Source organism: Rousettus aegyptiacus, unplaced genomic scaffold (assembly GCF_014176215.1).
Source record: "Rousettus aegyptiacus isolate mRouAeg1 unplaced genomic scaffold, mRouAeg1.p scaffold_m13_p_7, whole genome shotgun sequence".
NCBI lineage: Eukaryota > Metazoa > Chordata > Mammalia > Chiroptera > Pteropodidae > Rousettus > Rousettus aegyptiacus.
In genome coordinates, this window is record NW_023416310.1 from 36,242,950 (window position 1) to 36,531,307 (window position 288,358).

Sequence of the window (288,358 nt, forward strand, 5' to 3'; positions counted from 1 at the left end):
CTGTGGTTATATAGGTTTAAATTTTTATTTAAATAAAGTAATAAGCTAAATAATTATGCCTTTTTATGCAAATTAAGGATAACCTTTCTTTTTCAACCATTTCCTTTCCAAGTTACCTAGCACCTCCATCCCATCATATTCCAAACTTAAAGGCATGGAGTCCAGGATGTCTGGTGACTCAGCTGAATGAGAACTTATTTGTGTCTAGTGAGAATTCAGGGCATCATATAAACACAAAATGCCTCTCCATCCAACCCCACGAACATAGCAAGGTTTCTCAAGCATTCAAATTACATCTTGGGAAGGGTACCAGAACTGGATAGGAAGGAGAAGACTCCTATAGAGTGAGAGCAATAGCAATGATTGTTAGCATAACCTATAAAATATAAATACACAGTAGTCTTTTAAACAACAAGAGACTGGGTTTCTCCTGCTTAACAAATTATGATTTTGTTTGGGTCACATGTAGTGATTCACAGAAGTAGTGGAAAAGGTCGGAAAGCGGTGGGTGGATTTGTTAGTCATCTGTGAAAATGACGGCTTCAGAGTTAAAGAAAATAGTCTATTATAGTTAGTCAACTATATGAATAAAAATAATTTTCATGTGCATCTGGATAAATATTATGAATATTTACCCCAGTACAGATAGAAATATTGACTGATCTTTCTTACAATTGTTTTAGAAAAATAATAGGAAAATAATACTAGCTTCATCTACAAGATTTATAGGAGTGTTAGTTTCCAACATGGGAGACTAACCAAAGAGAGAGTGATAGAAATAGTTACATTAATAAATTGGGGGCGGGGAGGGAGGGGAGGAAGTCTGTCCCTGAACAGAAATTTGCTTGTATTTTCATGAATACAGTCAGTACTTTAAAATAGAAGTCTTAAGAAGAAGAACTCAATGTGGCTAAATGACATAGTTTTAGTAAAATGTGACCAACACTGCAGTATTCATCTGGCTGGTGTAGGGGGGAAATATCATGGCCAGGGCCTTCGAATGAAGAACTGCCTAGTAAGCAAGACAGCAACTATCTGTTATTAAATAGAGCTCAAACCATCCCATAATCTAAGTCTTGAATCTAGATGGAAAATGTCTGAATACTGCACCTGGACCCATCAGCTATTTTTAGGACTTAGAGAAGCGGAAATTGTTTTTATCTTGGGACTCATATTGATCCTGATGTAGTGCTTTATACTCCAGGGCTCCTAGAAAGAGGTAACACTCGAGAGAGACAAGAAGTAACATCATTTTCTGGTCTTGTCCATAGTTCCTATTTACTATAGCTCTACTTCAAGAATTAGGGACATAAAGAAGGAAGTAGTTTCTTACAAAGAGTAATCCAATAGAATAGTTTCTGGGTTCTTGAAACTCTTGACAGTTACATTAAAACACTTATCAATTTGATCTCTCTTTAAAAAATCCCCATAGAACTTCTGGAAGATGAGAGATGTAATTGCAGTTTAGTCATCCAAAAATTCCCCAAAAGCCTGCTGAGAATTCTGTAAAATAAATTCCTTTAAAAACCTAAAGTGCTCTATGGAAACTGATTAGCTATTTCGATTTCTATTACAAACCAAATAGAAGAAATGAAAATCAGACCTCCAGACATGAACTGATCAACATAATTTGCACCTCCAATCTTCTGCCACCTTCCATATCTTTTACCTATCTAGCCGATTTTCACCTTTCTTCTCTGTCATAGACCAGTTTCATCATAGAATTTAAACTCTCAGTCTCTAAGTTTCTTCTCCAATGTCTCCTAAATGGTACCATTTTGGTTTTTTACATACATTTTTAAAATTTAAATATATAGGTATAGTTGGTATACAATCTTATATTAGTCATATTAATTTCAGGTATACCAAATGGTGGTTTGAAATTTTTATACTTTATGATGTGATCACCTCACTAATTCTAGTAATCATCTGTCACCAGAGTGATGTAATTTTTAAATTTCTTGTTGGTGGAAGTCAGCATTTCTCTTTCTAGATGAATTATTTGGACCATCACCAATTTCCTGTTTTGTCTTTGGGACTTGATTTAAAGCTGTTGTTTATAAATACTTTCACCTTGTCTTTCTAATTCTTCTAAACTTTTTTTTCTTTTTCTAATTAAATGTATTGAGGTGATATTGGTTAACAATATCATATAGATTTCAAATGTACAATTCAACAATATGTCATATGTATATTGCATTGCGTGTTTACCACACAAAGTCAAATTTCCTTCTGTCACCATATATTTGATCCCCCTTCACCCTTACCTACCTTCCCCCTCCCCCCTTTCCCTAAACTACTGTCTGTGTCTGTGAGTTTTTGTTTGTCTGGTTCATTTGTTGCTTTCAGTTTTATATCCCACATATGAGTAAAATCATATGATTCTCAGCTTTTTCTGTCTGACTTATTTTGCTTACCGTGATAATCTCAAGATCCAGTCATGTTGTCACAAATGGCAGAATTTCATTAATTCAAGTAGAAAGAAGATATGACTTTTACAAAATGAACTTTTACTAATATTTAAGAGGAAAACTAAGTGATTCTTTATTGGTCAAATGTAGACTTAACCAAAAGCTAGTAGTATGGCTGGCATAGTTTGCAAGGTCTTGCCCGAGCTCCTAAAGAAGTCTAGGATCTAATACCTGGAAACTGAATATGTTAACTTTTATAGCAAAAGGTACTTGTGAATTTGATTATGTTAAGGATCTTGAAATGGAAAGATCATTCTGGATTATCTGGCTGAGCTCAATGTAATAACAAAGGTCCTTATAAGAGGGATCAGGAGGGTCAGAGGATGAGAAATACTGGAAGATGCTACACTGCTGGCTTTGAAGAGGGAGCATGGGGCCACAAGTCAAAGAATGCAGGCAGCCTATAGAAACTAGAAAAGTCAGGAGAATGGATTTCCCCCTACAGCCTCTAGAAGGAACACTGCCCTTCCGACATCTTGATTTTAAGATTTCTAATCTCCAGTCCTGTGGGAGAATAAACTTGTATTGTTTAAGTCATAATTCTGTGGTAATTTAAAACAGTACTAGAAAATTAATATGCTATTTTTAGTTTCATAGGTAAAGATGTCTTCTTTAATTTTGTTGTACATATGAATCAAAGAATTTTTAGAATTATTCTCTGTTTATTGTAATAACTTTATTTTTAAAAGAAAGTAGTTTTGATTTTTCAAAGAAGAGATGTAGTGTAGTGGTGATTTCCTTCCTTAAGTATGGTAATTTTTCCCAGTTTGATCATACACAGAAACCTACCAGTGCTTTCCTAGTCTTGTTTTATAGCCAAATAGAAATGGATATGTTTTCTGTTAAGCTGATATTATTTCCTGCTAGTATCTCTCCTGTCTAGATCAAGTGATAAATGGAAAACATTAAAGTATATGATGTAACTCTGATGTCTTCCCAAATCTCAAGGTTTCTGGAATAGTTCTTTCCTCTCTTATAGAAATGAAGTAACTCGAGCTCCCATCCAGTATGAGTGCAGGCAGTATAGCTATTTACTAAATAATTTCTGAGAACTAGGTAAGTACTTACAAATTTTTGCCATCTTTCACTAAGAATCGTTTAGAGAATGATTACTAGCAGCTAGAGTATTCTTAAACTGTAGATAATACCATGTCATCTCTTATTTAAATTCTTCAGAGAGTCCTCATTTCACTTAGGAAAAATAAAAATTTTTAGACTCACAAACTTCAGCATTATCTGTCCTTTGTCTTATCTCTCCAGGATTATCTGCTGCTATCATCTCTCACCATTGTCCTTTTAGGGTCTTAAACACATCAAGCTACTTTTTACCTTAGGACTTTGCATAAATTCTATGCTCCATGAAAAGTTCTTTGTCTCCTTCTGACTCCTAAAAGTTCTTCATCCTTCAGGTCTCATCTTAAGTGTCACTGTCTCAATGGTTTCCCATGACCTTGCCTGCCAGTTGAAATTAGCTCCACCTGTTACAACTTCTAACAGAATCCTATAAATTTTCTCAGTGATTATTTAATGCCTGTCCCCTTCAAAAGGCCGTAAATTTTAAGACAGCAATGACTGTGTCTTATAGTTTATCTCCAGAGCCAACCTCAAGTAATATTTAAGTAAGTAAATTTGAATGCTCCTCACTTCTCCATGGTGATTTCTGGCCATTTCATTTCACCTCTGTTCTATTCCATTAATTTGTCTTTCATCCCCGAGTCAGTGCTCAAGAAAGATTGACATCAGGTTGCAGGTTTGGTCTTTTTTTCACTTCATTTATTTATTCAAAATAATTACAGAGCAACTATACACTAGATACTAGCCAAAATGTTTAGTAGTTCTCTCGTGGTATAGGAACAAGCTGCAGTGTTGCTGGCTCATTGCTCCACGAAGCCTTGCAGTGCCGATGGTATGGTCTAAAACTTTTGGTCCACATAGGTGAGGTTATGCTCCTGATGATGCAATGCTTGGATTTCACTTTCTTTCTTTAAGTTTTTCTTTCTTTTTTTTTTATTTAAAATATTGGGGTAACATTCATTAATAAAATCAAATAGGTTTCAAGTGTATAATTTAATAATATGTCATATATATAAACATATACATATACATATACATATACATATATATATATATATATATATATTACTTTGTGTGCTTACCACTCAAAGTTAAATTTCCTTTCGTCACCAAGTATTTGACCCTCTTTATTTACCCCTATCTACCTCCCACCTCCCCCACTTTCCTCTGGTAACCACTAATCTACTGTTTGTGTCCATGAGTCTCTGTCATGTTTGTTTAAAGATTTTGTTTTTAACCCTCCAAATTTCAGGGGGTGGCAGTATTAATTGGTCAGTGTTTTCTTTAATGCACCCATCTTTTAAAAAAGGATGCTTGATACTGGTATGCCATGCCTTCCATTGATACAATTCTATCTGTATTACTTTGAACAGAAATGGCTCGAAATTTCTTGCATGTGGCCAGTTATTCATCTTTACTTTCTGGTGTTAATGTAGAATTATTTTCCTCTTTCCCCTTTAAAAAATATTATATTGCGCATTGTAATCAGAATTTGAAATCAGGGAGATAAGTCTGCCCTTGTCGTTTTCTTGCCCGGAAGCTGCCAATAGATTTCCTCAATAAACTGTGGTCTCCTTACTATCTGTTTTATCTGTTGTCTGTTTCTGAGTCTATTTTTGTTATAGGTAGGAACTGCATTTCAGGAAATTATTATGTATATTAAAAACTCAAGAATATCCATAGAGCATGAAATATCTTGTAATAGATTGTACAGATAGCCTCAGAGGAAGATTTCATGACTCTAGTAACATTTGCATTTCATAGTTGATTGAATACTCTTGTGGAATGAACAAGCACTGTCATGACTTCACACTGTTGATTCACTCCAGTTTATCGGTATTTGAATATTCATCATCCCTATCAAATCAATTCAGCATTACTAACTTCACTTCTAAGTAATGAAGTTTTTGTAGCCTTCCTCTTCATAAGTTGGAAGAAGAGAGAATGCTCCACAGGTATGGAAGAGTGCTGGAATTTCTCCATTTTACATGTGAATTTAAGTGAGATCAGATGAAACCCAACCACAGATGTGCGAAAATGTGAAACACTAAGGTGCGGATAATATTCAGATATAAAGTGAGATTACTGTGTAAAAAACACTATCTTCAAAATCCAATTGTTCTTTTGAACTGTATCATTGGAGAATAATCTTGGAATGAGAACTTCCCAAACTAGTTATGGCTGTTATCCATTAGAATGACTTTATAAGAGTGTCTTAGTATCCTCTTAAGCACCCTTGAATAAGAGAAATTTTTCTCTTATATGACTGAAACAACAAATAAAATATGATCTTTCCAGAACTGAGAAAAACTAGATATATCATTAATTTTGTCCAATTGCTTCCTGAAGTAGTTCCAATTATATGATTATTTTTCTCGCCTAGTATAGTTCTCAAATAGAATGTAGAATATAAGCAATATTGTATTTTCTTGTCCACCAAGAAAAAGGGGTTTATTTGCTATAATAATATTATTTGAATCTTTTATATTTTAAATATATATATATATGTATACCTTTAAACTATTAAGTATCTACACTCTACTGCATAGCTAATTATCTTTCTTTAGGACTTTTTAAAAAATGTGATGAGGTAGTATATATAGCATTAATTTTATTTTATAGCGATAATATGTATGGATTTTTCTTTGTCATAGTAACTAAAACATTTCAGAGGTCTAAAGTAAAACATTAATCTATTCTCACCTTTCCTATTCCACATCCTGAGATAACTCAACGTAATCAGTATCAGGTTGGTATCTATATTCCACATTCTTTTTTATGTCCATGCAAATAAAATCAATAATATGTATATATATATATATATATATATATATATATATATATTATTGAGAGAGAGAAATATTTGTGGAAACATCTAAGACAATATCAAAACTGGACTAAATATATTTTAAAATTACTACGGTCAAGACATATGGTATTGGCTGAGGAATTGACCTTTACATATACACTATTCTATATTGTGTGGCTGTCACACCAGAGCATTTAGTGTTAGCCTCCTGCTCATTTCCAGTAATTCTCCATTGTTTATAGTCATGCTGTCCAATAAAACTTTCTATGAAGATGACAATATTCTATAGCTCATTCTTTCCAATAAGGTAGCCGCTAGCTACATATAATTAGTGGGCATTTGAAACATGGCTCATGAAATTGTGGTACTGAATTTTTTATTGTGATTGGTTTTAATTAATTGAAATGTAAATGGTCACAAATGGTTTGTGGCCACTGTGCTGGACAGCACAGTTCTATAATGTTAAGCCCAAACTCCTTATCAAGCATTTAAAATCCTTCATAATTTTCTCAGACAACCTGAGCTCGGGCCCTATAGGACCTAAGAATAAAAACTGGAAGAGGGTGGTGTTGCAAACACTTGAATGGAAAACCTAAAAGCATGGCTTACATGACACAGGGGACAACTGGTCTTACCTCTCCTTTGATTACACCATCAACTCTATTCTTATAGAAAACACAGCTTCTGCTTAAAAATCATTCAGCCAATTTCCCTTCCTTCTTTTCTAGCTTGAGCTTTTGATTATTGCAGGAATGTTAGTTGGGGAGAAAAAAGATAAATGTCGGAATATAGAGTGTGAACAGTCTTATAATTAATTAACCTTTTATAATGCTTATATTAAGGGAATGGATATGGTAGGACTAATACCAATTTTGGCTAGCTAATATTAGGTATACCAATTCAGTTGTTTAAGAGATAATTTGATACACAGTTACTTCCAATTGTTTGGCAGTAGGGCTCTACTAATTAATATCTCTAGAAGAGATTTTTGTGGAGCCTGTTGACATACTGACAGATGACATTTTAAATTATGTTTATGTACCCTTCTCTTTCGTTTATATGGACAATCAAGAATTATGTTTTTTGACAAATGAGTTCATACTTTGTAATGGTTTTATATGTATAGAATGCAAAGGATATAGATACTTGGTCTGATCTTGTATCTGATAGGTTTGTGATTCTATTTATCTGAATACTATTATATTCAGAATTTCTATGTCTATACCACTTTAGCTCTTCAGAGATTGTGCATTTATGAGTGTAAATGGACTCCTGATTTTCATAAAACAAAACCCAGCTCTTTGGCAGGCAAAACGTTTCCAGTGAAGTGATCTCCTTTCTCACATTAAATAACAAAGACTGGATTTTTCTAAATGTTTTGTCTATGCAACATCTTTAACACTTTAATTGATTTAAAATGTTTTTGGCCTTGTAAAGTATGCTCACTAAATGGTTAGGTTTCTCTTTTTTTCTTTGAACCAGAGTGAACATTTTATAGCACCTGGTTCTTTGAAAAGGAAAACCCATGCCATACCTACAAGTTGGCACACTGCCAAGAAAGTTCTTTTTTGTATGTGTGTGTGTGTGTTTGTGGTAAATCATTCATACATAGTCTGTAAGATTTATCAAAACAGTGTTGTTTAAAAACCTTGTTTTCCCTATTTTTTTCTGATGACTCATACTTTACTGCTTTCATGTCTAGATCTCTTTCTTATTTCTCATCATGTTCATTCAGAAGACGTTCTTCCAAAACTTGTATTTCTATATTCTGTCAGTTTTCATCTTGAAACATACACACAGCAATATGCTCTGAATCATAAAATTCTGCATTAAATCTCAACACTTAAAAAGCCCTGCATGTTCTCATTACAGGTTTACCTGCACTTCTGTTCCCATTTTTTATTTAGTACAAATTTATTAACATTTTAAATTCATTGGCACTTGAAACTTTATTTCATCTGTTAGGAAGATTTTGGCTGCAAGATATAAAAATCAGTGCTAAGTGGCTTAAATAATAACATTTAACACCTTATGGATGAATATGAAAAGTACAGTGCCTTCAAGGTTAGTTGGATGAGTAGTTCAATAATGGTCTCAAGGACTCAGGTTCTTCTCATCTTTCTCTTCTGCCAGTCTTTTAAGTCAGCTTTGTTGAGTCATAATTTACACATAATAAAATTCATAAATTTTAAGGGTACAATTAAATGAGTTTGGCAGATGCGTAATCATATAATCTGCACTGCAATCAAGAAATTAAACATATCCATCATTCCAAAAAGTTCCATCAGCCCCTTTGTAGTATATCCCATACATCCAACCTTGTCCCTGGAAATTTCAATGGAATTATACAGTATGTATTCTTTTGTGTCTTCTTTCCTTCACATACCATCAATGCTTTGAAGATCCATTCTGGTTGTTGCTGGCATTAGTAGTTTATTCCTTTTCATTGCTGAGTGGTATTCCATTGTACAGAAGATACATTGTATACCACTATTATCCATCCACTAATTTATTGGAATTTTAGTTGTTGCCAGTTTTTGGCTATTACATTTGAAGCCACAATAAACATTCATATACGAGTCTTTGTGTACATATAGTTTTACATTTCTCTTAGGTAAATATTTAGGAACTTTAATGCTGGGTCTATATTATTTATATAATTAATATTATACAAAACTGGCAAACTGTTTTTCAAAGTGGCTGTACCATTTCGCATCTCCATCAGCATTGTAAGAGAAGTATCCAGGAATGACTTACCTAGTTACTCTAGGCACTTACCAAAAGTTGGTATCTTAACAGTGTATTTTGAAAAGAAAAAGATTTTAATTTAACGAGGTTAATTCATCAATTTCTTCTTTTAGGTTTTCAGCTTATTTATTTATTTATTTTGGTGCATTCTACACAAACTCAAATATCACAAAGATTTACTAAATCCAAGATCATAAAGCCTTTCTTCTAGGTTTTCATCTGAAAGTTTTATAGTTTTAGCTCTTACATTTAGATTTAGGTCTATAATCAATTTCAAATTAATTTTATATGGAGTAAGAGTTAAGGGCTGAAGTTCTTATATATATATATGTATAAGTATATATGTATATACGTACTTACATATGTATATACGTATGTGTGTGTATATATATATTCTAACCTCATTTGTTTAATTTTCTGCCATTTCTGGTGTATTAGATTTGTATTTGTCCTACTACCCTCATGGTCATAAGATGACTGCAGAAATTCTAGGCATCATATCATTAGTGATATCCAGAAAAGATCATCACCTCTTTATAGAAGTATCCAGGAAACTTATCTTCACCTCTTATTACCTGTACTTCATACATGTTTACTTTCTAAACCAATTAGGAAAGGGGAATGGGACCATTATCATTCATTTATTCATTTAACAAGAAAATGGTATGTTTTCTATATTCATTCTAGGGGCTGGGAACACAGGAGTGAACAAAATAGTCAAAAATATTGTCTACTCTTGTGGAGCATACAACTTACAGGGAAGATTATTTCTCTGTTTTCAAAGTAAATAAATAACTTATATAATATGTTGTACAGTAGTAAGTGCTAGGAGTTAAAAAATGAAAAAGGGTCTATGAAGAAGTATCATGAGTAGGTTGACATTTTAGACATGTAATTAGGAAAAGTCTGAGAGTACTTTTGAATGAGACCTGAAGAAGTGACAGAGTACCAGATTGAATATCAGATTGAAAAGTGGGTCAGGCTGAAGGAGAGCTACACAGGTCCTGAGAACAGTAAGGAGGCCATAGTGGTTGGAGGGAGTAATAGGAAATGATGAGGGTGGGGCATGGGGAAAGGTGTAGAACCTGTTGAAGCCATTCTCAACTGATGGAAATTTTGGTAAAAATTATAAATTTTGGTAATGTCTGGGGACATTTTTGTTGTAATAACTTGCAGGGGAGGGGAGTGGTGAGACCCGGGGTGCTGCTAAATAACCTACAAGTTGTAGGAGAGTCTGCCTTTTGACTATCTTCCCTCTCAACAAATAATTATCTGACTTAAATGTCAATAGTGCCAAGGTTGAAAAATGCTTTTAGGTCATAGTAAAGACTGGCTAATACTGAGTGAATTAGAATGACGTGGAGTGTTTTGAGCAGAGAAATGATCTAATTTAAGCTTTTAAAAAGATCATGTGGCTGTTTGTTGTGAATAGACTAAAGGGGTAGAAGGGTAAGAAAAAGGATAGAATTTAGGAGGGGACTGCAATTATCCAGGAAAGAAGTGATGGTTTGGACCAGGATGATATAAAAAGGGGTGATCAGAAGTGATAGATTATGGATATATTTTGAAGGTTGAGCTACCAGGGACTTAGCAACTAAATGTTTGTGTCCTCCTAAAATTTGTATATTGAATCCTAATCTCCAGTGTGATGGTATTTGGAAGTGGGAACTTTGGGAGGTGATTGGGTTATGAACTTCCTAGACTTCAGAACTGTGAGAAATTCCTATTGTATATGATCCACCTAGTCTATAGTATTGTACTTTAGCAGCCTAAAAGACCATGACACTAAAATGCTGGAATATAGGTGTGAAGGAGAGGAGCTATGTATGACTCCTCAAGAGTAATGTTAAGGCTGATGCTGGAGCTGCATCTTCCCAAAGAAAGTAACCTGGAAGAGTGGGCAGAAACCTAAACATGTTTGGAATGGGGAAAAGAATGTCCATATGGATGTTTGGATAGGCAACCAATAGCATCTTATGGAAGAAAGAATGGATACTGTTGGATTTGTGAATGACTACCTCAAAGGGCACAATTATTCTACATACGGACTATTGAGTTCCTTTAAAAAAAATGTTTAAGAATGTCTTCTCATGCCATGTTTCATTTGGCGACAGTCTGATAGATATAGGAAGTCCTAAAACCTTATTCCATCAGTCATTAAAGGATTTTGAGTTTCCTTTCAGTATTTGCATCCCAAGTAATTACTCACTGCCTACAAAGTAAGCTGGTGTATTGTTTAATAAACTGGTTTCTATTTGTTTTGTCTACCCTATGAGTCCTTATTATGGGCTAGAAAACTACTTAACATATTTCTCTCAGTTATCTAACAATCTTACACCTAACAGCCTAATAAAGATCCTCTTTGGCCAAACTTTACTCAGGCTTCCCTGAACTTTTTCAACTAGTCCTGACTTTTGAACTTCCATCTTCTCTTTACATTGTCCAGTTTTAGCAAGCATCCTGCTAAATCAAAATCCCCTATCCTCCATAACTGATCACTCCTATATCTAATGGAGTTCCTCATCCTACATCATCCCCAGCTGATGTCTTATAACCTGGACCGCCTTCAGCAAGAATCCTGTTTAACCAGAATCTTACCCTTATCTTTGCTGTTGCCTCTTAGCTATTTTCCATACATTGACTTTCATCTTGCTACTCGGCCATACATTCCCACTTTATCTGGAACTGAAAGTAGTTTTCTCTTTTTGCAAAACTTTTAAATAAAGCTATTACCATTTTAATAAGTGTCAGAATAATTTTTTCTTTAACAAACCTTTAGCCTAAATAAGGTTATTTTCATTTCGCAGACAACAAAATTGAAGTTTTTTTTATAGTAATTACCTTTAATTAAGATGCCAATATGCCTCTGAGAACTTAAACGGTTGTTGGTACTCCTACTTATGCCAGGGTTCCTGCTCCCGAAGGCCTAGCTAGTATGATAGCTGTCTGTCTGATAAGTGCTCAGTAAGGACTTGCCCTCTGAGTTAGAAGCTCCAGGTTCTGAGACCAAGGATACAAGAGACCTAAAAGTCTTCCTACACAAATATCGTTTCACACCAAACTGATTTGATGGCTCATCCTCCAGACTCTGGAGGGCGAGGGTGGATGGCAATAATACAGCTCTCATTCTCGATTTAGACCCGCCGCTGCCTCTTTCTTTGGGCGTCACCACAGTGCGGTCCAGCAGCTGTAACGAAGGGACCGGCCTCGACCTGCGCGAGTCTGCGCGGGCCCCAGGGCCGACGCCTCCGCCCCGAGCAAGGCGGTGCCGGACGCCCGCAGCGGCGGGCCCACGTGCAGCGAAGCGCGTCCGGCCGCTCCCGAGGGCCGGCGCCGGGGCGGGCCCGCCTCCCCGCGCGATTGGAGGCCCGCGGCCCCGCCCGGCCCCGACAGGCAGGCGTGGGGCATCGCGCGCGGCCTGGCGGCGGGGACGTCCAGGGCCTGGTCCGCCTCCGCTTGCTCCCGGGTCCCAGCGCCTTGGGCAAGAGCCGGCACCACCGCGCTGCGCCCCAGGCCCGGGGAGGAGCTGCCGTCGGAGGGACAAGCCGGACCGGAAGGGGTCCCTGCTTCCGCGGTTGGTTCCTTACTTTTTCCTAACTGGGAGCGAGAACCCGTTCCTCCCCTCCCCCCCCCCCCCCCCCCCGCCCAGTTCGCGTTTGCCCCAAAGCGCCGGACGGAGAAGTTAGGCGAGGAAGGGGGAGGATTTTCTTTCGCGGGCACCGAGAGCGTGGAAGGTGGGACGGGAGTCGCCGGACGCCGGCAGGGGCGGGGCGTCATCGCGCCCGGCCGCAAGCCGGGTCCTGGCGCGCGTTCTGGCCTCTGGGTACCGGTTTGTCCCCAGAAACTCTTGTTGAGCGCTTTTCATCGTCGCCCTAAACAGAAACCCAGAAGTAGATGGGACACCGTGTCGGGGACTGGCCTGGAGGGGAAGCTGTCGCTTGCGTCTGGGAAAGTGAACTTGGGGCTCCGCGCCCAGGATGTGCTGAAGTTCTGATGCCCCAAACTGTATTTATCCTCTTTATACTTATTTAGAACTTATGCGCAGCTGAAAAGTTGTTCTTTGGAGACTTTAGGTTTTAAAACAAATATTTTTGGACTCCAGTATATATAAAGTGTTGGTCGTGGAGGAATCCCCACAAAACCTTTTAATACTTTAGGCTTAGCTTACTACCAAACTTCCTGGCTTCCCTTGTGTTAGCGTTAGGAGGAGGACAGGTGAATATTGTTAAAGATTTCAGCTGTGTTGCTTTGTCTACCTGAGACACTGCTGCTAAATAAATGATAGGGCTTTGGATTAAAGTAAATGAAGGAGGGAAAACCTATTAAAAGGAACACTTTCTTATTTGTAAGACAAGATGATAAAATGAAAACTTTTAATTTTCATTCAAAAGCACTCTCCAGTTTTTAAAAATTATTTGGAAATATTTAGAGGATTGCAGTTACCTTCACATTTAAATTAGTTTCAGGCATATATACGTGATATACCAACCCCCCACCCCCCCACCCCAAGAAATTTCCTTTTTCAGCCCCAGATCTCTCATTGTGAAATTCACTAACCTGTGTACAATTACAATTAATTGATTAAAGTTGTGTGACTGTACTGTGGAGTCTGTGCTTCTGTCGTTGGCAGTACGGCTTTAATCTCTAAGGCAGGGCAATTTTTACTTTGGTGAGGTTGAGGAAGGTGCAGGGTACAAAGAAAAAGGAAGAAGCTGAAAGAGGTGTGTAACAGCCTGAAACTACCCAGTGGCCTAGCGCTCCGCTAAATTATAAATCCATGAAAATCCCTGGCTCATTTAAATACTATGTGTCACTTGCTGTGTTTGGTGATGATGTCTATTGCCATCTTCTGTATTTTCCCAATCTAAAACTGTATTCTTTCATAGTGACTGAAGACCTCATCTTCACTTAGCATTTTCAGTGAAAGGAACATATACAATATATTTTCTCTTTGTTATCAGAAATTAACTCATAAGGTATACTCCTCACTGTTAATAGGTATTTTAGACCCTCGAAGTAAATTTTGGAAATGTAGAATTAAGTGACATTTAACAGGTTTGTTTTATAATATCAGCACTGCTTAGAATTCAATATTGTAATGTATGTGTATCTCCATTTTGAATATAGTGTGTGAGCTTTCTGAAACCCAGTCAACTCCAGAATCCTAATTTTTAGGAACCTGGGAAAGTGCCCCATAGAAGACATTTTGAAAAATGTATTTCAACTGGAGTTTTTATGTTGCTGTTGTTTTATTTTTAATCACTTATCTCCCCCCTTCTGCCAGCAGAAGTGATGCCACCAAGAAGAAATGAGAAGTACAAACTTCCTCTTGCACTTCCAGAAGGCAAGGTTCTGGATGATACAGAGGGAAAACAGTGGGTGCTGGGCAAGAAGATTGGCTCAGGAGGATTTGGATTGATATATTTAGGTAAGGTATAACTATGAATTACCAAATATTCTTACATATATGACCATAACTGTGCTTAATAATATTTCAAAATTGAAACTTTAAGTAAAATAGAATAAATGTACTTTAAGATGAAGATAGTTAATGTTTAGTAGAATGTCTAGTTTCAAGACATAGACCCCACTCCTTGTTGTCCATGTTTTTCTGAATGACTCTTAGAAGTCTTTTCAGAGCACAGTAACATAGCTTGCCAGACAAAATGTTAATGTTCTTTTTCGAGAGTGTGTTTTTCTGGAAACATTGCTTTTTACAGCTCGGAAACCAAAACCACAACTGTATAAATATGAACACTTTCCATTTGCAAATCTTAATGATTACTATTTAAGTTCCAGTCATATCTTCTTTTTTAATATTTATGATTATTTTTAATTTGGTATGGCTTTTTATCCCAGTTAACATTTGACATTGGCATCAGTGAGAGTGATACACATTCACTTGGGAGAAATTTATCTGTATTAGTTATTAGTAGTAGTGTTTCTCAACCTTTTAAAGTCCCTCTTTGGATAAACATAAAAACCTCACTTCCAAACTATATCTCCACATATCCTTATTTTTTTTAATTTATTTATTTTAATTAGTTTCAAGAATACAGTACATTGATTAGAAATCTGTATAGTTCATAAAACAATCCCAGTTGCTCCCTCCCTCCCCTGACCTTCCACCTAACCAATGTATTAATGCTAACTGCATTCCCTTTGCTGTACTCCCCATTCCTGTGACCATCCATCAGCTACTAATTTGTACTTCTTTAACCCTTCACCCCATTCTCTCAGCCCCCCAAACCCCTCTCCCCTCTGTTCATCACCAAATTGTCCACTATATTTGTGAGTCTGTTTTTGATTAGTTTGTTCTTTTTATTCCTTAGATTCCGCATGTAAGTGAAATAATATAGTGTTTATCTTTCTCTGTCTGACTTAAATACCTTCTAAGTCCATCAAAGCAATATGTTTTTCCATCCCCTTCCTTTTCATACATAGGGGTTTTGTTTTCTTATCCTTTCAGCCACTCTGTCTTTTGGTTGGAGCACTTAATTCTTTTCCATTTAAGGTACTTATTGATTGATAGGAATGTAGTTGTTACCATTCTTTATTCCTGTTTTTGTTACACAGTTTTTCTTCTTAAAGAAGTCCCTCCAACATTTCCTATAATACTGGCTTGGTGATGATAAAGTCCTTTAGCTTATTTTTGTTTGGGAAGTTCTTTATCTGTCCTTCAATTCTAAATAGCTTTGCTGGATTCAGTATTCTTGGTTGTAGATCCTGGGTCTTCATCCTGTTGAATATATATATATATATTTTTTTTTTTTGCCAAGCCCTTCTGTCCTGCATAGTTTCTTTTGAGAAATAGGCTGCCAGTCTTATGAGTGTTCCCTTATAGGTAACTATCTGTTTTTCTCTTGCCGCTTTTAATATTCTTTCTTCGTATTTAACCTTTGGCATTTTAATTATGTGTCTTGTTGTGGGCCTGTTTGAATCCCTGGTTTTTGGGATTCTCTGAGCCTCCTGGGGTTTTATGCCCATTTCCTTCACCAGGCTACGGAAGTTTTCCATCATTATTTCTTTAAACATCTATTCAGCATCTTGATTTTCTTCAGTTATACCAATCAGACAGATATTTGGATCCTTAATAGTGTCCCATACAGTCCTTAGATTATTTTTTTAGTCTTAGCATCTTATCTCTTGCCTTTCTGATTCAGTGTCCTGATTGGCTTTCCAGTCCACTAGAATAGGGCATTTCATCCTTTTCTTTATTCACTTTGTTTATTCCATTTAATATACTTCTCATCTCAGATGTATTTTTCATTTCAGCTGGTTCCTTTTTATAATTTCCATTTCCATTTTTATGTTTTTTATCTTTTTGTTGAAGTTTTCTGCACTTCCTAAAAGTTAATTGAGCATCTTTATAACCAGTGTTTTAAACTGCATCCGTTAGATTACTTGACTCCATTATCTGGATCTCTGTTGTGTTCTCTCATATGGCTTCTGCTTCTTTGTCTTCCCATTTTGGCTGTCTTTCCATGTCTGTTTCTATGTACTAAGCAAAGCTCTTAAGTCTCCTGGTTTTATTAGTGTGGATTGGAGAAGTAGGTGTCCAGTGGCACAGTCCTGAGGGGGGTTCAGCTGCAGGCCAAATTTAGCCCAAGCCTCTACACCTCCGGGGCCACCTCTTGAGATTCAGCAAGCAACCACAGATGCTGTGCTTATAGTTGCCTCAAAAGGCCACACCGGAAACCGAGGCCAGCTGCCTTCAGTGTGAGTCTAGGCGCTGCTCGGCAAGGCGCATGTGACTCACTGAGGATATACCTGGATGTGACTTGAGTGGGGTCGCGAGTTGGGGGAGGTTGGGTTTCAGGGAATCCTCTGGGCAGAGCTACCTCTGTTATCCAGTTTGATGACGTCACAGCTATGGCAGCATTGTGTCTGCACAGTGGTAGCAGGGAGGTCTCAACAGGGAACAAAGGATACTGCTGGTACTTCTGTACAGAGCGAGTCTCGCTTTGGCCCTCACTCCAACAATGTCTCCCTGTAAATCCCTGGTGCCCACTGCGCACAGCCGAATCGGCACTGGTGCTGAGAGCAAGCAGGTCTGTCATTGTGAAAATCCGCTCATGGACACGGCCCCTTTAAGAGGCTTTTGCTGCTGCCGTTGCCTCCATCTCACTCAGCTCAAGACCAGGCAGCCCTGCATCCTCACTCCATTCTACCTTCTGCCTTTGCAGGGTGATTTCTTGGATTTCTCCCTAGTTGTATGGCTTGTTCATCAAGATCCAAGGCGATTTTTCCTTGCTGTTCCTCCTTGTTTCTCTCACAACTTTGATTTGATCACCAGAGGGATGAACAGAGCCTCTATAATCTACACCATTTTTTTCCTCTCCCCTGGTCATTTCTTAATTAGGCTCCACTACGTAATAGTTCAAGACGTCTATTGTATAGAATGAATTAACTCCTCTTCTGTGTACGAAGAGTGGTACCAGTTATGTGCCATCTTTGGGATGATTGAAAAAATAGACAATATTATTTTCTCTGTTCTTTGGTACAGATAAGGAGCCCTTAGTATTCTTTCACACTGCATTTAAAACTGTTTAAATTACTCTGAATTTAAAAGGATGATTTAAGGCTACCTTAAATCTGTATTTTAATGATCAGGGATACCCATTACAAGACTGGATTTAATGAATAAGATATGATAAATATCAGTGATTTAGAAAAAATTCCACTTAAGGATAAATTCTCCTAAATGTATTGACTCATTCCATCTGTTTCTGTAGGAGATTAAGAAGTTGGTAAAAGATCTCTACTGGGGGAATCTTGGGTTCCTCATTAAACATTTCAAACTGTAGGGGAGGAATCACTTTCCCTCTATCTTCAGTAGTTGAGTTTATGAAATAAACTTGACAATAGGTAGATTAATAGGAGATAAGGTATACAAATTTATTTTCAATGTTACGTGAATGGGGATATCACAGGAAAAAAAAAATGAATATCCCAACAAGTGATGAGATTTGAGAGCTTATAAACCATCTTAATAGAGAACAGGAGAAGAGATGGAGGCTACTTAAGGGAGAGTAAATGAGTGTTAGGAGATGAATGGTTCCTTAGAAGAATAGATGGGGTAAATGATAGTTTGTGATGAAGTCTGGGAGTGTGGTCAACTTCTAATCTCTTCCTCAGTGATAAGAGTCAGTCTCTCTTGCTTGATGAAATTTTCCTGGAGGGGATTTATAACAATTGAGGTTTTATTGGAGGGATCTATCTTTAGGGAAATAATGGGAGTTTAGAAAAAGCCGCTTTCTGCATTTGCTATTTTTCAAGTCCTTTCAGCTTAAAAAGTACAGTTTACCCTTGAACAACATGGATTTGAACTCCATGGGCCTTCTTAAATGTTTTTTTTTTTTAATGTATTTTCCTTATGATTTTCTTTACAATTACTTTATTGTAAGAATGCAGCATATAATACAAATAACATAAAAATATGTGTAATTGACTGTTTATGTTATCAGGCTTTCGGTCAACAGGCTATTAGCTAAGTTTTTGGGAGTCAAATTATATGCAGATTTTTGATTGCAGGGGGATCATCACCCTAACCCGTGTGTTATTCAAGGGTTTAATGTAATCTTTACGTCAAAGGCATATTTTAGGGTGGCACATTCTGCCACCCTTCACAAACGAACGTTGTATGGATCATGAAGGATAAAACTTTTCTGATAAAATTGAGATTGTGGTTTTGAACAAACGAATGAAATTCAGTCAGTAAGTTATTAATCACCTCAGTGTCTAAACTAGTTGGAAAGATAAGACCACCAAAAATTTGGGCAAAATAAAGGACAGTCTCGCCATTTAAAGATTTCGAACTTGTTTGGAAAATGCTGTGATTCTAAGTATTAGATTGAGTTGCATAGGCAGCACTGATCAATAGAAATTTAACTCAAGTCGTAAATGTAATTTAAAATTTTCTAAGAACCATGTTTAAAAATGTAAAAAGAAACAGGTGAATTTTATTTCAATAATATATATTTAATCCAGTCTATCTAAAACATTGTCATTTCAACATGTTAATATTAAAAAAAAATTTACTTTTTTAGTTAAAATCTTTAAAGTCCAGGGTGTATCTAGTCATATTTCAAGGGCTCAGTAGCTACATATAGCTTAGTGGCTACCATATTGGATCATGCAGGTAAAGACCACGAGAGTACTTGGAGCCCACAGAGAGTAGAATTCTCTATGGAATAAGTGTTAATTGAGACTTTGAATTAGTGAATTCTTTTGTCTAGCAAAGAGTTAAGGTCTCTACCATAATGTCTTGACTCCGTCAGAGATACAGAGTCGAATCAATTATTTCCAATGTGGCTGAGATACAGCCTTGTGTAAGACAGCTTATCAGATGTACTTTTGGTTTGCTAATGTTTGAATTATTTGAGTAATTTCAAAGAACTACTGAAATGCACTGATCATAGTGATCTTATTTCTTTTTCTAAAAATGTAAATATATTTGAGTAAATTTAAGTGCACGTTTAAAATTAAATGTCTGTACCCATACATATATATATATGTATATATATATTTGTACATGTGTGTACACATACCCACTACTTGTGTGGTTCCTGTTGAGAAAAAGGGATTTATTTGCTCTGATATGTGATTAATTTGTCTCTCTTCAAATACAGAAAAATCTTTGCCTTTTTCAGTCTTAGTATGTGTCACATATTTTTTACTTTTTCATCATTACCAAAATAATATTTGTTCACAGTAATTTTCAAGGTTCCACGTATATGTAATACCCCTTACCATCTGAATTTTATAACCTGGATTCTGGAAATATTAGCTAGTGAACACCACTGGGGAAAGACCTTAAAAAAAGGTTTAGCTATTTTGAGGAACAGACTCCCTGCTTTAGAATACGTAACAAAGCTTTGTGTTCCAAAGGTTGTCATTGTCTCATCAAAAGTGGCACTGTTGAATCATAGAATAATCAGCCTTAACTTCATTAAACTTAGTTTTTATTATTTTTAAAGCTATCTGAGCAATCCATGTGATATATGATTTTTTTTTTTTTTTTGCATTTTACCGTGGTTCTCATCACTTCTCTTTCTCTCTCTCCCTCTATATTTATGAAGGAAGTGGGTAAATTCAGATTTTCCTTACTACCTTGTGTCCAGCTACATTCTTTCTAGTATTGTTCTTTCCAGATGCACTATTTTGGAAGATACGTCATTAGCGTTTGTTGCCTGAGACTGAAGAGAAACCAGCTTCTGTGTCTAAGGCACTGTGCAAATGCAGATCTCTAAAATGTTATTATTTGAGATCAATAGCCAAGGCCTTTCAGTAATCAGCAATTTACAGTAAAGGGGAAAGGGCAGAGAAGTTTGGTATTGTTAACTTGGAGATATTATGTACCTGTAGCATTAATAGAAATAGTTTAAGAGGGAAAAAAAGTTTGAATGGAAATACAAAGTCAAGATTTTCTTTGTATATGAAAAGAGAGGAGGGGAAAAGGAAGAAAGGTTTAGGGGGTGAGAAAAATCTCTGGCATTTTAGTATAAAATAAGAGAAAACGTGTATAAAACTCCAGGGGAGGAGAGAGAATGGAGTTTGAATTTTGCTCTCATAGATAGCATAAATAGAAGCATGGGTTTTGGTGTTGGTCAGATCTGGGTTGCTACGCTGCTTAAAAACTGTGTGACTTTCACCCAGTCATGAGTCTTTGTTTCTGTTCTGTATAACTGAATGATAATTGTGAGAATTAAATAAATAATGTTTTTAAAGAACTTGGAACTTGGTAAGCTCTTAAATGTAATTTATTTATTTAGAATTTCCCGTAGTCAGTGATGATTGGACTCTATGTGTGGTGCCTCAGGGGATTAGGATGGTGACAGAGACATCTATTCTTTTCTATTTATCCTGCCAAAGATTGTGATAGATTTAGTTACTAATGTGGTAAAACTAAGAATATAGAGAATATTGGTGGAAGACTATGACATTTTTACTTTCTGACAAATATATATATATATTTTCTCCTAAAATTTACAATAGTAGCCATGATAATATAGTGAAAAGTTTTCATTGAAGCTTCATCTGCTTTAGATATGAAAGATACCAGGTTTCAGGAATTAGTCAAAAATTCAGAAAAACAGAATTTTAAGTAATAAACTCCAGCCAAATTCCTTTGCAGGCTTATTAGATGAGTAAAAATAGAAATTATTTATCTTTGGAAGTTTTAGTTTTTTGAAGTTGGGCTTCAAAGCCTATTCAGCATCTCTAATATCAAGCACAGAGTAGATCTTCAACAGTTATTTGCCTCAGAGATTGAGACTGAGGTTGGAATATTTAACCCATGCAAGCCAGTTGGCTTTATTTTCTTCCATAATTATAAATGTCACCTTTAATTTCATCCTGTAATCTTACAGATATACTTTTAGTCACAAGAAAATCTGGGACAAGTTAACAATTATGGTTATCATCTAAAAGAATCTAGGTATGCTTTATTGACAGTAAATCAATAGCATTATCTTTTATGAAGAATATTACATTATTAGACCTAAAATGAACTCTGGTGAAGCCTTAAGACTAAGACATGTATCCATGGCTAAATGTTTAGAAAGTGACTTTCGTACATATTTTTGGTCATGCTCTCAAATTAGCTCAGTTTTGCTCTTTAGAAACATAGAAGGAATTTTTCCCCCGAGTAGAAAGAGGGTAGGAATACTAGAATTTTTGGAGATTACCAAAGTATAACTCATTTATGTTATTTTTAATGAAACAGACTTTTATTTATTAAGAAATAGAAAAAATAATTTATGCATGTGTGGTTTTTACTTATTTTACTTTTTAGTCAGTTATAAGGGATTGATTTTTAGGGTATGCAGGATAATGTTCACAAGAACTTAATGATGCTATCAACAAAGTGGAGTTACTGAAACACAGGTTGTTTCATTATACATTGCTGTGTTAAATGTTATTCTGCAGTGTTTTATAGAGAAGCTTTGAGATAAGCAGTCTTATATAACACAATGCCACACTGTGGTGCCACTACAGTTGTTACTAGGAGATTTTGCAAATGATACCGTAGGGGTGAAATCAAGAAGGAAATAAATATGAAATAAGGATAACATACTAGAAACTATAGTAGATGCAATGAATTAGTTTCCAGATGAATGTGTAGAGAAATAAGAGGTGATATACACTCAAAGGAGGCAGGGATCAGTTGTATTTTGTGAATTTAATATACTTGTTTGACCTACACATAAGAAATAAGAGTACCTAGAACATGTATTTTAATTTTGTATGTGCTGTCCTTAGGCTATTAATTTTGAGTTTTTAAAGAGAGTGCAGTGTTTATTTAACTATTGGTTAAGAAATCTAAGTATTTGCAAAAGTTTGGGTTCTTTGTATAAAAAGGGAGAGTTCTTCTAAAGCTTAGCTTTTGCTTTTCTTTTTCATTTTTTTTAAGTGTTGGACCTTTTTAATATAGTTTATATTATGGTTTTTATTTTCAACATTGTTACTGTTAAACTCTTTTGCCTTAAGGAAAGAATCACAAACTCTTCTGTTCTTCAGTGATTTATATATAATGTCTTTTCCACTGCACTTGTTACTATCTTGTAACTGTTTACAATGGTCAAGGTTTTAAAATTTGAAACCTATTGCTATAGGGAAATTTCTTCTTCATGAAATGAGATCACCTCTATTGCCTCACAATAAAAGAATTTTCAGCTTTTGAGAGCTTCTGGCTTCCTTTTGAAATATGGATAGACTTTTGCTTCTGAAGTGTTTTAGAGTATTTTTTCTTTAGATAGAGAAGAAGAGGAATAAATGGTAGGAAGTATGGTCCTTCTTTTAAGATAGAAATATCTGTGCTTATAAAATAAATGAGAAGAACAACTCTAAACCTCTAAATGGGATAACTCATTAGAAATTAGCTGTTTGGATGATGACAGTTTGTCTACTATCCACACTTAATGAAACGAAAGTATTTATAGATTTTATACTGTGTAGGTACTTGGTTTTGCAATTAAGTGTTCCTTTAGAATGTTTGTTCCTTATAACTCCATTATATAGACTGAATACAGTATTATAAGTGAAAGAGTATTTTTGGAGAAAAGATAGAAAATTCAGCAGTTATTTCAAGATAATTGTTGAAGATTTCCATTTTTTTAAAGATTGGCCTTTAGTTAGTCAGGTAGACTTATTTCTTTAACATCTCCATCAATACTTGAGGAAAAAGATTCCGTAGAAAGACATCCATTGAAGGCCAGAAACATCTACAGATGCAATGTGATCCCAAGCAATGAAGCATGTGGCCCTTCATTGGCATTATATGATAACAGGAGGATCTTCTGGCAGAAGAGCTGACTTTTGCTGCGTTCTGCATGCTGCCCCTCCAAACCCATCTTTGATTGGCACCTATGCCCTATTGAAACTGGCATCACACCTTCTGAATGGGCACAGTGCCAGGCTAGCAGATGGGTATGGGCAAAAGCCTGCCAGAAACCCAGTATGTGCATCAAGTTTAAGTATCAGGGGCCCAAACTTCCATCCAGGGATATAAAAACTGCAGTCTGTTGAGAGCTTTTTGTGCTTAAGGTTAAAGGACATGCCATTTCTACTCCAGCTTAGAGGTTGATTAATTTTGAAAGTCAAACAGGAACTCCTGTGGCTGTGTGAGGCAAATTCTATCTTTGGTGAATGAGAATTACTACTTCATGTAGGGAAGAGAAAGTATTGTAATGAAGTTTCCAATGAGAGTTACTCTCCTGCAAGTGCCTCCAGCACTTAAGCAGCATGCATTCGGTGGAGATGAATATTTCTATTCTCCAGCAGAGCCAGGTGCAGTCAAAGCCAGATCTTCAACCTGCTGCAGTAAAGAACCCTAAATTTAGAAAGGGCAGCAAAGTTTGGAAAAACTCCTTGATGGCAGCTATCACCATAACCGGATGTTTCACAAAAGTATGTAAAGGAGATGAAGGAAAAACTCCAAATAAAAACCCTTCAGAATACTTCAGCCTGAAACAGAAAAATCTTTAACAAACGAAAAATGAAAGTTTAGTCCTTTCTCCTTAATGCAGAAATTCTTTTGAGTTTTATAGCAATAAAAACTTAGTTTACCAAAATGTTAGATCCAACTTAATGCATAAGTAACAAAGCTTCCTAGTCTAACATTTATTTCATTGCATGTCTATCATGTATATAAACTTCACTTCTTGAATAATGGATTTTGCATAAAATTGAGTTCTAAATATCATATTCCTTATGATCGTCTCACACCAACTACAGAACAAGGCAGAAAAAGGGCGGGGGGAGGTCATCATTCTTTTTGATCACTTTAATCATATCCCCTAAATGCTCTTAAATTTATAGGAATGCCTGTAAGACCAGCTGTGGCCAAGAGAGGCTTTTCCTAATCTCCTTATAGCCATTGCTTTTCCTTTTCCACTGTGTAAACTTTATCTATGGAACAGATTCCATGAGACCGTTGTGAATACTTCAGCGTATTCAAAACATATAACTGCCACAAATTAAACTACTAAAACTAAAGCTGGTGCATTGTAACTGCCAAGTAAAACTGGCACGTCCCTCTGTCAGACTGCGGGAGAGTATGCCATACAGTCCTCAGAAAACACAATTCATCCAGAAGCACTCTTGTCACTTGCTCTGATATTAAACCAGAGAAAGTGACATTAATTAAAGAAGTGACATGAGCCAACAAAGGCAATGAAATTCTAAGCTTTGGCTCATGTGCAGACCTTAATCCAAGTTGCTCTGCTTAGGTATTGTGACCATTTCTGAAGAATAGTGTGGCTGCTTTCCCCCTTCCTCCTCTCATCTTTCCATTTTGAAACATCATTTTCAAGCAAGTAAAATTTCATAACTAGGATTGGGCTAGCCAGTTGGTACACTGGTAGTCATTGCAGGGTTTCCCAAAATGGTAGTGCGATGGCATGGATGCATTTCTGCACTTGGTAACTGCGTGAAATTAACAACTAGAGGCAAAGGAGGGTTGATTTAACAAAAAGGCAAGCAACAGCCAAAGAGAGCAGAGTACCTAGATTTGGTAGACCGAGAATGAGGGGAGTCTGCTGCTAGATCAGTTGTGAAAACAAATGGTGGCTGGTAAGCCTTATGAAAATTCTAACATGCTAAAGAGGCTAGCAGGGGAATAGCCGCAAGTTTTCTCTCTCTTTGTTCCCATAGTGTATTCTCTCCGTGCTTATCTTATCGTTTCATATGATTATTATTTGTACATTGTCTGATTCACCCTCGACAACTCTAGATGATAAACTCCTTGCAGGCATTCTTTCAGAGTGCTTAAACAACATCTTGCATATGATAGTTTTCCAAAAATGGTTAAAATAACTCTAGAACTAGTTTGATAGGGAAAAATCGTTTTCCCAACAACTAGGTTATCTGAGAGGAAATTTTGTGCTCTATATACTATAACATGTGGTATGGGTGTAAGACACTGGTTTTAGATTTAAAGATATTATTTAGATAGTTGGGGGGAGAGAGGTATCTGTTCATTCTCTTTTCAAGCATGTTTTTCAAATACAAGAAGCCTGTACTTAATCCATAGATTATAGGATATATTGGGAAAAGTCTACTTTGCTCAAAAATAGTGTAGAGAGAATTAAAAAATGGATATTGTATTAAGAGTAGACAGTTTTGTGTCTAGAGTAAAACAGTTCTACTGAGTAGCACTTAAGTCGACCTAATAGCAGGTATAAACGTTTGGAGGAAATGGATAGTGTTTATTGTTATCGATTGACTAGTCAGCATGTAACATGCATAAGAAATCTACTTTTACAATATAAACAGAGCTTTAATGGAAAATAAATTATTGGAATTTCTTTTAAACCAAATGAATGAAAGGTTTAATTAAGAGTTTTGTACATAGTCAGAAGCTTTTGCTATTGTTTCTGGACATAGGTATTTTATATTGGAGATCAGGAATTTTCTATGCGTGTAATTAGTCATGAAGTTTAATGTACATTTTTCACATCAGGCAGACAGTGTCTTCAAACAGACATCAGTGCTGCAAAGGAGCAAGAAAAGAGGCCAAAGTTGACACACACACACAGGCAAAACAGTGTAGGAAAAATCAACACGTTTTGCAAAATCAATCATTGAAAATGTGTCAGTGTTCAGGAGACTGTCTTTAATTTGCAATCCAAGTAAAAAAGAGTATTTAAATATGAGAGGCAGTATTATCGAGCTCAGCATGCCTGCTACCACTTGTTTGACTAGCTCAGAATAGAACACTGAGAGGCAAGGGCTCAAAGTTAAATGAACATTTATACATTTTAAAATCAAATGAAAGATTCAGAGTATATTCATGAATTAAAAATTTTTTCAGAACCCTAAATTTAATCAGCTGGAATTACTTCTAAAGTGTCATTCTATTTAACTTTTGGGAATGATGAATTTGCCTTTTAATAGGGAGGCTGTATTTTATCATGAAGATAAAACAAACTGTCTTTTGTTAATTATTCCCCAGAGACACTGGCCATTTTTCTCTCCTAGGCTTAGTGTGGAGTAAAGGCAGCTTTCCTGCAAATTTATTTCAATCAAGAGCAATTGTAAGCTACAACATGTGTGAAAGAGGCTCATGGAGTGCATAGCTTCCATTGTAGGTGTTCAGAGTGCCACCTAATGAAATTCTTACAGGTAATGTTTCCAAAGCCTTACTGAAGTGGCCATGAACATAGAACATAGAAAAGTAAAAAAGAATGAGAGAACCTCTGGTAAAGAGTAGCAGATCAGTCATGTGTGTCTGTGGTATCTGATAATTGCTAGGGACAGTTCTTGGCATCTTTTTGAGGAAATCATCGTCAACTACTACTAAAATCTTGGTGTGTGCCAAGCTCTGTGTTAAATGCTTAACATGCATTATTTCATTTAATCCTTCTAACAACTTAATAAGGAAGACTTTGAGGCCTAGGGAGATTAAGTAATTTGCCTCCATGCCAACGTTTTAATAATTGTCTCCTTTTACATTTGAACTCATATCTCTTTGCTGTATTGATTGATGCCCTTTATCAAAGAACACTTTGAATTAATCTTAGCCAGAGAAAATAGTGGCCGACAACATGCTCATGACATGCTCATTTCTAAAATAACAGTGCACTATCTAATTGATAGTATTGGCAGCTAATTTAAGAAATCTGTTAGTGATGATGCTAATAGTGTCATTTTCATTCAGATTGACAACTCGAGGTGTAGAGCTTCAGTGATAATGTTTTTAATATTACATTTACAAAATCTGTGAAAGAACATCTGATATTTATAGTAAATCTAATGTTAAGAACTGGAAAAATTACATAAAAATGTACTACACCCTGATCAAACAATATTTTTATCAAAAGAAAAGTGAGAATAGGTAACTAATAGTATATACAAACTGATGAGAAAAATTCGATGGATTTTCCTGCTTTTTCAAAAATGGGCACATTTGTCTAGTTTATAGGGATTTTGTGTGTTTAAGTCTAATAAGCAAAAAGAAGCCTTTTAAAATCCCTATGATACAATTTAAATAAACATAGAAATAGATATTTTTACAAATATTGAGTTATTCTGATCATGTCTTTTTCCCATTGGATAATAATTTAAAGATACACTATTTAAAAAACTAGGTCTTTTAAACAATAAAACAAAAAAAATACTTGGGTAAGTGAAATCTTGATAAAACATTTCCTTATAGAATTCATTCAGATACCAAAATATTTATAATAGAATAGTTTTTGAAAATTATTCATTTAAGATATTATATAATAGTGATTTATTACATACCTATAGATTTTATGAAAAAATATAACATTTTATGTAGAGGCAAATCTTTAGATGTTTTTAATGGAGAAGATGTACTGATCAGATATTGTAATGCTAATTTTTATGCTAGAATTTTTTTTCTTTGGCGTATATACATAGCAGGAAAGGAATGAACAAAATATACTACATTAGAATACATGTTTTTGAGCACTTATGGTGATATGGGGTTACAATTTCAATTTCTAGAGAATGTGAAGAAAGCTATTCATTGTACTTGATCTTTTTTCTGTTAAAAGATTGTGTTATAAATCTAACATAGATATCTAGTGTCAAATTACAATTGAGAATGTAAACCTTGTATCTTACAAAGTATTGGGAGACTGGTAGAAGGAAAATTAGTAATATATAGATGTCAAATTATAATGTACACCTGAAAATTATAAAATGGTATTAACCAGTGTTACCCCAATAAACTTAATTAAAAACAAAGAAGGAAAATTAGTAAAACCTACTAAAAAATCCCCACACAGTTTATTTCAAGAAAAATGAGACAAACTGAAGTTGTATATCTAATGGGCAAATGTTTCTGTGTGACACAAATAGGAAGAAAAGCATAATTAAAATACCAAAGGTTAAAGACAGAGAATCTTAAAAGCGGCCCTACAGGGGAGCTCTCATAAGACTGTCAGCTGATTTCTCAACAGAAGTTTTGCAGGCCAGAAGGGATCGACATGAAATATTCAGTGATGAAAAGCAAGAACCTACAACCAAGATTACCCAGCAAGATTATCATTTAGAATCAAAAGAGAGAAAGAGCTTACCAGACAAGAACATGCTAAAGGAGTTCATCACCACCAAACCTGTATTTCAAGAAATTCAGGGACTTCTTTAAGAAGAAGGAAAAAACATCAAAGATGTGGACAAGAAAATCTTGCAAAGAAAAATATTCCCACTGACAAAGGCAAACACATAAAGCAGAGGATCAACTACTAAAGCTCATACAAAGGTTAAAAGGCAAAAGTAGGAAGATGGTATAATCACAATAGTAAATTAAGGGATACAAACACACACACATAGAAAAGAAGTAAAACATAATGATAAGAACGTAAATTTGCAGGGGTTGAGTACAAATGTCATTGATTTTAGAATATGTTCAAATGTAAGTGACCATCAACTAAAAATAGACTGCTATAAAAATATCTTGGGTATATATTAGCCACAAACCAAAAATCTACATGAGATAATACATGAAGAGAAAGGAATCCAAACACAACACTACAGAAGGTCATCAACACAAAAGAGACAGAGCAATAGCATAAATGAACAATGAAGAACTACATAATACAATAAAATGGCAATAACTACATACATATTAATAATTAAATGTAAATGGATTAAATGCTCCAATCAAAAGACGAATGGACAATGACAATATAATGGAGTATTACTCAGCCATAATAGAGAATGAAATATTACCCTTTGTGATAGCATGGATGGACCTGGAGAGCACTGTGTTAGGTGAAATGTGTCAGAGAAAAACAAATGACATCTGATTTCAGTTATATGTGAAATCTGAAAAACAAAACAGAAACAAACACAGATACAGAGAACAAATTGATGGCTGCCAGATAGGAGAGGGATTTGGGGAGCTGGTTGAAAAAGGTGAAGAGATTAAAAAGTATAAATTGGCAGTTACAAAATTATCACAAGGTGTAAAGTACATTTTGGGGAATATAGTGAATAATATTGTAATGACTATATGGTATCAGGTACAAGACTTATCAGGGGTTCGCTTAGTTATATAAATGTCTAACTGCTATACACCTGAAACTAATGTTGAATGTCAACTGTAATTGAAAAAAAATTTTAAATACCATAATCAGGTGCCCAAAGAGAAATACTTAAAACAATAAAATATAAAGACTAAATGATCAATATTTTTCTTGCACAGGTAACTGAAGAATAAAATAAACAGGCTTTTTTTTTTAATTGTTTTACATTCCATACTAAAAATCATTATGAGAGCAAAACAATGATGTTCTATAATAGCAAAAATTTAATACAGCCAAGAAAAAATGTACTGATAGAATTGAATATGCCCAAAATGCTACTGTTTATGCTTAAAAAAGAGAGAAAAGCAGACATTTAATAAGAAATTGTTACAGATATAACTGGAGATATAAACAGATATAAAAAATAAATTAATTACCAGTATATCTTTACACTGGCCTCTGTGGAACCCAGGTATACAGGTGAAAGAGGGCTTTGGTCTTCTACCCTTGTTTCAACCTGAGCATTTCTATGATCTGTTCTATATATCAGGCTTCAAGAAAAATTTTATTACTAAAAGAGTCTTCCACAGATACAATATGTCTCTCCATTTCTTTAGGCCTTTGATTTCTTTCTTCAGCATTTTGTAGTTTTTAATATTTGTCCTGAATATGTACTGTTAGCCACCTATAATTATTGTTTTTCTTTTTAAATTTTCAGTGCTATTCAAAATAGTATTTTATAATTTTGGTTTCCAATTGTGCATTATTAGTATATAGAAATACAATTTTTTTTGTGTGTTGACCTTATGTCTCATGATCTTGGTAAACTTATTCTAGGATTATTTTATTTTTTTTTGGCAGAGTCTTTGGGATTTTTATATAGACAATAATGTTATCTGCTAATAGGGACTACTTTATTCTTTTCAATCTATATGACTTGTATTTTTCTTTACTCATTGCACTGGCTAGGACTTGAGTACTTATTGAATAGGAATGGTGAGTCCACATCCTTGACTTGTTTCCAGTTTTAGGGAGAAAGCATTCAGTCTCTCATTATTTAATATGACGTTAGCTATAGGGTTTGTTTGTTTGTGGTAGATATTCTTCAAGATGAAGAAGCTCAGCCCTAGTTTATTGAGTTTTTATCATGAATGGGTATTGAATTTGATCAAATGCTTTTTCTGCATTTCATTGATATATCAATATGATCATGTCATTTTTCTTTAGACTCTTAATATGGTGGATGATATTTATATCTGTCATGAGGGCTATTGGTCTGTAGTTTTTTTTTAAAATTAAATTTATTGTGGCACTGGTTAATAAAATTACATAGGTTTCAAGTGTATAATTCAACAATACATCATCTGTATACTGCATTGTGTGTTCACCACTCAAATATCCTTCCATTACCACAGATTTGACACCCTTTACCCTTACCTGTCTTCTCCAACCTCCCTTTCCTTGTATATTGGTTTGTAGTTTTCTCTTTTTTTGTCCTGCTGCCTATTGGGTTTTGGTTTCAGGGTAAGCTGGCTTCCAATAAATTGCAAATTATTCTCCCCTTTTCTGCTTTCTGGAAACGAGTATATAGAATTGGTGTTAGTCTTTTTAAAAATGTTTTATAGAATTATACAGTGAAGCCATCTGGGCTTAGAGATAACCTTTTTCAGAAGAGGTTTTTTTTTTTTTTAACCCTTTATTTTACTTTTGTTAGTGGTTTTGGGACTAATTTGGTTATGTCTTTCATCTTTAGTAACTTTTAGTAGTTTATGATTTTTAAGGAATGGCTCCATTTCATCTAAGTTGACAATTTATATGTATAGACTTGTTCATGGTATTATTATACTTTAAATGTCAGCAAGTTCTATAGTTTTATTTTGATGTGGGTTTATCAGTTGATCATTTCAAAGAAAGAGCTCTTGGTTTATGGATTTACGTTATTGTTTTGTTCCCAATTTCATTCATTTTTTTTTTTCTTTATTATTTCCTTTTATTTGCTTTGGGTTTAGTTTGCTCTTCTTTCTCTGAGTGGAAACTTACTTAAGTGAACCTTTCTTTCATAGTATAAGTATTCAATGCTAGAATTTGTATCTAAGCTCTTTGGCTGTGTCCCATACATTTTGATATGTTGTAATTGTTATATATTACATCTATGTTCATTCAAAATTCCTCAAACCAAGTTATAATTTTTACCTCAACTCTCAAATGTATTTTATTTCTGATAGTTATTTTTTCATATGATTTCTTTTTTTTTTTTTTTTTTTTTTTCTGAATATCTTTAGCAACTCTGATGTAGCAGGTCTGCTGGCTATGCAGAGTCTTTTAGTTTTTCTTCACTTGAGAATGTCTTCATTTAGCGTTAATTCCTGAGGATATTTTTGCTGGATATTGGACTAACAATTTTTTTTTTTTTAGCACTTCAAACATGTTGAGACATGTCCCTCTGGACTTCATAGAGTCTGATGAGAAATTCGCAGTCATTTGAGTGAATGTTCCTCTGTAGTTAATGTATCGTTTTACTCTGGCTCCTTTCAAGATTATTCTTTGTTTTTAACTTTCAGCATTTTGATTCTCTATGTCTGGGCATTGATTTCTTTGGGTTTATCATATTGGGGATTCACTGAACCATAGGTTTATATGCATATAAAACTTGAGGATTTCAGCCATTATCATCAAATATTTTTTCATCGCCCACTCTTTCTGTACTTCTGGGACTCCAATACAATGAATACTAAATCTATAGTTATTGGCTACAGGTTCTTGAAGCTCTGTTCAGTTTTTCTATATTTTTACTGTTTTTCAAGTCAGATAAATTTTTGTTGATCTGTCATCAAGTTAATCAAATTGATTATTGTACTTTTTCAGTTCCAAAAATATTATTTGATCTTTCTTTGTATCTTTTATGTCTTTGCTGCATTAACCTATCTTTCCATTTGTTACAAAAGTGTTTGCCTTTACTTGCTGGGGAATTTTTATAATCACTGCTCTTAAAGTCTTTATCAGATTAAACATTTGTATAACTTTGTCATTGGTGTCTTGAATTAGTGTGGTGCATTTGTTACAATTTATTAACCATTATTGATCCATTATTATGAACTAAAGTCCATAGTTTACATTGGAGTTCACTCATTGTGTTGTACAGTTTAATGAGTTTTGACAAATACATAATGTCAAGTATCCACAGTAGTTTCACTGTCCTGCATTTCTTTGTGTTCCACCTATTCATCTTTCGGCCCTCTGCCCTTAAACCCCTGGCAACCACCAGTCGTCTTGATGTTTCTATAATTTTACCTTTTCCAGAATTGTATTTCATGTGGCCATTTTAAACTGGCTTCTTTCACTAAGCAATATACATTTAAGTTTGCTGTGTTTTTTCATGGCATAGTAGCCTATTTTTTTTTTTTAATTGCTGACTATTATTCCATTGTGTGGATATACCACAAATTGCTTCTCTGTTCGCCTGTCGAATGGTATTAGGGTTGTTTCCAGTCTTTGGCAATTATTAATAAAGCTGATATAAACATTCTTGTGTAGATTTCTGTGTGTATATAGTTTTGAACTCCTTTGGGTAAATACCTAGGAGTGTAATTCCTGGATTATATTGTAAAACTATGTTTAGCTTTGTAAGAAACTGTTAATTGTCTTCCAAGATGGCCATACCATTTTGCAGTTCCACTAACAATGAGAGTTTCTGTTGCTCCACATTCTTGTCAGTGTTTTAGATTTTAGCCGTTCTAATAAATGTGTAATCGCATCTTATTGTTTTAAATTGCAATTTCCTGATGACATATTAAACATTTTTTTCATATGCTTACTTGCCATCTGTATATCTTCTTTGTGAAAGTGTCCAGATTTTGGCCTGTTTTTAAGTGGGTTATTGATTTTTTTTATTGTCGAGTTTTAGGAGTTCTTTGTATATTTAGGATACAAGTCTTGTTTATTATAACATGTGTTTTGCAAATATTTTTACCCGGATTGTGGGTGGTTTTTCATTGTCTTAATGGTGTCTTTTGCAGAGCAAAATTTTTAATCTTAACGAACTTCAACTAACCAATTTTTTTCTTTCAGAGATCCTACTTTTGGTGGTGTATTTAAAAACCCATCACCCTAGGTCACCTATATTTTCATTTATGCTATCTCTTCTACATGTTTTATAATTTTGTGTTTTATATTTAGGTCTCTGAACTATTTTGAGTTAATATTTATGTAAGGTCATTGTCTACATTCATTTTTTTGCAAGCGGATGTTCAGTTCCAGTGCTATTGGCTAAAAAGAGTACCCTTACTCTATTGAATTGCTGTTGTTCCTTTGTAAAGATCAGTTGACTATATTTGTATGGTTCTATTTCTAAGCTCTTTATTCTGATCCATTGATCTGTGTGTCTGTTCTTATGAAACTACCACACTGTCTTAATTATTGTAGCTTTATAGAAACCGTTGAAGTTGGGTAGTATAAGTCCTCTGACTTCATTTTCCTTTAATATTGTGTTGACTCTTCTGGATCTTTTGCCTTTCCACATAAGCTTTAGAATCAGTTTGTTGATATCCACAAAATTACTTGTTACTATTTCGAATAGGATTACATTAAATCTATAGATGAAGTTTTGTAGAACTGACTCCTTAAGAATATGAGTCATCCTATGAAGAGTGAATATCTACATATTTAGATCTTTGGTTTTTCATCAGACTTTCATAGTCTTTCTCATATAGGTATTGTACATATTTTGTTAGATTTATACCTATGCATTTTTTGCAGCCTCTTTATTGAGGTACAGTTGACAAAAATTATAATATTTAAAGTGTACAACATAATGATTTGATATACATATACACTGTGAAAGGATTCCCATAACTGACTTAATTAACAAATCTTATTACCTCACATATTTACTTTTTTTTTTTTCCTTTTTGGTGAGAACACTTAAGTTCAACTCTTAATATTTTTAATTGTACAATACAGTATTACCTACTATAGTCACTGTGTTATAGATTAGATCCTCAGACATTATTTATCTTATAACTGAAAATTGTATCTTTTTACCAGCCTATCTCTATTTCCTTTCACTGCCAAGCCCCTGGCAACCACCATTCTATTTTTTGTTGCTACAAGTTCTGCATTTGACTTTTTTTTTTTTTTTTTTAAGATTCCACATATAAGTGATACCATTGCAATATTTATCTTGTTTTTCAGGTTTATTTCACTTTATGTGATGCCTCCCAGTTTCCTCCATGTTGTCACAAATGCAGGATTAACTTCAAGGTTGAATAATATTTCATTATATATACATGTGTTGATATATACACACACACAGATACATATACTACATTTTCTTTATTTGGTCATCCTTTGATGGCCACTTAGGTTGTTTCCATACATTGGCAATTATGAATAATGCTGCAATGAACATGAAAGTGCATTATCTTCAAGATAATGACTCTTTTTCCTTTAGATACATACATACCCAGAAGTGGGATTACTGGATCATATGATAGTCCTATTTTTAATTTCTTGAAGGACCTCCCTACTGTTTTCCATAGTGTCTGTACCAGTTTACATTCCTATTAGATGTGCACAGAGTTACCTTTTCTCCACGTCCTTGCCAGAATTCGTTACCTCATCTTTTTAATAATAGCCTTGCTAACAGGTATTAGTTGATATTTCATTGTAGTTTTAATTTCATTTCCCTGATTATTAGTAATAGCAAGCCCTTTTCATGTACCTGTTGGCTATTTGGATATCTTTGGGAAAAAGTCTGTTCAGCTTCTTTGACCATTTTTAAATTGGGTTGTGGTTTTTGTTTGTTTGTTTTTTTGCTGTTGAGTTTTATGTGTTCTTTGTATATTTTGATATTAACCCCTCATTGGATGTGTAGTTCGTAAATATTTTCTCCTGTTCTATAGGTTGTCTTTTCATTTTGTTGATTGTTTCCTTTGCTGTTCAGATTTAGTTTGATGTAGTCCACTTGTTAATTTTTGCTTTGTTGACTCTTGGTATCAAATCCTAACAGTCACTGCCAAGGTGAATATCGTATGGTGATACCATATATTTTCTTCTTGGTTTTATGGTTTTAGGTCTTACAGTCCAGTCTTTAAATTCATTTTGAGTTGATTTTTTATGTGCAATATAATACAGGGTTCACTTTAATGATTTTGATTGTGGCTATGCAGTGTTCCCAGATTCACTGATTGAAGAGTTTTTCCTTTCCCCATTGTATGTTCTTGGCTTCTTTGTCAAAAATTAATTGGCCAGGTATGCATGGATTTATTTCTTTGCTCTTTGTTCTGTACCCTATGTGTCTTTTTATGCCATTATGATACTGTTTTGATTACTGTAGCTTTATGCTATACTTTGAAATCAGTAAGTGTGATGCCTCCGGTCTTGTTCTTCTTCATCAAAATGATCTAGCAATTTCGGACCTTTTGTGGTTTCCTAGATATTGTAGGATTTTTTTTTTATTTCTGTAAAAAAAAAAGTGCTATTGGAGTTTTGGTATGAATTGCATTGAATTGGTAGATTGGGTAGTGTAGGTAGTTTAACAATGTTAATTCCTTTGATCCATTCTTCCAATTTATTGTCTCTCTTTCCATTTCGTTTATCAATGTTTGATGGTTTTCAGTGTACAGATATTTCACATTCTTGGTTAAATTTATTTCTAAGAAATTTGATGCTATTACAAATAGGATTATTAATTTCACTGATAGTTCATTGTTAATATATATAAACTCAGCGGATTTTTGTACATTGATTTTGTATCCTAATAATTGTATTTTTTTTAACACTTTTTGGGGGTAGAATCTTTAAGGTTTTCTCTATATAATATTGTGTCATCCACAAAAAAGAGATAATTTTACTTCTTCCTTTCCAATTTGGATTCCCTTATTTTTCTTGCATCATTGCTCTGGCTAAGATTTACACTACTGTGTTGAATAAAAGTATCTTGTTCTTGATCATAGATGAAAAGCTCTTCACTGTTGGGTATGATGTTGGGTTTGGGTTTCTCACTTTTAGCCTTTATTTATGTTGAGATATATTCCTTTTATACTCAATTATTTGAGAATTTTTAATCATGAAAGAATGTTGATCCTTTTCAAATGCTTTTTATGTACATATTGAGATGATTTTGCAGTTGTTCTTTGATTTCTTAATGTGGTATACCACATTAATTTACATATGTTGAACCATCCTTGCATCTCAAGAATAAATCCCACTTTGATCATGGTGTATGATCCTTTAAGGTACTAATATTTTGCTAAGATTTTTCTGAATATTGTCACATGTATGTTTATGATGCATATTGGTCTGTAATTTTCTTGGTGTCCTTCCATGGCTTGATTTTTTTCTATTATCTTTCTAGTCTATTTCACTTATTTTCACTCTGATCTTTATTTCCTTCTATTAACTTTGACCTTTGTTCTTTTTTCTTTCTTAGTTCCTTGATGTAGACAGTTAGCCTGTTTATTTTGAATTTCTTTTTTTTTAGTGTAGAACTGCTTTTGTTGCATCTCATAAAAACCAATATGTTGTATTTCCATTTTCATTTGTCTCAAATTATTTTTTTTATTTTTCTACATTCAGCCATTGGTTGTTTGAAGGGCATGTTTAATCTCCACATATTTCTTGAATTTTCAAGTTTTTTTTTTTTCTAATTGATACATAGTTCAATACCATTGTGGTGGAAAGGATACTTGATGTGATTTCAGTTTTTTAAATTCGTTGACTTGTTAACATCATCTCTCCTGAAAAATGCTTCATGTGCACTTGAGAAGAATGTATTCTACTGCTGTAAGATGGACTGGTCGTAAATGTCTATTAGTTTTATCTTGTCTAAAATGTGCTTTAATGTCTGTTTTTTTTTTTTTTTTTTAATTTTTATTTTTCTGTCTAATCTATCCACCATTGAAAGTAAGATATCAAAGTACTCTACTAGTATTGTATTGTTGTCTGTTTCCCCTTTCAGGCTATTAATATCAGTTTTATGTATTTAGGTACACCTATGTGGGTGTGTAAATATTTGTAATTTGTATCTTCTTGATGAACTGATCTCTTTATCATTATATATAAATGAAATAATGTCTTGCTATTGTCTCATTAGTTTTTGGTTTAAAGTTTGTTTTATCCAAGATAAATATAGCATCTGCTTTCCTTAATTTTCATTTGCATAGAACATCTTTTTCCATTCTTTCAACTTTTTGTCTCCGTTGTATCTTTAAAGCTGAAGTGAATCTCATGTGGGTATCATGTAGCTGGGTCTTTTTTTTTTTTTTTTTAATCTATTAAACCACTCTTTTATTTGGAAAATTAGTACATTTATACTTAAAGTAATTATTGATAAGTATGGTCTTACTAGTGCTATTTTTGTAATTGTTTTCTGGCTGTTTTAGTTCCTTTGTTTTTTTCCTCTTGCTCTCTTCATTTGTGACTTGACTTTTTCATAGTGGTATACTTTGATTACTTTATCTTTTGTGTTTGTACCATAAATTTTTGTTTTGTAGTTACCATGAGGCTTATAAAAACATAAAACAGTCTGTTTTAAGCTGATAACAACTTTGAACATATACAAAGAGCTCTACATTTTGGTTTTCAAAGTTCACGTGTTTCTGTCCCGTATATTCATTTAAAAAATTATAGTTTTTAAAATACTTTTGTTTTTAACCTTTGTGCTAGAGTTTTAAGTAATTTACCAACTGTTACAGTAGTAATGTATTTTGAACTTAACTGTATATTTACTTTTACCAGCTAGTTTACTACTTTCATATATTTTTATTTTAAAAACTAGCATTCTTTTTATTTCTGCTTAAAAATGCCTTTTAATATTTCTTGTAAGGCTGACCTAGTGGATATGAATTCTTTCAGCTTTTGTTTGAGAAACTCTTTATGTCCCTGTCATTTCTGAAGAACTGTCAGTAGAGATTTTTTAGGTAGTAGTTTTTTTCTTTCAGCACTTTGATTATATCCTCCTGCTCTTTTTCTGTCTTGCAAGGTTTCTGCTTAAAAAATCCACTGTTCCTTTTTCTCCGTGTCCTCTCCAACTTTTGTCATTACTTGTCGTATTGATTATAGCTGTTCTAACAGGTGTGAGATGGTGTCTCATAGTGGTTTTGATTTGTATTTCCCTAATAGCTAGCGATGTTGAGCACCTTTTCATGTATTTGTTGGCCATTTGTATGTCCTCTAGGAAGAAGTGTCTGTTCAGGTCCTCTGCCCATTTTTTGATTGGATCATTTGTTTTTTTTCATGTTGTTATCGAGTTGTATGAGTTCTTTGTATATTAGGCCCTTATCGAAGGCATGGCTTGCAAATATATTTTCCCATTTGGATGGTTGTCTGTTTACCTTGTTGACCATTTCTTTTGCTGAGCAGAAGCTTTTTAGTTTGATGTAGTCCTATTCATTTTAGCTTTTACTTCCCTTGCCTTTGAGGTCAAATTCGTAAAATCTGCTTTAAGTTCAAGGCCCTTGAGTTTAGTTCCTATGTTTTCTTCTATACGTTTTATTGTTTCAGGTCTTATGCTCAGGTCCTTAATTCATTTTAATCTTTTGCCTTTTTTATCTTATTCTTTTTGAGATTCTCTCCTTGTCTGTAATTTTTTTACGATTTAATAATAATATTTCAGCGTGGGTCTCTTCAGATTAATCTTGTTTGGTACTAGGCTTCCTGGATCTGGATATCTGTTTCTTTCCCCAAGTAGGGAAAGTTTTAGCCATTATTTCTCTGGATAAAATGCCCTTTTCTCACTTTTCTCTTTTTAGGACCTTTATAATATGTATATTGATCTACTCGATGGCATCCCATGTATCCCTTAAGCTGTAATCACTTTTTCATTCTTTTTTGTTTTTGCGCCTCTGATTGTGTGAATTCCAGTACCCTGTTTTTGAGTTTACAAATCATTTTTTCTACTTGATTTAATCTCCCGTTGAACCCCTTTATTATTTTTTGAGGGGTTCAATTATTGTGTTCTTCAGCTCTAAAATTTCTGTTTGATAATTTGTAATATTTTTTATCTCTTATTTAAAATCTAATTTTGTTCATGCATTGCTGTCCTGACTTTGTTGATCTTCTTTGTTACCATTATAATAAACTGCCACTTTAAAATCACTTTTCTCTTTTTCATGATCTGTTTCTAGAGATTTATTTTCTTCTTTTGTTTGGAAGATATTGTATTATTTCTTCATTTGACTCTCTTTGTTGGCTTCTGAATGTTAGATAAAATAGCCACCTCTCCCAGACCTGACGCTGGTCTTCTGTAGGCAGTGGTCTTCATCAGTCATCCCCTCCCAAACTCCTATTGTGTATGAAACTTTTATGATTGTCCAAGCTCCCTACTATGTTCTAAGTAAAACCCAGTAGTTGAGAGTGTGCCAAGACTTGTCAGTATTGCGAATCACAGTCAATAGCCCTTGGGATATGTGTAGTTTCTCATTTGTCTGATGTGTAGGAGTTGCTCAACTAGTTTCTGAATCTCTTTCAGAGGGAATTGCTCCATGTGTGGCTGTCCATTCAATGTATCCTTGGGCGAAGGGGAGCTTAGGAGCCTCCTATGTCATCATGTTGGCCGCTACTCAGTTTCATTAAAATAAAGATTTTAATGCTTATAAATTTCACCCTTTGTAGTGCTTCTGTTCATTAAATTATTCATCAAATGTATAATGAATGCCTACGAGGTTTTATTCTAGGTGTTTGTGACACATCTAAATAAAAAAATATTTTTGCCTGTGTGAAGCTTAATTTTGTCAGAAAAACAAGTAATAAATATGCACATTAACTGCATCCTAACTAATATCAATATGATATTTTTAATGTTCAGTCTTATATATTTTCTAATCTCTATTGTGATTTCTTCTTTCTAGGGACCAGGTATGTGTTCATAGATTGTAGCTTTAATAATCCTTACTCTTTGATATTTGATGAAACCTGCTTTCTGGGTATAGGTATGGGCAGTTTAATAGAATGTTTTATGTTAGTTGGAAAAGAATGTATGTTCTTCAGTTGTTTTACTATTGTTTTTATGTGGTCTTTAGTTAAAACTTATGTTTTTCCATTTATTTTTGCTTGCCTGCATTTTATGGAATTGTGTTAAAGTCTTCCACATTTTTATCACTGTCCTATTTTTTCTTATAATTATGCTGGCTTTTGATTTATATATTATGAAGATACATTATCATGTTTCAAGTTCATCATTTTTGTCTTTATGTTGAATCATTCCTTTTATGGTTAGGTTGGACTAGCTTTAATAACTCTTTATATAATTTTAAGATTTATATAATTTTGAAAATATATAGTTCAGCCTTCTTTTGACTAGTGTTGGCTAATTTATTTCCTACCTCTTTATTTGATTTCTCTGCACCACTAGGCTTTAGTTGTATCTCATAAATAGTATACATTTATTTATTTTTAAACTGTGTTACAGTTTCTTTCCTTATCTAGTGAACTTAATCTACTCAAATTTATTATGATTACTGTCATAATTTTTCAAATCTAAGATGCCACTGATTATAAAATACATTACTATTTTGTGTATGTGTATTGAGTCTATTAGATGCTTAAAAATTTATAATTATCTTTTCTTGAATCATTTATTTTGTATTTATGTAAGACCTGCTTTATATCTAATTCCTAATCCATTAAGCTATGACACAGTACCTTAAAAATAGTCTTACATCTGGAATTCATAGAACACTCAGTTGTTGCAGTTATATCTTAGCAAACATTTTTTCACTAATGTAAAATTTATGTACCACCTCTCTGTTTGGGCTGGTTAATTAATTTTTGTGCTTCACTAATCATTGTAAATGACAATTAAACTTAACATGTATACTGCCAGCAATGTATGTGAACAAATGAAGTGAAGACAGACATTTGGGACTGAGTTTGCACCTGCACAGGCAGTGACAAATGTCATCACTGCTATGTGGCCAATAGCAACTGTAAAATGTCTTCAGTTATAAGATGCATTTAAATTTCAGATGTTAAATTATGAAAAAAGTGTGGTTAAAAATTGATAAACTCAAGTATTTTCATTTATTTCTATTTCCTATTTTAGTTTACTGTTTGTCTTTTTAAAAAAACTATTCTTTTTCTGTCTACTATTAAATTATTTAGATTATTTAGTTTTGGTTTTTTTTTTTTTTGAAGTTATGAATTTTATTTCTATTATTTTAGCAGTTACCTGTAAACTTTCAACATACCTTCTTGGTTTAAGATTATGAAACTAATAATATCACTCCTTTTTTCCTGGATAGATACATGGGCATTACAACACTTTAACTCTAGTCACCATATTCCTATCTTATACATTATTTTTCTCATTGTTTTCGGTTCCCCTTATTCTAGATTGATTATTATTTTCTCTCAGCACGTGCAGATAATGTTATCCAATTGTTTACTTATTCCCTTGTTGCTATTCAGAAGTCTGTTGATACTTCATCTGTCTTTCGTATGTAATCTTTTTTGTTGAGTTGCTTGTTAGAACTTTGTCTTTAATTTTCTACAGTTTGAGTATATTATGCTGAAGTATGGATTTATTTATCTTGCTGGATATTTGCTATTCTTAAATCTGAGCAATCGTGACCTAAAAATATAGAAAGTTATTTATCAGACATTATTCAAAAGTGTCTGTCCTCCATTCTCTCTATTTTCTACTTGTGGAATTTTTGTTAGAAAATTGTTTTTCTGACACCTATTGGTGTTTCATAATCTCTTCTTTGTATTTTATGTCTCTTTATCTGTGTTTGCTGAATTCTGTATTATTTCCTCAGATCCAGTCCAGTTCACTAGTTCTATTTCTGGCTCAATTTAATCTACCATTTTGTCTACTTAATAGGTTTTAAATATTAATAGTTATGTATGTGTTACATATATTTATATATAGGAACGTGCATACAACATAAACATACAGTTTATCAAAAAAGTATAACCAAAACACAATCCCCATTTAAGTATGTCCTATGTCATAAAATAACCAACACTATAGAAGCTCTAACACCTTTTCCTCTCTTGTAGTAACAATGCTATCTAGACTATTTACAGTCTTTATTTTACTGTCTTTCATTATAGGTGTTGTACGTATATATGCATCCCTAAACAAATGTAATTTGTGGGTTTGGGTTTTAAAATTTATATAAATAGAACCAAGTATGCATTCTGTTTTATGCGGTTTCTTTCACTGCACAGTATGTATTTAAGATAATCTACATTGCTACAGTATTTGCATTTCATTCATTTACTTTGCTGCAATGTATTTCATACTATGACTTTAATACAATTTGTTAAACATTCTACCAAAGATAGGTATTTGGGTAGTTTCCAATATTTGGCTATCGCAAATTCACACTCCCAGATTTCCTCTTGGAGTCTGATGTGTTCCCTGTTCTTGGTAACTATCTCTTAGATCTCTGATGCTTTTCAAATTACGACTAATTTGTTCACCTATCTTCATATAGCATTTTGCATTATTTCTTATGTTATCGATACCTTTGTTTCTGTTATTGTAAGCGCATATTCAATCTATATGGGAGGTCTAAGCTTCTTGTAGTTTATGCTTTTTGTTTGGTTCTTCTTGTTTTGTAGTTGTGGATTATTAACTTATCTTTAGCTATGCTTTATCTCTGGTAATCCTGTGTGTCCAATGTGTTCCTTAAAGGAGATCTTTTTTTTTTCTTTTTTTTTTTTTTTTCTTTTTTTTTGTGCCTCTGCCTGGTTCTCTGAGTTACTGATTTTGAGTTCCTGCACCACACTGGTATAAATTTGAGTATAAATTCCTGAAGGCAGCTTGGGATAATTATCAGGAGACACTCTCTTTTTTCTAATACTCAGAGTCTAGGCCAAGACAAGTCTTTTTTTTTTTTCTTTTAACTTCTTTCTGTGTTTATTAGTGATGGATTCATTCATTTATTCATCTATGTTCATTTTCTCTTTCTCTCATTCTTTTCTCCTCCTCCTCCATCTTCCTATCTTTGTAATAACCCCTCACTGCTGAAGATATGGCACTTTGAAAATTCTGACTTAACTTCAGATTTCTACTTCTTGCAGGCCCAAGGACTTGTCCTTTTCCCAGGAGGATTTTAACACTCATATTCTTGGGTACCCAGACTCGGCAACCTTTTTTGGGTCTGCAGCATGGCCTGGAACGTCAGTGCTCATGTACATCATCTCCCTCTGGTCTTTAGAGTTCTCTTTGTCTTTGGCTTCCTTTTTTTTTTTGGATATCAAATCACCTCTACGTTTGTAAAATTTGATTTATTCTGCACGCTGTTTATTTGATAGAGGGAGGATTTTGGTTTATCTAGTGTGCTAGTCTATTGACACTCTTTACGTGACTCCATTATGTTTTAGTTTTTCCAGTTGCCTTCTGTGTAAGTCTTTGATTGCCAGTGTTAGAGATACAAATGAATTTAAGCAAAAAGGGGGTTTATAAACTCCTATAACTGATAAATACAGGGTTTTTCTGGCTTTGAGTATGGATAGATCTAGAGCCTAAGCAATGTCACTAGTGCTCTTTCTCTTATTCTGCCTTAACCCTACTTTCCTCAGTGTTGGATTTGATTTTCAGACTTCATTTTTATTTAGCAAGAGAGAAATGATCATTACTATTTTGAGCGTTTTGGTGTCCTTACCATTTATGGTGTATCTTGTATTGTTTAGCATTTTCACATCAAATCCTAGGAAAGACTTTTTGACCCAGGGGACACTTTGCCATTTCTGAATTGGTTACTGTGGCCAGTGGGCTTATATATTCCCATTAGTCAGGCTTGTTCATATGCTCAACTCTGGAATGTAAGGGAGGGTAGGTACACTGTGATAGGCAGCCCTACCAGGTCCACATGGATAGTGAAACATTTGGTTCCTCAGAGGAAGTTCCTAATAAATAGTAAAGAAATGCTAGTAATGTAGATATCATATATGTGCACAATGTGTTTCTTATCAGGTCATCAGACCTCTCTTCAGAAATTTAAGTGAAGATATGAGACTGTTGTACTTCCAACACTATGACTTTCAGTGACCATTCTTCTCACGCCCCAATAGATCAATCAGCTATAATCTACCAAACTATATCCCTTTCCCTCCATCATTGAGTCCTATCAGTTTCTGAAACCTCCGGAATCTGTTCATTTTTTTTTTTACCATCGATACTGTAGTCCACGCTACAGTCCCCTCTTCCTTGATCTATCAAAATTAAATTCTTATTTATCTGTCAATATCTACTGTGGTTCCCCTTCAGTCTGTTTGCCACATTATAGTAATCTGTTCAGAATGCAAATCTAATTATGTGTTTCCTATCTTCTAAATACATCTCAAGTTTTTAAAACCTTTTGTTAGAAATTATTGACTAGATTTTCATCTGGCCTTCCACCACCTCTCCAGCTAGTCTTGCTCAAGCATTCCCTTTTATATGAATTCTACATTCTTATAGTACCATCTACCTCTCTCTTCAACATTTATTATAATTACAGTTTTACACTTGTGTATAAGTATTTGATGAATCTCTGATTTCTCCACTAGACTGTAAAAGCAGATGCCATGTCTGTTTTCATCATTTAATTTCACCAGCTAGAATGACTTGGCTTACAGTAGAAAATAAATATTTGTTTCATTAATTAGCTGATTGATTACTGTAAAGAGACCTCCATGGTAACTAGGACAATTTATTTGTTTAACTTCCATCTACAAGAGCTTTCTAGTTGATTGATTTTGGATTTAGGCCCTCCAATATAATCTGACTTTGAACTTTATAGAGAACATTGTGTAGCTATCAAATGACAAGTGTGGGGTATTTCAAGTATATGTCAACACATGATTATGTTCATGTGAAATAATATGAAAGGAACCTTCAGGTTATTACGTGGTAGGGATATACTGATTGAAATCAGCAAGGAGTACAACTTTGCATTAGTTGGATATCTTTTTTCCCCAGTGGCAACATAATAAGTTATTTATCTAGTAGAAATCTCCTTTTTCCTTTTGTGCTTTTCTGCTTCTTACATTCTGTTTGGCTTAAAGTTTTATTTGCTGCTGTGGTTACTTGCTTTTAGACAATAAGCAGGAAGTTTCTACCAACTTATACCGCAGGCAGCAAAGATGGGTACTGTAGAGTCAGTACTCTACCAGCTGGACCAGGTTTACGAGATGACTATTCCTCCTCAGTCTTGGGTGTCATCCTAGTAAAAATAGTTTGCCTTAGGGCGGGAGGAAAGGCTTTTCTTATCTTTTCTTCTGTATCAGGACTGGATTCCTTTTTCTGTACATACTTTCTTGATTTTTTTTCCTTCCTCAGATTTGGATAATCCACTCCTACAATTCCTTTGGGGCAACTGCATAGGTGAAAAAAAATAACTTTATCTGAATAAATATGAAAAGAGATTTTGAATCAGTATAAATAAGTTTAGTTTCTTTGTTACTGTGAAGAGATCTGAGTTCACAATTTAAATATATCCACTAAAATTGAAGTAATAATTTCTTTAACTAGCTAATAGTTTTACTCATACCAAAAATTTGGAGTATGGGTAAGAAAATTGTGTATGTGTACAACTGTAAAGAACAAAGAACAGTTTATGTACCTTAGTAAAGGTTTGATATACATTTTACATCTATCATGTGAAGAAATAGAGAAAAGAACAGTTTATCGATGGAGTTAGGAAAAAGAAAAATATTAGGAGTAGTGATAAGAGGACACAACATTTTTATAAACATACTGAAAGTGTACCTGAAGAATTTAATTTTGTTCTTAATTTGTTAAATGCCGATTTCAGTTGTATTCAATATTACTTCTACCATTTAATAATTTACTTAATGTAGAGGACAGGATTGATTTGGTCTAAAAATTTAACAGTGTAATTTACAGAAGTTGGATTACTATATCTAAAATGCAAATGGTAAATAGTAAAACAAAGTAAGATAATTTGAAATTGAAATGAGCTTATATTATGAGATATGTATTCTTTAATGCAGGAATAATTGCTAGGCTCAGAAGATAATTTTTAAGACTGTTTATATTCTAACTTGATTTATTTTAGAATTTTGTCAAGTAAAAATTGTCTTGAACTTTCTACTTAAAAGGAATCAATTTTCATTTCTGAATTATTATAGATTTTAATTTAACAAAATTGAGTCAATGGATTTTACTATGTGTTATTTATTGGGTTTAATGCTATATATCTAGAAAATATTTTCTCCTGCATTTAGATCTATGTAATTAATAATTGTCCATTTTACATGTTTGACTATTTGAATATGGTTTATGCTAAAGAATGTGGGATGTGGTGTCAGACAGATTTGAGATTCACTCCCCAGTCTGCTCCTTCTTAGTAAATGATTCAACTTGTCAAACTTAGTAGGATCTTTTGTAAAATGGTGATAATATCTACTATAAGAGGTTCTTGGGAGCATATAATTAATATATTTGAAGTGCTTAGTGTCTGGGCTATAGTAGGTATTCAGTAATTGACAACAACTAATTTTCCCCCAATATGTTTTGTTGTGTAGCTTTCCCCGCAAATGAATCGGATAAGGATGCAAGACATGTAATAAAAGTGGTAAGTTTGCTCTTAAATTTGTATTTCATGTATATTTGACTTTTTTCTGCTTCATTCATTTTGTTTTGTAAAAATGTTTCTCATCATAGTTTTCATAATTTTACTTAACATTAAACCTAATGTTAGACTTTCACAGTATTAAAATGTAACAGCTGGAGAGCTTTGTCCTTCTCTATTAACATTTATAATCCTTGTATTTCATCTAGCCATCTTCTTCCTCTCCCTCTCTTCTTCTAGATGGTAAGGTCTTCAAAGGGAGGAATGAGGTTTTATTTTTGTTTGTATTCCCTGTGCCTACTACAATAAATGCAGTATAGTAGATATTCAGTAAAGGTATCTTGTAGAATGAACCACTTGGGTAGTTTGCAGTGTACTCACCCTGATGGTCATATTGACACACATTGAGTGTATGTATATGTGTACAATTCTCAGTGCTGTTCCTTCCATAAGAAGACTATTTTTGTGTGTAAGACTAGAAATTGCATTACAATGTGTTAAATTTTAAAACGAGATTATTTTAAATTATTTAAAATGAGTTTATTTAGTGCTTTTTATGAGAGTTTTAGTGGAAATTTTGTGCCTGTGTTTTATAATGAATGATTCAAGTACTATTATATATTGCATATACTCATATTTCACAATTGAAATACCAATTTCATCTTTGAGATTATTTTTCCTGACACAATTAATTGTTGTTTTATAGGAATATCAAGAAAATGGCCCATTATTTTCAGAACTTAAATTTTATCAAAGAGCTGCAAAAAAAGACTTTAGTAAGTAAAAATAGCAAAGCAAGCCACTTCCCGTATATATGCTTGCTAAAATGAGTGTTAAAATTTTTGTCTTTTTCTGGCCTTCTGGAAAATTCTTTTCAATTAGAAATGTTGTAACATGATACATTTAACTGTTATAACATAAAAAAGGCAACTGGTGTAAAATCTTGATATTACGTACATAATGGGTTATATATTTCAAGTCAAAATTGTTTCTGCTACTTACCTAAATTGTTATATACTTAGAATTCTCTAAGCATATAAGACAGTAGAAAAGAAATTTTGTTTTCTACAAAGAAACCATTAGGATAGGAAGGGCGTAAGGAAAAGTAATGAAAATGGGTGGTAGGTGTATATAAATAAAAGGAATGATTTTAAGGTGTATGGAAGTGACTGAACTTCACACAATTTAGAAAATAAGTTAAAAATGTTAGAAACTTGAATGTTGAAAAATTAATTGGAGCTAGATATCAGATGTCAGAACTGCCAGAGGATTTGAAAGTGAGATGAATATGAGTAGAGATGAAGAATAAAAGCATTTAATAAAGACTGTAAGATATAGATGAACTAAGAAAAACTTTAGGGAAGTTGATTTGAGTAATGACTTTATAGTCAAGGACCTTTACGTTATGTTTAAGGAAAAGAATGATGAGTCTAGTCTCAATAATTAACTTTCTTTTCCTTAATAAAACCATCTAAACATTAAGACTGTAGTCTTTACTAACTGCTTAAACTATGTCAGGGTGACAAATAGAATCCATTAAACCTGATTGTTTATCAGTAAAGCTGTCTGAAACATTAAACATACATGGTAGAAAAGTCAAAAATTAAATAAGCTAACTGTTTTAAGTGGATTTGATTTCCCTAAAACTAAATCAAAACAATTTCTGTATAACATAGTTTCAGAGTAAGATGATTTTTATGCCCAATTTCTATTTTTTCAACTACTATGGCCTTAGATTTTTAAGTAATAGGGAAGAAAAAGCCATCCCTTTATCAATCCTTTGGTTGTTAATATGTTATATTTAAAAACTGAACTTTTTTTTCATGAATAGAAACATTTGTGTATATGATACCAATGCATTTTATGACTATGACTACTTTTGTTTTGGTTGTAATTGATTTAATTTAAAACTTTGGTATATGCTTTTGTGTTAATTATACTGATAAATAAAATTTGAAGTCATTAGATGAGTATATTTAATTTTTAAAAACATTTTTATGAACATCTAATTTCTATTTAGGTTAACTAAAGTTTTAACATCAATGTAAAAGTAAGAAATACCTTTCTAAAACACATGAATCTTTCTATTGAATTTGTCTTTGCAGTCAAAAAATGGATAAAACTAAAACAACTTGATTATTTAGGAATTCCTCTGTTTTATGGATCTGGTCTTACTGAATTCGAGGGAAGAAGGTAAATGGAATTATTATAATCAGATATTGTCCTATCATTATTTCTTATATGGTCTGTTATGTGTTGCTATATAATATTACTTAAAACGTAGTGGCTCATAACAATAAATTAATATTATCTTAGTTTCCATGGGTCAGTTATGTATAACTGGCTTACCTGTATAATTCTAGCTCAGGACTTCTAATGAGAATGTAGTCATCTCAAGGTAAGGCTGGGAAGGATCTGCTTTCAAGATCACTTAAGTGATTGTTGGCAGGCCTGCTTCTGGATTCACTCATGATTGTTGGCAACCCCGATATCCTCAACATGCAGATCTCTCCATAGGCTGCCTGAATGTTATAAAGATATGGCAGCTGGTTTCCCCTAGAGCAAGTAAGTGAAAGAGGAAGAAAAAAAAACACAAGAGCATGCATCCACAAAGAAAGTCACAGTCTTATAATCTAATCTTAGAAGCAATTCCCCATTTCTACTGTATATTCTTTGACTAAGTCTACCCCACACTCAGGAAAATTAATTAACTTCCATCTCTTGAGGAGAGGGAAAACAAAGAATTTGTAGAAATATTTTTAAAATCACCAAATATGGCTAATCATCATAATTCATTAATAGTGATTTTTATTTTTTAAAAATTTGTCATTTGCTAGGTGCTCATTTTGTCTGTTTAAGAGTCTTTTAGGATAGATGATGTGTGTGTGTTTAGGTGAGCAAATAGGTGTAGGGGTTAGTGCTTTGCTCAAATGGTCTTCAAATATTACAAAGAAAAACAAAAAGAACAAACAATAGTCTTGTAACAAAGTATACGGCTACCAACAGGGCACTGCATGGCTAAGTGATGGTACATCCCTATCATGTAATATTATACAGGCCATTAAGTAAATCAGAGCCATACCAGTTGACTTGGAAGGATTTCAGTGAGATATTATTGAAAAAAAAAAAATGTGCTGCAGAAAAGTACATAAGATCACATTTTTGTAAAACAAAGACAAAATTTCCTAGGTGTCTGTGTTTCTGTGTGTATACTTAGATATGAATGGGGGCTGATGTGGATATGGAAGTGAAGGGAAGAAAAGGGGTGGAGGTACCAAACAAAAGAAAAGGAAAAAGTGCATTAAAAAAAAAAAAAAGCCATATTTATAAATGTGTAGAGACAGTAAATATGATTTTAAAAGGTCAAAAGCAAATATAAAATTGTATGGACAAATAATTTGTTCAAGGCCATGTGGCAAGAAGGGATAGAGTCAAAATGAACTAAATTTAGGACAATTTAATATAGAGAGACTATTTTCTCTTTATGATCTAAGATAGTGTGAGTGGTTCAACAAAGCATTCTCTTCTACTAGAAAACTAACTGCAAAGTAATTATCGAGTAATATTTTTCTATTAATGAACACCATAGTAGTTAATGTACATTCATTCTCTAATGGTTCAGATTGGATCATTTGTTATTGTTAGTTTGGGGTTATTTTTCCTTGTTTCAATCATAGATAGAAAGTTTCAAGTATTACTATCTGAGATCTCTTTTTGATATCTCCTTATAGTTACAGATTTATGGTAATGGAAAGACTAGGAATAGATTTACAGAAGATCTCTGACCAGAATGGTACTTTTAAGAAGTCAACCGTCCTGCAGCTAGGTGTTCGAATGGTAAGAAGGAATGATTTGATTCACATGCTCTATTTTCAGATTCTTTACCTGTTACAATATACAAATCACTGCCCTTTGTAGAATTATCAGAGAATGAAGGATTATTGCCCTGGAAATGTCAGTTATTGAGAGTAGAGGCTATTTTGGCGAAATTGATAACAGTGGGCTCTGTAAGTGACAGAGTGTGCTGTGTTTGGCACTCCAACCTCAATTAGGCATTGGTTCTACAGTCTGATTTTTTTCCGCACAGCTTTGTTTTACATATCAGAACAAGCTTGCATTGCTATAAGAGTAACATCTATTTTGTTAGTTATATTTATAACAATGCAAACTATAGCAAATTATATTATTTTCCATACTAAACACATGATGGTATGGGAGTGCTATAAAGTTTTTATTATGAGTTTGGGATGGTGGCAGTAATTAGTGTGGCAATGAATAATATATACTTTGCCAAACAAGAAGCAATGAAATCTTAATAGCACCCATGCACACATTTTGTTTATATTACATATTTGTCTTATCTTGTTTGTGTTTGGGTTGTCTAAGCTCCATTTTATTTTTTCCATTTCAAATAGAAAGAAACTTTTCATGCCAGGTTGGTATGTGGCAAATAGAACTCGCTAATTTTCCCATTTGTCCATTCATCCATCTGGCCATCCAGCAAATGTTTATTGAGCTCTAGGTGTAGGTGACAAGGCTCAAGGGCTTCAGAGATGACACTGTGTTGTTTTCTATTACTATATAGAGGGAGAATACCTGTGCTCATGGACGGGGTGTTTTGTTTTTGGAGTCCCCAATACTTGATCTCTAATTATTCCTTGGGTGAGGAATTACCGAGTGGGCTTCATGATTATTCACTTAAATCTCTGATTTTGTGTCCCCCCTTTGTACAGTGTGGTTTGGCCACTAGGCTGCCAGGAACAGACAAAAGGCATTATTGAATCCTGCTTTCCTTCCATCAGAGGCTTAATTAAAACATTTGATATTTGAGGGTCATTTTATTCACCTTTCTCCCAGAATGAGCAATCAGTACATGTGATATTTTATAGCAGATACTTAATTATGAAACATGTCATTTTGTTGTTAATACAAAAAAATTTACATGTTATTCTCTATTCAGAATGTTCGAGCTGATCATGAATTCTAGACATCAGTATAACCTTATGTATTTCTTTTTACAGTTGGATGTACTGGAATATATACATGAAAATGAATACGTTCACGGTGATATAAAAGCAGCTAATCTACTTTTGGGTTACAAAAATCCAGATCGGGTAAATATAATACTAAGCTTGCTTTCACTAAGGGTCCTCAAAGTACCAAACTAAGACATTCAAAAAATAAACTCCTAACACAGAAGAGTTTACAAATGAGGACTTAACATGATAAATGTTGTAATTTATCTTACCTTGTTTATCTAATTTAATACATTAAACTAATAAGTAATTAGCATGAGGAAATTGAGACTCAGGTTAAATGATTTCTTAATATACATATGGTTAAGAAGTGGCTGAACAGGACTTTGAACTTCTGAGCAAATGTAAACAACCATCACAATCCAATGGGAGAAGAAATGGATTTATGCAGAGAAAAAAATAAAAAGCTATCACATTAGCTCCTCTTCTATATAAAAAATTAAGTTTTAAACAGAGCAGCATTTCTATTAGAACTTTCTGCAGTGGTGGAAATATTCTGTATGATACTGTTCAGTAGGTAGTCATTAATTACATATGACTATTAAGCATTTAAAATGTGGATAGTGCATACTGAATGCTGGTGATGATATGGAGCAACAGGAACTCTTATTCATTGCTGCTGGGAGTTTATAATGGTATGACCTTTGGAGAAGACAGTTTGGTGATTTTTTTATAAAGCAGCTTACTTTTTACATAGCTGTTACACTCCTTGGTACTTACCTAAAGGATGAAAACTCATATCCATACAAAAACCTACACATAGATGTTTATAGCAGCTTTCTTTGTAATTGCCAAAACTTGAAGCAACCAAGATGCCCTTTAATAGGTGAATAGATAAATAAACCATGATATATCTAGACAGCAGTATTACTCATTGTTAAAAATAAATGAACAAGACATGGAGGAGCCTTAAATAATGCATATTACTAAAGGAAAATCTGTATAATTCCAACCATATAACATTTTAGAAAAGGCAAAACTATGGAGACATTAAAAAGATCAGTGACTGCCAAGGGCTAGAGGGGAGGGAGGGATAAATAGAGCACAGGGGATTTTTAGGTAAATGAAACTGTTCTCTGTGATATTACAAGTGTGGATACACGTCATTATACATTTGTCAAAACCCATAGAATGTATAATACCAAGAGTGAACTCTAATGTAAACTGTAGACTTTAGGTAATAATGATCTGTCAATGCAGATTCATCCATTGTAACAGATGTAATACTGTGGTATGGGATGTCAGTAGTAGGGGAGGCTATATTTGGGGGTGGGGTGAACAGTGGGTATATGAGAACTCACTGTACTTTTCATTCAGTTTTACATAAATTGCTCTAAATTTGCCAAAATTAAATTTAGAAACTCTTAAAAATCTAAAAAAGTGATTACGTAATCAAGTTAATATATTCATTGCCTTACATAATTAACCTTTTTTCTGTTTTGGTTTGTGGAGAGAGCACTGAAGACTTACTTTTTTAGCAGATTCGAAGTATACAGCATTATTAACAATAGTCACCACGCTGTACATTACATTTCCAGAACTTGAATATTCACCTTCTAACTAAACATCTCTACCCTTTGACCAATGTCTTCCCATTTCTTCCACACCATGATTCTGGCAACCACTATTCTGCTCTCTGAAACCTATAGAGGTTTCACTTTTTCACATGTCACCTATAAGTGAGATCATTCAGTAGCTTTCTTTATATGTCTGGCTTATTTCACTTAGCATAATATCCTCTGGGTTCATTTCTGTTGTCGCAAATGACATTTATTTTTTATGGCTGAATAATATTCCACTGCATATGTATGCACCATTTTCTTTATCCATCAGTGAACACTAAAGTTGTTTATTTACCTTGGCTATTGTGTGAAAAATGAAATAGTAACATGGGAGCGCATATCTCTCTTCAAGATGTTAGTTTCTTTGCCTTTTTGTTATATATTCAGAAATGAGTTTGCTGATCATATAAAAATTCTATTTTTTAATTTTTTGAGGAAACTCCATATTGTTTTCCATAATAACTGTGCCAATTTACATTCCCACCAACAGTGTAGAGTACCCCTTTCTTCATACCCTCACCAATACTTATTTCTTGTCTTTTTGATAATAGCCACCCTAACAGGTGTGAAGTGATGTCTTATTGTGGTTTTGATTTTCATTTCCTTCATGATTAATGATATTGAGCACCTTTTTGTATACCTGTTGGCCATTTGCATGTCTTCTTTAGGAAAATGTCTATTTAGGTCCTTTGCCCATTTTCAGTTGGGTTATTTATGTGTGTGTTTGGGGGTGGTGGTGGTGTTGTTAATGAGTTGCATGTGTTCTTATGTATTTTGGGTATTAACCCCTTCTATATGGTTCACAAATATTTTCTCCATTCTGTAGGTTGCCTTTTCATTTTATCAATGATTTTCTTTGCTGTGTAAATCTTTGTAGTTTGATGTAGTCTTACTGTTTATTTTGGTTTTGTTGCCTGTGCTTTTGGTATAGATTGCAAAAGATCATTGTCAAGACCTGTCTTGATTAGAAGAATTAATAGTGTTAAAATATCCATACTACACAAAGCAATCTACAGATTCAATGCAATCCCTATCAAAATTCAATGTCATTTTTCATAGAAATACAAAAAGCAAATCCTAAAATTTGTATGGAACCACCAAAGACCCTGAATAGTTAAAGCAAACTTGAGGAAAAACAACAAAGCTGGAGGCTTCATACTTCCTGATTTCAAACAGTGTTAACGTAATTAAAACAGTATGCTGTTGGTATGAAAACAGACACAGACCAATGGAACAGAATATAGCGGTCAGAAATAAACCCAGGCATGTATGATCAACTAATCTTTATGAGGGAGCCAAGAACATACAATGAGGGAAGGATAGTCTCTTCAATAAATGGTGGTTGGAAAGCTGGATACCCACATGCCAAAGAATGAAATTGGACTCTTACCTCACACTGTACACAAAAATTAACCCAAAATGGATTAAAAACTTAAATGTAAGACCTGAAATGATAAAATTAGAAGAAAACATAGAAGAAAAGCTTAATTCTAAAATTTCAAAAATCATGTGGCTAGTAGCCACTGTATTAGCAGAGATTTAAAAAGTTAAAAAATTCGAGTCTATAAAAAATTACAAAAATATAGATGGATAATTAACTGACTTTTACATGAGGAAAGAAATTTCTACACAAAAATACAAAAGCAAAAATCTTAGAAAATATTGAGAAATTTCATATTTTGAGATGTCTGTATTTAAAAAATTTAAAAATGAAAGGCAAGCGAGAAGTAGGAAGTATATTTGTGACAAATGTTTGAAGATATATAGCAAGCTCTAAAAAATTAATAAAAACACCAAATACATTCTTAAAAATAGTGATTAAAAGGAATGAACAGACGGAACAGAGAATACTACTGTCCAAGAAATGGATGGAAAAAGTTCACCATCACTAAAAACTAAGAGATATGCAGATCAAATCAGTGAGTTAACATTTTAAAAGAACTTATCAATTTTGAAAAGTGTAAAATAATCTGATTATACTGAGGGTGATGAGATGTAGAATGCCATTGGGAATGAAATTCAGTGGGAGTAGAAGAAATTAAGTTAATGGAAGAGCAATTTAGCAATATACATTAAAAGCCTTTAAAAGTCTGTATGCTTTTTTTAAGGTTAGGTTTATTAATGTATAATTTACAAATAGTATAATTCACTCTTAAATGTGTTTGACACAAGTGTATCATATATGTTTGATGTGTTTTGACACAAGTGTATCATATAACTACCACTATAATCAAAATATAGAGCATTTCTGTTGTCTTCCAAAGTTCTCTCTCTCATTTCCCTCTGCAGTCAGCCCCTTTCCCTCACCCCAACACTGGCAGTCATTTCTTGCCCCTGTATTTTTTGCATTTTTAGGAGTGTCATATAAATGGAATTACAAGATATGTACTCTTTTTTGTTTGGCTTCCTTCATTTAACATGTTTTTGAGATTTATCCATGCTGTTGTTTATTAGTAGTTCATTCCTCTTTAACAATAGGTGATAGTATTCTGTTGAAAACTGTAGTTTCTTTATTTCCTTAATAGACATTTGTGTTGTTTACTGGTTTTGGCAGTTACAAATAAAGTTGCTATAAGCATTCATGCACAGGTTTTGATATAGGTCTATGTTTTAACTTCTGGGTAAATAACTAGGAGTAGGATTTCTGGATCATATGGAAGTGTATGTTTGACTTTAAAAGAAACAGCCAAACTGTTTTCCAGAGTGATTATACCATTATGTGTTCCCACCAGCAATGTGTGATAAATCCACTTGCTCCACATCTTGCCACTACTTGGTTTCATTAGTTTTTAAAATTTTAGCCATTATAGTAAATATGTAGTCATACTTAGTTTTAATTTGCATTAGTCACCTCTAATAACTAATTATATTGAGCATCTTTCATGTGTTTATTTGACATTCATTTATCTTCTTTGGTGAATTAAATGCATTCATTTTTAAATTGGTTTCTCTATAGTAAGAGAATTTTATGTTTTGAGGATAGGAGCCCTTTGTCAGATATTTGTTTGCAGACATTTTCTGCATATGTGGCGTATCTTTTCATTCTCTTATCTATCTTTTAAAAAGCAGACATTTTCAATTATGACGAGGCCCTATGTAAAATATTTTTTCTTTTATGTTTGTCCTGCTTCTGTCCTAAGCCAGGATTACAAAATGTTTTCTCATAAGTTTTCTTTAAGAAGTTTTATAGTACTCTTAAATTTAGTTCCTGACCTATTTCAAGTTAATATTTGTATTTAGTGCAAGGTGAGGGTCCAGGTTCATTTTTTTTTTTTTTTTTTTTTTTTGTATACGTATGCACTGTTGTTACAACAGTGTACATTGAGGTGAGTGCCTTTGTCCCAGGTGAATTCCCTGGCACCTTTGTCAAAATGAATTGATTGTCTATATGTGTCTATTTCTGGATTCTCTTGATTCCAATATTATACAGTCAGTCAGTATCACACTTTTTTGATTATTGTAGCTTCATAGTCTTGAAATTAGGTAGTGTGAATCTTCAACTTTGTTCCCCCCCCCCCCCAAAATTACTTTAGCCATTCTGGCTGCTTTGCAATTCCACATATAATATTTTAAAATCAATTCATCAGTTTCTACCAAAAAACCTGTTATGATTTTAATTGAGATTGTGTTGAACTGTAGATTAATTTGAAGAAATTGATGATAATATTGAATCTTCTAACTAAATGCTAAGCTAATTTACTGGTAATAGAGTGATCTTTTAAATACTAATTTTTATTTCTTTTGTTATCATTTTTATTAACTTCACAGTATTTTCTGATTTCCACCGTGATTTGTTTTTTGACCCTTAGGTTATTTGGAAGTATGTTGTCTAATTTCTAGATATTTGGAGGTTTTCAAATTCTTCTCTACTGTTGGTTCCTAATTTAATTCTGTTGTGGTCAGAGAACACATGATTTCAGTACTTTAAAGTTGATTGAGAATTATTTATGCCTAAATATATTAGCTAACTTGCTGAATATTTCATTTAGCCTTGAAAAGAGTATGTATTCTTTATCTGCTTTTAGAGTAGAGTGTTTAATAAATATCTATGAGTTCCAGTTGGTTGAGTTCTTGAGATTTTCTATATCACTACTGAAAAGAGTATGGAAACCTCTAATTATGATTATAGATTTACCTTTTTTTTTTCCCCTGTTAGTTTTTTGTTTCATGTGTAATGGAATTCTATTATTGATACCTATGTTTAGGATTTTTATGTCTTTATGATTTGTCTCCTTTATCATTATAAAATGTGAGTTTTTATCTCTGGTGATATTTCTTAATCAGAAATTTACTTTGATATTAATATAGCCACACTACCTTTCTTTTGATTAGTGTTTGCACTGTATATCTTTTCCATCCTTTTGCTTTTAATCTGTTGCTGTCTGTATATTTAGGTTAAATTTCTTGGAGACAGTATGCTCATTCAGAAGCTCATTTTTAAGCCTTGTTAAGATAGGTCTACAATAGTCTGTACTCTGTGGACGGTTTGTACCTGCTTCTATGATGTGAAGTTCTGTGATTCCTACTGAATTCCCTGTAAGGACTTAGGACTCTGACCGGTTAGGACTCAAACATCTTCCAGCTCTGTGTGAACTCTGGGAATTGTTCTCCCTACTCCTCAGTTGTTCTTTGTCCCACCTTTTATCCTACAGATAAGACTGAAGGAAATCCCTAAGCAGATTTTTCTAGAGCTGTTTTTATCTGTCTGTCTAGATATCTATCTGTCTGTCTGTCCGTCCATCCATCCATCCATCCATCCATCGTCCATCCATCATTTATTTTTCCTATGTAGCTCCCTTCTTTTCTGAACTCCTCTCTGCAGTTTCAGGTTCTTTTGGAGCCTCTCTGAACTCAGCAGTTGTCTCCTCAGTGGAATTGCTGTACTGCAATTATTATTTCCCTTCCTGTTCTTCTTCTTTTTTTTTTTTTTAAATGCCTACAGCACCTGGTATTCCTAGGTGGTCTCCCATCCAAGTAGAGTCAAAGAGGTATTGGATAAGGACAACAGCCATCTATGTTAATGTGGAATGGGAAGAGTCCCGATAGGGATAGTAGTCAAAGTAATGTCCTGGATGGCTAATTGGGAGCACAGTTGATGTTCTGGAGCATTTTTATTTCATTGGTTTTACGCTTATGGGTTCTACAATATAATATTTTGAAAATGAATGTGTCTTTCTGATTTCATTACTTACAATGGCATTACCAAAAATGGTATCAAGTGGTGGTTTTGCCATTGAATACCACCTATTTAGCTATGTTACTAGATGAATAAAGTTGAAACATTTTAACTAAAATCAGGGTTTGTACACATCTTTTTATTTCAGTGATGCAAATGCTCTCATATATGAAAGGCCATACCTTTGTTAATCAGAAGCACATTGTTCTTTTGCACTAACATATCTTTTACATGAAGCCTTTCTTGATTGTTCTGAAATATAAGATCAGACTATACTGATCTCCTTTTGTGATTCCGTTAGCTTCTACTTTTCTAATGTGTGTTTTAAACACATGGCCACTGAAGTCTCAGTTGTGTTGTCTTATGTTCTGAACTAGAGTGAACTCTTTAAGGCTTATAGGTAGGTATGCTTGTCTTTCTTCTTTTGTATTCCTCATAGCACTAAGGTTAGCATTTCTTTTGGAGTGACCCTTCAAGAAATACTTTATTGACTTCCCAGGATGTGAGGCCAGTCTTAACACAATAGCTGTCATCTCATTTAGTGCCGTAGTACCTTGATTGTTCAACTCCTTGACCCACCGTGCCTCATGTATTTCTGCCCTGAAGCTGCCTGCTAAGTTAAAGAGGAGACCCTGACAGGTAGAGGAGGACAGTTTTTCATGTCAGTATCTGGCATGATCATATGACTTAGGAAACCTGTGATTTTTGAAAACACTTGTTTGATTACTGAGAGCTATGTTGGACTGGAAGTCAGGAAACCAGGTTCCAGTCCCACTTCTGACACTGAGCAGAATTTTAGCCTTTAGTAACCTGTGTAGTCTTTGGCTTTATAGTCTGTGAAATGTGGGACTGTGACTAAGTGATCTCAAAAGTTCCTTCTAGCTCTGAAATCCTATGATTCTCTGAAAATGTGTTTTCCCAGTCCTTAATGCTTATTGAAGATAATGTTTCTATTGTTTCATAGCTAAAGAAGTTTAAAAACTTAAATCTAGGCAAAATTTAATGAGCTGGGAGCAGGAATTGTAACAACTGACCTGGATCTGGTGGCAAAATATTCAGTTTCAGATTCCCTAAGATTTCTATAGAGTAGGGTCATAAGCCTTATTAAAGTTCTTATTCACTGTTTGCTAGAGAGAATTCTAACCTAATCCATTTATCAATCACAGTTACTTATAAGATGGAGTATGAATGTGCATTTGTAAGAATTTTATATTAAATGTGCATATAATATCGTTATCATTTAGAGGTAGTATATCCTTTTGAACACATATAAAATTTAGTCCTGGTAACGTGTCTGTATTTCATTATCTCCAGAGTAGTGTTATGTGTCATAGCTTGATGATGCTGTAATAGTACTGGATGGCACAGCTGGTAAGCCTACTTTAAAGCATTTTGATATCATGTGGATAGTGTTACGCTGTAAATTGAATAACATGGCGTTTGTAGTCACTTATGCATGTTATTTTTTTTCTTCCTAGTGAGGTTCTGCTGTATATTTTTTTCAGTTGAGTGAAGAGGCTTTGAAATTTGTTCCTGTGACTTAAATTATTTGAACTTCAAAACTTTTATGAGTCTCATATCGATAGAATTATTTGTGAAATACATACTTCCACTGATTTTTTGTCTCAATATAATTGTCATATGAATATGTTGTTTTTAAGATTTAATAGCTTTTATGTACCTGGTAGTCATAGATCAACTCTACCAACTTACTATTTTGGGATTCTTTCAGTATGATTAGTCAAATAAAAATAAAGTCAGCCCTAATTTTTATTTCTATCAAATGTTCTATAATGTGTTAATACTAGTATGTTTACTACACTCCAGTTTATTAAATTAGCTTAAAATTATGTAAGTAAATGTATTTTTAACTCTTTTATCTGATACTTAATAGTGTTCCTGTTGGGAAATTTATTCTTAATGTGTATATTAAGATGCCTGATTTCAAGTCAGATTAGATCCATATTAAAGTTATTATTTCAAAATGCTAGCAAATGACAGCTATAAGAATATAGACTACTAGAGTCTTATTGGAAGATGCCGATGAATAGAAAATATTGAAGAAAACAGCATAACAATTATAATTTAGAAGGCATGGCCTCTATATTTAAAATTAATATTTTATGAAACTTATTTCCCAGTACTGAAACTCTGAGACAAGTAAGAATATGAATAATAGAGAATTCAATATACCCGTCACTTTGACTTAAAAATTAACAGTTTGGAAATTTTGTTTGATCTATTTTTGGGTGAAAAGTTTTGAAATAAATTATAGATATCATGACCTTTGTTTCTAACTACTTAAGTATGTATACATTTCCAAAAGCCAAAGACAATTCACTGTTATAAGAATGCCACTACCACACTTAACAAAATTAATATGATTTCTTAATATTTGAGTTTTACTTCTTCCACTTCCTTCTTTATCCTAAAATTCATGAGAAAATGGTAATACAATTTTTTATTCTAATTGTACTTTAAGCTCTCTCTCTCTCTTTTTTAAATTAAATATCACAGTAGATTTTTCTGCCACAACTTCCCTTTCTGTAACCGCGTAGCCTAAATCATATGATCTCTTTGTTCCCTTTTAGCTCTCATAGCTGCTGACTCCTTGATAGAACTGGTTGTTAGCTTTGAATCTGACATAGGAACTAATGGTACAGAACCAAATAAGCCTGATTTCTTTCAGGAGAACAAGTTTCTCGTCTTGTAAATAAGAAAGCAAGGATTGTGTTTTGTTCACTGATGTGTATCTAGGAACTGGAACAGAACATGGCGTATAATAAGTACTCAATAAATAATTGATGAGTGAACAATGAGTAATTAAATAAGTTAAGGCACAAATGAATTGATTAATTAGTCATTCAGTGTTCAGAAGTAATAGGTAAAGCCAACCAAGGTATGGCAACTAAGCCCTTGGTACATTTCTTAAATTTCTGTTGGGAGAAATTTATCCACTATATCAAGAGATCTTTACTACTTAATGTAGCCATGATGGGTATTTTCTTATAGATAGAGCTCCGTCAGCTTATTCACAAAGAGAAACTGAAAATGGGAACTGCAATGGGTTGAATTGTGTCCTTTCAAGGGATGTTGAAGTCCCAACCCCCAGTATCTGTGAATGTGACCTTATATGATTAGGGTCTTTTTGAGTTAAAGTGAGGTCTAGGGAAGGCCCTAATTCAATGACTGGTGTTCTTATAAAAGAGAAAACTTGGACATAGAGACAGACATGCATAGAGGAAAGATAATGTGAAGACACAGGGAGAATGACTTGTACAAGCCAAGTGTCTGAAACAACCAGAAGCTTAGGAGAGAGGCAAGGGAACAAGATTGTCCCTCACTGCTCTCAGAAGGTATCAACCATCAACCCTGTCCACAGCTCGATTTCAGACTTCTAGCCTCCAGAACCGTGAGATAATACATTTCTATCATTTAAGTTATCCAGTTTGTAGGACCTAGTTATTGCAGCCCTGCAAAACTATACAGGGACTTAGATATAAACCTTTGGGTGGAGGTTGAGATATATATTTTCCAAATAATTTTAATAAAAATCTCAGCATAATGTTCTATTTCATATAAGTTGCTAACACCTTAGCATGAATACAAGGGTATTTTGGAAATTTGTGAACTTTGTGCACCAAAACAGGGAAAGAAAAGGTAAAGGGAGAAAAGTAAGAAGAGAGCAGAAATATCCTTTTATTTTCCATAGGGCCACTCCAGGCAGGACCCAATCAGTTATTGTTTTTAACATGATTTGTTTTTAAAAAAGGATCTCTAAGCAATCCTTGAATTTGTGTGGTGTGATCTCCACTTCATAACACACTCTACTTTATTCTGGAGCTAAATGTTCTTGTTCAGGATCCGAAAGAGTGGTATTTACCTTCTAATCCCAGGAAAAAGGTTTGATAGAACAAGATGGCAACTGTTTGCAGATTCAGTATAGAATAGTTAAGGCTATGGGCTCTGCAATCTGACACCTTGGCTTTGAATTCTGTCTGTATCTCTTGTTAGCTCTGTGTTCTTAGCCATATTATTTTATTTCTCTGTGATTCCATTTCCACACCTAAAATAAGGATAATTGTACCTCCTTCAAAGAGATATTTTAAGAATCAAATGACTTAAAGATGTGAAAGGCTTATACTGATATCTGGCTCATAGTAAACAGTAAGTAATAGCTAGAAAATATTTTTAATATTGTTTTACTTATAACAAAAGAACATTTAATCTTATTTTGCTCCCCAAGAATTGTGAATTTGTCACTCAGTCCTTCATAAACGAAGAAAACTAGGAACAGGTTGGATTTGGGTGTTTGCCACCAAGCACCCTATTTGCATTTGATAAAAAAAAAAGAATAAATAATTTTCATACATCGTCTTCCTCCTTCTAGTCATTTTTTCATTATTCATTGAATTGTCACTTACCCAGCCAACCACACCGTTTCCAGAGTTATCTTTGACACTTTCTCCCTACTTTCCTTCCCATCTCTCTCCCCTACTCCTTCCCTCCCTCTCCCCTTTTCCCTCTCCTCTCTTATCTAATAACTTGTTGCTTTTTTCTTTGTCTTCCTTCTTTTGTTCAACAGTGTCCTAGTCCTACTTCCTATTGCTTCTTGCCTGGATGATGATTATTCTATTCTCCTAAATAGACTCTCTGCTTCCATTTCCTAATTATAATGCTGCAATGCTGGTAATACTACTGTTCCTTAAAAAAAAAAAAAAAAAGAAAAAACCTTCAGCGACTTCTACTTGCATGTGAAAATCACATCCTAGCTTCTTAGTATAGTTTTCAGAGCTTCCTGTGAACTGATGCTAACCAATTTTTTGGCTTGGTTGTGATCCAGTAACCACTCCACTCCCAACACACAATGAGCCATGCCCTGGTTTTCCTTCTTGTGTTATTCTTTCTGTTTCCATTTGTGGAAATATTAGATATTTTTCAAGGCACAACTTTTTTCTCTGAGTATTCCAGTTAGAAATGACCTCTCCTTGCTCTAAAATATTATTAAATTTACACCTGTTATACTTTCACACAGTACGTTACCTCTAGACCTGTAGATATGCTTAGATATGTAGTCATCTCCCATTCCAAATGTGGCACATATGGAAAAAACTGAATATTCTGGTTAGAATGATTGAAGTTTAAATCTCAACTTTGCCAGTTTGTTTTACCTTACTCAGCCTATTTTTCTCATCCTCAAGATATCTTAAAATTACTTCCTCTTAGAGTCATGGGAATTAAATCATTTGACTTCTGTAAAGCACCTGATGCTTTCACATTGTAAGCTAACCTTTGACTAACACGGGCGGATGGGAGAGTACTGACACCACCTCCCACCCCTGCCCCGTGTAGTGGAAAAATCAGCTATGATTTTTGACTCCTCCAAAACAATAGGCTACCAATAACAATACATATTTGTATGCTATATGTATTATATACTGTGTTCTTACAATAAATCTAGAGAAAAGATGTTAACAAAATCATAAGGAAGAGACAATGCATTTACAATATTTATTAAAAAAATATATCCCCATAGAAGTGGACCCACGCAGTTCAAAACTGTGTTGTTCAAGGGTCAACTATGTTAAAAAATATGTGTTCATTTTTCTTTTCTTTTTTTTTTCCAATGTAAAGTTCTCAATAGTTTATCATACTTGACACTCAGGTGTCTATTGGAAGGAATTTTGCTTCATTTTGTCTAATTGTTACCATTAAGTCAAATCAATAAAAGTTTATTTAAACCTATACAGAAGGCCTTCCAATAGATACTGTCATGGATGCAAAAATGTTATACAGCATTATCCTGGCCCCTTGTATCTAGGAGCTTATAACTTGTAAATGGGGGGGGGGGGGCAAGTCATAAATAAAAGAAAAGCAAATAACTTTGTACATTTTAAAATAATAAACCCACGTAGACACAAATGAAAATCCAGTAAGTTGCCTGTGGTTGAAGAGATGTGCATACCAGAATAGGATTCAGTCATGAGTAGTGAATCCAAGAATTGTGGCAGGAAGTAGAGTACAGATTTGGGGTATCCCTAGAGGGGTGCCAAATTGGAGACAGCACTTTCCATGTAATTTACTGCAAAGAAGAATTATTGCAAGTTCTCTTTAATCGGAAGTTTTACCTATCAAAATTTGGAAAAATAAAGCAATGTAAGACCCTACAAGCATTAGGAAGCAAAGCAGATGGGAAGTAAAGGTTTAACTAAGTTCAGAACTTGAGAATGTGCCATATATGGGCACATATCTGGCTAGGTAAAATAGAATGTTGATTTTTGAGACAGGGTTATTTAGAATAGGAAAATTATACTTTCATGGTCATCAGAAGCAAATTTGCTTTTTATCCACATTTGTTTAGTACTTTTAATCAAAGCTATGATTTACAGACTACCTGTGTCAAATCCATTTCTCAGAGAAGCAGATCCTGAGACAGAATTAAGAGAGCAAGCACTTTATTTTGGGAAGGAGGTATATTATCTATGAGAGATAAAAGGAGAAGAAACAGGATTGGACAAGGAAAGCTTTCTGAGTGGGGATGTTGATATGACACTTGTGAAAGAAAGGAGGACAAGGAGGGTTGGGCAGGGAGAGCTCAAACTATGATACAGTTCCGATTAAGTCTTGGCCAACCCATTAGGGAGCAACAGAGCAGAGAGGACCCTCTAGAAGAATCTCTGGGTGTAAATGGCCACTCCGTATCCCTACAGTGATCACTCTCTGGCAGGAACTTCCCAGAAAGAATGTGGCCTTGGCTCGTATGCTGTGGCAGGTCCTGACGATCTAGCCACTGCAGGTTTTCCTTTTAGTGCACTTCTCATAGATGAAAGGTCAGTTCTTTCATGACGGAGTTATACCTCAGTGGCTTCCAGACTACCTTTTCAATAATACGATATTAAAATTAAAAGTCCATAAAAACATTAATTCAGATTAGGTGTTTTTTGGAATTGCTGAGAAATTCACTAAACAAAACCCTTTGTAGAAGTTGGACTTAGTGTTGGGTGACTTGCAGTATTTGGGTACATCACATTATTTTTCATCTGTTAAATGTGGATAATGACACACATCATCACTACCTACCTCACAAAGTTATATATATATAAAAAAGCATATATAAGAAAGGTGAAAAAAATGAGTGCCTAGTGGAAATATGAGAGGCAGTGCAGTGTAATAGATCTGTGAAAAGAAGCAGGCAGAGCTATCCTTTTACTAATGGAGAAAGGAAACAATTACCAAATTCAGAAAAGTTGCATAAAAAGAAAATCATTTAAAATGCATTAGGGAGCTAGATTTTAAATTTTCCTATGTCTAATTATAATGCAAATAATCACCGTCTGAGTTTCCTCTTAGAGGCTGATCTAAAAATGAGGATAATATATGTATTTATACTTAAAATAAAAAGTATTGACTAGTTATTATTTTTGATTTCACAGAAAAGAGGGGGTAATATAAAAAAAATTAACTAAAACAAGTTGTACTTTAGATCGGCAAACTTTTTCTGTAAAGAGCCAGACAGTAAATATCTATGGGCTCTTTGGGCCATATATGGTTCTCTGTTGCATAGTGTTTTTCTTTTTTATAATCCTATAAAAATGTAAAAATTATTCATAGTTCAAGGATATACAAAAACAGGACCTAGACTGCAAATCCTACTGTAGATTGAATTGTAATTAAACTTATTTTTACTGCAACAAAATTTCAGAAATGGGCAGAGCCCCAAATTCTACATTGTGTTTAAAAGAAGACAGTGAACTTTGAAATCATATTGGCATGGGTTTGAATCCTTCTTCTATTCTTTACTAGCTCTGTGACTTGGGAAAATTATTTAACTACTGGGATGCTGAACTTTCTCAAATCTAAAATGAGACTAATGCTGCCTGGTTGGGTGATTGACTAGATTTAATGAAATAATTTTTGAAAGGTGCTTTGCTCAGTGATTATCACATAATTAGAACTTCAAAAAATGTTACTTCCTTGTTTGACATTTCCCAGCCTTTTTTCCCCTTAGTTTGAATTGTTCTAAAACAATTTTAGACTGTGTATTTCTACTGTTATCTTAGTAGAAACTCTCACTTTAATCTAATTTGAGACAAAATAATGTCAACATTTTGATTACTTGGGACAAACGATTGGCTTTCTTTCCTCTTATATTAAACTTCTATCCACCAAATACATTCGCTCCTAAATTACTTTAGTTGTGTCTCACAATCTATAATTTAAAAATATTGATAGATTCTGGTAGTAAAATTTTCATGAGAATTTTGGATAATTTATCTAATTCTCATCAAATCTAGAGGAATATATGTATTTTGAATCATATGCCATACTAATAGGTAAAAATCCAAACTAAAAAAAAAATAAAGGATTTATAGTGAGATGAAGATAGTTGTTTGACTTTTTATTTTAATAACCTTCCATGGTTATTTGAATCCTACCCACAACTCTCTGTTAGGACCACCAATTATGCATCCAATATTGGAGCACCTAATATGTAAAGCATATGTTCACATATATGAAGGGAGAAATAGACAGCAATACAATAATTGTCAGGGGCTTCAATACCCTGCTTTCAACAATAGATAGATAATCTGGACATAAAATCAATGGAGAAACATTGGACTTAAACTACATGTTAAACCAGGTGGACCTAATCGACATACAAACATTTCATTCAACAGCAATAGAATACACATTCTTCTCAAGTGCGCATGGAACATTCTTTAGACTAGCTAGTATTAGGCCACAGAACAAGTCTTAATAAATTTAAGAGGATTGAAATCATAGCAATCACCTCTTCTAATCATAATACTATGAAGAAAACTGCTACTGAACAGCCAGTATGTCATAGAAGGAATCAAAAGGGAAATCAAAAAAATACCTTCAGACAAATGAAAATAGAAACAATAGTCCATCATTTATGGGATGCAACAAAAGCAGTTCTAAGAGGGAAGTTTATAGTGAAAAAGTACTACATTAAGATAAACAAAAGAGCTCAATTAAAATAACTTTACACCTAAAAGACTTCGAAAAAGAAGGGCAAACTAAGCATAGTTAGCAGAGGTAAGGAAATAAATTTTAGAATGAAAATAGAAACTAAGAAGACCATAGAAAAGATCTTTGAAACTGAGAGTTGTTTTTTGAATGCAAACAAAATAGACAAATGTTTAGCCAAAGGAAAAGAGACCCAAATAAATGAAATCAGAGATGAAAGAAGAGACATTACAACTGATAACACAGAAATAAGAATCATAAGAAACTACAATCAATAATTATATGTACCAACAAATTAGATAACCCGAAAGAAATGGATAAATTCCAAGAAGCATTCTACAACCTACCAAGATTGAATCACGAAGAAATAAAAAATCTGCACCAGTAATCAAAAACGTCCCAATAAAGAAATGTCCTTTCTCAAGGACCTCAGGGACCTGGGAGTTATCCCTTTAAAGTGTTATCTTTGAGAAGCATTGTGTTCCTCCTCTCCCACCAGTCTTGAAAGGAGGTTAGAACTAGCAAACATAGATAACTTAGCCACATTTACCACCTCTCTTAAATGTCCTCCAATACTTTTCACTAGCTCGCCCCTGGTGATTAAAATTTCCCCACCTTTTGTTTCAGTGGATTTGAATTTAATCTCTGCCCTATTGCAGTAGGCTCTGTCACCTATTCCAATAGCCTTGAATGTTTCTATTTACCTGGTGCAGTGCTATTTCCCTATGACAGTGATTGAGAGAGAAGACTCTGGAGTCCTAGACTCTGGCCCCATTTGACTACACAAGTTACATAATCTCACTAAGCTTCAGTTTGATTTTGAGGAAAATAAGTAGGAAATCCTACTTATAGGATTTCTGTGAGAATGGCATGAGTCAATGAATGTAAAGATCTTAGCATGCTCAGATATATATTACGTACTCCATAAATTTTAGGACTTTTGGTTAATGATCACATGCAGAGCTTGATAGCTTTTTTTCTTCCTCTTTCTTTTTAGTAAAGTTCTCTTGTATTTAATACATGTTTCCATCTGTTGAATTATCAGTATGTGTATTTTTGGGATGTCTACTTTGCAAAGTGAAGCCTATTTAGTTCTTGAAATAAAGGTAAACATGCATCATAAATAGTGAAAACAGGCAACCAATTATACATTTGATCCTGAAGTCTTGTTACTTAGGGCAGAGGGATCAGTTACTTTTGAGGCCGTGTTGAGAAACAACGTCTGTGGTCGAGAGACAAAACTGAAATATCATGTTTTCAGACACTGTAGCAAACTATGTTCCCCAACAAACGAAGAAAACTCTGTGCTATTTATATTTTGAAGTTCAAAATGCCTCCTACTTAGGCTATCCTGAAACCAAAAACTTACTCTAAAAATTAAATACTAAAGTTTCTTTTAATAGATATCATGTTTTAAAATACAAGTTATTTTACAGTGCTTTATTATCTTAAACCCACATCATTAAATGTTGCTTCAGTCCTTAAATTTTAAATAAATACACATGAAAGAACACATTTTAAAAGTTGAAACTCCTTTTTTTTTGTGAGGAGCATGGTAACATCTAGTTGGGAACTACTGTATTTTAACTACATGCCTAAATATGTAGTCATAACAGTTTCCTATTCAGTGTATGCTATATCTGTAAAAGTACTTCTTTCTCCAAAAGTAATCTGAGAAAAATTTGCTTGAGTTACCTTCTGACTTTTAACAATTAATGTTGTTTGGAGACATTATGAGCAATTCTGTCTGACTTACAAAAATAACAGTAATGATATGAATCTGTCTGAAAGGCGAAAAGTATTGCATTGATGATATTCCATTCTTAACTACAGACAATATAATGGTATTTTGGTGGGCTTTTTTTTGTTTGTTTTTTTGTTTGTCTGTTTAGTCATTACTTCTTATAGTCTGTTGGTTGTTTTTATACTTCCTGTTAATGGAGACTCCTGTAAAATTAGGTTTATATTTTTAGATTGTTTGCTCTCATCTTCCTCTCCCTGTTTGAAACAGTTTTATGTCACAGGGAGAGGGTTACAAGAAAAGGCAGAGCCTCATAAACTGTATAAATACAGATAAAAAAAAATGTTGTGGTTTATGATGTCTGGATGCCCACCTGGAGGGAAGAGAATTTGGGAGCAAAATAAAAAGACTGCAAATCTAAGTCAATTCAGAAATAAGATATACCTATAGTGAAGTAAATATTTAAGTTGGGAAGTTAGTTGTTATGGCCCCCTGTTGTATATATTTCATCCTAAGGCACCATTTGGTTTAATAAAATGTAGATCTAAAGGCTGTTCTTAACCTAACAATTTCTTAAGACTTAATTATAAAGGCTATATTTTCTGAGGACGAAAGCATTATTCATTTGTCTGTTCATGTCTTCCAGGTTTATCTTGCAGATTATGGACTTTCCTACAGATATTGTCCCAATGGGAACCACAAACAGTATCAGGAAAATCCTAGAAAAGGCCATAATGGGACGATGGAGTTTACCAGCTTAGATGCCCACAAGGGAGTAGGTAGGTTTCTTTTTTAATTTTATTTCAGAAGAATGATTAAAGAGTAATAAGGCTTCACGAAATGACCTTTAAATACTTTGTTTGAATAGAGCATCGTTGAGATTTTTATCAAAAGTAGTGAATTCCTATATGCTAGTGAATATTTGTCTTAACGGGAAGGAGATAGGCTATGACAAGTGAGAAAGAGCTAAAGGGTGTCAAGTAAGCAAAGCTTGATGCTCATTTTGGGCAGGAAATTACTAATTTGTATAGGTTAAAGTTGGAGGTCAGCAGCTGAATTTGTATCTTGTAGTGAGAATTACAGATTTGGTAAAGGTGAACATCTGAAGAATTACTCCTGTGTTTCATTGCGCCCTTCTCAGAACTATGGAAGAGATTATCTCTCAACAATAAGAAAATCTTTTCTGAAACTATAAAGTGTTAACTTGTGGAAATCTCTCCTAGTCGCCTTTCATATATCTTACTTATTTAAACTCACTTTGATGGTATTGGAAACACATTTGCAGGTAAATTACATACATAGTCCTTTTATTGGATATTGATTGTACTGCCTTGCATTCCAAGGCAGACTTAATTCAACAATTCCCTAATTAGTTAAAGTCATAACCTATGTCTTGTATTCATTTACCATTAATTAAACCTTAGCTGTTTATTACACTGCAGTCCAAATCCAATAGCCGACCCAGAAAGCCATGGAAAAGGAAGTAGGAGGTCAATATTGAAAATATATGGTGCAGAGTCCCACTGATGGTTGCTTTGTTCACAATCAATATGGTCAATGCAACTGTACTTTCTTAGTTGCTCTGTCAGCAAGACAAAAAGTCAATTGTAATGTTATGCTAGTAAAAAAATTGTGATTATTGAAAAACTTTGGCTTTCAAAATTATATTCTTTGTAAACTTTGTTTATAAAAGTGCTTTCAAATATGCTATACCATACAAATAATTTTCAAACAGCTTTGAAAGAACCACATTTTTACTAAAAGGCAATTAGACATTTGTACTTGTTAATGGCTGTTGAACTGTTACCTTAAACTGAGACTTTCTAACGAGTTTTAGTTGGTGCAAACAAGTGTATATTATTGCCTTTTCTATTAAAAGGACCATTGACCATGTAATGTAGAGGGTCTTGATCATTTTCTGGAACAATTAAAACCCACACTAATTTAAGGTAGGCCAATGAAAAAGTAAAACAAGTGTTTTGGTTTGTATACTTTCTTCCTTTCAGGAAGAAACATAGGTTAAATTTTCTGAAATGGAAATTAGATTTTTATACTTCTGATCAGAGTAAAAGAAATCACTACAATTTCTTTTCAAGGATAGTTTGGTTAGAAAAGTAATGATCACTCAGTAAGTAATATTGTATATTTTCAGCATTTACATTTGTTAATCAGTGAGCATTTAAAGATATAAATGGACATGGCTTTAATTAAGAAAGGTAAGAATCAACTCCTCATTGATTGTGGGTTCTTTTTCAATTTAAAGTTCTTTTCCTTTCAATGAATTTTGTTCTTCACTTTTGCCAGATTGATTAGTATGAAAGAATTTTCAGAAGCCTGAAAGTACTTTTTTGATAGTGGTATAACTGGAAATTCATCTTACAGATTCTTAAGCATTGGCATGGTAATGTTAATAAGGACATTTATGGTTGGGCCACTTAATTCAACTGATAGTTGTAATCCTGATCCAATCTGGTTTTGACTATTAAAACATCTGAGAATCAAGTGTGATTGTGGAATGGGAGGTAGCGTTGTTATTTGGTGTCCTGGTCAGTTTGGACTATGGTAATTCTGAAAGTCTGCTGCAGTTATTACATAGCTTAGAGCATTGTTTTTCTTGTGCTGTCTTCATAAAAGGTCTGAACACATTTTTACTCTGTAGTCATTTATTTTTTTTTCACGCTCGGTAATAATACATGTTGATGAGTTGCGTAGATTTCACCATGTAGAAGATTGAATTGAGAATGATGGTAGAAAGATATTACCTCCCTGGGAGGACTATTCAGGGAAGAGCCTACATTAACACATTTTTTTTTTTTTTGATATTTGCTGGAAAGTTATATGCTGGAGTGAATATTTGTATCATAGGTTTCACAGGATTCCTATAAAAAGACGATCCCTTAATGTATTTAAAATAGAATTTACACTAAACTTCTAGGCATATTTATATCTACATATAGATACACACAATACATATATATGTATATAGAAAGGCATATGTACACTCATACATCCACACATCTATATCTAAATATATATATATGTACATTTGCTGAAATTTTAATACGCAGTTTTAGTCCGGTATATAAAATGAAGGATTTGATATCCTCGAAATTTTTACTACTATTCATTCCTCATGTTTTGCAAAGAAAAACATTTTTAATTTTCCAAAATAAAACATTTCACTTTAGGATTTTATTAGAAATGAAATAATTATTTAGCCATATCTAAAAAACAGAATAAACAGGACCATAAATCCTATAGGTTCAATGCAGAAGGTCAGATTCTTAAACATTCATGTGTTTACTTTCAGTGCAGTCACTATGTATTTTAATCTCAGAAAAATCTTTCCTAAACCAATCCAGCTATGAGATCAAATAAATACTTAGATAAAGCAAAGGAAAACATAAAGAGCAAAGCAAGTTATCACTAGGAAATGGAACCTCTAGTTGTCAAAGCACTTATTCGTTACTTATATCTGTGTGTGGTCAGGCCCAGGGAAATATTCAGACTTCAATCTAAAACTGATTTATGAATTAGCTTATTTAACAGAGACTGTTAATCTGATCAGACTATCTGGTCTCTGCTACTTTTTGTGGTAGTAGCTGTTCATAAACCATAGCTAACTCGTTTTTCTGTAGATTAGTTGGATTTGTACAATGAAGGAGCTTATATAAGGCACCAATCAGCAGATTCACCTAAGCATTTTCTAGTTCAACTTTATGTAAAAGCAAGGTAGCTTGTGTTATAACAAACCAAAAACTGTGAATAGTGATATATAAAGATGGATGGATAGATTGTCAGATGGGTGAATGGATAAATAACTATTCCTGGAACTATCATACATCTGTATATCTGTATGTTTTTTTTAAAATTGCAGTTATTCTTTCAAACTCAGTTCTCTTGTATGACCTAAAGGTATTTCCTGAGTGGCCACAGTGGTTCATTTAGTATAAAATTAGAGTCATATATGTTGGGCTTATCTTTTCTATTATTAACTTTTTATTCTTCATAAAAAAATACCTTGTATAAACATAGACATATTTTTGGCTCATTGCCTGATAATTAAAGAGAATTATATCTGTGTCAAATGTACTATTTTAAAATTTGTTACATTCTCAGTAATGTTAAAAAAGCAATACTTGGATCAATCTGTGGTATGGATTTTTGTAGATTTTTCTACTCACTGAGGCATGCAGTCAATACCTAATTTCTCTGGAGATATATTGCATTTAACATATCGAGCTTTTTTAAATACTTCAGACCTGTGCGTTGAGTGTATAATACCTGTTTTAATTTGACATTATTGATGACCATATGATATCTAAATTGCATTTTTAATGTCCATTTGTTTATATGTTATATTCAGTATCAAGGAAAGAGTTATATTACATACTTTTTTATTTTTGCCAATTGCTATGGCTTATGAAATCCAAGTCTTGTGTTATTTCTTTCATGGTTTCATTTCACTCCAGTTTAGCACTCCAGCTTACAAAATATATGTGAAATAAACTGAGAATGTATTTTCATGTTACCAAACTTGGGGAAGTGACATGATTTATACATATTTATCTTCTTAAACAATAATTCAAAAAAAGGCACCCATTTTCCATTATGATAAGATATTAAGGGGAACCGTCAAGTTAGTGATATGCTCTGTTTGATCTGTCAATAATCAGAAAAACATACTGTTGATTTCCATTTTTAGGTAAATTTGACTGCTAAAAATAGTCTTTAGTTGATGTATAAATAGACAATAATGAAGACACTATTCCTTCTTGGTGGCACAACCCAATTTTGACATTTAGACAGGACTTTTAAAGTAATGGCATAGGTGTTCAACTATTTGGTTGTGTTAAGAATACACATTGGCCAAATGTAAGATACCTTTACCTTTGCTCTGTTGAATAACTTTCCTAAGCCTCACACAGTTGTGTTTCATTATAAACTAAAAAGGTACTTACAAGGTATAGAAAAAAATAAGAGAGACCTGGGTTTAATGTTTTATTTGCAATTTGCATTTTCCTAATATCCTTTTTGAAATTGCAAAAAAAAATTATTTAAATTTATAAAATACTGAATAGCATAGGTTACTGGTTAGAAAAATAAGAATAAACTTTAAATTTATTTTGCCGATAGTCATCCTTCACTTCTCCGGGTGAACATCTTATTCAGATGCATTCTGCTTTCTTATGGTTATTTCTGAACTTATGAACTAATGTTTTGGGGCATTTAAACTCTATCAGCTTGAGGCCGAAGTTTTCACGTTCACTTTATTATTTCCTACCAAATATTGTTTATCTTCACACTTCATAATGTTACTCTATTGAAGAAATAAAACTAAACAGAGAACACTTTAGGCAAATAATCACATCCATTTTGGGATTAACACTCGTACTTTTCTTTTTCTCCCAATTTCTCTTTCATTCCATTTGGTTCATTAGTCCAAAATAATTTCACTTCAGTTTGTTTTTAGAATAAGGACCAGTTCTCTGAGTTGACTCCTCTGTTTTCTCGTACCAGCTTCCAAGGGTGTCTGTTTTAACTAGACACCCTTCTTCATCAGAAAGAAGTAGCTTAAAAGAGTTTTATTAAAAGATAGTTGCATGAAAAATTTTGTTGGTGCTGCAGCTTAAACCTCAGAATATGATGCTTGTTTATTCCTCACCAAAACAACTGTCAGTATATCTTTTGGTGTTTTAAGTTAAAATGCCTTCTTCAAATACTTCCCTAAGAGTAGTATATATGATGTTGTTAGAATGGTGTTAAAACTAATGATGGAGGCAAAGTAATTATTAGATTGAGTATGGGCTTTGATTCTGAAAGACAAATTTCACTGCAGAGCTCTGTCAGCTTTTGCTCTGTGATACTGAGCAGGTTATTTAAACTCTCTTAGCCTCTATTTTCTTATTTATCAACAACGTTAATAATTCTTATTCTATATTGTTAGGATGATTAAATGAGATAATATAACAGCAGAGTGTCTGGCACAGGAGCAGCTTCATAAAGCACATCAATTATTTTTATTTTAATTATACATTCTTATGTCAGCTGTTTCTGGAATCTGCTTTCTAGTGAAATAGAGGTCAAGTCCCACCCGTGCCTTTTTTTATTTGTTGTTACTCTTGGCAATACTTTATAATTTATTGCTCAATCTGAGCTATTGAGAACCACAGGCTTTCCAGGAAGAGTCTTTTTCATTGCTCCAATATTAACAAGCTAAGTAAAAATTAGATGCTAAATTATATTTAGAAGTTGATAAGAGAGTATAGGAGAAAAATATTAATAACCAAATCTTGCTACATTTCCAAGCAATAACACCAAAAGTAAAAGTTTGATTTTTTTAGGAAATCTGTATGAAACTACACCATTAATTATATTATCAAATATAATTTGAAGAACCCTATATATAATAAATTATACAGAAACAATCCATATTTCAACTTTCAAATGAAAAGATTTTTTATACTTAGATGTTATTATTTTCTGTTTTTTTATTAATCTGTTGGGGTGATGTTGGTTGATAAAATTATACAGGTTTTAAGCGTACAATTCAGTACATAATCTGTATATTGCATTGTGTGTTCACCTCCCAATATCAAATCTCCTTTCATCACCATATATTTAACCCCCTTTACCGTTCTCTACCTCCACCATTCCCCACTTTTCCTCTGGTAACCACTAAATTGTCATCTTTGTCTATGAATTTTTGTTTGTCTTGTTCATTTGTTTCAGTTTTATAGCCCACAGAAGAGTGAAATAATTCTCAACTCTTTTTGTCTGACTTCTTTTAGCATAATCTCATGATCCTACCATGTTGTTGCAAATGGCAGTATTTAATCTTTTCTATGGCTGACTAATATTTCATTGTATACATGTACCACATCTTCTTTAACCAATCATCTATCAAAAGACACTTCAGTTGTTTTGATGTCTCGGCCACAGTGAATAATGCTGAAGTAAACATCAGAGTGCATATATTTTTACAGATAAATGTTTTCAAATATTTGGGGTAGATACCCAGAAGCGGGATTGCTGGGTCATATGGTAATTCTATTCCTAAATTTTTGAGGAACCTCCATACTATTTTCCATAGTAGCTATACCAATTTACATTTCCACCAGCAGTGTATAAGGGTTACTTTTTCTTCACAACCTCTCAAACATTTGTTAGTCCTCTTCAGTTGTGAACATTTCTTGTTTTTCTTTGTATTTTCAGCATTTTATTTAATTCTTTTGAAACACAAAGGAGAAAATAGAATAATGTAGTAAATATTGACATATTCATCCCCTAGATTCAATAATTATTTTATTTTGATGTATTTTAAAGTCAAAGATGTTAATATCGAAGTTAATATTGTCATCTAGAATATTTATTTTTAATTAAATCAACATGTTAAAATGTTCAGTGTACAGTAGATAGAAGACAATTGTTGGTAGAATCTTAGAATTTACCCTCACTAAAATACATCAGATTTTACAATTTTTTTCTCTGGGAGGGAATAACAGGGAAGGTATGTACTTAGAAATATTTTTAATACTTTTATCTCACTCTTTAATGGAGAGAAAGAGTAACTATAGGACTTTTACTATTACATGTATCCTATAGAACTTAATGGACGCAGTGATAAAACATTTACCCTAACCGTGGTTATTAAAGTAAATGTGCAGTAAAAGAAAATAAGTAAAAGATTGAAAAATGTGATGATGTATTTTAATTAGGTAAGACCAAACTATAATAGTGAAGTAAAGTCAACTCTCAAAGGGCTATTTCAAATGAAGACCAGTTTACGAAAGATAGGCTTCAGAAATCTAAATGACTTGTCATTACTTACTGCTTCATATCAATTAATCCCTCAGTTGTGGGGTGGGAGGATGTGACTGGGAAGGTTCATTCCGTTTTAATTCTGATTGTTTTTTCTCAAAGGGCCTCTTGTGTATAGCCTACTTCGTCCACGCAGGTGCCAGAATATAATTTTTCAAAAATTAGAGGATGTGAATTTTTTCTAAGTGGTGGTAATCAGGAATTGCCATAATGGAAAAGGGACTTGTGAATGCATCTGTACAAATGGAACCATTCCATTATTAATGGGATATTTATTACTGAAGAAATCACTACAAAACAGTGTGGTAGAGATTATGTTTTTATTTTAATAGGAGAGCCAAGACTTGCATTACGACATTGTTGAAGCTTATGCAGAAAGTAAATGGCACCCATGGGACTGTAGAATTTTTCTGCTAGACTGAAGGGCCTTTAATAATCCAGTACTCTGATAGCAGTTAAGATAGAGTATGTGTAAAAGCTAATCTTGTCTTCTGCTTTTGTAATAACTTATGTATGGTAACCAAAAGTAGTTATGATGTACCAGCAGCGTTGTTCTTAATAGATAACTTTCTAAATTAAAAACTTTGAGCAACTTTTTGGAGTTTACTTAATGAAAGGTAGTAAAACAGGATACCTGTTTATAGCAAGTTTAACAGCCACATATTGCACTTAGGAGATTTTATATCCCTACACAGATTTTATATCCCTACACAAATGAGCATTCAAGTAATGGTGGAAATGTAAATACTAGCCTGTTGTTTTATAACAATTTGTAGTGGTTATAAAAATGAGTTTATTTTGTGGGATTTTGTTAATGTTTTAATCATTATTTTAGTAATATTTGTTATATTTGACATGTTTAGATTTCCTTTACCATCTTTTGAAAATATATATATATATATATATATATATATATATATATATAAACATTGTGAGGGAATTAATCTGTGTATTTAGTAGTTTGATTTAAATGATATTCACAGTGGTCTAAAAATGTTTTTTACTGTATTTTATATGAAAAGCCATTTTATAGTAAATTCTGAAAGTCTGTTTGGCTTCAGAATCTACTTTTCCTTACCTCTGCCCATACCCTCATGTACACCAATGCCTCATCTTTATATTTTCTATTCAGGATATTAGACCAGAACCTTAGTTTAGTTCTTCATGTCCCCAAAGATAATATTTGTAAAATTTTAGAACCATGTACCCAAAACAGTAGGCATAATTTATCCCGTACTGTCATTAACTGAAAAATCTTAAGACCTGTTTTTTAATACTGCACACTAGATGGCAGTTTTGTCATATTCTTCCAACTTCAAATGCTGCTAGTGTGAGTGGAACAGAAAAGGCCAGCAATGTTTAGTCTGCGCTCAAAGGGTCTCTGCATGACCAATGCAGACCCCGTGGACTTCCTGGAACATATGTTAGCAATTTAGCTGCAGACATTTATTTCTTTGTTTTACTGCTTGGCTCTTTGAGAAAGTGTTGGTGCCAGGTTATGGGTTGTCTGGATCATGTCAGAGGCCATGGAGATCAAGTTCATGTGACAGGCCAGACTAAGGAAGGATGAAGTTGGAGGAGGTGAGGAAACTGACCCTTAGTTTCAATAGCAACAAGTCACTGCCTGTCTGTGGACTGGGGCCAAACGCCTAGGCGTTTTAAGTTTTACTCCAGCTGAACAAACAAAATACGTTGCCCACTTGGCTTTTTCATATTTCATCAATAGTAGTTCATTCAGTAATTTTTTTATTTCTCAAAACTTGCTTATCCCTCATCTTTCTCTCTTAATGCTTACTCCTATAGCCCTGTCCAGACGAAGTGACCTTGAAATCCTCGGCTACTGCCTGCTGCGGTGGTTATGTGGGAAACTGCCCTGGGAAAAGAACCTGAAGGACCCCGTGGCTGTCCAGACTGCTAAAACAAAGTACAGATCTTAAAATATTCCATCATGTACAGTGACAAGTCTGAAGGGATGCATTAAAGGGAGTTAGTATCCTAGAGAGGATTACCATTCACCCAACACAATAACCAAAGCAAATTTCTTAAATTTGAAAAATATTTTTAAAAAGAATAAACAGCCTACAGACATAAAATCCATTAAGATAACACCTATGAAATCACATGTATGTGGGTTGTAATGCAAAATGTGAAGTGAAATAGTTCTTTTACGTGGTGTTTTCAAATCTAAGATTTCAGGTGGTAGTATTTTCAAGGAAGAGTGTTTTCAAATCAGTATTGTGCAGATATATGGAGATAGTCTGAGCTTGGTATGATTGATATTAACTGTGCAAAGCAACAATGTGAAATGGAACAAATATGGCCTATATTTTTCAAGTGAGAGTAACATACCTCTTTCTTAATCCTGTGTCTTGGAGGAAGTATATTTTGTTTCTAGGAGAGGAAACAAAATTTTTACACAAGGTGTTTATTTAAGAGATAATGTTGTAGACATATAAACATTTTTTTAATACTTTACATTTAATATTTATCATCTAAAATCTGTTAGCATGAAAATTAGGTGTGAATGAGAACAAAGCGTGTTGCTATTTTGCTATATTCTTACTGATCAGGCTTAAGAAAGTCAATTGCATGTAGCATAGAATCATCAGTTTTTTATTTATATACCAAGATATGTTCAACTGTAGTTATCCATAGATACAATATCACAGTTGGGAAAGACAGCTAGCAATGTTTTAAGTAGAGTAAGATACAACAGAATTTTACAAAAGCGGTAGCTGATCTGTAGAAATCAATCATCAAATTCAGTGTGGCATTGGATGTTAATTGAGAGAAAGGCTAGCCTGCAGATGGAGGATAATACAGATTGCATTTGTAAATACTGAATATTATATGAAATATTTATCCACTTGGAATCTTGATCATCCTTGTCCTTTACCTCAAATTAACACATTTATATAAGTTGATAGAACTATCTAATCAGTTATTTACTGCAGCAATTGAGATGTCCATATTAACCCTCATGTAACTGACAGTTTTCAATATATGTGTCAAGTCAAAGCACAATAATGGGCATATATAAACAGTCTTGGTATCCAGTTTTCCACTTCAGTTTACTGAATTTGAATAATGTACTTTATTTAAAAGATTAACATTTTAATTCTAATGATTATATGTATGTTTTTCTTTTAATAAGACTAATATGATTTGTCTTTTATTGATATGCACATATAGATGCATTGATTATAGATATCACAAATGAATGTGCTTACATATGTATATTCAAATATAATAGGGGATCATGTAAAATAATCAAATGTTAATAAACATAACTTCCGCTTACATTTTAGAGACCCTTATGTATTGTTAATATCTTCATTTTGATTTGATTACTAATATAAACCTGTAGCTCAATAAAGCTAACATAAAGTTTATAATTAAGGTAAACCATAGACATTTTCAAACTTATGGTATATAATACATAATCATAATTTATTCAACTTGCTGAGAAGGCATAACACTGAATTTCCCATGAGGGCATGCTCGCATATTCAAATATGATACTGTATCTCCCTTAGCCCTTTATTTTTCTGACATAGGGTGATATTAGATCATTGCATTTATTATTGCAATTCTGCCTTTGTCAGAGTTATGAATCAAACATTCATATCAGTAATTTCAGTCGAATGATTATTTGTGGCTGAAGCAACTTAAGAGAGTTGTACTTGTTCAGTCTGAAATACTGTACATTGTTAGAATAATGGGTTTTTGTTTTTGTATATTTCTTATTAACCCATTTGTTTAATCATGGGATAGCATAAAAAACTGCCCAATGGAGAACAGTATACATAGGTAATTAAATAATTTAGCCCTCCTCAATGTAAGTACCTGGGGAGAAATATCCTGAAAATCCAGATACAGTTTTTCTATGTATTTTGTTCTTGTTTTTAAGAAAAAAATTATGACAGATACTGCTACTTCTACATTTCTACAATTGTGAACTTTGAATTAAAGCATGTATAGTATAATTCTTCATTGTTTAGTTTCAATTATTGATATAAAATTGTTCAATGAAAATTAGGGAATCTTCCCCACCACCACTTGCCCATTACAGGTGGGTGAAAAAAACATTAAAATTCATGATATTGGTGACTCACCAACACAGTTTGAGTTTTGTTTTCTAATCAAAACAATGAATCACAGGATTGCAGACAAATTTATTGTGTCTCACTCTATTTTGTTTTAGTCTGTTGGATGAACTCCCTGAGTCAGTGCTTAGATGGGCTCCTTCCGGAAGCAGTTGCTGTAAGTCAAATGATAACTTCTACCTTCTCCAGTATGCTTTACAGGTCACCACATTTGCCACTCTTGTAGCTTTTGCTTAATCCATCCCCTTCCATTACAAAGGGGTGTGAGGAAACTCTTCATGTTTGCTAGAGAAGAGACTGTTTAGATTGTTTTTAACAGAAGAATGCTGCAAGAAAATGTTTAGACTCTGCTGACTGAATTTTTTTTTTTTTTTTAAATATATATTTTGGGACTCATGCCCAGATTTAATAGTCACCTTTATCTGATATTTCTGAAGTTGACTTTCTATCTTTGTTCCTGTATATTATTGTCGAAAGAAGATATAAAGTGGATCTAAGAAAAAAATACTTTGATCAGTAATTAAAAAACACAACAATAATCATTAAACAGATGAATGCGTTTAGACCTTGGGTTATGTCTGACTGAACAGACAGCAACAAAATTTTGGATTGGCAAAGGTGTTCGACATTGGGATTTAGAGATATATTTTATTAAATGGTTTTCTCGTTTAATTTAGTACAGACCGTTTTTGGAATTTAATTGACAGTATCGTAAGTGAAAATAGTCAATTCAGAATTATCCAAGTGCTTGTCATTTGCAAATGCATGCATGGCAAATTTTTCAGCACCAATTTAACAAATGGGTTACACGGTCTTGTTAAAAAGAGCCCGCTTTTACTGTTTGGCTTGCTTTTTCTTAGAGGTAGAGAAACAGAGTAAATCTTGTTCTTTATTTACATTGTGCAATCTCAGAGTTAGCTTTTAGCTGACTTTTGAAAGTGACCCTCTAGCTACGGTCAAATAGTGTCATTTTCCATCTGAGAGTTTAAAAAAGTTAAATCATCATAAACTTATAACCTTTCTTTGACAAGAAACCGAAATTTTCATTTTCATAGAATACTAAAGAGGAACAAACCAGATCTACTTTTCTACTTCCATTTCCCAAGCTCATAAGTCTGCTCCAATGTAAATCTGCTTCACACTTTCTATAGTGCCTTTTTTTCTGATGAAGCAGGTGAACAGGAGAGTATTCTCATTTGGGGAGATGGGTTGAAAGATGAAAGTTTTTTGTTTTTGTAATTGCACTGAGTAACTTGGTCCAAATGCCTATATGTATATGTATATGTATATAAATTTTGGCTGTTACTCTTATTGGTATTTTTACCAAGTCATACAGTTTGTGTTGTACTTAATAGGATATAAAAAAAGATAGAGAAATGTCAGAAATTTTTTTAGTTGTATATCCTTTCCCTTGCCTGTCTCTCCTGCACAAAAGGTAACTGTTCAGTTTCGGTTTAGAAAACAAAGCCCAGGTGCCCTGGGTTATACAGGATAAATGCTGTGGGCCAGTGTATATTCTGTGACACTTCTATTGCTAGAGCTAAGTTAAAAGAAGATTTGATACAAGTAATATAAGAAATGGGAAGAGCACCAGGTTCCTCTTTTTCTGTGCAAACTATTTTTTTTTATTCAATACTATTATTTTATAAAATGCAGAGTTGTATCTAAAGCACAAAATGTTGAAACATTAATATTAACGGAAGGTCTCTTAAGTTGGTTGTGCTTAGGAGAGGGGGTATTGCAAACATGAAATTGAAACAGATTTACAAAAGATTTATTACTAAGACATTTTATGAAATAAAACAGCCAAGTTTGCAGCATGCATGTCCAACTCAGTGTAATAATAATAGTTTCAAAAGTTTCTATCTCTTGAAATGATAGTAATGATACTTAATATTTCACTAGCTCAAAAAGCAGATGATTCAAGAATATCATAATTTCATACTACTCAAAGCATTTTGTTTTATAGCTCTGGAAAAATGCTAATAAATTAAAAAGTGTAGTTAATATAATAAATCAGATCTTGAAAGACTAATTTTTAAACTAGTACTACATCACAATAGTCTAAGCTTCAGGTTTATAATAATAAAATTCTAACAGAGGAGGCCCTTTTTCTCCCTCTCCTACCTCACTGGTACCTCGTCTTTTCAAACCCAAAACCCATGAAGATTTTGCAGCACAGCTGCTATCAGTTGGTGGAATGCCAGGAGTCTTCCATTGTCTTCTAACAGTGACTTGTGAAAAGTGTTCCCAACATATTCAGCTTTCTTCTCCATTTGGGGCATTTTGGTTAATAGAATTATAATGTATACCAAATTAGGCTTACCAATGTTGATAGACCCAAAGAACAACAAAATATTTGTACTAAAATGGCAGCGAATGTAATTTAATCTTTTTTCTCCTTGATCATCCTTTTGGAAATTGGATGCCCCCAAAGGGCTCCTGAAAACATGAGTTATAAATACGATGAACCCACAGCACTTGCTACTTAATAGAGATCTGGTTTATTGAATGCTAGATAACAGATTTTATCTATCTTATATGTTAGGGAAAAAGTAGATTGCATAAATGCCACAGTATCCAAAACAAAACAAAACCCAGAGCCAAGAGTTCTTTCAGCCACATTCACCTTCTGTTCCTAGAAAAGAGCTGTGAACAATATGGTGTAAAATGGTCACTCTCTGACTTTGATGGAGGAGGAAGAGATGATGACTATTCCTTTTGGAATTTTTCCCTGTGGGCATTGAAAACCAATGTCTCTGCAGTTCCCTACTTGAATGAGGTAGGCCTGGAGAGGAAGCGAAGGATTAGGAAATCATTCCTGCCAACCAACCAAGCTTCCCAGATTTTCTTACCAGGGGATATAAACAACTTAGTGAAAAAGGAAGAAGTACTTGTTTCTGGGTCAGTAATTAGTTTTTGAATGGTAAAGTTATAAAACTAGTTTGTGGAATATCTAAATATCACTATGAACAAAAGAAAATGTGCCAGATTTTAAACAGTGTGTGGTATTATCGCTTACTTGTATCTGGATTGTCTCATCTGAGACAAAAATGCAAACTACATTTATTTTAAGGCAGCTATGATTGTAACTTTTGATTAGTAATTCTACTTGTATTTAAAAGTTTGTAGTTTATAAGCTTTGGGGGTAGAGGGAGTTACAGTTCTAGATAGGAGATTACATTAGAGAGAGAAAAAAAATAAAAGGTGACAACTTCTTGTCCTTCAGCACTAAATCAGGAAAACTATGCTGTGAATGCACTGGACTAGCTAGGTATGGAGGACTAGGGAGGTTTGGCGAATTCTAAAGTCAGTCATGGCTAAGAACATAGAATTCAAGGTCATTTCTAAATGAGCTGTTATGATCTCAAAATCAAATCTTTAATTAAAATTTGCAATGATTTTTTCTTTGAAGTAAAAGGTTTATAATAGTAATAATTGTTTTTAATTGAATTTTTAAAACTTCAATGTAAAAAAAAGTATGACGCATGTCTGCTCCTTTCTATTATTTAGATAGTTCTTAGAAATTTTACCCCATAAATCAAAATCACTGTAAATTTAAAAATCTGCTTCCTTTGATGAGATTAGTGGATTGTAACTATTTCAACAAAGATGTGTAAAAAAATTATCAGTTTCCCCCATCTTGTCAAATCTTTAGGTCACTGGATATCATTTAAAAAGGGCTTTTCATTTATAATTGTTCATTTTTAGTTTCTTCAGGGTCTGTGTGTGTGGTGTGCGTGTGGCGTACACATGTAAGAGAGAAAGATATTTTGAGGATATTGGGTCTTAATAATTCTTGCCAGTTATGAATGACATGTAAAAAATTTTAATACTTCACAGGTGAAATAGCCCAGTATTTGACATGTGCTCATAATTTAGCATATGATGAAAAGCCAAACTATCAAATGCTCAAGAAAATTCTGAACCCTAGTGGAACACCTTTAGGACCATTGGAATTTTCCACTGAAGGACAGAGTGTAAATGTGCCTGCTCCAAACAATCAAAAAGTGAGTAACATAGTCCCTGGGATTTTAGGATTACCTTTTATGAAACTTACTACCAAATGAAAGTTGTTTAAGTTTCAAATGAGTCTGACGACCCACTTTCTTGTTTATTATAGTTAATTCCTATTTCCTATAACTCAGCTCCAAGAAATTTTGTTGAAAGTTCTTTTGAAATATTGTCTCTTAGAGAAACTTAGTAGGCTCTATGGTCTGTTGTGTACTCTTAAAGAAATAAAGCAATCTGATTTTATTCATGAGAACCTCTATTTGCTGCTTTTCTTCATATTATCTTTAGTTATTGTCCTCTGTTTTTGCTTACTAGTTTGGCCATAATTCATTGGTGATAATAATATTCTTAGATTTAACTGGATTATTTGCATGTGCAGCTACTTCAATTTACAGAAATAATTTTTTAAAGTTTTTAAAAAGTTACACCTTCTCCTTTGCTGTCTTCCAACTGACTCCTTCACATTAACTTAAAATAAAAAAAAGAATTAGAACTTGAAAAAAGAATTAGAACTTGAAACAATATGAATTAGGAGTTAAAATATTTTTAAGAGGGTAGGGAGAACCTGAGACTAATGTCAGCAGCATTGTTAGACAGGCAACTAAATGTTCATTTCTTCCTTGACACTATCCACATGCAAAAAGAAGTGGGGAGAATTTTTCTTCCTAAATGAGTGTACAATAAGGTAGGGTCAGGATGCCATTCATTTTTAATATTTCTTATGAACTTTGGATCATCACAAGTGTTCATGAGCCAAAAATGCAGGATGCAAACTAATGTGACTGATAGGCTGCTAGATGAATGGTGAGTCAAGTATCAGTGCACAGATGGTTCTGATTTGCTGAATTTTGTAGCTGCTGCAACTGAAGACATAAAATATCCTTCTAGTCATAAATTAGCTCTTTGGAAGCAAAACCTTGGCACCAGAGCTTTACAACCTTCAATTAGTAGGGAAAGAAGTATTTGAATGACTGTGGTATTGACATCTGTAGGCCTGCATAGTAATCATTCCTAATAGAAGAGAATATCTGTTTGAGGAGGTTTTGCATGGCTAATTAACTACCAGTGAGAATATGTAATTTTTTCATGATCTCCTGATTGTCACCTTTCTCTCATGATACAATTACATTTTATTGTAGCAAATTCCTCACAAACCAATTGTCAGCACTATTTACGTATTGCAGAATGCAGAACAAAAGTTCATGTTTAATAAAAAGCCACTGGATTTTGATCTTGGTAATTACTGAGACTTATTTTAACAGTTTTATTGACTTTTGTGTTTTTATCACTTTCGCAACAAAACAAAGAACCATTTCCTTGACATAGTATTTCCCTTGCAATAATGGTCACCACTTAATCTACACTAATTTAAGTAGGGTTTTCCTTTTTTGTAATTTTTCAGTTTCATAAACTTAATTGAATTTTAAAAGAAGCCATTTTGAAAACCAATAGCTGTATTCTCTGATATAAAATTCTAATTATTATCCACCAGAATTTTCAGTTTCATCAAAGTCAAAGGATGTTTGTTATAAAACTTTGTATATGTAGGGAATAGAACATAGAATGTTTTTTCCAATGAGCCTCCATCAAAAATATTCCTTTTTGAATAGAGCACTTTGATTATCAATAAAAAAGAAAACGCTAAGATTAATTTGCATTCTTAAAACCTTAGTTAATGTCTGTTAACATGATCAGCCTCAATGTATAGAAAGTATGATGATTTGAAATATGTTTAACAGCATATTAATATTTATTGGATGTGACTTTACTTCTCTAATACTTTATGCAAATATATTTAATAATTATAGTGTGAAATATGGGTTCACTATATGTGGCTAAACCTTAGTATCTTAATTTTTATTTTCAAAGCTTACCGATTTTGTGATACTGAAAAAATATTCAAAAGCAAAGTATAACAGCATAAACAGTCCTGTATTCAGTTCCTTTGCATGGTACAGTATAAGACAGTTTCCACAATTGATTGCTTCTATAACAAAAGTAATTTTAAGTCCAGAATGAATATTAATCACATGATCCCAAATTTCTCTCTCTCAGTGACAGAATCCCCTTCTAATCTCCGTAAAAACATTTACTCTATACATGGATCACTCTAGTTATTTAACAGACTAGTGAATGAACTCTGGATTTGTACTTTTTGGACAAAGATACTTGAAAAGAAGCTAGTGGACTAGAAAGTGTATACTGTTAGGTAAATAAAATGTTTCCAATTCAGTATTCAAAGGAAATAGGTAAATAAAATGTTTCCAATTCAGTATTCAAAGGAAAATTATGAATGTCTGATTTTTTAAAACTTCCTTCTATGTAAGTGGTTGTGCCTTTTAAATTTAGAATTCTTAAACATGTTTTGGTTAGGTATTAGAAAATGGTATGTCATCCTAAGGATCTCAGCGAACTTAAATCATCTTTTTGCCAAAGAAGAATGAGGTAATTTATCAATACTAGGTTTTGCTAGGTATCATAAACTGAGCCTTCTTCCTAAAGTCCTCAAATCCTGTTCTAGAGTTAAATTGGAAATGAATTTTTGTAAAGATAGTAGAGACATTGATATTTTTTCCTAAAAAGCAAATCTTCTGGGGTATTTGCCTCAATCAAAATGATGGTATATATAGCTGAAATCACTCTCTAGTCATTCTGGTGGCTCCTGAGGTAGCACTGTTAGATTAGTAGAATCTGTAATCAGGGCTACCACACTCTATTTATGCCAACCACTGAAATTTAATTTTTTTTTTTTTATAGGCAAGGCAACCTTTGGTTGACCTCACAGATTGCAAGGACTTTGTCAGTTCACAATCCCTTATTTTTTATTTTTTTATACCTACAGCACCTGGTCTTCCTCGGTGGTCTCCCATCCAAATACTAACCAGGCCCGACCCTGCTTAGCTTCCGAGATCAGACAGGACCAGGCGTGTTCAAGGTTCCACAGAGATTTAATGTCTAAAATTCACTGAAGGAAACCACAGTTCACTAAGATTGCTTCTGAGGTGAACAAAAGCTCTAGAATTCCCAGATGAGAATGCTAAAGCCACACTGGAATACCAGCATTATTGAAATCCTCAGTTCAAGCCTTGAATAAACTGTTTCTTCAGGAGCCAGTAGTGAATCCATATTGTGATAGTATAAATACCTGAGCATAATAGGCCATATCCTTTTTAAATGCTTTACCTAGGCAGAGGAGTAGCTGTAGGTCAAAGTTAAAATGTTCAAGCTATCCCACATTTCAGACAATAAAAGTTTGTTCTTTCACCCTAAATTGAACGTTCCCACAGCAAATTTAGGGGTGAATATATTACTATTGGTAGTAGTAATCTTTCTACTGAACTTAAATTTACGAAATTCTTTCTTGACCTTCAGTTTTCAAAATAATTCTGTTAAACTTGTCTTCATGTTTATTTTCTATATGTGAGAAAACTAGAATATAAATTCTCAATTATAGGTATATTTTTGGCTTATTAAATTTTAAAGATCAAATGTATTCCTGCTTTTGTAGAACAGTGTGAAGTACCAGTGGAAAATTAAATAGAAAGTACCGTGTTTGAATAGCCACTTTCTTGAAAATGACACACATTTGGATAGTATCCTTCTATTTATTTGATTATGCAGGATGCCCAGAGATTTTTTTTTTTTAATTTACTTTTGTATCTTTGAGGAAAAATTTCACTGTGTTCACAGTTAAGAGTTAATGTCGCACTTCACTCTTAACCATTTTAAAAGTTTCCCTAGAAATAGAACTTTTCCATAAACTGGATACCTTTTCATTTATTAGCTGGAAGTATCCATGGCAGTGTAATCTAACCATCCAGCCAACGGAGGCATTATGTCTTCTAGGAAGCTTCACAAAGGACTGAATATATTAGACCAACTCTGATTTGTACATCGGGGGCAAAAACCTAAAGTGCCTAGCAATAGGAAGCACTAAAAAGTTCAGTATCTAAACTAATTCTTTATATCCTCAAATGCATTTTCACAGTGATTGGCAAGCCAGTGTTTTATTAGGATAAAACCATGTAGTACGTCCGTGGGAAACTTGTTTCATACTAGTGGTATGATGAACATTTATTACCAAGATGACCTCTTTAGAAGAGTGATTCAGGAGGTGGTCACACATGTTGAGAGGTGGAAATAAAGAACCCCTGAGTGATTAGGAAACAATTCCAATTTTCAGGTAACTGAAAGGCAATGGCTTTTCCTATCCTTTGAGAAGCTGGGATCTGAGAAGAAGGATGGATAAAGAATGGTGTTGTGACAACTTAGACCTAGCCACAAAACACCAGCATATTTTAAAAGTAAGGAGTGAACACACTTGGCAAGAGAAGCTAAAAATTGAGAGGCTACAAATTAAGGCTCTCCTTGCTCAGCTAATGTAATTCATTCTCTGTTTTGGCACTGTCTACTCCATTATTTCTCCTGGTGCTGTTCCTATCTCCTGCTCCTATTTAACCCATGAAAAAAAGTGATGGCACTTTCAGCTGCTGTAAACATGTAGCTGCTGAACAAATACTTCACATAAGGATCTTCACTGTGGCTTTCAATCTTCCACCTGTATTGAGGGATCTGCCCTTCTATTTCCCTGTCTACTTCAAGGTTATTAAGAGTCAGTCATCCCCCCAGATAACACCCTTATGTGAAATAGAAATCTTAGAGACAGCAAGCTTGTTGTAGAACCTAACCTCTTGAGTATTAGATGACACGAACTGTTATTCATCTGCTCAAAGGTTAAATTACCTGTATAAAAAAGTAAACGACATCATAAGCTACTTTTACACATTCATATTAATTAAGTTCACTTCAGTATAGAAAACTAAGATTCTAATTAATAAGAATTTCAACTTAAAAGATATATACTGGATCCAGTCCCAGCAAAGGTTAATAATGAATTCATGTGTAGTTTTAAAATGTGACAGTTTTCTGTAAAAATGCTGTTTTCAATAAGCAAGTTATCTGTAGAGATAATTTCTAAAGAGTGTACAACAGTGACACTAATTTTAATTGGTCTTGTCCTACTGATGAGAGAGGGTCAGGATCTTGCCAACTACTGTATTTTTTATTTAACGTCTATTTGTTGGTTTCTTCTCTATTTATTCCTTTTTTCAAAGCTTAGCAAGTTTAGAATTTTCAAGAATCTGAACATGAATCCATTTTTTTACATGTCAAAAGTTTTCATTATGTGTTATTACTTTATATCAACAGGCTGATTCGCAAATGGTTGCAACAAAGCAAGTCAATCGGAATCAAAATAAGTTACTAGAAAAAAAAGTCCACGGTGAGAGAAGTGCTGAGTCCTGTGCAACACGGAGAAAAGTGCAGAAAGAGGAGAAGCTGATTGGGTTGATTAACAAGGAAAGAGCTCAGGTGAGTGGCTTTTGTTGTTGTTTTTTATCCTTAATGTTATATTAGAATGGACCCTTTGGGAATAAAGATGTTTTATTTTCTCCTGAGGGCCAAGGTTGTATGGCTTTGTTAAATGAGAAGGGACAGAAAATATCCTATCTGGCAGATAAAATCAAAGCAGCCAACACCAGTTATCATAGAAACAGAATGACAGCACATTTATGTACAGATCTGATTTCTTCGTTTACCCTAAGAATGTAATGAAGTGCACTTAAGTTTTTTATGCCATCTATGAGCCATTAGGGACTCTTAACGTATTCCATACTTTTACATTGTTTCCTCTAGTCTAACCCTTATAATCAAATGTAAGTGAAGTGTCTTCCTTGTCGATATGGTTGTATTTTAAAATGATGAGGGTTTTTTTGGTTTTTTTTTTGTTTTTTACAACATTTAATTATTTGGTTGGATAGTGACTCACCTTTAGCAGATGACTCATTCAGGCAACACAAAAGCCTTTCCTAATCTAACCAATTTTGACAAGAAGGAGAAGCATACGGTGAATTTATATTTTCATTGAAAAAAAATATTTTTTTTCAAAATGGCCGACATTTTATGTGATTTTTACACACCATCATTTTCAGAGTGTGTAATGGGATAATAATGCCCCTACTTTCTATCTCCCACTGCTCCCTTCTCCACCCCCCCAAAAATTGGTGCATCAGGCTATTGAGATGTTAATCACTAAGCACTAAATTTGACTCTGAACCTCTTGGCAGCCAAGGCAAAAGTTAGGAGCATACATAGTTAGGCATTTCTTACCTAGCCAGCAAGCATATGAGTTTATCCAGAGAGAGAGAAGTGCATTTTTGGACTAATAAGAATCTTCTGCATTTACTCTGTTACAAAATAATAGTATAATCATTTGTTTTTTTATTTTTAAATTGTAAGGAAATCTACTTCAAATGGCCATTTTATAATTCTCATTTGCAAAATTAAGACAGATATTTCTTGGAGTCAAAATAGAGTAGAGATTCTTGAATGCTCTTTTTCAACCCTTACTGAGAACCAGAATTACCTGTGAATGGAGGTGGGAGGGACTATAAAAATACTGATGCCCAGATTCCAAGCAAAGAAATTAATTCATTTTAACTAGGTTGGCAATGTGATACGTGTGTGTAGATTTTATCACTCCAGAAAGTTCTTTGTTCTCTTTCTCAGTCAGAGAGTTGAGTAGTACTCCATTGTATAACTATATCATAATTCATATATCCATTCTCTTATTACTTGACACCTGGCTACCCCTGGTTCTAGCCATCACAAATATAGTTGCTATAAACATTCTGACACAGTCCTTCTGAGAGGTGGAATTGCTGGGTCATGGATGCATTTTCAATTTTATAAAAAGCTGACAAATGATTTCCATATGATACTCCCACCAGGAATGTATGAGAGTTCCAGCCAATCCACATCCTTCCCAACATTTGTTGTTGTCAGTCTTTTTAATTTTAGCCATTCCAACATGTGTATATTGGCATCTCATGGTGATTCTAATTATCATTTACCTGATGACTAGTAATTTTGAGCACATTTTCATGTGCTAACTGCCTATTCATATATCTTCTTCTGTGAAATGTCTTTTCAATTATTTTGACCCATTTTTTTATATAGCTGATTTTCTTTTTATTATTGAGTTATAGGAATTCTTTAGATATATTTCATATGTAAGTCTTCATATGTAAATCTTCTTTACATATATTTCATATATGTCTTCCATCCAATATTTGTATTATGGATATCTTCTCCTTTGTGTACAGCCTACCTATTCATTTACTTAAGTGTCTTTGATGAGCAGAAGCTGTTTGTTATTTTTATTTGAAGTTCAATCAGTTGTTTTCTTTGCATTTTTTTTTTCCTGTAAAGAAACCCAAGAAACCTTTGCCTGCCTCAAGGTTACAACATTATTTTACTATTGATAAATATATTTTGGAAGGTTTATAGTTTGAGTTAGCTTTCTTGTTTGGGCCTATGATCATCTCAAATCAATTCTGGTGAGAGGTAAGGGTTGAGGTTCATTCTTTTCCATATAGAAAGTCCATTATCCCAGACCATTTGTAAAATGATTTTCCTTCCTTAAATTAAATTTCTTGGGAGCCCTTGTCAAAAATCAGCAGACTGAATTAGTGTGGGCCTATTTTGGACTCTCTCTTCTCTATCAATCTATTTGTCTATCTTTACACCAACACACAGCATCAAATATTGTAGCTTTCCAGCAAGTTCTGAAATTAGGTAGTGCAAGTCCGTCACCCATTTTCTTCAAAAATGGCTTGGCCGTTTTAGGTCCTGGTCCCCTCCCTAACATTTAAGAACCAACTTGTCAATTTTCCACTAAAAAGCACAATGGGATTTGGATTGGGACAACACTAAATCTAAAGATCAGTTTAGGGGGAACTGAAATCCCAACAACATTGAGCCCTCCAATGCATGAACCTGATATTTCCTCCCATTTACATAGATCTTTAATTTCTCTCAACGATATTTTGTAATTTTTAGTGTAGATATCTTACACATCTTCCATTAAAATTATCTCTACTTTAGATTTTCATCCTATTGTGAATGATATTTTTAAAAAATTTCAAATTTCAGTTATTCATTACTCATATATAGAATTCGTTACTCATATACAATTGATTTTGTCTATTGACCTTGTGTCTTTAGATCTTTCTAAATTCACTTATTCTAGTAGTTTTTTGTACATTCTTAGGATTTTCTATAGTCAATGTTGTCTATGAATAGTTTTACTTTTTTTTTCCAGTTTGTATCCTTTTGGTTTGTTTGTTTGTTTTTGGTTTTATGGCTGTTACACTTGCCAGGACTTCTGATACTAAATTGAGTAGAAGTAGTGAGAGTGGGCATCCTTGTTTTGTTCCTTATCTTACGGGGAAAGCATTCATTCTTTCACCAATAATTATGCTGTTTACAGTAGGTTCTTTCTAAAAGCCCTTTATCAGATTGAAGAAATTTCATGGTATTTGCAGTTTGCTGAAAAATAAATTTAAGTCATGAATGGGTATTAAATGCTTTTTATAGACTGATTGAGATGATCATGTGATTATTGCCCTTTAGAAGTATGAGTTACATTATTTGAATGTTAATTTAAACTTTTCTATCTGGGATAAACCCCACTTAGTCACGATGTGTTGTCATACTGAATCCAATTTGCTGTTATTCCACTAGGGATTTTTATGTCTCCATTGATGAGAGATATTGGTCTTTGATTTACTTTTCTCATAATATCCTTGTACAGCTTTATTTTCAGGTCATTATTTGAGTTATATGAGTTGAAAGTGTCTCTTTTTAGAAAATGTGTAAGATTTGTCTTTCATAAATGTGTGATAGACTTTAGCAAGAAAACGATTTGAGTCTAGAGTTTCATTGTAGAAAATTTTTTAGTTATAAATTTAAAGAAGATATAGTGATCATTTGATTCTCTTGTGTCAGTTTTGGTCATTTGTCTCTTTCAAAGAATTTTTCCATCTAAGTGTCAAATTTGTAAGCAATATGATATTCTCTTTTCCTTTTACTATCTTCACTATCCATATTTATATCCCTTCTTTCATTCCTGGTAATGGTAACATTTATTTATTTATTTATTTATCTATTTATCTACCTGTCTGTCTAATCTATCTACCAATCATTTGTACTGATCTTTACAAAGAACCAACTTTTGGATTTGTTGATCTGATTTTCATTTCTATTAAACTAATTTTTATTTTTTTATCATTTCCTTCCTTCCATTTATTTTAGGTTTAATTGTCCTTTTTCTTTCAAGCTTCATAAAGTGAAAGCTTAAATCATTTGATTTTAAGCCTTTTTTTCCCTAAAATGTAGAGCTATACATCTTTAAGCATTGCTTTAGCTGTATTCTACAAAGTTTGATATGTTTTCATTACTGTTCAATTAAATATATTTTCTCATTTCTCCTGCATATTTTTTGAACCATGGATTATTTAAAAGTATGCTATTTAATCCCTAAATTTTTTTTGAGATTTTCTAAGTATTTTTTTATTATTGATTTCTAATTAATTCCGTCGTCATCGGAACATATCTTGTGTTATGACAATCCTTTAAAATTCATTGCAACTTGTTTTATAGCCCAGAAGGCCTAGCTTGGTGAATGTTTCTTTTGTACTTGTAAAGAACATGGGTTCTGAAGTTTGGGCTACACTATTCAACAAATGTTAATTAGGTTAAACTATTTGATAGTTGGTGGTGTTCATATTTTCTGTGTCCTTACTGTTTTACTGTATTTTGTCCTGTTTATTACTTAATGACAAGTATTAAAAGCTTCAGATATAATTGTGGCTTCATATGTTTTTCCCTTTAGTTCTATAAATTTTTGCTTCATGAATTATGATGACCTTTTATTAGGTGCATACAACTTTAGCATATCTTTAAAAAAATTTTTTTCAATTACACTTGACATATTAGTTTCAAGTATACAACATAGTGATTAGACATTTATATAACTTAAGAAGTGATCCCCTGACAAATCTAATACCCGTCTGACATTATACACAGTTATTACAATATTATTGACTATATTCTCTATGCAGTACTTTTCATCCCTGTGACTGTTTTCATAACTGGCACTTAATCCCTTTTTTCACTTATCTCCCCAACCCCTCCCCGCCCCCCCGCTGCACCACCACCACCAATCTGGCAACCATAAATGTTCTATGAGTTTGTTTCTGTTTGGTTTATTTTGTTTTTTAGATTCCACGTATAAGTGAAATTATATGGTATTTGTCTTTCTCTGACATATTTCCCTTAGCACAGTATCCTCTAGGTCCATCCATGTTGTTGCGGTTGGCGGGATTTTATTTTTTTGGCTGAGCAATATTCCATCGTATATATTTGCCATATCTTCTTTATCCATTTGTCTATCTATGGACACTTAGGTTGCTTCCATATCTTGGCCATTGTAAATAATTCTGCAGTGGACGTAGGGGTGCATGTATCTTTGAATTATCATTTTGGATTTCTTCAGATAAATACCAAAAGTGAAATTACTAGGTCATATAGTGGTTCTATTAATATTTTTGAGGACGCCCCATACTGTTTTCCATAGTGGCAGCATCAGTTTACAATCCCACCAGCAGTGCATGAGGCTTCCCTTTTCTCCACATCCTCACCAACACTTGTCGATTTATTAATGATAGCCATTCTGACAGGTGTGAGGTCATATCTCATTGTGGTTTTAATTTGCATTTCACTGATGATTAGCGATATTGAGCCTTTTCATATGTTTACTGGCCATCCATCTGTTTGTCTTCTTTGGAGAAATGTCTAGGTCCTCTTCCCATTTTTTCATTGGATTTTCTGTTTTATGCTTTTTGTTTGTTTGGGGCTTGTTTGTGTTGTGTGTGTTGTATGAGTTCCTTATATATTTCAGATATTAACCCCTTATTCGATGTATCATTAATGAATATCTTCTCCCATTCAGTAGGTTGTCTTTTCATTTTGTCGATGGTTTCCTTTGCTGAGCAAAATCTCAGTTTGATGTAGTCCCATTTGTTTATTCTTTTGTTTCCCTTGCCTGAGAAGACATATCAAAAAAAGGATTTCTGTGAGCAGAGTCAGAGTTTACTGCCTACATTTTCCTTTAGAAGTTTTATGATTTAGACTCTTACATTGTCTTTAATACATTTTTAGTTTATTCTTGTGTGTGGTATAAGAAAGTGATTCAGTTTCATTTTTTTGCATGTGTCTGTCCAGTTTTCTCAACACCGTTTATCGAAGTGACTGTCTGTATCCCATTGTATAGTCTTGCTTCCATCATAGATTAATTGACATATAGGCATCAGTTTATTTCTGGGTTCTCCATTGTTTTTGTGCCAGTACCATGCCATTTTCATTACTATAGCCTCGTGGTATATAGTTTGATATCAAGTAGCACGATACATCCAGCTTTGTTCTTCTTCCTCACAATTGCTTTAGCTATTCAGGGTCTTTGTAGTTCCATATACATTTTAGGATTATTTGTTCTAGTTCTGTGAAAAATATTATTGGTATTTTGATAAGGATTGTATTAAATCTATAGATTGCTTTGCATAGTATGGACATTTTAACAATGTTTAACAAAGAATTAAAAAATTCTTCCTATCCATGTGCACAGTATGTGTTTTCATTGATTTGTATTTTCTTCCATTTCTTTCTTCAGTGTCTTAATTTTCCACGTACAGGTGTTATATTTTCTTTGTTAAATTTATTCTTAGGTATTTTATTCTTTTTCGGTGCAATTGTTAACATGGTTGTTGTCTTTATTTCTCTTTCGATTGTTCATTATTGGTGTATAAAAATACAATTTCTGAATATTTTTATATCCTGCTACTTTACTGAATTTATTTATCAGTTCTAACAGGTTTTTGGTGGAATCTTTAGGGATCTCTATATAGTGTGTCATCTGTAAATAATGACAATTTTACTTCTTTTCCAATTCAGTTGTCTTTTTTGTCTTTTTCTTGTCTGATTGCTATGACTAGGACTTTCAATACTTGTTGAATAAAAGTGGTAAAAATGGATATCCTTGTCTTTAAAAAAAATTAGCTTTCAGCTTTTCAGTATTGAGTATGCTATTAGCTGTGGGTTGGTCGTATGTAGCCAATAACTGAGGTATGTTTCCTTTATCTCCACTTTGATAAGTTTTTTTTTTTTATCATAAATGGATGTTGGATTTTATCAAATCCATTTTCTGCATCTATTGATAAGATCATATGATTTTTTATCCATTTTGTTTATGTGGTATCAAGTTGCTTCATCTGCATATATTGGACCAGCTTTGCATCCTTGATCATGGTGTATGATCTTCATAATATACTGCTGAATTCAGTTTGCTCATATAATGTTGAGGATTTTTTACCTCTATAATCATTAGGACTATTGATGTATTATTATTATTTTTTTGTAATGTCTTTGTATGGTTCTGGTATCAGAGTAATGATGGCCTAATGAAATAAGCTGGAGAGTCTTCCCTCTTCTTCAACTTTTTATAATAGTAGTTATGAATCTCTTCAGATTTTCTGTTTCTTATTGATTCAGCCTTGGAAGATTATATGTTTGTAGGTATTTATCCATTTCTTCCAGATGGTCCAGCTTTTTGGCAGATAATTGTTCATGGTATTTCCTGATAATCTTTTCTGTTTCTGTGGTTTTAGTTATCACTTCTCTTTCATTTCTGATTTTATTTGTTTCTATAGTTTTAGTTATCACTTCTTCTCCTTCATTTCTTATTTTATTTATTTGGGCCCTCTTTTTTTTCTTGATGAGCCTGGCTAAACAGTTTATCGATTTTATTTATCTTTTCAGAGAACCAGCTTTTGGGTTCATTGATCTTGCTACTGTTTTTTGTTTTTGTTTTTGCTTTTTAGACTCCTTTATTTCTACTCTGATCTTTATTATTACCTTCCTTCTACTCACTTTGAGCTTTGTTTGTTCTTCTAATTCCTTTAGGTGTCAGGTTAGATTTAGACTTTTCTTCTTTCTTGAGATAGGCATGTATTGTTATAAATTTCCTTCTTAGAACTGTTTTGGCTGTGTCCCATAGATTTTGGGTTGTAGTGTTGTCATTCATTCGTCTCAAGGTATCTTTTAATTTCTTCCTTGAGCTCATTAATCCATTTGTTGTTTAGTAACATGTTACTTAGGCTCCACATTTGTGTTTTTCAGTTTTCTTCTTGTAATTGATTTCTAGTTTCGTATGCATGAATATAATTTTAGTCTTCTTAAATTTATTGATACTTGTTTTGTGGACTAACATGGTCTAGCCTGGAAAATATTGTATGTATACTTGAGAAAATGTATATTCTGCTGCTTTTGGGTGAAATGTCCTAAAAATACAATTAAATTTGTTGGTCTAACATGTCACAATCACCGTTTCCTTGCTTATTTTCTGTCTGGGTGATCTTTCCATTGATGTCAGTGGGATGTTAAAGTTCCCTACTTATAACCTGCATTACTGTCAGTTTCTCCCTTTGTGTCTGTTAATAGTTGCTTTGTATATTAAGGAGTTCCTATGTTGGGGGCATAGATGTTTATGAGAGTTATATCCTCTTATCAGATTGATCCATTTATCATTATGAAATGTCTTTCTCTTTCTCTTGTAACAGCCCTTGTTTTAAAGCTCTTTTGTCTGCTATAGGTATTGCTACCACAGCTCTTTTTGTTTCCATTTGCATGAAATATCTTTTCCATCCCTTTACTTTCAGTCTTTGTGTGTCTTTAGATCTGAAATGGATCTCTTATAGGCAGAATATCTATGGGTCTTTTTTTAAAGTCCATTCAGCTACCTTAGGTCTTTTGATTCGAGCATTTAGTCCATTTACATTTAATTATTGATAAGTGTATTTATTGCCATTTTATTGTTTTGTGATTGTGTTTAAGTTCTCTGTTCCTTATTGTCTTGCTCTTGTATGTTGATGACTTTCTATAGTGTTAGGTTTCTTTCTCCTTATTTCTTGTGTATTTCTCATAGATTTTTGGTTTGTGGTTACCATCTGCTTCCTATATACCAAGCTATGTTTATAGCAGTCTATTTTAAGTTGATTGTTGCTTAAGTTTCAAACACATTCGAAAATCACTACAATTTTTACTAACATCCACTGCATTTATGTTTTTGTCATTCTATTTTTACTTCTTTTGTGTGTTTGTGTGTATTCCTTAATTTACTATTGTAATTCCACATGCTCTTCCTACTTTTGCCTTTTACCTTTGTACTAGCTTTAGTGTTGGTTGATCCACTAAGATTTTATTATGTGTTTGCCTTTATCAGAGAATTTTTATTGTGTGATATTTTATTATCCATATTTTTTACTTTTTTCCTCTTAAAAGAAATTTGTTAACATTTCTAATAATATTGGATTGGTGGTGATGAACTCGTTCAGCTTTTCCATGTCCAAGAAACTCTTTGTCTCTCCTTCGATTCTGAATGATAGCCTTATTAGGTAATCTTGCGATAGCCTTACTAGGTAATCTTGCTTTAAGTCCCTGCATTTCATCACTTTATTTTGACAATCCATTCTGACCTACAAAGTTTCTGTTCAAAAATCAACTGACAAGTTTTATCAGAGCTCTAAGTGTTTTTTCTTCCCACTTTTAGGATTCTCTGTCTTTAACCTTTGGCATTTTAATTGTGATGTATTTTGGGGTAGGCCTCTTCAGGTTCATCTTGTTAGGGACCCTGCACTTCCTAGACTTGTTATGTCTATTTGCCACAGTAAGGGAAGTTTTCAGTCATTATTTCTTCAAATAGGTTTTCAATCTTTTTCTCTTTGTCTTTTCCTTTTGGGACCCCCTACAATTTGAATGTTGTTATATTTTATGTTGTCCCAGTGGTTCCTTAAACTAGCCTGCTTTTAAAATTCTTTTTACTGGTTCTGATTGGGGGTTTTCTGTTACTGTGTCTGCCAGATTACTGATTCAATCTTCTGCTTCATCTAATCTGTTGATTCCCTCTGATGTTTTCTTCATTTCAGTTATTATAGTCTTCATTTCTGTTTTTTGTTGTTTTTCTTTGTTGAGATTATCATTGAGTTCATCTATTCTTCCCCTAAGTTCATTGACCATCCTTATCACCAGTGTTTTGAACTCTGCATCTGGTAGATTGCTCATCTCCATTGTGTTGATGTCTTCTTCTGGAGTTGTCCTGTTCTTTCATTTGGGACATGTTTGTCTTCTCATTTTGGCTGGCTCCCTGTGTTTGTTTCTATATGTTGGGTAGATCTGCTACATCTCCCAGTCTTAGCAGAGTGGCCTTATGTAGTAGGTATCCTGTGAAGTCCAGTGCCACTGTCTCCCTATTTGCCTGAGCCACGTGCTCCGAGTGTCCCTAGTGTGGGTGTGTATGCCTTTCTGTTGATTTGAGCCTTGATTGCTGTGGGTACATCTGTGAGTTGGATTGATCCTCAGGCTGACTGGCTGTGAGGGATGGCTGTGACTACAGCAGATAACATGTTATATGGAAGGAGACCCACAGAGTGATAGTTGCTGTAGTGGGGCTATTGCCAGCTGAGTTAGCCCGTTAGTTGTGTCATTTGTGGAGCTGGTTGGGTGGTGCCTTGTGTGGTCTGAAGCCGGCCACTGGCTTTGTTGTTTCTGGAGGCTCTTGGGAGGGGCTCTGGTGCCAGCCAAGGTCAGTCATTTGTGTCCAGCTCGAGGAGCTTAGTGGAAGCTACAGAATGATCTGTGGTTGATTGCTGCTTGCGCTGGGCCTGGAGGTTCTTGGGAGAGGCTATGCTGCAAACCAAGCTGGATGCCACTAGTTCTAGGCTTGGTACTTTTGGTGGGCACCACAATGTAAGCTGAGGTCATCCATCTCTTGGGCTGGGTTTGTGGCTACTTTGTTTAAGCTGCATTCCAGGCTAACACTGACTACAGGTTAGGCCAAGCTTGGGGCCACCTGCTGGGTGTTACAATGCAAGTTGAGACTGGTTGCCACTTGTGCTGAGCTTGGGGCTGCTTAACAAGAGTTACAGGGCATGCCGAGGCCAATTGCTGTTTGTGTAGGGTTCATGGACCTTTGAGAAATTTTATGAAAGTCTGCAGCAGCATCCAAGGCAAGCTGCTTGTGTGTAAAAGCCACTGGAAGTGTCTCAGGCAAGGCATGAGTTGGGTGGGGTGGGGTATGGTTTCAGGGAGTCATCAGGGAGAAGTGAACAGTGTTAGCCAAGTTCATGGAGGAGACCTTAAATTTGGTGCCTATGCAGGGCTGGCTGGGTGAGGGGAAGGCTCAACAAAGGAGCAATAGCACCTGCCAGTGTCTCTGTCCCTGGAGAGAGCTGTCCTGACCACTATGTCTGCAGCCTTCATCCTGAAGTTAGTCAATTCTGTTCCTCCCTATGTCCCTGGAGCTCTTTGAAGGGTCACCCCACGCCCACTTTGTACTAGAGCTCAGAGTGAGTGTGTCTGGGTGCAGGCCCCTCGAGAGGAATGCCTAGGACTCCAGCAGCTGGAATCTCAGGCTGGGAGCCCAGCATGGGACCCTTTGCTCCTTGTAGGGGGGGTAGATTTCCATGACCAAGATGTCTCCCCTGATTCTTAATTGCCATACTGTAGGTATGAGACTTGCCCATTCGGCATCTCTGCCCTTCCTACCAGTCTTCACATGGTTTATTTATATTCTTATAGGACTTCTGTTCAGCTAGTCTTCAGGTGGTTTTCAATGTTGGTCATTTTATGATTTAGCTGAAATTTTTACGTGACCATGGGAGGAGGTGAGCACAGGATTTACTTACTCCACCATGTTGGCTGAAAGTCAAAGCCATTGTTACAGCTTGGTGAACTGTCCTGTTTGTCGTTATGAAACATTTCTTATGTTTGTCAATGCATTCATCTTGAATTCTACTTTGTCATATTTTGCATTAACAATTGTAGTGTCTCTGTGATTCGTATTTAAATGGTATGTTCTTTTCTATCTTTTTATGTTTGTTTTTTGTGTCTTTTATATATATGCACTTTTGTAGATAGCAGTTGTCTTGCTTTTTTTGTAGTCTGAAAGATACCTCCTTTTAATGTCTTTTACAGTTAATGTAATTATTGGTATAGTTGGGCTTAATCTATAGTATCGCTACTTGTTTTAGCCCATTATTTGTCACTTTTTACTTCCCTCTTGCTCTCTTTTTGGCTAATCGAGAATGTCTCTCTCCTCTCTTGACTTTTTAAACTGTAATTCTTTGGGCTTTTTGGAGAGATTTTTAGTGGTTACTCTACAACAGGTCGCACAGCAGGAGGTGAGCAGTGGTTGAGCAAGCAAAGCTTCATCTGTGTGTGCAGCTGCTCCCCAGTGCTAGCATCACCGCATCAGCTCCACCTCAGATCATCAGGTATTAGATTCTCATAGGAGCACCGGTCCCTGGGGCCAAAAAGGTTGGGGAGAACTGCTCTAGAACACAGGTTCAGCAAACTATAGCCTGTGGGCCAAATTCAGCCCGCTACCTATTTTTGTAATTCGTTTTATTAGTAACATAGCTGTATTTATTTTCTTACACATTATCTAGGGCTAGTTTCATGGTGTAGTGGCAGAGCTGAGTAGTTGCATCAGAGACGGTATGGCCTAAAATTCCTAAAATATTTATCTGGTCTTTTGCAGAAAATGTTTGCAAACCTCTGATCTAAAACAACTCTACTAGAAATATAATGTGAGCGCACATGTAATTTTAAATCTTTTAGTAGCCACACTGAAAAAAAGTAAAATAGAAACAGGTAAAATTTATTTTAATATATTCAAATTAAACCAATATTCAAAATGTTGCCAAGTTTTATTGCAGAAAAAATTTTTAATTGAGATATTTTACATTTTTATCACATCAAGTCTTCAGACTCTGGTGTGTTTTACACTAACAGGACATCTCAATTTGGACTATCCACATTTCAAGTGTTCGAGTCACATGTAGCTGGTGGCCACTGTGTTAGCACAGCTCTAGAAATTATAATATGCACCTTTAACTTATCACAGTCCACCCTTAGAATTACCGCTTCACATATATTAGAAGCTTACAAAAATGTGTTTCCATTTATCCCTACATCCTTTGTACTACTGTCATGTATTTTGCTTTTACATTTATAATTCCATAATGCAGTTATTCTTGTGCTTTAAAGTCACTTTCCCTCCAGAGAAATTGAAAAAGATGGAAAGTCTTTAAAACCTCCATATTTACTGTCGTTGGAATTCTTCGGACCTTCAGTAGATCCAAGTTTACATTTGGCATCATTTCCCTTCAGCCTAAAGAAATTTCTTTAACAATTATTGCAGTGTAGATTTCCTGGAGACTAATTCTCTCACTTTTTGTCTGTCTGAAAATATCTTTATTTCACCTTTTTCTCTGGTGTGGAGAATGCTGGAACTATGTTTCTGAATTAACTTTTTTAGCATTTTATTTTGAAGTAATTATAGACTCAAATTGCAAACTCCCATGTATGCTTCACTAGCTTCCCCCAATTAAATCATCTTCTATAACCATGGTATAATTTTCAAAACCTAGAGTTGACATTGGTTTACTACTATAAAATACAGACCTTATTTGGTCACCAGTTTTTACGCACGTGTGTGTGTTCCATGACACTTAATTACATGTGTTGAGTAAACACCTCAATCATCCTAACTGTTCCATGACCACAGAGAAAGCCCCATGTACTGCTTTATAGTGACACTGCCCCCTAATCCTAAACCTTTGAAAGCATAGGTCTGTTCTGTAGCGCTGTAATTTTGCCATTTTGAGCATCTCTTATAAATCATATTACACAATATGTAACTTGTTGAGATGGGCTTTATTTCATTCACCACAATGCCCTTGAGATCTGTGTTTTGCATGTATCAACAGTTTGTTCCTTTTTATTGCTAAGTAGTATTCTGAAGTATGGATGTGGTATCAACATGTGAGATCATACGATTTTTCATCTTTAACTGTAAACATGGTGGATGACATTGATTAGTGTTTGACCCACGTGGGCATAATATATTATTCTTTTCATGTGGCTGGATTCAGTTTGCTGGTATTTTGTTGAAGATTTTTTGCATATGTTCATGAGGACCAGTGAGCTGTAGTTTTTATTCTATTGTCTCTGTTTGGTTTTGGTATCAGGATAATGCTGGCTTCATAGAAAAGAGGTTTTTTTCTTCTTCTGATTTCTAGAAGAGAATGAGTAGAATTGGTGTTGTTTCTTTTAAAAATGTTTTTGGAGAATTCTCCAGTGAAACCATCTGGGCCTGGGAACTTCTTTTTCTTTTTAACTATGAATTAAATTCTTTTACTAAAAATAAAAATGTTCAGATTATCTATTTCAGGAGTTGGCAAACTTTTCTATAATGAGCCAGATAGTAAATATACAGGTTTTATAGGTTATGTGGTCTCTCTCACAACTATTCATCTCTGAATTGTTGCACAAAAGCATCATAACACTACATAAACAAATGAGTATAGCTGAGTTCCAACAAAACTTAAATTACGGCACTGAAATTTGAATTTCATATAATTCTCAAGTGTCACAACTTTTACCCCCTACCATTTAAAAATGTAAAAACTGTTCTTAGTTGGTAGACTGTACAAAAACAGGCGGTGTACTTAATATGGCCTGCTGACCACAGTTTACCAACTCCTAATATATTTCATCTTGAGTTGTTTTTGATAATTTGTGGTTTTCTTAAGAATTGGTCCATTTCATCTGAGCTGTCATTTTTAAGAACTGTTCACAGTATTCCCTTATTTAAATCCTTTAAATATCTGTGGGATATATAGTAATATTTCTTTCATTCTAGATATTTAGTTGTTTTTTTTTGGGGGGGGGTCTGGTTTATCATTTTTATTCACCTTTTTTGCAGAACCATATTTTATTTGTTTGATTTTTTCCCTGATTTTTCTGTTGTCAATTTCATTGATTTCTGCTCTTGAATTTATATTCTTTTTCTAGTTTCTTGAGGTAGAGACTTAAGTCTCAATTATTGAGCTGAGACTTTTTTTTCCAATATAAGTATTTAGTATTATAGATTTCCTTTCTAGATAGTGTTAGCTGTGTCCCACATATTTTGATATTTTCATTCAGTTCAATATATTTTTAAGTTTCTCTTGGGTTTCTTAGACCTATTCATAAAAGTGCTTTTAAATTTTCAAGTGCTTAGAGATTTCCTTATTCTTTCCTTCAGCTTGATTTTGATTTTCCTTTTTCTAGTTTAGGTAGGGTTAAGCTATTGATCCTCAGCCCTTCACTTTTTTTATAATATGAACATTTAATGTTATAAATGTCTTGCTAAGCCCCATTTTAACTGCATCCCATGAATGCGTAATACTGTATTTTTATTTTGTTTAGTTCAAGACATTTCATACTTGAGACTTTTTTTTTGTGATGCCCTGGTTAACAGTGTGTTGTTTAATTTCTAAGTGTTTGAAGATTTCTGGTATCAATTTATATTATTGTCTGAGAACATACTTCATATAAATTTTGTTTTAAATTTGTTAAGGTTTTCTTTATGACCCAGGATAATGATCTCTCGGTGAATGTTGCAGTTACAGTTGAAAAGAACATGTATTTCCCTTGTTTTGTGGTGGAGTCCTATTTATCAGATCTCATTAGTTTGCAGTATAATCAGTTTCTTCCATAGCCTTGCCAGTTTTCTTTAGTAGTTCTACTGAGAGGAAGATTTTCTAGTTAGGAGGGTGTGGGGTACTGCCTCTTTTGCTATCATTTGCTTATTAGCACACGGCAGTGATGGTCAGTAGGGCTCCTCTCCAGTGTTTGAAGGTTGCTGTCTCTTTGCTGTTTGCTTAATGCAAGGTGGGCATGGTCAGTAGGACTCTACCCCTCGGTCCCCAGTGTCTAGCCTGCTGTTTCTGCCTGTTAGTGCAGAGAAGGACAGCTGACAAGGGTCTGCGCTGTACTCTCTATAGTACCTGGGAGGGAGAGAGGGGTGCTACCTCTCTCATAATTTCCATTAACACCCAGTGGGACAGGGTACTGCCTTGTTAGTGTTGGGATGGTTGACAGGGCTCCACTCTATAGTCTCCTCAGTGCTTAGTTGGGAGGGAAGGTGTGCTCCCTGGCTAGTACAGGGTGGCGATACTTGACAGGGCTCCACCACAGTTTGTTTACACAGCACGTGGTGGGAAGGAGATGTGCAGCTTCTTTTATGGTTTCACCTAGAGTACAGCAGGTATAGTCAATCTGTCCAATAGACCTTTGGACCTTTTATTGTCTGTGCATATTGTTTTCAGACTGTAGGCTGCTTTATGGCCTAGGCTAGGATACATAGGATGAACCAAAAAGAAGAGGGCTTGGCAATGAGAGACTTTAGTTGTAGTTAGGAAGAGGAAGAGTAGAATGCTGTTATTCTGGCTTGCCTGTTAATAGTTGCCCCTCACCTTCATTCTGAAGGCCTCATTGGGTGTGGAATTTTTTGTTCTGGTCTTTTAAGATGTTGCTTCCCTATCTTATTGGGTGTGTGTTTTAGTGATGAGAATGTTAGCAATTATTCTTTTCATTGACTCTGTATATAGCTGCTTTTAGGATTTGCTTTTTAATCTTTAGTCTTCTAGGGATGGTTGTCTTGCTTTTTGGTTAACTGAGCTTCTTTTATCTGTGAGTTATTTGTCATCAAAGTGGAAAAGTTTCAGTTATGATTTGTTTCCTGCTGTAATCCCTCTGAGATCCAAATACATGCAAGTTAGAGAATGCCTTACCTTTCTTACCATAACTGAGGCTCTGTTCATTTTTCAGATTAGTCTTTTATCTTGCTGTACTTCAGATTGGATATTCTTCTGCTGGGCCTCTTGTTGGCTGTCAAATTAGCTGTTAAACCTGTCCAGTGAATTTTTCATTTCATAGATTTTATTTTTTAGTTCTAGAAGTGCATTATATTTTCCATTTTTCTGTCGAGAGTTCATTAATTATGTTTAACTTTTTCTCAAGTCCTTGAACATATTTATGTAGATGTTTTATTGTTCTTATTTATAATTCTACCATCTAGGTCACATCTGAGTCTATTTTTATTATTTTTTCTCCTAGTTATGGGTAACATTTTCCTGCTTATGAGTAGTAAAGTTTTATTGTATGTTGAACACTGTGGATGCTAATTTCTTGAAATCTAGATTTTATTATATTCCTTTAAAGAATGTTTTGTCCTGGTGGGCAGTTAATTTATTGGTGGTTCAACTTGTTCATATGCTGAATTCTGTTTAAACTTTTGTGGGCTGGTCTCAAGTGAGTATCATCTTGAATTGTAGTCTTTCTGGGGTCTGTGTTTTCCTTTCCTCAAGAATCATAGCCTTGTTTTCTCTGCCTGAAAAATTGCTATATATATTTTGCCTGATTTTATTATTGTATTTATTTCATGGGTTTTCATGGCAGGAAGTGAGGTCTTATACCTGTTACAGCCAGAAGTAGAAGGGGTGTTCACATTTTTCATAGCTTCCTAATTGATTCTAATGTGCATTCAAGGGTATTCACTGCTCATAATGCAGGGTTTCCTGATAGCATCACTGTTGGCACATTGGGCTGAGCTGTTCTAACTGCCTGTCCTGTACTTTATAGATACCATCCTGGCCTTTATCCAATAGATGCCAATACTATGTCCTCCCAGTTGTAACAACACAAAAAGTCTCCAGAAATTGCTAAATGTTCCTGTGGGGCAAAATTTCCTCAGGTTGAGAACTAGCTCTAGCAACATAGATTATTATATACCTTAAGCCCATGCTACTCAAAGTGTGTCATGACAACCAGCTGCACTGGCATCACCTAGAGCTTCTTAGAAACACAGAATCTAAGGTTTCACATCAGACCTTTTGAATGAGATCTAAATCTTAAGATCTGAAAATGATTTGTATGCTTTCTAATGTTTGAAAAATAATTCTATAAACCAAGGGCCAGCAAACTTTTTCTTAAAGGGCCAGAGAGTAAAATATTTTAGGTTTATGGTGCAGTCATTGTCAGAACAATTCAACTCTGCTGTTGTAGTGTATAATTAGCCATAGACAATCATAAACAAATGGGTGTGGCTGTGTTCCAATAAAACTTTATCCCCCAGACAGCTAGCCAATGAAACACACACTTAAAATTTTGTTCACATTACCGTTGACATCCATAATTATGTTAGTTTCAAGGTATAGTACTGTGGTTAGACAGTTATGTAATTTATGAAGCGATCCCGATTAGTACCCACCTAGCACTATACATAGTTATTATAGTATTATTGATATATTCTCTATGCTGTACTTTATATTTCCATGACTGTTTTATAACTACCCATTTGTACTTCTTAATTCCTATACCCTTCTCACCAACCAGCCCTCCTCCCCTCTGACATCCAGCAATTTATTCTCTGTATCTATAAGTCTGTTTAGTTCTTTAGATGCCACATGTAAGTGAAATTATATGGTGTTTCTCTGACTTATTTCACTTAGTATTATACCCTCTAGGTCTATCCATGTTGTCACAAATGGCAAGATTTCATTTTTCTTTATGGCTGAGTAATATAACATTGTATATATGTACCACATCTTTACTCATTTATCTGTCATCTTTCAGTTGCTTCCATATCTTGGCTATTGTAAAAATGCTGCAGTGTGCAAGTATCTCTTTGAGATGCTTTCAGTTCTTTTGAATGTATACTCAAAAGTAGGATTGCTGAATCATATGGTAATTCTATTTTTAATGTTTTGAGGAACCTCTGTGTTTTCCATGATGACTGTACCATTTTATATTCCTACCAGCAGTACACAAAAGTTCCATTTACTCTATCTTCACCAAACTTATTTTCTGTTCTTTTGATAACAGCCGTCCTAAAGCGTGTAAGATGACATCTCATTGTGGTTTTAATTTTGGATTTCTCTTACCATTAGTAATGCTGAGCATCTTTTTATAAGCTTTATGGTCATTTGTATAGCTTTGGAGAATTGTCTATCTGTTCCCAATGAGTTGCCTTGATGCATCTGTCAGAAAACAATTGGTTTTAGGTGAGTGTATTTCTAGATTTTCAGTTCTGTTCCACTGATCTGCACGCCTGTTCTTATGCCAATACCATAATGTCTTGATTCTTCTAGCTTTATAGTAAGTTTTGAAATTGAGAAGTGTGAGCCCTCCAACTTTGTTCTTTTTCAAGGTCGTTTTAGCACTTTTGAGACCTTTGCATTTCCAAAGCTTGCTGGGATTTTGATTGTGCTGAATCTGTAGATTGTTTCGGGAAAAAACTGGTATTTTGCAACTTAAACAGTAATTGTCCCATGTGGTCATAGTTCCTGGCTGGAGTTGCTACAGTCTGAATTGATATGTATTAGGTCCTGATCATTGAGACAGAATCATTCCAGAAACTGAATTCTAATAGTAGGTGATTCTTTCTGGAGAGGCATATTACTTCTTGCCTTATGGGATTCCACAAATTTCTTATTTTGTGACCTTCATGAAGGCTGGAGGGCCTAATCCATGTTCCAAGTCCCCACCAAAGTGCAAAGGTAATGTTCGCCCCTGAATCTTTGGCCACACCTCTTGACAAATTTTGTTGTATGCTTCTACACATTCTGGTTTAACAGTGTTAATTTGTATAGACGCTTTCCTTTTTCGCTAGGCAAGAAGAACAAAAATCTTTTCCTAAATCAACTTTCTGGACAAATAAGCATTTTTTTTTTTTTTAAAACCAGTTGTTTTCTTGAGTCTGTTATTAGAAGATGTTACCCTCCAGATCCCAGGCAGGAGGCTGGCTGTCAGCCAAGGCTACTCTGGGCATGCAGCTATCTTGTTCCCCTAGAATTACATTAACCCATTTACCCCGAGATAACTCGCAGATTACAGTCCTAACCTTACCACTACAGTTTGCCACAAAATGTCTTGCCTTTATTATTATTTTTGCATCGCTCTAGTATGTCAATAGTCTTTGGAAACAAATGACATCATTCTATTTATAGCATTCTGGTTTTAGTGGTGTTATTTCCATTTACAAAATATAGTAATAATTCTTCATTGCTAAACATGTCAAATCCTAGAAAATGTAGCATTCTTGTGCGTGATGTTATCATTCTCGAACTCTTGTTAGCCTAAGATTCATCTGATGAATCCGATTTATGTATCTATTTCTGTTATGTTAGGATTAAAAACAAGTAGTTTAGAAATAACTCCAAGAACAGTTTTAATATTTTACTTTCACATTGAAAACCAGTCAGATTTGCTTCATCCTCAGAGAGCATGTTTATATAAAATTAACGCTGGCCGCAAGCTACATTTTTTTCCTAAACGAGAAATGGATTAATGACCAAAAAGTTTTTTAATAATGACTATCTTATAACCCTAAAGTTAAAATCTCATAAAATCTCATTTGTCTTGCCAAGAAAATTCAGTTTTCATATTATTTTTGGATTAAAAATTAAGAGATGGCTCACTTAAAAGAAGCAAATTAACCAGATTTGACCATTTGATGCTGGTAAGTACTTTATAAATTCCTAAAATAACTTTTCAGGAAAAATGAGCACAAAAACTTATTTAACATTCTTATAAAGTATACAAGGTAAATAGATAACAGATCTAATGTACTATATATGTATTTTCCCATAGGGAAGCATAAGGAGAAGACAAATATCAAGCTGTATACAGTCCCCAAATTCATTTTATGAACCCCATCAAGATTTTACCAGTCCAGACATATTCAACAAGTCAAAGTGTCCATCCTCGTACAAAAGCACTTCTACAACTGGTATGGAAGTCACAGAAAATTCTACAGGATTTGGGCTTGCAATTTCCCAATTTACTCTTCATGGAGACACAAAGGCAGATGTGTATTATTATGGCTTCACCATTCTTTTTCTTTTGATGTTAATATGTCTTGCTTTATATTTTCTCTGAAGATAACAAAATCCTTTTGATAATTTTTAAAGTTACCAGTTCTTCACAGAAATGTTACATTCTTATTTCAGGGCTTCCTCCCAGACATTTTCAAGGTAATTGGCTTATAAAAAGAGAATACATACAAAGTTTATGAACATTCTAAAAAATGCTTTATGCTAAAAAATAGTATGATACAGTTTGGAAAATACTTTTCTGGATTTCAGATTACTTAGGAAATCTAAAAAAGGGGTTATTCTAAAGTGTTCTCTTTTTTATCAAAGGAAGAATTTGAAAATGTTACTGACATTTTATCTTACAGAAACTTTTTTTTAAATAACATGTCAAAAAACTTTAGGTAAGTTGATATACTATATAATCTTATAAAATGCATAAAGACATGAAATGTGATAATTTGCTTACCTTACTACAATATGGACATTCACCAAATATGATGTTAAAGCTCTGTCTACTTGTCATTAGTCCTCTCAACCACTTAAGATATTTTTTAAAAAAAAAGAGAAAAGGAGCAGTGTTAGAATGATTACAAATTGTAGATACTCCAGAAATCATTTCCTTTCTTTTTGAATATATTACACTTTTACTCTAGAAGATTTACCTTCTTAATTTTCTTTTGCAAGAAAGAGTAAGGAGGAATATTTCTTGAGGTGAATACCATGGGGAAACCAGCACGGATTTTAAGGTCTATACACATTGGTTTATAACCAAATTATGGGCCACTGTAAGAATTTGACAAAAATTATTCACCTTTTCTATCCCTAAAACAAATACACAAAAGTGCATCTAGGTCTCTGGGGTTCACAGAGCTACCTAATTACATTAATACAAATTAAATACTTTTATAAATTTATGTCTTAATCACCAATAGTGGGTTCTTAACTATTAATTATAAGCACAAGGCAGTTTGTTTTTAAAAATTAAATGTTTGTTATTACAAAAGACAGCACATGTTCCCTATAATTAGATCTGTTATTTTATGATTTTATATAAGGTGAACTGACATCTCTACCTCAGTTCTCCCTTATTAAAGGGAGATAGCACCAACTACCATGTCTAATCACAAAAATCAGGTAGTGATATTAAGATGCTAAAAAATAAAAGCACTATACAGCTGCACAGTGTTTTGTATACAGATGTACATATAGTTTATCATATGTCAACTGTGCCCTAAGATGTATGCTATAGAGAGCAAATGACTACAGAAAGGAATGAAAGCAGACTTAAAAAGTAAAATGCCATTGAGAGTGCTTGTCAGATAAAATCGTGGCTGAAAAGTAACATATTCTATCAGGCTAATTCCCTTTACCTTGTTGCCACCACTACTCCCACTTGGATGAGTCTACAGTTTGTCTGTGGTTACATGTGGTATTTACTGAAAGATTCCAATGTAGTATCAATTTGTGTGTCAATAAGCACTCGAGAAACCATGAGGAAGACATGGATATCTGGAATGAACTGGTAATATAGGAGCTAATACAAAAGAAGAGATCATATTCAAACAGATATTAGACTCTTAAGCCAAATACACATACTTCCTATGTTGTGTTAGCTGATGTTTATTTTACCTCATATAAGCATATTTGATGGAAAGGCTGTCCGCACTGGGAATTATCACACACTTGATCAGGAATGGCACCATCAAGTTGATAGGCATAACAAATTCCACAATCCATAGAAAAATCCTTCAAAAGGAAAATGTAAGCATATGTGTTTAAAACAAAGATGAGACAATACATAATATGGTAAAGATGATGTTAAACTTTTATAGTTTCTATAAATGTAACTATTGTTATATAATAGAAAATTGTCACAGCTATTTGTATGAGAGTGCTACCTTTTTCATCTAGTAAATTATATACACAAATACACAAGAAGAATTCTGTTTTGGCTCACAAGATGTTTGGGCTTGACTAATTTACCCGTCTTATACATCAGCATTCTGTCACAGTAGTAAAGATAAGAACTGTTATTGGGTAGTGATTACTATCTAAACCTCAATATTCTGTAACTAAAGGAAAAATACAAAAACATCCTCAGCTCTTAAACAGTCTGCACCTTAACACTGTCAACAGTTGTTTATTAATTCTGCAACATAGTGGTGTTTATTCAATTTTGAGAAACCTTACTGCCATCCCTCACAAACACTTATATCAAGCTAATTAGAACTTTATTTCAGTCATCCATAAGCAGGTAGTATAGAAAATCCAAATATCTCATTAGCTACTTTGGACTTTTACCCCTATTTTTAATAATAAAGATGTCTGCCATTAATCATTTTTCTGCTATGAAGACCATGAAAGAAGTATACTTACAACCACCAGTCTAAGGTTAACAAGTTCCTTGATGCAACTGTTACCCGTTACATATTCAGAAACCTGTTATAATATTCTTCCAGTTCCCTCACTTTTTCAGCCTCATATTTCTCTGGTGCCTAAAAGAACATTTAACTTTCATTATGCAACCCTGTTTGGAATATCAAAGCACTGGAAAAACTTACAGATTTCTCCAGTATAGCACGAGCTGGAAAATCAATTTCTAAAACATTTTTCAAATTTTGTAACAGACTGTTTTCTGGATCCCTGAAAGCATGAAAAATGTTGTTATTAAATTAGTGAAATCCTAGAAAAGTAACAATTCTACTGCAATGATACCTACCACAAGTGTATGTTTCTGCTCAGCTTAATTCCCAGGGGTTTCACCACTTCAGATATTTAAATTAAAAAAAAAAAAGTTTAATTTAGAGTTTGCCATTCTTATTTTGTAAAACCACATTTGGCACAGAATTTCTTTAAAATTAACATATAACATTGTTACTTTTACATTTGGTATATGTATATATCGCAAAATGATTACCACAACACCCATCACCATACTTTTTTTTTTTCTTGTGATGAGAACTCTTAAGATTTGTTTTCTTGGCAACTTTCAAATATACAATACAGTATTGTTAACTATAAAATTTGTTTAACTACTTGATTAGAAATTCTAAACCATATTTTAAAAAAATACACAGTTCAAAATGATGAGACATTTTCACTTAAAATAATTACCATTAATATTTTAGAATATTTCAACAGTGGTAGACAAGGATTTTACAGTTCTGCTAAAACATTTTAATCTGAGATTGCATACCATGATCAGCTCCAAGAAAGCAGCACTCAGGAAGCATAGTAGGATGCCTAGGGTCTACCTCTATATTTATCGAAGAATTATTCCCTAAAATAAAAATATTAAGCTTTTTAGAAGTAGAACAGTTCATCTAACAAGTAAAAGAGTATCTAGCTGAGGACTTATTATATACACAAGGAAAGAGTAACCAAATGTTTCATAAAGAACTATATCACTATATTATAGTTAAAAGAAATTTTGAAATGATTATGCCTAAAGATTTGGGGATCCTAAGTTTCAAAATGCAATCAATATATAAGTTAAGTTAACATAATTTAGACTAGAATAATCAGAATTCTGTTAAAGTTTACATTAAAAAGTTCTATGGAATGATAAAAACCTTTAATATAAAAAAAATCACAAACCACAAGTTTAAGAAATACTGACATTCCTTTTCATGACTTTCTTGAAAAGTAACAGAACTATGGTCAAGCATATAAAGATTACAAATACAATAAGTGGTAAAAACATCCTTAAGATCTGAGTTTTAAGAAGTTTTTATAGTTCTTTAGCTCCATGTGAAGTTTTCCCCTATATGTTAACAACAGCTTCATTTCCTATTAAATCAGAAACTTCATTTAATAACAAAACTAACCTTGCGTGCAGAATCTAAGAGAAATCTATTTCTACTTGGCACTGGATTCTTTTAAAATTTTAACTCTATTGTAGTACAAATTTCTGAAATTTTACTATTTTTTAAAGATGCATAGTGTAATTAAGGTCAATTTGAATTTCATTTTTATAGTAAAAATATCTCGATAAATTCTATACTCCAGAGTATAAGCCTTTTGCTAAGGTTAACAACCATATAAATACAATTATTACAGATCTGGTAAATAGCATTAAATAAATGTAAACTGAAATAAATGACAAGTCATTCAATGAGAAAAAAATATAAAATAACTTAAAATCTAATTTGTTAATGCATTCTATATCATGAACACAAATTCCAAATTGGCTTTTAGCAATGTCATCTGCAAATGACTCCAGAAAGTACTTTCACGACAATGGCTCTATATTAACTAATTTTTCAATAAATTTGCTAAAAAGTTGGTCCTAAAAATGCAACTCAATGCCTGAAAGGGGAAACAAAAAGGGGGGATGGGGGAGCTGAAAGGGAAACAGTGTGAATCAAAAACCAGGTAGTTTATGCTAAACAATGAGAAATATAATAAAAGATATATTTAATCACAACAATAATATTTTAATGGGGCCATGAAGTTACTAAATTTCTTTGAAGAAAATATTTTTATTAATATCTGCTTGTTCAAAAATATACCAGAATTTGGTTAATTCCAAATTAAATACTGTTAGACTTTAACAAACTGGTAAGTAACAATAGTATTTGTGGAATTACTATACAATTATACTTTCCTCTTCTCATAGCACGTTTCTTCTTTCTCCACAAATAATCTATTTTGCCTCGGTGAAAACTATAAAAATTGCTAAGTGAAAAATGATTCATGCCAGAATTTCAAAATGTCCTTTGGAATGTATGACTTAAGAACATATCTATTTGGGCTAGGAAAAAAGGGAGGAAAGATATAAATAGGTATCTCCCAACCATTTAACTACAGTATTTAGTGTGAACAAATATAGTTTAAAACATCTTAAATCTTGAGAATCTGGTTACCAGAGGTGGGAAAGGGGGGAGGAGATGGGATAAAGGGGGTCAAATATGTGGTGACAGAAAGAAATGAACTATGGGAGGTGAACACAGTGTAAATATATATCTGCCTTACTATTAAAATGTACAGCTGAAACATTGGATTTTATTAACCAATGTCACCATAAAAAAAAAAATTTTTAAATGATATAAAAACAAGAACTGGAAGTGAAGAGTGACTATAAAAAATAAACCCCAAATTAAAAAAGTTAAATCAAAAAAAAAAATAAAATTTCAAGTCGAAAACTTGCTCATAATAAAAGTACATAAAACAATTTTAAAGGATGATATTTATGGTTATATAACATTTTCATATAATGAAGAAAATACTTCCAATATATTCAGTTATTTTGTGCTTTTTGTTTACTCTTTCAATGCATGGCCTACTTCAGATTCTTTTATCATCCTTTATATTTTTGTCAGAAAATATTACCACATTTGTTCACATGAATCTTCTCCAGTTTCATGGATGAAGACTTCATTATTTCTAACAATTCTTCCTAACATATGTTTTGAAAAACCTGCTCCACTGTTTCTGTGCTAATTAAAAGCTAATTAAACACTCTCTGAATACCACTTCCATTGGATTGTCACCTTCTGTAATGAAACACCTCAGTACTTGTCCTTTTTACTTGAAATATTTAAATATATACTAATCGCAGTTCATCCTAAAAAGTTTTAATAGTTAACTTCATGCAGAAAAGTCTCATCTAAGAGTCCGATGTCATCTTTAGATTCATTTCCTAATATAAAATATAATCAAACAAATACTTTAAAAAAAATTTTAAAAGCTGAATCCTTTTTTCCTACCTAATGCAATTCTGCGTGCTGTTGCACTCCGTGTAGGTTTTTCTGGCTCAAGTACCCAAGTCTTCTCATCGATTTCATCCATAACATCCCAGAAGGCCTTCAGTGATTCCAGTGCTGCCAAAAACTGACTATGAATGCTTATTATGGAGCTCTGTGAAAAGCGAGTGAAAGCTGAATGAGTCCTATGACACTAGCAGCAGGAGATAATCTTTCACTTAAAATACAACTCGATTTAGAATTTTTTTTACTATGCACCTTATTGCCTTTCAACTAAATGTACCACCATTCTTTAGATACTGAAACAAGAAACCAAGTGTGATCTTTGTAGTTTTCCTCTCTTACACCTACTAAATTCAGTTAACATAGGATCTGATTCTATTTTTAACATATTTCTTCATAACTCTATTTAACCAGCATTATTATATGCCATTAAAATAAATCCCCTAGTTCTCATTTCCACATCTAGACTTGCCATCCTTGACTTCACGTACCTTACTGCAGAGTACCCTATCTAAAATGTAAACTTGAACCTATCAATTGGCTTCTTAAACCATTCAAAACCACCTACCTGTATTTTCATATTCATGTGATCCACTATCCATATTACGATTAAGTTGAATTTTGTATTCTGCAAACCTGATAGTATAATTTCCTGGTTTACAATAAAAGTTTAAATGTAATTCTCAAAGTGATGATTTTTCTACCACTTAAAGATAGTAACAAGCTGCAAAAGCTTTTCAATACATATTTAAGTAAACTGAACTACGTTACAATCACTGATGACCCTCATCATTCTATTAAAAGTCTACCATTACAAGTAGCTTGCAAATTATGTTGTATGTTACTATTAGTGTTTAGGACTGCATTTATCATGTCTTAAAATTAACACTGTTTAATATATATATGTAGTCATGTCTACACAGTAAACTAAAATACTTTCCATGGGTATATTTACTACTACATGCTTTAGTAACCATCTTTATGATCTCCCTAAATTTAGCCAGATGTAGAACTCCAGAACTACTCAGCCATCTCTAGACGGGTGATTTCTATATGGTTATCTAATAGGCACATCATACTCAGATTGCTCTAAGATGTTATCTTCCCAGAGAAATCCCACTCTTACTGTTTGGGTTTTTTCCCCTCCTTGGAAAAGGGAATACTACCTGTCCTGTTGCCCAAGCCAGGAATGGAAGCAGTCTTTACTACTAAAACAACCTACTGAATTTTCTTCATTTAATCATAGCCCCCAACCCCCACTTTAAGCTCATCATTTACACCGTATTTGCACTGACCTTTCTGTAAATCTGACGCTATAATTTCCTTGCTTATTTATAATAAAACAGCCATTCATCATCATATGCATACATAACAATCCAACTGCTGGACATCATGTTGGTTTTTTTAATAGGCTAATTGAGGGATAATTTACACAAAGAACTGAACATATTTAATGGTACAAATTGATGAGTTTGGGCATATGCATACACCCATGATATCACTGCCACAATCAAGGAAACACATATCCAATACCTTCCAAGGTTTGTATCCATTTGGGTTTTTTGATAAAACTTAACATGAGACTGGCCCACCCTCTCAACAAATTTTGAAGTACACAATACTGTACTGTTAACTATAAGCGCAATATTGTACAGCAGATCTCTAGAACCTATTCATCTAACAAACTTTATACCCACTGAACAACATTTCCATTTCCCCCACCTTCTAGCCCCTGGCAACCACTATAGTTTTCTCTGGATCTGTGAAACTGTTAGATGCCTCACATGCAGTGTTTGTCCCTTTGTGACTGGTTTATTTCATTTAACACACTACCACCTTCCATGTTCATCCAAGTTGTTGCAATTGGCAGAATTTTATTTTTTAAAGGTTTGTATATACCACATTTTCTTCTGTTGATGGACACTTGGATTTCTTCCTATCTTGGCTATTATGAATAATACTACAATGAATGCGGGAGTGAAGGTATCTCTTTGAGATTGATTCTAATTCTTCTGGTTCTGTATCCAGAAGTCAGACTGCTTTATCATATGGTTGTTATATTTTTTAAATTTTTTTGAGAAATCGCCATACTGGTTTTCATAGTTGCTGCACCATTTTTCTCTCCCAACAGTGTTGAAAGGGTTCCAATTCCTCCAAATCCTCACCAATACTTGTTCCTTTTATAACAGCCATCCTAACAGGTGTGAGGTGATAGCTCGTTTTATGTTTGATTTGCATTTCCCTGATAACAATGTTGAGCACCTTTTTATATACTTCTTGGCCATTTGTATGTCTCCTCTGAAGAAATGTCTGTTGAAGTCCTTTGTTCATTTTTTTTTTTTTTTTTTTTTTTTTTTTTGCTATTGAGTTGGAGGAGTTCCCTATATATTTGGATATTAACCCTTTATCAGATGGATGGTTTGCAAATATTTTCTCCCTTTTCATAGGCTTTTTCATTGTTTTGTTTTCTTTGCAGAAGGCTTTTAGTTTGTAGTCCCACTTGTCTATTTTTGCTTTTTACCTGTGCTTTTGGTGTCATAGTCAAGACATCATTGCCAAGACCGATGTCAAGAAGCTTTTCCCCCTTTATTTTGGGAGTTTTACAGTTTCGCATCATGAGTTTAAGTCTTTAATCCATTTTTAGCTCATTTTTAAGGGTCCAATTTCATTTTTTCCCCACATGATTTGTTGAAGAGACTATTGTTTAAAAAATCAGTACAACTGACTCTCCTCTCTCCATTTATACTTATAATTTAAAATATATAATTACCTATTTCATTGTATACTCATGGAAAGGTTAATCAAAAAAAAGTCGTAAATTGTTTTCACAATGGCATCTTTCATTTGAAAACTAAGTACTCCCAAACACTGTCCATTTCTCAGGTGCAAAAAATAAAACAACCCTACAACCAGAAGTCAGTTGGTAATTGAGAAAAAATAAAATTTAAACCCTCAGTCTTCATCGGATTTTACTAGATGGCCATGTAGAGTAGATCTGGTATTTTTATGGTCCAGATAAAGAAGCATCCAAAAAGGTGAAACGTGGGATACAAACATTTCTCTTAGCAATTACAGTGAACTTTTAGCAAGTAGACATTAAAACTATTTTATCAGAAAGCTACTTGAAAAACTAATAGATTTTCTCCAATTGTTTATTTTGTACATTAATTAATGCAGAAACTTATTTTCAATTGATTTCCCTGAAATTGAAAAAAATAAATGCCAAGGAAGTAGTACCCTATAATCTGACCAAAATTAATAGCAAAATCCAATAAGTATTTTGCAAGGAGGTAAGTACTCTAAACATTTTCTTTCAAAAACAAAAATTGCCAAGTTCTTTTTTTTTTTTTTTTTTTAATATAAGCAGTCTCAAATTTCACCAAAGCTACTGTGGTACTACTCTATTAAATTTTTATTTTTTGTGGGGGTGGGTCATTTGCAATATACAAAATAAAATAACAAACATCAAATAGAGTAAACTCAGGGAAAAAGTGAAAAAACTAATATTAATAAGTGACATTAAGCTAAAAATACAAAAGGTTGATGAGGATGTAGAACAACCTGAACTTTCATACACTGTTAAGTGTGTAAAATGACACAACTGCTTTTGAAAAGATTTGGCGATTTCTTTAAAAATTACATATATTCCTATCTTATGATCTAACAATTCCACTCCAGGAGAAATCAAAAGCTATGTCCATAAAAAGACATATAAGAATGTTCACAGAAGTTTTATTCATAAGAGCCAAAAACTGGTATAAGTCCAGATGTCCATTAACAGGGAAAAGATAAACTCCAATATATTCATGCAATGGAATTCTACTCAGGAACAAAAAGAACAAACTACTGACATGTTACATGGATGAATTTCAAAAGTATGCTGGGCAAAATAACCCAGGTACCAAAGAGTACATATGGAATGCTTCTATGTATATAAAGTCTACAACAGGCATAACTGGAAAAAATCGCAACGAGGACTTCCTAGAAAGAGACGGGGACTAAGATGTGATACTCCGCATCTTGAGTACGGACTGCACAAGTATATTCATTTACGGAAAATTATGGTATATTTAGGATTCATGCATTTTTATTGTTTCCAAATGGTATAAGGCTGTGAACTCTAGTTATTAAATGTACAGATATGCTGAAGTATTTTGGGGCATGATCTCTGATACCTACAAATTACTTTGCCAGGCACTAAAAACCAGATGGATATGGACAAGAGCTGTATACACTGAAAGATAAGTGATTAAGTAAATGTTAACTGTGTAATCCAGGTGGTGGATATATGACTATGCATAAACATTTTTTCAATGTTTCTGTATATTTGAAAATTTACAATAAAATATGGGGGGAATATTATGTAAGTTATTTGTGAGTTATAACTGAGAAGATGAATTAAAACTTTTCTGCATTATAAACTATTTTTCCCAAATATTCAATAATTGCTTTTTACATGAATCTTCAAATCTATATACTTAAAAAATATATTTACAAACCTTCCCAAGACAAAAAAAACAAGTATGTCTTCCTAGAAAAGCAGCTCAGTGTGTAAGGTAAATTATAATTTATGAAGTGTCTATGACAGGTATTTTTAATCAGAGAATGATAGGCTTCAGTTAAAGAAAATACTACATCTTTATATTCTCTAAGTAAAATTTAGGATTTCCTTCAACCATGAATATGATTAACCACAAAAATATTATCAGGACCTCTAACTTTCTCCCCGATAAAAAGTCATTTTGGGATCACCAAGAGAATTTAAATACTAATCGCTAGATTCCATTCTCAGCCATTCCTTTCTAATTGCTCTTGGTTCAATGCAGCCTTGACACTGAGACTTCTACAAGCTCAAGTGATTGTACTGTGCAGAGTTGAGACATTTGTTATAATCCAAATGTTACCAGTCCTACTTCTAAAAGATTCAGGCAATCCACCTTATGAGGGAAAAGAAAGGCATCCTTGAGAACATTTGCATCACAATGTTAATTTGACTGCTAAGGTTTAAAATAGTACATTTTATTTTTTTTAACCAATTTTGGAATTTTGGGAGGTATATAAGAAATCTGTTAAAATGTTATACATTTTATAAAATTAGACCTATGCAATAAAGTTTTTAACTTCAACTTCAAATAGTCTGTAACCATACTATTATGTAAGCAAACTAGTATAATGAACAAACTATCTGGTTCAAGAATAGAAGAATGCGTTGTCCTCATTTACGACACACCAAGTTACACAAAATTAAATAAGCAAATACTACATAAGTGATATCAAGATATAATTCAGATGTGCATGACAAGTCTAGTAAGTGTTATTCTCTATAGTAGATACTGATGATCTAAGAAAATGTAAGATGCAATATATGTTAGTCAAGACCACATACTGTGTAGTCAAATGTTGAGTCTCATTTCTAAATCCACCACTGTAAACTGGCTGCATATTTCTCAGCAAATTACCTAATCTCACTTAGCTTTTGTAATATGGAAATAGTATTAATCCTAGTATTAATCCCTGAATAGTGTTAAGATTTGTGATAAGGTATATAAAATGCTAGGTATGTCTTAGCATATAAGGTATGTTTACAAACTGACATCCATTATTATAAGACATACAGTCCTTGACCTAGAGAGGGTCACAGCTATTCTAAAGGAAATAGGAAATTGAAAAATAACTGTACCACAAAGGATATCCTTAATATCAAAGGGTTATTGAAAAAAAAAATGGTATGAATTAAAAAATGGGAGAGAGAATTCCCCCGAAGAAAAAATCATATGATCAAACACAAAACACTAAACCTGGTAAGTTTAGATGTTATTTCTCTAATTGGGAAACTGAAAGCCAAGAGAAAAGGATGAGCAAAGCCTCAGAGTTAAAGGATAGTGAGAAAATCAAGGTACACTGGACGGCGATCTGCTTTCAACAGGGTAGCTTTTCCTTCAATAACGGAGGTATCTTAGTACCACAATTTGGCTTCTCTCTTACACCGTTCACATTATTAGTTACTGATTTAGTACAGAACCTCACTGAAGAGGTATGCATTTTGTAGGTCAGATGAAAACATGATGTACGCTCTTAATGTATTTCATACTAATCAAGAGTGATTTTGTCCTGATTTGGCTCCAATGACTTTGTTCCAGTGTTTCATTGGTCCCTAGTTAGTGTGGTTTTAAAAGCAACCCTTTTTACCCTGATACCAAAACCAAAGACATTACAAAAAAAGAAAATTTTAGGCTGCTATCCCTGACGATGCAAAAATCCTCAACATAATACCAGCAAACCGAATTCAGCAAGCCATTAAGATCATACACCATGATCAGTGAGATTTATTCAATATCCACATATCAATTAACATGACACACCACATAAACAAAATAAAGGGTAAAAATCATATGATCATATCAATAGTATAGAAAAAGCATTCTACAAAATCCAACATCCATTTATGATAAAAAAAAAAAAATCTCAGCGAACTGGGAAAAGGGAACATACATCAGCATAATAAAGGCCATATATGACAAAGCCACAGTTAATATCGTACTCAATGGTAAAGAAGTGATAGCTGTTTTTTTTTTTAAGATCAGGAAAAAGACAAGGATGTCCACTTTCACTACTTTTATTCAATATAGTATTGGAAATCATAACCACAGCAATCAGATAAAAAAAACAGAAGGCATCCAAATTGGAAAGGAAGAAGTAAAATTGTCATTATTTGCAGATGACATGGTACTTATATAAAGAAACGTAAAGAATAAGTCAAAAAACTACTACAACTGATAAATGAATTCAGAAAAGTGGCAGGATACAAAATTAATATTCAGAAATTGGTTGCATTTTTGTACACCAATAATGAACTATTAAGGAGAGAAATTAAGACAACAATGTCATTTTCAATTGCATCAAAAGAATATCCCAGAACAAATTTAACCAAGGAGGTACAGATCTGTACTCAGAAAACTATAAGATACTGAAGAAAGAAATGGAAGAAGATATACATAAACAGAAGCACATATCATCCTTGTGGATTGGAAGAATTCACTGTTAAAATGTCCATAATAATCAAAGCACACTACAGAGTAAATGCAATCTCTATCAAAATACCAATGACATTTTTCACAGAACTAGAACAAATAACCCTGAAATCTATGTGGAACCAAAAAGACTACAAATAGCCAAAGTAATCTTAACGAAGTTGGAGGTATCATGCTAACTGATAAACTATACTACAAGGCTACAGTCATGAAAACAGCATGGTACTGGCATAAAAACAGATCAATAGAACAGATAAAAAGGCCAGAAATAAACCCACGCCTAAATAGGAAAGGAAAGGAAAGGAAAGGAAAGGAAGGGAGGGGAGAAGAGGGGGAAAGGGGAGAAGGGAGGAAGGGAGAGAGAAAGAGAAAAGAAAGGAAAGGAGAGGAAAGAGAAAAATGAAAAAGAAAAGAAAAAAAAGAAAAGAAACTAGACTACTCTCTGACATTGCTCCTAGTAATATTTTTTTTTCTGCTATGGCTCCTTGGGCAAGAGAAACAAAAGAAAAAACAAAAACACAACCTCCTGAATGGGAGAATATAGTCATCGATGATACATCTGATAAAGGGATAATATCCAAAATTTATAAAGAAATCATGCAAAAAATATCAAAAACCTCTCAATCTCTCAATCCAATTAAAAAATGAGCAGAGGGCCTGAATAGGCATTTCTTCAAAGAGGACATACAGATGGCCAACAGTGATATGAAAACATGCTCAAGGTCACTAATCGAGAGAAATGCAAATTAAAACCACAATGAGATATGACCTCACACCTGTCAGAAAGGCTATCATCAATGAATCAACAAACAAGTGTTGGAGAAGATGTGGAGAAAAGGGAAGTCTTGTGCACTGTTCATAGGACTGTAAATTGGTACAGCCACTATGGAAAACAGTTTGGAAGTTCCTCAAAAAATTAAAAATAGGACTACCATATTACCCAGCAATTCCACTCTAGATATTTTTCTGAAGAAATACAAAATACTAATTCAAAAAGATATATTCACCCCATGTTCATTGTAGCATTATTTACAACAGCCAAGATATGGAAGCAACCTAAGCATCCTTTGGTAGAAGAATGTATAAAGATGTGCTACATATATACAAAGGAATGTTATTCAGACATTAAGAATAAAATGGACTAGAGGGTATTATGCTAAGTGAAATAAGTCAGACAGAGAAAAATAAACACTATATAATTTCACTTATATGTGGAACCTAAAAAAAAACAAATCAACAAACAAAACAAATAAATTCAGATACAATGAAGAAATTTATGGTTGCCAGATAGGAGTGGGGTTGGGAAGATGAGTGAAAAAATGAAGGGATTAAGAAGTACAAATTGGAAGTTATAAAATAGTCACGGGGATGTAAAGTACAGTATACGAAATATAGTCAATAATATTTTAATAACTATGTATGATGTCAGGTGGCTACTAGACTTATCGGTGTGATCATGTTGTAAGTTATACAAGTGTCTAATCACTATTTTGTACACCTGAAACTAATATAATACTGTATGTCAACTGTAATTGAAAAACGGAAATTTTTTAAATCTTATGATAATCTTAATTTTCTTCTCTGTACTTTTCCATATTTCTACAACATATATTATTTGTAAAATCACAAAAAGTATATGTAGAAATAGATAAAAATGGTCTGTTAGCCATCTTTTCATTTCATGATGTGTACAGTATAGTAAAAAGTATAATTTAATGAAACTAATATTTCAACCACGTGTCTATACTATGTTGAGATCTCTGATACAAAGATAAAAGCCCCCAGTTCACAAGGAGAACACAGCTCTAATCTTGACAGTAATGAAGTAACTAATCTTAACCAAGACATACTCTGGAAGCCTTAACATTGCATTTATTAATGTGGGTGTGCACACTAGATAACTTCTAAGGTGACTTCTTGCTCTAAAAGTCAAGACTTCTAAATGTAACTGTTTGAAAACCCATAAAATAGGTAACTCTTTCTACTTAAAAGTACCTATATTTCCTTTCAAGATGCCAGGTCCTATAATGTGCTCCCACTTACTTCCAATTCTTGTTTATAAACAGTTCATAATTCAAATTATATATATATAATTTATGATTTAATGTATAGTAATTATTTCTTCTTTAATCAAAAGAACTACATATCAGAATTCAAATATTTGGATTACATTTTATATCCCCATGTATTAAAGGGAAAAGACAAAGATGCATTATAAAACTACTATCACTTTCTAAAATACAGGGAAATTTTTTAGCCTTTGAAAACTGAGTTTTTGGAATAGGTTTGAAACCAAAAATTCCTAGCAGGAATAGCAAAACAATTATATAGCTTAAATGTGGTGAAGATCCAAAACATATACCCAGAACACTGCAAATGGTTAATTTACTAAACAAAGAAAAATGCCATCTTTTTTCACATATACACAGCACCATGATTAAAGGGAATGAAATAAAGGAAGAAAGATATAAGGCAGAAAAAAAAAAACTGGAAAAAAAAAGGCAATAGAAATTACCATTTAAAAAACCATAAAGAAACACACAAAAAATTTATCATCCCAAAAGCAATAAACTGTCCTGCAGAGAAGAAAGTTATCCCAGAAACCAAGATGATGATGCAGAAGTCTCTCCCCTAAGCCCTGCTATGGTGGGAGAGAGGAGAGGACAAGACGTAAACAACCTCTTGTCCTTAAAATGTCAATTAAGGAAAAAAAAACGTGGTGAGAAGAGTCCATTCCATTCTACCGACTCCAAAGACTTGCATCAAGGGCCCATGCTGCAGGTATTCCAACCACAACAGAGTTTATCTATCCTTTGGTCTATTTTTATGTGGACTGTAACAAGAAAAAAGGGCACAGCCTAAAACATCAGAAATTGGAAAACTACCTCTAAAATATTACAGACACGAGGAGAAGAGCTAAGTGTAACAGGAGAGAGAGTCCTGCGTAGTCCAATCTTCTGTGCGAAAAGCAAATGTCAGAATAATAAAAAGAATATATTAATCTTGAGGGGAAAAAAATAAACATCTTCACATGATTTGAAAGGAGCAAGCAAAAAGATTTTAAGAGATCAATTTAATATTAGGTTCACCTAAGACACTTAATGAAATTCTCTGCACTGAAATCAGAATACCTAGGCTGTTCTATACATGGGCTTCTCAGTGAAAACATCTGTACATGGGAGCCTCAAGTAGATTCACCGAACATTTCTGTACAAATACAACTGCAAACATTTCTGAACAGTCTGTTCAGTGTGATAGATTTGGCATGTAAACCTTGACATCAACCATTAGAAAGTGGTCATCGAAGGTCACCAAATCATGACCTTACAAAAAAAAAAAACTAAAAAGCTTATTCTATTTCTGACTAGTTTTATAATGCTGAAGGCACAGTCAGTCTATTTTTGCAATGCTTGCCTATTTTTATGTTAGAAGGCACACATGAATCAAGTACCCCAATATTTGATCAGGGAAAGATCAGGTTATTATTCTTATTCATGTTGAACAAATATACCATCAGAAGACTAGGTAGATTGTACCATTATTCTAAAAACCTTAAAAGCTGTTATAGTTTATGAAGCATAGCCAGCAAATAGGGAGGCAGTTGAAGTTCTTATTAGCTCTAGGGCTAAAGGATGTTTCTTTAGTAAAAGAAATCAGTAGTCTGGTCCACAGTGTCAATATCCACTGATGAATAGATAGTATGCTTAAACCTAAACTCTTCTCAAAACGTACTAGTACCAATTAGCAAATAATCGGAAACATTTTTTTTTACATTGTACAGAGAAGCTAAGTAGAAATACAAGTTAAAAGGGGAATTAGTCCTTCGATTCTGTTCTTTTCTGTTTTTTGTTTTTTGGTTTTTTTTTTACTATTCTGGGTCCTTTGTATCTCCATATGCATTTTAGAATCATTTTGTCAGTTTATTAAAAAATCTGTTGGGATTCTGACTGGGATTGCAATGTATCTATAGATCAATTTGGAGAGAACTGGCATCTTACTACTGAGTCTTGTAATCCATGAATATGGTATATATCTTCATTTATTTAGGTCTTTAAGCAAAAATTTTGCAGACACTTCATCAAAGAAAATATATGGATGACAAATAAGCACCTGAAAATATGCTCAACATCACTGGTCATTAGGAAAATACAAATTAAAATCACAGTGAACTGCCACTACACACCTAACACAACGATGACTAAAATGAAAAGACTGACCACACCAAATGTCGGCAAGGATGCAGAGAAACAGGAATTCTCAAATACTATTGTTCGACATGTAAAATGGCAAAATCACTTTGAAAGACTGTTAGCAGTTTCTTAAGAAGTTAAACATATACTCCTATATGATCCAGCCGTTTCACTCCCACATATTTGGCCAAGAGAAATGAAGGCATATGGTTCATGTAACATCCACATAACATTCATAGCAGTTTACTTGTAACAGCCAAATCTTGAAAACAAACTATATGTCCATCAACAGGTAAATGGACCATATGTGTTATTTCCATACAACAGAGTACTACTCAGCATAAAAAGAATGAACTATTATTACCATCCTACAACATGGATAAATCTCCATTTATGTTCAGGAAAGAACCAAACATAGAAAAGCAGATAGAATTATATAAAATTCTAGAAAGCAGATCAATAGTTGCCTGGAGGGCAGGGGTACAGGCAAGAGGGATAGAAGGGAGGGATTACAAAGGCGAAGGAAGAAACTTGGATGTAATGAAAATGTTTATTATCTTGATTGTGGGGATGACTTCATAGTTGGGAACTTTTGTCAAAAACTCACCAAATCATACACTTCAAATACATTCAGTTTACTGTATATCAATTATACCTTAATGAAGCTGTTTAAAAAAAAAAACAAAACTCATTCTGACTTCTGGATAGTAACAGGATCTACAAAGCAGCACCTTCTTTGCAGTAGACTTCCCAACTATTAAAAGTTTTTAAAAAAATAACAAAATAGTAGCATTTCTAGCAACAAGTAACTGTTCATAAAGCTAAGGCTTAGAGAACATAGTTTTATCACTTTTCTATGTATATACAGACATAAAATATGTATATACTGGAGGAGAAAAGTATATAGGGAACTAAGATATTAGCGCTTCCCCCATAACTGTTATTAAATTACGTTAAACTAGGAAAGCACTTAAGGAGAAAAGTGTGAACACTGCTAATCTCAAAATGTAACATTTATTATCTTTAAAAGCATTTTGTTACTTTTATAATACCTGAAGAGATATAATAATGTCAGTCACTTAACCAGATCTTAGAGTATAATATCTTCATCTTAAGTACTATTATTTCCAGTATTTTAATGATTTTCTCACAATCCTGAAATGTGATCTTTTGTGCTCTGATGACACTTAAATTAATAGCGTAATTTTCTGGTACTTGCAACAGTTGCTTTCCATTCTGATTTTTTTATACTTTCTTATAATACTTGAAGATAAATCCTGTAATAATCATTTTTTGTCTATCTCAGGGATTCAAAAGGCTTCAATAGAATAAGAAAATAATCAAGAGATTAAGCTTTTTAAGAAATTTAATTTTAATATTAATTGTAATATTTCCAATCAGATATCTTTAAAGAGATAACTCTCTTAAATATTCAGTTCATTTGATCTTATTTGCAAGCTTCACTGATGTTCTCAACTCCTTTTGTAGGTACCTCTATAACTTAACCTATTTTAATCAAATGCTATTCTGTTAAGCAATCTATATGGAATATTTCGCCTCTTATACTTATGTTTATTTTCACTATAACTGACTACTAATGATTTAAAACATTTACCATTATTTAAGTCATGTGAAAAGTGTATCTCGTCACAACGTCGAATGAAACATTCGTTTCATGTGTAGTCATTACAGAATTGTGGTAACTCTATTTTAAAGAAGATTAAAGAAAGAAACATCTGTCAAGTTTATGTTGAAAATAAAGAAGCATTCTCAATTTGGTCCTTAGCTATCCTATACTGCAGACCATTAAAAATAATAATACTAATCAAAATGAAGCCAATCGTGAAAAGATTCTGGGTAGATGATTAAGTAGGAAGCACCAGGAATCATACCTACACAACTGCACTGATAGAATCAGCATGATGTACCTACTTCAGAACGCTGCAGTCTTACTGAAGGCTTGTAACTTTGGTCTGTTTCAGTTATTAGCTTGGCAGGGCCTATCCACCATCCAGTCCCGAGACCCATGATAGGCAGCCCTGCACACACTCCAGAAGCAGCTTGCACACAGTCTGTAGGAACCAGGGTGGGCAAAAGGACAAGATCCTTGTCTTCCAATATTAGAAATCTGTGTTCTGATCTTTGATTATTGCTTCTGATTTCAGAGGGGCAAAGAGATTGTTGCCCACTGTTGCAATCCCCTATCCCCACCTGAAATGACTTCCAGGGTATTTAAAGAGCCTACGCTCTTTTATTTATCCCCTTTATTATTCTCTTTTTCTCTCTTTTGGGAGCCGAATATTAACGAGAACATTAAAAAACAACTGCACATATAGGGAAAATTTGGAAGTCACTGTGTGTGCCCATGGAAAGGTGTAGGCTCAGAAAAAAACCATGATGACCTTAATCTTACATCTCAGGCTGATGCTTGGCACAGAAAGTCTACAATAATAATAAAATAAATAAAAGACAGGAGAGTTTGTCTTTCCTCTCTGGGGAAAGGAGAGAATCTAATTTGTAGAATAATTTACTATATTACTAGATTAAAATTTCCAGTTTTCAACAACAAAAAAAATCACAGCCATATAAAAGGAAAGTGTGGCCCTGACTCAATGAAAAAAAAAATAAATAAACAGAAACTGTCCCTAAAAAACACTTGATAGTGAATCTAACAGAATTTAAAACAGCTATCTTACGTATGCTTAAAAAATTAAAGATGCGAAAAAAGTCAAGAAAATGGTGTATGAACAAAATGAAAATATCAATAAAGAGAAAGAAAACCTAAAAAGATTCCAAAATAATTTTGGAGCTGCAAAGTACAATAATAGAACTGAAATTTTCACTAAAGGAATTCAAAGGCATATTTGAGCAGGCAAAAGATAGAATCTGCAAACTTGGAGATGGGACAATGGAAATTACCAAGTCTGAGGAACAGAAAGAAAAAAAATTGAAAAAAGGTGAACAAAGCCTAAGGAACCAATGGAGTACTGTCAAGAGAACTAACCAATGCATTGTGGAGTCCAAGAAGAGAAACTGGCAGAGAAAATAGTTGGAAAAAAAAAAACTGAAAAATTCCCAAATTTGATTAAACACATGAGTGTTAACATCCAAGAAGCTCACTGAACTCAAAGTAAATTGAATTCAAAGAGAAACACTAAGACAAATTATAATCAAACTTTTAAAAGACAAAGACAAAGAGAGAATCTTGAAAGCAGCAAGTGACTCATCACATACAAGGGATCCTCAGTAAGACTACCAGCAGATTTCTCATCAGAACCTGAAAGCCACAAGGCAGCAGCTGATATATTCAAAGTACTAAAAGAAAAAAAAAGAACTTGTCAACTAAGAATCCTGTATCTGGCAAAACTGTCCTTCATCAGTGAGGGAGAAATCTAAATAAAATAATTCATTACTATTACATCCACCCTGTAAGAAATTGGAGTCTTGCTGGCTGAAATGAAAGGACACTAGACAGACACTTGAAGCCCTATGAAGATATAAAGATCTCAGTAAAAGTAAACACACAGCTAATTATTAAAACTATTATTATCTTAACGATGGTTTTTAATTCTACTTTTCTCTTCATAACTTAAAAGATTAAAAGCTAGAATTACTGTAACTTTGGTATGAAACTCCACATTTTGTTTTCTACATGATTTAAGAGACTAATATATTTTCAAAACAGACATTAGTCTAAAAGCTAGTACTATCCTAACTTTGGTTTGTAACTTCACTTTTTGAGACATAATTTCAAAGACGTATGCAATTAAAGGAATTTATTAGCTAATGGTTTAAGACACGTAATGTATGAAAATGTAATTGGGTGACATCAACAGGTTAAAAGAGTAGGTATAGAGCTGTAAAGGACCAGAGTTTGTATGTTTTTGGAGTTAATATGGTATAAATTCAAATTAGAGTGTTATAACTTTAGGATATTAAATGTAATCCCCATCATAACCACAGATTTTTGACAGAGGTGCCAAGACCATTTGGTGGGGATAGGACAGTTTTTAACAAATGGTTCAAGACAAACTGAATATCCGCATGCAAAAGAATGATGTTGGAACCTTCCCTAACACCAAATAAAAAAGTAATTTAAAATGAATCAGACTTATAGAAGAGCTGAAAGTATAATACTCTTAGAAAATATTGGGCAAAAGTTTCACAACATTGGATTTGGCAATGAATCGCTTCTCAGCCTTTTGGCTAAGATCAGTAGATTTGGCAATGATTTACTGGATATGACAACAAAACACAGTCAAGAATAAAAAAATACATAAATTGGATTTTACGAAAATTTAAAAATTTTGTTGCATCAAAAGACAATATCAACAGAGTAAAAAGACAGCCCATAGAATGGGAGCAAATATTTAAAATCATATATCTGATAAAGAATTAACATTCAGAATATGCAGAGAATTCTTAAAATTCAACAACTAACAAACAAACAACCTAATTCAAACATGGGCAAAGAAACTCAACAGACATTTCTCCAAAAAGATACACAAATGACCAATAAGTATATCAAAGATCCTCAACATCACTTAGGGAAATATAAATCAAAATTACGATACCACATCATATCCTAGAGTTAGAATAACTACTATTAACAAAACAGCTTACCCAGAAAACGTGCTTAAGCACATTGAGTTAGAGTATGTGCCTCTTCTACCTTATCAAAATGGTTCGTCATATCATTTGACACATTTTACAGAAATTATCTTTTAAAATCTCTCGCTCCTTATCAGACTTAAGTTAGTTACTCCTGAAAGCCTATCCTAGAGGATTGGAACCTGTCTAATTCACTGTAACATCCTCAGAATCTACCTCAGTGCTCCTCAGTTAACGATAAATGTCTGTTGCATTTAATTTTTTTCCTATTGAAAACTATCATGTCTTGCTTTTGTTTATGTACTTTTAGAAGATAACTATTAAGAGAAGACAGACTTGACATAACAGCTATGCAATTCTATCTAATAAAGCACTAAAAATAGGATATAACTTCCCTGGTAGACCTTTGTCAGTTCTCTACCTTACCTACATTCTATGACTATCCAGAGCACCCCGAACTTCCCACACTAATCCCCTCTAAATTACACAAGTGGGCAGGGAAAATAAATCAGAGGATTTCTTTTGTCACTTGCCTCTACTTGGAAACGCAAAACACCATTCACATTTAGCATACATATTTAAAATTTCAATACTTCTAGCACCCCAATGGTGAAAGCTATGAAAAAAAAAATAACATTATGTTCACAATTGGTTTATATATCAGAATTCAAATAAAGTAAAAACTACCCATTTAAAATTATATAAAAAGAGGGTTAAAGCTACCAGATATGGCAGGTGGATTAAATACACAAATCTAATTTCACTCCTTCACCAAAACTTAATACAACTATGTTGTTGTTGTTTTTCTTTAAAATATAATCTCACAAAAGCAGGGTGAATTGGAAAGGCAACAAAATCAAAAACTTGGAAGCAGGAGAACTCTATGAGCATAGATGGAACACTCTTGGAAATATTAAGAAATGAAATCCGGCAAGATTAGATAGATTAGATAGATTAGATAGATTGATAGATAGATAGATAGATAGATAGATAGATAGATTGACTGACTGACTGACAAATCGATCTTAATTATTCAATTCATTGATAGACAGCTATAAAATACACCACGAGCAAACTGGGTTTATTTCAAGAATGCAAAATTGGTTTAACATTAGAAAATCAAACAATATAATTTACCACATTAACTAACTAAAGGAGAAAAACCATTTGATTACCTTAAAATAGAGAATATGTTTGATAAAATTCAATTTTCATTTATAACAAACTCTTAGCAAACTAGAAATAGAAATGAATTCCATTAATCATTGATAAAGAATTTCAGTATGAGAAATATATAACAAAAATCTAACTGAAATCCAATGATGAAAACAAAGTTTTTTCCTTTACGATCAGGAACAAGACAAGAATGACTGTGTATGTTATTTATATTCCACGTTGTATTGAAGACCTGAGCCACACCAGTAGGGTGAAAACAAAAGAAAGGTATAAAAAATGGGAAAGGAGGAAATAAAACTATCATTTACAAACGATGTAATTATTATGTTCATCAAAAATCCAAATGAATCTGTTGATAAATTATTAGATAAAAGTTTAATGAGGCCAATGGATGGAATACAATAAATTTTTGTATATATCTGATACAAACAACAGAACTTGGAGGAAAAAAAAGATCAACTACTATATACAACTAAAATGTTCAAAATTAAAAAGTCTGAAAATGCCAAGTGATAGCTAGAATATTATTTACTACCTCTCAGCTCCAAATCTGCCCTCATTACTGGCTCTGTGGTAACTGAGGTTTATCCTATAAGCATTTCTTTTACAGCTGTGTGATGTTCAGTCCTATGAGGAGAGGATGCCACAGGGTTAACTGCTTACTAACGCAAGCTGCAGTTTCCTGTCTACCCACCTTGGTCCACTTGTACCTAAGAGGAGTGTCTTCAGCTTACTCAGTGACTGCCAAGCAGAAGGCTAGAAGAGTCTTCTCCAAGAAATCTGACCAATCCTTCAACCACTGAAAAAGACCTAAAACTACTGGCATTTGGGGTTCCTCACTATGAGACCCACTCAGATGACTCTATAATGAAGTTCACAGTTGACAAACCCCATTCATGCACTCAGTTTCCAAATTGCTTTTTATATCTTACTTTTATTTATGAGCAGATAATCAAAGATTATAAACCTAGGAAAAAAGGAACTCAAGAAAATAGAAACTATACAGGGGGAAAAAGACAAAATTATTAATATCTCTAGAGACAAACATATATCTATAAGCTCTTAGAAATCAAATGATGGCAGAAGTGTAAAAAGCTCACCAGGAAGGTTTTTAGGTAAAGCTGATAACATTTGCCAGAAAGTAAAGGTAATAGAAAATCCAATGTAGATGGTGAAGAATAGATTTAGACAACTAATGCAAAATTGGGGGTTGAATGAGTTTTGAACACCTAGAAAACTAAGGAAATGAAAAGTAAGACAATCATAAACTCTAGGAATAACTAAAACCAGAAGAAAAAAATAACTACATGGCTTATCTTTGCATAGTGTGAGAGTGAATGAGTGAGTGTGAGAGAGTGTGTGTGTCTCTCCACTGACATAAACAAAATTACAATATAACTATTTGGGGAGAACAGGAAGATAGGAAATATGCATGTGTCTGAAGCGGGGCACGTGTGGAGTGGGGATGAACAGAGCAAACTCCTCATTATATACATTGGGAAGTTAATAGAAAATGCCTAAAGCAAACAAAAGGAGTATGAATATAAAGCCACAAACAAAAGGTAGTATAACAACAAGAACATGTAATAATGTAAATTGTATTATAACACCAGAGGGATCAGCTAACAATTAAAAGTAGTTGACCCTGGGGAAGGAGAAAAAGATGGGAAGGAGACTAGGAAATGCTGTTTTGTCTTATAAAAAAAAAAAGAGAGAAAAACTAGAAAATGCTGTTTTGTCTTTAAAATAAATAAATAAACAACTTATAAACCTAACTCTTTATATATAACTTTAATGAAAGTTAAAACTTTTAAAGAAAATTAACAGCTTGTCCATATTTGATGATAAAGTAGAAAATATAATACAAAAAGGTCACATTCATAACTGCAACAAAAACTTTAAAATATTTAGAGATGAATTCAACAAAAATATGCAACATGTGGATTAAGAAGCCTAACTGAAGGACTTAAATAAATTTAAAGATAACCAGTTCCTAGATTGTAAACATACCGGTTCTTAACATAAACCCAATTGTAACTAAAAGCATAAATGATTCTAAGAACTACCTGGAATAATAAATGCACAGCATTATCAATGTTTTAAAAAATGAAATATTGTGGTAAGTGATGAACATAATTTCAAAACTCGCATTAATCGGTGAGATCCCAATACTAATAAAGGCATTAAAGGGGATTTTATATTTTCTAAATTTTGCTGGGTTTTCTCTCATCAATGTAGGGTACTTAAAAATATGTTATTAAAAAAGAAAAAAAGGCAAGTAATATGTTACTGAGTCCAGTAGACCACATTGCTAACTTTTTCTACCATATCACATAAACTCAATAATGAATTAAATTTCTTTGTTTTGATCTCTTTGATGTCTTTTTATCCATATCATTGTGGCAACAGTAAGATTACCAAGAAGGTAAAAGCATATTTAATTAACAGATTTAAGAGTGAACAAAAATACAGTACTATGAGTTCTCCAGTAAAGACAGCAAAGAGAAAAATTAAAAGAAAGACAATCCAGGAGGTCAGAAAAGAACTTCCACAAGACTCTTACAGTAGATATTGGGGGGATTTTCCTCCGACACTGTCTTAAACCAAATTTTTCTTAACATCTCTGTGAAAGAGAAAAAGTTCATTATTTTCATACGAACTGAGGTAAATGGCAGTCATGACTTGTTTGAAATTATACAGTTAAGTCAATGGCTGAACTGTGAACAGAACCTAGGATACCCTAAAGCTAGGATGCTGCTCTAACAGAGTGTGTTCCCCGCTATGTAATAGGACTGTTTCCTTTAATTACAAATTCTTCATTCACCATCAGATTATCAGCCAGAGGCTGTATCATTAGTTTTGCTCTTCTTGCATTCATGGCATTATTCCAAGAATCTGAGATTTCATGATAAAAAATATAAAGACTACTGTTTACTGTTATCATACCAAATTTGAAAATCCCAACTGCCCTGGCAAGGATACTGCACCAAGCCTGCACTTAATGGCACATTTCTAGGTAGAACTGCAATTAAAAGATCCATTTTGAGTTGGTTAGTGACCTAAAGAAAAGGAAAATGAATTTTGTTTTTATATAATCACTAATATCGGTGCATTTAAAATCTTACGTTAAGGCATTCCATGGTCTCATTAGTCAACAATATTCACATATATGACTAGTATGTACAAGTCCAAATGGAAGCAGATTGTTAAAGATAAATTTTAGAGCACTGTGATGTTGGGAAGTAGAATAAGAAAAACCATGACATGCCCTTACATTCTATACTAAAATCTATATGGGAAAATGTATTGGGCAAACAAAGTAAATTTCTGAAGAGGTGTACAGTCACTTGTCTTTGAGAAGCACTTTGTGTTTCTTTGGCACATATCACAGCAGCAGTAGTAGCAGCAGCCTTGCCCTTGCTGCTGATTTCTTACTACTCTAAATGTCTCCTCTGAGCCAGAATACACTGGCTGTTGCTGATCATGCTGTGAGACACCTGCACTGGCTACTAGGCTTGTCATGACGCACAAAACCCTACCATCTTCAGCTTGACATTGTGCAAGTTATAATTATTCATCCAAATGAATATGTCAGAGCAGCAGCAGCAGACCTCTCATCAGAGCAAAAGAAAAATACATCAAAACATTATCAACCCAGCAGGAAGACAGGGACCATAAGGAAAATTACCCATTTTTAATATGGATGCCACAAAGCCGTGTCTATTATTTTACAAAAAAAGAAAGAAAAATAAAGATCTTCCGAGTTTAAAGTCCAGAAACACTGAATCCAAAGAGGAAATGTACAAAAGCAGACGAGAAATTTTATTTTTTTAAAAAATCAATTATCTAAAACCTATTCACCGTCTCTTAAGTATAAATTTGCTTTTAGACTATAAGAATAACATTTACTTAAGAACCACAATTGTTTAAAAATGGTTACAAAAGAAAAAAATAACTCCCACAAGAATTGTTTCCAACGAGTCAATGAAAAAAGATCAAAAACAGCAAAGAAGTCTAATTTTGCTTCTTACTTCAAAACACAAACTAATATTGCCAACACTCTTATGTCTAAAAGACTCAAGATCACATCGCTGGTAACATCACCAAAAAGCTTATACTGTACAGCTAGACTTTAAAAGAATAGGTAAATATCTTTTGAAAATTTTCTAAAGTTTAATGGCATGTGTAAAAAATTAAAATCATCCCTAGATCTCCACAAATGAAGACAACACATCCAAATTCTATGAGCATATGTAAAATAGGCAAGTATAAATATGGACTCCTATCTCATACATAAATACTTAAATAACTCTTAGAACTATAGACGAATACAAGATATGAGATTTTTTCCATTCAAGATATAAAAGCAGAAATCACAAGAGACTGATAAATGTGATCACACTGAAAGTTAAACTTTTGATCAACAAAAAAACATCATATACAAAGTTAAAAAAACATGCCACAGGGAGAAGATACTTAAATCCAAAAATAATCAACAAAGAATTAGTATCCACAATATGTGAGGAATGCTTATAAGAAGAAAATTCAGGTAGGTAAAGACTGTAAACAATAATAATGATTGTCAATCCTTGATAAGAATTAAGATTAGACTAAAATCAGACTAAAATTAGAAAGATACTTGAGAAAGCAGGAATTACTATGCATTGCTAGGCATGAGTATAAATTTATACAAGGGAAGGCAACTGGCAGTGTTTAGTAAACTCAAAGAGGTGCTTCTCCCTACAACGCAGCATTTTTACTTCTAGGCATAATCTACATCAAAAGTCTCATGTGTGTATTTAAAAAATTATATGTGCGTGTGTGTGTGTGTGTGTGTGTGTGTGTAAATATATGTAAAGATGTTTGCTGTAGCAAGATAGTAAAAAATTGTGAACAACATTGTCAGTCAGGTAACAGATAAATTAACTTTCAGATTCATATAATGGGATGATATTATAAAGCATTTAAACTAAATGTACTACACATGTAAAGATCATTGATAAATCTCACAATGTTGTATTTAAAAAGTCAGACTGCAAATGCTACAGAATATGGAACAAATGCAGCAAAAAATATGCACAGATAGCATACACATTAATTTCGGGGAAGAGGTTACCTCGAGAAAGGAAGAGAGGGAAAGAGGAAAAGCGACAGGGAAAAGAGGGGTAAGTCTTAGTTGCTCCAAGAACATTTTATTCCCGAGACGGAAATACGTATCTGAAGCAAATGTGACAAAATATTAACATCTGTCAAATTTGAGTTGTGGATAAAAAGTTGTACAAATTTTTATCTGCACTTTGCTAAGAATTTTAGTATATTCTATAATTTAAAAAATAGTTTGCAACATTCCAGTTACTACTAATTAATTCTATTCTCTTGGCACTAGTACAACAGGAAACTTATTGTGTGACCCAATTAAATCTAAAACTTGAATTTGAATTAGTATTATAAACACTTATTCCATGCTTATATATGCAAGGCACTCGAGCTAGTATTAAGTAGGTATACAAAATTTAAAGAGAATTGGCTTCGAAGATTTTCCAGTCTAGCAGCGTCACAAACTAATTTTGCTAAATGGCAAGAATAAGGTAAGTACATCTTTCTGTGGAGATGGAAACTTTTTTCACAGATTAAAGTCTGAGGGAAACTTATATGGTTATCTACATTTTAAAAAAAACTAAGAAACTCATCAAAAATATATTCTTCAACTTTGGATTTTGATAAATGCTAAAGTATAATTTAGAAATAGCATATATGGAAAGAGTAGTGCATCTGAGGCAAAATGTCATCTCATGATCCCACATAAAACACAGATAAAACTTATAGAGCCAAATAGACAATGTATATTAAAAAACAAGGTATACCATTTACATGTAACTCCAATTCTTTGTTTAAAAAAGTCAACGCAGTACTTCTTATTTATAACATATAACAAAATGACAGAAACAAATCACTGGGTTTTTCCTTTCCTTTCTTTTGCTGTTTCTTCAATTTCCATTGGAAGAAGGAAGACTTTTTTATTTTTAAAGAAAATGAGAAAAGTAATTTTTGAATATATAGGTATGGTTAAAATGACATTTGAATCTTCACAAGACTAATCCTGTTAGGCATTTTGTTTGTTTTTACTGTTTATATAAGACAATTACTTTATATATTTAAAATATATGTAAGTATAATGTAAGTATAAATTTAAAATGTAAGTATAAATTTTTAATTGAATGTATCAAAATTTGATAACAAAAATATAGGTAGCCTCTATTCAGAAACTATTAGTAAAATGTCACTAGGATTTTTTCTTCGCATAAGAATAGACATGTTCTCACCATTTGCTATCAATTGGCACAATTTACTTAGTGAGAAGACCATGACCATTATGATTAGATTACTCTTTGAACCTAAAGACCATTCTGCCAGCTTTTTAGAAACTGCACACATAGAACGTTGATGATGGTACTACTGATAATCATACCACCTTAAACTACATGTTACAGTTTACAATGAATGCACTTCTAAATACATTATCTTGTTAAATAGCATCAATGTACTGAGAAACTCAATTGACAGGAGCATCAGAAAGAATCTCCTATATTCTATATTCAAAGTATGATGTTTCAAGGTATATACAAAAAGAAAACAGTCTAAGTTCAAGGATGAACAAAGGACATTTTAAAACAATAAAAACTGAGTTGAAATGGTAAGGTTTTTATTATCGGTCGCAATTCTTTCTCCTCTGAAAATGATTCTGATATTGTCACCAGTGTTTAAAGTTTTAGCGATCTGAAAAACTTCACCCAATTTTCCACTTACTGCTCACTTCCCTATAAAGCATAAAGATCTAAAAGCTGGACGGTGTGTTTATGTGTGTGTGCACATGTGCATCCATGTGCGCGTTCACAGAGAAAATGAACATTACTAGAAAATATAAAAGAAGTACATTTATTATAAATAAATGCTTAAAGAAAAAATTTTTTTTAATGTATATAACCTATAATGACCACCTTACGGATATACGGAATATGTTTTTTAACTACTGAAAATAAATTTTAGAATGTACCTGTGGTGTCCAGGAAACAGGAAATGAAACAGGAAAATCCACAAAACAATCTGGTGATTCTGCGGGATACTATGGAAAAGCACAAAATTAGGTCATTTTTGCTTCTATGTCACAATTTCACGAGAGATTTTTTGAAAAAAAAAAAAAACAATATATTAGGAAAAGTGTTATAAGTGCAAATGTATTATAAATATTTTGATTCTATTATAGAGATGTCGAGAACTGATTAATAGTCAAGTTATGCTCAGGAGGTACAAAGTTTAGTGACTTGGAGGTAACAAAGCAATCAGTTTTGAGTAAAGAATAATGAATTAAGTCACTGTTAGGTCAGCTGCTAACGTGATCTGAGGAGTAAATCACACTGGATTTCAATTTCCTCTTCTGTTTTTCCTGTTGTCCTTTTCATTTTTATTGGATCTCAGTTTCTTTATCTTTAAAATGAGAGCTCAAACTAGTTATTAGTTTCCTTTACTATTTAAAGAAGCAGTATCTTTTAAAAACAATCAAGAAATGCACAAAAATATGAACAACTATGAACTTAAAAAGTATTTTCCACAATTAAGCAATTTCTATCCACATGAAGATTAATTTTTAAAAAATGCCTCTGGCTTATTAAGGAAAACTGAAAGTAGTACTTTTAAGCAATAAAAACTTTTTCATGATTAACAAAAAATTAATTCTTCGACAGTTTTACAAAAAGTGATAGTCATAAGGACAAATCAAGTTTTGAAGTTAACAAAATGTTTTTAAAATCAATTTTGTTATTAGACATAACATTACATGATTCTCTAAAATTCAATTCTAGATTTTTCAAAGTCACGTGTAACTAAAAAATATTCATTATTTTCCATTAAAAAACTAAATTGGAAAATTGTTTTAGTAAAACTTCTTTCATTTGACAATGTTTAAAATAAGTTTTAGACTTTCACTTTTTCCAGCTTATTTTTCACTATTTTGCTAAATAAGCAAAAGAAGACAAAAATTATCACTATAGAACTTAACAAACATCACTTCATCTGAAGTCAATGCTTTGAAAAGAATTAACATTTAATTCTAATGATCAGTTAGCTAAAAACAAATTTAACATACGGTCTGACTTAATGGATTCTATGTAGAACTGATAACAAAGGTGAGTATATAGGAAACGATATAAAAATATAACAATGCTCTCATTTGGAGAAAAGAAGGTCTGGTTGAAATTAAGGAGGGAGCTCTATTTTAGACAAATAAAATATCAGATAATACATGTAAGAGTATAACTGCAATAATCACTGGAAAAACAATTTGTATGCCATTTTTACAAGTCGTGATTATGTCAAAGTAAATGCAGGCAAACACTTTAGCTTTCTCTGGTTTTCAGCTCTAACTAATTTTTATGACCTTAGAGAAGGCAGTAAACTTCTCTGGCTGTTTTGTATGTAAAAATGATGAAATTCAACCAAAAGTGTTATAAAATCTCTTTTTTAAAATGTTAACATTGTATAAAACTATAAAGGTACACTTGAAAACTCCATGGACAAAAATTAAATAGTTTGCTTTGAGTTACTGCTATTTATCTCCTACTGATGCTGACAATGAACAGTATCAACTCTCTAACTTAAACAAATCATCAATTTGAGTAAAAGTGTGTACTTAATGAAATATGTATGGTATTTAGAATAGATAAACCAAGTAACTATGACTTTAGAAGTCATTAAATACATACAGCTCATTATGTTAAAAGAGAATATGATCCTATACTTAAGTAGGACTCAGAACAGTAAATGGTATGAATGTAATGACAGAGAGATCTATTAAGAGTTGAATACAAAAGCAGGTTATAATACATATAATATGATCCAACATACATAAATGTGAGCTAGTTTCTGAGATGACTGCTATATTTCAAATATATTTTGTGTAATTATACAAACACACAAATATAAATTAGACTAATCTATGTGTAGGTGGCTTTACTGTACATATAAGTTAAATGCATACATGTAGTTATGTGTTAATTATATTTACATTTAATATCAATTTTATTTATATAATCGACTTTATATAGTTACATAAAACCTAAAAACACAAATTTACATATTTGTGGATGATTTAACATGAGTTATGGATTAGATATTCATTTTCAGAATCACTTGTACTAACTACAATATAGATGACTAAATATGATGTTGTAAAATAACAACCATAATTCAGATAGTTTTCAGTAGTAAGTAGGTATAGGTGTATATAAAACTACCAGAAATTAATTGCCAAAAGTTATACTTTAGAAGTATAACTGACAACAAAAGCTCCATATGAAGGAATATTAATTGAAAAATAAATAATTATTTTTAATTAAAAGTTTTTTAAAACTTACTTGAAACAATTCAAAGAATACAATATAAAATTATAAAAGTATATATTTTTGCTATATGCAATATATTCAGACTTTAAAGTATACTGTTCTAAGAAAAATTTTAACCAAAACTGTTCTGTGATTGGATCATCTAAGTAGTATGGCTCCCCACAAGTGAATACATACAAATGCAGATCACAAAAGGCTGCTAGAGACAGAGTGCCCAGCCTCTGATACATGTCTGTGATTTGTTTTTCTAGTAGTTATGATCTTGGCCAAAGCTGAGGAAACCTTCAGCTACTTTTTTCAAGAAAAGAATAATTCCAACCCACTGTTCAGGATGTATTGTAAGTATTGCACAAAAATATACCTATAAAAACAACACAATTCAACCATTTTCCTTATTATGTTTCTTTTTAAATTATTTTTAATAGGGAGAGTACAGTCAAAATTACTATTGTTTTCTTTGTAGGTTTTGGAAACAGTGAGGGGGAGTGGTAGAATTAAAAATGTGTATTCAAGAATAAGAATAATAAAACTAATGCATTTCTTTACTATATATTAAAAAATATCTCGAAGAGGGTTTGTGTACTTACAAAAATAAGCCAGTCTTAAGGTTTGTGTATTTACAAAAAGAAGCCCGCTTTAAGATTTATTTAAAAAATCAGCTTGACTCTTTAAAATTTAGTTTGGATTAAGATTTTATATTATGTACTCTTAATATACAGTTTCAGCTATTACTATTTTTTATTGATAATCCCATACCCAAATATTCCTAGAAAAGACATTGCCACATATAAAAGACAACTATGGTCTCTATGAAAACTGATATAAATAGATAATTAAAGACTACCAAATCATACCAACATAAGATTCATTCAGGTCCACCCTGTCATTTTTTTTTTAAACAATTCTTTTCTTCCTAATTCCTTCCTAACTCAAATAAAGCTTTCTCTCTTGCCAGGGCATCCATAATAGTGCTTTGCAGCTAGGGATGCTGCAAAACCTGACACTTAAACATATTCTCAAGAGAAATATTAAAAGTGTCACCTCATCTACCTTGTGGAGGCATAAGAAAAAGCAAACAGACTAGAGGCTACAACCTCACTCTCAATACTACCAATAACACCATTAACTGGAATTAATAATAAAATCTTGTAGGTATAGATATAGGCAGTGCAGACTTAAAGCATTATCTCTTAAGTAGAAAAGCTCGCAAATATTAGGTTGTTTTTTAAAAAAAAACCTGAATCAATACAGGATGCATTTAAAATCTTTCATTTTGGTCTTCATAGCAGCAAAGCAACTTTTACCAATGTACAAATTATAAACAAAAAGCTTTGAAGGAAATGACAGAACCCTTGCCACTGGCAGTATGTGACCTTTGAAAGGATAAAGGCAGTTTTCTCCACGATCTTAAAAAAAAGCACACCTTTAAAAAATAAAAGAGGAAATAAAAATTTTTTTCATTTTAACAAAAAATATCCATGTAACTTCTTTTACAAATAAGATTTCTGTCCTGCTAATTTTTTTAACACATCACATATGAGTCTTAAAATTTTACCTAAACATTCGGTGTGTGAGAAAGAATGAGTCATTTCTCAACTTGTCTGAGATAGAGGCACTATAAGATATCAACTTTTCTGTGTCACCTAGTAGCACAGCTTTATATATTAATTCTCTCTCATGGAAAGCTTAAATGCCAGACACATTTTTAAAAAGGACAAACACAATTGATCTTTTCATCACTACAATCTTCTGAAATAGAGTTGATTGATGACTCCTGGGAACAATAAAAAAAAAAGATGTCCTGGTTTTCTCAAATTCTAATGTTTCCCTAGTGATTACTAAATAAATGATTAATATGTTGCACTTAGTTATTCTACTTATTTCTCAAAATTAACAATCTAGAACTAAAAAATAAAAACGAAACAGCTATGTCTTGTGCCAATAAATTAGTGAGTAGTTATAGATCACTAGCCTGTTAAGGACTCTATAAATAGAGGCACAATATTTGCAAATTCTTAAAATAACAGAAGCAAAAAAAATTTCAGTCAAAACAAACAAATAAAAAGTATGCATAGATGTGCATCTGTGTTTGGGGGTAAGGGTGGGGTCAGAAATAAGAACTACAAAGGTAATTTATAGTAGAAGTCGAAGACAAAAAAACCTTCAGCAAAACGTTACTTGAGACAGTGGAAACTTCCAACTTTTCTATATAGAATGTCACAAAAATGACATTTTGGTACCTAAAGGATGTCAAACATCCTATTTGCAATACTTCTTTATAACGAAGTCTATCTTTTGATCAAATTTGAACTAAAATAGTGACAAGAAATTACATTTAGGCTTTTGGAAACCTGGTGAATAAATTCTTTGAGGCTTTCCAAAATATATAATGTGTGTGTATATATTTTAGAAGCAACTAGCACTTCTTTACACTGAAAACATTCACAGAGGTCATTTGCAGAGTATTTCCTGACCACAGTTAACAGTTAAACAAAGCACATACCTTAGCCTTCAATTTAAGAGTGATTAAATGCTCTCTACCAGAAGCATCTTCAGCTTTTAACTTGATGGTATTGAAGCAAGTATCCACATATACAAGTCTAGTGAGTGGAAGAAAATAAAAAATGGTCACACTGGGGGAGGGCAGGACTGCAGAAGGAGGGTGGTTGGAGGATGGTAGAATTCGAAATGAAAATATTTACTATATTCCTATTAAACCATTACAAAAATTAATCAGAGGGATGTCTGCACGCCAGCCCTTTATGCTGCTATAGATTTACTGCCATTAATACACCAGCCTAGTGCTTAATGCAGTCACAGATCTCTGGATTATTTACAATGTGTGTCAAGGCTCATGCTGTGGTCAGTGAGCACTATGTCTCGGTTTTTCATCACCAGAACCTTTGGCATACACAGCATGTTCCTGTCAGCCTCTACTTATGTACACATTAAACTTCCTGTCAAACTCTTTGATCCATTTCTGTAGTTTCATACAGTATGAGGCTTTTATGCTTCCTTTATGTTTTTCTCCTCAATGAACTTTTCCTTTATTATCAATGTTACTGTACAAAAATCTGGCTGATATTAGTTTATATACTCAAATTGATCCTGCAAGGAAAATGCTGTATAAGCACAGGTACAGTCTGGTCTCCTAACAATAAATTTTCTTTTTGTGCGTTATATAGCTTCTGACACTTAACCTGGGCATGTATTCAAGATGACTAATATTTTAAACATATAGCACAAGCACAACTGTTTTAGCTTTAAGTCACTCTAAATGCATGAATTTTCTACAATGGAAACCAATACCCTTTGAAATATATCATTCTGTAAAACTATGGTCCCTTGAGTAGCATAAGCAACTGCCAAAAATGTTCAAATTTAGTAGTGTATTTACTAGTGAACTGGGTGTTGTGGATATTTCTTGACATTTTTACAATACTATTCTCTTGTAAAGATAAAAAGTAGCCTAAGAGTATTGCACAACTTATCACCCAGACTGATGGTAAGACCCATTAGGGTTCAGAACAAACATTAGCCTCCTAACCAAGGAACATTTTTTTTACATCACTGTATGCGGTTTGGTCACTGGCCAGATATAATGGTAAAATGGGTCAATTTCAAGAAATGCTGGGCTATAAAGTTGGAGAACACTATAATGAAAAATAGATCTAAATCTGAAGACACACATCTTTAATAACAGACTAAAAGATAAAACAATCTTTATTAACAGAAGAAAGTTTTATCATAATCTAAAAAATGTCTAGGATGTTAGAAAACATGAAAGTAAAAATATTCTAGAAAAAATGTTATTTATATAAGAATATGATTTTATATATATGGTTAAACATTAATTTCTTTCAGCTATATCTGTAAACATCAGAAATCTCCCTCTCCCTCAAAAAAATTTAAAACATGAGACTATCACATGTTTTATCAATATAACTCTAAGGTTCAGATACATGGGCACCTGACACTGAAAACATCAAAAATCCAATTCAAGATGCTGAGATGAACACATGCATTTATATCCACTCTACACTAAAAAAAAAAAAAAAAAAAAAAAAAAAAAATTTAGAAGATGTAAACCACAAACCCATAGCTACAAAAAGAACAAGAAGGAATAGCATCAACTAAAGCTAATTTTCAAATTTTATAAAAATGAAAAGTGGTTAGAAAAGTACTAGCTGACAAAACACATCAGGAGAGAACAAAGGTTCTAGGAAAGAGAGACAGCTGGCAGAAAATGAAGGGGAGGGGAGGGAGGGAGAGGGGAAAAGAGGGAAAGGGAGGAAAGAAACGAAGAAACAAACAAAGAAAGAAGAATAGAGGGCATGACTAATAAATAAGGAGAAATTTTTTTAAAATACAAGAAATAAAAAAGGGAAAAGAAAATTTTAAATTATAAACAATGAAACTACATTAAAAATTGTGATTGCTCTACCATTAACTTTTTAGTGAAAAATATTTATGTAGTCATAAAAAAACTCAAACTGCTTACTAGTTATAATTTTTAAAGTAAAGCAATAGATAAAGCTAAAAGAGTTATAGAAACTAATGTAAATATATTTGACCATTGCAATTTGAAAGAGATGACAAAATTGAGATGAAGGGGAAAGATATGAGGGAAGATTAGAAATGCTAAAATCTATAACCGCTAATTTGAGAATAAGAGATATACATCTTTAATTGAAAGGATATGAAAGACATTTAAGAAATGTTAATCCTAATAAAAAATAAAAGAATAGTAAAAGGAGAGAGATGGAAGTATAGGAGCTAAATCTTATATTATAGTAATTAATCAGTATGTAATTCCTAAAACTGATAAATCAAGTAACACTGAATGTAGGCATACTGTTTAGAAATATGGAAGTTGCAAACATGAACATTCCACTATTTCTCTCAAAGAATGAAAATGGAAATGGTGTGGGAAAAGCCTGCACCTTTTCACTATGAGCCCTAAATAGTTATAAACATGAATATATACACGGAGCAAGAAGCAGTGGAGAGATGAAACAACTAATCCCCAAAAAGTACTTTTCATACTTCACATTGCTGCTCATCAAAATGTTCAAAATCATTACTGAACATCTTTAAAATAAGACAAAAGTTCTAGTCTTTTGTTTTCAATCACACAAACAAAAGATTATTATCTTTCCACAATTTAAGACACGAAAGTAATAATATTAGAGAAAGTGACATGCTCAAAATATGGCTTTGCAGTCAAAATGGTAGGATTAATTTTGTTAAAACTTTAAGAAGTAATTCAAACAAAATTGTAAAAACATTTATAATTTCAGGTTAATCTTATCTTGGTCATTTAAAATTAAACATTTTACCCATATGGCTTTCTGTCTACTCTGTTTTGGGGAAAGGGAGAAATCTTGTGATTATTACTACCTTGAGTACATGTGACCTACATTGCCACCAGAATGCCAGTATTTCTTCTTCTCGTCTTCCTATTGGTAATAGGACCCCTGCCTCCACAGCATGCTTACTACACCAAGTTTCAGAGGGCACACTCATCAGGCTACCAACTCTTCCTAGCTCTCTTGGATATGAGCATCTCACTAAATTTTGGTCAATGGACTGCAAACAGAAGTGATATGTGGATCTTTTGGATCAGTTATAGCAAAACTGTACCTTCCCCTCTCCACCACCCACCCCTTTCTCCCTACCTTTAGACTAGATCGGAGACAGGCCAATATAAACCGGCAAAGACCATGCAGTGGCTCTGGCCACTGAAACCTTTCAATAATGGAGGTATTCTAATCTGCGCTGTCCAAAAGAGTAGCCGCTAGCCACATGAGGCTACGCAAGAGTTAAAATGTAGCTAGTATCAACACTGAATTTTTAATTTAAATTAAATTTAATTTAAATTTAATTTAGTGGCTAGAAGCTACTATACTGAACAATGTAGCCACAGTGGATGGTTGAGAAATAAAATAAACCTGGGTTCTTGGATGACCTTGTAGAAGAGAGCTACCAACTTACTCCTGACCATCTGCCTACCTACCTCTGAACATCTAATGAAAGGCGAATAAAATTCTATCTTGTTTCTAACATTGAAGATTTGGGGTTCTCTTTGTTAACAGCAGTTTAGCCAGTACTCTAACTAATAGCACACTCTTCTATCTATTCACAATAGGAAAGATTATCTCAGTGTTCAGTCTATGGGGCACATATTGAAGGGGGACAAAACAGTAATAAGCTCTTACAAGTAATATAAAAATCAATTTTTCATTAAAAAAGTCTATTTCAAATGTCCTGCTTTATTGTTACGTAGGGTATCTAGATTTAGAGAATATGGAATAAATAATTTTTACTCATTTAAATAAGAAAAATTTATTTAAATAAGAAATTTAGAAAACTTTCATCATTGGAAAGCTCAAATTTTTTAAAAGTTATGAAACTGCATTTAAAATTTATATTTAGAAGGAGTTTGTTATTCCTTAGCTAAAGTTGACTAAAAACAAATATAAAATCTGAAGAAATAAAATATACTTTTAACACTTTGTATTTATCACTTGCTGCATTTCTTTATAATTCTGCTTGGAATAACTAGAATGGCACTAAACTTGACAGTTAAGTTTTTTAAACATTTAAAAAGGATATTTATACTTAAGCTTTTGGGAGGTTTTTGTTATTCTTGTTAATAGCTAAATGTTATCAGTATAGAGCAGAAGGCATGTGCTTTATCTCTCTTGAAATATTGAACTTATTTAGACTGACAGCTTAAGTTATATAGTTTCTTTTCTTTAAATATTTAGATATATTTATGTAGTAATAACATCAAAAGGCAAGCTGGAGACCTTCATGGTTTATTAAAGGTTCACTTTCCACTTGTACCACCATTCTCAAGTTTAAGCATTAATACTTCAAATGTAGATTTCAAAAAAAAAAATCCTCCCTAATTGCTGTCTTTACTTCCTGTTTCTTCTACACCAATCTATCCTGCCTCCCATGACTGGATTAATCTTCTTAAGCACTTTTTTAATCATAGCAACTCCATGCTCAAAAATACTCAATGAGTCCCCATTACCTGCAATATAGAGAATCCTTAAGTCTAGGAGTCAAGACGCTTCAGTCTGGCCCTGATATTAATCCTCTTATGTGAGCAAATGATCTACTCCAAAGTCCAAAAATGAACTGCACACTTCACCACTACCACCTTGTCTCCACCAATCCCTCCCTTCTAAGGCTTTCTACATTCCTTCCAAGCTTATCCCATTACCTCCTCTAAGAATCTTCCTAAGTTATAGAGCCCAAAAGGACCTCACCTTTCTTGAAATGCTCGCCCTGCTCCTTTTCAAGTAAGTTTTTGCTTTTTTATAAGGAATATAAAAGTTTTATACTTCTATGTATGTGCCAATGCCCTACATATTAAGCTATCGTCAGACTGGTTCATAATTAATGCTTCACATATAACTTTTAAACTGAGTAAATTCTGTTTAAATTAGATACTACCAACACACTACCAATTTAGAAAAACATAATATTTTCCCTAGATAATTTGCAGTTATTCAGTGATTTGGATATATGTTTGAGAAAAAAACACTGTAAAGGTAATTTAGAATGAAAACCATATTAACGATTATGTTCTTTTGCCTTATGTAACAAAAGTTATTACTGATTATAACTAAATCATAACACCAATTAAGTGCTTAAAACTCATATATATATTCTGACAGATCTGTGTGAACTGGTGTCTCAAAAACTTTATACATACTTTACACAAGAAATTATTTGAGTCACATATGTTTCTTTTCAACACTTATTAAGCCTTATTCATTTGAAAAATGAAGAAAGTGTGGCTCAGGGAGGTTACAATACTTATCCAAGGTCACACGGTTGATAATCCAGAATTAAAGCCGTTGTCTAGTTATTAAAATTAATTTAATATGAAAAAGTATCTCCATTTCTCCCAGTGTTACATAACTCTGAAATGCACTGAGAATTACAGAAAATATCACCATCATTGGCCTAAGTCCATTACTAAAATAAGGGGCTTACTCTAACTCAATATATGTTGATATATGATGACAATCCCTCAGTAGCACAACAAATTTTGTAAAACTCGTCTAGCTCTTTCCCAAGACAAATTTGAAAGGCCAAACAGCTAAATTCTACTCACTCTAAAATGGACAAAACTATCAGATAACTTCCCCCTTGTTAAAACTATTTAATCTCTAAATTATCTTGGGCCATGTGATTATTAAAACATAAGATATCCTGTAAATGAGGTGACTATGAATTCCTTCCCAACTGGAACACTTCTGAAACTGAAAGGGGCCAGGATAACAGGTATAATTAGGACTATCCTAGGTAAAGTGTAGATCAGCTCACCTATAGAGCAAAAGTATTTATTTACTCCTTTTAACTCCAGGATATTCTAAATACCAAACAGAAAATTCTGTTAAACCCCAAGGACTCTCTTTAATTTGTATTGTTTTAAATGAGCCATTCCGTAAAACAAAATAAGCAGAAGTTAACAGAAATCAATCAAGACATCTTTTTGCATCACTGACCTTTGTAAGTCAGTGAAACACCCAAAGTTACCCACAATTGTCATACCATCTTCATCTGACCCTTTGGACAACCTGCTGTTTTTAGTGTGTTTTTAAAGAAGCTGAAACAAGTACAGAAGTTACAAAAACAGAAATTAAATTTAAGACAGCTACTAATTCTCAGTGTCATTTCTATTTTTTAAAGGTATGTGAATAAAAGGAAAGAAGGAAAGTGTTCAACCGTATTTTTGGTATTTTTTTCTAACTTAATTTTTTATAATGCCTGATCCTATAGTGTTGATTAGAAAAGTATGTAATTTAAAAACACAGCAAGATCTTCATTACCTTAAAATAAGATTTTCCTTTTATTATCAGAGGTTACTATAACACTAACAAATCTACAAATTATAGAGTGTAAGAAAAATATAGATATAGCAACATGGTCTAAGAATCATTAAGATTCTGAAAATCCATTTAAAGCAATTTGTCATGCAAATCATCATGTGTGTCATGTTAAATGATATTTCAAATTAAGAAGCTAGTCAGCTGCTGAGGCAGGGCTTCAAAAGGTAGCAATTTTAGTTTGGAGACGGCATAATTCATGTCTCAGTTTTAGCTGAGTGTCCTGAAATCTACTATTGTCAATGTGTCAAGTATACCAGACCTGATTTAAGAATTAAGTCACAAAAATAAACGTGATGGGAGATTTTCTTACTCCACTAGACAGTGTTGGATAAATACTGACATACCTTATCTGGCTTCTCATAATCCATGTGGAAAACTTTTCTTCTGCTAACACATTCCTTATTTGTAAAGATTATGAAACAAATGATTAGGTAACAACGGTCATATACTAATTCAATTATGCATCCTACTCACTATATCATCTTTCACAAATCTAAGCAACAGATTTTGAAACTCTCTAAGGATGGGTTAATTTTGCCTATAGCCAATTTTATCCATGGTGAGATAGTCGCACGTCGAGGGTGAAAATAATAAAAACTATTTGCAAGTACTTGAGGGAACTTTATTAAAGGCTCCATAGCAGAGCTGCCCCATGGCACAACTCCAGGGAGCATCATTCACACATAAAGCCCTGGCTATACACATTCATTTTATATACAAAGTTGGGAATAAAAATATGTATCAAGAATTAAGTAAGAATTATATAAAGTGACTACTAGCACAGTAAGTGGCATACAACAGAAACTTCATCATAAATGAAAGTTTCTATGTAAAATGATCCTCGTCTACGGGAGAGACAAACATTTATATTGTAATGAAGGTTATAGTAGAAGCACTCATATCCTTACTTTTGGCTTTCATCTATTACCCAAGTTTGAGATCTGGTCCTTTTTCTGTCACATCACAACAATAGGTATAATACAAAGCAAAAATTACTTTCTACTTAATCTCTAAAACTGTTTATTCCATAAAGTATTTTATGTACTTGCACCATTTCTCTTACAACTTTGTTGCTCTCAAGAAATTCTATTATTATACTACATAGTACCTACCACAGTTAGAATTACTACTGTGATCATCTAAATTGTGACTCTTCCAACTAGATGTAAGTTCCATAAGGAAGCCTGTCTTGCCTATGTATCTTCACTGCCCTACATTATAGACATTCAACAAACAACAGTTACGTGGAAAAAGTGAATGATTAAAATCTCATATTTGCATTCTCAATATTTCACTAATTTTCATCACTGGAATTCTCCCAAACATGTCACATACACTTATAAAACTGCCTCAAACTCACTATATCGATATAACAGGATAAAAATTAGAACATTTCCTTTTCCTTTCCCAAATACCTCCTGCAATTCTTAACTATTCTAAATGTTACCATCTTAACATTTAAGATGTGAAAATAAGTCAAATGATTTTTCTCTATTCTATCAAATTATATGCAAATGCAAGGTCCATGATATCAATATTTCAAGACTAACTTCATAACTTCAGACAATTGCTAATAGTGCATATCAATTCATTACTTGTGTTCTCTGTCTCTTCTCTCCATTGTCATACTACATTACATCTTATTCAGGAAATGACACCTGATCAAATAAAGCCTAATCTCATGAATAAACATTAACCAGCCCTCGATATCACCATAATAGTACATTTAAAATTATAGGTAACATTCATTTCTAAGATGGACCAACACTTCCACTGAGAACAAGTAGAATAATCTGATGAAAGGGAAAAGAAAAAAAAAAAGTTTGAAGGCATCAAAGAATTGCTAAGGTAACCAGGATTTGAAGGACCAAGGTCCTAAAGAAGCGGGCACAGAGGAGAGGTAGATCAACAGTTTATAGCTATTTTTCTCTTAGCTTATTTACCAATTCTGGGCACAGAGCAAGAAAAGACGGATATGGGCAAAGGGCCCAGACAGAAAACTACTATCAAGTGTAGGGGAGGGGAAAAAGCATTTTTGGTGATCTTCTGAGGATAGAAAAATGAAAATAACAGCTTTTAAGGGCCAGAGGCTGATGGAACAGTATGGTCAGAGACAGCCTAAATTTTGACAATTTTCCATCACAACTTTTGATAAATACAATAACTGCATAAAAGGATAAAAAGCCAAGTAGAAAGGCAATGAAAAAAAAAAAAGGAGACTATTTAGAAATCTCATAATTAGAATTTAAAACCCACCTGTGAGAGAAAAAGTCCCAGTGAATATACCCAAGCTCTCAGCGTGAACCTCTGAAAGGTTAACTCAAAAAGAGCAAAGCGAACAAGAGGTAGATGGAGCATTGTGAAAAGGGTCAAAAGGTATTTCAGTTATTAAGTAACGGGAATATAATGAATGACACGGTGACAACAGCTAATACCATATTGTAAATTTAAAAGTTGCTAAGATAGTAAATCTTAAAAGTTATCATCACAAAAAAAATGTGTAACCATGTGTGGTGATGAATGTTAACCAGACTTACTGTGGTGACGATCATTCTGTAATATATATGTATACTGAATCGTTATGTTGCATACATGACACTAATATAATGTTATATGTCAATTATATCTCAATAAAAAAATATTAAAAGGAATTTTTTAGGCAGGAGGAAAATGATTCTAGAGATAAAAAGGAAGGAATGAAGAACACTACATAGTAATTGTGTGTGTATATAAGAGAGAGACTAAAAGCAATGATAAAAACATATTAGAAAGATGGTAGATATGAAACTAAATATACTGGGTGATGTCAGTGAAAATGGTATTCAGAAGTTCCAGAAGTTGCGCCCTCCATAATGGCAACAAGAAAACTGACCACAAAACATGTCAAGAAAAAAAAGGCAAATACGTAAAGTGATGGATATGTTAATTAACACAATTGTGGGAATCCTTTCACAATATATATGTATATCAAGTCATCGAATGTACACTTTCAATATATAATTTTGTCAATTTTACCTCAATAAAACTAAAAAAAAAAATTAAAATAATGTTATGCTCAGTGAAAATATGGTAACATTTTATTGTGTACATTAAAATGTTATTTTTTCCAAATTACATTTAGTATTTTACCTTGTAGGTCAATATTTTAGGATGATATCCCTTTCATAGTCACATAGGGATCCGATATTCTAATTACAATGAAACATTGACTAAAACAGGTATAAAATAAATTGACAGAACTGCAAATAAATTTAAAACATTTAAAAACAGACATACTTATCCCAACCAAGGGTTCCTATTTCTTCAATAAGGCTTGAATAGAACTGGGGAGGAGGAGGTGGCACATGTAGCTCTTGTTTATTCTTTAAAGCAACTTCCTGTTTAAAAGGAAAAACTTAAATCAGCTGTGGAATGCCAGACAATGAATTGTACTTGATTATACAAAACAATTTTATAATTTTCTTCATACCTAACTTCTGTCTCTTTTTTAAAAAAACAGAAAATCCGGCTAAATCATTCCACGCATCATTAAAAAAAAAGGCTTGAAAAAGTTAAAGGACTGCACCAAAAGTCATGTAAAAATGTCAATTATTATACCATTCAACCTTAAGACTTTAATTTTCTCCTAGACTATTATGCTTATCAAAGACGAAAAAAAGTTAAAAAAAATACTCATCCCCAAGGCTTCATTATCTTTCTACTTCTATAGACATGTTTAACAGAAAGAAACAGATACCTTTAAAGAAAAGCCTGAAATTCAAGCACATAGCCTAGACTGATACATTTGTATACTGTTATGAATCACATCCTTACAAACAAAAACCCTCTGTAATAAATACCTGCCTGCTAATTTCTTTCTTTATTCTGTATACCTCCCAGACAAGGTAAGTCCAAGTGTTCTGCCATCTGGCTAGACCACAGCTCCGTTCCCCACCTTTGATATTTTTAAGATGGTTTATGTTCCCCCAGGCAAAACTAAAATTTACATTGTTTTAGAGGTAATACAAACATCACTAGGACTGCTGAGGCTGAAATTACCAATTACTTTAAAGGTGGTAACCTAGACAGATATCATATTTGTAAAGTAAAAATGAATATATCTACAAATTTCATAGGTGTTCATATGGTCTGGTTTATCAAAAAGTACTCTGAAATTTAAAAAAAAAAAAACAGATGATCATAAATAACAAAATCATATGGAAACAAGTATAAAAATTATAAATGTTTCCGGTAAATGTAACCCTAACAAAAGGTATAAATTTTAATCTTTTAAGTGTACGTTTAATCCATTAGTCCTTATACTTTTTTAACAAGGATAGGATACTATTAAAATAAGGTAATACCAGAAAAAGGTTTTACAAAACAGTATTTCAAAATCAATATTACTAACTGAAAGTACTTTAATATAGTTCTAAAACTGCTTTACATAAAATAATTAAAAATTAAAAAAAAAAAACTGTGAAAGCAAGTTTGCAAAGCCCAGCATGTCAATTTGGACTTCATTAGAAGGCAAGCTACTAGAACACAAGAAGAATACTGCCTTTTTTTACAAATTAAATACCTAATTTTATCTGTAAATAGCCTAACAGTCCAATCTTAAAAATAAATTGGTATTATAATTATCCCATTGCTTAAAAAAAAAAAGTCGGTACAGCTCCTGTACTTATAATAGCCATACAGTATTTCTTTGAAATTTCTATTATATTACACAAATATTGAAGGTAAAAAGTAACTTCGATAATAAAAATGTATGTTAATCCTAAGTTTATGACATTTGTAAACTCTGCCTTCTACCTTGGGTCAGACAAGTTACTCCTGGTCTAGAATCATAACAGGAAAAAGGGAAAGGCAGAGAAGCAAAGCATTCTTCATGGAGGAGACAAAGGTACGCAGTAGAAAGAACACAAGCTTTACAGAGGTTTTAAATCTTAACTTGACCGTTTCCTAGTTTTGAGGCTGCAGGTACTCAGTGACTCAGCTCTAAAAGTGTAATAAAATAACCTATACCTCATACAGTTTTTTAAACATATAAGCAATTGTTCATTTATTAAATATAGACTGAAATTCTACTATATGCCTAGTTATTACTAGGAAACTCCATGAGAGATTTACCAAGTTTCCTGAATAAATTCTGTAACTACTGATTTCATTTGGGCATCAATACTTTCATCATTGTTATAGGAACCCTATTACTGACAACACATTCCAATATATAAGCTAATAATTCTTACATTTTTAGGTACTTTGTCATAAATGTACAATAACACCACTGTTCATAACTTCTTTAGAAAACTAAAATATAAGATCTCAATTTATTCAGAAATGCAGTAACAAATGTACTAAATAAAATACTGTGACTGAAAGATTAATCTCAATATTTCAGTTGTTTTAAGTTAATGATTGTTTTTTCAAAATTAAATGACCAACGGACCAGAAATGATGATTATGTTAATACTAGAAATTAAGATTTTTCAGAATAAAAGAAAAAAGATATAAACACAAAATTAAATAGTAAAACACTATACTGCCAAATATGAATCTATATGAACTCATGATTTACAATTCTCTTTTCAGAAACTATTTTTCCCTAGCTTTGTCCACTGAAAAAGACCTAAAAGTAATCACAATAAGCACTCCGGTTTCCAGACTGTGGTGGCATCCAAATACCATTTCCTACAAAGAAACCATGGCTCTTTGGAGAAATAACTGATTACAGTTCTGGAATAGGATGAGAAAATGAACATGGAGCAACTGGTAGCAGAAAGCAAAGCGTGGTTTGTGTCAAAAGAAATCAGAAGCCAACATGAGGAGGCTTATGCTGACCAAAATTGGTACCATTTAGGCATCAAAAAGAATAATGATTCCAATAGATTAAAGTTAATCAAATATATAAAAACTCAGGAGTTCATAATGATACAAAAAAAAAGTCATAATTAGTTTCTAGACACCAACTTAGTATTCTATAAAAAAAAATTTTAAAGGTAAAGAAACAAGCACTTATCCCATCTCTCCAGTATGAGCTATACCTCAAATTAACCAAATAACTAATGAGAAGTTCTTCTCCATAGAAGATTTTCAGCTAATAAATATCGATAAAATTTTTTAAATCACCATTTGTAACCCCTAATGTAGGCAATGACCATCATTAAATGATAAGATGACATGAAACTTTATATTGGATGGATCTAAATCCATTGATCAATCTTAACTTGACTAAAAGTGGAACAATCAGATACCATGTACCTTTCAATGCAATACAAGGAGTACAGAACAAATGAACCCACTCTGTTGAGACCTCTGGATCTAACTGCCAGATTACAAAAAAAATAAGTACACTATGTTAAAAGATATCATGAATATCTAAAAAAACCAAATCCAGAATATGGGAAATTTTATAGGACACATAATTTGGTTTATTCAATAAGTAGACAGCATGATAAAAATAAAAAAAAAAAAATTAAAAAGGAGGGGTGGGAGTAGGAGGAGGTGCTACTATAAATTAAGAGACTTAGACATATCACTAAATACAATGTGTAAACCTTGTTCGCATAGTAACACAAACAAAAGAGCTGTAAGGAACCATCACTAATTTTGTTGGGATTATAACAGCATAAAGACAAAAAACACCTAGCTGTTAAAGATATATAATTACACATTTATAAAAGAATGTACACAATGTCCAGGTTTTTCTCTAAAATGCTCAAGTCCCTCTCTCCTAAAAGAGTAGGGGAAGAAATATGATTGGCAAAATGTTGAAATTAGGTCATGGCCCCATGGGTAGTCGCTACAGTCTCCCCTCTTCTGTATGTTGAAAACTTGAATAAAATGTTTTAAAAAATAATACAATAGCTATAGGACAATCAAGTATTTTATGCATAATCAACCACATGAATAATCAATGACTATATGTAACTGTATGTATGTAATGAAACCTAGTTTTTCAGAAATCTGCATCTTTATATAATTTTTTTTTTACACATTGTATTATAGCTAATCTCACCATAGATGTTAAATTCTTTGAAAGACCGGGACTACATTTTATTTCTTTACTACTTGCCCAAGACTAGTTTCAAATGTACCCAGTTTATGACATAATCGAATTGGTTCTTAAACATAGTTTTATTCCTCATGCAGTTCAATAAAAGTACCATTCACATTTATGTACACAATAAAATAAGATATTAAATGTCTGGGAGTTGAGAAGCTTTAAATTCTAATCATTAGTTTTTAAAGGAGTTACAAAAACAATCAAGACTTACAGAATACAGTAACCATGTTAGAAAACAAGTACTTACCAAAACCATCTTTAACTCCATCATAAAGCTCATCAGATCAGGAGAGTGCTGCATTCTCTAGATCAAAACAACATTTTCAATTAATTTTACTTGTACAATTATATTCCATGTGCTAAAATCGAAATAAAATACAGGTCCATGTGAATGTGAAAAAAACGTTAGCTCTATCTGCATCATAAAAGTATAAGAACTGGAGTACTGGTCTCCCCTACTATTCCTACCAATTTTATTTTGAAAGGTCTAAAATCTACTCTGGTGAGATATATTGAGTTGTACAAGAATGTCATTTTAAACTTTACACCCTCCTGTTCCTTCAGCACTGACTAGTGTCAAATTTAGCAAATCACATCATTTTTCTTAAAGTGATATGGGAGTGAAGAAAGTGAAAGTAGCAGAAAATATAAAAATCAGGCAAATATATACAATTAAAAAATCTAGTTAGAGCAAAGAATTATTAATCAATACTGTCTATTTTAATTTTTTTCCTTGACCTTAAAGACTACCTATAATTGTTATCTTTTCACAATTAGTCCATAATAATTCAAAAGGAGTTAATCAATCTTTCAATAAGGTAAAACCATTATAAATAAATGGCAAAAAAAACTCTCAAGTAGAATGAATATTTAATTATGCTTCCCTTTCCTAGAAATCCTTCATTCTTAAAGTAACTATAGAATAAAACAAAGCAAAGCAAATTCTCAGTTAAACTTGCTTTGTCAAATAAAACTATCGTTTCTCTGCTTGAAATCAAAATACTACATTTTTGTTACTTTTTGTGACACGCTGAACTAATCACACAGTTCTGAATAACATCGACAAGTAAATTTGTTCACTCCTTCTAGATATAAAAGGTAATAATCTAAGATATTTCAATAATGCATGAAACATATGACTCACATCTTAACACAGCTTTGAATGGACACATGGTTGTAGAACATATCTTTGACTTTCCCTTCTTCTATACAGTATTTCCTCCCCTTGGTTAACTAGAGATGAGCAATAAATTATATCAAAGGTCTACAACTAGAGCCCAGAGGCTAAATCCAGCCAATGCCTGCTTTTGAAAAATAAAGTTGTACTGAAATGTAGGGAACACCATTCCTTCACCTCTTGTCATGGCTGCTTTGGTGCTACAAGGGCAGAGTTAAGTAGCTGCAACAGAGATCTTACGGCCCATAAAGCCTGAAAAATTTACTATCTGGCCCTACACAGAAAAAGAATGCTGACACCTTCCACCACACTCGACTCATATTTACTAGTTAAAAAATGACACAAGTAAAGAATAGTAATATTCACATAGACTTTGGAATAATACGAACGCTCAAATACTGGGTTCTATAAGACCAACTGGAGGGCAGAGAGGAAATTAAATGGTAACTGAGACTTTTTCTAGGAACCCTCTTTGTGAACTGGCTGAGGAAAACAGAAATCTTATTGTATGCCTAGTTTTTATTAACAAGTTTTTTCAGGCCACTTAAATATCTCAATGGATTCATTTCTTAAACTTTAGTATACATCATAGTCACAGGGGATGAGGAGGAGGCAGTGGAAAAAAAAACAGAGAAATAATTTACACATTCCCTTAAAAAACTGCTGTAATTATACTGCCAGCAATGACAGTCTACGTTCTACAAATCAACTAGTTTATCTCCTATTATTTCATCGTGTTTCAGTAATGCTTTATGTGCAAGTGACTATCATCGTCACTTATCATACATAATAACCAGCCTTTAAGATAGAGAAAATATAACAAATTGGGACAAACGTACAAATGAAATGCAGTTCTACTTACATTTGTTTTTCTGTAAGAGGCATTTCATTATTTTCGGCTGGTTCAGTAAATGATTTTTTTGAGTTTCTCTAATCTGTAAAGGAATTCTCATTTAGAGAAACCTAAAGATTAAGAATAAACTGAGGTTCAAGGGTGGGCAAAATGGGTGAAGGTGGTTAAAGGTACAAACTTTCAGTTATAAAACAAAAAATATATTAATCCAGCCTATACTTCACCTATGCTGCCTTTACATCTACTCCTATGACAAATATATACTTGATCCCAAGTGATAGCCACCACATCTTTCGTTACTAATCTAGACCTGCAACTTCTTTTTTTGCCACAGGTATCTTAAAACTCCTAAATGGATGCTGGTATTTTTTTCATAGCATCACTGTTCAGTCGCAGCAGAAAAATCACTTAAAAAATGATGGATATGGATAAGGGTGTATGCATCTGATGACCCGAAAATATCAAGGATGAAAATCAGTTTCAACACAAATGTTGCTTGAAGATGTGCTAAGGATTCTGAGACAGAAAACATTATAATGTATGGATCTGAAAAATATCTGATAGAGATAAAACCTATAAAATTCAGCAACTACTAAAATAGTTTGTTAAAACATTCTTCAAAGCGGGTCTTTGAAAAAGTAAATTTGGTCAATTTTTATCCTTACTTAAAACAAACCAATCTTTTTTTTCCCCCTCAAGTGACTTTTTTTTTTTTATGCTTTAACAGTAAGGCATAACATAAAACAAACCTTTTAGAGGACTTACCTGCTGTACTATTTGATGGTAGCCATTAAGTATTGTTCTCAGCTGCCAACTACACAGTAATCTAAAATTTTAATGAAATAATTTGTTCATTGTTCAAAATTAAAAGGGGAAAAAACATGTATGCTAACACAAACATGCATGCACATAGGAAAGAATGACAAACATAACTAACAATAAAATTTTTACCACTAATAGAGTTGAAAGTTTTGACTTTGAACTGTCAGTATGAATTTTATTCCAAAGTATAAATAACTGCAATCAGTAAGTATGCAAACGATATATCTTTTTTTAAAATTTTAATGTACCCAAAGTTTTATATTTAACTAGATTCTTCTCCAAGTTAAAGAAAACCAACGGATTAGATTTTAATACACAGAACTTATATTTGAGAAAGCACATGTAGTAATCTTATCTTCAAATTCCAGAGTAATGTAATTAAAAGAATGCATACTTTAAATTGAGTATCAATAAGTTAATGTTCATCTATCTACTGGGCTCACCTCGACCAGTGCACTCAATATTGCTTGGTAAGTAACTCTTCTAGCAATTGCTTTAACTTACCTAGAAATAGGAGGCCTCTCTCTGAGTTTCCCCAAACTTGGCCTTTTCAAACTATCATAATTCCCTCCGTTCTTGGTCTGCTAACCCCCATTCTCACCGCTAAGTCCTCTCTTAATAGCAGAGTAACTCATTCAACAGTCCATGGAAAATCCTTGTCGAAAAATGTACTTTCCATCAGTCCTTGCTACCAACTCAGTTACATCAATTTAATCATTAACTTACTTGTTGCTCGTTTTTCTCTTTAATATATTAACTTGCTCAAGCAAATCTCATATTTAAAAAACAACATCATTATAACTCTTCCTTGACTGCACACCCTTCTCTAGCCACTCCTTTTCTTCAAAGTAGATTATACTGTTTCTATTTCCTTACTACCCACTCTAAAACCCAACATAACCTGGCTTCTGCCACTATGTGAAACCTAATCATATCTAACATGATCCCTTTGCAAAACCCAGTACTGTTAACCATTCCTTCCTTAAGTCTCTATTTGGCTTCAGAGAAAACTGTCCAGATTTTCCACTTCTCTTGTCAATCCTTAGACTTCTTCTGAGGTCCTTTTAATTTACCAGTCCTTTAAATGTTGGTACGCCCAAGATTCTGTCACTGGCTTTTACTTTTTTACTCTACACAGACAGGCACTGGAAAGTCTATCCATATTCATAGGCCCAAATCCCATATCTATTGTGACTTCTACATACAACTCCAATCCAAGTCTCACAATCGAGTGCTACAATACACCACTACCTTTTAAATAATGCCTCTTGCTATTTCACACTTGATATGTCTTAAAACAATTTCTCTTCTATTTCTCCATCAGTGACCTCTTCTCTAGCTTAGTGATCTGAGCCAGGAACTTGGAAAGCATCATCCACTCCTCTTTCCCTCTTATCTCCCACTTCTCATCAGTCACAGAATCCTGTCAATTCTACTTATGTCTCTGTATCCTTCCACTCCTCTACCCCTACAGATATTTAGGAGCAGAAATGAGCTTTGTGGTGCTACCTATATTGCCAGTCTCATCTCTTGATATCCCCCAATGGGTTGTCTGAGCCAACAGTCCATACTGATACCTAACTTATGCCAGGACTCAATTTATGAATCTTGCCACAGACTGAATACACACATAATTAACACCAGTCAAAAGTTGAAAACAAAGTCTTCTAATTCTTCTGTATTCTCCCTTTATACCTCAGTTCAGTACTTGTTAGTAAAGTTTACAATATTGCTATTTACTGCTTTAAATGAAAAAAAAAAAATCAGAGAATTAATGTGTCACCTTTGAAAAGCACTTCAGTACTAGGGAAAATAATTTACAAATGCACAGACTTAATAAAACCAGAAATGTTTCTGGTAAGCTAATAAGCATTTTAGGCAAAATTCTAATGACTAGAATCAGTTTATACCAGATTAATTGATTGCCAATCCCACAAAGATGCATGTATATAACATCACCTTGCATTCTTCAGTTGTAAATCTTCAGGCAACAATATTCTAAGGTGGAAATCTCTCCCCTGTGGAAAATATTGAAAAGGTTCAAATTTTCATCATTCACTTAATGAGTTCACTTAGTGTTAAGAATTGAATAGAAAAGGCAATGTTTCCTTTACTTCCTAAAAGGTATCAACTTTATCCAAATCTTTATACTTGTTAAAATATAAGCAACAGAAAATTGCATTTGAGAGAAAATAACTGTCAAAAAATTTGTAATTACTGGGAAATCAATACATTAATACAGGACTTTGTTTTAAAGAGAAAGTCATTCACAAAAACACAACTAAAAAATTGTTCATGTAAACAAAGAAATTTAAAATGCTATTTTTTAGGAAATAAATTTATGGGGAAAAATTCCTTCCAATTCATTTGAATATGGAAGAAAAATAATCATAATGTAAAAAAAGAGAATATATAACACATTACAGGCTTCATATTTTCAATTTTCTAAATTTTAAAATGAAAATATATTTAAATAATCTAAATATGAGAAATATTTTCCTAAATCAGAATGTATTTAATTTTCTCCAACTCAAAGACCTTTTAAAAATATAATTGCTAACACATTTATCAATTATAAAAATATAATTGCTAATATTCTTTTAAATATTCACTAGCTATATATTTAAATATACCAAAATTTACTTAAGAATCTTTCTAAGGAAGTAAGGACTGTTCTCAGAAATATATTGTTTTACTTTCTCAAGAAAGTGAATGAGTAAGCAGCTTAAACTTTGTAACTTAAATAGAATACACATGAAATCTGAGCAAAGGTAAGCAGAAAAAGACAAACAGAAATATAATCTTTTACTCCAACAGTATAAAATGAAAAAGAGTAATAAAATTCTCGAAAAACTATTACCATGAGAATTTTAGCACGGTCTCCCTCAAAGCAGTTTCAGAAATAGAGGAACACAATTAAATGTACCCCATAACCTTTACTTTCATGGTAATATTACAGTTCTGACTTTCATTACATTCAAATGTCCTTTAAAAAAATGAAACAAAATGTACTACTGACCTTTTCAAAAGGTCAAGTAACAATAATTCACTATTTCATTAAAGCACTAAAAGGTATTATGTAGTAACTTTAACCTAACTTTATAGACATCCCCCACATAGGTGTAAGAACAATCTGGAATTCAAAATTTACATGAAAAATAGTAAAACTACTCTACTGATCTGTTATTTGAAAGAATCAAATTCCAAAGTCCCTTATTTGCAAAATCCAGCCATTTTAAAAGGTCAGATGCCATATCACATGCCATCATACTTTTCTGATTCAAGAAAATATCCAAATTAGCTTTTTTAGTTAATTGCTCCAAAGAATATTTCCCAGGCTTACAGGGAACAAAAGTACTGACAGTTGCCTAAATGTGAATCCCTCCATACATCCTCCCCAAAAAACTATATAGATCAATATTATGAACAAATAAAAGCATAAAAATCCCATGTCTTCAGCAAAATCAGAAGACTGCCAAAAATGGTAAATATACAGGTAAAAATATAAAAGACTTTTCTTATTTTTAAAAACCTCTTTAAAAGCTAACTGTGCCAAAACTGGAACAATGTCAGCAACAAATAAAGTAGTAATGAATTATAATATAAAGTATAAATTTTCACGAGTCCATACTATTATAAATAACTGAATTAACAAATGGAGAGTTAAGATAATCTCCCACACAAAAGAATTCCATTCTACATAATAAATTATATAGATACTTTGCCTTAAAGGAGGGGGAATATAACTCTTCATTCCTTGTTGGGGAATGACCATGGTGACTTCCTTCTAAAGAGTACAGTATGGAAAGTGGAGAAGAAATAACTTTATAGTAAAGAAACCTAACAAATGCTGCTTCAGCCAGGTGATCAAGGTCAACATCAATAGTCATACATCATATTGGTAATATGTACCCTTGATGAGATCAAATGGTACTAAAATTGATATTCTTCTCAAAAACCCATAATCCCAGTATAATCATGAGAAATCCTAGTAGAGTATCCCATTATACTGGACTAGTACTCCTCAATAAAGATGGTCATTTCATAATCATTAAGGGTCAATGTAATCAAAAGCAAGGAAAGTCTAAGAAACCATCACAGCCAAGAGAAGCCTAAAAAGACATGATAATGCATAATAATCTTGGATGGGATCGTGGAACAGATAAAAGTTATAGGTAAAAACTAAAAAGTGAATAAAGTATGGACTTGAGTTAATAATAATATATCAATATCGGTTCATTAATTGTCACGTATGTACCATGCTATGTTAGATGTTAATAGGACAAACTGTATTTGTGTGGCGAAGGTCATGGTATTTGGGAACTCTGTGCCATCTGCTTTTTCTATAACTCTAAAACTGTTCTTGAAAAAAAAAGTATATTAATTAAAAGATAATTGACTGTTTAAAAGAAAATTAATAACAGTGTATTGAGAGAGTTACAAGATAAACAGAAATAAAATATGACTACAATAGCACAAAAGCCAGGAAATGAAAAACAGAAGTATATTATTTTAAGATTCTTATAAGGGACAGGGTATACTTTAAATTATGATAAGTTAAAGAAAGATGTATATTGTAAACGCTAGAGAAAACACTAAAAGACAAAAATAATATAGTTGATAAACCAATAGTACACATACAATGGAATTCTAATATTACTTTAAGGTAAACCATGACAGGTTTAAGATGTAGACTATAAACCCTAAAGCATCTACTTGGGGTGAGGGGGATGGACTAATAAGCTGATAGAAGAGATAAATGCAATTATAAAAAAGAACTCAATGTAAATTAAAGAAAAATAGGAAAAAGATAAAAAATAAACAAGAACGCATGGAATAAACAGTAAGATATTAGATTAAAACCTAATCATATCAATAATCATATTAAGTAAAAATGGTTATCAGATTGGATAAAAAAGCAAGGCTGAACAAAATCCACTTTAAATATAAAGACACAAATAATCATAAAAAAAGGTTGGAAAAAGATAAATCATGCTAACACTAATCAAAAGAAAGCTGGAGTCACTATATTAATATCGGAAAATGCAGCTCTCAGGACAAAGATTGTTACCAGGGATAAAAAGGGTCATTTCATAATCATAAAAGAATCAATTCGTCAAGAGTGCTTAAAAATCCTCAAGTTTATGTACCTAATTAAAGAACTTCAAAATACATGAAGCAAAAATTGATAGTCATGAAAGTAAAAATTGTAAAATCAATTATTACAGAGATATCTGTAATATCCCCTTTCACAAACAGAATAAAAACCAGTAAGGACATAGAAAACTTAAATAGCATCATGAACCAATCTGACCTAATGCACTTATAGAACACTCCACCCTACAGCAGCAGAATGCACATTCTTTTCAAGGATACACAGAACATTTACCAAGATAGACCATACAATAAGTTCCAATAAATTTAAAAGTATCAAATCACACAAATTATGTTCTGTTACTAAATTATAAATCAATACGAAAAAGATATCTGGAAAATCTTTGAACATTTGGAAAGATATATCTTTCTTTTAAGTAACCCTTGAGTCAAAGAAAAAATTAACGAGTATTTGAACTGAAAAAGAAAATACAATATACCAAATTTTGTGATACAGCTAAAGCAGTTTTCGAAGGAAAATTTATAGCACAAAACATGTATATTATTAAAGAAAAAAGGTCTCAAAATCAATGTCCTAATCTTCCACCTGAAGAAACTAGTAAACTCATGATCGGAAATCAACAAAACAGAAAACTAATAGAGAAAATCAATCAAATCAAAAGCAAGTTCTTTGAAGAGATCAATAAAATCTGTAAGCCTCTATCCAGATGCATCAGGTAAAAAAATACCAATAATAGGATGGGTACAGGAGGTATATATAAAATATATCCCTAATTTCTTTGATTCTTCTACCTTTAAAATTTGGTGTCTCATTTCTCTCTCTTTGATTATAGACTGGGTTTGAGGTTTGCTTCTAACAAACAGAATAAAGCAGAAGTAAATATATGTAACTTCGGAGGCTAGGGAAGACAGGGCACTGTACAGCTTTCTGCATGATCTCTCTGTGGCATCACTCACTCAGGAGAAGCTAGATGCCATGTTGTGATTCAGTCAAGCAACACTAAGTAGTGAGGAACTGAGGCCTCCTAATCAAGAACAGCAAAAACCTAAGGCCACTGGCTAATACTTGTGAATGACCAATCTTGGAAGTAAATCTTTCAGCTCTAATCAAGCCTTTAGACAACTGACATCCTGGCCAACATCTTCATTGCAAACTCATGAGAAAATTCATGAGAAACAAAGATCCGGAACTATCCAGTGAAGTCACTCAGAATGGATGATCCTTGAGATAATCATGCTAAGCGAAATAAGGCAGATAGAAAAAGTTGAAAACCACATGATATCACTTACACGTGGGATATAAACTTAAAAGCAACAAACCAACAACAGAAGAGAGACACATGGACAATAGACTAGTGGTTACCAGAGGGGAGGGGAAAAGTAGATGGGGTTAAAAGGGGTCAAATATGTGGTGACAGAAAGAAATCTAACTATGGGCGGTGAACACACAATGCTGTGTGTGTGTGTGTGTGTGTATGACTTACTACTAAATTGTACACCTGAAACTTAACTACATTTTGTTAACCAATGTCACCATAATAAAATTTTTTTTAAATGTTTTATCGAAAAAAAAAAAAAGAATTCCTGATCTTCAGGAAAGGCAAGATAATAAATATTTGTTTTAAGCCACTAAGATTTGCAATAATTAGTTGTGTAGTAAAAGATGACCAATTTAGGGAGCATTATTATAGATCCTGAAGACATTAAAATGATAATGGAATATTATAAATAATTTAAGCCAATAATTTTTAAAACCTAGATGAAATAACTTCCTGGAAGGAAAAAGAAAACTACCAAAAGGAAAGGAATAACCTGAGAAAAAAAGCTCATTTTAATCACACATGGATTACTTACAAAAAAAAAAAAAAGGTAAGTTCCAGAGTATAATTTTTACAAACAACATTGCCTAATCACATGCACTACAACTAGAACTTAATAACAAAAATTTTAAAAAACCTTCCATGAGAAAATTTTAAAAATCTACAATAAGATAACTTCTAGATGCAGGGGAACTATGAATTAAAATTATGTTATTTCAAAAAAAAAAAAAAAAAGATAAAACACTACATGCCAGCATCTACTTTAAAACAAGTGATGAGAAGGATTTAATACAAAGCCTTAAAAACTTATCAATAAAACTGTGTTCTCACTAGCCAAATCTGGGACAATTTAATCATCAAAATAAATAATGGAAGTAATTATAGTCCATTAAATAAAATTATTTTTAAAATCTATGAGTCCATTCTGATGTAAATTGAAAAGGAATACTACTCCGTATCATACAATGGAAATACAGAGGAAATGACGGGTGGTTAAAAATCATCAGTTGGCAACCATCACTGTATTTGACTCAAAAACAAGAGTCAATGTATACTATAACTGAGGTATGTGTGGCATGTGGGAGCAGAGATGGAAAAACATCAGTCAAATCCAAACTGGGGACATTCTACCTAATAACCAACCTGTTCTCTTAAAAACTGTCAAGTTCATGGAAAACAAAGCCTAAGGAACTAGTCCGTGTTAAATATACATGACAACTAAAATGTGCTGAGCTCTTACATCAGATGGTAGGGGGCTGGAAAAGGGTATAAAATACGTAATTTCAACATTAAAAAATCGAATTTGGACTCATATATCATGATTATATTTCCTGATTTTAATAACCATACAATGATTATATGTGTTCTTGTTCTCATGAAATATATGCTCAAGTATTTAGGAAATAAAGGGCACTATGTCTGCAACTTAATCTCAAACTGTTCAGTACCTAATATTCTTCGTGTAGGTTGGAGTTGCATTTAAGCAAGTGAATTTAATAATTCACTCTATTTTTGAGAATTATGTTTTGAGACTTCAAAATATATACTAAGTCATAGGATATAACTCCTGTCCTCGAAGGGTATGTGTGCTGGGGAGGGAGCTAATGTTGAATGTAACAGTCAAGGCACAAGTCTATATTCAAAATTCTAATCTAAAGTATCTGAGTGTAAATACAGAAGGGAAAAATCCAGGCATGGAATTAGCCCTAGTTTAAAAGATTCTTCTGTTGCGATCATGGACAAACAACTGAACCTCTCCATTTTCCCACGCCTTGATTTATTCAACAATAAAACGAGAATGATTTTTTTTTTTAATTTCTGCCTCAAAGGGCTGAGAATTAAGTGAAACAGTGCACTTGGAAAGAGCTTTTTAAACTTCAAATTCCCTACACGTGTGTACCATATGTAAAAAGTCCAGAAAAGAGACAACTTGGAATCGGCAAAGGTAATTAACTCTGTTGTCAAGATTTCCTACAAAATATCGCAACTAGATGTGGTCAGGTACACACGGCTTGACAGCCAAAATGAGATTTTCCTCTAAAATGTCCTTTCTACAGGGAACATCGATGTAATTAGCACGGATTCCGTGAACGGCCACCAGCCGTCTTGGGGGTGGGAAGCTGTGGCAGAAGAGATTGGCAAAAAGAAAAAAAAAGAAAAAAAAACTGCAAAGGAGACGCAAGAGGGGAAGGAGAAGAACAGTTTCAAAGTGGGACAAACCCTCACTTAGGAAAGGGCAGACACTTGGGGAGGGGAAGGGGCGTGGCCCTCCGCCCCGCCCCCCGCTCCCGATGCGCGCGCGGGTCTCCCGAGCCCAGGCGTAGAGGCAGCGGCGAGAAACGGGTTTCCAGCAAAAGCAGCAGTTTTCAAACCTCTAGGCTCTTAGTAGGTGCCGCCCCACTCAATCCCCACAAGTCAGGGCTCCTAACCGCTCCGGTCACACACTTCCAGCGGCGGGAGCTGCGCGGCGCAAGGGAGGCTCGCCTAGCCAGAGAGCAACACCGGGCGAGTACCTGAGCCGTAATGAATCCTTCATACACGGTTTTCGCCCGGTTTTGGGGCAGAAGCAACGGGCACTGGTGCATCAGACTCGCTTCCGTCTCCATGACTCGCCACCCGTGGAGCCGCAGGGTGGGTGTAGCAACAGGACGGGCTCCGCACATGCGCAGTCCCGCCTGCGCCCAGCGTGCGGAGGGCGGAAACCCGGATATTGGCGGGAAAAAGCATCCAGACTTCTATGCGCGGAAAGGAAGCTCTAGTTCTAGTAGAGCCACCTGGGCTTGCACCCAGCCAAAGTAGACGTGACTCATTAGAAGGCAGCATTAGGCCCAACACGAGACGACGTGGAAGATTGTTCTCAGGTTCACAGATCTAACTAATATCATTCTAGCCCTGATTGTGCTGAGAACACTTTTGGTGATTTTGTTTGATTATATTGAAAACTGCTACAACTTTGGAGTTGCATTTCATCCGGTATAAGATTTTTTTTACAGTCTAGGTATTGTAGTACTTCTTTTACCCTAAACGTGCCTCATCTCCCCTTTTTCACTATAATCCATCGCCTATTGGCCTGCTCTGTAGAGTTTCCTATATGTCCTCAGCATTCAAGATAATGTATTATTTCGTATATAATACTATTTTATAATGTACTATAATCCACTTAATAAATCATATACAATATATTACAGTTCTGTCGCTTACCGGTTTAACCAGATATTATTGTATTTGAGAGGCATCATCCCAACAGATGTCAACAGCAGACCGAATTCTGATACACTTCACTCACAAATATCTTAGGCAAAACATGAGGGAAGACTGCTAGTGACCTTGATGAACAAAAGTTAATTTTTCTTTGACAACCTTTCTATACATTTTTTTTAGGAATGATAATCATCTATTCCATTTTATTAAGGGTTGATTAAATACAGAATTTTTTGATATTTACTGCATGATTATGCATTTCAATCAGATATAGTGCATCATATTTTGAGCCCTAGTATTTGCAAAACATCACTGTAATATACCAAAGGGTGTGCAAAACTACATATGATATATCCCTCCCATCTTTATTGTCCTCAAAATGGAATTAGACTTCTTACAGATTTTTGAAATTTGACAAGAATCGTCACAGTATTCTAGATGCTCAGGGAAAAAACAAGACTGCTGCAACAGTGCCTATATATAAATTACACTAAAAGTAGTTCTCAAAATGTGATCTTGGAACCAGTAGCATCAACATCACCTGGAAACTTTATAGAAATGCAAATTTTCACCCCGCTATCCCAAACCTAGGGAATCCCAAACTCGGAATGAGATCCAAGCCCTCCAGGTGATTATAATGCACACTATAGTTTTTCCCCATGAAACTTCTCACCTTCCGTCAAAGTCTTTCTCAAATGCTACCTCTTTTTAGGAACCTTTCATATCTGATGAAAGTTATTGTTCTGCCCAATCACTTAGTATGTTTTATAAGGCATTGTAAGTGCTCATTAACTATATACTAAGTTAAATTATATCCATTAGTCCTATAGACAAAGTAAAAACAAGTATTACAAGAAATAAGAGGAAGAAATTTTCCACAAGGTATTTGAGTTGGTTTCCATTTATAACATCTTAATAATCAGGCTGGATAATATTATTATAGATTTTGTGGAATTTACTTTAATTATGCTACAATGGGCATGTGTAAAGCACTTTCACATGCTATTTTGTTTTGATGGCAGTGCTCTTTAGGTAGATATTTTTTATAATGTCCATTTTCTACACAAGAAAACTGAAATTCTGAGATATTAAATAAGTTGCTCAAGATAGTAACTTAGTGACCTGTACAATGAGGATTAAACTCAAGTCTTCTAAATTTTAGATTCAATAATCTTTCTATTAATGCACGACAGAGATAGTCTTGCCATTATGAAACTCAGGAGAAGTTAATCTAAAGTTTTTAATGACTCGTTTTAACAAGAGGGCTTTCTTGAATTTAATTTTGAAATTTTGATAACAGCTTTACCAACATAATATATTTCTCCTTAATATAATTATAACATTTTCTCTTTAAGATACACAATTGTGAGGAAAGAGAGCCTAAGAACATTTTGACCAATAGGTTCCTCGGGAGCTAAAGATTTTTCATGAAAGCAACCTTAAAGATTTTATACTCTGACATCCTCATTACATAGGTTAAGGGAATGAAGCTCAGAAAAGGAATACAGAGAGAGACCAAACTAATACAGCTCTGGAGACACCTGCTAGGCCTGTCTCAAAATCTACAGTTCCCTATCCTAATTTACTACCCTGAGCTCTAAATGTCTTTGATTTCTGTTACTGCACCTTTAAAAGGGCCTTTCTGGACTTAGAAGCTTCTGGAAATGTCTTCAGTAACAGTGGAGACATGAACAGACATGAGCCTCTGTCTAGACAAGCTATCTTCATCGCACTCACTGCCCCCCACTACTGCCATTCATACATTGAACTCTGCAAGTAACAGTCAAAGACAGTTGGCTCCTTGCTTCTGAATCCTCATAACTAACCTATTTGACTTAGAGGTTTTCACAAAATGTATTGCTAGATATCATCTTAAGTCTTAAGGGAAAGATATCCAAGTCACCTTTCATGATAGCTGAATTAAAAATTAGCATTTACAGTATGATAAAGTCATAGTATGTTACTAGTAGTAATTACTTTGGGGGAGGGAGATAGCGGACAAGGAATGAGGGTAATAGCCTGATGAGACTTTCTTCTGAACTGTTATATTTTAATGCTTTTAAGGAGAATTATTAGTCTAAAAAAATTTTTAACTAAAATTTACACCACTTCAGTTAGCATCTATATTTCGTTGCCCAAATTTTCAGCTTTGTCCCAAGTGTTTCTTCTCACTATTTCCATTAGTATTGGAAGAAGATAGGATACAAGCCATTAACACTAATGATACTAATAAGGGAGAGATTGCTTGAGTAGGCAGAATCTTGAAAAAAAATGCCAAAATTAAGAAAGAGTAGAATAGCCATTTAGGAGTCTTCTCAAAAACTGTAAAAGCAGAACAATAGTATCCTACTTTCTATGACATTGTATCATAGGAAGGAAAAGAGGGCATATGTTCAAGATTAAGGCATGGTCAGCAGTGTGTAATGCTATGTAATGAGTGAAAAGAATTACTGGGAGATCTTTAAATTTGATTATTGCAAAAGTACTGATTAACTTTAAAGAGTAGTTTTCTCTCAACTGTTTTCTATCCAAACACACATAAAAGAGCATTTCATAAATAGTGATGTAGTGAAGAATTTTGGCATTATTGTTAAGTTTTTAAGTTTTGAGAAAAACATGTTGATGATAAATAAACTATAAAGACTTAGTAATAGGACCAGAGTTTGGTAGGCATTATTTGGAAGAGATATCCTAACTCAAATAACCCTATCCAAACTCCATAGAAGCAAATTTGTTATATAGGTTTTACCAATAATGAGTCTAGATCCATGACAGGTCCAGAATAATAATTTCTGCCTCAATCTAGGCAGTAAATTTGAAGAGCAATGACACCTGCAACCCAACGACAGGTGAACAAAGGAGCATTTAAGGGTAAGGTCTGCTACAAGAGTTTATGGGTTACAGGGGTGGACTGGAATCGGGAGACTATGAGGTCATCCTCTAAAGAAAGGATGAGAAGGTAAATGGGTTATTCAAAAAGTCTCTGAAGACTCTTGTGAAATAGGAAAATCCAGGTTATTATACAACCCTCTTCTCCAGCAAAGAACAAAAAGACCCTCTTCCTAGGAAACATCATCCCCACACCAAAGCCACTTATAGAGAGATTAACACCTTACATTTTTTTTTTTTTGATAAACAATTGGAAGAAATGTCCTCAGATGGCTAAAACCTAACAAAGACTCAGGTAATAAGTGTTGCAGTTAAGGGTGGTAGAATAGATGAGAATTACTCGCATGGGGAATGCAAACTTGGAAAGACCATAACAGTAAAGTTTGTAGGAATAATAAATACTTAGGGCCAAAAAAGAGTAGTTGTTAAGAGAAGGATGATGGATGCAGAAAATTTGAAAGAAAAAAATGACTTTATTTTGAAATTTTGCCTGAGACTAGTCAACCCCATTTATCCAAAGATACCAGAAGGAAAGCAAGAGAAAAGTATATGCAGAGAAGGAAAATAGGATCCACAAAGCCCTCACTTTTATTCTAGAAAACTGAAGCTAATAAATAAAAGGGATAAGAGAAAACAGTTGCATGTAATCTTACCACATCTCAACTATGAGTTTCTGATACTGCTTTCAACCATCAAAATCATGTTAAACTATTTATATACACAGGTGTCCAGGCTGTGTCCTTGACTACTGGTTCTCAAGGTGTGGTCCTGGCCCAGCAGCATCAGCATCACCTGGAAACAAGACAACCAGACCTACTAAATCTCTTAATTCTGGAAAAAGAGCTTATCAATTTATGTTTTAAGAGACACATGTTTATAACAAGTGTATTTTATCAAGGTATTCTTTTGCAAGCTAAAATTTTAAAACCATTACCCTAGACTTAGTAAATCTATATTTTCACATCTGATTCTATTGTGCAGCCAGTTGAAAATCACTGCACTAATCAAGTGAATAATTACTCAAACAGAGCTTTTACATTTCCAAGCTCAGAGTTAGCCAGTCACATTCCTAAATCTTAGAAGATATTAGACTAAATGAATAAACATAGTTTATAAATGCCAAACCATTATTTAAAAGGCTGCCTTAAAGCAGAGATTATTTTAAGTATGAAGAGAGAAACATTTTTTTATAAAATTGAAAGAGCAATTCCAAGTTGGATCTAATATTAGATGGCTGAAATTTTCTTGGCCTTTCCCTCATGGTCCCAAGAGAGCTGCTGGAGCTCTGGCCATCTAGATGGAAGAGTAATAGTAGCTTTCCCAGAAGCTCTTTTGAACAAGTCTTACACCACACTGGCCATCCCTGTGTGCAAAGGGTCTGGGAAATGCAATTTTTCAACTAAATACATAGCCTAGAATTCTGCTAGTAATACTAAAGGAGAGAATGGGTGAGATGGACCACTTTCCATTAGGCAACACTATGAAATCTCCCCCCTAAACAACAACAAAAACAACAATAACAAAGATTTGAACTTTGTTAGCCAAACATTATTAATAAGATACATACTTTATATGATAAATTTTCAGACTAAAGATCCATTGTAAATACATTTACTTACAAAAATACAATAATATGTTTTTCTGTATTTTCAAGATGATTTTTCTTTTCAAAGGAGTACTAAAAATAATTTATATTTAGTTGACTAACTAAAGTGAACATCGTCTGTAAAAATTATTAAGGATCAAGAAATCAGATGAATAGAAACATTATAAGAAGAAATAAAGAACCAATCTTACATTTTGGAAACTTATATATGATCTATATACTAATGAAATATGCTACAAACTGAATAAAGGACCCATGAAATTACAAGCAAATTTTCCACCTTAAAATATCCTTCAGCTATGAAAAATAAAAAAGACATGGTTTTGTTTTATGCCATTCCTTTAAAGAATCCTTTGTTGATAAGAATAAGATTTTCTAAAATGGCAATTTGGCTTCTAGTTAATGTGCTTGTTTCTATCTATATAGACAAAATAGAGCAAGTAAAGTAACATGAAATATTTGTAATGTGAAAATAGTTGATTTTAAACATTTTTCAAAACAACTATGTTAACAAAAACAAATTGAAATTTCTTCTAAACTTTATAAATGATTTTATACATGTATAGTCATTTAGAAATAGCAAAACCATTTCAAGTATCTTATCAAAATATTAGTAATACTGTTTTTATTCTTCAAAATCTTATATAAAGTTAATATTAGCAGGTTTATGGAGAAACAAATATATTATACATTGCTGATAGTTATGTATAATTGGCAACAATGTTTCTAAAAAACAATCTACTTACATATAGCAGAAACTGTAAAAATTGTGGGGTTTTCGTTGTTGTCAAGCAAGTACCATTTATGGGAGTATATCCCAAGAAAATAATCCAAAAAACTTATAGAAATAGGAGACAACCTATTGTCCAATAAGTTGGAAATGGTCAAGTTATATAACATGATAGAATGATTACAATCCCTTAAAGTTACATATGTGTGTGTGTGTGTGTGTGTGTGTGTACAATATTGGTACATAAAAAGTGTATATGAGATCCGGATATGTGAAAAGAGAAAAACAACATCAAGAGAAAGAGAAGGAACTTATATAATTAGTCGATATATTTTAAAGGTAAAGAATCTTTCATTTTTCTACCTAAAGCAAGTCACTTAACAGTACCATAAATTTTTTAAAATAAGGCATTAGCAAAGTTTTTTACAAATGTGAATGCTATTAAACTTAAAATCATCTATTGAGTTGGTGCAAACACAGCATAATGAAAACAATATGCAATTCAAAAATAATTACAGTTAAATATGGATTATTTGAATAATAATTCTGAATAAAACTTACTTTGAAAATTGTATTGTCAGTTATCTGCTTAATAAGATTGTGTGTGTAAAAAAATCTGAAGTGAAATACTGACATTAGATATTTTTACTATTTTGTCAACAATTAAGAAGAGGTTTGTAAACTTTTAGTTAGACAATAAATACTTTCAGGAAATGATGTAGAAAATTTGTGAACTAATTATTGTAGCAGGAGGTAAAATTCATAGTCAGCATGGAGTAGGTAGCAACAAAGAGTTGTATTAAAACATCTTTACATAAGGTTTTGTTAGTTTGTTTGATAAATTAAGAATTCCCAAATTTTTAAGTGCTCATGTTCAAATTATGAATTAAAATTCTTACAAATCTAGATGTAGATAATCTCCCTTCTGTAGGAGTTTATTGTTCAGAAAATGATTGCATATTGTCATTCAAAATTCAAAGTAACTTTATATACATATATAGTTATTTCAAAATAACAAGAAACATTTTAACCAACTATAGAAAATTAATAAGACTTTAAAAATATCCTTCAGATCTTCTTAAGTATATAAAATTATTTTTTTGTAAAATAGTTATATTTTTCAAATAGTTCATCTGAGGAGGCTTCATTTCCTCATTTTCCTTTGTAGTTAAAAAAGGTACCAAGGAAAAGATGGTGTGAAAGGAAAAAGACACACAGAAAAAGATATAACATGTCACGGTTGACTGGTCAAAGTTTATAGCGGGAACTTCATATGAAAACCTGACTGACAAAGATGAAAGATGAAATCATACAAGATTTTTTTACTATTTAGAATACTTATATTTATTCTCTAGATTTATATATTAATATAAATATAATATATAATGTATTGATGATTTTTACTATTATGTTTCATATAAATTATAACAGTGTAAAAGTCATTTTCTATATTTAAAATTTGTTTAATTTTCTGAAAAAGAGTATTACCTACTACCTCATTGTGCACGACTTTGTAGAAATAACAACCTAAATTATACTCTTCCTCACCTGTCCTGAGACTCTGAAAAATAGGAAAGTTCAGAAGAATATGAAAATTGGATTAGCTGAATAAGCAAACAGTTTCATCCAACAAAGACAAAGCCCTACAGGCAATCTATTTCTCAGAATAATCTTAGCTCAGCTTAGTAAATTTTCAACTAACTTAATTTTATTCAAATACAATTTTATATGCTGTAGATGATGTATTGAGCTAAAAACATAGTTTTTAGGCCATTCTAACTGATGTAATATCCATGTCAGATGTGACTATGGATGATAATGAACAAAGATAAATTAGGGGGAGGGAGAGATAGAGACAGACCTAGGGACAACAGAGAAGAATGGACGTCTTCCCATTGAGCAGAATGAAAATTGAATCAAGAAATATTTTCTGCTGCTTGGACAAGGGCTTCTTACAGTCCCTACCCTGCAAGATTTACTACCCTTTATGAATACAGTAACTGCTCTGTAACTTCTACTCTTCCCTCTTCCAAATGGATAAACTTATTGTATTTATTTTCTCCCTGTTCCACTACTGTATTACTGTGTATGTGCATGCACGTGCGGTGCGTGTGTGTGTGTGTGTGTGCGCGCGCGCGCGCGCGCGCGGTGGGAAGGGGTGGTGGCAGTGACCAGAGGGCTGTAAATACAAATTCTAATAGAAATAATGTTTACCACTGGGAGGTCCCAGAATTTGAGATGAATGCAATGACAGATGAAATGTTGGGTTGTCCACTTTGGGAAGAGGGTAGATATGTTTAATGTATGGGAAGAAGGATATTTGATAATTAGAAGAGTAAACTAGAGTAGAAACTGTTATGCACTCAGCAAAACCATTTTCTCTTTCTCCTGGGTTCATACCTCACATTTCCAGCCTCCCTTGCAGTTCCATATGCCAAGTGACTGAGTTGTAGCCAATGGAATGTGGATGGCTCATAAAAACCTTCTATGCATGATTCAACATTCTTTTCCTGTCCACTGGCTTGAATCAAAGGATTATAAAGCCCTTAGGAATGGTGGAGGCACAAGGTAGAAAAAACCTGTTCCTGAAATGTCTTCTAAATGACTTGATATGAGGAGAAATAAATTTTTAATATTTTATATTAAGGCACTGAAATTGCGGGGTTCATTTGTTACACAAGCATTGGAACACATTACTCTAATACAGTGGGTATCAAATTGCTGTGGTATTTAGATTCGTTTGAACATTAAAGAATAAAGTAACAGCATATTGTAAAAGTCAAATATTTGCAATATGCCAAAATTATATCCTTTGGAACTATTTAAATGTATAATAAAAAGTTTAGATGTCAACAGAAATATGTGCATTTTAAACATTTAATATAGTGATTAAGTGATTGAAAAATGTAAGACCAGGGTTTTGAGGTGCTACTTTTATTTCTAACGTATTTCTTGATAAAACTCAAGTGATATTACACAGATTAAGGCTGCATACACAAACACATTCAATGAATTCAAAACAACTACCCTAGGATAAATTATTGTATCTATTTATCAAAGTTTTTTCAGCTGAAGTTCTGCTTGAAAACACTTCATTAGACTCTTTTAATGAAGAGTAATAAAATTGAATACCCTTAAGAATACCTAGTATTATAGACTAGTAACAAATTCATACCAAATTTCAGTGACATTTGATTATACATGTTTGCTCTTACTTTTTTCCTTATTTCTAAAGTCAATAATACTGAACATTTAAAAATCTTAGAAGAAAAAAAGTCATTAAAAAGTAAAAAAAAAAAACTTTTCGAAATTTAAAAGCTTTTAAGCTTTGGGGGGAAAATATATTTTAAACTGACTTCCTAAATTGTTCAAATAGCAGTCTCACAATAGATGAGTCTAATGGACCAAAATGTGAGCATACTTCCACAGTTTAAAAAACTTGAGGAAAAAAAAGAAAGAAAGAAACCTGGGAAAAGAGTTTTGTGTCAAAAATAAATTACTTTCTCTTGTGATATAATCAGTTTCTTGTGTGCCTCGAACGTGTTTGGTTCATTACAAAATATTTTGAAAACCTCATTGTTTTGCATTCTGATGATTTTAAAGGAGATTATTTTGCAAATGTGTACAAAACTTTAACATCAAATTAACTCAATGGCAGTAAAATATATATACCTGATGTAATCAAAAAATCCTTTGTCCCAAACCTTCTTAAAGAACTTACCCTGTGAAAGAAAAAATTAATTATGTTTTAATATTTTGACTACTTATCTACTTATCCTAATTGTTTGCCAAAAGCCTTTTCTATTAGAAAATTGTCAATTATGGACATAGCTGAAATTATTTGTCATTAAATCAAAAAAAGTGTGTTTCTTTCCTCATTTAAATAACAACAGTAAAAACAACACAATTAGCTTGATTTATCTGAATTGGAAATCTTCCGGTAAAATTTACCTGTTGACTACCAACCCTCCACTCTACCATTGTTGGGGATGTTGTGTCAAGCTGCCCAAATCCCCCTGCAGGACTGACTGATAGCTTGGCCATTGACAGCTCTCAGCTGTCAGCCCTTCCTGTGACTTGTCCTCTGCTGAAGTGAGCTGACTGGCTTAAAGTCATGACCCGCTCCCAAGACAGCGCTTATCTAATGACTGCTAATACAAGAATGTAAAGGCCTCTCTTTTCCGTAATGATGGGGACTCTGAAGGGCCGGCTCATCTTCAGAGCTCCTCGTGTAATCAGCAGAAGCTTGTTCCTGAATTACAGTTCCACTTCTTCCTCCACTCAATCCTGCTTCCTTCCCTTCCTCCACAGGTGTCGATCCCCAGAAAATTCTTCACAAACTTCTTCCTAATAAACTTTCACTCTCGGGGTCTCTTTAATGGGGAACCCAACTTGTGACCATTATTCAATTAACATTTGAATAAATACATGTGCAGTGATACCTACTACTATTGTCCAGGACTAATAATTTAATAAGGGGGATTACTTCATTTGCATATTTTTTATTCACACTTTTTGTGTCAGGTGAGCTTTTCTAGTTATATGTTATTCCAATTAGGTAGCTGGGACAAGGATTACTATTCACATTTTATAGCTATGTAAACTAAACCTTCAAGAGAAATGGCTTTTTGATTCCATGCAGAAATTATTATTCATGTTTTCTTCTAATTTGCTTCATTGCCTATAACACCACTTCTCTGAAAGATTCTTCTTCAGTTGCTATAAAACTTCATCACAGAAGTTTTTATTATATTCTCAACTTAATATGTTGTAATTTCCTAGTCATCCTGGCAGTAGAAAATTCAACACCATTATCATATTTAGATTTTCTTCAAGTTCTTATCCCCAGACCCCATTGACTGCATACATTATACTGCCTTCCTTCTTTTTGTCCTTTCAACATATTTATTGAATACCTGTTATAAACAAGACATTTCTGGAGAACTCACTATGTGCCAGGCCCTATAGAAAAGTATTTTTCATGCATTATCTTACTGAATCCCTGTGACAATTCTATGATGTTAATTCTATTATTTACATTAGATAGGTGAGGAAACTGAGGCTTAGGGAGCTGAAATGATTTTCCCAAGGCCATAAAACTGTATGTCACAACACCAGGACTTAAAATGGGTTAATCTGATTCTGAAATCTATATTCTTTGCCTCTGTACTAGACCTCTATAATAAAACAAGAAGTAAGGAGACGAATGAGACACGGCTTCTACTCAAGGATTTACAATCGAATATGGGAAGACACTAAATAATTATTTTTATAATAGCTTTATTGAGACATAATTCATATATAACTCACTCATTTAAATTGTACAATTTCATACTCATTGGCAGTTACTATTCCTCAATTACCCTATCCCAATCTCAGTTCCAGGCAACTACTAGTCTACTTGCTGTCTCTATTTATTTGCCTACTCTGAACATTTTGTCTAAATACAATTATACAATATGTGGTCTTTTGTGACTGGCTTCTTTCATTTAACCTAAGGGTTTTCAAGGTTTATCTATGTTGTAGCATCCAGCAGTACTTCGATTATGGCTAAATATTATTCCATTGTCTGACTAGAATACATTTTGTTCATTTACTTAATCATGAGTTTGTTGATGGACACTTAGGTTGTTTCCACTTTTTGGCAATTAAGAATAATAGTGCTATGATTATACAAAAGATTTTATGTGGATATATGTTCTTATATCTCTTGGGTATATGCCCAAATGGAATTTCTGAGTCACATGGTAATTCTAGACATATTTAACCTGTTTAAAGAATTTCCAGCCTGTTTTCCAAAATGTTACACCATTTTACATTCTCAACACCAGTGCATAAAAATTCCAATTTATCCACATTATCCCAACACTTGTTATTATATACCAATTTGATTACAGTCCGTTTAGTGAGTGTGAAGTGGTATCTTGTGGTTTCCTTGCATTTTCTCCAGGACCAATGATATTGAGCATCTTTTCATGTGCTCACTGGTCATTTGTATATCTTCTTTTATCTGTGCTTCCTAGTGTGGGACCCCCACATTACAAGCAAACAGGGGTAAGGGTGATCAGGGTCCCCAGTATTCTGAGCCATGCTGTGCCTCCGTCTCCACCCTATGAGTATGCAGCTTGAGCCTTCTGAGCTACACTTGCCACAATTTAGCCTTGGCAACTTGTAGATGGAGGGTTAAAGAAATGCTGATGGCCTGTCCCTCCCAGTGAAATATTATATCCTTTGACTATGAGCTGAGGGAAAAATGAGTTCTATCTTCTTGGTAACACCCATCCAAAGTAAAGCTTCCATCATGCAGAGCTGGGAAGATAGAATGGAGAAAGTAAGCAATTCCTAGCTCAAGTGACAGACCATTTTTTACCAGTTTTTAGTAGATTTTCTTGAATAACTGTTTCTACTTTTGCTGTATTTTCTTAGGACAATTTCCAGAGATGCTAAGTATTTTTTTTTTGTGTGTGTATAATTTTTACCAGTTGTGATTGTTTCCCTGGGGAATGGTCTCCAACGGGACCTCCTGTCTGCTTTCCAGAAGTGGAACTTCTACTTGATTATATTTTAATGGAAGCAGTTAAGGGGATAGAGGGTTGTAGGAGCTAAAAAGAATGGATTGAAATCCAGACAACTCTGAAAGTAACAAGTATATAATTTTGGACAAGGTACATAACTTTTCTGTGCCCTCATTTCCTTAGCTATTAAATATGGAATAACAAAAATATCTTTTAAGAATGTTGTAAGAATTAGTGAGATATATGTAACATGTCTTTGCACATAGCTTTCAACAGATGTTAGGAATTAATAATAATAATATTAATAGTAATTATTACCATTAGGCTGTCCCACCTGGCATTAAACTTGTAAGTTTTTTTTTTTTCTCTTTCCCAGTGAGAGAGATTTCCATAGAAGACACCGAAGTTGCCCCAGAGGGAAGTGGATGGCTTCTCTAGAGTCCCATTAGGTTAGCTGAGCCAAAAAGGGCTTGGTATATCTACTGTGTTGTACATATAAATTACTTTTTCAGCATCAACAAGTGACAGCTAGCCCATCCCTGATGGTATGGGTGTGCAAAGATGTTAGATCCAAGATCACAAGGAGCAGACATATGAACGAGCTTTAGATTATGTGCTTTTTGGAGTTACCATGCGGTGGGGGTGAGGGGTGTTTTGAGCCCTGTGGCCTTGGAAGATCCAAGACTTAAAAACTGTGACTCTAGGGAACCCATCAAAAGCACTCTGGCAGAATTCGGCTTTGACAGAGTGACATTTTTCTCTCAAAGGTCTACAGCAGCCTGAATAAAAAGTTAGAATGAAAGCAGACTTGTATCCCTATAGCAGTGGTTTTCCACTGGGGGCAGTGTTGACTCCCAGGGGATATTTGTCAATTCGTGGGATATTTTGGTTGTCATAACTCGGAGTGGGAGTTGGGGGAGTTACTAGGTGTTTAGTAGCTAGGGATGTTACTAAGCAGCCTACAGTACATAGGACAGCCTCCTTCAATAAAAAATTTTCCAGACCAAGATGTCAAACATACCAAGCCTGAGAAACTCTGCTCTACAGGGGTGTATAGTAAGACTCTTCAGTAGCCAGGCTTGGTTACCAGACTCACTAAAATCATCATAATTCTATACTCTCTGTGCTTACTGAGTATGTCAGTCAACACTGGCTATGTTGTTTTGTGCTGACCAACAATTCCAAAATCTCAGTGGCTGAATAAAAAATATATATATATTTCTTGCTCATGCTATACATTACAACACAGGTTGAAATGCTCATCACACAGTTGATGAAGATTCTGTTGCAACATGTGCTTACACAACCTCAGCTCAGAGAAAAGGGAAGAATAAATCAAATCCTGGGTATCAAGAGCTCCTACAGGGAAGCAAAACATCATTTCTGCTTATATTTCATTGGCAGAAGTAAGTAACATGGCCAATTCTTTCTTCAAGGGAACAGAAAATTATATACTCACTCTGTGCTTACAAGGAGAACAAGAATTTTTTTTAACAGCTCTAATGGCTATTACAGAGTGAACATTTTTCTGATTATCCTTTTAGATTATGTAAGCCTGTAGAAACTTGGAAAGTTTGAGGGAGAGAGCAAAGAGGAAAATGTACTTTTTATCCCTAGTATGGTATTTAAGGTCTACTCTAGGTAATTAATTGTAAAGAAAATAAGTGATTATATTAATTCTTAGCTTGTAGAACAGTGCATTAATGTCATATTTTCTCTCTCTCTCTCTCTCTCTCACACACACACACACACACACACACACGCATGCGCGCGCGCGTGCGCACACACACATACACACACACACACACACACTCCACAGTCAGGGCAAGGTAAAATAATAGTAGTCAATTCTACCTTGCTGGGGTCAGAAATGGTTTAATAAGTGAGTTGCCTTTAGTTCAGTCCTAAAATATGGGTTAGTTATTCACCAATTCTCCCACAATTCTCCCACAAAGAAGTTGAATAGAAGTTATAGAAACATTAAACAACTTGAAGTGTTTTGGTAAACTGCTATGAGGTACTTACAGGTAAGGGATGGAGAATGTCAAGATGTGAGGCTGAGGAGGTACAAAATAAACATCAGTGTCACATATGGTGACAATAGACATTCAGGCTTTATCCTAAAAGCAATGCAGAGTTATTAAAGGAGTTTAATCTGGGAATTGATCTGATAGATTTAACTTTTAGAAAAATCTCAGAGAACTCTGTGGAGCATGAATAGAGGCAGTAAGATCAATTAAGAGGTGATTACCGTGATCCAGAGAAGATGCTGAAGAAATAGTAATGAGAAATATATTAAGACAGTGGTGAGCCTACCTCTCAACCCTCTTTTGGCACTTCCTCTTCATCTAATTGTAACAGCTATGGTACCTCATTGCTCATTACTAAACCCTCTTGTCTATCCTTTTCTCTTAGTGATCCTTTCTAGTCTGTGGGTATAAAGTGACAGCTATACACTGATGACTTCTAAATTTATCTTTCTTATCCCACCCTTTATACTTGGATATCTAACTGCTAAGTGATATATCTACTTTGGCTGTCTAATTGTCATCTCAAATTGTATTAAAATGAACCTCTAGAAAATGACCATTTTATAGCTCTCAAAGAAATAACTAACTTAGGCAATACAGATCAATTGATGCTTAAACCATGATATGAAAGATTATGGTGAACTAAATACTCATGCAATCCAAAAATATCAAATTTATAATGGAGGAATCAGACTCTCACTACCTGACACCTCTTTAGTTAAAAGCCAGTCACCCATACATTAAATGTCAACTGACGTGTTGCAATAAGAAGTTTAGCACCAAATATGTTTGACATGAATCTAATCAACTTTTTGGATGTAATTCCTAGTTTACTGGTAAAACAGGGGTAGAGGAACAAACCAAATGACACCAGGAAGACAGTCAGGCAAATATACCGTTGGACAACTAAGCCAAACGTTATCCAATCAATGGCATAAGGGGGAGAAAAAGAAAGCAGGAGGGGAAAGAATTATTCGAGCTAAAGAGAGACTTAGGAAACGTAATACTCAAGAACGATATGAAACTTCAAATATCGATTTGAACAAAACAACTGTGCAAGCATATGAAGTGGTCCTGGGAAAGATATTTCTGAATTGGTGAAGTTTTGATAATGGTACAAATATCCAAAACCAAGAACAATAATTATAAAATATATTTAATATGTTATATGTTAAATGTAAGTTTTTGTGAAATCTTTACATAGAGATGACCATAGACCAGTGGTTCTCAACCAGGGGTAATTTTGACCTCCAGGGGACATTTGGCTATATCTGGCTGTTTTTAGTTGTAAAAAAAGAGGAGAGAGTAGGGTGCTATTGGAATCTAGTGGGCAGAGACTGAGAATGCTCCTAAACAATGCATGAGACAGGCCCCTCACCCACACACAACAAAGAATGGTCCAGCCCAAAATGTCAATGACACTGAGGTTAAGAAATAAAGAAGATAAAGACCAAGGTTGATTTTTTTTTTTTTTTACTTTGACCTTGGCATAGTTCCTGGTACATGGTAAAAGTAAATATTTAATAATTCCTTTTGTATTGCATAAGCTGCCAGATTCTTTGAAAACTGGGGGAGATCCAAAAAGAAAAATATTGTTTGGGGGACTGAAGCTTAGAAGGCAGATCTTAGAAGGATGTATAAATATACACCATTAGTATATAGGTGATAATAGAGACTTTAGGAATGAATGAGAACTTCTGTAGCAGTGATCCACAAATCTCACTGTGGATCAAAACCACAAAGGTAGTTTTGAGAAAATGGAGATGCTTAGTTTAACCCCAGAGCTTCCAATTTAAATGGAAGTGGAGGATGCAATAAGCATGATACTTAAAAAAAACAAAAAACAAAAACAAAAAAAAAGCAAAAAACCCCACAACTTTTCATATTATTTTAATGTGCAGCCAGAGTTGAAAATCTAAGATTTTTTTTTTTTTGAACAGAAATGAACTCTATTCATTATATGAGGTTTTATTCATAAGGCATACTGCATTCAGTGTGGTACCTCAAGCAATTGGCTGTAGTTTTAACAGTTTTTCTGGGTTTGCTAAAGCAAACAGGAACCCACTGTTAGTCTCCTTTGGTAAAATAAAAGGTCAGAAAGTCCTTGGCATAATGTAAAGGAAAGAATTTAAAGACTTTGCAAGATAAGAAAGTAGATTAGATGGATCATATGTCTCATCCCTACATCCTGGCAGGGCCCAGAAGACTCCTCCTCTCCCTTGCCAGTAAAAATAGAATGAAAGGGAAATGCCCAAATATTTAAAAGTGCTTTGCTGGCTCGCTCTCTCCTTCCCTCCTCTTCCTCCTCCTCCTCCTCCTTTTTCTCTCTCCCTCTCTGTTTCTCTCTCTCTCTCTCTCTCTCTCTCTCTCCGCCCCCTCCTCCACTGGGCTTGGAATGCTTTTCGAAGGAGCTACAATAAAAATGGTATTCCTGATCTCAATGGGGTTGTGAGAAGCCAGCTGAGGCCTGGCCCAGGTGATGACTGTTAACAGTCTGAAGCAAAGTGGGTATTGTTTTAATAGCCAGATGCTACACTCAGGAATCAGGGAATGGCTTCAGTAGCAGAAATCTCTGGCTGTGCTTAATTAATCATGTGGTCCCCAGGAATGAAATAGACAGACAGCCAATTAAGGTGTGTCTTGATTTATTTAACCAAAGCTATTTTAGGTCTGATGTACAGAGGCCTCGCTGGAGCCAATGTGCTGGAGATTTCTGGGTTCACAGACCTAGCATCGTCCAGTGAAGGGAAGGCTAGTACCTATGAGGAAAAATCTGCTGTATCACTACCCAGGCACACTGTGAATCTTCTGCTTTGTCTTTCCTAATGGAGCTGGCAGTTGTTAACCTGAATACTTGTGCATTGAGGGAAGGGAAACACTTAAATTCAGGAAATATTAAATATAGCTCAAAGTGATCACTGATTCCTGGGAATCTGTACTTCCACTGTAGTCAGCTGGTTAGAGTTGGGGATCATTACAGAGCCCAGGTTTAAATGGATTTCCTACCTGAGTTTATTTCATGGTAGGCCAAGTGGGACTCCCCAAACTATCTTGGGATCGTTTTCTCAGATTCTTAGCAAATCGTTGGAACAGATATTTTAGGAAACTGGCAGAATCCCATACAGTTTCTTACTTATACCTATAAGGTAAGGGCTAGTCTTTTAGAAAAGGCCAAGTGGGGCCCTGCCAAAGTAAGAAAAGAACAGGAGCATTACAACCCTGGAGGCTGATTTCTGAATGGCGTAGATTTGGTGATTAATTTAACAGGCTGTTTTTGGCTTTTGCAATCTCAAAGTCTTGGGGAATAACGGTGGATTATTGGAAACAAACTCAATTGAGGCACAAGTTTGCCCTGCTATTGTAGTTTTTTTCCCTCCTTATTAGAGTAAATTTCTGTATCTTTTAGCATTTATGGTGTAGTGATTGATCTTGCCGAAACATTTTTAACTATTTGGTTTATGACATCACCGGAAGTTTGCCTTTATTGACAGAGCATTATATTATCACAACTCAGGGATATGTCAGCTTTTTATACTACCATCAAATTTTCTAGACCTTAGCTATGTTACCACTTTATCTAAGTAGTATCTCATTTGATCCAATATCCACAAAACAATGCTGATAGGACAGGAAAGTAGAAATGATTTTATAGATTTTTTAAAAGTCATATATGTACCTGTGAAATTCTATAAAAGTAAAGACCTCTTTATGACAGTAAAGGGCCTGAATGTTTGAGGATCTGTGGCATTCTAAGGTTATTCCTTTCGAAATGAGTGTCTAAATTTTGAATGCAACTTATTTGTATGTCTTACTCTGACCATTAACAAGATGATCAAAATTGTATCTATCTATAATTGAGTTCCATAATAAAAGAAAGTTTAGAACCTGGTCCCAGTTTCAGTGCAAGTAACTGTCAACTGGTCCTCTGGTGCTTGAACTTCCTGTAGAAGACAGATACTGAATAGAGACTTGCTAACTCCAGGTGAGAGATACACAGAGAAGGACCCTCAAATTTGGACAAAGGTCATGCCCTCTTCAGTACCTAACATTTTGTGGAAGAGTTCCTGACTTGATATTAGCTCTGGAGGAGACTGACCATAGGATTCCATTTGTCTCATGGTTCCAGTAATAAACTGTGTTCTATATAATCAACCCAGCCATAAATTTGGCAGTGCCCAGTAATTTAATAATTGAACATGGCCTATATTCCTATGTCTTCTGCAAATCGTCACACTTGTTTCAATTCACATTCATATCTTAGAGAGAGTTTCCTATGAGCAATTGACTAAGGATGTAAAAGTCAATTTTACATCCTGATTTAAGTAGTAGAGGTAGTGAAGCATCCTAGTTTAAGGATGGCTCCACACAATATGCTCATACTAGATGGAAGATGATTGCTGGCTCTTAGGGTAATGGAGAATAGAAATCTCTTTAGTAGGCAGAACTTGTGCTTTACATGTTAGATACTTTTCAGAGAAAAAGATATGGCCTGAGGTCAGGATACATACGTATTCCTGGGAAGAGACTAATAGTATAGACTATCTAGGATTTAGAAAGAATAAGATTGAAAGATTGGTAAAAAGCAAGCTTGTAAAATGGGTATACCTGTGGAGTAGATCTCTTAAAATAGCCTCAGAGCTTGGAAATATTTGTGCCTCAAGCAAATGCTCAACAGAAGGCCCACAGTGGAGAAGAGATTTCTTAATAATCAAATGAACAGGAGGACCTTCTGGCATGGTATTTGATCAATGATCTCATCAACAGAGTGGTGTTGGGGTAGGAGATATGAAGAGGGCAATTAGAAGGGAGAGAACAGAACATGGGAGAGGACATTGCCGAAGACAGGAGACATATAGAATTTTTGCCAAATAGCTCTGAAAACCCAGATAAAATCATAGATGATGGATTTATAGTTGCAGCCGGAGCAAGCATGAGTTATTCCTCAACATCCTGGATTTAAAAACAGAAAAATTAAATTGATCCAAATTTGAGGGTTTACCAGTCACTGTAATTAGAAGAAGTATAACTTGCAGGGGAAGTTGGATAGGAAGTAGAGGAACCATTGCTCTACCTGAGAAAATTCTGTTTTCCAACACCAGTAATTTAAAAAAAAATTTACTGAGGTAATAATTTAATGTGAATGTTGTTTTAAGATTACGATCAAAAGACATAAGAGGAAGCAGTGTGTGAGCAGGATTGTGAGTCACATTAGAGAGAGAATTCAAATTTGGCCACTTTTCTTCATTTCACTAGTAACCAATGCATAGTCCTGGCTACAAAGCTTGTTTCTTCGATTTCTGAAACTGATCATGCCTGGGGTGTAATAGAATGAGACAGGACCTAAGGCAATGAGTGTTCTGGTCAAAGAGTGGTTGTGGTGCTATACCACAAGGACTATTAGGAATAGGCAAAAAGTGATAGGTGATGAACTGAAAGAAATTAGATTATAAGGTTAAAGAAGCGCATGGGTCAAGAGTGGTATATCTTGCATCCAACCTTTGCTCTAGTCATTAGTATTTTCTTGATCCATCTATTATTTGCTCCTTTCCATTTCTTTGCCCTACACTTCTCACTAGAAAGCCCTACCTTCACGTACCGATTCATATATTTTTAACTTTTTCAAAAGCTTGCTCAGAAATTGTTTTGTAATCACCCTAATTATACCTTAATTTTAATCACCCTTATTGTACACCTTGATTTTGTAATATGTGAAGACTCAGCATTATAGAAGTTTATACTTGTTGATGTTTCTCTGAAAGTATTTTCACTTATTTCATGTGCATTTTTTTCTGTTTCCCCAACTAAACTAAAAAATTGCTAGCAAATATTTTATCTTTTCTTTTGTACTCTGCTATGATGGATTCACTAGTCAGTTGCTTGTTAAGACCAAAGAGATATTAAAGATGTTGAATTATATGGACAGGTTCTGAATTGTCAAATCAAAGATTTTACTGATAAATCTAAATTTTGTATTTTTATTTGAGGTGAAAGGTAAAAGTTTGAGTTTTAATTTTGTATTTTTGTTTTTTGAAAACATAAGCTGAATCATACTACAAAGACATTTTGCCAGGAGGCAAAAATAGTAAACTTTAAAACCCAGAAGAATTGGAACCAATAAAATACACATTTAGAATATTTTAACTTGTGATTCAGCAGGGTAGCATGAAAAATATACAATTAAGGTTATACTAGAGAAGGAATAATAGTAATAATTTTTTAGAGGAGATTTCATCCATAATTAAAAATTACATGGAAAAATATTAAAATTGTTACTAAAGAAGACACTGTAAATTAATCTACATTGCTGATGGGATAGTTTTTGTATCATAAATTTTTTATTTTTTAATATTAGTAATGTTAGTTAATTTAGTGCTAGCATTTTTCATGAGGTACTCTTATAAGCTGAACTCTTGGGTTTCAAATAGATTTTATTTTGACAAATGCTGCTTTGTAATGTCACAGAAAATATTTCCCCTGGAAAAAATACTTTGTTTACTCCATTCATAAAAGATTTTGGCAGGGTTTGATAAACTCAATTTTTTAAAACAACCCTCAAAATAACATGCTATTTGCTTTGGGCTTATATATCTTATGGGATCTGTCAAAGATTCTGAGCCTTACATTTTAAGAGACTTACCCAACGGCCACACATATGGATCTGAAAATGACCTGGCATTCAAGAAACTGGTCCATTTAATCAGTTCTAAACAAAATCATTTGTCTAATCTAGAATAATAATGGTCTTAAAATTATTTAATATAATTTGAATGGTCACTTATAGATTGTGGGTGGATTATTCATTTGTGATAGGTTATATAAAAGGAACTCTGGATTAAAAAGATTGGACAAAAGAGACAATTCTTCTGATTCCTTTGTTCTTTGAATCTATAAATAAGTGAAAAAAACGCACCAGGACAGAAATCATGAGGCGCAAGTTAAGCTATGATCTTCCGTATGTTAAGAAAATACACATGCGCGCGCGCACACACACACACATGTCTGTGTATTTGAAATAAATATGTGGCACATACATTGGTTTTTATTAAGTGGTTTGGTGCTTATTATGAAAATTTTATTATAACAAATTCTAAAATGAGATTAACGAAGCACTATAAACATAGGTCACTGACCAAAACCATGCACATTTTCATTATTTGGCTTCTATTTAAATTGACTTTTGTATAAAATTTTAACTATTTTAAGGTATTTTAGGACTTAAGTTTTAAGTCTGGGAATTCAAGACTACTTGCTTCAGGTTGCTGCTTTATGTTGTTAGTATAGAGCTTGTTTATTTTTTATTTTATCTTTAAAACAATATCCCAAAGAACATTTCTAATTTCACATACTAGCAATAGACACCCTTTAACCAATGTGTCTTTTATTTTGCAAGAGAAATCTATATCTACTGAAGGTCAATTTCTGTTGCTATATGTAATGGTTAGGCATAAAATCCTATAAAATAATTTATTGAAACAAAATCTGATTACACTTACTTTTAAGTATAAAATTTTAGGGAACCAGATTACATCAGAACATAAATATATAATATGTTATCATAAGGTAGGTAATAAGTCTGATTCTCTATTTAAAATTATTCTTAATTTATTATAATTATATCTCATAAAATTATATTATAAATAAGTTCCTTAAGGTTGGGAACATATTATATTTCTTTCTATCCTCTAAATCAACTTATTAACTATGCATTAACTATATTGTACAATATTAGGAAATGACTGTTTAATGAATTTATGAATGAGTATCACAGGTTTCCAGATCATCTGAAGAGCATTATAAGAAAAAATAAGAGCCTTTCTGCACCCTACAAAATATGACTTTTACCCAGCAATGCCCTATCGGTCTCTGCCAAAGAGCTGCTATTAACACTTCTCAGGTTCAACAAGGAGTCTCTACCACTTTTAGAAAGGAAAGAGTATTTATAGTGAGCCTATTTAATTTATGTTTAATACATTACCACTAGGTCCATCACTGTATGAAAAATAAGACAAAATTTATAACAGTAACACAATTTATTTAGGGTTATCACTAGAGACATATAATATAGCATAGTTAAAAAGCTGGCAAAAATCGTTACCTAACTAGTTTCCTAAGTGACCCCTGCTTCCACCCTTGGTCCTCTATTAGGAACGCAGAAGCCTCTAAGATCCTTTTTAAATGGAAATCACATCATGCCGCTGTGCTGCTCAAATCCCTCCAAAAGCTCCCCATTTCAATCAAGTAAAAGCCAAAGTCCTCATAAGAATTCCAAGGTCTTACAGGATCTCTCCTGCCACCTCCTTTTCCACTCTGATCCCATCCCCTACTATTCTCCTTGCTCATTGCTCCAGCCACATTAGTCTCCTTGCTGTTCCTTGAAGGCAGCAAGCATTCTCCTGTCTCGGGGCTTCTGCCTGGAATGTTTGTTTCCCAGGTAGCTTCTTCCTCTCCCCTGTCTTTATCCAAATGTTATCTTTTTAGTAAGAGCTCCAAGTCAACTCTATTTAAGATTGTGGACCACGACTACCACATCCTATATCCATCCCTTAGCCAGATTTGTTTTTTTCCCTTAGACTTGTTATCTTTTAACAACTGTAAATTTAACTTGTTTACTTTGCTAACGTCTGTTTTCCCCCTCAAGAGTGTATATAGTGTATATAGGATATTTTTGGTTTTATTTTCTGCCATATCTACAGCAGTTAGACTGGTCCCTCAATCATATTAGAAACTATTTGTTGCATAAACTATCCCAAATACAAATTTTGTCTTGATTATATCAGTTTTCAGTCATGTAACAGTCATAAAGTGACTAATGAAAAGATGAATAAATAAGCTACCCAATTTGAAATCTGAAAATAAGTTGATACAAACGTGTCACATTTTATAAATTGTATATATTTACAAATGAAATACAAGTGATAAAAATGAATATTACATTTTTCTATAAATTATATTATATCGAGACTTTGAACGTATTTGAAGAATATATTCAACAACCTACTAGCCTGATAAAGTATTAACTAACCATACTACTTGATAAAGCTATCCAACACTTCAGAGTCTGCAACTACACAGACTTATAAACAGGTCCTGGCCACAAGCACTTTTATTTATACCAGATGCCAGAATCCAGTGAAGCCCACAGCTTTAGATGGCTCACATAGAGCAACAGGGGAGGCAAAGGACATTTGGCCACATCAGCCAAATCGAGTTTGGTGATCAGTGGGATAAGAGAGATTAAAGCAGTCTCATCCTTTCAGATTCTCCTGCATCCTCGGTACCCGTCATACTTTACTTAATTCATTCCTTCAGTGCTTTATTTTTCTGTTCAGGAATATTTATTGAGAATCTACTTGTATAAGTCACTGTTCCAGCTAAAATAGTGAACAAGAACCAACACAGTCCTTGCCAAGATGGAGCTTATATCTGACCGAAGGAGCAGATATAGCATAATACAATTATGGTATCTATTATAGAGGAGAAATAGAAGTTGATAAGAAAGCATATAACCTAGATCTGATCTAATTTGAGGTATAAGATATAAAACCTCATAGAAAGTGATTAATCTAAGACCTGAAGTTTGGATAAGTGTTAATAAGAAAAAAGAGAGGACAGAGGTGCCAGTTTGAGGTGGGAAAGTACATGGTACTTTCCAGAAACTGAAGTATAAAGAATAAGAATGTAGAGAGGAATAAAATGACTCTAATGTGTGAAGCAGAAGACAATTCTTAGAATGCTTTGAAGTCAATGTGAGGAATTTTAATTTTATTATAAAGGTAATGGAGTTTGTGGGATTTTAAGCAGGAGACTGACATGATGAGACATGATTAGAACCTGATTTGGGGGCAAAAAAATATCACCCTGAGTATAGTATATAACACTGTTTAATATGTAAAATTTCCATTGATAATAAAAGGGCCAGGGCAATGGCAGGGATTAGTTAAGAGGCTAATTAGATAACTGCTTTTTCTAACTTTTAACTAGGCCATTGGATGTCCTAGTTAAATGAGCTTTCCTAGGTCTATCTTTTAAGTCATACTTTTCATACAACAGAGTAGATAGGGAAAAACCAATTGAGAGGCTATTACAATAACCTAAGGAAGCTATGATGATGCTTGGACTAGGGTGGTAGTGTTGCACATGAGAAGAATGGAAGGATTCTAAAGAAAGAAAATAGAATCAATAAGCCTTAATCGGCTATGATGTAAGATGGGCATAAATGGAAGCATAGTTATTTCTAGGCTCACGAACAGAGAAAGAACTGGTTATTGATAGAAAATTTGAGTTCAATTTTGAACATACTGAGATTGAGATACCTATGAGACATTCAAGTGATATGCAATGCAAATGAACACTTAGATATATGGGTTTAAAGCATGGAAGAAAGATCTGGGCTAGAGATGTAAATGAGAGTGTTTTGCATATGAATGGTAACTGAAGCGATTGGAATGGACGGAGAATGGAGTCTAAATGATACATTGAGTAAGAAAAGAGGTTGCCTTGGATACTTAAACATTTCAAGAGTTGATAGAGAAAAAAGGTCTATCAAAAGATAAAGAAGAGAAGTCATCAAAGAGGTAAGAATAAAGCCAATTAGAATGGGTCTACATTTATGGAATGGATGAATATAGGAGACTTCTTAGGACATAGTACTAGATAAGTTCCTTATCAACAGAACAAAATATTTCCTGGCAATGTACCTGGATATCACAGATGATGTAGAAGTAGCTATGCTTGCTTGGAACACCTGTTCCTGGCTGTAGAACGCAGAGCATACTAGTACTACCCCAAAAAACATGTTCTCATTGCCTTGTGCTTAGTCTTAGCTGTGACTGGCCCATTCTGGTCTCTTATCTAGGAGGTAGGCATTGATAATGACTAAGATGGCCTTAGTTGGCATAACATCATCATCATCTAAGTGAGACTGAACGCTTTAAGGCATTCTCACCAGCTTATCAGAAAAGGAGCCAGGTCGTGGGAAATGACATCCTAGGTCATGGGAAATGACATCCTAGGCTAAGTCCTATACTGACCATGCCAGAAAGCCAATTCCTTTCCTTCTTACCTTACACATTATGTGGTCTCACTCATGGATGGGGCTTGAAAGAGTACAACGGGACAAAAAAAAGAGTAGTCGTTTATCTAAAGTGCTTAGAGGTGTACTTCTCAACTTTTAATGTGCACATAAATTACCTGGGGTTCTTCTTAAGATGAAATTCATCTGATTCAGTATATCTGATTTGCTGTCTGATATTTTCAACTAGCTCTCAGGCTATGGGAATGCTACTGCCCACACTTTCAGTAGCCAAGGTTTAACTTATATTTGTAGGTTATTAAGCCAGAAAATAAAAGAGCCACCTAAGCAACTAGAGCAGAAACTGATGAAAAGAAACGAGATGCTGTGCGAAGCCTAGATCTGATCTCTAGGTTCAGGAACAAGACCTCCAAACAAGGTATATAGATGGTGATGCCCAACTAATGTATATTAAATCTGGTTACTTAGAGAAAGGACTCCACCATATTGGCTTTCTGCTCCTGGAGTACATTTTCATTTTTCGGTCCCTAAATACTTATTACAGAAGAGTTTGAAGCATGATACATTCATAAACACATATGTAAAGCAAAATTTCCATGTATCAGCAGAATCTTTAGCTGTGATTTCACTTGGGAATATAAAGAATATTCTTGATAGTAAAGGCAATGAATATTTCTAGTAAGAAAATTCAATCCTTTTAATTTTCAGAAGTGTGTTTTTATAAGGTATATATTATATAACAAGTAATTATGCCTTTCGTGTGTGAGGGAGCCTAGAAGAGTTGTATTTGCATCAGCAGTTAAATTCTAAAATAAAATAATACAACCTCTACACTTATACAACTTTTATCTTCTGTAAAGAATGTTCAAAGTAAAAGAAAAAGCTAAAAAAATAACATAAAGAGAGGCAGAGAAAAGAGAACTACAGAATATATAATATAAAGAGAAGCAGATAAGGAAAATTAAAAGGATTTTTACAGGGGAAAAACAATTTCACTTTATTGTAAAGAACTAAATGAATAAAAGAAGACTTTGAATGTGAAGATGATTAAAAAGACAAAATCATTAGCTAAAGATATTTACAAGTTTAGCCTCTTTCATTTTGATTGTAATTTTAATTAGCTGGACACTGTGGGGGGAAGAAAATGAAAGCCTACATCATCTACTTACTCTTTAAATTGTATTCCACCTCAATTTTCTGCTCTTCAGTTCTTAATTTTCTCTATTTTTGTTTTAAGTAATCCGGTTATCAGGCTAAACTGATTTTCCCTCAGCCCAGTTTAGCATTCAGTATTTGAGTCAGAACCAAAAGTTCACTCCATTGCTTTAGTTTTGTTCTTTCAATAGCAAAAACTCTCTACAGGTAACTTTTTTTCAGTCCTTTGTCTATACAGCAGGGTGCTTTGCATACCCCTGACAGTTAGATAACTAATAACAAAGGTTTCTATTTTTAAAATAATTACGCTCTATTTACACAGTTTTCCACAAAATTTACTCATAAAATTTAGAAGGCAGCAAAGCTTTAAAAATCTGTAGTCTTACTATTCATTAAAATCATTTTTTCTGTGTGCAAGCAATTTGCTTGTTTCTGTTTCTCTGACAAAATAGAAGCCGAAAAAATCAGTATTAGTTAATCAAGTCTAGGATTTATGTCTGTGTGAATAAAATTTTTTAAAATAACATTGATATAAAACAAAACACATCTGTTTAGAATAACTTACTTTAGAAAGGATTTATCTTCAAGATATTATCTAGCTTCTTAGTAGGATATTTATTTTGCATTTGTTAAAGAAAACAAAATTAGCATAGCTAACCATGTATTATGTGTCTCTCATTTTGCCCTGTCTTCCAAAAGAAATTCATTCAAATAATGTGGAGTAAGGATATTGGTGTGCCTTGAGGTCTGAGAATGAAAGGCACTATTTAATGGTGACTATTATTATTCTGCCATGGATAAAGAGTAACAATTGGCTTTTAAAACCATTGTGGACAATTTTATTTTGCTCCCCCATACCTCAGAAGTGATCAGAGTATAGAGTTCTCTGCATATGATATACACTCAAACTAGGACAGCACATATATAGTGATGTGAAATATAAAAATAATTATCTTATTATTAGCCACCCCCAAAATAGCTTTGGCTGTCAGTCATAGCCATTCAGGTTGGTACGGTTTAGGAGACAGCAAAAAATTCACCTGTACATCCTTAGTTGTTTCTAAAATTCTAGAATTTAATTTGTACTTCTTTAGTTTTCATCACTTTAAAATATATGTAGTTCTTAAGAGAAATCATTTTTTGAACCTTATCGTTGTTGCGTTATTTTAATGAAAAAGAGTTCCATGTACTTTCTAGATACAGAGTTTAGAAAAGGAGTAGAATAAGAGATGGGAACTAAGAATAGAAAAATTAGAAGAGCTGTTGGGATGGGAAAATGTGCAGAAAATAAAATATAGGAGCAAGAGAGGTCAAGTTCCTGATTTTTCCCAAGAATATGATGATGATTAACATTATAATCATTAGATGGTATTATCAAGGCCTGCCATAGAATTTTTTTCATCTGAAAGTCTTTTAAAATAGACTACTTGGGACTTTCTGGAATGGTTTATGAGTATTACTGAACAGAAGGTGATGACTGATCAGTTGTCCTGTCTAAGACAAATTTCTCTTTGAAAGCTCTTCTTCATTAATCAGAATGATGTACCAGTTTGTTTACAATTTGGATATGCTTCAGCAGCACTGAGATGTCGTTTCAGCATTTCCTATTTTGTCCATTCTACCTAAGACTTACTGCAAAGTCTTTTTCTTCAAAATCAACTAGAGTGCTTTCTAAGTATATAGATCCCTAAGACCACATCCTTCTTTGGGGTCAAATACACTCAATTTGTGAATCACCTACTAAGATGAGGGATAAATGTTTTAAGAGTTAGAGACTGGCAAGGCATGGTATTCTCTAATAAGACAATCTTAGTGTCACCTGCTGCATCTCCCCACCAGGTACATTCTTCAACCTGGATGGGATTACACCTTCTGGTTCCATACCACCCCCCACCACTCTTATCTTAATATCTAATAGCACTGTGTTATAATTATTTCTTTGGTTCGGAAGCCCACTGTTGACTGTCAAGTCTAAAAATAGAACCATGTATTTCTTGTTTATTCTTAAGTCTCCAGAATCTTGTACAGTTCTGGGTACATGGCAAATACTCAAGTAATAATCGTTGAAGAATAAAAAAATGAATTAATAAATAGACTTCTTAAAGGATAAACTTTTTAAATTTGTAAAATTTAACAGAGAAATCACAATAATATTAGTAACTAACAATGATTAAATTCTTACTATGTGTCAGAAATAGTTCTAAATGCTTTAAATGTAGTATTTAATTCATACAACTTTATAAGTGAAATACTATTACTCTTATATTTCATAATAAAGGATGGTCCCATAACTTGCCCAAAGTCACATATCTAATAAAACAGGACCAGAACTAAAATCAAGGCAATTGGACTCCAAAATCTATACTTTCAGTTAGTACTCTGAATAATGTAATGATTAAGACACTGTGCTAGGAGTGGTGGAGTATGCTAAGAATAGACTTCTGCTTTCAAGGAGGCTTATAATAATTAACAATACATACTTATCTAAATAACTTGCTCCTTCTTTTTCTCTGAAATTTAAGAGGGGGGCGGAATGAGAGAGAGAGAGAAGAACATTTGAATGAGGGAGAAAGTAGGGTGGGGGGGGTGGGTGGGCAGCTAGCAGCCTTAGCTCTTCATCAGCAGGTTTGTGACCCATTTTATACATGTTTGATTCCGTTCTGGACAAGTAACAATGAATGAAAAGCTCTCAAACCAGCACTTAACCTACAAATTATTTTCATCATTCTTTGAGTATTAAAGAAACTTAAGAATTATTCTTTATAAGAAAAAGAAATTATTCCTTTGAAAATAATGAAAGAATTTATTTGGCTGTCAAAGTATTCAATGTGTTATATATTGAATACACATACACACACATATATATATATGCATACACATATATACAAATACACACATATATATATATATAAATATACATATATACATAAATATATGCATATATACATACATATATACAAATACATGTATGCATACAAATATATACATACATGCATACATATATACAAAGATATACATATATATACATATATGTACACTTTTAATCTCATGCTATCAATTTGAATACTTCTACCAGACTGTTTGTGTATATTCTAAAATTATCCAATGATATAGTGCAGAATAGCTAATTCATTTTCACTGATGATCACAAAACTTAGTTCTTAGAAGAATTTAGGTTTCTGAAGTCTCTAAACAAAAATTGCAAAAATAATATAAAGTAAAAAGAGTGAAATAACTTTTGACTTCTCATAAAGTATCTTGAGTGAACAGAGTTCAGGTGCAGGAGGAAGCATATCAAAAGCATATGAAATGGCATTACTTTGAAAAGAAATAAAAGAATAACGAGTTTAGAAAATTAACCATCAAATTACATTTTTTAAGAGGGGCAGTTAAAATGTTGATGAACAAATATAAGATGATGACTCAGGGGCACTAAAAGTACGAAATGTGTGGGTTCTACTAGATAATACGATAAGTACTGGGAGTTTCACTTTATAACCCATTGTGATTAAACTGCATACTGCTGAAAATGCAGATGTGATACTATCATAGTAAAACCAGCCTTTTAAAAGATGTTTCTAATTAAATCATGAAAAATCAAAAAGAAAATGTTGAGAGAAGCCATTTTGAAGATTTTATTAATGATGCATTCATGGAGAGGGCTTTATCAGATTCGAATTAGAAAATGCTTATGCTAGTGCACAAAATGATAGATAAGCATTTTCCCTAAAAAGTTCTTTCTTTCAGAGCAAAAAGGTTTTTTTGTAATGCAAACACCTTTAGCTTCAGTTAAATTCTAGTAATGAGGAACGTTGATATTTGGGTTAATAATTCTTCAATTAATCCATATCTGTATATGGCTTAGATGTATTAATTTTCCCCATTTCTCACATAGCACTCTACCTCTAAACAAAGGGTTTATTTTAATAGTCAAATAGTTTTTTCAGGGAGGTCCAGAGGCATTGACTTTACTGGAAATTGATATCAAAGCATCAAGTGTAAATCATTCCATTGCAGAAGCTCTTGTTAAATGTTTTCTGAGGAAACTCAGAGAAGACCCAAATTAGGATTAACCTATGATATGTATTAATTGTTTCAAAAAGTGACAAGTAAACTTCTTTTATTTTACCTCCTCATTCACAGGCCAATAGCTCACTATTCTTCAAAACTCAGCTCAAGATTCATCATAACTGGGAAATTTTCCTAAATCTTCTCTCTCCTTTTTTGGCTTCTACGTGATTTCCCTATCAACTGTAGACAGCCTATTCCTTACAGAACTAGAACACCTTATCTGCAGCTATAAAATCTGAAAAGCTTTGAAAAACAAAGCCTTTTGTGTCTGGTGCAAATATATTTGAGGGAAAGACCAGATGTATGAGGGAAGGAGAGAGAGAGAAGAGGAAAGAACAATGGAGGGATGGAGAAAGTAGGATGGAGAAAGTTGGAAATAGTAATGTGTTTATAAATAGTAAAGTGTAAAGGGTAATGTGTTTGTTGACTATGGGAGTGCTTTTCCAGACCACACTGGGGGGTGGCATTTACCATACATGCACAACACTATTTTTCTAAAATGTGAGGAATTTGAAACACATCTGGCCCCCAAGGAGTTTGGGTTAACAATTGTGGACTCATATAACTATATCACATTATAGTTATTGGTTAATGGTCTGGGAAGTCCTGTGACAAAGTATTGTGTTTTACTTACCTGTGTAGGATGGTCTTGATTTGCTAAGAACTAAATAGTTTCCTTGGCTGCATGTCACTAGTCCAAGGCAAACAAGCATGTCTTAATCTTAGCCCCTAGCATCAAATCAAGTATATAACTAGATATTCAAAGTTACTTGTTGAGTGAATAAATCAATGAATAAATAAACAAATTAATTAACGAATGAATAAACTGTCTTCAAATATTCTGTAGTCAGTAATAAAAAGTCTGAGAATATTTCATGTAAATGAAAAATTCACTGAAGTCGAAGAAAAATTCACTGTCTCTACCAGAATGATGCCATTAAAATGTTAACTTTTAAATGTTTTAACATATACCTTTTAATTTTTATAATTTGCCCAGCTATTCATTTGGTTAAACCCCAAAGCAGGTGAGCCAAAAGTCTTGTTGGTTTGTGCTGAAAATTATTCAAACTTATTTTGTCACAGTAACTATAATACCTATATAAATATATGTGAATATTAAAGTGAACTTCCTGGAAAGCCTTTTTTTTCCTGGTCTGGGGCAAATAATAAAGCAAAGTGGTACATATTTCGTGAACATCAGAAAGGCCTTTCTCTATGTCATATATTCTCTATTTAATACTAGTTTATCTTTCTTACTATAATCTGAAAATACATTTTTAATTCCTAGATGCTATATTAATATAAGGTACTCCCATACTTATAATTGATGATGGACTTAAAAAAACTGTAAATAATTTTTTCTTACGATAATAATCATATAAATCCATTGTTGGTAAAGGCCAACTCTTACTATACCTGCTCTTTATTTGATAAAAACTGTAAGGCCAGTGCTCCCGGAGAAGGCCCCAGGGACGTCAGGTCCCCGCCCCTAGCTCCCGCCTGCTAGCCACCTGAAGCCCATAGACCAGTCCACGGGTGCCAGGACTACACTCGTGGCGCCACACCGCTGCACCAACGAAAGAGCCCTATGCTATGCTTTTTGCCTTTTTTGAATCTTCCCCTTCCTGGACGTGACCCTTAAAACCCTACGCTGAGGGTTTTGTCCTGTGCTTCTCTTCCATCTGACTACTCCTAAATTGTATCCTTGTACAATAAACCGATAATCTAGTAAATAAACAGATTTCATTAGTTCTGTGAGCCATTCTTGCAAATTATCAAACCTAAGGAGGGGGTCATGGGAACTCCCAATTCTAAACCAGTTGGTCAGAAGGACAGGTGACAATCTAGACTTATCATTGGTGTATGAAATAGAAAGAGGAGAGTCTTGTGAGCCTGAGGCCTCAACCTGTAGGATCTGATGTTATCTCTAGGTAGATAGTATCAGAATTGAGTTAAGTTGCAGTATACCCAGTTAGCATCCACTGGAGGATCAAATTGCTTGGTGTGGGAAAAACCTCACACATTTGGTGACAAGAAATATTAAGTGTAGAGAGAGGAAATAGAGTCTCCCCTTTTTAGGTAGCAGTGGCGATGGGTCAAAACACAATCTGAAATTGTCACTCCTCTGCTTAAACCCTTTTATGGTTCTTTATTATCTACTATCAAAGCTTCTTAGCCTGGTATATCATAAGGCCCTCCTTGATCTGGCACTTCCCTATATGCCTCCCTGGCCTCATCTTTAACCACTCCTAGCATAATGGTTTAAGCATGAGGATCTCCAAGCCACTTTTAGTTTCTCATGTACTTTATAGTATTTTATGCTTTACATGCTTGCTCACGTTCTCTCTGTGGCCTGAAGTGTTAATCTAACTTTTCTTACTCTGTTTAACTCTTACTCATCTTTCAAAACCTATCCCAGACATTATTTCTTCTAGGAACAACTTTTTATTGCCTAGTAATTATGAGAAGAAAAACTAAAACAATTCACTTCCAAGAGCGAACTCTACAAGGGTAGTATTGGGTGAGATTTTTAAACATCCTCAGTACCCTTTGGTGGATATTTCAGAAGAACTTGAGAATATCAAAGGTTCACTCAAGAATAGGTACTCCAAGGGCACTATTTTACACTTCTAAATACCATATCTGGGCACTTAGTTGTTTCAATATTTTGTTTTAATTTCCTTATATTGTCCACTCAGATAAAAACAAAACAAAATTACTAGGCCAAAAGTTTGTTTTCATGTCTCTTTTTATATATTGACAAATTATTTTCAAAGAATTATATAAATATATAATATGATGGAGTTTTACTGCATCCTCCCCAGCATTGAGTATTTTCTTTTTTGCTTTTGTTAATTTAATAGTAAGACAAAGCAGGACATTTTTGTGTTAAGCATAATTTGCATACTTCTGATTCTGTCATATTCTCACGTATTTGTTTGCTACTGATAGTTCTTTGTTTAGTCATCTAATTTTAATTTCTACGAGTTTTTCTTGCTCTCTGATTGACCTTCATCTTTTAATAGCATGGATTCAGTATGGATACATAGTTTATAAAATATTCATGAGGTATTATTAGAGATTGTTTTCCTTAATTTATTTTCTGTATCTTGAATTCTGTCTTTCTTTGATGGTCATGTCTGTTCATATTTCGTGGCCATCCTCTTTCATATTATAGGCTTCATTCAGTGCCAAGTGATCTCTTTTTATCTATTTGTGTTTAAGAATATGACAAAAATAAATGACTGTGAGCTATGTGTACATGAATAGAGTTTATCTACTGGTATGCTTCTCTTTAGGGTGAGTGGAGGGGGGGGGAGCCAGCACCATGCTGGGAGACCCTAAAGCAAGGAAAGAAGGCTTTGCTGTGGGGCAGCTTTATTACACTCCTGTATTCTCCCCAGAGAAGAGGTTCATTTTCTTTGGAAAAGGAAACTGTGTTTTTGTTTTTCTTTTCTAAGTTGGCAATAAATGCTTGACTTCTGGGGATTCTGCATGTGTGTGCATGTGCATGTGTATGAAGGAGGGTGTGAGATGGGGGGAACATAAACAGCAGTGACTGAATTCTATGTACAGACTGAGTTCTGCCTCTGCAGTTCTTTCTTTTCAGCTCCATGTCTCACTCCTTGATGTCTGAGGATCCAACCATGGGGTGCAGTGGGATACATCAGTCAGCCCACTCCACGTATTCTAGGCCCGTGCTCCCTCTTTATTCTGTCACTAGCCACCTCTCCTCCACCCACCTTCCATTTTGCAAAAAATGGATTGAAATTCCTCATCCACAATCTCTTTATCGTTGCAATGTTTATCATGATTTTTTCCCTTTTGGACATAGCTGTCCAAAGAATTTGCTTTCTTCTAAATTTGACTTTGTTATATTTTTAATTCATTTATGTAAAAGTAAGGAATTAACACATTAAAATTCACACATGATACAAATATGTTCTTACCATATTTTTATTTTGGTTTATTTTTATGTAAAGAAGTTCAAAATTTTTATTTAGTCATCTCTCAGTCTTTCCTATGTTTTGTATTCTATTATATCTATATCGAAAGAATTCTACTATTTCAGATTTTTAATATTAGTGAATTATGTGTTCTCTTGGATTTTCAGTGTTTTATTTTCAATAATATTTTATTCCTCTAAATATAGTTTAATGTATGGGCCAATTTTCAAACTTTTTGTTTTCTTTTTTGCGAAAACCTCTTTCTTTAAACAAAATCTTACATGAAAATTTAATTTATAAAAATTAAAAAATGAAATGCATTAGGTGAATTAGTGTTGGGGAGGGGTCAATTCATTTCATCCTACCTCTCTTTCCTGTTTTCCTTCATCCTTGGTCCCATATTTGAGAGAGTGTTCTCAGTTTTTGAGAAGTAAATTAAAAAGAAGTGGTGTATTGTTTAAAGTGAAAGTCAAAATTGATCCTATACCTAAATTGCTAACCAATTACCCCAAAACTAGACATTGGTAAGCCTTTTCTTCCTGAACTGAATTGCGAAGCCTCTTTATTACTTTATTATACATAATACACTGTATTTAGAGGCTCTCTTTCTTTGACCTATCTTTTTACACCAGAACTTTACTGTTTCAATTAGCATAGAAATGTTTTCATGTGTAGTAATTGAAATTACACTTTTTCCCCAGAATTAAAAAATATATATACTAATGCCTACGTATTATTCCAGAAGATGCTAAGAAAGATTACATTACCTTTGGTGGTATAATTTTTGATATACTGGAACTCTAAGTTACTTGTTTTGATCCTTTAAGATCTTATTTATTTGAGCCAAGTTGCCTTGTCCTAGATTGATAGCACTAAGTTAAAATATTTTAGCATGATCCTGTTAATTTCTTTTTTGTTCTGTAATAGTTTTTTCCTTAGGTATTTTGATATTCTGACCCTGTAAACTGACAGTTAATATCAGTTGCCATGTGATGACTGGCTTTGGATAGGCCAAAATCTGTCTGTGGGGCCAAACCACAGGGTGCTCAGAAAGAATACAGTCAGTGGTTGAAGATCAGAAGATCATTCGATGAGGAAAGATGACACTGTCAAAAGCCTGGTAGATGCCAAGACCGTTTGGACAAAAAAGGGCTCAGTGTCAGATGGTTAAAGACAGCCAGATGATATAGAGCATGGGTGTGGGCAAATGGTGGGTGCAGTAGGATAAATAGCCTGAGATGAGAGCTGGTAACATATTGTGAGAGAAAATAGGAGGATAGGAAGTTTAAGTAGCTTCAGGAGTGTGAGATGGTACCAATGAGGTAGTAGCGAGATACTACAGAGTAACCCTGTGCTTGCTAAGCTAGGAAGCAGAATCCTGTCCAAAAAGGAGGACCTAACTACACCCTTATTTGAATTTGGGTCATTTTATTTCTCTTTTAAAGGGAAAAAAGGAGAAAAAGTAACATCTTCACTTTTAAGTGAATCATGTTGTAAATTCTACTTTGAAATGTACATTACCACTTTTATTTCCATTTGCTTAAGTTTGTTTTACCTAAGTCCCTTTAACTTTATGTTTGGCCTATCTTTATTGTTTTGATTAAACTGTCAATTGTGTGTGTGTGTGTGTGTTTGTGTGTGTGTGTTTAATTTAATTTAATTTTTTAAATCTAACTTGAGAATCTTTGCTTTTTAGTTAAATGAAATCACTTACATCTGTGGCTGTGGTGAAGATGGCTGGCTGGTCACTGAAGATATGTGCTCCTCTTCCATAATATAGAGTTGTTGCCCCTAAAAGGCTGCTCAGCGAAAGTGCTGAATGTTTGTGTGCCATAAGTGTGAGTAAAGTATGTCCTTTTCACCCTCATTCTCCTCCCATATTCTAGCTGAAAGTCAATGCTTGGGGTGACATTTGAAACTGAAGATGATAGAGTCCTGTCAGCTAATTCCTTGATTGACCCAATGCAGCAACCCCATCTAGTGCTAATGTGCACATTGAATTGTTTTGTAAGCAAAAAGCAGACTTTTATTGTGTACAAGTACTAAAATCCTAGAAACTTTTATAGCAGCTAGTGTTACCCAAAGTTAAATGATTCTTTAGCTGTTTCTATTTTTATGACTCTTTGCTGTTTGTTTTTCAATTGTTATTTATTGGCAAAAGCTCCTTTGTGATATGTACTGCATTCTGTTTTCTGTTGTATACATCAATGATTTGTGAAACAAACATCTCATTTTAAAATATACTATATGTCTTAAAGTTAAACCTATATTTATCTTACTAGCAAAATTAAAATAATGAGCGATGACTCATTTTTTTTTAGGGAAGTCAGAAACTTTATGTTTTCTCATTCCACTCTTCCTTTTTACTAGTTTTTGCTAATTTAATCTAAAATCATGAATACTATCATTAAAAAAGTTTTATTTTTCTGATTCTTTATTCTGTATTTTAATCATTGTGATAATATAAACTATTTTATAATTATTTTCCTTTACTTGTTGCTCTCTTTCACCGATTTTGTTTCTCATTTTTAATCCCTAGCTGACAGAATTTATCATTGATTCATTTTTCAGTAGAAGAACATATTTTAGTAATATTTTAGATTCTTTATTCTGTATTTTAATCATTGTGATAATATAAGTACTAAAGTTATACTTCTGTGTCTTTTGGTATCTGAGAATGTCTTCTAGGTGCTATTCCACATGAAAAATAACTTAATTGGTTATAAAATTATTGGAATATTAACCTTTCCTCTGAAAGTTCTATAGAAACTTCCCCAACTATGCTCTGATATTTATTTTTGCAGAGGCCAATCTAATTTATTTCCAAAAGCAAATATGTATGTGTATACATGTATGTACATGTGTGCATGTTTACACTGATTGCTTACAATTCCCTGCATCATCAAGAAACAAAGTTTTACTACACTATGTCTAGGGATTAATCTCTGTTCCTAATTTTTGCCAATTACATATTTAGCCTTGTCAATCTCTAATCTTAGTTCTCTTATCAGATCTTGAAATTTTTTTCTGTTATATCTTTGCTTATTGTTTCTGACCTGTTTGCTCTATTCTTTATAACTCTTTAGATTCTAATTCATATTTTCTCTCTTTGTGTCATCTTTCACATGTCTGGGAAAATTTCTCAAATTTAGCCTCTGTATCATTTGTTTAGCTCTTTGTAATCTCAAGCCTTATTTTTCTTTCTTTTTTTTCTGTTTTTAGTAAAATTAATTTCTTTTTGCTTAGTGTATTCTTCATATTATTCCTCTTTCTACTCATTTTATCCTGCTACTCTTAGGAGGGTGCCTTGGACAATCAGGCAAGGGGGGAAGTTTAGGCTCTCTACTTGGCCTTTGCTGGTGGAGTGAGGAGTTAGGAGCCTCAGCTTTTTCTTTTTCTTTTTCTCTTCCTGTGGGTATTTGCTTGAGTAGGGCAATTATTGTCTAAAAAATTCTGTCCAGCTAGGTTATTCTCTCTGTTCTGATGGCAAGACAGAACAGGCTTTTTCTGAGACTTTATGGTCTACACCCACTGGTGTTTTCTGGCATTTCTCCAGCACCTACCTAGTCTGGAATGTACAAGGCATAAAGAAAACCCAGGAGAGTCACTACCATGTTTTTCCTTTGGTCCGCATATCCCTAGCCAGCCTGCCTTCTCTCCACATTCCAGAGTATCAATGTAAGAAATGTCCAAACTTACAGAGAATTTTTATGAGAGTTTATTTGAGACAAAACTGATGATGATTGCCGAGAAGCAAGATCTCAAATACTCCAGAGGATAACAGTTTTGAAGTTTCTTTTATGCATTTGAAATTAAGGAGAGAATGTAAAGATTACATGGAGCTGGGAGAAAGCAAAGCAGAGACTGGATTACAGGATAGTTAAGAAAATTATGTGCCCTTTTGAATGTGGTTACACTTTAGAAGGAGGGGTCTGAAAAAAGGCATTTCAAAGATGTGTTAACTTAGATGCACAGAAACAATGGGCAGGGCTTCCTTATGGCCAAGATAAGCATTTTAGTAAAGAACTTATATACCTGTGACAAACTACCCACCATGACCTGCCCAGTTAGGAATTTACGATCAGATGACCCTGTGAGGTTAGTTTCCATGGAAACCCTTTTTATCCACAAGAGTGGATATTTGTTTGTTTTATGTGTAACATCCAGAGTTTTTAGTTTTACTTAGTAAGAAGAATAGGGAAAAGGGCATCTACTTCATATTTCAGGGAGCAGAAGTCTTTAGCTGAAAATTAATAGATAAATTGAAAAACATAGGAGGCAATGAAGAGTATGCACTTTTTTTCTATTCTACAGTCAAATCATAATTTACATTTTCAAAAAAAGATCCTAGTTTCCTGGTTTGCTCTACCTTAACTAGTCAGGTCACCTCCAAAAAAATGAGATCAACCCATACAATTTTAAGAACAGTTAATACTTTAATTCTATAGTTAATTTCAGAGTCATTTTTACTGCTTTTCCTACATTATAGTATTTGACCCATCTGTCTTTCAAAGAACTAGTAAACCTTAGTTTGCTATAGCAGTTTTGAAAGGATTTTTAATATTTCTTACCATTGCCTTTCAACTTACATAATTTTAAAACCAAATGCGAACTATAAAACTCAACCCGGTAGTGTTCTTTTAATATCATTTAAAAAATATAATTAGCCCCCAAACTATGTTCAATTAATGGCAATTAATCTTATGCACTTTGAGGGACAACACTAATTTTATACTTAGCAGGTTTAAAAGGAAGACGGTAGATGGTATGAATAATATAGGAAAAAAAAGACCCTCCTTAAGAAGTTATGCTTTATTATCACTGATGAGAGAATAAAAGTGCTTTCCCACTGTAATCTACTGTAGGGGACCACATTTTCTGTAACCCAAGGCCTGTAGATCTGTGTAACAAGCGGAGCAGCAGAATCATACACACTTTAATTATAGTTTTTATGAGACTACCAGTCTTTTAAAAAAAGATTCTGAATTTTCCCTCATTTTTTTTTTTTGGACAGTTTCTTGAGTTAGTATTCTTATCAGTGCTATATGATTAATTGTTTCATTGAGATTGACTACTAGAAATCAAACAATGGAACCATAATAAGACAAAATATGAGCCGAAAGTATAAAATTGTGGAAAACTTACTATAGAAGAAATGTTCATAGAAATCAAGAAATTCCAAAACCAGAATGTACTTAAGTCAGTGCTTAAAACTTGTTATACTACTGCATGGCTCTTTTTATATATTAGTGACTTTTAAAAGAATTGTATCAATTTCCAATTGACAAATTACATTCTATTTTATTATTACTTGTATATACCTAAGTACATTCCCCCTAATATTTGGTATCTAAAGATGATATCATCAAGTCTGAATCACATTAAAATAATTTTGAAATATCATTATAGTTTTTCCTAATAATTCAAAGTTAAGTACTATGAGTAAACCAAGGTTTGAACTATCTCTTAGTGTCAAAAAAAAAAAAAATGAATACACGTTGGATTGTGTGCCCGGTGTTTAGCAAAAGGTGCACACATATCTGTTTACTTTGTTCTTTTATGACTTTGACCTTTTAGGTGCTCCTCATTAGTAATTGGGTGATGAGGAGTTGTAGCCAATTTTAATGTTTGTAATTCATACTCAGATATGCAAATTGATGAGCACATTATAAATTTTTTAAATTATAGAGACAATTTATAGTGCAAAGTGACATTGCTCTAGGGGCTGAACAGTGGCCTGGCAACTCAGAGCTGTGCATTTTAATTTTGATTCACTCTCAGCGTGACCACAGGCACAGTACCTTAATCTCCCTGTATCTTGGATTATTCATCTATAATATGTGTGTAACACTTTCCTTCTTGTAGTTGAAGTGAGGAAAAACTATAAAACAGAGAGTAGCTTAAAATAAAAGATTACACATACATATATCTGTATATATATATTACATTATATATATTCATATTAAAGAGCAATATGAAACTAAAGATTTTATGGGTTTAATAAACACTAAGTGTTGTATCATTTACACAAAGATAAGACAAATGGCCCATTGTCATGAGAAGTATGGAAATCACCATATCCCAATCTGGAAATATTATTAACGTGCACATAACATAAGAAATAAAAATTTTGCAATAGCTGTCAGACACTTATGTGGACATTCATTATTAAATGAACTTCATTCCTTAGTTCATGTTTTCTTCAATATTATACATCTTGTAAATGTATAATAATGCATTTTAAAATGCTTTATTGGGCATACTCTTTAAATGAGGTCCTTTCCCCTCTTCTCATTCTTAACAATGCCTAGGTTTCCATTAGGCACTTAAGCTTTATACCAGAAAAACAAAATTTATACAAAGGAATCAACTTAAAAATAGGACATTACAAAATAAAATTCAAATTCATGATAATTCACAGCAAAGGATAAATGTGCATTTTTAAACTCAGTTGTCTTACTTATTAAATGATATTCTGTATCCCGAGAGCTACTGAATACATAGGCACAACTGGTGAGTTGATGATGAAATTTGAGCCTCTTTACTTTTCCATATATTGAAATATCCCTCTTTTAAACTTAATAAATAGCTCTTCAACATTGAATTTCAGCAGGGAGGCCATTTTCAAGTTGTGGAACAATACAGTTTTGAGTCCTAGTATCTTTCTAAGCCTCCCTTGTGTTGTGAAGCTGATATTTAGAAAGCTCTAGCAAACTAACACCTGCTAAACATAAATCACATGCAGAAATCTACAACTGGACGAGCTCAGGAAGATATAATAGATCAAATCCACGAAGACCTCACAGTGAATTAAGAACATCTTAAACTTAATCCTATAACCTGACAGGTAGTCAGCAGACTGACTTATGGAGAACTGTGTTGTGGGAATTATACTGAATGCCAGATGGCCTCTAGAAGTCAAATTTAAAAACAAACAAAAAAAGCATAAACTTCAGTCAACGATAAGCACAGGTAGGGAGCCCGACAAAGAAAACGCAGTAGCTACATTTTGAAATAACACACAGAGATGAACTAATACTTTATATTATATTCTCTTTCTTTTGTTTCTCCCAGCCAGCTTGACAGAAAGTAGTAATGTTTGACTAAGTTAGAAGCCTAATACCAGATGCCAGTTTGAACAGGTGCAAAAACAAAGATTAGAACACTTCCATTTGGAACATCATTGGCTTTCCTTTTTATGTAGTCCCTGACATGCTTTGTGGGAACTCACCTACTAGGTTTCTTACTGCTATTCCCCTGCTTGGGAGAAGGTCTATCTGATGAATACATAGCCTGTTCCTTTAGTCAACCAAAAGGCTTAAATAGAGCAATGACCAGTTAATTTACCCAGGACCTAGTCTCATTCCAACGATTTATCATTGAGGGAAGATACAGTGCTGGAATTTTGAGATAGCCCTAAGTGGCAAAGTGCCTGTTCTCTGTTACCATCACCACATAATTGTGAAGTGCTGTGACATACTTCAATCAGGAAAAGACAGTGGAAATTGGCACTGCCAATTATCAATGTTAAATGTATGGTCAGTCAGTACTAGGGCTTCAGACAAACAGGCAGCTTGTTCCATACAGTCGGTTGGGAAATTGGATGCAGGCAGACAGAGGAACACAATATCTCTTCTCTGTAGGTGGTCTCTATTTCATTAGGTTTCCAATTGATGTTGCTGCACGGTAATCCAAAAATGTGTGATGGAAACATCATTCTCATTTTTCATTAACACTCTTTCGCAAATGTATTGGAGGCAGGTACAAAACAAAGATTTTGCCAGGCTTATTTTTATCCTTTTGGAAACTATTGCATATACAACATCACTGCTGGGTGCTTAGTTTCTACTCTTTTAGAGTAACTGTTGGATATGATCAACTTCTTTAAGGAATAGTGAAAGAGCTACTAATCTTTAAAAGACAAGTGATTTAGAAAAATCAGCTTATACACAATAATGAATAGTAACATGGCTACTGAAATCAGGTGGTTCAAGAAAAAACAGAGATAATGCCTATTGTCACAAGAAATCTACCATAAATGTATGAACCATGGAATTATTCGAGAGATCATAGAGATCATCCTGACCGATTTCCTCATTTTCATTTTATAAATGAGGAAATAGAGGCTTATACTGATCTGGCTTTCCCAAAGCAATGCAATTATTGACAAGATCTAAGACAGGAAGGCAGGCCCTCTAACTTGTGCTCTATTCAATATACCATGTTCAGTCTATAATATGTGGGTCCAGATAACTACCAAGAACTACATAATTCATATCTCCTGCTTTCATGAACCTAAATCATTGTTCCTGTTTGTGAAGTTATATAAAGACATTATCTAAAATATTTTCCAGTTTGTAGTGTGTGGAGACATCATTGAGCATTATGCTATCAGTATCAATGTTTGTTTCCTGGTATAAAGTATAAAATGTTACACACTTCTGGTAGATCTCCTGAAACAATAGGCATCATCTGTGTCTTTCTTTCTACCACCTAATCTCAGTACCATGATGCTATTGGCTTGAAAGCCTGTCCTAAATCCCCATCCAGTGATGGAGATGGCGCCATCCTGCCTTGACTGTATCCAGAAGCCTCATCCCCAAGATGAGCGTGGACACTTCTCAGACGACCAACCCTTTTTGTTTGACTCCAGAAAAATGGCTATATCCTGAATTTCTTGCAACTGTGTTTTGTCTACACGATGGGACTCTGGTTGCAGTGATTTTTGTTTGTTTGTTTTGTGTTTGGTGTAATGAAGGAGTTCTAGTACACAGGGCTTAACCCACCTGGTGTAGTCTCAAAGGCAACTTTGGCTACATGGGTCCCCTGATTTTCTCTTCTGTTCTCATTGAACCATATCTTTACTCCCAGCACTCCTGGGAATTTCTTGCTTCAGTAAGTAGAGAATTACCATCTCTTGGTTACAGGCGTTAACATGCACCCAGAATGTTGATTCACAGTATTATTATTATTATTATTTTTGCTTAAGATTATTTATCTAGTTTAAAGCCTAATGTAATCATTCCAGAATATGAATATCAAGGGAAAGGATAACTGATTTCAAACTACTTAAAATTCATCAGAATATTTCATATGTAAAAATACAGAATACTTTATATATATCATAGTTTGCTCAAATTTTTCAGTATGTATTTTATTCATTTATTTATGACAAATATTAGGAGTGAATTCATACTACCCACCATGGTTCATCTTTGTTCTGAGACCACTCAATCCTGATCACCAAAAAAGAGTACTATATAGGTAACAGTAGCAGATGAAGAATAAATAAATGGCAGATTTCGATTGCATTCTCATTGTAATTAAAAGTCATGTAATTAACCATATCTTATTTCTTATAGCATGAATAAGAACATGCTAATCACATAATCAAAACAAATGGTAAGTATAATAAGAACATCACAGTGCCTCCAGACATAATTTAATTTGTAAAATTCAGCTGTCTTAAAATCTCTCACAAATTCATCAGCAAAAGTAAACAAACAAAAATGATTAGTAAGCTGAGAAATTTAAAAAATCTATGTAATACCCATTCGGGTTCTTCAGAAAAGTGTTTTTTTTTTTTTTTTTTTGATTCATATCAATACAAATATTTATGTGATATGGTTAAATGGAATTATTTAATCATGATATTTGTCATCATGCCACTTTTAGTATTATTACATATGTATATGTTTAAATTCACCTTAATGGGATTATATTGACATCACTGTTTCAGAATAATGTTCAAATAATCTGTTGAGCTTCAACAGAGTGTGGTTGGTATGGATGAAATGCTCTGCTCTCGTTAGTTGGTTTCTCTATCAGGCCTGTATCTTTCTTGAAATCTTTATATCCCTGGGTTCAGAGTCACTTGGGACGTATTCAGGGAGATATTTTAAAAATTTGATTTCTAGGTTGACTATGATGTTAGAAATAATGAAAACTCCATTGATAACATGAATTTAAAATTTAAATATCCAAATAGTAGAATTTGGGGCAAAGCGATAGTGTCACAAGGAAACCATATAATTTGCCACAAATGATCTATGTTGCTTGTGGCAATGACAAAGTGAGAAAAGAAAATTATCACAAAGATATAAAACCTTAAATCTTAGCATGTGAAAGAACTTCTAATATAAAATTTGTAAGTTGAACCTTACAATACATAAAGCTTTGGGGAAATGTAGAATCACATTTTTATTAACAATAATATTAAGAAAAGGTATACAAAATACTTTACATCTCTTGCTGGAGTCACTCTAAATTTTCATAAATTTTCTAACAACCTGTCTCAACTGCTTTTTTTCTTCTTCTTCTTTTTAGGTCATAAAAAAAAAAATAGAATCCCTCTCAAGCACTAACAATCAGAGCTGCCTGTTGATGAGGGAAGTTTTAGTTGCAAGAAGACCCTGAAGGAAGGATTCTAAATCAAAGATTTCGAGGCAATCTGAGTTTGCATTTAAGATCCTTCCGCTTATAGCAGTGTCCTATATGTTATGTTCTTTGATGTATAAGCACTGTGAAAGAATATTCAATTTCAATCTCTGATGATATTAGAATTGTATATTCCATATATAGTTATAGATAGAATTTGGTCTATTTAATTCAAATTATGACTTTCCTTAACAGCAGAACTCAAAAATTAAATTTATCTACATAATTGACTTAAGAATTTATTTCATACCTACCTATTCCATATCTAGCAGCGCACAAGGTATTATAAAATAACATATAAAAAACTACGTCCCTTTTCACAGGCTAATTATTGCCCATTTCAGGTAAGAAATGTGATATAATGCCCTGTATAGTTGTTCAATTTATATTGCAAATATCATTACCTTGACAAAATAATTTTATCAATAGAGATCAAAGCTGTGAGGAATTGTCATAAGAAAGAGAAAAAAACTAAATGACCATAATTCTTCCATCTCAAAATAAGAGAATTAATTGAACTTAACCTATGGAAAATAAGTCCTTTGGAGTCTGCATTTCTAAGGAGTTGCAGTTGGCTTTGCATGCAGTGGTTACTGTCCTTTATAAAATGAACTTGTGTGTTCAAATTAGTGGCTAGGGAGAAGCAAATTTCTCCATTAGTCAAGAAAAAGTTCAATGATAGAAAATAAAGTTGAAAAAAATTTGTGAGTATCCTTTTCTCCTTGTGCTTAGGGAGTGCATTTCTGCAGCAAAGTAAAAAATTAAAGGAAAACATTATTTTTAAGATTTTTTCTTTGAACTTCATATGAAGACTTAGAAAATAGTTATTGCCAGCATTGTTTACACATGTTTTTAGTTATGTGTAAGCTGTTTTGTTTAGGGAAGAGTTGATAATTTGGGTAAAACTTTAAAATAAAAAATAATGATTACAGTGACATATATATGCTTGAACCAGATTTTTTGTTTGTATAGTCAAACATTGTATGGATAGAATTTTTTCCTAATTTTCATTTTTCTTTTGTGACTGTCTTTACAAAACCAATACAGTCTGTAAAAAAACTCTTTATGTATCAATCGAACTGGACAAGTCAAGTTCTACTCTGTGTCTAATGCCTCAGCATTATAATTTGTATTCATTCCCTTTTTGATGATATGTGGACATTCTTGTTTAATTAGCAGAAACTGATAGAATCTGAGGTCTCAAATTATTTGCCAATGTCACTGGGAAATCTTAAAGCTGATCAGATGGGCTTTCTTTCTACCATCCTATTATAGGAGTTTTTTGTAAACTAGTGTTATAAACGATTATTTTTAGTTAAGAGAAGCCCCAGGAAAGATTAAAAAAATGGATATAAAGACATTCCAGTTCTTGATCTTATCTTTTTCTCATCTCAACCTTTAGAGAGTCTTGCTGGAAGAACACAAGGAAAGGCAGGAAGGCTTCTTACAGATCTTTGAGACCTCCTTCCACTCAAATCCCAGGGGAGCTAGAACGCTATACCTCTGTGGTTCAAAAAGTCTTTGGACCAGAAAAGGGCCTTTATCTGCCAACATTTCAAACATATTCAATCAAATATTGATCTAGAAAATCAGCTACTTTTTCCTCTAGTAAAGAAATTAAATTAGTACTACCTACTGAAGGCCTATACATGGTCCTCGGGAAGATAATGATGGTACCCTAGGCTATTCCTAGGATCAAAAGTTTATATGGACACCAAACTGATTTAACATTTTCTGTAATGCATGGAGACAAAAGGGTGAAAGATCTGCTTGCCAATAGTAATGTGCTGGAGATTATCTCATGTGGCGAGTCCTTGCATCAAGAAGCCAGGTTATGGTTTTCAAATCCATCTCATCTCTGAAAATAAAAGGAATGGAATGTGGCCTGTTTCACCTCACTGAAAGGTTTTCATCACCAGAAATATCAGATGGCTCTTATTCAAGTTGACAGTAGCACAGGTTTCTCTGACTCATAAACAGTCCCTCTCTCTATTGTGTCCTGTTTCCAAGAAGTACCTGATGTTAGGTTATTAAAGAGCAGGAGGTTTGTCTGCCTAGTCTTCCATAAATATGAAGATTTCAAAAAATGATCAAAAGCTTCCCAAATTCTAAAATTATTTGGAATTTTAAGCTTAATTCATGAAATAATATGTTCGAGTTGGTATATTATATGAAAGATTATCTTTAGCCTTTACATACTATAAAATTGTGACAGCCCAATTTTAATTAGAAATTTTAGTTTGCAGAGAAGTTTATCTCTATCAATAGTACCTATAATTTATTTGTAAGTTTTATTATTCTCTTAAACAGTTATTTTTCTTGAGATGTCTTTAAATTTTCCTTTACTTAATTGGAAAAGCAAGAATGGATCATATGCAAATTGTACATATTCAAATCAAAATTTTTATGAGTTAGTAAAACCAAGAAAATAAATTCTCCTTTGAATCTTACATGTGATAGCAGTGGCTACCAGTATTGTGAACCTACTAATTTAATTACGAGGCAGCATTTTAGAGACTAAGCATGTGAACAGCTATTTCATCCAGTAAAAACAATGATTTTTAGGCTATTGGCTTGTTAATTGCTTGGTACAAAGGTTAGATTTTTAGGTAAGATGGAGCATATTTTGGAAATCAGGCACTAACTTTGAATTTTTAATGGCACTGACCCTTTATTAGGAAGATTATTTCACAGATTGTTGCCATGAGGTCAATCGATTAACTGAATTGACTGATGTAACCAAACCATTTCTCTGAATCGACTTGTTTACAGCATTATGGCAATGCAGTCAAAGAATTATGGAAAAGAGAGTATTCTTGAGCAACTACCGTATGTCAGCCACTTTGCTAAGTGATGAAATATAATAATGACCGAAAATATATATGAGCCCTGCTCTCAAATAATTACATAATAAATATAACATTACTTCTGTGGTAAGAGATGTGAAAGAGAGGTAAAGCCATTTGTTAGGCACCTGGTTTATGAAAAGCATTTTTTACATAAATAAATATAGCGTCTTGTATGAAGGTTAAAAAGATTAATTGCAAGCTTAAGAACTAAGGATTCATGCAGAAGAAAAAAATATGTATATATGAAGAGTTCAGTTTATGGCAAGCTTATTGGAAAACGGTGGTGTAATGTGGTTTTCAAAATAAGCAGTTCTGGAATGATTAGCAGAAGCCCAGGTTATAGATTAGGAAAGAAAAAGGCATCTGTATATTTGACACAGTCACATGTTTTAGCCTTCTTTTCCAGAATGTACAACTTAAAAAGGACATAAAATGTCTGATGTCCCAAAGAGTTGAATCCATATAATGACAGATCCAGAAACCAAGTCCATAAGAAACATTTGAATAAAGTAGGATGCTTGGCAGAGAGCAGACAGGGAGAATATGATAGAGTCTTTAAATAATTAATATACTATCATGGAAGACGCATTAGATAATGTCATGACAGATTTTAGACCAACCAAAAAGTGGAAGTTACAATATTAGGTTTAACATTAAAGATTAAAACTTTCAACCAATAAAAGCTAGTTGAAAACATAATGAGCCCTTTGTGAAGTATAGAGTCTGTGGCGTTAGAAATGTCCAATAATGGCTTGAATAAAATGTTTTCCAGAGGAGTCAAATTCAGCTAGTGTCTATTCTGTGACACACTGCTTAAGATTCTAATTCCAAGAAGAGTCTGATTTGATTGACCTATCTTGATTCTTAGGCCCACTCATTGGCTTTTTAGTTCCATAAAGACAATTCAACAGAGGGTGGCAAAGAATTGGGAAGCCTTTTTCAGGAAGAGGAAATGGACATTGTACCAGCTTAACTCTTCTATTTATTATGCTAATATGTGCAAACCACTTTTTTTTCCCCCTCTAATGCTGGTCACAATTCTCTAAAATAGGGAAAGTAAAAGTGATTGGTTAAGCATCTTTTGGAAATTAACCTTTTAAAACAGCGGTCAGCAATATTTTTGGCACCAAGGACCAGTGTTCATTCCGATGAGAATCTAACACCTGATGATCTGAGGTAGAGCTGAGGTGGTGATGCCAGCACTGGGGAGCAGCTGCAAATACAGATGAATCTTCCTCGCTTGCCAGCCCCTTACCTGCCGCTCACTTCCTGCTGTGAGGCCCGGTTCCTAACAGGCCACAGGCTGGTACTGGTCTGAGGCCTGAGATTTAGGGACCCCTGTTTTAAAGGATTCCTTATATCTCACGTAGGGAGAGTATTCCATGAATATGAAAACCTTATACTTATGGCATCACTTTTATAGTACTCATTATAAATTTACTTTGATTTTTGTCACTTTATTCTCACCTCAGGACACTGAATATAGTTATATTATGAGAACATCATTATGAGTGCACTCTGAGTTTAATAGTTTACCAACATAAAAGTGTGCCTTAGCACAAAAAAAGCTTTTCCTACAGGTACGACCAATGTTGTCAATTGCCTCCACTGCTTCATGAAGAAATGTGCCATGAATTGCTTGATTGTAATTTTTTCCCATTAGTTTTTTCTTTCATTATCGTGCCCTCACTGTAAAGTTCTATAATGCAACTTACAAAAGAAAAGCCACAGATGTTGGGGATAAAATGAGAAAAATCAAGAGGGGGCAGAGAGACAAGTAAATTAAATTATTATTATGAATGCAAGATTTCTGCAGTGTATTCTATATATAAAGGAACAGAGCAATTTTAAAAGGCTACTTTTTAACTATGGTGAAAGAGCAGTGATCGGTTATAAGTTAAGTGTACATGACACAATGCATTTGGGTTTTCCCTGATGAAATCAATTTGTATTCAAGCATTTCTTAAGAAAAAACTTTATTTTTTAAGATGGACACTTCTATTGCTTTATCAATAAAGATATTTGTGAATTTGGCTACAGAAGATGAGGCATTATCAATGAGCAAGGTACCAACAACATAGGCTTTAATAAAAATTCCAAAGGAATTGCAAAGGATTTTGCAGGTTTAGTTGAGTGGTGATACCGGCTCTCTAATCTGCTGCCACAGCATGGAATATGATTTTTGCACTGCCATGTCACATTGGCCCATAATAAACAAAGCTATTTATTTTACAAGAAACAATAGCAACATGATATGACAACTTGAGCTGGCCTAGTGCAATTCAATTGTGTTATTTTCTGATAACAGGAGTATAGCTTGTGTCATTGCTGTATATCACGTTCTCTGTGTAAACCTGGTGTTTTTTTTTTCAAGTCTAAAAGACAAATTCAGCTTTTATTGCTCTTATTATCTTTGATAAGTTACATAGCAAAAGCTGCTGCTCCTTGCATTAAACCTACATTTAAAAATAATAAAAAGAGACTTGAATTAAAAATTAACATGATTGCAGTCTATAATAAATAGACCACTTTCAGATGATAAAATTGTCTACCATGTGGTTTCTTTTCTTTGGGGGGAGGGAGAGGGAGGGAGGCACATCCAGAGAAAGAGTAGTTTCTGGCTCTATTCTTTATTTCAAAATTCTTATCAGTTGAGATGCTGCTGTTTTAGATAATCTAGAATAGTAATTTACTTACATAAAGAGTACCAAAAGCTTTCATTTTGTCATGAAAATCACAAATAATCATACCTAGATTTTCAAATAAAAAGGAAACATTTAAGTTTCATGCAACAAATTTTAGAAATTATTTTACTACGAAGCTTCCATGATAGAAAAGTTAGATTTTTTAGCAAAGGACTTCCTATATTTAATCCTTTTTTCTACCTGAAGAAAAATATTTCATACATACTAGATTTTCATACATACTAGATTTTGAAAGTATGATGGCTCACTCATTTCATTTTCAAACTCTGCTATAAATTTGCTGTGCCCCTGTATGGACAAATCCCAAGTGCCCACAAATAGAAGGGAATATCTATGTCTTCGATATAAACAGACATTGTGAGTTAAGTACATAAAACAGTTAAGAAACTTAAAGAACAGGAATAAAACATACACACAAATCCATGTTTTTGCTGATTGTTTAAGAATTAGTAATCCTTTACAATCATTATAACTTAGAGTGGTAATGAACTTGGTGACTGAGTTTTGAGCCTGACATTGTTTTTTTTCAGTAGTACACATTCACTCCTCAGGGCTTTAATTTTAATTATTCTTTTCTTTAATTTGAGGTTTTAATTCATGATAAATTCCCATCAAATCTTTAAAGACAGCCATTTTAAGTCTTTTGTTGTTCACAGATAGTTATTGTTTTATTCTAATGATTTATCGAAAGCTCTTACAATCAGCAGCAAATCAGAATACTCTGTTCTCAACAAAAGGAACTGTTTCAGAGACTCATGGAAAGGATTGTGACAGGTACTCTAGGGTACAGGCTTCTGATGGCATGCCTTAAATAACTTTGAGATCATACCTCTGGACAGAGTAAGGATTTCCAGAACTCAAGCCAATGGTTTCACAAAACCCAAGATCAAGTAGAAAAAGAATTAATAACATGGGCTAAATGAACTGATGAAGAATAATTATAATTTTTATGGCCTTTTGTCTGGAACATTGCTAATTCTTGAAAGTTCTATTTTCTGAGTTTAGGAAATCTTTTTCTTTTAAGCTATCTATTACTACAACAATTGAGTAGATTATACATTTATAAACAAAAATGAAACATTTATATTTTTCTCCCTGTGTAATCCTGTAAACATGTAGATCTTCTCCTTCCCCCTGATTCAAATTGGCCTTGGGCTCACTTCTTTTCTTTCCTTACTGGTCTGCATACTGCACAACCACTCTCTTAATCCTAGAGCCCTTAGGTCAGCATCAAACAGTCTCAGGTCTGTTGACCACAGAAACAGAGTTTTGGTCAAATTAAAGATAATATTTTGCAGCTCCACATCCCTAAAAGCAGGATGACCCTACAGGCATCCTTCTAAAACCAGGCAGAGCTACACCATGATTGACATCCCAACCTGATGCAATGATGATGACTGTCTCCTACCTTGGGCCCCACCAATCAGTGGAGCTTCTGGCTCCAACTCCCTTAGCTACTAATGAGTTTTCTCCTATATAACCTATCCCCTAGAGGCCATCTGGGAACCAAGTCTTTGAACACTAGCTCACCTTTTTCTCCAGGCTTGGTACCATTTCCTCAAATAAACCTCTACTTTCTTTGCCAAAAACTCCTGTCTGCATCTCCTTTGACTCTGAAGCATGCAGGTAAAATGAACCGCTTGAGTTTGGTTATAACCAATCCAAAACTCAGAAATTCTTGAGTATTCTTATTTTTATGGCAATAGCTATTTGCATAAGTTCAATAAAAATTTGTTTTCCTCATAACAAGACTTAATTGGGGAAAATCAATATATTAGGCTGTGGCTGGATTGTCAAATTGTTATCAGGACAAGAAAGGGGTCTATCTGCCTGTGTGCATCTAAGCCAAAGAAGGGATATGTGCAGGTTTTGCAGCAAAGAAATTAAGGTCTATTAGAGAGTTGCAAGTCCCAGAGACACAGGCAAGCTGCTGCTCAAACGCCTGGCTCCCCAGATGTCTCAGGAGTATAGATTATATAGAAAAAAGTCAGTAGGCATGGAAACTAAAGGAGTTGAGGTCGTGGGTGCTACTGATTGTACAACTGGAGGGGGATGAGGTAATCGATCATTGTGTCCAGTTCTGGAATCAACCATGTTGCCATCCCGTCTGGTCCCATGGCCAGTGGGGTTGTTGTTCTACCTGGATGGGCCTGGAGCCGAAACACATCTAAAACATTTTATCCTTAGTTTAAAGTGCAACTGAAACCTATTGTCCTCAGATTATAGACTAGAGGCTCAGTTAATCTTATGTCCTTAGGCATAATGATTAAAGGAGCAGGCATACACAGAATAAGGGCAAAAAGAAACAAGTGAGTCACAATGCCGTTATCTGGGCAAAACCAGCTTGAGTCAGAGGGGAAAAAAGTTTTATTAAAGAAATTAAGTTTGTGTTGGGTTACAATATTTGACAATGATGTTCATAGAATCAGATATGAGCAGGTAGTTTTAAGGAACTAAAGTCGACTCTATAAAGCCAATGCTTAGAAAGCCTTCTTGGAAAAACTGGCCCGGTATGTGATTTATAGGGTTCCTAATGTTACAGATGAGTGAAAAAGGTCACTTTCTAACAGGCCTAGGAAATTCGAGCTATTTTTGAGGACCCCAAGAAGAGAGGAATTCACCCAAATCTATAGGTAATCTAGGTGAAATCTGATGGTGAGGCTGTGCTTGGTACCCTAGCCGTGAGAGAATTTTAAAAGTTCAGTCTGAGATTCCTTATGACTGTTCCAGAAAAAAAACCTTTAAAAGCATTATGTAGTCAGTTTTCATTCTCGCTGTACTTATGTAAAGGATCAGGCTAAATTTAATGAGACTAGACTTACTCTATAAATAAGAGCTATTTTACTTTGATTATCTTAGATCGAAATGCGGGTGATTGTAGAGAGGAATTTTGTTTTAATGGAAAACTATAGTCTATCCTTGTGAGTTATTGGAGTCTAGTCCTGTTCATTGCCTGAGCTATTTTTCACCTCTTTGTAAACTGTATCCTGCCATCTTGCACATTTTGTCAATAATTAATATTTCCAATTTTTCTCCTACCTTCTTGACTTGGCAACACTGAAAATTGTCTTTTTTCTTGAAGTCTTATAAACTGAAGTTGGAACTGCACCCAGATTTCATACAGCTTTTTTCTTTGATTCAAGCTACTTTTGCCTAGATAACAGCATTGTGACTCATTTGTTTGTTTTCTGCCCTTATCTTTCCACTTTAGTTTGCCTATTCCTTTAATCATTAAGTCTTAGGACATAGGTTCCAGTATCAAATCTTCTAAGCCAGTATCAAATCTTTTAAGAATGAAGCCTCAGGTCTATCAACTAGGAGGACAATAACTTTGGTTAAACTAAAGATAACATCTTGGCTTGAGATGTGTTTCAGCCCCAGGCCCATTGAGGGAGAACATTCCTTCTGGCCATGGGACCAGATGGCGTGGCACCATGGCTGATTAATTACTCTAGCCCCATCCAAACAGTAACACTCGCAACCCCAACTCCCTTAGTTTCCATGGCTGATGATTTTCTCCCTATATAATCTATCCCTTCAAGACACCAAGGGAGCCAGGTTTTTAAGAGTGATAACTTGCTTATGTTCTCAGGACTCATGACTCTCCGAAATAAACTTTCTTTGCTGCAAAATCTGTACATATCTCACTGACTTAGATATGTGCAGGCACATAGACTCCTTTTTCTGGTAACAAAGTTAGATGACCAAGCCTTTATCACCACAACAGTGTGGGCCACTGATCAAGCCTTTATCACCACAACAATGTGGGCCACTGGAACACTTGCATATTCTAACCTCTGCTCCAAGAAACCACCACGACTGTGACATTGCCTCTACCATTCTCACTCAAGATGCTTTGAGCTCATCATCTAAAAATCTTCTCAACTGGCTGACCTCTTGACTTTAAAGACTGGTTTATCCTCTGCTCCAATCACCTTTGTTTTTCTCATTCTTTGTAGACCTCCTACCTAACAATTTCTATCCTAAATCTCTTCACATAGTAATCAACCTACTCTTGTCTTTTTTTGGGTCAAGTTTCTAGGGATGTTATAGATAGAGGAAATATGCAACCCCAAGCAGACTTCCAGAGTCATTATAAAGATTATTTTAAAGTAAAAACATTTGTATTATAAAGCATGAAATCTTAACTGAACTTCCCTTATCTGGCTAAAGCAGAGCCCTCAGAATATATAGCTGCCTTTAAACCCCCTCCAGAGATGTTCCTGTAAATTCATTTACCACAGAAACAGACTGTCCATTTCCACTGGCATCAAAAAGCCCAATAAAACCTTCCATACCTTCCCATTAAAATCTTAAACATCTCCTACCCTTTGTTAAGTTTTGTATATTAACCTTTTATCTCTGGCTATTGAGTTACTCATTCTTAAACACACCTGCAGGTATATAGCACACACATAAATTAACCCTGTCTTTTCTTCTGTTACTCTATTGTCTATTAATTTGCAGGCCCCTAATCACTAGACTCAAGTTGAAAGAGGAAAAGTTTTTCTCCCAACATCAACACAGGAATGGTGGAGTGTAGGTGGAAATGTGATACAGGGCAGGCAGAATGGTTAAGATGTACAGAGCTTCAAATGAAAATATACACGATCCAAGGTGGGTATAAGAGAAACATAATGTGAAAGCCAGCTAGTGTCCAGAAATGGCTCCTCATGAAAGTTTTCCATGATTAATTCATCACAACTCATGATTATCCTTCTGTCTTAGAAGCTCTGTTTGTCATTATGCTTAGAGAGGTTCCAGCTCTCACAGGTAAACTTAACCTTAAGTAAATTCACTAGACTGATTTATAAAACCTGAAGGTCATGGTTAATTTACTATAAGAATCAGATTCTGTAGATCCTAAGACTTAAGAAAAATGAAAATGTATGTCCACAAAAAGATTTCTACATGAATGTTCATAACAAATTTAATTCTAAGAGCAAAAAACTCAAAACAGCCCAAATGTTAGGTATTACATACACACAATGGAATACTGTTCAACAATGAAAATAATTATCTATTGATACAAACATGGACAAATCTGAAAAATATTATGCTGAAATAAAGAAGTCAGACAAAGAATTCATACTATACGGTAGCATTTATATGGAGTACTAGATAAGGCAAAACTAATTTAAGGTGACAGAAATTTTAAAATGATTGCTTAGAGGGAAGGGTGAGCAATTGACTGAAAAAGTCCAAGTGGGAACGTTCTGGAATGATGGCAATATTCCATGTCTTGATTGGAATGGTGATTAATGTATTTATAGTTCATGGAACTATAGTTTAAAATCTGGAACTTCTATAAAATGTAAATTTTACATCAATAAAGTTATTGCAAACAAACAAATAACGCAAGAAAGGAGATACCACCATGGAATGAATGTAGAAAGCCGATGGTGTAGAAAGTTGATTTGCAACTGAATTTAAAGTTTCAAAAAACAAAACAAAGAAATTGGCCAGAGAAAAAGTAGGCAAATTAGTGTAGGAAAATATGACGAAGAAAAATATCTCAAAACAAATATTGAAGAATTAGGTAACTAGAGGAGTTCGCATGTTGTTCCTTGTCCTAAAATTATAAGTATAAAAGATAGAATGAAATTAACTGCCCCTTAGGATGCCAGAAGTGACTCAGGATTCCTGAGAGCATCCATTTGGGGTCTCTGCTTATTCAACTTTACTGCTCTGAAGACTATGCAAAATGCAGTGACTGCTTGAAGTTATACCAAATTCGTTTTGTGAGGTGGTGTACCAGGAACCATTGTGGTCTGACTCCTGGATGGAGGGCTAGGTCTGCAGAGCAATGCTCTGGTGTGACCACAGCAGACTCAGACTCTTTTAAGGTATAAAATGTTACTCTTCAGTTAGTCACAGTGGACTTCGCCTAAAGACTTAGAGATTGAAGGGCATTTGGATAATCATAATTCACATTCTTATCCAAAATCTGATCAGAACACGCCAAATATTTCATGACTGCAATGCTCAGGGAGGAATCCCTTGAGATATTCTGTATTTCTGGTTCCCAATTAAGCTGAAACAAGAAGAGCTTTTTGCATAGTATTTTGGCATGTTCCCTTAACCCAGGTAGGACAGAGATTAGTGAAAATTGAAACTAACAAAGGAATGAAATTGCCCGATCTGAAAAAAGTGGGAAATTTGTGTTTGCAGTACTGAGTAAATGTTTGTGTGGTTCTGATTTTTCTAAATGGATGGTATGATTTTTAATTTCATTTTTATGCTGAAACAGCTCCCATCCTAGGTAACCCCTCTATGTACAGCACATGAATCCATATGATTTAATTCTGACATTTCCTGTCATCTCACTCTGAAATCTTAAGCTATTAGTTTCTGAAAAGATCTACTGAACATAGCATTTCTTTCCAAATTCCCTAGAAATCTCATAAGGACTATATTATTGCCTACTTCAATTTATAAAATGAACTTCACATTAACTAGGCTTTTCCTAATATATTTCTACATATATAATATATATTTTCATAGACTCACATATCATGTCAGAATTTATGATTTGAATCACTGTGCCCCTAAAATTTGTGAGACTTGAAAAATATTTCTGATAAACAAAATTCATACTGTGTTGAGACATATAAAACATGAATTTCAGCTTACAAAAATCTAATGGTTAAAATTTATAACCTATACAAATTCTTAAGAGTTTTTATACCTGTACTTTTCAAACCTTCATTAACATTTAATTTTAATTTATTTCACATATGGGCATTTTTAAAATTTGACTTAAATTATATATTTTGTATACTTAGTGTCATTTGTAGTGCGATCTAGCTTTAACATTACTCATTTTCACCACTTTAAAATATGTTATATTTTCTGATGCCATTGCAGTATTTTATATCACTTGTTTATCTGAAATATTAACATTACATCTACAGTTTGAAGGCATATTTCTGAATTACTTGAATGCAAATAACCTATGTAAGAATTTAGTTTTTAATATACTTTTCATACAAAATATATTTATTTCCTAATTCTCCTTGAATATGTGCATGCATATATCTGTATTTATAATGTATATATTAAGTACAATAGGTAATTACGAATGACACAGATAATTGGACTTCGAAAAATGGTGAGGTACACTAGCACTCTGAGGTTTTTGTCACTTATCTGTCGCTCTCCACACTAAGTAATCATCATCCTCAGGGATGTCTGGTTTTTTCCTTCTTCATCACCAACAGGGGGTTTCCTACTGTGACCACTAAATTATGTTTAAATTTTATTTACAACTTGGCTATTAGAAACTTCGAAATCATTAAGAAAGAAAATAAAACAAAGTTTTAAATACTGGTTAGACTTAATTTGTGGGTATTTCCCAGCTACAGCCACTTCTTTTACCATAGAGGTGACTGTGATGGTTCAATGTGGCTGTCACCTATGGTAACAGTTGACTGAACAAAAGTAGGGCTGTCTGGTCAGAATAAAACTAACCCAGAGCTCATGTTGGCCAGATCTATTCTCTTTTAGAAATTCAGGATTGAGGATGTGGACAAAAAGGAGGTCCCATGGAAAGAACCTCACAGGAGGATCTGATCATAAATTCCTAACTGAGTTGGTCAAGGTGGGTAGTCACACCCTAGGCATAAAACTTCTTTAGTAAAAGGTTTATCTTTACTTAAGAAAGTTCCATCTATTGTTTCTGTGCATCTAGGTTAACAAAACTTTGAAATCTCTCATTTCAGACCCTCTCTTTTCACCCCCAAGAGAGCACATAATCTTGTAAACTATCTTGTAATCCAATCCTCACATTGCTTTCTTCCGACTTCATGTAATCTTCCTTATATTCCCTTAATTCGGAATGCATAAAAGAAGATGCAAACTGCTATTGTAAGAAGGATTTTTTTCCTCAGTTTCCTGAGATCATGCTTCTAGATGCATCCTCTCTTTGCCTTAAATAAAATTCTCTATAGGTTTAGATATTTTTGTGTTGACAAGGTTTAAGAAGACATGGGGAGAATGGGTCCATTATAACAGAGCATTTTCCTTAAAGGTCATTTGCTGGTGGGTTTAGGGGTCAGGGAGGTAGTGGTGGCAGAATGCATCTTTTGATCCTGTGCATGAGAAGTAGAGAAAAGCTGGTTTGCACAGAGAGATAGAGAAGAGAGCCCACATTGCCCCAGAGATGCCTATGTGATGGCACAAAGAAGTTCCTTATGGATTTCTAACTCACTCCAAACCCTGGTGCAGCCAAGCAGTGCTCTCAACCTTTCTGTTCACAAGATTCTCCATTCTTTCTTTCTTTCTTTTTTTTTTTTCTTATAAATTTTTCTTTTTCCTTTAGTTTAAATGGGTTATTTTCCTTGTCACCAAGAGATTCCACATAAGTCACCTGGCTGAATATAGCTCTATTAAACAGAATATAGCAAAATTATCAATGCTTGGAGTCCTGGAAATAGAAACACATGTGAAACAGGAAGAAGGAAGAGAAAAAGTGTTTTAATTTTCTTATGAGTGTCAGGCCAGCTTTAGACAAAATTCCACAACAGGCAAAATGTGAGCATGATACCTTGCTACTCCTTTTCTGAGCTGCAATCTCCCAGTGTTCTTTCTGATGCCTTAAGTGCTCTACCACAGCATTCTATGTTGAGGAGGATAAAAGAATAAATCTACTTAGTTTTTGAAGTGCCCTACACCCCAAAACAATTAACTATTTCTGCTCAACAAAATTATACAGCATTAAATGCAAGTCCTACAACCTTTGGAATGTGAAATTGCAACCTATTATGTAGTCTTGGTCTAGTTCTTTAAACCTTTGAACCTCAGTTACCATATCTCTAAATCAGAGGTATAACCAATTCTCAGATATCAGTGTGATTTCAGTTAGCAGTAACAAACAAACAAACAAAAATCCTAAGGGCGTGTAGCTACTGAAATATTTAAGTTAATGGTTAGGTAACATGGCTAAAACTTTCCATCTTTCTGTCAGCCACTTTTTTTATTCCCTTCTGAAGTGTGGCCTCACATGCAAATACAACAACATCTGATGGAAGAAAGGGGAATTATTTCTTCCTATGAGCAGTTCATCTTTTTTTTTTTCCTTCGAGCAAAGTAACCTTTTTGGAAGTCCTTCAGCAGGGCTCCTCCATGTCTCATTGGCCAGAAATGAGTTACGTGCTCACCCAAGATCAGTCATTGGTAAGGCAAATGATAAACAATGATTGATTTAGATTTTTCTTACTTAAATCCTGAGTCACAATGAGGACTGTACCCCAAATCAGGGTTTTACATGCAAACAACTGATAGTAGGCAACCAACAGTGTCTTTTATGTCACATGACATTAATAATAACAACAGAGTAGATAATGCATATAATATATATTTTTTAATTTTGAAGATCTGAATATATATATATTCATGTATTTTTTTATTTTATAACTACTCTAATAAATAAAAACTAGTATTCTGACAATGTAGTTGCTTCATATCATTAGCAGGAAATAAATATATTAAACATTTTCAAACTAATTCTTACTAATGTGTAAATAATTATTAACCTTTATATACTCTTAAAACACATAAAAACACATAAATTTGTATTTTAAAAAGAAGATGTTTAGTTAGCCAACTGATTCACTAACGAATAGATTTTCCTGGAGAAAACAGTGACCTGAAAAATGTTGGCATTGTAAAACAAATGATCAAGAGGCCCAGCGAAAACATGTCCTCCAGTCGCCTCTGGAACCCACCTTCAGAGTCAGCTTTCCTGAAGTGTTCCTCTCCACAGCTTCTTGTTTTTCTCTTGTTTGGAACTCAGAGCTTCTACAGAATGTCAACATTGTCCTGCAGCCTTCATTTATATGGCAGTGGAGGCATCAGTGATCTTAAGAATTCCTCTAAGTATATATCATTTCAAAATTGTATTTGGATTTGGTGACTCACTGCGTTCGGCACAGTTTGAAAAACTGTGGAAATTTTACCTTGCAGAGTTTCAAGGTTATGAAGGAAAATTTGAGCTACTTGGGTTATTTTTAGTATTGCCTACAGGAGCCTCTATATCTGAAGACTTGATTGTTCGACCTAGTGAGAAAATAGGTATGATAACTAATCCTTGTACAATTTTAAGTTTGGGCCCAAAAGATATGTAGACAATACTATGACTGGTATGCTTTAGGCCACAACTATATTTTGCTGAGCACCAACTGAGCAGAAATTCTCCTATTACATTTACTTATATGGCCTGGTACGTTGCTTATCGCTCTGGCATAGTGGCTTTCACATAATAAGCTTTCAATAAATACTTGTGGATTTGAAAGAAAGGAATTGAATTGAAAATGGTCATATTTTTACAGGCCTCCTACCATTAAATTGGTAACAAATTTCCATTTTTTAGATTTCACCAGAACTCTGTTAGTTGTTATTTCATGACCCAGTTTTAGAGTGTTTGTGTCTATCACGTACCTACAAAAAAACCTGTGAAATTTGTCTTCTTCCCGATTAATTACAGAAAGAGTACATGCTTTTGCTCATCTTATCTAGTCTACAATATAATTCAAATATCTTCTGACTATAAAGTGCTTTTAATTTTATCATTGCAGGACTCTTTATAATATAGGCCCTTTATTATGTATTATGTATTCGTTAATGAATGTATATATAGCGATATGATGATTTTTATTTCCATGAAAGATTTTACTATTAAAATCATTTAGAGCACCTGTAAGCAGGTGAGAGAGATATAAGATAGTTCCTGACATTAGTTCTATCACCCACTCCTTATGTTTTTATTATTTTTTTCTAGGTAGTCAATTAATAACTTAGAAGTCTATGTGATCACTAAGAAGTAACCCCTTCTGCAAGGCCAACAGATTGATAAGGCAGCTGTCTCTTCTAAATAGATCCCTAGCCTACCTTTAAAAAGGCCACCTTTTCTTTACTTGTGGTGCCCTGGTTGTATTGGGAAATTGACCTTTGTCCTCAATGACTTTATAATGAGATGTTTTTGCTTTAAATTTTAACTTTTAGCTGAAATAATTATATATTTTGTGAAAATTGGGAAGTTGTGGGGAAAACTATTCAAAATAAAAATTTTTTAATGAAAATTAATGAGTTTGAAAATGTTAAAAGCGAATTTGTGTTCTTTAAAAGCTTTATATATTTCAATTATGAGCTTAAAGAAATATTTTAAATGCATTTTTATTGAGTTTTAGTTGGAGATAAAGAGAAGTAGTCTATATAACTTACTGATTCCACTTCTTAGATCTTACTTACAACACACTTTAGACCTAGACAGTGCTAGTTTTATGCAAAACAAACAAACAAATAAATAAATCTGAAGGGGGCATTGATTTTCATAATTTAATTTGGCTTGAGGTGGATTTTTGTGTTGATTTGTTAATTTTAGTCCCTTGGCCTCTTGACCTCTTAAAAGAGTAGATAATAGAGGAGAGTGGAATCATTTATAAGAGAAAATGTTTTTTCTCCTTAAAATTTGCTAGCGGGGCTGAGTGGGAACAGGAAATGACTGCTAATGAAAGATATTTTTAAGCAATAAAAATGTTTTAAAACAGGATCATGGCGACGGTTGCATAATTCTGTCAATTTACTAAAAATCATCGAATTGTACACTTAAAATAGGTATATTTTATGGTATATAAATTATACTTCACTTAAGATATTAAACATACACATAAATAAAATAATAAATGACCTTCGTACAAAGGAAAAAAATAAAACTCTGCTTTTTTAGAGACAATATAAATTAAACATCTGTCAGTGAGCTATATTTATAGCATAGTTGGTTAAATATTAAGTATATTTGCCTGCTTTAGTAAGAGCATTATTAAAACTAAACAGAAAAACAAAATATTTTAATAAATATCAATATTAAGTGGTCACTGTTTCAGATTTATTGGCAAACATATCTTTTTCTCTTTGCGTGGCATCTTCCTTTTATAAGATTCCAGCAAGGAGCAGGCAACCGTTCTTTTATAAGCTCTATCTTTCACTAACCATGTTCTCGAGTAGTTTATTAAATCCTTCATCACCTATAAAATAAAGAATATCTATGGTGGTGGCTACAGACCATCTTTCTAAGAGGGATCTGGAGATGGAAGTCTTGTTGATAAGGGGTGAAGGGATTTGTCTTGAAGCTGCATTTGGAGAATTAGCACACTGTTCTCATTTAAATTTATTTGAAGTGATGAAAATTAGTTATAGGGAAGTTAAAGATTATTCTCATACTCAAGTCACTCACTGATATCACCATGGAATGCAGGAAGATTTTTTGAGTATCTTAAGTATCAAACTCTCTAGGCACTCAGAAAATATTAGCTCCTTTCAATGTAACTCTTCTGTGAGTTTATATTTTACATAGGTGGGTATTAGAATGAAAATTCTGAAAACTAGATGGAAAAAAATCAGGGGAGCTGCGTATCTGACAGGCTCTTGCTCAGAGAAGACCTATCTTGGTTGGAAATATACAAAAGCACTAATTTTTAGGGATATGTTGAATTACAGAACAGAAAAAAGAGGTTCCCAATATCATAATATCTTCTTTCTTTCCCCTTGCTCTTTACTGACTGTGAGTACATGAAAATAACACCACAAGTATATTACCACTGTAGAAAATTTAGAAAAGGCTGAAGAATGCCAAGAAGAGAACAACACTCAAAGATAATCCCACTACATAGATATAACCATCATTAACATTTCATTCATTCAGCAATTCCTAGAAATGTCTACTGTAGACTATCAACTCTTCTGGCAATATGGTTACAAAAATGACAAACATAATTGTCCTCAAGGAATGTTACAGAAAAGGGATTCTGCCAGCCTTGTACCTTTAATATATAATGTGCAGATTTAGAATGTATTTTATATTCTCTCTGCTGTTTTATAAAGATTAGTATTAAGCTTGTTTTATGATAAGGAAGTGATGCCTGTTCTCTCTGCTATAGTACCAGTTAGGTACCAGTTAGAAAAGCAGCAGCACACTTCCCAACCAGTGTCTTCAGAAAGAGTGGGTCTGAGGTGGAGGTTAGGTATAGGGACCTTTTCCTGCCCTGCAAACCTGGCATTTCTCATCCGAGTTCATCTTTGAAGATGTCAGAGAGCTTTTGCAATGTTTTACAGTATTTTTCATTAAAAGTGTGTCATGCAAATCAATCATGGCTTCAATTTTTCTGTCAGACTCCTATAACCTTAAACTAAAGCTTTCAAAATTAATCAAAAGAGTAAGTCAATTTAATTTTTCATGAGAGGATAACAGTATGGGGTTTGTCTTCAACTATCTAAATTATAAATATTTAGTAATGAATTTTGCTTAATAAATTTTTACAAAGGAAGTTTAAAAGATGGATGACTATATTTTAAAATATAGTCTGGATTTAATTTTTGCATAAATAACCAACTGCTTTTTAAACACGTTTCTGTAAAAATACCAAAAATCATTACAAAAATTAGAAGTTAACCATCTTACATTCTTGTTATATCCATGGTTAAAATTCATTCATTTATCCATCTAGCCATCTACCCACACAATCTGAAAAATATTTAACAAGCATCTAAGCAATGCTAGGCCTTTGGGCATTAGGGATACACAGCCACATTAGAACCAGTTAGTCTCTGTCTTTGAAAACTCACAGTTTCACAGTGAAGGAAGACACACAATCAGATAGTTAAAACACTATCAGTTAGAGAAACAATGACCACAGAAATTATGAGTTCATAGAGAAGGGCTAGTATCAATCTGAGAGCAAGGAAGAAAGGGTCATGGGAAGGCTTCCTGGAGGAGGTGTGCCTGGGCTGAATTTTAAAAAGGAAGTAGAATAGTACTACAAGTTGGAAAAATTTAGAGGCATTCTAGTCAGAGAAAGCTGCATGAGGCAAAGTAAATATATGAGTTAGTGAAATATGAATGTGTTAACCAAAGCCAAAGAGAAAGATAGGAGCTAGATTGTCAATTGAAAACTATTTCATAACATCGGCATGAATAGCTACATAATATTCTATCTGATTCAGTAGTCCCCAAACTTTTTGGCACCAGGGACCAGTGCTCCCATGAGAATCTAATACCTGATGCCCTGAGGTGGAGCAGAAGCGGTGATGCTAGTGCTGCGGAGTGGCTACAAATACAGATGGAGCTTCTCTTGCTTGCCTGCCATTTATTTCCTGCTGTGCAGCCCAGTTCCCAATAGGCCACGGACTGGTACTGCTCCATGGCTCCGGAGGTTGGGGACCCCTGTTCTATCATAGTATTGAGCTTTAATCTCTGTACCTACTTCCCTAGTATTCAGTATCTTGATCATTTATATTTTTTCATTGTTATAAAACATTTCTGATGACAATTATTGTGCATAACTCTGTCTAGATTCCTGATTATTTACTTAATAAAAATATATTAAGAGTATGTCTTCAATTGCAACTAATGGAAAAATGAACTCAAATGGCTTAAATAATAAAAGGAATTTTCTGCATCCTATAACTGGAAATACAGAGTAGGGAAGCCTTCAGAGTCAATCAATCCATCAGCCCAATAATGACACCAACCCAGTTACTCTCTGCTTCTCTGCCCAGCATCCTCAGAGTGGCTGCTAATAGTAAACAAAACTGTGTGATTTCTCAACTTTGTCCAAGGGGAGAGCCAAACAACCGTTACACAATAGGCTAAGATTGCTCATCTACTCCAAGGCGGTTCTGAGGCCACACATGTCGTGAGCTGATCATCAACTCAAATTGGGATATATAAACCAATATTGATCTCTGTCTCGTCAGTTGTGAATGTTCCAATAGATGAACAAGAAATATGAACAAATAATTTATAAATGAGAAAATGAAATAAAATAGCAAATAGGAAAACATTTCTCTTAACAAACAAGATTTCTCCATTATTTTTTGTTTGCAAATAAGCCAATAATAAAGGAATTATGTCTTTCTTGAAATTTGATAGACATTTTTTGAGATTCTCTGGTGTTTGCACCATAAGAATAGTTTAAAAATACTAATTATGATCATTAAAATAATACAATTAATAGTGAATATTTTCCTTCTGCCAGAGAGGTAAATATCTATCTTTTTTTATGAATGTGCAAATACATGCATTTTTACCAGAAAGTGGCACAATACCTTGTGTATTTTATGTTACTTTCTTTTTTTAACTTAAAACCTATCACTTCACAATAACAATATACTTTAGTATCAATTCATAAGGAGCTACCTTATTCTTCTTAACAACTATAATTTATTTAGTTGTTCTTCTTTTGATAGACTTTTAGATTGTTTCAAAACTTAAGTACTTGGAAGAGACAATTTTAAAGTTTACTCCTAGTGTTTATGTAGCTAAAGAAGGTAATAATTGATTAACTCAGCCCAGAGCAAATGCACTGCTGGAGAATGTGGTATCCTGTAGACAGCCTGGTAGAGGAAAAGGACAATACTCTTATGAAAAAGTGGTATGATTTTCTAAAAAGAGGACGAAGATATATATCAGGATTAGGAGAAGAAAATGCTCCTCAATGCAACAGAAAATCTATTGCAAGTTTGAAGAATACCTTTAGAAGAAGATGGTTGAGCAACATAGTAATATAAAATTTCTCTTTCGCTCTAAACTTTTCATGAAGTGGCCTATCTGTACAAAAACCTTGAGTGAATGATGCTTTTATAGGAATCCCAGAAAGAGAGGGCTGTGTTTCCATGCAGGATGACATATGGAACAGGAACAGTTTGCATGTGACACAATTAATTCCATGGAAACAGAATCGTGGAACCAGAGAAAACCAGGAAACATCTATGCTTTCCTATCATCCCATTAGAGCTCCCAGAGGTATTGGGAGGAGTGCAGGACACAGTTCTGATACAATTAAAATCTCAAAGGATGGGGTGATTTACATGACATCTGTGTTATGTTTTTCTTTGTGTACTTGTAAAAATACTTTTTACAAGTGAGGTTATTAGAAGTGAGGTTACTGGGACAAATCATAAACTGTGGCAAGGGTGGCTTGGGTCTAAATTTGGTAGCTGATTTGCATGCTACTTTCAGCACTCTGTAAGAAGCTGCCCTACACACGTGTGCCCCTGTATAAATGTCCTCTATTTTTGGAGGATTTCCTTTTCTCTTTCCCATTACTTGCAGGCATTTAATAATCAATGTGTCTAATATAATGAAAAGATATCCTGTGTTCATAGAAGAATTAATATTGTTAAAGTGTCCATTCTTCCCAAAGCAATCTACATATTCAATGCCAACAAAATTTCAATAGCATTTCTCACAAAAACCAAAAAAGGAATTCTATAATCTCTATGGAACAAAAAAAGACTTCAAACAGATAGAACAATCTTGAACAAAAAAAATGAAGTTGGAGATATCACACTTCCTTATCTCAAAATGTATTACATATCTATAGTGATCAAAACCACATGACACTGGCATAAAAACAAACGTATAGACCCAATGGAACAGAATAGAAAGCCCAGAAATAAACCCACACATACACAGTTAACTAATTTTCAATAGTTTTTAAGAATATGCAATGGAGAAAGGATGCTCTTTTCAATAAACAGTGGCGAAAAGCTGAATATTCCATGCAAAAGAATGAAATTGGATCCTTGTCTTACAGCACACACAAATATCAATTCAAAATGAATTAAAGACTTAAGTGTAAGACCCGACACTGTAAAACTCCTGGGGGAGGTGGAAACATAGGGGAAAAGTTTCCCTTAGTCTTGGTAATGATCTTTTGGAATTGACACGAACAGCACAGGCAAAAAAAAGTAAAAATAAAAAAGTGGGACTACATCAAACTAAAAATTTTCCACATTGTAAAGAAAATCATTAACAGAATGAAAAGGCAGTCTACAGAATGGGAGAAAATATTTGCAAACCATATGTAATAAGAGGTTAATATCCAAAATATAATATATAAGGAACTTGTTCAACTCAATAGCAAAAACAAACAAACAAACAAACAAAACCCAAATAACCTGATTAAAAAATAGGCAAAGGATCTGACATTCTGACATCTTTGTGGTGGGTCTTTTTTTTTTTTTTTTAATTGTTTTACTTTTAACTTAGGTATCGCTTGGAGAGTATTTGAAAGAGAGAAAGAATACTTTGAACTCTAAAGGAAAGTGAAAAACCCAGATCTGTAAGAATTCTAGTTTATATTCTAAGGTAACAAAGATTATCACTTCATTCATGGGATAACTCTGTGCTATAATCAAAATATCTCATAAACATTACAAATTTCCACTAAATATTTTTCAGCATATACTCTTGAAAGGCAGCCAGAAGTAGCTAACTAGAAATCTGAAACGGCTCTGGACAAGTGCTTATGGATGGTAGAGCCAATAAAAAGGTTTTGACATAGGACCTTTGGAGAGACTAGTTATGGAACTGGTAGAGGAAATTAAATAGCTATCATAAGATACTATTTATATACTTAGAGAGGAAGTTCAGGTTGGGTGGTGGAGGGTGTGTGTGTGTGTGTGTGTGTGTGTGTGTGTGTGTGTGTGTGTGCGTGTGTGTGCGTGTGATTTCACATAGACAAAAATCTGCAACAATTTTTCAAGGAGCTGTAGAATGGATAGAGGTTCATATACAGGGCCGGGGAGCCATAATTTCATTTAAGGATGTCAAGGTCAGATAGTGGAAAGCCTTAAATGAAGGTCTAAAAAGTCTGGAATTTGTTGATTTGACAAACTAAAATACTGTAGCATGAAAAAACACTTTTATTATTCACCACAAATAATGAATTAGTAAAGAATCACATATCTTGAGTTTTGTTTTAGTGTTATTGATATACATAAAATGCATTTAAGTAAATTTTAACAATGTTTTTAAAAATTTGTATACAGGTTCCTAATTACTCTGTGTATTAAGACTATGAAAAAAATGACTTATTTTCTTTCTTAAATAAAGTAGCCAACATATTCAGCTGCCTCTGGTAGCCCTCACAACTTTACTTACTTTTAACATTATGAAGATAATCACCTTCCTAATACTGCTGAAACCAGTCCTTTCTATCCCCTAAAGAAATAGTCTACTATCTATTACCTCCTTCAAACCTTGTTGCAGAAGCTCAAACCAACAGCAACAGTGATTAACTAGAAATTTATCAAATTTCTCTTACCTGTCACCTCTTTAACGGTGGTGACAATGAGTGTGTAAATGTGTGTGTGTGTGTATGTGTGCCAGAAGTAAGTCGATCTTCAGAAAAAAGGAGAGGAACAGAAACCTGAAAATCAGTTCTTGGATCAAGGAGACTTTATTGTATTTGGAGAGGTGTTAGAAGTGTTAGTACTTGGTGGAAAGATTTATAGTTACTGTACATATCTTAGCTGTTATATTTTCCAATAGCACAGTGATATAATTGAATAAATACCCTATAAATATGAACATGCTAATTTTTCTAATATATCTTATTGAACAAAGTATTAAGACTCAAGTTTTAGTGAGACGTTTGGCATGTTAATTTTAAAATTTGCTTGTTCCTTGCAGAAATACAACTAGATGAAGGTTACTAGTATAAATAAAATGTTAATAAACTGCTCATGATTTCTTTGAAAAAATCCAGGTGTTATTGAATATTCTGCTTCTCCTCAATCAGATGGCATCATACCTCCTCCAATTCATATTTTTTTTTTTGTGCTTCATAGACGTGTTTAGATCATTCTTGTGTAGACTTGCTTATCTATGATAGCATTATGAGTAGTTATCATGTTCTAAAATGCCAGATACTGTTTAATTGTAATGATGCCTTCCTTTTTTATTGAAACTATTCATACTTTATTACTGTAAACAACTTTGATCATAATGATGCCATTCAAAAGAGCTGATCAAGCTGAGAAAAATGACACTATAGTCATAAAGTCACTCTATATGTAGCTATTAACATTTTATAGTGCGTATAAGGAAATGTATTTTAAGTTGCAACCACAGACAAATAAGAAAATTAATTTTAAACACAGAACTATCCTTCTGAATATTAGAAATACACTATTTAAAAAATTATTGCCAAGAGATACTTTTAGATTCAAGCAGATGACCTTCAATACAAAGAGTAGCACATACTGGATTTTGCATTAGAAGAGATTCAAATTACCTTACTTTTCTAAGATAGAAAACAAGGTCTTTTGTTCCCAGGAACAAGTAAGAAAGAAATAAACTATAACCTCACTTCAAAGCTCTTCTCTGGTTATATACCAGAAGGGAAGGGGTTATGGATGAGGAGTTTTAAAGACACATTCTTGTGGCACTTCTAGGATCTAACATCTCTTCAAATGAAATCAAAGGCACTTACTGGGAGCCTACAATGTATATTGCATGTTGCAAAGTGCGACAGAGAAATCAGCCTCTGACATAAGGAAGTCCATAATATAGTTAAGGTGAGATGAGATAAACATACCAACAATTAAAGACTAGCAAATTCCATAAATATTTAAACAACATTTTGTGGCAACAATAAAAGCAATACAAGGCCATGTATATGCATAATGACCAAGAAATCCAGAGAGAAATAACCAGTACTGGAATTTAGAGGTATGGATGGGATGGTTGGAGAAGGTTTTTGAAAATGTCTTTAGCTGCAGAAAAATGGTAATAACCTCTCACAATTGTTTGGTGTTTTGGAGGAAGTATCTCAAACTGTAGAACATATGTGGCTCATCTTCCTATGGTATCAAGTTTACCTAATAGAAAATAACTTAAAATATTTTGCTATAAACAGAGATTTATTATTACTATTATTTAAAGCATCAATAATACTACTAAAATTGTGAACCACTTTTGTCTTGGTGATATCTAAGTACTTCACATATATTATGGCTTATAACAGAATTTATTACTTATAATGTAATTCAAGCTTTGTGTGATTTTCACAAATAGATAGTGTGAATGGGAAAGGTTTTGCTCTTTTGTATGCTTCTTTGAGATGTATGCTTTGAGAAGATCCTGCTTGGGGCATCTCCTGTTTCAGAAGTATGGCTTGCCAGGTAGTTTCATTGAAGATATTTGCTTTAATTCTCATGGCAATCTTGTCATGTAGGGAGCATAGGTCCTAGAAATAAGCAGAGTAAAGCTCAATGGCCTAGCATTCTGCCAGGGTTTTTTCAGAGAAGGGCGATCTTATAATCCCTTTTTCCTCTCATAGCAAATGACGTCAAGGCCAGGTAGGTAGATGGCACACATGTTCACGGTGGGGCTGGGGGTGAAACAGTAGGTAGAAACTATAGTGAACTGGAGAGTGTCCACCTACAGGCATTCAAAGTTAATTAAGCAAAAACCAAACATTTTGTCAAACACTGGAGAGTAGATTGAGTAGAGGTCAAGAGGAGCATTAAGCTTATTTGAATTGTTTAACATTCACTGATATGTATAATGTAATATATATGTATATATACATGTATATATGTGTGTGTGTGTGTGTGTTTGTGTGTGTATCTTAGATGATTAAAAACTATTGAAAAGATAGCAGAGCTCCTAACAATAATCAGACAGACAAACGAAATCCTGAGGTGGTAAACAAAACCCTGTGGCTTTTAGGCAGCTGGCTAGTTATCTCTGCTACTTGCTACCTGTCTGTGATAGGACACAGACAGGATCAAAAGAGGGGAGGAGAAACTGCAGATAGAATCACATAAGTAAAGCTATGAGGCATTGACCTGCAAGGTGTGTTAGGGCCCTGGCTCGCCCCTGTTCCCTGTGCTATTTCTCATATCCTCCTTGGTTTTACTGCTCTGTGCTCTCAATTCTGCTCTGATAATGTAAGATCATACACAACCTACTTTCCTTCTCCAAGCCTTCCTGGACATGGATTTCACTTGCTATATTAGATAATGTGGTTTGTATATTGTCTAGTAAGGTTTGAAAATGTTATTTCACTCATGATAGTCATGTCTTCCCTTCAATCATTCATTCTTTTATTAATTAATTTACTCAATAAGCTCTTATTGTGTGCCTCTATTGAGTCAAGCAATACATTCAGTACTGGAAATGAAGATAAACAAGACTAGTCTGTACTGTAGCTCAATATATGAGTACACAGCAGGAGCTCACTAAATGCTTAACTGAAAAAGGCAGGATTTCTCAACTGCAACATTATTAGTATTTGGGGTTGCATAATTCTTTGTTGTTGGAGAGGTTGTTTTGTGTATCATAGTATGTTTAGCATTATCTCTGGTCTCTACTCACTAGATGCCAGCTGCAAACATTCCCCCATACCCCCTCCCTCTTTTCTGGCAAGCTAAAAGTCTGCAGACATTCCCAATTATCCCCTCAGGTATGAGAACCTGGTTGAGAACCATTAGACTAATAATTTCGAAAGGCTTCAAGTAAAAATAGTGTAACGTCAAACATTCTTAATGACAAGTTATAACAAAATTCAGATGTGGGAAATTCAACCACAAAAGAGGTCTTTGTATCAGCAAAATACATTTTTATTTGAGAGAAGAAAGGTGGTTTCAAATAAGTTTGGGAAAATTTTTGAGATTTAGAAAGCTTTAGAGCATATTAAAACAATTGAGGATTTCTCAGAGGAGAAATCCTATTTAACCTGGTTACTCTTAACCTATTTGCCTAGGTAATTTCTTTTTTTTTTTAAAACATAGTATTTATTAGTAGTCTATGAATTACTGCTTTATTAAATACACTTTGAGAAATTCCATGTCTTATTTTTATAATGTAACTATTACTGAATGATACAATAGAAACATTGCTATCCCTTCATCTACCCCCGATAATATAGGGCCTTAAGATTATCAATGCTAGTCAGGATACCTGGTAGCTAGGAAGAAGAAACAGGGTATTATCGTTTGAGGCCAGTGGTCTCAAAATTTAGTGTGCAACAGAATCAGCTGGAGGGCTTGCAGAAACACAGATTTCTGACTTAGTAGGCTGGGGTGAGACCTGAGAATTTGTATTTCTAACCGGTAATGCCGATGTGTTACTTCAGAGATTTCACTTTGAGAACTACTGTAGAGTATGAGAGCATCAGACCAAATTATCATTTCTGTTTAGAGGAAAAGCCTTTCTTGGTCTTTTGATGTGGTTAAATCCTCTGAATGGTGTCTGTCTGTTCCAGAAAAGAAGAGAGTAGGGACCATAGAAAGAGTATGAGCCTTTACAGCAGGAATGACATTAAGCAGCCTGTGGACAAATGTTGGTGGCACGTTTCAATTCTATTGCCACTGCACCCTGGATCTCTCTCAGTAATTGGAGGTCTACTATGTTTAGATGTTCAGAGTACTGTGTAAAGTGCTGACCAAATTACAGATGTCCCAGACACCTTCTCTGCCCTCAATGAATTTATAAGATAGCTGAGAGCCACTTAACTATACAAATCAGCATATTGTAAAGGTGAAATTAGTAGAACAGAAAATTAAGAGAGGGGAAAATAAATGAATGTCATTAATACTACTTTACGTAAATTATTTCATTTGGTTGTTACAAAAAAACCCACAAAACATATATTCATATTCCTATTTTCTAGATAAGAAAACAGAGACCTAGAGGATAAGTGATAGGCTCCAGGTGACCGCCTCCGTGAGGAAGCAGAGCGGGGACTGAAACCAGCTCTGTGTAACATGCAGCACAATGCTGCTTCCTCATGGTTCACAGGGTGGCTTGGTTCTTGCATCCATTTTTCTTGAACTGCTTCCGTTTCCCCAGCTATATTATTTACTTACTTTATCAACTAGGCTTCTTTGTTTTTGTTTAGTAAAGAAAAATGTCTGAAAACCAGCAAGTTAGCATATCAGAGTTAAATATATCTATACTAGAACTTAACTGCACAAATTTCAAGACTCAAATGATAAAGTTTACAAATGTGGAGTTGACCCAAAAAACAAGACAACTCTGATTTATACTTTAAGACTATTTTTCAGTTAAATATGCTCTTTCTCTGATATGGTGAATCCAAATAATTTTAGTGTACCATATGTTGCCATCCTGAACCATAGAGATGCATGAAAACTATAGGGGAAAAAAATCTCTAGGTAAGTAGATAGCACCAAATAACACGGTGAAAAATAATTATAAAAGGAATAAGATTTTAGAGCTCAAAAAGAAATAAGTGAGAATTAAATGAACATTTTCCCAATGCTAAGAATTTGTGGTTGCCTTATGAAAGAAATCAAGGCAAATCTTCATCTAAATTAGTTAGATGATATGAGACAGAACAAGATGTGTCTGATACAGGAAGCTTTTTCCTAACAGAAGATTTATGTGTGTGCTGAGAATTGGGTCCAGAGGAGTTTCATAGAACATCTCTACTGCACTGATGTGTACGTTTTAGGGTGCATCACAATTACCTTATAGACTTGTTAAGGCATTGGTAGAATCCACTCCCAGAATTTCTGATTCTGTAGTTCCAGGTCGGGTCAAGAATTTGCATTTTAAACAACTTTTCAGGTAATGCTGGTACTGTTCATCGGGGATCACATTTTGAGAGCTACAATTCTAATAATGACATTTCTTGCTTCCTGTTCTCGAACATTACTCTCTCACTACCTTCTAAAACAGAAATCCTGCTTGGTGTTCGCTCTTTACATAACCTATCCCTCTTAATTTTGCATTCTGATCTCTCTATGAAGGTCGGGCAGCTATTTTATTTTCTAGTCCTTGCAGAAGCATGATAAAGTACTAAGAAAACCAGATTGGGAATTGGGTGAACTGGGTTTTAGCTCTGGATCTGCCACTAATTATCCTGAGCATGTTACCTCATGTTGAAACTAAGAATTAAATGAGTTCATCTCTCTAGTATATTCCAACTCTAAAATTCCGTATTGAACTTTGGGTCCTTTACCAATAGAACCTACTCCCCAGTGTGCAGAGAATATTCTTGAATATTTCAACAGCATGTGGAGACATTTGAGGCATTTGCACCATGTCCCACATTTGAGGAGAACTCTACCTTATCTCTGGGAGTTAGAGCCCTTGGTTTTCAGCCCTGATTCTGTATTTGATAAACCTTCTGTGAGTCTCAACTTCCTCATCTAAATATGAATGGATGACAATGAATAATATTGCATAGATAAAAATTTATATAATGTTAGTTCTACCTTCTGCTTACCACCTCAAAACTAATATTTGCCTATTATATGCCCAAGTGGTTAATGATTACATTAAGCTCTAAAAGGTGACAAAGCTAAATGTGACTTTCCAATAAAATATTTCATCAATGAACAATTCTTTAATAATCAGAGAGAAAATGTGTCATGTTATCACTTCAGATGTTAATGGCCAATGAGGCTATGGTGGCGCTATTTTTGGATAACTCTTTCTTCCATACCCTTTAAACAACAGAACGAACCACCTTCATGCATGTGAGAAATAACAATCTCTACTAACTAAACAATCATGAGCCTGGATACAAATGACGCATCTCCTTTATTCTCCAATATACCTCTTCTGATCGTGGAGAACAAGAAGTTAAAACAAATCCATCTTTGTCCTGTTAGGAGCTGTGGGGAAATAGCCACATCACCTTTGTTCTCTTAGTAAGTCAGAGTTTCCAGAACGAATTAAATAAAAAGTAAACTTAAGAGATAAAATGTCATTTTTAGTAGTTGTTCTAACCAGTTGTGAGATATGATTGTTCTTGTCTAGAAAACAAGTTACAAGATCCCTACTGTAAGTGGGTTATACTCATTACAATGGTAGAGTGCATTTCTGTTACTAATATACTTGCTTTAGTGAGTGTAAATAAAGGGTCACACTTTTATTCGTCAGGGAAGCAGCAGAAGCAGCTCTATGGAAGTTCTCACGGAAGGAGCAATGGATATAAGAAGAGTCAGGAACTCAGGGTTTACAGTATTGCTTAGATAAGATGCCTTTTAAAAAATTATCTTGAGGCTGCATTTTATCCTTCAGTTAAGTAGAAATTGATGAATTAGAAGTTGAGCTCAGAGAAGAGCATGACTATTTGAGCCCCTGGAAGTAACTGTAAAGATTTCTACAGAGGTTAACACAAAGGCAAAGAGAACAGTGAAATTAAAAACACTTAATGTGTATACACTGGCACTTGTATGAAAAAAAGGAAATTAGTGAGGTTCATTGACACTAACCGAGAACGCTAAAAGTACAAAGTGCTGTATGAGAGTCAGAGACAAGATCTTCAAGCATTTAAAGAAGCTTGTTTCACTGAAAATGGGAGACGGTAGAAGTAAAGGCAAAATTGCTGGTAACATCAACTCTGGTATCAGAAGAAGGATACTTCCCAGTAGTCATTTACTTCTCTTTTCAAGATACTCCTTACATATGCATTTACAAGTGTGCACGTGGAAGTGGCTGCAGGGTTTAGCTAAGCCAGGAGGCTAATGGTCTGAGCTTCCTGTTCTGAATCTCTGATTCCAATAGAATCCTATTCCTGGTGGAAGAAGTAGAGTGAGCTTAGATCTAGTCAGTCTGCAGCCTTTCCTAACTTTCAACAGCCATGAAACTGGATTTTTTTAAAAAAAGATCTCTATTAAAATGATGGTTGTACTTTCATCAGACAAGTATCTTTGCAAATTAGGTGACAAAATAAAAACATGTTGTTGCTGATGTACTTTAATTTGTTCAAGTTCATAATTTTTTGGACACATAATACATAGATGTACCTAAAAGATTAACAAATCAACTGTGAAAAATGGATTTAGCAATAACTCATTGAGATTGGGCCAATGAGAAAATGAATTTATAAAAATCTTTAAAGCAATTTTGTTTTTAATTTATGAAAAACTAAACATTAAAATAATCCAACAAATACATTCAATTTTACAGTAGACTACCCAATATATTAAGTGACTACTGAGAATACAAAAGTGTGTGCAAGTTTAGTGTGGAATGAATAAAGCAACTTTTGGACCCTGTATTTATCTTACCATTAGTAACTAAAACTTTATGTCCTGTGTTTGTTGCCTATTGTACAAGGATGAGCTGCTTACAAGTACAGTTAGGTAAATGAGATTAGATGACACAAGCTGATAGTAGAATGTAAATTATTTTAATCCACATTTATTGAATGTCTAGAAGAACATATAGTATGTGATTATTCTCAATGAGACTTTTTAAACATTCGATTTTAAGTTTGCTTTTTGTTATCCCAGCCCTCACATGCCAATGGCCTGTTTCTTTTCTATGTGCATTGAAATGGGGTCAAAATCCCTTGCAGGAGAGGCCTGGAAATCTACAAGGAGAGCCTTTGTTCTTATAAAATTATCCCAAATTCACCACTTCAATGCGTAACGTTGAAATTTAATATTAATTCCATACCATGTAGGGCTTTAGTTTCCAACTTTACATAACAGAGAATGATTGTACTTTCCTTCCCTTATCGCCTTTTTCTCTTTCTGAATAGTTATTTTAAATTTTCACTGGTTTTCTTGAAACTTAGCAATCAGATAAAACTGTCTTGATTGATGTCACAGAATCATGGATTTCCCACCAAACCAAAGGAAGCCTTCCTCATTATCTCTGTTCTCTTCAGCTAGGCCATGCTCGTCTTCAGGTAAATGTACTTATTCCCTTATCTTCTCAAATCAGCTATCCACTTTTCTCCAGCCAAGCTTGGCTGTAAATTGACAAGATCTCCAGTTGTCTTTGTGATTTCCCTGCAGAGTGCAGCTGGGTCCCTTTCAGTTTAAAAGAAACAGGTGTGGGGGTAACTCTGCTCAACCTTTAAAAAATTGCTGTCATAAAAGACAGAGATGGAGTGGTTACTTAAATCTGTGGAGTTTTTTTGTTTTGTTTTTTGTTTTTGTTTTTAAATGCAGAAGCATGGTGCTCTCATGGAATAGGAAGCATATATAACATAAAATAGGCTAATAACAAAGCATCAGGCTACTTCCTGGATGCTTCCATTTGTTCATTTTTGTGGTAGGAAGAAACTTTGATATTCAAGCCTATAGCTTTCAAAAGCCTGAAATATATTTTAAAAAATTAGAAACAGGTAGGTCAGAAGGGAGTATTAGCTTCGAATTCTTCCAAACTTGGTAAACGCCATAAGAGATTTGTTGTAATAGAAGAAGTATTGAAGTAAGAATTAAATAGCTTGGGGTCCAGTCCCATCTGACATGAACTAGCTGAGAGATCTTTGATAGGTCAAGAAAATTCTCTGGACCTCAGGATTCTTACCTGTAAAAGGGAGAAATTGAACTAAGTAATATCTGATAGCTCTAAAATTCAAGGCTTTAACATGACATTTGGACATATTTTATTTCCATTGGTAAATAATAGATGCAGCTTATATTTTCCTAGAGAAAATTAGAGAAATTTTTGGGAATAAAATGGTAATAACTGTAGACCTAAGATCAGCGATGCTAATTAGAAAGTAGTTTGTGGAGATATGCTAGGAAAACATCTACCTACTAATGTTTTACTCTTAGGCACAAGAGTATATAAAGTTAACTCTGTCTTAAAATATTCTAATCCTCTTAATGCATTTTTTTCTGTAAAAAAGAATTTTTATTATTGCCTAGACACTATCAGGTTTACTGAGACTTGGCTTTGACTTAGTTCAGCCAGCTCATGTTCTTCTCATGGTGATGGTAGAAGTTCAAAGGTTATTCCCTTACTTCTAGATGAGAAAACTGAAAGTCAAGGATGTTAAGTAATAATAAAACCCATCTCAAAATAGTTAAAAGGAAAAGAGAGTGGAGAGATGATTTATTGGTTTACATGACTGGAAAATCCAAGTGGATGGTATGGCTTAAAGGCACAGCTGTATTAATTGGTTCACATGGTATGCTTGTATCTCTGTCTGTCTCCATCGCTTGGTCCCGCTTTCCTCCATCTCAGTTTCATTCCCAACATACCTGTTCCATTTGGCAGCAAGAAGGCTGCCAGCACTGGCCTTTAGTGTTTATAGTACAGATGACAAATATTCTACCTTATTGTAAATATAACATTTGCTAACCATTTGGACTGGTTTAACTAAAGACAAGAATGTGCAAGGGCCACCTCTTGCCCCTAAGAGAAGTGAGGCTATTTGATGTCAGCATGGGGGAGGAGGAGATAATCTCTGAAGGGAAAAGATGCTATATTGACAAAAATTTACAGATGTATACTCAAGTGTTTACCTGAAAGCCTGCAAAAGTGGCAGAGTCAGAACTGAAACATATGTTTTCTAAGTCCTTGACCAGTACTCTTTAGGATATCTTGTATGAATTAGTGGTGTCCTTTCTGTCCTGTTTCAACAGTGGTGAAAAAGCAGGTCTGCCTAATGATTAATCAATGCCAATTCAAAAATTTGTATAGGCAGAAATGATGCCCAGGACATATTCATCTCACATCTTTGGGTTTTGGAAAGACATTTGGGCCACTTATTTAATCTCTGAATACCCACCAAATTGAGGCTGATCAGACTGCCCAGGCAGCCTACTTCTATGCCTTAATGTTGAAAATAAATGGCTTCTTGTGCTGGAAAGAGTCACTACACTTACTTGTGAATGCAATTCCTCTATGAATTGAGAAAAAACACACAACTTTTTTTTTCTGAGCATAACTTACTCCACTCCTACGTTTTATTCATCTGCTTTGGAACAGAAACCATGGACTCTGTTAAAGATTTTTCTAAACCAAAGAACTTGGTCCTATATCAGTTTCCTAGGGCTGCTGTAACCAGCCTGCCACAAACTGGAAGGCTTAAAACAATGTGAATTTGTTGCCTCACAGTTCTGGAAGGCAGAAATCTGAAATCGAAGTGTAGGCAGGGTTATTATGCTCCTGGTGAAACCTATAGGAGAGAATCCTTCCTGGCCTCTCCCTAGGATCTGGTAGTTGGCCTGCAATCTTTGCCATTCTTTGGCTTGCAGCTGCAGACTTCTGGTCTCTGCTTCCAGCTTCACATGGTGTTCTCTCTGTGTCTCTGTGTCTTCATACAGCTGTCTTTTTAAAAGGACATCCGTCAAAAGGGCCTGCATTCTTCCAATATGACCTCATCTTAACTAATTATATCTGCAATGACTTTTTAAGTAAGGTCACATTGAGGTACTTGGGGTTAGGACTTCATGTATCTTTTCAGTGGAGACACAATTCAACTCAGAATAGTCCTTGACAGGATGAAGGGTTAAAACTAAAAGAAGTGCTGGCTGTTTAACACTTCAAGTAGTGAGTAGCTTAAACCTGCCTTGCTCTTCTCTTTCTCTTTCTTTTCTATCTTCCCTGTTAGAATTTCTGAAGCACTTTCAACCTCAGGAGACAGATAATGTCTTATATTTAACTTCTGAGAGCATTTTTCACACCTATTAATCCATCATATCTTACACTGATCCATGATGTAAATTAGGCAAGCTTCATTATATCTTTTCAATGTGTGATGAGAGAAGTAAAGAAGGAGGGAGGGAGGAAATGATGAGGGGACGGGGAAAACAGAGACAGAGACAGAGACAGAGACAGAGAAATGAAATGACTTTCCTAAGATCATTTAGTTAGGCAGTAAAGCTAAGATTTGAATGAGGCTGCCAAATTTTAATACCCAAGATTCTTTCATTCCTCTACTGCCTCCAAATGCTAGCAAGACCCATGGATTTTGTTGCTTTTAAATTGATTCTTCATACAAGTGCCACAGCTTCCCTGGCCTATCCCATATCCAGACATACCTCTGTTTTTCACCATACACTAATGATCCATTCAACTTTAAACCAATCATAAGAGCTTTCCTCATGTACATGTCCCTATTTCAACAGGAAAGTGGGCATCTTCACTAGAGGTGTCTTAAGTACAGCGACTTAGCACTTACCACCTCCCTCAATCTGTTCCTCTTTTCAAATTTCCCCATTTGTGTTCATGGCCACCCTGGACTTCTTTCTGCGCCTCTTCCAATGCACATAGCTAACTCGTTGTGAGATTACATTGAATTTACTCCCAAACTCTCTCAAATTGGTCCCTTCCTTTCCATCTCAGTTACCACTGTGTTAGTTCAGTTTCCCATTGATTCTGCCCAGACTCTTGTTTTAATTTTCCAGGACTCTCCCTGCTCCAACACATTCTCCATGCTCACTGAGGTTAGGGTCATTCATCAAAATGGCCCATATAAAGCTCTTTGATGGCTGGGAGGGCTGAACTGTATAAGAAATATTGGTGGATACTGGAAACATCAGGGGAATTATGAAAGTTAATATGGTAAGAAGGTAGTCGCATTTCTAAAACTATACAAAGATAATGTCAGATTTCTACGCTGCTTAAGAATATTAAATAGTCAAAGAAGAGTTTGGGTAAATAAAATGGTTGGTAAATGGAGAAAAGGAGATGTATGGGAAGTCTCTATATTATCTGTTTAATTCGTCTGTGATCCTGCTCTAAAATATAAAATCTATTAAAAAAAATAAAAAGCGTGGAATGGATTGTCATAATTTTAGCGACAAAAATAAATAAAATTTAGCATAATTACTTTTAGCTATTAAAACTGGTCTGCATCCATGTTTAGGGTTAAGAAGACTGAAAGGAAGCCTATTTGCTCCATCATATTAAAACCTAACTTGCTGATATGCCATGTTGCTCTAAATTGCGAGTTTCATAAACACTAAAAATTGGCTGACCTATTTCACCATAGTAATTGAAAGGGATTATTACTGACAATTAGCAAGCAAGCAATAGTAATAGATAATATACATTCCAAATATTTTGCAAGCAAGCACTTTTTTTAAAAAAGGAAACACATTAGACAGTTGTTTCTTGGCAAATTACAACATGTCTTCTATTTCTTGACAAATAGTTCATACTGCAATATTTTTTACAGCCTGTAATTCTAATGTGGCTGTTACATTTGTGATGTCTACAGACACTTTGTTGAGATAAGTATTCAGCACAATGCATGGGGACTTAGCCACACGGCCCTCATTATAGCTGATAGTCCCATGATCATGGCCTAGTCAAAACTCAGGGAAGAAGGCCTTTTACAGCAAGATTTTGCCCTTGGAGGAAAATGGGGTAATTTTTCATGTAGATGTTAAAACTCTTCCAGCCTCAGATATTCTATTATGTCCTTTCCAACATGTAAGTTTTCTTTTTTAACCTAGTGAAAAATACAATAAAGTTATAGATATCTGGCTGCATATCTTTTTCTTCTCACATAATGGAATATAAATCGTTATATCTTTAACAGAGACCAAGGTGAGAGGTGGAAGGCTCTAATGATGCAGGATGCAGATCTGCTAATATCTCAATTTACTTCTAGGAAAACATATTTTGAGTTTGAATTAATCCATGCTTGTGATATATGTCCGGTCCCTATGCCATTGTTTAGCACTCAATTATTCTAATTGTAAGCTTGTAATAACAGTTTCATGACTTCTTTTGTATCAGTATAAGGTTAAGTTTAATGCTAGATACATAGTAGGTACTCCAAAAATACTTGAATTTAGTTCTCTTTGAGTTTTCCCTCAAAGGTCCTGCATTAATAGTTTCCCCAAAGTCAATGAATCATACTTTTTCCTTACCCTCAGGAAAATATGTTGTTTTCTGTATAGACGAGACAAAAAGAATTATAGTATTTGCAAATCAAAAACTCTAGAGACAATATGCTGTCCTTCACTGTAATGAAAAAGCCTGGACTATGGTAAGATTATTGATCTGAGTCAATATGATTCCTTTTTCTTGGAATAATACTCAAAAACTATAGGATAATTGAACAAATAAATGTCAGTCTCTCTACGGCCTCCTCCCAGAATCCAACATATTCTTTAGTTTACCCTTCCTTCTATGACTTAAGTCATAAACTACCACATACTATAGTTATATTTTATGCACATTCCCCTTTCTCCAGGTCTAGCTTTCTGTTCAGTGAGTGTTTGGTAAATATCTAATGAAATAATGACCTGGCTGACAATAATTTACTTGCCCTCTCAATAGCATCTGGCACTATTGACACTCTGCCATTCTTGAAATAAACTGTAGCCTTGAGTGATTTTTCTCCTGCCTGCTAGCTATTCCTTTACAAATTCTTTTAAGAATTTGTCCTGGACCCTCTTCTCTTTCTATCTCCTTGGTTAATATCATCTATTGTTTTAGATTTAAATACTATCTTAATGTTGCAAACTCCCCAAATTATTTTTCTTTCTCACACCAACCTTCAATTTTCTGAGCTCTAAACTCATTGTGTGTGTGTGTGTGTGTGTGTGTGTGTGTGTGTGTGTGTGTGTGTGATGTATCTTCTCCATTCCAGGTGTATTAATCAGCTCAGGCTGCCACAATAAAATACCATAGATGAGCAGCTTAAACAAGAAGACTTTATATCTCATGCGAGTTCTCGAGAATAGGAAGTCAAGAGCCAGAGGGAGAAGGAGAAGGAGAGGGAGAGAGGGAGAGAGAGAAAGAGAGAAAGAGAGAGAGAGGGCTCTCTTGTGTCTCATAATGCACTAATGTTATCATGAGGTCCCTACCCTCATGACTGTATCTAAACCTAATTACCTCCCCAAGTCCCCATCTTCAAATACCATCACACTAGGAGTTAGGGCTTCAACATATATAAATTTAGAGGGAAATAATTCAGTCCATAGGAGGAGCACCAAGTAACCACCCCATAGATATAGCAGTGAAAAAAACTGATAAGGAATGCTTTTTTACAGAACTTATATCTTTAAGGAAAGCAAACACTAAAACAGTAAAAAAAAAAAATTGTAAGATAATTTCAGATAGTGATAAATGCTGTGAGGAAAAGAAGCAGGGCAATGTGACAGTCAAACTAGGATGGAGTCAGGAGTTTGACAGGAATAAGAAGCAGGGCTCTGAAATGGTCTTTCAAATGCTTGCCTTTGAGCCCAGATATAAATAATGAGAAGAAAGAAACTTAGGTCTGGGGAAAGAGATTACTAAATACAGCCCTGAGCCTGATTAATTTAATAAACAGAAATAATTTTATAACCAAGGCTATAGTTGGCATCTCTAGTTGGCTATCTCAAAGACATAAGTATAATTTTAAAATCAGATTCTAGATCACCCCCCAGAAATGTGTCACTTCCCTGATATTTTCTATCTTAGTAAATGGTCCTACCGTGAATGTAGTTGATTAAGTAAGACTTCCAGGAGTTACTTCTGTTATCTCTCTTTCTCTTCCCTATCATGCAATTCCTCTCCAAGACCTGTCTCTAACATATATCTGTCCACTTTCCCCTCCTGCAATGACACCAATATAAGTCACCATGATTTCTCTGTAGGAACTAATGCGATTGCCTGCCTACTAAACCTTCTCACTGTTTCTACTCTGGGCCCTCTTTAAGCCATTTCACACAAGACTGAGGAGGTGATAATTTTAAAGTATAAATTGTTGGGTGATACTAACAGAACCAATTCCTTACACCATACACAAAAATTAAATAAAAATTGACTTTCGACCTAAATATAAGAGCTAAAAATATAAAACACTTAGAAGAAAACACAGGAATAAATCTTTATGATCCTAGGTTAGGCAATAGTTTCTTAGATATGACAACAAAAAGCATAAATGACAAAAGATAAAACAGACAAATTGAATAAGATTTTGTGCTGCCGATACCATCAAGAATGCGAAAAGACAACCACAGAATGAGAGAACATACTGGCAATTATGTATTTAAAAAATGACTTGTATCTGGAATATATAAAGACTTCTTACAACACAATTTTAAAAAGGTAACTAGATTAAAAAATGGACAAAGAATTTGAACTGATATTTCTCCTAAGAAGATGTACAAATTGATAATAAGCACATGAAAAGATGTCAATATTCTTAGTTATTAGGCAAATGCAAATCAAAACCACATGTGATATAACTTCATACCCAGTAGGATGGCGATAATATAAGAAAATAATGTTTTGGCAAGAATGTGAAGAAATTGAAAGCCTCATAAATGGCTGGTGGGAATGTAAAATTGTGTAGCCACTTTGAAAAATAGTTTGGTAGTTCCTCAAAATGCTAAACAAGAGCTACAATATCACACAGTGATTTCCTATGTATATATTTAATAGAAATAAAAACAAATATCCACATAAAAACTTATAGGTGAATGTTCATAGTAGTACTATTTATAATATCTAAAAAGTCAACACAACCCTGAATTCCACTAATTGATAAATGAGTTAACATAATATAGTATATTCGTACAATGGATTAATATTTGGTAATTAAAAAAACTGACTAGATACATGCTACAACTTAGACGAACCTTGAAAACATTTTGCTAAATGAAAGATATCAGTCACAAAAGACCACACATTGTATGATTCCACTTACATAAGATATCTAGAGTAGACAAATTTATAGAAATGGGAAGTTCATTAGTGGTGCCTAGGGCTTGGGGTGAATGGGGGAGGGAGAATGGGGAGTAACTGCTAATGCATATTAGGATTCTTTTTGGGGAGACAAAAAAAATTCTCAAATTAGATAGTAGTGATGATTCTGCAACAGTATGGAATTACCAAAATTATTGAATTGTACAGTTTAAATGGGTGAATTTCATATTTTGTATATACTATTTCAGTAAAGCTGTTTAAAAATTGTTAGGTGATGAACACAATCCATATCTTGATAGGAGTATGGGTTACATAAGTGAATCTATTTGTCAAACATGTATAGTTAAGATTTGTGCATTTCAGATTAGATAAATGTTACCTAAAATAATAATAATAATAATCAAGTGGGGGTAAGGTAGGAGAGAAAGTATAGGTAAAAAAATGTTAATAATTATTGCAGGTCAATAATAGATACATAGCAATAACTACATTCTTTTGTTTCTCTTGTATATGTTTAAATTTTTCCATAATTAAATATTTAAAAGCATATGTGCTATGCGCATGTAAATTTTTTTTGCCTAGTACTCCAAAAACTTTCCTACTGTGGCCAAAGGGCCCTGCATAATTTATCCCCCACCTATCTCTCCCATGGTATCTTGTGCCCCTCTCCCGCAGGTTTGCTCTGCCCTGTAAGTCTAGTCTTTTTTTACTTCCTTTCTGTTGACTCAGAAATACTCATTTTTTGCATCCTTTCCCTGGTTCTCTCTTTATCTTTTGGGCCTCAACCTAAAAGTAACTTCCTCAGAGAGGAATTCTGTTACCAAAAACTCTCACAGTGCCTTGTTTTTTCTTTGTTTGGATGTGTTTCATAAATGTATTGTAATAGGCAATTTTATATTGTTTATATTTTTGTTTTCTCTCACTAGGCTCTATACTCCATCATGGGAGGGAGGTGTTCTATTTTGTCCTATGAATATGTTCTACCCACCACATATTGGTAAAACAATAAATATTTGTACACAGAAGTAAAGAATGAACACATTTACATACCGTTCACATTATGTAGATTTTCTAGAACCACAATAGACTCTGAGTGAACTAAAACTTCAGAATATATTTTTTTATTTTTTAATGTTTTAGTAAAATTTCCTTCATCAGCAACTTTCTACATAAAGGTTCATTTCTCAGTTGTTCTTACGATAATTTGAAACAAGTTGAAATTTCGTAGAAATCTTCAGCTGTATTAACAATGTTTTTGATACTAGAGGGAAATTTTTAATAATATAACAGCTATTATTTTGTAGCTGAAATAACTCAAGTGAAGAAATATGAAATGCTGCTGGCATTTAAAATCTATCAATAGGTAAACAAGACAAAAAATAAATAGAGAATCTTATTTTCATTTTTAATTGCCAAGAGTAAAAATAGGACTGTTAAGAAAGAGCTTGAACAAAATGCTGGAGTTTTGCTAATAAAAAACCAATCTAGCATAGATTTAAAATATGATTAAAACAATAAACACATTAAAATATATCTGTTAAATACCTAAGTGCTACAATTTCAACTGCTAGTAAAAATTCTGAACATTTATTTTGAATGTAGTCATTTTTATAAGAGGGAAAATTAAATGATTTATGCTTTAGTAAACCATAATCTTATTTTTTTTTTAGCTAAAAGAGACATTTTCCTTAATGATATTAAAATATTTTATATATATGAAATATTTTATACATGAAAAGACTTGAAGTATATAAAATCTATTATGAAATATATGAAATATTTTATATATGTATATATAAAGTGTATGCATCTGTTTTATATAAGGAAGCTATACTGTTCTAGTCTTCGCTTTTAATGTGTACACAAATCACCAGGGGATCTTATAAAATACAGATTCTGATTCAGTATATCTTGGATAGGTCCTAAAATTCTGCAGTTATAGTAAGTTCCCAGATAATACAAATGCTGTTGGTCTTGGGATCACACTTCAAGTAGTAATGCTATCTACATTACTGAACATAGCTAGCAGAGGGAAGTTCCATACTGAAAGTTGTAACTAGAAGATACTTTGGAGATCATTAAACACAGTCCTGACTTTAAGAGATGAATGTCTATCATGTAGGGCAGATAGTTCTTCTCGTTTTGAAGATCTCTAAGAAAACATCCAATGGCTTAATTTGTATTCCATTTTAATGTTCATTCACACTGGTCCTTAAGCAGCATATCATATTTTGGTAAAGGTGCAAATATATAGACACAGAAACCATTTAAAACTAATACAAGGCAATAGATGACCAAAGGCTAACTGCCATCCTTGGATTTTGATTCAAATATATCTTTCTCTATGTTGTTTTTTAAACTGTATTCTGTCTTATTATTACATATGTAATCATGTGCTGCATCAAATTATCTTTTGTATTATAAAAATATAAGTTAAAAAATAAAAGTCTGATAGAAATTTCAACAAAGAGAAAAATCTAGCAGTCCTTAAGTTTTCTTACAGCAAGTGGTTTTTAAGGTGGTTTGTCAGCAACAAGTAGAAGTACAGGAAGGTGAGTTGAATAAGGTGCATCGGGTCAAGAATAAGTGAAACGACTTGACTAGAGCAACAGTTCATTAGAAGATTATGAGAAATAAAATATAGTAAAACTTAAAAAACCAAAACTAAAAAAAGTAAAACTAAAAAGAAGTAGTGGAGAGCTTTGCAGAATAAGACTCGGAGATTTGGCTACTCTTCCAAAGGCAGTGGGAGGCACTAGAGACGCTTTATGGGTGAATGACAGGAGGAAAGAATGACCAGGTAGGCTAGTGGAAGCAAAAGAGAGCTGAAGGCAGACAGCCCATCAGCTTCACCCTCCAAACCAAGAAGATGCTGGCATGGAAGTACAGGGAGAAGTGGATTTGGAGGAGACACATTTAAACAAACAAACAAAGAAATCTGATTTGAGTCCAAAATAAATGTTTCCATCTTTAAGGTAAAACAATTACTTTTGTTTGATTTCTGTGAACATGAGAAGAAATGATTAGGCTATTTGGATAAAACAAGATCTCAAAACATTTATATGCCAGAAAATAATGGATATATTACTCTTACTAGATTTTTTAAATTGTCAGATGTTTAATACTCAGTTTTTTGTTAGCCTAAAACACAATAATGTAAACATACACACATAACATATACAAACATACACACACGTACACACATCATCTCAACTCATCTTGTTCTCAATTCATCTCAACTTGTTCCACTTTTCTGCTTCTCTCCTTCTTGAACTGCTCTGTATATTAAAGAATCTGAACTTATTGTTTACACTTTTTCATTGCCAGTTTGCTCCTTAAATATATTGCAGTCTAGCTTCTGCCTTGCCATCCAATTGGAATTTCTCTGAAGAATTGCCTCCTAATTTCAAATGCAGTAGCCTAAATATTTATTATGAAAAATTTCAAATATACAGGCAAATCACAATATGATGAACTCTGTATCTGCATCACATATTCAATAATTATCAAGATTTTACCACATTTACTTTTATCTTTTTTTCTTTGCTGAATTATTCAAAAACAAATTCCAAACAGCATGTCATTTTACTGCTATGCATTTAGGTACATTTTTCTAAATAAATAGGGACATTTTCTTATATAATTATAATGTCATTATCACACCTAAAAAATTAACAATTATTTTTTTTAATATAATCTGATACCCAGTACTATAATCAAATTTCCCCCAATTATTTCAAAAATGTCTTTTTATTATTGTTTTGTTTGAATCAGGATTCAGACAAAGTCCACACATGATATTATCTTAAAATATCCCTGAAGCCTATCACAATCAAAAGCATTTCCCTCCCTTTTCTGCTCCCTCCATTTTCTCCTCTCTGCCTATGGATTATTAAAAAAATTGAGTCTGTTGATTTGAAGAACATTCCGTGGTCTGGATTGGTCTATTTGCTTTCTCATACTGTCATTTAGTATGTTCTTTTCCCTCTTATATTTGCTGTACATAGAAGTTACCCCTAGATGTCTTTTTAGATTTAAATTTAGCATTTTATGGTAAGGATACTTTATAGGTGGTGCTGTATGCTTTATATCAGGAAGCACATAATGTCTTAAGTCCCACTTTTAGTACTGCTAAGATTGATCAATGGGCTCAAGTGTTGACAGCCTGATCCCTCCATCAACTTTTCACCTGATGGTTTGTCCATGATGGCTTGTGCCTGAATCACTTATTTTATTAGAATTTGAAAACAGTGATTTTTTTCTAATGCTATCATCTATTTCAAATTTATAGAATTTATTGAGAAAGAGGAGCCTTTCTTCCCTCATTAATTAGGGTATGGATTAGTCTGCAAAGTAGTTTATACAGGAAAGACAGGATAAACCCTTATTTATTTCTTTTAATTGCCAGTCTTCGGAGTAAGGTATTGATACTTAGCAGTGGTGACTAATTAGATGTCGCCTCCACCCTCTCACCTTGGAGTTCTCTTTCCCTACCACTCTCTCTTTTAAATGATAATTTTGAATTCATAAGACATCATTTAATGGTTTCAACCAATTGCATTAATTATTCTTTTTGATTTTCAAATTGTCACATCTTTGGCCAATGGGAGGTCCTTCATTTTGATCAGTGGGTCCATTTGACGTATCATAGGACTTGATAGAGACCTTAGTTTCAATCCACCAACATATCCAGCCTTATACAGTATAATTTTTGTCACTGATCTAGAATTATTTGTGTTGTTTTCATAAAGCCCTGGTCTTTTTTTCCAAAATCAAAATTATATAATATAAAATATTAAGAAAAGTCTTCCCTTCATTCCTGTTAACTCTACCATATTGTCTCCTCCCCTTCTAAAAGATAAACATCTTTTCAACTCATTTTCCATTTAGAAAAAAAAATGGCTAGCTTGAGGCCAGCGTTAACTTAATTTTACATAAACACGCGCTCTGAGGTTGAAGTAAATCTGACTAGTTTTCAATGTGAAAATAAGCTATAAAAACTGTTCTTGGAGTTATTTCTAAATAGAACTTGTCTCTAGTCCTAATGTAACAGAAATATATAAATAAATTGGATTCATCAAGTGAACCTTCGGCTAACAATTAAGAATAATGGTAACATCACATGTAGGAATGCTACGTTTTCTAAGATTCGACATTTTCAGTGGTCAAGAATTACTGTAGTTTATATATGGAAATACCACTGCTAAAACCAGGATGCTATAGATAGAATGATGTCATCTGTTTCCAAAGATGATATATTGATACATTAGAGCAATGCGAAAATGATAACAAAGGCAAGACGTTCCGTGGCAAACTTTGAGGGTAACGTTAGGACTGTAATCCCTGAGTTATCTTGGGGTAAACGCAGCAGCCGCAAGTGCAGTCAGCTAGTGAGTATTCTTGGAGCACACGGGAAATGGGCTAATTAACATTTGATTTATCCTTCCTGTATTATTATTATTATTATTGCTAGATTAGCGGGATAATTTTAACAATGACTATTGCAGCACGTTATATTTCTATTTTTTTATTTATAGCTATTACACTCCTGTGCCTTGTTGACTTTTATCTTTGTGTTCTATACATTCATAATACAATTTGTCCAGGTTTTGTGTTTAAATTTTTCTTATTACCTTGGTCATTTTGAATTTATATATATATATATATATATATATATATATTCTTTTAAAGTGCAAGCCAATCTTTAAAAATACAGCAAATTTAAAAGGCACTGTCCCTAACTGGATAGAACGGAATCTAGGACCTATTCTCTGAGGTTTTACTAGTTACGACAAGCCACTCACTCTTTTAGGTAAAGCAATATAGCAATGAAAAAATCCAACAAAATACTAGTCATCATGGAGCTCATATTTTAGAGCTCATATCATAGACAAACAACAGACAAATACGGAAATAAAAAATAAAGTAAATATGCAATATGCTAGGTCTATCAGTTTCCTATGACTACTATAACAAAGTGCTTCGAATTGAGTGGCTTCAAACAACAGACATTTATTATCTCACATTCTAAAGACTAGAAGTTCAAAATCAAGGTTTTGGTCAGGTTGTGCTTTCTCTAAAGTCCCTAGGGGAGGATTCTTATTTGCCTCTTCCAGTTTATGGTAGTGCTGGGTATTTCTTGGATTGTGGCATTTTAACTCCAGTCTCTGAGTTTGTGGCATTATCCCTATTTGTCTCACTATGTCTTCACATGGCCATCTTCATGTAAGGAAACCAATCATAATATATTAAGTGCTCACTCTATTCCAGTGTGACTTCATCTTAACCAATTATATCTGCTACAACCCTATTTCCAAATAAGGTCATATTCTGAGGCACTGGGAGTTAGGACTTTAAACTACCTTTTTGGGGATCACAATTTAATCCATACCATAAGATATTAATACATATTCCAAAAATATAATAAAGCAGATCAAGGAAGACAGAGTTGATGGTGGCTTATATGATGGCAGTAGTATTAGAGAAAGATGAGATTTGATTGGATCTTGGACATACTTCTTAAGGTGTATTTTTCAGGAATCATGGACAGATAGGATATGTTATCAAAAACATTTCAAGTTTCTTAGTCTGATCACTTGGAAGAGTAGAGGTATCATTCGCTGAGGCGAGGAGAAGCAGAAATTTTGAAACAGTAATCAAGATTTTGGGATTTGATTAATTATAAGATGGCTATTGGATATGCAAATGGAGGTGGTGAATAAGTAGCTGGATATACAAAGCTAGAGCCCAGGAGTGAGGCTTCAATTAGAAATACAAATTTGGAAGTCATCAGTGATAGATAATATCAAAAGCCACAAGACTGGATGAGATTACATAGAGAATAAGTATAGATTACATGGCTGTGAGTAACACCAAAGTTTTGAGATTAGAAAAATACAGAGGCATGAGCACAGAAAACTGAGGAGTGGTCTATGAGGTAGGAAAAATATCAAGTATCAGAAATTCCTCTGAGTCTCAAGCTAGATATTTCAAAAATAATTCTCTATGTCAATGGATGCTGATAGACCAAATAAAACGAGGGAGGGAATTAGCCATTGGGTATGGCAATGTGAAAGTCATTTGTGACTTTGACAAGAGCTGATACCCAGAGTAGTAGGACAAAAATTTGACTATAGTAAGCTAACACAGGAATAGAGAAAGAAGAATTAGACACAGTGAGTATAAATGAGTCTCATGAAGTGAAATTTTGCTAAGAAAGGAAGCAGAGAAAGACAAAGGTAGATGAAATGAGAACTGAGGTTCAAAGAGTTGCTTTTTAAATCACTGGTAGATACAGGAAAATTGATGATAAAAGAGATAGAGGGGACAAGTGCATATTCAATCTAGTAGGTACAAGGATCTACGGAGGCATTGGCCTTTGTTAGACAGAAGATACGACTCCTATTATAACTCATCTCTAGTAATAGCAGGAGACCAGAATATAAAAGTATAGATTTAGATATAGGTAAATTTGTTGATTTGGTGGATGCATGTAAATTGCTTTTACTTCCTTTTAAAAATAAGAAGCAGAATTATCAACTAAAAGTTAGTCTTCCGAATTAAGACAAAGATGAAGACTTCAAGATGCAGGCTTACTCACTTTATAATAACAAAACAAAGAGTTGCTTTTATCACTTATCTCTTATTCTCTATAGCCATCAGGCATAAATCTATATTACAATATTTTTAAAGACTTGGATTTTTGTGTTATGAAAGCTTATTTCTGAGTTTCTTTAAAGAAACAAGAAAGGCATTGTAATGGAGATGATTTACTTCATCATATAAAATTTAAATGTTGCTTTTGGGGATTTGAGAAGAAAAATGCTCATCATAGATATGATGGGATATATGCCAAACTTTTATAAAACTTTGATAATGCCTGCAACCATAAAAATGATTTATTTCAAAATAAAAGAGTCTCACTCATTTATACTCTTATGGGTAGAAATTACTATAGTAACTGAGTAAAGCAGAAAAAAAAAGAAAAATGGGAAGCATTTCACTTACTAAATTAGTTAACGGAAGTGTACAATAAAAATTAACTAAACAAAAATTTTCTTTAAGGTAATATTTGTAATATATCCTGTTGCTAGATTAAGAGTTTAACTTATATAACATCCAAAATAGATAGTGTTTGTTTTATCATTTTCTGTAACAAATATACAGTCTAAAACTTATCAAAGCAAAGCTTTTGACAGAAGCATACAAGTTCAAATGGTCTTGCATAAAGTATTTACAACAAATTTTCAAAGGACAGTTTATATTTCAAAATTAATTTTTGAAAGTTCGCACTTCTGTCTTTATTGACATTTGTAGTCTACCTCTGTTGATGGCCTCCTGTGTCCATACCAAGTTTGTGTGTGTGAGTGTGTGCACACGCGTGTGTGCATGTGTGGGTGGGTGTATTCAAAAAGAGGCAGGAAAGTAGAAAGTAAAAAGTTTATTGTTTAGAAAAAGAAAAAATAAGATGCTAGATTTGAGGAGTTTAGAGTCTGACTGAGGAGACCATATACATAGAGGAAAATGATGCATAGATGTTATATAAATGAATATGACTTAAAACATATAAGAGCAAGTGAACATAGTCAAGTGAGCTCATAGTACCTGCCACTGGAGTATGGACTGTTACATTCCAATATAGGAGAGTATATGGAATTTAGTTGTAATAAGGGTCCTGGGTATGGCTTTCTTGGCAGCATTTAAAATTTCTGACTACTCTTTCTTTGGCATTTTTCTTTTTCTTAGATTTTATGATGCAATGTTTTCCTAAATTTAATGCTTCCTTTCTCTCAACTTTTCCTTGGCTTCTTTGCCAGCTCTCCTTACTCTCAGGAAACAGTCTGACTCAGCTATTGATTCTCTTCTTTGGCAACGACAACAGATAACTGGCACTGCTATAACCATCACAGTTCTAAACACATTTTGTTATTTAACCCTCACAATACTCCATGAGGTATGGACAGTTATTACTGACATCTGACAATGAGATCAAATTACTTGTCCACGTAATTTGTCCAATATTTTTAAAGTGTTTCTGTGTTCTTAATTTTTAGCATGAAATCTATTTCTTATTTTTAAACTATAACAGTTTTTAAACAAACAACAAAGTGATGGCTGTCTTTTTAGTCATTTCTAGAGAGTTTTCTGGAGAATTAGAATCAATAAAATATGCACATAAAGAGATATGTTATAAGGAATTGGTTCATGTAAGTCTCAAGATCTTCAGTCAACAAGCTGGAGACTCGGGAGAGATGACTGAATAGTATCAGTCCAAGACTGAAGCCATAAGAAAGAGGAGAGTCAGTGGTGTTTAAGTTCAAGTCTGAGTCTAAAGGCAAGAGATCAATGTGCCAGCTCAAAGACAGGCAGGCAGAAAAAGCAAATTCTCCTTTGCCCAGCTTTTTATTCTGTTCAGGCCTGAAAAGGATTGGATTAGGCCCACCACATTGGGCAGGGCAATGTACTTTACTCAGTCTACTGATTCAAATGTTAATTTCATTCAGAAACACCCTTACTTGGGATGATTCACTAACTCCAATGGTGGTTCGAAAGTGGACACAGGTAAACAGAGATAACCACTTGACAGTCAGGATCCGGGTTAAAAGGTTGTAAGGTAAAGATTAGGAATTAAAAATTCTAGGACTCTTAATCAAATAGAGGAGAAGTTTTAGCATGGAAAATATTAACCAAACATGGAGAACAGAATGGTTGAGATGTGCAAAAGTTTTTAAGATAACATTTAGAAAATTATTTCTGAAAAGAGAATAATGGGAAATCTTTAAAAAATAATTGTGTTCAATCTCCCACCCTGACGGGTGAGTAGAGAGAGAAAGCATCTGGGATGATTTTTTCTCTTCTTGGAGCCAGAGAATAGATAGCATGAAAAAATAGGGAGGAAAGTCCTGACTTGTAAACTAGGTCACAAAATTCAAGGATTAAGTGTTAAAGAGGGAACTATGGACAAACCCAAAATACGTGGGAATAAGAGAGAGTCACTACTAGGAGCTGAAGTGTAAGGACACTGCTATGAAAGTAAATATGAGCCTTTTCTTTATATTTTAATTTGTACTGCCTAAGTGGCACAGGGTACATTTCTTTCTAAAAAGTCAACACATTACATTTAAAGCTAAAACACCATTTACTACTTCTTATCCCCAATTTCAGAACCTTTTCTCCTAAAGGAACAACTATCCAGACTTTCTCTAAGTATTTACATAAAAGATGCCCAAATAAAACATACAGACTAATTTTGTGTGAGTAGCAAGTGTGTAGTTTATGTATGTGTTTTAGATAAAGTTAGAAACATTATAGGTAGATTCCAGAGACTAGAAAGCCAGCATGAAACTGATAATATTCTAATCAGGAAGTAACTAGGACCCAACAAGGGATCGGCAGAGCAAAGGAAGCTGCTAAAGTTGATAAATGAGTACATGTGGAAGAAGAAAGATCTGAAAGTAAAGATAATGCCAAAGACTTGGGTTAAATACCAGAATAGCAGCTGGGATTCCCTTGGTGTTTAGGAAGTAAGGCAATTGGGAAAATTTTAAATGAAAAGAAGACGTTTGTTTGAGGCACACTGATTTAAGGTAGAAATGACCTTGAATCTGATGAATCTTTAATCAAATAACCGTCTTCTGTGTCTCGAAATGCACTTATTTGACTATTTAATAACCAATCTACCTTATGGAATATCAATAAATATTTACTTCTACCCCAATCATTATTATTTTCTAAATCCTAAATTCATTAAATTTTTTTTAAAAACTCTCTCTTTTTTTTAAAGAACATCTTTAAAAAGTCTTCTGTTCAGTCAGAACTATGTGACATCAATCAAGTCAATAGCCTTTTTTTTTTTTTGACTTGAGTGTTAGATTTCCATTTCTATCAGTATTGCAGATGAGGTATTCTAATTTACCCTTCTGCTGAAAACAATTAAGAATGATGAGTACTTTTCTCCACCTTCTTAAGTGCATTGATAAGATTGCTACAAATCAAATAAAAAACTTGGTAAAATCAGGATCCCAGAAGGATGTCTATGTAAGAGAGTAAGGGGAAGTTAGAAACAAACTAAATTCTTCCTTTCCTGAAACCCCAACACCCCATGCCACCCAGAATGCAAGGAAAATTGCCTGCCTTAAACCACAGTGTTAAACGAATGCCTACTTTCAGAGCTTCTAGGTCAATTTTCATTGGCGAAGTGTCCCAAAAACCCTCAAATGTATAATCCTGTGGTTTCAAGCGGTCCTGGACTGGTCACATTCCCAAACACCTGAGAGAACAAATGTAGATGCTCTTTGAAGGAATTTACCTCTATCACAGGTCTCATTGAATTCTGATAGATAATGTGATATATGAGATAACAAACAGCAAAAAAAACTGTAAAGACTGCAGATAGATGAATTGTCAATTACCAGTCACGAAAGAACCATGTTTAATATGTTTAAGAAATAAGAGAGTAGGTTGAAAATATGAACAGGGAAAAATAGAAAATATAAAAAAGAGCAAACATCTTTGAAGAAAACAAATACAATTTCTAGAAATGAAAATTAGAGTAATTAAAATTTTAGTGGATCGAATTAACTGCATAGCAAACTAATTTAGAAGAATAATATAAGTGAACTAGAAGGTGGATGTAAGAAATTATTTATATTGGAAAATGGAGAGACAAAGGAATGGAAAATATATAAAAGTGATATTAGGGATATGAAATAAAGTAAAACAATTTTTCTTTTAAAGTGGGGAAAAGAGGAAGGAGGTAACAGAGGAAAGATATAAAAAATTTTCAGAACTCGTAACTAACAACAGTCCATACCTTCAAGAAGTCTCAAAAATTACAAGTATAAAGAAAGTCCATACCTAGACAAATCATATTGAAATTGCAGAGCAGCGAATTGCAGAGATATTATCTTAAAAGACTGATTATGGTAATAGAAGCAATAATAGATCACGAGTCAGTGAATTTCTTCTGTAAAGATAATAAACACTTCAGGTTTTAAGGACCGTGTGCTGTCCTTTGTAAATACTCAAGTCTGCCATTACAGTAAAAGTAGCCATAGAAAATTTATAAATGAATAAGCATGGCTGTGTTCCAATAAGACTATATTTACAAAAGCAGATGATGATTCAGACTTGATAGGAAGGCCATCATTTGCTGACCTCTAAATTTGACATCTGATTTCTCAACAGCAAAAATGGAAAACAGAAGGTAAGAGATTATCTTTAATGGAGTAAAAGAAAACAGTCGTCAACCTACACTTCTGTAGTCAGCAAAATATCATTCAAGAATGAGGTAAAGTAAAAACATTTCCCAGGAAAAAAAACCTGACAGATTTTTATCATCAACATATCTTCACCAAGTACTAGTCTAACATATATGACCTCAGATGTGTGCACATGCACGCACGCGCACACACACACACACACACACACACACACACACAACTGATCTCAGATAAAAAAAATCGCGCTAAAAATAAAATAATAATTATTTGAATAAACCTTAAATCAACATCAACTATATAAAACAAAATAACAATAATATAATAAATATATAAACAATAATAAAGAGTAGAGTTAAAATTTCCAAAAACAACATTTATTGTGAGAGAGTTGGCTGGAATAAAGTACTCTGAGTTCTTAAATTGTTCAGGAGGAAGATAAAAATACTGATTAACTTTAGAGTATAATACGTTATGTGTGAAAATTAAATGAATGTAAATGTATGTAAATTTAACTTCCTAAAGTAAGAACTAGAAAATAGAAATAGAAAATGGAAATCCTAAATAGCAAAGGGTAAATGAAATGAGAAAAAAAATCTATCTAAAGAAAGTCAAGAGAGAAAAAAATCATATAAAAAGATATATAGGATAACATAAGATGGTATAAATAATTCTACATATGTATGCAATTAAAATCAGTAAATATACTGAATGCCCCAAATAAAATTTTAAAATGTTAATGCTGATTTTATCAAAAGTCCACCATCTACTACTTTAGGAAAGAATAGCAACTTAAGTAAGGCTAAAGCAAGCAGAAGAAAAGAAACAGTGTAAAATAGAATAAAAAATCAATAAAATTAAGAGCAAAAAATTCAACAAAACCAAAAGTTGCTTCTTTAAGAAGATCAATAAAATTAATAAACCTCTAAGCCAGGCTAACTAAGAAAAAACAGAGAACACACAAATTATCAATATCAGACAGAACGGGGGTCATCTCTACTAACCCTACGGACATGAAAATGATAATTAAAAATATACAAACCACTCTATGCCTACAAATTTGATAGCTTAGATAAAAAGAACTAATTCCTTGAAAGACACAACTTCCAAAATTCACATAAAGAGAAGTAAATAATCTGAATAGGCATATCTATCTATTTGAAAAATTGAAACAATAGTTGATAACTTCCCCCACCCTAAGTAAAAAAAAAAATCACCACTCCCAGATGGTTTTATTGTTGAACTCTACTAAGCACTTAAGGATAACATTATATCAATTCTCCATAACCTTTTCCAGAAATAGAATCAGAGAAAATATTTCTAAACTCATTGTATTAGGATAGAATTAACTTAATACCAAAACCAGACAATTACATTACAAAAAAAGAAAATTGCAGACTAGTATCTCTCATGAACATGGATACAACAATCCTCAATAAAATATTAGCAAATCAATTTCTACAATCTATAAAAATGATAATACACCATGATCAAGTGGGACTTGTTGTAGGTGTGCAAGGCAGGGAGGTTCAAAATTTAAAAATCAACTTGTGTACATTACCACAACAGGCTACAGACAAAAAAAAATCACATGATTATATTAATTAATGCAGAAAAAGCATTAGTATTTAACATAATCCAACATTCATGCATGATGCTATCGCTTAGTAAACTAGGAACATCTACAAAAAAAAATCACACAGTTAACATTATACTTGATGGTTAACTAGATGTTTTAACCCCTAAGACTGAGAAGAGGTCAAGGGCATCCTCTCTTTCACCATCTCCATTCAACTATGTATTGGAAAATCTAGTTAGTTCATTACACAAGGGAAGGAAATCAAAGGTGTACAGATTAGAAAGGAAGAAATAAAGTGTAACTACTTTCAGATGACATAATTTTCTATGTAGACAATCCCAAAACTTTGCCCCATAAAAAATATAAAAACCAAAACAAGAACAAAAATATTGTGGACCTAGCAAAGAAGTAGTTAATGATACAGGTTAGTTAGTATACAAAGGTTAGTATACAAAAGTCAGTACTTTCCTATACACTAGCAATGAACAACTGGAATTTAAAAAATTTTAAAACCCATTTAAAATAGAACCCCAAAATAAAAATAATGCTTAGGTATAAATTTAACAAAATATATACAGGATCTATATGTAGAAAACTACAAAATTTTGACCTAAAGATCTAAATAAGTGAAGTGATAGATAATTCTGTGTTCATGGATTGGTAGACTCAGTATTGTGAAATCTTCCCAAATTGATTTTTAGCATACTTCTAATTAAAATCTCAGCAAGCTATTTCATAAATACAGACAAATTTATTCCAAGTTTATAAGGAAAGGCAAAAAACCTAAAATAGCTAACAACAACAAAAAGAACAAGAATACAGTTTCGAGACTTACTATAAAGCTACAGCAATCAAGACAGTGTAATATTGGTAAAATAATAGGCACATAGATGAATTGAAAGGAATAGAGAGCTCATAAATAGACCCATAGAAATACAGTCACTGATCTTTGACAGAAGAGCAAAGGCAATTGTATTAGTTTACTATTGCTTCTGTGACAAATTACTATAAACCTAGCGGCTTATACAACACAAATTGATTATATCATAGTTCTAGAGTTCAATGTCTGATATGAGTCTCAGGGCTAAAATCAAGCTTTCTACAGGGCTGAGTTCTTTTCAGAAAGTTCTAGAGGAGGTTCTGTTTACTTGCCTGTTTCAGTTTCTAAAGGCACACATTACTTGACACTACTTTTATTATCACATCTCCTTCTCTGACTGTGACTCTTCCATCTCCCTCTCTACTTTTAAAAACCCTGTGATTACACTAGACCCCCCTGATTAATCCAGAATTTTTTCATCTCAAGATCATCTGATTAGTAATCTTAATTCCATCTGCAAGTTTAATTTCCCCTTGCCATGAAACCTAACATTTTCCTAAGTCCTGGGGATTAGGACATGAATATCTTTGGTGGGGTAAAGGAGACACTATTTTGTTAAGCATAGCAATTCAGTGGAGAAAAGGTAATCTTTCAACAAATGGTGCTGGAACAATTGGATGTCCATATGCAAAAAAAGTGAATACAGCACAGATTTTACACTTTTCGAAAGAATAAACCCCAAATAAATCATAGACCTAAATATAAAATGCAAAACTATAAAACCTCTTGAAAAAAGATATAAGGGGAAGTCTAATGACCTTGGGTTTGGTGATGAGTTTTTAGATAAAATACCAATAACATGAATTATGAAAGAAAATACTGACAAATTAGAATTTATTAAGATTAAAAACTTCTGCATTGAAAAAGACATTGTCCAGAGAATGAAAAGACAAGCCACAATCTGAGAAAATTTTGCAAACACCTATCTGATAAAGGACTTGTACTCAAAATGCACAAAGAACTCTTAAATGCAACAAGAACAAAGAACTCAACTTAAAAAAAGGATGAAAGATGTGAGCAGACACCTCATCAAAGAAGACATACGGATAACAAATAAACAAATGAAATACGCTCAACATTAACTGTCATTAAAGAATTATAAATTAAAACTGCAAGGAGATATTACTGTATGTCTATTAAAAGAGAGAGAGAAAAAACAACAACCAAACAACAATCCCAAACTGACAATATTAATTGCTGTCAAAGATAAGGAATAGGAACTCTCATTCTTTTGTTGGTGGGAATGCAAAATGGTATAGACACTTTGGAAGATTGCTTGGCAGTTTCTTACTATGCTAAACAAGGTTATCATACAATTTAGTAATTGTGCTATTTATTTACTAAACAAATCTGAAAACATGCCTATATAAAAACCTGCACGTGAATGATCACGGCAGCTTAATTTATAACCAACAAAAACTGGAAGCAAACCAGGTATCTTCCATTAGGTGAAAAATATACGAACTGTGTATATTATGGATTGTTATTCCATGATTAAAAAAATGAGTCACGGAACCATTAAAAGACACAGATAAATCTTAAATGCTCATTGCTACATTAAAGAAGGCACTCCGAAATGGCTATGTACTTTATGATTCCAATTAAGTAGATCCTAGAAAAGGTAAGCCTTATACTATCAGTGGTTGACAAGTGTTTCAGAGAGGGAGAAAGTTTGAATAGGTGAACTACAGGGCAATGATAATTTAGAGCAGTGAAATTATTCTGTATAATATTATAGTGGTAAATCCATGACACCATGCCTTCGTCAAAACCTGTGGAAACTCACAACAAAAAGAGTACATTTTAATATATGTAAAAAAATTTTTAAATCACTTAGAATATTGTGGGATACCAGTATGAAATGCAGAAATATGACAAAATAATATATTTTTATCACAAATATTTAAAACAACTTCACTAAAGGGAATCTAGGGGAAAGTTGCTGTTCTAAGTAATGCTGGAAATGCGTGGAATCTATAAGACAAAAGGCAAATGAATCTGTATACAAGCACTGTATTGTAGTTGGCAAAATCATTTCCCATAGACTTTGAGTAAACAATTCGCAAAGTAGAACTGAACAATTAAGTAACTGGACAGTGAATGGTGGGAGCCAAGTTTCTTACTGTTGGAGTAGGAGGTTACTATATGGTAATGGATTGGAGGTGGAGACATCAGTATGAACTCATGTTTAGCTTATACATATATATGTGTGTATATATATGTGCAAGTAGAGATATATACACACATATATACTATATGGGTGAATATACATTTATATTTTCTTCCTTTGTCGACTGAGAGGGCCTAGAAGTAGTCATATCCCAATAGCAATGAGCATACCTAGTACCTAGATCTTGGTTTCTAATACCACTGTCTAATTAAAAAAAATAGGGCTTCTTGGAGAAATAGCTAATTCTAGGACTGGGAAAGGAAATACACAAGACAATCCTGGAGCATCTTGTGGTGACAGGTCAAGGAAATGCTATCACTTCCCCACCGCAAAAAAAAAAAAAAAAAAAAAAACCACACATACACAATGATAGGGGTATGTCAAATGGATATAAGAACCAACCAATGGCGAAAACTGGAACAATTGAGCAACAAAATAAAGCACTATTGAAATATAGCCAGGGTATTCAAATAAATATACATGAGTTCATAATGATGTAAATAAATATTGAATAAATAAATGGGAAAGAAAAACAAATCTTCTGAGTAGAAAAAATCCAAATGTAGATTCCCCTCCTTCAAGGAGGAGGAATACAGCTCCCAGTTTAAGAGTGGGCTCCACACGGTGATTTTCTTGCAAACAATACAGCATGAAAAGTGAAGGGGAAAGTAACTTTATGGTAGAGAATCCTGACAAACACTGCTTCCATCAGGTGATCAAGATCCACGTCAATAGTGATAAGTAAGGTTGATAGTATGTACACTAGATATATACCTTTGTAGTCTGCCTTCTAGAATATGTAAGCCCAGTCTAATTATGAGTAAAGCATTAGATAAATTTCCACTGGGGAACATTCTACAGAATACCTGACCAGTGCTCCTTTAAACTGGCAAGATCATGAAAAACAAGGAAAGTCCGAGAACCTGTTGCAGCCAAGAGGAGCTTAAGGGGATATGATGTCTAAACATTATATGGTATTCTGGAGGGGATCCTGGAACTGAAAAGAACATTAGGTAAATACTAAGGAAATCTGAATAAGGTAGGGTTATAATGAATAATAATGTACAATATAGGTTCATTAAAAACAAGCGTACCATACTAACTAATGTTAGATATTAATATTAGGGAAAACTGAGTGTGTGATATTCGGGAACTCTAAATTATCTTCAAATTTTTTTTTCTGAATCTAACATCGTTCTCAAAAAAATGTTTATTTAAAAAATATTTTGTTAAACCAAAAGAAAGTGAAAGGAGAAACAAAAGATTTGAAAAAACAAGAAAGATGAATAACAACAAAAAAATAAAATACATTAAGTTTATATGGAGTAACAACTCAATTAAAAGGCAGAGATTTTCAGAATGGGTCAAAAACAGGACCCATTTATAAGTTCTATAAAATGAATGAATTTTAAACATAAGGACACAAATAGATCAAAAATAAAAAGATGGATAGAAAAATATATACCATGAAGCCTGTAAGCTTAGGAAAGTTAGAATGCTTATATTAATGTCAAAGCATGTAACAAGGAATATCACAAAAGTAAAGAGTATAAGTGACAAAATAGTCTATTTTTAATGGATGCTTTTTTTTTTTTTTTTTTTTTTGGTAATTGGAGGGTTGGTCTAACTGATTTCTAGGGTCCTTCCTTCTCTAAGTACTATGACTCTAGGGCTAGCCAGCAGTAGCAAGTCCGATTCCTAAAGTGAGCACATCTTGTTATGTTTCTACAAGTCCTTAAAGGACTGTTGGATTCACATGGATAAATTCTGATGGGCTCTTTCTGAACAGATTTGTCTATGTGGAAAATAATGCAGAATATTTTGCTTGAATTCAAATGAAATTTGCATTAACCTTTGTAAGTGGGGAAGCATAAAAAAATAGCACAAGAGGTTTGTTGATATACCAGACTATAAGATTGTTTGCTTATGAAAGCTGTTGAACTATTTATTTGATCCACACCACACACATTCCGGAGGCACTGAACTGAAAGCATAATAAACCCTAGGGTGTGTATGTATTCCTGAGAAAGAGAGACTTGCATTCAAATGAATGCATTTTGTTTAATGTATGTTTTAGAACCATACTTGAAAAGTACTCTATGAAATTTCAATTTGATTTTGCTGGGTCATTTTCATTTAGAACTTAGTAAAAGCTAAACTACCTAATGAATATTTAGTATACCTTAGACAGTGCAGCATTTTCAAACCTGTATTAAACCGAAACATCAAAACAAAAATATATTAGTTTTCAAATTCTTCTTGGTCTTTTCCTTTTGTGCCTCCTAAATAAAGATAGTCTAATATCTAGAAATACTGCTATAAAATGAAGAGGGTAATGAGTAGGAAAAGAGAAGTTAGAAAGCTGTAATCAATTGTGAGCTTCAATGCAATCATAAACCATGAGAGCTAAAGAAGTCTTATCTCTACCTTTGCCCTTTAGTTGTAATAATGCACACAAAGATTTTTAAGTAATATAAGCTTGAGATAAAAACTGCAAAGTTCAATTATCTTAGCGATGAAACATTAGGAAGGAAATATGGATATGTTTGAATAAGTGATAAGAGTGGAAATATGACAACATAATGACATTTCAGTAACAAAATTAATTTACCTCAGCTGTAAGAGACTACATTTTCCTCAACTGATTGCTATTGAGTTTTTTGGTTTAGCTTAGTGAATTATAAATCTTTTTCTGTAGATGCCTAGTAATTATGTATTCATTTCAATTATGAAAATGATTATAATATTTCAGCCTCTGGGGAGCTATAGATTTTTTTCAATCACTTAAACCATTTTCTCCATTTTCTTGAACTCAGAATAACATACTCATTTTTAAACTTTTAAGGAAATACATGAGTTTAAATTTGATGTGATTATAATTTGCTTTGTTGAAAAATCTAATTTCGAAGTGTGTTTGTGTGCATGTGTGTATAGACATGTGTGTGCATGTTTATGTATGTGGTTATGTGTGCGTTCGGTGTGTATGAAATAACCAAGTTATTTCAATGAAATATACAGACAATTAAAAAGTGAGTTATTAAGTTGAGGAAGAATAGAAACAGACCAATGAAAGACTGTAAAATAAGGGCATTTCCCCATCGGGCCATTCTTAATTTTAACTTCTGTCAGGAGAGACAGAAAAATTGGAAAAAGAATAATATATAGTCTTACTTTGTATGCATATAATAGAAAAAAGTTGGCAAATTATAAAAAACAAAAATGTTACAGAGATTCTTTCTATAATGAAAAGCTTAAAATTGAGAGATATAACAATTTGGAAGCAAGTGGAATAATGCCTTTTTCTCTTTCTTTTTCTTTTGGTTCTATAAATGGGTATTATCTCTCTGAAGTAGGAAGATACTATGCTAAATGGGAAGACGGCACAACGTATATATAAAACTGCTTGATTTGAGGTCAGTGCAGGAGCTTGCCCATTGTGCTTTTTGGCAATCAGAAAAGGATTTTTACTTGGAAAAGCAGAGAGTGAATACTTCTCGGATTTCCCAAGGCCAGCATTTTTGTGAGCTTCTTTCTATTTCCCCCGACTTCATCTTATTGGTAGAGTTTATGAATGAAGTCCACGTAGATTATTTCCAGCCATGAGTTGTTTGAGGTACATCCTTCTTTCTACCAGCTTCTCTCCTGGTATCCAAGTCAGTATGGAATCTTGTTTCTAAATATACTTCTTAAAAGACCCCACAGTTTCAATGAAAGTAACATCATTCATGGTTCCAAAATATGTGGAGAATTTGCAGTAGGCAGTGTGGGCAGTTCAGTTGCTGCCTACTCTTTTCACTTTCTCTTATCACACCTTTCCTATTAATGTATGCATTCAAACTGATTTCTTTGGCATTTTTCTGACTTTCCATCTTGAAGTGATTCTCTTTGCACATTGAAGCCCCTCAAGCCTAGGAAGATATTCTGAGCTTGATTAATGTTAGTCTACTGTCCCAAAGTTCAGGAGCCTGTGGAAATAAATTAGAGTATGTTTGAACGTATACTCAAATTTTGCTGTTTGGACATTTGATGTTCCTCCTTCTTGATTTCCCAAGAAACAACAAAAAACCTGGTCAGGCGGGACCCAGCACCTGGCGAAATTCCCCTGTGAAGTGTTTCTGGAAGTCCTCAGAGGGTGTCTCACGGGCGCATGAACAATTCTGTGCCTGCTGGCTGCTGCATGCCGCCCCCCCTCCCCCATCTCTGTCGCTGCCGGCCTGTGGCCGGCAGTGACGCAGGTGCTCTGCCACTGCTTTTCCGGGAGCTCCCTGTGGTGCTTGTAGAAATTTAGGCTCGCAAAAAATGTTATTATTTTGCTTGTAGTTTTTAAAATTCACATCAATGGCAGCATACATTTCTGAAGTGCTAAGTTACTATGTCTATCCTAAATATGAACTTCCAGATTTGGTGAAATTTCAAGACATGCTATATTGAAAGTCATATTTATATATAAAATTTTTAACTTCAGTAATGCCAAGTGTTTTCCTTTTCATAATGTAGATGCAAAACATCAAAAAACAAAACTGGCATCCCCCAAACTATTGTTAATTATAACTTGTGGAAAAACCTTAATAAAATTTGTGATATTTATATTTTATTTCTCAGCCTATATAAATAGCCTTGAACACCAAGATTTCTTTTACTTGAAATAGCCATTAATTTTTCCTTGAAACATAAAATGGAATCTGTTTTACATCATCTCTCGAGGATAAAAGGCCAAAGTCACTTTCTTTGTTAATTACTTTTGCAGATAAATTTTGACTGCCAATAGCCATAGCTAGATGGGGCCTAACGTTTATAAATAAAATAATGCAGAATTATTCTAAAGTAGCTTTTATTTGCCAAAAGCAATACACGTTGTTCATTATAAATAACTATTGAACACAAATTACTTGGTTGCGCCTCATTTTAGTGCAATGTACAACTGCTGGTAAAAGCCATGTATCTGGGTCTAAGTTTATAGGTACCAAAAATATAATGAGGGCACCAGGAAAAAAAGAGCAATTGTCACTGTTGTAAGAGTGTAAAACATCCTCTTTTGCTTACATCCTAATGTGAGCAAAGGGATACATTTTTTCTCCATTTAGTACAGAATCTTTGATGATCCTCCCCATATGTTTTCTAGGGCAAAGCCTAAAGTAATATTTCATTTCATTACTCTCAAAATTGTTAGAGGGCCATCTTCTTTTCTGTAAAAAATACAGAAAAATGTACATAACTCAAGGAACCTGTAGAATTGAAGAAACAATTCATGACTGCAATATAGACACATTATTTGCAACTTTTTCCTAGAGGAGTGATTGAGATGTCCCCATCTGGCGGCTGCAATCCAGTGCTGTAGTCACACAGAAACTCTAATCATTTCGCCACGTTGAAGACCAGTGCCCATATCAGTTTAGAAAAGCTAAATGCTTTCTAGTTTTAAAAATTGTATATTTATTTGGGAGAAGGAAATATTGGAGTACTACTAATTCTTTTACTTTTTTAAAATTGAGCTAAGTTAGCTGTTGATTCTGTGAAGAGCAGAGTCTTTTTTTTTTTTTTTTTCAGAATCTTAGATTTGTGCAGCAGGCTCTCTTCCTGATCTGAACTTCCTTCTTTGTCTATTCACAGTCACTCCAAGGTTGGCCTTACATCTGCTCTCCAGGCTTGGTATGGACCTTGCTTCTCTGTGAAACCTGGCTTATATAAAGCCGTAGAACAAAAGAGCAAGTGTGTCACTCTAACTCATACTACAGATGAGAAAACTGAGACGTGAAGTTGTTAAGCAACTTGTTTGAGGTCTTCCAGCTGGTTAACATAAAAATTGATATGGAGCTCAAGTCTCATACAGAGCAGGTCACAATATTTCCTTGCCTATTCTGGCCTTGCCTTTCTATGGATTCTTACAGTGAAGTACATTATGTAACACTTAATGGTATATTGCTTGATGGTATTCCCTAAGTCCTTCTTGTGTCTGAACCTTCTGCTTAATACTGACTGTATGGTAGGCATACTAGAAAGACTTGTTTATAGATTGGCATTGGTGTACATTAATGTGGATCATTCCTCCTGAATGAGCCTTCTCATGAGACCAGAATGCAGAAACCCATTAAGATTTTCTATTCTCACCATCAGGTTCTTGAAAATATTCCAAATACCAGTTGTAAGCATGCCTATTTTTAAAAATTGATTCATTTAATATCAGAGTTGCCCCCAATTTTTTTGACAGTAGAAAATAAAAGTTTTATTAGAAGGGAAAGTACACTTCCAGAAGTGGAGGCAGACGCGAGCAAGAGAAGCATGGCTCAAAAGGCAGAGTTGCCAAATTTTAACACATAAAATCACGAAAAGAAAAAAAAGGAGTGGAACCATATGATTTTCTATGAGGACAAAATATCATTTTTCACCACTGGAAAAAATAAAGAATGAAAAACTAGCTCATTGTGTTTTTTTTCATATTCAATGGTAAGCAACTGGCATGAAAACTGAAAAATTCAGCCAATTATCTGGATATTTTATTTGTCTAATAAAAAATGGTATAGAGAAGGTATCCAGAATTCTATCATTGCTAAGTTGTCAGTCAAAAAGTCATTGTTATACATAAATATGATGTCATATCAATGCATAATAAACCTTTCTGTCAATCAAAAGTATTGTTATGTATAGACTTTGTGTCAGACATTTTAGGCCTTGCATTGAGATATGAAGTGCATGCAAATTAAGGAAAATTTAAAGATGGCATGGCCACAGGCAAATATATTTTAATAGAGTTAGACATTACAGGGAAATTGACACAAATGCAAGTGAGTAAATATAGTTTTCTAAACAAAGAAGCCAAGTTTTGAAGAAGGAAAGAGAAATGTAATTTTATTGTTGTATAGACATATTTTCCATTTAGACAAATCCTCTCATTAAAATTCTGTAATTGGAAAAGGAAAAATAATAAGAGATACAAGATATTAAGACAAATTTCTTATCTCATTTTCCATATTTTCTAATGTTTTTAATAGAAACTTATTTAATACTGCTAATTTCAAAGGAATTAATTATCTGCCAAGCTAATTTATATTTAATGTTTAAAAAAATACTTCCATCTGAAAATGAAAATTTTTTGGTTCAATTTTCCTTTCTCATTACTAGCAAAATTTTTTGATTGCATGAATCTGCTATATGGAACAAGACCTCTGAACAATAGGGATTATGTACCTGATTGTCTCTTGTCTGTCTCCCAACACCTCTGTTAGAGCGTGCTATTATCTTTGCTGTGGCTACCACCAAAATCAAAAAAGAATCAAGGAGGAGGGAACCATAATGTAAACTATGGACTTTGGGTGATGATGATGTGTCATGCAGGTTCATCGATTCATCAATGGTAACAAATTTATCACTCTTGTGGGCTGTGTTGATAATGGGAGAGACTGTGAGTGTGTGAGAGAGAGGATATATGGAAAATCTCTGTACCTTCCTCTCAGTTTTGCTGTGAACTAAAATTATAAAGACTTTTGAAAAAAAATCAAGGCAAAAAGCATAGGGCCAATCATATAAATTCACATCCTGTCTAACCTAAGAAGCATTGAAATCTTCTGTGTAGGGCTAGCCTAAATCTGATGCTTATGTAATCAAATGTGCTCCTTTAGGTAAGCCATTTAACCTCTCTCTCTCAGGGTCTTCATCTATAAACATATAAAATTGAAAAGAAATTCATTCACAATAAACATATATTGAGTACTTTCTCTGTTCTAAATACTAGGATAGAACAATCAGCTAGATTGTTTCAGTCTAGAAGAGAAGGCAGACTTTAAAAAATCCCCTTGTTCACTATTTAATTACAGGTGGGATAAGTGCTCTGGAGAAACACATTTGAGATGTACAGCTGGGAAATCTAATATAATCAAAGGCAAAGTAAGAGGTGGGTGGGTGGATAGTCCTGATGATAAAACTGGCAATTGCAAATGGTTTTTGAGAAGCTCACATATGATAATTAGAAAGTGCCTTCTAAAGTATAAAGAGCTACATCTAGTGTAATCTAGTGTTATTAATTTGGAGGCTTTTCATTATGGTTCTAGACCATCAGCATCTAGCTCAGAATTAATATCACGGCTGCTAAAAAAATATATGTGTCGAGTAGGCTCCTTTTATAGACTTTCTTGGCATGAATTTATTCCAAAACTGAATTCATGTAATGCTAAACTTAAGTTGTAAAGTTCAAGAAGGTATGAGTCGTGCCTGTCTTGTTCACCTTTGATGCAGAAGCTGGCATATAGAAGATACTAAATAAACATGTAGTAAGGCTGAATGAACAAATGGACTTCACTGGTTTCATTTTACAGATGAAAAAGCTAAGGACTAGAAAAATTACCTTGTTCAAGGTCACAGGCTACAAAGTAATACAATTAAAACTTCAACCCAGGGTTCTTAGCTCTTAATCAATTCATTATAGTAAAATTTTGTGAAGAACTATAAAATATATGCTAGTCTCTAGAGAAAATTTTTTTTCTCAGAAAAAAAAAATCAACTTTGCAGTAACATATTATGTGTTACTTTTCCTTTGCAGCAGGCTGAGATTAAGTTTCTTCCATATTGATTACCTCCTCACCTCTCACAGAGGTTACAGTAGAATGTAGTAACTAAGAAAAGTGTGGGGCATGGGTACCAATTACTGTCAGTTAATGTTAAATGCTTTGTAATGGTCAAAAGAATGGTAATAAAAGGAGTATCATTTTTCTCATGTAAAGCAGAAAGGGACTGCGGATAAAATTCATCCTCATAATGGAGAGACTTTTTTTTTTTTTTTTAAGTGCAGGTATTTGAGGGGTAAAACAGCTGTAGCTAAGAATAAAAGTCCCTCATATTAGTATACATCGTTGCATAGCAAATTACCCTGAAACTTAGAGGCAGGCAGCAGAGCAGAGCGATAAAGGGTGAACCTACAGTCTGAGGGATACACATTTGAGCCCTGGCTCTGCACCTTTTAATTTACAAGATCTTGGATAAGCTGTTCTCCTCATGTGTAAAAGGGAATAATCACAGTACAACACATACACACACAGAGCAACAATAAAAAATTATCTTAAGAGTTTCCTCTGGGGCTAGAAACACTTATTGGGGGTCAGGAAGTTAGGAGTGGCTTAGCTGTGCAGTTCTGGCTTCATGTGTTTCTTGAGTCTGTAATCAAGGTGTCAAATGAAGCTGCCATCACTTGAAGTTTTGACTAGAGCTGGAGATTCGCTTCCAAGAGAACTGACCCATACATCTGGGCCTTAGTTCCTCACCATGTGGACCTCTCAGTAGGGCTGATTAAGTGTCTTTATGGCACAACTGGTATTCTCCAAAGTGAATGACTTCCAAGAAAGCAAGGGAGAAGGCACAATATATTTTATGACCTAATCCTAGAAGGCACACTCCATTATTTCTGCAATATTAGAATTATTTAATACGAAAGAGGGTTACACAAAGGCGTAAATAGCAGGAGACAAGACTCATTGAGAGTCATATGGGAGCCTGGTCACCAGGTTACTCTGGACAAAGCACCCTTCCAGGAAAGCAAGTAGATATTGAGATTAGAGTGTAAGGAAAGTGCCCACACTACCTAACTAATTAATTACAACATAATGAAATTCTAAATGCCAGCTCTCCATCTGAATAAAACCCTGTTTGTTTATGCTTTTGTAAAGCAAAGAAGCTATTAAAATTTCTAAACTTAGGTTCAAACAAATAAGCGAAAACTAAGCATAATAAGGAAGCATAAAATGTAGAAAAACATTGTCTCCTAGTATCAGGGTACTTATATTACATGTGAGGTTTGAGGTAATTGGTACCCAGAAGGGACCATATATATATGGCTGAATAGTTCTGAAAATATCTCCATCCTGCTGACCAATTCACAGAGAGATGCTGATAACACAGCCAGAGGAGGTCACAAAGTTTCACTTGCTAGACAGTAAAAAGAGATTCTATGAAGGAAGTAGAGGGGCAGAGTAGAGTAGGAATTTTGTAAAAGGACAGGAAGGTAATTTGGACCAAAAGAGTAGACTGTAACTTACTCAGAGATCCCTAAAGCTACTTTACCACCAAACCAAACAATAAGAACAACCTCATCACACAAGGCAAGCGATTTAGACTATTTGAGACCAATTCACCATCAAGTGCCTCTGTGGGAAACTTGATTTAATCCCAAAGATGGGCATTTCTTACTGTCCTGAGGAAGTGTATGTTCTCACAGCTCCCAGCCCCAAATGAAACATGCTTCAAAGTAGGTCAGAGCCGAATGACAGCTCTCAGGGGCTTTGCAGTACACTATGCATGCAAAAGAAGAAAAATCAAGCCGCTTAGAGAAGAGTCTCAATTTTCAGATTTTAGAATGGCTTCTTTAGTTGAAATGAAGTGCAAAATAATCCTTTGTACATATGGGATTACCGAATTAAGAATTTTGGCCATGCATTTTTACTTGGAGCTTGATTTTCCTTCATCATGCATCCATTTTTGAGAACTTGCATGCAGGATACAAACCCAGACACTGTTATTAACAATTATTTCATTGATTTTTGTCACAATAATATCCCTGACAATTAATCTGAATACATTCAACTCATTTTTCCAACTGTTCTGCATTACCTGAAGTAACAGTTCTTAACAATAGAGTAATTTGGGGCATCTGTACATTTGATACTAAAAACAGTTCAGGTTATAAACGATAGAGAGGTAGATAGGTGTACTTTCTTGAATGGCAAGAAAGGAGCCATACTTAATCTTGAGTAAGCATAGATGAGTGATACAGGTGTACTTTTTACTCATTAAGGGTATGATAGTGAAATAGAGTTTGAGAGTCTTTGGCAATATAAAATGACTCTTCCTGCATGACTTCTACAACTTGAATCCTACCTACCTTTTTGAATCATGTCTACTCAAGTTCCTTTCACTCATTGCCCCTGTACATACCCCCATGCCTTCCCACTTGTAGGTCTTTGCTCATTTTTCCCCTTGGCTCTTCTAATTAGCAATATGTATCTAATTCTAGCCAGTTTTTAAAAGCTTAGATGCTACCTCCTCCATGAATGTCAAGTCTCAGAACTCTTAAAAATATCTTTCCTTTGGCACTAATCATTTGTTTCGTGATTGTGACACAGGGGAGGTTTAGATAAAGTGATTGATTAATTAAACAAACACTTATTGAGCATCTATTATGTTCTTTGCATTGGGAATACAAAAATGATTAATCATGGACTCCCTAGCAAGAGTTTATATTCTATCCGAAGTGACAGATGTGCAGATTACAGCTTAATATAATGAATTCTATAATGAAAATATGGATGATGGGCTGTGGATGCACAGAAAAAGGAGTGACTCAGTATTCACACATTTAGTTTAACAAACGCAGATAAATTACTCTTGCCAGAAACTGTTCTAAGTGCTGTAAAATATTAATGTATGTCATCCATCTAACAATCCTACAGAATATACATATTATTATTCTCCCTAGTTTACAGATGAAGAGATTGAGGCATGCTCACACAGCTGATAGATGGAAGAGACAGGATCTAACCCAGGTATTCTGGATTTTTGCTCAGAACTACTCGACTATGCTGACTTGATATATATTTAATGATCACAGAAGTTATAGAAATAGACTTATTTCCCAAAGAGCTGATGGTTCTGATGTCTCAGCACTCAGTACACTGCATGTGATAGGAACTCTGTGAATGCTTGTGAAATAAATGACTTTATTTTTGAAAGAAATATAAGAGTATGACTGACAAAGAAAAGAAAGAAAGATATTCCTGGCAGATGGATGGAGATGTGCCAGTATATAGAAATATGAAAGGACAGGGACTATTTACAGGACTGTGGAAAGTTCTGTTCAAAGGTACTAGGTGGGTTTGCCTCATTTCCATCGTCACCCTTTCCTCTGCAGCTAGAGCTGCACCTTTGAGCTGTGTTGTCCAGACATGTGCGTGAGGCTAGGTTTGCTGATGGGAGGCTCTGGCCAGACACTGCAGACCAGAAGGCAGATATAGACCAGAATATCAGCCTCTCTTGCCTGTGCAGTGCCCCTGGCAGTGGCTATATCTCCTGATTGGTTTCCACCAGGCAACTTTAGCCTCAGGTCCCCCTCTTCTCCCGTGGGTCCTCTCACCCAGGTATGCTAAGCGGTCTACTTACACTTGCTAATCCCTGAGCTGCTTCACCAGCCCTTGCTCAATTTCTTAGCTTTTCTATTTCCTGTGTAAGCAATTCCTAGCACTAAATTCCCTTTCCAAAAAAATTCTTAGATAGGTTTCTATTTTTATTATTAGACTTTTACCGATATATTTAGAATATTAAGAAAAGAGTATATTCATCATATGAGAAAAAAAGATTGAATTTTCCATTGGTTAATAGAATAAAAATTTAATAATACTGTTTATTTACTCCATCTTTAAGAAATTACTTTATGTCTTACAAAATACATAATTTATTGGTACAGTGGCATGTAAGTATGTATTGTGAATTAAATATACTATATAATTTAAATCTAATGTATTTATACTTACATATTTACATTATTTAAGATGTATCTTTATGTGCTACTTAAATACACATTTATATGTATCATAATATATATTTAATATCTTTGCATATATTTAAATATATATTTCAAAATACTCATTCTCAAAGACTTTCTACTGATTGGGGATTCATTTGAAAACTTTGGAGTCTCTATGTAAAAATTAATTTAGTTAATGTTATTATAATGCCAACAAAATTCATAATCCATGAACATCTTTTCTTAGTTATAGGGGCCTTCTGTGTGAGAACTCATCATAGAATCTTGTTAAAACAGTATCAGAGAATAACTTACGTGCACAGGTTTCATTTTTCTCCAGACATGGTTTGACTAAGGTAATCATTGTAACATTGGCAAAAAAGAAAGAAAGAAAAAAAAAAAAGGAAAGAAGGGAAGGAGAAGAGAGAGAAAAAGAGGGAGAGAAAGAAAGAAGAACAGAAGGAAATCTATTCAAATGTTATGTGGACAAAAATAAAAAGATGAAAATGGCTCCAAAAGTTCAGCTTCCCATTCTCTCAACACTGTCTCCAGGGTGGAATAATTTTAGAGGTCCAGAAATCCTTCCATTTGGATGGCTGGTACCTACAGAGGACATGTGGTTCCTCTGCAACATGACTCATCTTTTCTTACTTTAAATCAAATGAAAGAATAGGTCTGAATCCAGGAAGTCAGATAGACAGAATAGCTGTGATGTCCACTGAGATGATGTCTGTCTGTGTACACATTACTTCCATACTTGATAGACGGCCAAACAGATTATTGAGAACACTAGTATCTATTCACTTGTTAAAGGTCAAGCATAATTTATTTTTATTTTAGATGAAAATAATAAAAAGTAATAATAAAATAATAATAATAAGTACCTATAGGGAGAAATTCTAAAATTTTTTTCTCGCACTCTACTTTGGAGAATTTTCCACTTTATTTGGCATTTTAAAATGCTAGTCACTTTTATTTGTGTTTTCAAGTGACCCAACAGAAGGAGGAGAAGAGAGAAACAGCTAAAATAGCTCAACACCTGAGCTTGCTCATACTGCTCTTTCTCAAGTTCATGCTTCTGCACCAGTTAGTTCAATCTGAGCAAACCTATAGAATAATTTCTCTGCATTGGGCTTTATGTTTCAGAGTAGCTATTTTCAACTAGTATCACAGAGTGCTGCTACAAGCAACTGTTAAATTACATAGTAAGTTGACTTCACACTGTTTATTGAAGAAATGCTGGAGTATATTAAGTAAAGTTTTATTGTGCTTATATGTTTCTCAAATGCAACCACAAGGCTAAGTGCCTTTATTAGAGTGAACAAGTTGGTATAGCATTTACAATATATAAATCTTCAAAATATATTTTATATTTTCAAATAATTTATGAAAACAAGGTAAAGTAACAGTTTACTCTGATGTTTAGGAAAAGAAACAGAAACTGGAAATAAAATAAAAAGTCTTGATGTAGAAAATACATTTAATCTACATGGTTGGAAGATTATAAGAATATATACATGTCATAAAATATATGCTTCGCAGGTTAATTTTAAGAAATAAGAAAACCTAATCTCCTTCTTTGAGAAAGCCAGCACTTAATTTCCTTTGGGTTCTCCCTTTTCTGTTCTTGAGAATTACAAATCTTTAAGCCTTATCTGTTATACATCTTCCCTAGTGCTTAGTTCTTGGATTTATGTTCTATTCAAGTACTGATTACATTAAATAATAATGTTAATTCTCAGTAGTTATTAGTTAAAATTAGCTAAATTATTTGAAATCTCCCTATCATGATAAAAATACAATTTAAAATACCTTTGTTACTTTTTCTGGCAAGGGAGAATCATTATTATAATCACCATCTTCTAAAGATAGCATTTATTACTTCTGTATAGAGAGCATCGCTCGACCCACCTTTAAAAAGTGTACACATAAGGATATAAAGGTGGCAGTCATTTTCATCTCTCCCTACACCCATATTGTTACTACTAAGACAAGTAATAAGATTTGCTTCACAATCGAGTGCATGCATCACTGAAGGGATAAAAACTTGCTAGGTATAGTCTGGAAATCTTTTTAAAAACATATGAGAGTGAACTGTGGACTTCTCTATTTTTCCTATTAAGATGCATGCTATAATAAAGTGTGTTTTCCAAGCATATTTTAAATATGCATATATATATTTATGTAGGTATGTATTTCCAATATTGGTTTATTTAAAGGAAAAATAAGTTTTCCAAGGCATGGATTCCAAAGGGCATAATTAAAATTTAAAAACACTTTGAGCTAATTTTAATATTTCAGGCTTTAAAAAAAGTGAATGAGGTAGTAGTAGTTAGGAAGATACTCATTTGGCTGCTCAAAAAGCTGTGTCTGGGTTCTGGGACCCCTCAAGTGTAGCAGCAGCTGCGCCCATAGATGATCCTGCACCCATTCCAAGAAGTGCCTGGCTAGAAGTGGGAGATCCATGTTTCCCGTCTACCTATGCCAAGTGCAGGGAGGCAGGGAGAAGCATTGTCAAGACCCTGCAATTCTTCTTTTTGGGTTTGCCATGGATGCTGTGGTTATAATTTTCCAGAAAAAAAACAAAGGATAATGAAACTGTTAGGGGAATTTGACCTTTTCAAAACTCTGCTGCATATTAGAAACTTATACTCTTTCCAAAAACTATGGAATGCATGAGTTTTCCAATTTTTATTCTCTTCGGATTTGAAAAATAATCCTCTTAAGCCAAAACATTTTCTGAGACTGAGAGAAAAAAAATTTATTTTCTGAAAACCTAATGTACATTTGGGAGGCATAATAGGAGAGTTGTTTTATTCATCACTAATGGACATATTTTAGAAGTAAACAGTATAATTTAAGAAAACTATTTAAATAATACTATTATATGCCTAAAGTTTTAGGAGAAATAGCTTAATAGAATTAAAATTGTGGGAGAAAAAAATAAATCAAAGAATGAGAGATGAGGATAAGCATTAAATTCAGGTGGATTTAGGTTAGACATTGCAGAAAAGATACTAAAAAGCCACCCTGCAACATTGCTACAATTCCACCTTAAAAACCTATTACTTTATGATTTCTATTAGGAATCATTTT

General features: G+C 33.6%; 3 protein-coding genes across 6 annotated transcripts; 1 reads left to right on the forward strand and 2 right to left on the reverse strand.

The window, feature by feature from the left end:
* The first annotated feature begins 12,486 nt into the window (after positions 1–12,486).
* VRK2 (VRK serine/threonine kinase 2) lies at positions 12,487–117,615 on the forward strand. 4 transcript variants are annotated; one of them, XM_016165163.2, is made up of 14 exons: positions 12,487–12,676; positions 14,390–14,530; positions 47,079–47,128; positions 47,832–47,901; positions 49,231–49,318; positions 50,857–50,962; positions 52,147–52,239; positions 70,278–70,410; positions 79,256–79,376; positions 81,657–81,715; positions 85,402–85,568; positions 90,781–90,942; positions 111,004–111,142; positions 116,972–117,615. In XM_016165163.2, the coding sequence occupies exons 2-14, from the start codon at positions 14,395–14,397 to the stop codon at positions 117,061–117,063; spliced, it is 1,416 nt and encodes a 471-aa protein (XP_016020649.2). In that variant the 5' UTR covers positions 12,487–12,676; positions 14,390–14,394; the 3' UTR covers positions 117,064–117,615. The 4 variants fall into 4 exon arrangements, with proteins under 4 accessions (XP_016020649.2, XP_016020647.2, XP_016020646.2 ...); XM_016165161.2 differs by lacking the exon at positions 116,972–117,615 and having other exon boundaries at positions 12,488–12,676; positions 14,387–14,530; positions 111,004–112,713; XM_016165160.2 differs by lacking the exon at positions 116,972–117,615 and having other exon boundaries at positions 12,489–12,676; positions 111,004–112,713.
* Positions 111,629–117,068, reverse strand: FANCL (FA complementation group L). The gene is made up of 6 exons (XM_016165165.2): positions 116,936–117,068; positions 114,424–114,507; positions 113,947–113,992; positions 113,789–113,870; positions 112,857–112,973; positions 111,629–111,765 (listed from the first exon to the last, which is right to left on the reverse strand). Exons 1-6 carry the CDS (start codon positions 117,015–117,017, stop codon positions 111,652–111,654), a joined length of 525 nt encoding a protein of 174 aa, XP_016020651.2. The 5' UTR covers positions 117,018–117,068; the 3' UTR covers positions 111,629–111,651.
* On the reverse strand, positions 116,964–171,265 carry LOC107520916 (E3 ubiquitin-protein ligase FANCL-like). The gene is made up of 7 exons (XM_016165167.2): positions 171,101–171,265; positions 164,113–164,171; positions 162,097–162,157; positions 159,549–159,605; positions 155,530–155,630; positions 140,998–141,066; positions 116,964–117,086 (listed from the first exon to the last, which is right to left on the reverse strand). The coding sequence occupies exons 1-7, from the start codon at positions 171,248–171,250 to the stop codon at positions 117,077–117,079; spliced, it is 507 nt and encodes a 168-aa protein (XP_016020653.1). The 5' UTR covers positions 171,251–171,265; the 3' UTR covers positions 116,964–117,076.
* Between the last annotated feature and the right edge of the window lie 117,093 nt (positions 171,266–288,358).

What these genes read in the sequence shown, in the direction of transcription:
- VRK2 (XM_016165161.2), top strand. Translation starts at nt 14,395, where the DNA reads ATGCCACCAAGAAGAAATGAGAAGTACAAACTTCCTCTTGCACTTCCA. An exon ending in TCCTTCCGGAAGCAGTTGCT is followed by an intron (nt 81,716 to 85,401) that starts GTAAGTCAAATG and finishes AATACTTCACAG; the next exon opens with GTGAAATAGCCCAGTATTTG. An exon ending in CTGCTCCAAACAATCAAAAA is followed by an intron (nt 85,569 to 90,780) that starts GTGAGTAACATA and finishes TTATATCAACAG; the next exon opens with GCTGATTCGCAAATGGTTGC.
- LOC107520916 (XM_016165167.2), bottom strand. Translation starts at nt 171,250, where the DNA reads ATGTGCGGAGCCCGTCCTGTTGCTACACCCACCCTGCGGCTCCACGGG. An exon ending in AAGGATTCATTACGGCTCAG is followed by an intron (nt 164,172 to 171,100) that starts GTACTCGCCCGG and finishes TATTTTCCACAG; the next exon opens with GGGAGAGATTTCCACCTTAG. An exon ending in GGAACCCTTGGTTGGGATAA is followed by an intron (nt 141,067 to 155,529) that starts GTATGTCTGTTT and finishes GCTTTTCCATAG; the next exon opens with TATCCCGCAGAATCACCAGA.
- FANCL (XM_016165165.2), bottom strand. Translation starts at nt 117,017, where the DNA reads ATGGATGAAATCGATGAGAAGACTTGGGTACTTGAGCCAGAAAAACCT. An exon ending in AGCAGAAACATACACTTGTG is followed by an intron (nt 113,871 to 113,946) that starts GTAGGTATCATT and finishes TCATGCTTTCAG; the next exon opens with GGATCCAGAAAACAGTCTGT. An exon ending in ATCAAATATGCTTATATGAG is followed by an intron (nt 111,766 to 112,856) that starts GTAAAATAAACA and finishes AAATATCTTAAG; the next exon opens with TGGTTGAGAGGACTAATGAC.